General features: G+C 37.7%; 3 protein-coding genes and 1 long non-coding RNA gene across 5 annotated transcripts; 2 read left to right on the top strand and 2 right to left on the bottom strand.

The window, feature by feature from the left end:
- The first annotated feature begins 120 nt into the window (after positions 1–120).
- LOC306803740 lies at positions 121–845 on the top strand. The gene is made up of 2 exons (XR_013774681.1): positions 121–196; positions 387–845. It is a non-coding gene; the product is annotated as an uncharacterized lncRNA (long non-coding RNA).
- A 102116-nt stretch (positions 846–102961) lies between these two features.
- BRMS1L (BRMS1 like transcriptional repressor) lies at positions 102962–123162 on the bottom strand. Its single transcript, XM_079310249.1, has 10 exons — positions 122941–123162; positions 118824–118914; positions 115357–115484; positions 112557–112636; positions 110320–110416; positions 109871–109954; positions 108458–108522; positions 106954–106993; positions 106137–106263; positions 102962–104502 (listed from the first exon to the last, which is right to left on the bottom strand). Exons 1-10 carry the CDS (start codon positions 123074–123076, stop codon positions 104379–104381), a joined length of 972 nt encoding a protein of 323 aa, XP_079166375.1. The 5' UTR covers positions 123077–123162; the 3' UTR covers positions 102962–104378.
- Positions 123163–130889: 7727 nt separating this feature from the next.
- Positions 130890–257696, top strand: RALGAPA1 (Ral GTPase activating protein catalytic subunit alpha 1). Of its 2 annotated transcripts, XM_079310200.1 has the most exons (42): positions 130894–131283; positions 142181–142291; positions 142811–142860; positions 144273–144330; positions 144975–145018; positions 145909–146086; positions 147356–147471; positions 149408–149546; positions 154907–155115; positions 155471–155710; positions 157858–158046; positions 158514–158651; positions 160814–160962; positions 162180–162309; positions 162998–163235; positions 164958–165119; positions 169323–169463; positions 175680–175847; positions 179155–179279; positions 180724–180940; positions 182101–182277; positions 185529–185681; positions 187414–187607; positions 187732–187830; positions 187942–188097; positions 189516–189644; positions 190622–190747; positions 191937–191995; positions 193979–194087; positions 197142–197252; positions 198128–198196; positions 199444–199578; positions 200314–200497; positions 207966–208830; positions 210208–210279; positions 211218–211341; positions 212977–213132; positions 223085–223243; positions 224879–225006; positions 244996–245120; positions 245745–245775; positions 256705–257696. In XM_079310200.1, exons 1-41 carry the CDS (start codon positions 130902–130904, stop codon positions 245750–245752), a joined length of 6522 nt encoding a protein of 2173 aa, XP_079166326.1. In that variant the 5' UTR covers positions 130894–130901; the 3' UTR covers positions 245753–245775; positions 256705–257696. The 2 variants fall into 2 exon arrangements, with proteins under 2 accessions (XP_079166325.1, XP_079166326.1); XM_079310199.1 differs by lacking the exon at positions 245745–245775 and having other exon boundaries at positions 130890–131283; positions 175680–177251.
- A 2326-nt stretch (positions 257697–260022) lies between these two features.
- INSM2 (INSM transcriptional repressor 2) lies at positions 260023–261521 on the bottom strand (the record flags this gene model as incomplete). Its single annotated transcript, XM_079310233.1, has 1 exon — positions 260023–261521. The coding sequence occupies one exon, from the start codon at positions 261519–261521 to the stop codon at positions 260145–260147; it is 1377 nt and encodes a 458-aa protein (XP_079166359.1). The 3' UTR covers positions 260023–260144.
- Between the last annotated feature and the right edge of the window lie 26837 nt (positions 261522–288358).

Genomic DNA, 288358 nt, shown 5'->3' with positions numbered 1-288358 from the left:
ACAGAGGAAGACGAGGGAAAAGCAGCGAGTCAGGGAAGTGCTGTCGGCGTCCGGGCGGGGCGGGCGCGCACGCAGGTCTCCGAGAGGCGCCGCTCCACGGGCACAGGTCTCCGAGAGGGGCGGCTCCACCCGCGCCGCTCCACGGGCCCCGGTCTCTGAGGGGCGCGGCTCCACCCGCGCAGCTCCACGGGCCCCGGTCTCTGAGGGGCGCGGCTCCACGCGTGAAGGTCTTGGAGAGGGGCGGCTCCACAGGCCCGGCTCCACCCGCGCAGCTCCACCCGCGCCGCTCCACGGGCCCCGGTCTCTGAGGGGCGCGGCTCCACACGCACGGCTCCACGGGCGAGGCTCCCGCTGCCGCAGCGCCGGACGCGGTGCTCGGAGGGGAGGTCGCGGAGCCTGGACAGAGCCGGCTGGGTCGGGCCGGCAGGGTGGGGTGCGGACAGCCCGGGCAAGGACGCGGGGGCGAAGTGGCAAGGCGGCGGTCAGGGACACAGGGAGGAAGGACGAGCCTGTAGTATTTTCACATTACTGGGAGAAATTTCCCAAAATGCCACAGCAATAGTAAGAGCAAAACTATTTTGTGGCAGACAAATGGATGAGATGTTGAGGTCAGGTGTTGAAACCCCACTGCTGTAAGCACTTTCCAGTTAATGTGACAGGAACTGCCCAGGTGACACAAAGGGGAGTGGAAATGAAAGTCATGAAGTCATATTCTCTGCCACCCTGTCATAGCCAACCAGTTGGCTGGAAATCACCAGCTAACTGCACCCTCCAAAGAGTTACCTTGAAAAGATGTTTTTTCATGTCAGTACTGTTGCCATCTGCAAATTAAATACGTGAAGTGTGCACGTGCTTCCAGCATATCCAACCATCCTTATGATTATATTTCACCCAAAGGGAAGTACAATCTCTCATTGTTCAACCTGAAACTGCAGATATGAAGACTCAGAAAGGAAAGAAATAGATAGCTTAGACTACATCTTCTGTTGCAGCATGTACTAAGTATTAATATTCCAGCACCAAATAGGGAATATGAAAATAAGATCAAAGAAGCACACTTTAAAATGTAAGAATACAGTTAACCATGAAGATTTGCAAAAGGTGAATTTCCATACTGTTATGTAATTCTACAGGTTGTCAATAGTCCTAGCAATCAGATTATTTATGTAACTGCCTTGGAAGTAAATGTCTCTATTTTAATTTTCTTGCAAAATTAAAAGGAAGAAGATCATTAGAAAATTAAAAGTAAACACTGATACTGATACCAATTTTAAAGTTTCTAACCACAGTGAAATAGGCTGTGTTTTACTGTGTAAGGCATAGAAGCAACATACAATGATTTGACATTTTAAAATAAATATTTTCCAAGAAAAATGCTAAAAATAGCTCTTTCTGTATTTAAAGGTCCAATTCAACTGTAGATAACCACTAAAACATAAATTCCAATCGCAATCCAGTTACAATGCACACCAAGCACAAAAGCCCTCTAATGATCTTTGATTAGTTCTTTATTAAATTCATCAAGGGAGCAAAGAAAATTTAATAGTCTTCACCATTTGTCATCTTTCTGATTACAGTTTTGATTAGAACTTTCAGCTCTTTTTTCTTCTTTCCTAGTCATGGCTATTACTATGATAGTGCTTCTTTCCTCTAGTTTAAGAAGTAGGAGATAGGACAAATGAAACACATTTGTAATTAATTTTTTTAAAAAAATATATTTAACTAGGTGTCTTAATGCCCAAAAAAAGCTAGCTAAGAATATAACATCTTAAAAATGCAAAATAACTCTTAATGGAATGTCTTTACACTCATACCATAAAAATTTTCACAGTCTCAGGTAAGTAATATCTTGCTTAACTAATCAAATACCTTAAAATACCCTGCACGCAGATTTCTGTAGAAGGAAATTCCCACATTTGAAGAATAATTTTAATTATTTAGAAACATTTTAAATGTGTTCTACTGTTTTGATATTCGGTGTTATGATTCACTTATTTAATACAAACAAGGAGTTGTTTTACTTTGCATTAGTGATACCTTTATCATAAAAAACTGGAAAGAAAAAAACTGAAATGCTCTAAACAGATGAAATAATTTTCGCAAACTTAAGCACTATGTTAGTCAAAAATGTGTGCATTTCAGTCTCTGTTACAAATACTGAAACTTTCCTATTCCCAGTACAAATCCTCCTGTTGTCACCTGCTGTATGAAGCAGACCCTGATGCACTGTGAGGAGTGAAGGGAGTTGCAGCTTTCATATTTACAAGTATTACTGCCAAAAACACCCTTCAGCATCAAGTACTGTTCTCATCAACATGCAAAGGACACATTAAACAGTCCCTGGGTAAAATCCTGGAGCACTCCTGAACCAAGGGATAAAATCAAGAAGCCCAACTTTAGCCAGAGAACATTGCAAGAACTGGGCTGAAGAGCCATTATTTCTCTCCATTCTTACATCTCCAGACCAAGTTTAGATCTTCCTACAGATCTGAAGGTCTCAGAAGAAACAGAAGGTTTGAGCTGCCCCCACCCCTTGTGTAGCTTGATAACTGCGTTTTCAGGATGGCTTTTAACATTATGTCATTATAGGAGCTGCTCTACAAAATTAAAATGCTTATGATTTATATAATTTGCCTTATTGCAATTCTGCTGAATATTAGGCTCTGTATTTTCAAATCTTTGCATTTCCCAGTGCATAAGTGAGAAGTTCCAATAGCTAATTGGAGCTCTTTCTTCCTCAGTCTCTTATATAATCCAAACAATTAGGTGATACTGCAAATGCAAGATGTTATTTTGGAGCTCTCCCTTGTGTATTGTGGTGTGTTTGTCATATGGTCCCAAAGGCAGCAGTCATTTGTTTGTGTCACTTTTGGCTTAACAGTCATAGCAAGGGGGGAAATGAGAAGAAAAGATTTAAATAATGGAGGCATTTTACATTGGTGTTTACAGTAAAATTGGTACATCTTTAGTGCAGAAGATTCATGATGTGACTTTGTCACTAGGATATTAAAGGCTTCATTGTAAAAATAAAGCTTTTCAGACTTGAAAAAGCATTATCTTCAGCACACGGCGCTTGCAGAGAACCAGAAATGGTAAAATCTGCAGAGGGTCTAATAGCATCATTGAGAAGTCAAAGTTTTACACCTCCTAACTGCTCTTTATTAGAAAATGATTTATTCAGCATAAAATAGGGTTTCAAAATGATGATGGGATTAATCAATATGTTAGAAGAGAAAGTATTGAAATAACTTCACGTTTGGCATAGCCAGTTGTCAGATGAGCTCTCCCTTTCATAGGCACTTGTTATAACAGGCAGGGGGCTAACCCTCTCAGACATGGAGCTAATCAGTCCTTGAAAGTCACTTCATCCAGTGGAGTGGAATAATGTACTTTAGCATCGTTTGTCCACCTCTACCATTTGGAGCAATGTTATTTAGACTGTCCATTTTTGCCTCATCAGCTTCCATTTCAAAGAATTTTTTTTTCCAATGGCATCTTTTATCAGAACATCAGGTTAAATGTATTGTCTCCTACTATCCTCTTTGTAGTGGGCATTGTAAAGAATGGTCTGTGAATTTATGGCAAGATAAAGGAAAAGCAGCTGCATAGTTGGAATGGCTATTCTTTAAGCTTGATTAAGTTCCCACAGAAAAGAAAAAAACTCTGGACAAGAAGTAAGATCACGATTAATGACCAAGAACAATATTTCCAGCAAAAAGTTAATCAACTTGCTGAGCTGCAGGGTCCATTTAAATTACCATGCAGATGTGGGTAGCTTTCATCCTGCAGGCAGTGCACATGCCTGCCCACCCTGTGCAAACAGATGTTCTTTGTCTCATTTTGCAATATTTGTTTCTGCCCTCCTCACCACAGCTGGCTGCCTGCCCTGCCTGCAAGAATTGGTTCTTTTCCTGAGTCTGGGCTGGGCTTAATTGAACATGAATAGATTCCCTGGCCCCAAACAGGATCACTGAACTTGAAGAAGACAAAAGCTGATGGACAAGGACTACAGAATCAGCTTTTCTTCACTCCCAGCTATTCCTCACTATCACTCAGTGATATCAGAAAATTAAACATTCACAAGGAAAGTTTTCTATAGAATTATTATGTCTTTGTCCTAGTATTTGGATATTCCTCCTCGGGAAATTTCCAGGAAATTAATTAAATTAGGACTAGATGAAACAGTGTTGACAATTTGATTATATTAAACACAGAATTCACCTGCTCGCTAAAATCCTCTTAGTGTGTTAATTCCACTATTTGATTACATTTATTTTGTTTATATATCAAATGTGTTTTGCTCTTGTTATAATACTGTCATTTTAGAAGACCTTTTCTCCTGTCCGGAGGAGGCTGGTATCAGCAAGAGTATAGACATCTTTTGACATTTTTTCATGCAAATTGATTCCTAAAATGAACACTTAGATGTTTCCTCTTTGTAATGCAGTAGCAGCATGCAAGTGGCTACTTTGAAACATTTCTTACTCAATGGCCACCACAGGGCTTCTGGTGACTTGAGCTGTGTCCCTGTGCCTTCCAGTGATTCCCATTACCTGTATAAGATCATTCAAAACAAATTTTATTTTGCATGAATGATTACCACTTAAATATCAATAGCAAAAAATACGATGCATGAGTTTAAGAGTGAGCACTACCTTCCCTGAGCTGAGAAGTCTTGCTGTCATGCAGAGGGGAATATTGATGCCAGCAGGATATTTTTAAGGGCTATGTATGTTTGGGCTGTAGTGTAAAAACCATCTTGCTCAGTTAGCTTTTTCTTTATTTGATGTCACTCTTTGTGTTTGTAATCACAGTGCATAATATACTTATTCCTGACCAAACAGTTCAAACAGAAAGGAAGCAAATCTGAAAATTATGGTGATTCATTATACACATTTTTCTCTTTTGATTAAAGGATTTGTTCTTTAAAATTAAAAAAATTTGGTCTTGCATTGAAAACCAGTGAGCTTTACTTTTAGAAGACAAAACTGAAAAACAATCCTCCCTCACCTTTTCCTGTAAAAGCAGAAACTTTCCACAGACTCTTTATAACTGAACCTAATTTTTTTACTTTTATGATATTTAATTCACTTATTACATCACAGTGTATGTAACACATCTGATAGAGATTCCTACAGAGCTTGGTTTTCTGATGTCCTCAGTTAAGTCCTCAGCCAGTTAAGCATAAACAAAAGTCATTATACTAAAATGAAAAGAAAATGGGGAGGAGGAAGAGGAAGGAAGATAACTATCTCAAGTCATATTTGCTGCTTCCATCCAGGAATGGCTCCTAATGCCATTCATTTCACTAGAAAAATTAATTGTGTTTTTTCCTGACCTTTTCCATCAAGTTACAAATGGTGTTACTTGAAAGGCTAACTCAAGTCTTTTGCACAGTGAGAGTAATAATGTATAATGGTACTAACCTATGTGAAACAGGAAATAACCTGTGTGGAACAGGAAAATTAAGTTAAGGAAAAGTAACTTTGCAGTTCAGCAAAAATTACTGGGCAGTAATCGTCCTCATTCAACATATCTTTATAAATCAGAACTGTGAAAATAGAGTAAATTGATTTAATTAGAGTCTTCACATCACAAATCATGATGATAAGATAGGTGCAGATAATGAGATGTGTTGCTTTCAAATATGCCACATGATCACAGGCTTACTTATATACAGTTAATGTTCTTTGTTTATCCCTTTGTTATGATTCTGTCAGATTTTCATTTCCTATCTTAGCTACTATGGTTCTTCATCATTATATGTATTTCTCTCACAAGAGAAATCTTGCTGAAATAATTAGTGCTTCTGCATTGAGTCTGTAAGCAGCTGTTCATCTACTGAACTGAATCATCTACTTTACACCTAGATGGAAGAACAAATTGATGCTTAATTGTTTTATGGGAATAATTGATGCTTCAAAGGAGAGCGGGAGACCTTTCTGCAACTCTCCTGTAAAAACTGTTTAAAAGCATTTGAAATTCACTGTCTTAATGATTTCTGCCTTAATACATCAGGTGAATTCTTAATTGATAAGTCAGGGGAAGTTGTAAGCTGAAATAAATCCCAATAATAGCTGAAAGCTAAATTGAATGGATTGCATATTACCTATACTATTAGTTGAAATGAATTAAATAACTTAAATTAATAAAGCACAGTTAGAAAAGAAAAGCATAGTTATCTTTCCAAAATGGAAATAGCATCCTGAGACTTTGCTCTTGAAGAAGGGACACAGACCAGTGCCACCTGTGCTTCAGTGCTCTTCTGCAGTGCCTTCAGTGTCCTGAATGAACAGACACTACTCCCTTGCTCTTTGCTTACAGCTGTCAAATCTCTCCATGTCCTCTCCTATGACTCCCCACCCTAAATGCACTGTATTTAAATCCTAGTACAGTTATGAGTAGCTATGTGCCACATTACCTGCTAAGATAGGTGCTTCATGCTGAAGTTGGGGGATATCTGGCTGTCACTATTTTTTCTGCAGCCTAACATTACAGTGCAATTGGAGCAATGTTTCTGAAAGACCAGTTCAGTACATTAGCTCTCAAATATGAAAAAATACACTTTCATCATTGAAATTATTCACTTATAGCAGCACTTCAGCAAAACATTGTCCACACTGACCTTGCAATTATATCACATCTAGTGTGTACTGATTTACATACTGTATGCTTTTCCACCTGTAATTGAGGCTATTAAGCAGAATGCAGAGGCTGAGCTCCACCCTCTGTATCTACCAGATTGCACAGAAGGTGCAAACTCAACAAAACATGCTGGGGATGCTGCTGCTGAAGCTTCACAGGACCCATGGCCCAGCAAAGTAACACTCCTGCCTGGCAGGTGCCTCTCAGCATCTTTTGTTCAGGTTATGTCATTCCCAGTGTAAATCACACATACTGCTTAGTAAAAATCATTCTAAGATAAACTAATCTGGAAAAAAGGGAGACACTGTGATAACAGTCTTATTTTTAGAATTAGACTACAGTTAAAATTTTAGATTAGATTATACTTTTTTCAATCATTTTAATGCTGCTATTTGAATTGCTCCTTGGAAAAGTATTTCTTTGCATTTTTGATATTTTGTCGACTGAGTGAGGAACTTCTAAAAATGCTGAATTTTTAAATACCAAACCCCTTTTAGATTTAAATAATCATTTGCCCACAAACTTTTCAGGGATTGGGAATTAAATGTGCCAGGTTCATCTGGCTTCTGAAAATACAAGCAAATTAAATCACTATTTTCATTCATACAAAAATATCTTCAAGTATTTTATTTTACAACACTTTTTGTTTTGCACACTGTTTGGTTATTAATGTACTATGAGCTGAGGGTACTGATGGCCTAATTTGCTTCTGAAAATGTGAAAAGTGTCTAAATCAGAAGTGTCCTGAGGGGAAGGCCCAGGAGAAATAATAATATAAAAGTAAAGCCATCTTGAGATCTTAATCTGGAATAGTATTTTACATTGTTCTTGCCATATAAAGTAATTATGGAATCAACTATTAGAAGATGTTGAATTAGAGCCTTGGATGGCACCAAAAATCACTGTTGTGAAGGACGGGACAGGACATTTGCATGTGAAAGGATTGTGAATAGTATCTGTAAAGAACTGTGAAATTACTTCCATATTTATTATTATAATTTTGTATCATCACAGTCTCATTTCAGCATGACCTGCAAGAATAGATTAAATTAATGTCATTTTCTCTTCTTGTTAACATCTTTATCACAAGAGCAAGCTGTCACAATTTTAGTGTCTAGAATAGTCTGTGAATTACAGAGGGCAGGAGCAGGACCATTTCCCCATTCTGAGCCTTGGTTTGCTCACCTCTCCCAGTTTGTTCTTCCTTCCCCACCACGCAGAGTGGCAATCAACATAAAAGCTCTTTGTATTCTACCCTCCAGTAATAAACAGAAGACAGCCTTCACTATTTTAAACCTCAAGGTGAGTTAAAAATATAGAAGAGCAGAACTGAATGAAAAAAGGGTGGAGAAAGAGGAGGTTTGAATGGAGGCAAGGTTTAGAAAGGACTGTACAAGAAAATGAAAGCAAGTGCATACATACATCTTTAATGTACGTACAGTACACATGGCTAGAACACAGACTGTCAAAATAATTGTTTTTACACTGATGATAAGAGAAAAATCTGTCTCTAAGACTTCACTGGCAGTTTTCATTAAGAAATATTTTGAACTTTAAAAGACCAAACCTCTTAGAATAAAAAAAAAAACAAAACAAAAAAACTAGGCTTTGGAAATGTTATCTTTTTGTATAAGAATTCTATGAGAAATAAGAGGTTATGGTTGGTAAGTTTTTTCTTATTTTTGCCTTCTGTTTTCCTAATTTCCTTTTTCTTCTTTCACTTCAAGTAAATGGACAGGAAAGGAAAGACCAGACCATCATCAAAGAGTTTTAGAAGTGAAATTTTGAGACATTTTCAGAATGTTTTCCAAAAAGTGAAAACCTCTTTCATTTGGATACCTGTTGAACAAAGGGTTCAGGACTTTGAAACTATTCAGTCCCTCCTTTCTCATTTTTTTTTCCTTGATTTTAAGGAACTATTCAGTAAGTGAATATTCTGTGAGATATTGCTGTTCTTGATTCAGCATTGTTAGTTATTGTCTGAGCTTCAATAATCCACTTGTAGCTATAGAAATGAGGTGTATATCTCAGGTACCACTTACATGAAATGTCTTATCCTTTAGAAAAGTAGGAAGTTGTTGAAGGAAGTAAAATGTTGAGGTTTGGATATCAGATAAAAAATGCTGCAGTCTTGCCTAAGTTATGAATAAATATTACATTCTTTTAAAGTTGTCGCAGATCATATTGTTCATGGGGTATTTTTGAATACTCAATTTAACAACAATTCACTTTTTTTTTTTTTTTTCTTTTAGGAGGGAAAGAGAAAAGAGGTTTTTTAGTTTAGAAAGTCTTTCAATAGTTTAGACTTGCCATGGTGTTCACATCAGGCAGGAGCCTTTCCTTCAGAGTGAAAGATCCACTTGTGATGCCTTCTGGGTCCTGGCAAGAAGGTCCCAGAGGTACCACAAATTAAACAGGACCTCCAGTCATGGAGGGAAGACCTGTTTTTTCTGGCCAAATTAACTAGCCAACATAAGTGGCTGAATAGATTCATATTTCACTAAATACCCCAGCTTCAAATTTGCTCTACAAATCCCTGGGTTTGTCCATAGTGGCTCTATGCCATTGTAAATGTATGTGTTGTATGTCTTGTAAATGTACTATTGTACTACTGAAAAGGTGGCAGTATTACTGTTGTTGTATTACCATTTTCTTCCTAGAGAATGTGACATAAACATCCAGAGCTAAAAGAGGCCAGTTTGAATAGCTGCAGTTTCCCAATTACAACTGGCTATCCTGGACATTAAGGTACAACAAAAATAACATCCCCTTTCTTCTGTCCAGCCAGCTGAGCTCTGTCCTCCAGTGCTCCAGGACTCACTCCTTTGAACTCAACAAAAGGGCTCAGCTGAGTCCCAAACAAGCAAAGGGATGTAGAAGACTTACCACAGAAAACTGTAATTCCAATAACAACTATAATTCCAGGACTGTCTGGAAAATGCATGTATTTCATGGTAAATATTGTCAAAGAACAAAACCAATGGTAGCCCAAGGGTACTTTATTTGACACTACAAAATACTTGTGCATGAGCATAACTTTGCTGAAAGCCTTGGCCAAACTGATGTCAGGCTGTCCCTGTCAATGAACAACTGTGTGGAAATGAGCATGGACTCAGGAGGAGCAGTATGAGCTACATCTGGCTATTTACATCTGCTCAACTTTCAAGGCTTTTGGAAGACCCCGAAATGTCTGCTCCCTTTAGTTATATTCTGCTTGATAAGGAGCAGTAAGGTGAAATCGATGACTTAAACAAGTAGACAAATTGTTTTAACTGTTAGTGAATGGACTGGAGGTGGAAATCTGCCTTCTTCACCTGGACATGGTTTTTAGTGCTGACAATGCAGATGATCTTCCTTTCTGGCCATTCATCTAACCATTCCTTAACCTCTATCTGCCAAGCTGTCTGGATTAAAAAGAATACCACTTAATACCAAGAGAGCAGCTGAACAACAAAACTGACAGAACTGGGAGTAGAGTGATGAAGTTTTGGGCAACCTGCTGTTCCTGGAGTATTATTTACATGCATAATTCATAAAGGTGGTTCTTGGAGGCAAGTAAAGCCAAACTCTCGTTGAGTTCCAAAATAATCTCTTTGATATGCTGAATATGTTGACAACTGATTTGGTTTTGGTCTATGAATATCCAAGGGTTACAACTGCAGACCAGTTTCCAGAAGGATTAGAAGAATAAGGCATAATTTGATGTAGGTCATGTTGTCAAATGATGGCTTTTTAACATGGCATATTTATATACTAATTCCATTGTATGTAAAGGGTGATTACTTATTTAATGAAGAGTCTTCACTGGAACAGTTTTGTCACAAGATAATGGTCTCATGCTGTTAACTAAATGGGAAATCATTTACTATAAAATGTATACACTCTAATTTATGAGATTACCTTGTACAAGTGAAGATCCAGCAATGAGATGTGGGAAAACATAAGAAAAGATATGAGAGAAAAAATATCTGCTTGCCCATACCAAAAATGGTAAGACATACCCCCCATCCCTACTTTGTTGTACCTTTATCCCCAAATACATATGTGTTACATGTCAAAAGCTAGGTAAATCAATGCAAGTTACATGCATTTGTGGAAAAGAAAATCACTTGATAGTGACTGCTACAGAACTGCAGAATCCAATCCTTCTGCCACTTGACACTGGTAAATAACAAAAGGGTATTTTCCATGAGTTTCTCTGCCTCTTGGTACCTTCCACCCCTAAGTACAGATGTTCTGCAGTCAGAACGTTTTCAAGGAGTGCTCCCAACTCCTCTTTAAGTTCCTCTGTTTCTATTAGCAATATAAATTAATTTGCATATACGAGTTTCCTAGTATTTCTGAATGTGGTGTTAATATACAGCTATAAACTCAAAGTGTTAATCAGGACTAGTGAGACAAATAATCTCCCTAAGGGGAAAGTGTCAGTTACATAATCAGAATACATTAAAATCTGATAAACTGCATGTTTTTAATAAAAAAGAGCAAAATGAATGGCTGAATTTATAGCCAGCAGACAAAGGTGCCTTAAAAATAGACCTATTAATGCTCCCTGCAAGGTCAGATCAAGGATGATGAAATTAGAATTGACCAAACACAAGAGCAATTCCCAGCTAAATAAAAAGCCAGATATTATTTTCTTCACTGACAACAGAAAATGAACATAGAGACAGGAAAGGTTGATCACTGATGCCAAAAATGTACTTTCTATTCTCTGAGCTTTCTAGTGTCTCTTCTTTTATCCATTTTCTATTTTTCATCATATTGCCATTCTCCCTTTTTTGTCAATGACCTTTCTTCTGTCCAACCCAGCTTCTGTCTAATGACCTGAAGAGGCCTTCTTCACAGCCTGGAAAGCTTTATATTTAAGATCCCCCTCCTTCATTAGAGTGAAAAGTGAACAGCCTCTATGTGCTGGGTGTTAATGAATGTGAAGAAAGATTTTTTTTTGTATGTGTTTTACACATTATGTTCTTGACTCCTTGAGGTGCTACAATAAATTGCTGCGCTTCATTTACAAGGAGTGATAACAGAAGCAAAATGAGGATCTGGCAGCAAATTACTTCTCAGTTCACCCTGGGTCAGGCTGCTGGGGCTAATGAGAAGAGGTGCTCTAATTTTAAACTCCTCCTCAACCAAGCTATTCTTGCATTAATGTTCACTGCTATAAATTGTAAAGTCAAATGAAGGAGCACTGTTGAAAATTAACCAGTATTTTTATCTTTTGAGTACCCAATAGAACATATTTTGGCTTCTAAGCCTGGTGGTTATCAAAGGCAGCGCAGCTACACCAGCCGCTCCCACCTCACCACGGCAAGACGCTCCTCGCACACACACAGCACTGTTTCTGCCTTTTCTTTACATGAGAGGCAGAAATGGTATGGCTTTACAACCTGATGATGATTTAACTCAAAAAAGAAGGTGTTTAAAGCCAGCCTTTTTGTGTCGCTTTAACAGGACACTGCACACAGACATTAAAATCGTGCGGAATTACTCCATCCATTTAATGCTGCCACATGTTTAATGAATTGTAATTGTGTATATGGAAAGACCCTGTAAATCACTGACCCATTTATGTCTATGAACTCCTTGTTGCTATAACCCAGAGAAGGATTTGAGTAGTTAATGAGAAACTAATGCAGCACCTGCTTCTCATGAAATATCTTCCTAAGCCTGTACTTTGTCAATTCGATAAAATCAAATACAATACAAATAGGAAAAAATCAATGAACAGAATAAACCCCCAAACAAATAAACCCTAAATCAAAACCATAGTCTGGGGTTCATAGTCAGGGAGTTACACATCTTTGAAGAACATAATTCCAAATTTTCATCACCGGATTTTTATTGATAACTTGGCACTGACTTCAATGACATTAATATATTTGAAATATGTATCAATGGTATGGCATTCATTTTTTGTGAGATGTGTCTGTCCTGGTACATTCTTCCATGAAATTACTACATAACATACAAATTAACCACACTACCCTACTCTAATCATTGTAATCAGTTATGTTTTCATGTGTACATTACTAATATATAAGGTTGTTGTAGTTCTTGTGTGTGGTTTAATTGCTTGTTTTTGCATATCTTGTGTGATTGATGATGTTCTAGAAATCTTTTCCCCGAAAGGAGACTTTCTAAATTACTTTGTTTAGATGCTAATGATTGTATTTCATTAGTGGCCCTCTCATCCAGAATCATCTTTAAATGAATGAATATGCCATAATTAAAAATCTGAATTATGAATTACTTTGAAAGGAGACAACATTGTCCCGATTTCCCACTGCGACTCAGTGTTATTTCAATTATGTAAATATGTTTAATCATTCCCCTTTTGTTTTTCTAATTATTTAATATTAATGTTGCTTTACCCCTTTATTGCTACAAGAAGGGATATGGCATCTTAAATGAGAGTACTTAGACAAGTGATACACAGATGACTAGATTCAAGCAGACATTTACCAGAATGCATAACCCATTTCAAAAACAAACATGCTATTAACATTCATACTAATATAGCAACACTAGCAGTAATTGCCCTTCATGCATGTTTTGTCTTTATAAACCTAATGTATTCACAATGTACAATCTCCAATCAATTTTCCTATCAAACTTAAAATCCATTTGTACAACTTCAAATTCTCTTGAAGTGCAGATTTTAAGTAATGAGATTTCTCTGCCTACAGGCTGCACTTTTTCAGGAGTTTAAAAAACAAATATAAATTATAAAGCATCTGGACATAAGACCTTTTTTTCTCACTGAAAAAGGCCATTTTATTTTATAGTATAAGCAAGCAGATGATTTTCTGTGAATCTGAGCAACCTGAAAAAGTTAATGCTCCTGAAAATTATGCATAATACTGCACTTCTCCTGGAATTCACAAAAGTAAAGGACTACAAGGTTAATATCTGTAAAACTGTCAAAATCATAAATCCACATTAGGCATTACACATGCTACATACTACAAAATGGAAATTAATTATAAATATTTATACATCATGGAAATGTTATATGAGTTTCTAACTAGATTATAGTCTAAAATATAATAATTTGTCATTTGCTTTGAAACATCCTGAACATTCCTAGAAATCCCAATTCCTAGTATCTCACTCCTCAGCAGGACTAGCAATGCAAGTTCAGAGCATTGTTTAAAATATCTATTTGTAAATAATGTGACGTACCACCGTAGGAGACAGAGAGAAATGTGAGTTTTATTTCTATATTCATTAAAACAAGACCATAGTGCTGTGAAAAAGTGAGAATTTAGTAGTGGAAGTTAATGCATATGTTTCAGTTTTTGCCAGTAATGAACTTGTTAATAAAAAATAATCCTTCTTTTTTATCATAGGTTTTATGTTTTTCCAGTGACCAGGAGTCAAAAAGGGTTATGAAATGTGCATGAGTATTATCAGTGAAATAATTCTGCCACTTCCAGTTTTTTATTATTATCTCCTTTGCTGTTTTTGCAGAGAGAATACTTCCAATTAGCACTGCTGCTCTTTGAGCCTCTGAATTACCCTTGGATTATTCAATACAAAGAAAAAAATTGCTAGCAACACGTTCTTGATTGGATTTTTTTAAAAATTAAATTTCCCATAGGCAAGGATAGGGTAGTCATTTTCCATGGACTTCTCTGTACTGATTCAGCTGCTGTGGTGAATTTTATTCATCACATCACTCTTGCCATTGGATAAAGGTCTGCCTGCAAGCAGATTTGTGCATTTTGTCAAAAACAAACACACATACAAGCAGTTCAGTAAGTACTGTTACAACATGTATTTTCATGTAGATGTATTGTTTTGCAGTAATTCTTCCAGAGTCATTTTTAGTGGTGCTGACATTTTCAACCAAAAAAATGGCAGAAGGTAGCAGCTGCAATTTCTGTTCTGTCACAATTGTGTGTGTCTGTATGTGTGTGTGTGTGTGTGTGTGTGTGTGTATGAGAGAAAGGCTTCATTTGTCTAACTAATTTTAAAAATTGATAGAAGCAACCCCTTAGGATTTCTGCATAAGAATTCCAGTGAACTACCTTTCTTTACAGACCACATCTCTTGAGAGACAATACTTTGTAAAAACAGTCAAAAGAGAAGAGAAGAGAGGAACAGATATAAAACTTTAATGGCCTAGTATGTTAGAAATGAAGAAAGAAAACAGCAGGAAGCTTAGCCTGACAGTCTCCATTTTATATGTTACATTTTTCACAAGCCAGTTTCATTACAAAAATTAGGAATGGTAATTGCTACATATAAATGTAAAGTGTCTCTCTTGGCCCAGCACAGGGGATAAAAACCCCCAACCAAATCCCAAACTATAATGCCACTCTCTGTTCTCAGGATTCTTAAGTATGCAAATAGTTTTTCCACTTAAGATCTCCCAGACACAGATCTGGTCAAAGCAAATTACCCAAACAGTTTGCATTCATCAGGGAGGAAAAGAGATTATAAGGCAGATAAAACCAATGATTGTAGACATTTTGAACAAAAGCCTGCCATTTTATAGAGGAGATTATCTTGTACTCTAATTCTCTAGTTATATTAGTAGCAGAATCTTATTTTCATATTATAAGATAATGTGAGGTGAAATGGTAGATAAAACCTGCCTTGACTGAAGTGAATGACAAGATTTTAATTGACACAAACAGAGTACTTTTGTTCCAGGGGCTTTATGCTGTGTGTGATGTTTTTGGTGGTTTTTTGTACAAATACTAACCTTTCTAACTGAGTTCTGCAACATTCAGTATTATTTGTGCAGCCTATGTTTCCCTTGCTCCCATGGAATTATTAATCTCAAAAAAAAAAACCAAAAAACAAACTAGCATATCAGTTGCAATTCTTTCTCATATTAATTTTGTGAATAAAATATTATTCTTCTTTTACATTTTAGTTAAGATGGCCATAATGCACAGAATTATAATGCCAAATGTTGCTCTGTGAAATGTTATGTATGATTTATCTTCTAACAAAATACAAAGGTACATAAAATCTTACTTTTTTGTATAAATGCTTATAATCCTTGCTCTTTTGGTGTCCCCAAAAATCTAATACTTTATTACAATTATTTTTTTGTCAAATCTCTCATTGCTCAACTTTTAGGACCCGTTCTTCTGTACCTCTTGAACACCCATGCTCTGCACAACAGGATGTTGAGCATGCGTCTCTTCTCAGCTGAATACAAGGAGTAAGAAGGACAGTGCCATGAAGCTCTGGTTCATGTGTTGCAAGCCATCATCCACCATACAGTTTTAGTAGCTCCATGAGTGCCATCCCAAAATGAGAACAATGGAACAGTTGTCAGTTATCTGGGTGAGTCTAAGAAAATTTTCCAACATATCTTGGGTGAGAACAAATACTCATATTATGAATATCAGTACCAATACTTGATGAAATTGTCAAAAAACCTGTTTTTTACAGAAGTAAGGAAGACTAAACAGTAAGACTATAAAATTACATGATTAACACAGAGAAACAAAAAAAGAAGGAAAATCTATTGCAAATAGTGTTCAGGTTATGCCTCAGACTTCTGAGTTTATGCAGATATCATGGATCCATTTGTAGAAAGCCCATTAAATTCCTTGTCCTCCTTGCAGGGGGCATAAAGAATAACTTATCACTGTTCTCTTCCTAACCATTTGTGACATACTGAAAGAATTGGATTTCGTTTGTATGTCCCTCGATTTAGCATAAATTGATACAGACACAGGATGTTTTCCACACAGTTTAGCAAATATTTAGCAAATTCTTTTTCAATCCTGTGGCTTGTCTCTCTCCAGAGACCTGCTTTGTTCTGCAAGTTCCATATCCAAAGCTGGACACAGTACTCAACAGGAATACACCCCTCTCACATCCATAACCTCAAGATCCCATTAACACCTCTCAGAATGAACTCTGACTCTTTATCTGCAAGAATTCCTCCAAATCTTTACCAGTTCTACTGCTTTTTACAATCTTCCCTAATGATCACTTCTGATGCAGTGGATAAAGCTAGTCTGACTCTTACTTGTAAATGGATTTTTCTCAGTTCAAAGTCTTAGATTAACCTTTAGGGAAAAATGAGATATTTGTAATCTCTAGTTCATTTTAGAATAAACTAATCATTCCAGACCATAACGAGTGACTGGCAGTTTCATTAGTAAAGATTGTCACCACTAGAAAAGCCCACTTTACACCAAAAACCATAAAAACTGGACATTATCACAAAGTTCTTTTTACGTGGTTCTGAAATAAAAACATTGACAGGCATATGAGAGGCTTTGGTAGAATAAATTTTTAATTGTTTACAGCTTTTTCAACAGCAGATGAGAATATTAAATTCACCAAAACAACAAAATCTATAATTTGAATAACACAAATGATCTAATTTAACTTTACCTGTCTCCCCACAGCAAGTGCTTACATCACTGAGATAGTTCCAGATATGTCCCTGTAATAGCACAAAACACTTAAAGAAGCAGAATCAGAAACACCTTCAGTTTTATTTTGAATAAAGGAGTTGGAATAAACACTTCCTTAACAGAATCTCTAAGTCAGAGAAAATCAAAGGATCCCAGGCCATAGCAGAAGGCAGATGCCAGATCAAGGAAAGGGACCCCTGGTCCAGGTTTGAGGTGGTCTGGGCATGGCAATGACCAGCTGGGACCAGAGAAAATGAGTCACAGAATTGTTAGGGTTGGAAGGTACCTATGGAGATTATCTTGTGCATTTGTGGACATGGCTTCTCATCCTGTCACTGGGCACCACTGAAAAGAGTCTGGCACCATCCTATTGACATCCATCTTTGAAATATTCATATGCATTAATGGAATGCATATAAATCCCCTCTCAGTCTTCTCCTTCTCCTCTCTACACTGAGGAGACGTATGCTGGCTAAGCTCCTGCAAGGCTGGTGAAAAAGGCAGAGACTGGTGCCAAGTCAGGACAGCCTTGCTATTGATTTTAGAGGGTTGAATGTCAGAAGGAACGGCTACTATATATCTAAAATTGCTAGACTCACTGTTTCAGATGATAAGAAATGACTACTAAGGTTGCACATTGTTCACACAACCAAAAAGAATTGTGGTTTTCTAGTTCAGTGGCTGAACAGAAACATGGGGGGAAGTTTTTGCATTTTGTTTTTGAAAGCCTGCTTCTTCAAGCTTATTTTTAAAACCCACTTGTTCAGCATCTTGACTCTGAAGGCAGTTTTAAAATGAGGCACTGAATTATGTACTTTTTAAATATTGAAAGAATTTCTTTTCGGTCTTTTTTTTTTAACTCATCACCAATTTTGTAGAAAGTTATGATTCCTTTCAAGCAGTGGACTATTCCAATGGAAAAGCCACCCACATATATGTGTTTATTCTATTTTATTCTATCCTTATAGCAGCAGTAGGACAATGTTTGAGATTTGCTGAACTGTTACAATTATGTGGTGAAGCCTGTGATCTGAGCCAGGTATTCCTTTGCTACAACTGTTTCTTTTACATACGTATAATTCTTTTTCCCAGAACCCAGGAGGAACAGACAAGAAACAGTTCATCTGGGCATGCTTCCAAGCCTGTCTTTTCAGACACTAATCTGCTCAAAAGAAGTAGTTTTGGTTTCTTCTAAGGAGAAATGCTACTCTAAGTTCTCCTGCCTCTCCTGCTGCAGCTCTTGCTTTTCTACTTCCACAGCTTTGTTCAACCCACTGTCTGAGCTCTGCATTACTCAACAATGGTAATTCCCACCATCCCCCAAAATTGCCACCTTAGTCTTTCATATTTCTAGCTATTTTCTGCTTTGGACACAGACTTCTCTTTTTTCCTTGTTTGCTTTCATAAAGGAGCTTGACAGCCTTCTTTTATTCAGTTGAAATTAAGAGAATCAATGTGCCAAATAGCTTGTCTATGATTGCCAAAAATAAGATTGCTGGAAGCCATTACTTTCAATGGCATAGACCTGTCTATTGTCCAGGTGGAATATGGAACAGAGATCTCATGTGGAACATCTCTGATTCATCCCACTTAACTAACAGTGCATAGTTGTTTCTTATTCCAAATATCCTCTTAGCCATGACACTGTGCCTTGAATCATAATTAATTTTCTAATGATGCCAAATAAGTGTGAAAGCCCCAATATTTTTCAAGATACACAATCCAGGAAATTTTATCATTGCCTGTAGAAACTTTTAACAAGAAAAAAAAGCTGAGCAAGGGAAGGCATGCAAATTAAACTTTTTCTTCAACAAGATTCAGGAAGAGAAAAGGTCAATCCACCACAGTAATTGGTGATGTTGCTGTGAGGGGTTTTGAAAGTCAGATCTTGAAGCATGGGGAAGGCAAAGAGATGCCCAGGCAGAAAGAAAATAGCCCCAGGAATGCTTAGCACCCTTCTGGGGTAGCATGGATGAGCTAATAGACAGCTTTCAAGGTAGCTGAGATGCTGAAGCAACAAAACGATAACAAAAAGGATCTTGTTTAAAAAACAAGCTAAAATTGTGTTCTCTTGTCTTCTCTATTTGTCATCATATTATTTATTCCTTATCTGAACATTTGAAGTAAAATTACTGCTTTTAACTGAAATGTTATGATAAAGCACAGGTGCACACCTTTCCAAGAACATGTGCAGTGCTCCTGCAAGAACTGAGTCCTGATTTTGTAGAGAAAAAAAATTTCTGTATAAGTTTCCCAAGGAGCTCCTGGCAAGCATTGGAAAAATTAGTAAGAGGACAGTATTTTAGTGACTAAAATGTTTCCAGATTTCTTGAGAACTCTGTCTAGGATAAAACACTATGAAGTTTTCTCTCAATAGTTTTTTATCTGAAAAATTAAAAAAAAAGGAAAATAAACAGAAAGGAGGTCTTCTTTCTCCTCCTTCATCATGAATGTCACTCCTATGCACTGGTTGGAACCACAACTAATGTGCTAAGACTAAGACTAGGGTCTTTTATTCTGGGAATCAATCTAGTCTACAGAGATGGAGAAAATGGGCAGCAGGTGCAGAGAAAAAGGAAAGCACTGCCCCCCTATTCTTCTGAGTAACAGAATCATAATTTAAAAAATAACCATTTTCAGCAACACCTCAAACCACTGTATGAAGTAGGAAATGCAATCACATACCAGCTATCATAGATCAAGCAAATGCAATCTCATTAAACCCTGATTTGACATTTGCAAGTTTGTCTTTTGTACATTTCCATCTAGACTTTGCTTACACAAGTCTGTGTTAGCTCCAAGTGAGAATTACAACCAGGTGGCATTGAGAAGGACAATGTTTTCTGGTAGTAGTGCTAAGAATGACCCCTGCCATCAGAAGATGGCAGCTCAAAGGTCACAGACATCTCTGGCAACCAGTGTTTTTAATATGAGCCCCTGTTCTGGCCCTTCACATAGGATGGATGGCCTTGACCCCCAAGCCTGAGGTGTTGGGAGATACCTATATGCCACACAGATTTACAGAGAGAGGGCAGAGATCCCTGTAGGTCCCTGTGTGCTCTCACACCCTGCTGCTCCAACAGTTGGGCAGCTAAGCAGATTTCAGGTTCAAACTCAAAGCACAATCAGCAAACCTGCTGCTTTTCCAAGCTCTGAACCTTGTTCAGAAACAATGTTTCTTCTGTGTTGTATGGGCAATAAGAGAATCTGTTTTGCTGTCAGGTGGTATTGTAGAACCCAGGACATAGCACAGAATGGTAACACTGCCAGCAGTTATATCAATAGTCAAAACTGCTTTTGCCCTGAAATATGCCATGTATAACTTTGTATTTCACAAGACTTTGCCATTTATAGTGGAGGCATTATTTCTTCTCATCTTTTAAGCTTGTTTTTGGTTTTGTTTTTTCTTTCAGAGAGATGTTATATATAGGAATAATTTTCAGGTTTGACCACCAGCCTGAGATCTGGCAATCTGACCACTTTTCATCAGCATTAATAACAGTATGGAAAAACTAAACTTTGGGATATATAATACTCACCTTGTTATAACTAAGTTCATGCTATACAGAATCCGCTGGTTAAAATATATGAAGAACAACTAAATAAAACAGTGCATTTCAGCATCTGCAAGACATTCTTTGTGGAAATCTACATGGTAGGCTACTTAAAGAGCTTTCATAATGACAGTGACTGTCATGGAGGGCAGACTAGTTATTGTCTAATGTGTAATAGCCTTCAAACAAGGAGACCCTTTTTAATGGTTGGAAAATTTTTATTAACTGCAAAGGACATTATTACATTAGAGTTGAGAGAGACAATGATCCTAAACCACAAGAAAAAATTAATATAGTTTCTCTCTTATGAAGATGTATAACTATTGTGAAAAGGATACATTGGTAAACTCCCACAAAATATTTAGATAAAACATTTGCATGAAATGCTGGCAATGTTATGTAAATACTGTGATGATTAAATGTCTAATTAATTATTATTATTATTATCCATATTTGAACATCCTAATTAAAGCACAGTTCTGCTGAGTTCAATGCTATACAAATTTGTCAGGGGAGAAGCTCCATTTCCCTGGTGAATCTGCAATCTACATAGCAAATGCAAAGTAGAAAGGGAAAGAAATTTAGGAAGTCGCTTACCCAAGAGCATATAGTAAGTCACTGTCAGAATAATGGGAAAAAGAAATTCAAACCAACAAAAACATTTCACCAGTCTTATGATATCAGACCACACTGTCTCTATTTAAATCATGAAACATGTAAGCATGTATGGCTCTGTTCATTCAAAAGCACATCTTCATTATCCTTCTCCTGTTATATGTCTCTGTTCCTGTTTACAACTGAACCCTCTGAACATAACCAGACATCTAAAAGGCACAGATATTCCTTTCCTACATCACAACATAAACTGGAAATCTAGCCTTTCCACACTATGTGTATTTTATGTGGGATAATACAGTTTGTAAACTTAACACACATAAACCAAAATCAAACAAACCCCAATGGATCAAGTCAAGTATTCACTGAAAAACAGCAAAGGATCAGATAGCCAAAGAAACCTCAAGCAGAAAAGACAAATTCTGCTCTGATGTTTGGAGGATGAAAAAAGTGTTCTCACTAGACAACACTCCCAGATCCAAGGAGGAGTTGATCCTTCCACAAAGCTGGGCTAGTGTTTAGAGCAAAAAGCAGAAACAGCCAGCCTCAAAAACAGTGTAAGCAGAAAGACTTTGCCTTTGAAAAACACAATTGTATAAGTTGGATTCTCCAAAGTTTCTCTGCAGTTCTATGTCTTGTTTTATGGTGCTACAAGAGAGCAGCTCTCAGGTTGTGGAACCTTGCATTGGGTCAGTGGTACATGCTGGTCTCTGCTACACCACCCTGCTGGTCCCACAGCTCCCAGGCAATTGGCACATAGCAGCAGCAGCCTGCAGCCAGAGCAGAGTACATCACAACCACATTTTTAGTGTTTCTACACATTTGTCTACTTTTTAATGGAAGAATACAGACATTTTAGCAGCAAGGAATACAGAAATCTTGACAGAGACTAGGAAGCAGGAAGATCTACTAGAACATTGGGATGAGGAAGAGGAACTTGTGTAGCTTGTGTATTTTCCCTAGAGCATTTTTTTTTTAATCTCAATGGAAGAGTAAAAAAGAAACTTTGGCTAAATACAGAAAATTCTGTTTTGGAAATGTTGCCTCTGTGACTTGTGTTGCTACTCGCCAGAGTGGACAAACCTTCCCAAGCTCAGTACAAGGTGGTTTCCTTTCCAGCTTAGTCACACCTGCCAGCCTTGATACTGTGTGCCCTACAAAAGTCCCCCAGGTACTGGAGTTCAGTTCGGAGAGAAAAGTAGACAAACAAACCACAAGTTCCAGGTGGGAGTTACTGGGTATATACTTTTGTTAATAAGCTATGTTTTTGTTCAGCCAAAGCTACAACCTCCTACTTAGTTTTGAGTTTTGTTCAACTCCAGCTTCAACAACTTCAGTCACTAAAAAGGCACTTCTTTCAAATCTATAATGTGGGTTAGAAATCTCAACATTGTTAAGGAAACCCATATTATGAAAACAGAGAAAAAAAGACATAAATTAATCATTGTCCGCCTCATCTAATGTTGAAGAAATTTTTCAGGGAGAAGTTTTCTTATAGAGAATGTTTTCTTATAGAGAATGTTTATTTCTACTCACTTTGTAATTCACAATCCATATTTATATTTGCACTCAATTGAAGAATTCAGTTGTAGAACTCTGCAACTGCATTTAGAGATATTTTAAATATAGAAGAGAATCCCCCAGGAAATAGCACCTTCTTCTTCCATTTCTTTTCCTCCTGCTGGAACACATATCTTTTAAAAGAAAGATTGTGTAATAACTTGCAATCAATCCCAACACCAGTTTTACTGCAGTTACAGCCAAGCTATACTCAGGACAAGGGATAAGAAAAAAGGTAATTTTCTGTCACCTTTGTTATCCATTCTCATTTCTCGCACAGTAAAAAGCAATGAGCTAGTTCAGTTATCAGGACAATTTAGAGGAATCTTTCTGAATTAGTTATCTGCCAGGAGCCTGGGACAGCTGTCCCACCAATGGCAGAGCTCCACATGAAGAAGCAGTATGAAATCACCTCTTCCCACCACAGGACACCAAAGAAGACATGAACAAGACCTGTGCAAGGTCACAACATCCAGGACTGGAAATGGCATAAAATGCTGCACAAAGGGTCAAAGATGTGCCTAAAACTTCTGAGAAGATCAGACTCCTGTTTCTCTCTGTAATAGGCTGTCTGTTATGACTTTTGATCCTCAGACCACTACAATGTTATCTTAAGGATAAACAGTAGGACTTCACTATTTCTGCAGGGAAATTGATATCTGCTGGGATCTCTGAGATTTCTCCATGCTGTCCCTGGTAATGGCACTCCTATTCAATTGTGACCTCAGCTAGCCATCGAAGCTTCCTACAACCTCCCAGAAAGCCTGAGGGGATGACACCAGAAAGGTGAAGCAGTGACTAGCACTTGCAAAAGAACTCTGAAGAGCCCAGAAGTGTTGCAGATCACAGCACAGCACAGAGCTATCCAAGCTCAGCAAAACCTGATGTAGAGCTGATTGCCTCCACAGCCAGAAGGAGGGCTCAAAGCTGAAGGAAGTCATAATTCAAATATCTTGGAAACACTTTGATAGTCCCATGGACTTAATGATGTTAATGGCATCAGAAGCAGAGAAGCTGAACCTATGGTAGCTATTTGAGATACATACATTAGCTGTGGTCAGTGTGACAGTCTGGGTAGGGGGAGCTGAGCAGCCAGCAGCCAAGATCCCTTCCTGACTGGCTTCATCACATGTATATAACTCTGAAGGGATAAATATCATTGCAGCTTTTCTGGTAAAAGGCGATTACCAATTCAGCAGCACCAACTGGCTAATGAGGAACTGAATCAGCAGAGTTGACAAGAGCTCAGCTCCCCCCCACAGCCTGGATTATATTGACTAGGAAAAGAGAGCAGCATATATCCAATTCATCAAGGTGTGCATTAGACCCACTTAATCTTGCTGCCCAATTTCCATCCCATCAAACACCACCAGCCCCATGAGATTTTGCACCTATAAGAGATGGAATTGGTTCTACTATGATTTAAATAATTTAAACTTGAATAAAATATATAATATAGTTCATAATCTAAATTTTAATGCTGTATGCCAGCCAAAGCTAAATAAATCAAAAGTACTCCACAAAAAGCCAGACAGAAGAAATGGACAGTTTTAGGTATGGTTTTAGGCAATTGGTATCCTTTATCACAACCTGGGATTTTACAATCATTATTTTGTCTTCTTTGTGCCTGAAACTTTCATTTTCCATGATGGTTTGATCGTTTTTGCCAAGCCCCTGTAGAAAGCTTTGGTTTGCTTTCCAGTTCAGGTTCCTGTCTGCCACTTCTAATCCACATTTTCATTGTTGCCAGTTAGTCATCTGATTTCTTTGATCCTTTGTAGCAAACCTTGAACTCTGCTTTTCTTCAGATTAGAATCCAGCGTTGAGAAGTAATGTTTTATTTTCCGTGTAGTTTTGCAGCCTCTAGCTTGTTAAATCTAAAGATTTTTCAGTTGAAACCAGTGGAAGCAATGAGTGAGTGGAGTAGGTGAGTTATGGTCTTATGAGGTGACTCAACTGCTACAAACATGAGTGTTAACTGATAATTCCTTGTAGAATAAATTGCTGGACAAGGTGTTTTATCCTCTGTTTGGATACATCACTGTTCCTTAATTGGTTTATCAGTATGGCTAGTGCTGTTGGGATTAGAACAAATGTTCCCTTTGCATAAATCACCTAGCAGTGTATTCTGCATCTCCATGCATGGGGCAAAAGAGGACAATTGAGTCTTTAGCTTCAGAGCAATACAATGTTTTTAGGCCTCCTTTTGAAGAATCCCATGAGGATTTTTGGAACCATGTTTATTTTCCACCAGAGTCTCCTCCTGCGGACTTCAATGTCATAAATTTAGGAATTGTTCAGACATTATTAGTACAGCAGTTCTTGAAGAATTGTTCTTGAAATTGTTCTTGAGAAGTACATGAGACGGTTGTGTTAAGGATGTTAAGCCAAGGGTACCCAAATTTTTGCATTCTTAGCCAGACATAAACTTCTCTGGGGCCTGACTTTCTTTAAGTAGGACAGACCATGCCTTTACATGAACACGAAAGGTTCAGAATTTGGCATAGAAGACATCGTGGATGCAAAACAGTATTGAAGAGGCCTAGCAGATACAGACTTTGAAAAAATACTAATTTAAAATAAGAAAAGGAAAAAAGGTTTTCATACATTTGCAAAAAGGTTTACAGATTTTAAAGTTTGCAAAAAGGATGAGCTGAGCAATCATTGGGTTGCATCTGAAGAGTGCTAGGGAAGAGCCATTAATTCTGTGTTCTCTATACTCATACATGGAGGTATGAAACTCAGAGTTTATATGCATGTTCTTGAAAGATCCTGCTATTCAGATTTCTGAGTCCTCAAACACATGTGTCTCCAGGCCCATCCTGATGAGCACTCAGTGCATTGTCAAAAAAGAAAATAGAGTCCAACACACGGACAACGTGAAGCAATGCCAAGAACCCATGAATACGCTGATTTAAAACACTGTTAACACATTTTGAGGACTGCCAAGCTGCACAGTTCCCTTAACCACAGCTAATCAAGAAATTAAAGATCAAGGGATCATTGTAGAAGTCCTTCTAAATGGACCTTTTCTATGGGAGGATTAGTCACCTGTTCTTCCAGTAAGGCGCATTGTTTGTCCAATAAACACCAGTATAGTTTTTTGGGGTTTTTTTTTGGTCCCGTAAGTCTGGGAAAAACTGGAGCATTGGTACTGATACCTTGACCTCTTTGCTCAGATATTCTGACCAGCAATGTAACTAAGCACTGATTCTTTACGATTTTCATGATACACCTGAGACACTGCAGATACAGTGTCCTGAGTTTCCTGAGTGGGAAAGAGAGGTTGTGAGAAGTTTTCTTAGTAATCACCCTAAGCAGAGATGATCTCATGTCTCTTGGTCTTATCTGTCAGGCATTAATTGCTTCCCTGGTTCCCTACAGCTGCAGAGTTTTCTTTTCCTAAGCCACTTTTTCTTCCAAATACATTTCTTATGTTTCTTACCTGTATAAAGCTCCTGAGCCCTTTGTTACCATGGTTTCTTTTAATGTTCCCATGTCTGTCCTCTCCTGTTTTCCACAACATACAATTAAAAAACTTTTGTCAGCAAGGATATTACTGACATAAATCACCTAAATTAATGAGAGACCTGTTAAAGAGACTTTTAGCACTGTGATATTTGCAATTTATGTTTTTGATTTAGCCATTTGTTAAGACTTAAGAGAAAACAATTTTCTGTCTCCTAAAGCTTTACTTCATTCTAAGTCATAGACAGTGTGAAATAAGAAAGAAGCATTCAAAAGGTAAAACCTATAAATATAAAAGCCAGCCTCACTCAATTCTTAGAATATAGTTTTTCAAACAGCTTGTCTAACTATGGTCTTCTGGGTGCCAATGCTATCTTCATCTCCCCTGGGATCTTCATTCTGCTTAAAAAAGAAGGTAAATTTTTTCCAGATGGTAATTTGTGCCCAAAAAATGCATGACTAATAAGGATAGTCACAGACAAGGCTAAATGAAAAACAAGGGGAAAAGTTCAAGTTGCTTCTCTTCCATCTACTCACACTACATTCTGGTTTTGAGGCTGGTGGCAGCTGTACAAGCAGGAATAGCCACATTTGCTTGAGTTTCTCTATCATCGGATTGCACACATATTTTTGTGTACATACAAGCCAAATAATTGTTAATTTGTACAAGAAACAAAACCAAAAACAAATCACCCAAAACATTCATAAAACACCAAACAACTCATGATTTATTTGATTCATAACCCGAAGTTCCTTCTGACATCTAGTAAAGAGAAAGCATATGGAGCACTAGCAATTCAGTAGTAATATTCTGGACAGGAAATTTCACCAACAGATAATGATATCTTTAACAGTGACTACAAGAAAATTGTATTTCTTTATTTTCATGGAACTTGTTAAACAAGAAGTACCGCACGAGCACAGGAGGTGTGTGCAGAGGTGTCGTTCGGTGAGTACACCTCACCTCCGGCTCCAGCATTTCCCACTGATGTACCACCAGCGACATGGTCAAGTATTCCGTGTTTTGGGAAGGAAAAGCGAGTACCAGGCGGCGGGGGCCGGACGAGCGCTCTGAGGGCGCCGCGCAGGGCCCGGCCGAAGGCGGAGGTGCAGAGTTTAGGAGCTGCTAAGGTCGCGCAAGAGGAATAGCAGGAGGAGCACCGCCACCCCACCTGGCAGCGGCGGGAACTGGCGCTCCCTCCGGGGGGACACAGATTCCCTCCGCCGGCCCCGCTCCGGCCCCGCTCCCGCTCCGGCCCCGCTCCTGTTCCCGGCGCCACTGTCCCTTGTGCAAGGGCGCCATCTGGCGGAGCGGCGGGCGGCGCCGCCGGGCTCCTCTCCCTCGGCCGCGGAGCCCCCGGCAGCCGAGCGGCGCAGGGAATTTGGGGAGCAGCAGGGAGCCCCGGGCAGCCCATGGAAGCTGGGGAGCCCCGGAGAGCCCTGGGCTACCCATGGAATCCGGGGAGTTCCGAGGAGCCCCAGGGAGCCCCGCGGCCCCGGCCCCGGCAGCCGCGCCGCCTCTGAGGGGTCCGGCACCTTGAGGGCCAAAAGCGTAGGAAAGGCGCTAAAGGTGACTCGGCAGAGCATCGCTGGAAAATGCCAGGGCTGAGGCAGGAGAAAGGTCTACTTTTTAAATTATTACTGGATTTTTTCAGGGGAAAATGTAATTTGGAAGGGATTTAGTCACAAGATACCAGTTTGTCATTACAGACCAGTTGCTCCACGGTCAGGGTCGCGCACGGGATGTTCCCAGCGCCGGCTGCTCTTCCCGAAATTAAACAGGGATCAAGAGCAGAGAGCCGAGCAGGGCCGGTCTCTGCGAGCACGGGGTTCACGGCTTCCAAGTCTCAGCTACTGAAATAACAACTTTAAATGCACGTATAAACAGCCGACCTCATTAAAAACATTCAGGGAAAGATTCTTATCAGAGGCTGGCGCTGAAGTGAAGTATTTGGGTGCTGGCCTCCCCCTCATTTTCATTATAGAGGTGCTGAATTCCTATTCCTCTGAGGAATTTGTTTAAAAAGCTCCTCAAGGGTTTTATGCCTGAATGTTCATGTTTCTCTGCAGCAGAAAGGTGGTATTCCCTCTATCTAACAAACCACAATTATGATGCAATTTTATATATGCATACTTTTCACCTCTTTTTTTCTTTTTTGTCTAGTTACTAGTTTTCCTCTTAAAAAAAAAAAAAAAAAAAGAAAAAAAAAAGAAAAAGAAAAAGGCAATCTGAACACGCACACAAAAAAAATCCAAATCCAAAAAACCCACAAAAACTGACCATATTCTTGGCGAGTCAGAATCTGTAGTAATTTGCAGCTCTCTCCTCCAGAACTGCTGCCTCTGAATTTTAAAATTACTCATCTCAAGAGAAATTGGTATGCTGGCAGAAGAATAAATCTCAATAGCTGTATAAGAATCTGTATTCATTCAATCTCTTGTTGAGGACTTTGCTTTGTAAGACAGTATTTTATAATATGTCAGGCTTTTCTTTTCTGGTTCTTTGTTGTTTAAACTGACAAGCAGTAAGCTACCTTTTCTTTTTTATCCTCCATCACTAAAAAGTTAGCGATTTTCCACAACAATAAATGGAGCATAGTAAAAAATGTAAAAACTTATGGTGAAAAATGCTTGGAAAAAATCTTGAAAAATCTTACCTACTCTTGTTTGTAATGTGTGAAATTATTACAAGTATGTTCACTATGAGGACTATTGATAGATTACTCACAATTTAGCTAAATTCAATGAACCACATACTGTGCCCATCTCAGTAGGTGACTCATGCATTTTGTATTTCAAGTATCAAATGTTTGCCAAAAACAGTATTTAAAAAAGTAGGAAAATTGTTCAAAAGGGCTTGTGAATACGTTGGGACTACCCACAGGCAGCTCTTACTTATGTTCTGACCACTTACGTAGGATTTTGTGGCGCTGCTGTAGTATTCTGCTAGAAGTAGTGCTTAGCCACAGCAGCCCCACCTTAGGCACTTCATGTCTTTTTCTCACATATATTGTACATTCTTTAAATACACACACATTAGAATTTAATGCAATACTTTAAAGCAGTTGTGTTTTAAAGAGAAAAGCCTGCAGAGTAAACATTTTCCCTACAGAGTTGCTGCTCTGTAATTTTATACACATTTCCTAATTTTCCTAGCACCATGCTTTGCCCTTCTAAATTTAAATGTAAAAAAAAAGGAAAACAAATCAGCAATTTCAAAAGAATAATTTAGCTGATCCCTGAATAATGTATAATACTATTTTAAATCAAATGTTTCAATGTAAAGCTCCAGAATCAGGTCTACAAGAAGGAATAGGCTTTAGTCCTCCTAGTGTTGACACCTTTTCACAGTTTCAACACCTGCGGGGTGACAAATGAGGCCACTACATGTAGAAGACTCGGTAGGTTGGCTTAGATTTAGGCAGTTTTCCAAACCCATTCACACAGACATCAGAATGCATCTGGATTTAATTTTTAGCTTCAAGAAAGAGTTACCTGATCTCAGAAAGTCGTGCGTTGAATATATGCAATATCCATGTATTATAAACTCTTTTGTGAAAGCAGAGAATCATGTGCCTTCATGGCATATGATGAGAGAGGATAATTTTTTCTTCACCAGGATCTGTGAATTGTACATATTTATAGAGGGTGTGACTTTCAGTGTCTGTTTCCTGGATGGCTTAGAACAGGTGAGATATTTGGTGAAGTATTTTTGCATGTTTGGTGACTCCTTTAATTGGTATCAAACAGTGAAATTTCATGACTGATGATCTCAGCATCTTCTTCCCCAACATTCCTTTGTCACTTTCCCTCATGAACTGGCTCTTATGCACTCTCTTCTGATTCCTGGAAGAAGCCAGTACAGTGTCATCTAAAAAGTGATGAACCTAGAGTTCACAGAATCATAGAATGACTTCAGTTGGAAGGGCCCTAAAAGATCACCAAGTTCCAATACTCCTGCCATGAGCAGGGACACCTTCCACTAGACCAGGTTTCCCAGGGTCCCATCCAACCTGGCCTTAAGGGGATGGGGCATCCACAGCTTGCCTGGGTAACCTGTTCCAGAGTCTAATGTCCAGTTCCTAATATCTAATCTCAATCTACCCTCTTTTGGTTTAAAGCCATTACCCCCTTTCACACCAATTACTGTGTACCTTGGAAAAAGTCTCTCTCCAGCATTCTGGGAGGAGCCCAGGGAAGCTGCTGAAAGGTCTCTGTGGAGCCTTCTCTACTCTGGCTGAACAACCCCAACTGTCTCAGCCTCCCTTCAGCATCTCTTGAGAGTTCTCAAGCTTTCTGGCCACCTTTGTAGCCCCCTTCTCCTCCTCTGCAGGTTTGTGTTGACTCAGTTGATTCAGTCACTAGTTTCATATATATGCAGAAGTGGTAAAAAGAAGCATAATATTGACCTCTGCACTTTATTTTAGTAAATTTAAAACCTGGCATGAAGCATGTTTTATTCATTGTTTTGTCAACCACTTCACATTTGTACCCTGTTTTTCTTGCAAAAACTGTCAAAAGAACACATGTGGTAAAGTATTTTGGGAAAATATTTAATTTATTGTAGATTCGTTTAATGAAATGTAGCAACAGCAAGTAGGAAAAACAACATCAGAAGGCCCAGACAATTCTCTGAAGGCCTTTGCCCACTGTTTTGTAAGAGGATCATTAGTGTCCTGCCCATGAAATTACCAAAATTTATTTCTTCATATTGACATGGGTGAAAGTAATGATATTTTAAGGAAATATTAAATTTTAATCAGCAAAAGTATTCATATTTTGCTAGTAAAATAAACTTAACCAAGTGTTCAACATTGGGAGTGAGTGCAAACACAATATGGGAAATTTCAAACAACATACAGATTGTATTTTTTTTTATACTCTAAGATTAAGGCATTGCTTCACTTGGGAAATCATGTTAATTGTTAAATGATGACAGCTGTAATATTAGCATTTTTAACAAGGGGCCAGATTATTGCTTTACTATCCATGCACCATGCTAGAAATGCTTTTTAACATCAGAGACTCAATATTTATCAAGAGAATTTGATTTAGTAATAACCAGTATAACAGTACTCCACAGTTTCCATTAGTTTGATTGAATGTTATATCTGTCTAAGCAAACCAAGCATTAGGCGCTTCAGTGAAAGTCACTTGTCATAGAGAAAAATATAATGCATGAATATTTCATTAGTAGATGAATACCCATCAAAACTTTACTTGAAATGCTTGAAAGCACCTACTGAATGCTTGCCAGTTATTTCATAAAACAGAGATGGTAGTAATGCTGCTGTTGAAACAGGAAAAAATCTATTAGATCATTTAACATACTAAAACAATTATGGTATAATTATGAGGAACATAATTATATGTTCTTGACGTCTTTAACAGTGCAAGCCTCACTAATTAACATTAGAAATTCAATCAAAACAAATTATGCTTTAAAATTTAAGGATGAACTTAAAGAGAAAGATCACATTTACCAAGTCAAACAAATATAACTTTAAATTCTACATGATAGTAGGCAAACTTGTCATATGTATGTTTGCAGTCTCTCTCTCTTTCCATCTTCTAAATGTTACCTGGTGTATTTGGTGATATAGCAATTGAGATAGATGGATAGATAGATAGATAGATAGATAGATAGATAGATAGATAGATAGATAGATAGATAGATAGATATGTATACATACACTTAAATTACTTACCATTATAGCAAGCTATAATGTCAGTTTTGCCTCAGACAAAATCCAGTTGGGATTCTTGTGGCCTTTAGTTTAAACTTTAAAGGAAGGGATTCATACTGTTCCTACTGTATTTGGGTATCCTCTGCATATCCCTGAATTGTGTATAAAATACCATAAAATTTTTATCTCCAACTCTACCCTTGCTTCTTTTTTATTGTTCTCTGTTACTTTTCACCTCTCAGGACTATGGGACTTTTTATAGAACAAAAAAGCCACCAGCTTTTGGGGAAAACATTCAATTATTTTTAAAAGTTTAGATATGTCATGTCATTAGGACAACAAAGAAGATCTGCCCAGACCTTTCCCTATATAAACTATTCTCTTTGAAAACATCTGTTTTGCAGAACTGGAATTAGCCTAATTGCTTCAATCCTGTTGTCATTCTCAGTTTTCCACTGGAAGGGATTTCACTGAGGCTCAAGCTGGTTCCAGTCAAAATATACAGATTCTTTGTTTTGTTTTTTCATAAACAAGCATTCTGTTTCACATCAAATATGCATCTATGCCTGTCTCAGTTACCACTGTGCTTCACAGGAGGGATGGGTACTTACTTGTAGCCCCTGCATCTCTTTAGAGAGGAGTCCTCCAACCAACTGGATTGCATTTCTCTGGAGATGTCTGGCAAAGCCCAGCTCTGTGAGCAGCACAACCAGTCAAAGTGTACAAATGCAGGAGCACTTTAAAACTTTGGAAATTTATAGAGTATGTTTAATCCAAAAGAAACAATCAGGTTGTTTGGTTTTTTGTGTGTGTTTAGTATTAGACTGTTAGATACAAAAACAAATTTCAAAACATCTGAATTTCATATGGAGTGGAAGTTCCCCCTTTTTAGCTAGCTCATTTTCTAGACTGCTACTGGCACTCTGGTAAGCTTTTCTATTTGTTTAATAATCTCATAAATTCAACAGAATATCTACAGGGTATTTTCCTCTCACACTGTGGAGATTAAAAAGAGAAAGAGGTTCAGTTATTGACATTGTATTAAACAGCTGACTGTAAGAAACCTCATGAACAAAAGAAAAACAAAATTCCCCATGAAACATAGAACAATGAAATACTATTCAACATATTTATATTATATCTATACTGGGACCGGACCTTTGCAAAAATACTTCAAATACATTCCTCTCTCTTGCATTGAAAACCTCCAGAATGTCATCATTCATAAAAAGAGAAAAATGGAAACTTCCAAGATTTGGTTTCTCTCTTAAAAAAAAAAAAAAAAAGAAAAAAGACAATAAAAAAATGCAGCATAGTAACATATAGAGTAAGCACTGCATGCTTCCCACTCATGTTCTCAAATTAACTAAAGCAGAACTATTATCTAATTAATATTTTACCCATTTTCTGCTGCTCCTTTAAGTGGATACACACATTCAAAGGTCTGATCATGAATAATGCTGAACACTGTGGGCACCAGCCAGTTCCCTTAATGAAGGAGACCAGTGTTAATTGAGATACCTTCAGACAGCCCAGTCAGTGATCCCAGTGCAGGGAGATGGGAGTGCAGGAGATGCTTGCACCTTTTGGCACACTCAGACCTCTCAGCACCTCCTCTAGGTCAGCTGATCCTCACCACATCTCTCCAGCTCTGCCAAGCTCTAGTCGAAGGTAACATCACTTAGATTGGCTTAACTCCATGCTCCTGTCTGGCTGGGCACTTTGGGGTGCAAACTCCAACACAATGTAAGACATCAATGCAAGAAGAGTTAACATGATTATAGCTTATTTCAGGTTAATCCTCAAAAAAATCTTGGTATGAGGACTACGAGATTTCAAATCCTTATTGATAATTAGGAAAGCTGGTACTTTAGACCCAAGTATATTCCTAGAAACACTGGACTTCATCAGAGCACATCAGCAACAGCAGTGATCAGTGCCAGTGAAAATGTGTACATTTTTCACAGAATAATTGCATTGGAGTATTTGAATTCTAAGAAGAAAATTCAGACAACTCCTTGCATAATTTGATTAATCAACATCTCCTCAGTGAATAAAGAGTCTCTCATGCTATTAGAGGTTGAATGGATTCAAGAGCTATGCTGGAGAATGACAGCAAAAATTGATTGAATAACACAAAAACAAACTTGTCAAGTCCCCCACACATAAGACTGCTTTCTATTTCAGGTTCTATTCCATTTGTTCACAGAACCAAAGATAATGGGATGCCTTATAAGCCTTATAAGATATAAGATCCTTATAAGGGTTCTCCATATAAGCCCTTTAAATATAGCATTGTAATGTTTTTGTTGTTATATGACAAAATATCCCAGTTGTGATAGGGTTGCCTGGTTTAATGCCTTCACAACAGATTTTTATGTGCAGCTGGAGTATGGAAAAACCCTGTACAGTTTTTCCCTGACAATTTCCATACTACACTACACTTCCTCTGTCAACTGGAGTTTTCAAAACAATTCTATTCACATTTGATTTTCATATGGTCAGCTGTGAAATACAGTAGGCTTCTGTTATTTGGTTTATTTTGCAAACTTTTTTAGTAAGGCTTATAATAATACATTTTCCAATGCCTACTATCATCTTTCCTCTTTTGATGAACCACCAAAATACATCTGTGATCCTGGCATGCATTTTGCTGGTATTTGGAATGGCAGCACACAGTGACAAACAAATAAATAAATAGATGGTAATGAAGAAAAAGTGTTACATCTATATCACTTTCAAACAAATGATTACAAAGCAGCTGAATACAATTGGAGAGAAGATGTAGAAAGGCAAAATACTAGTAGTATCAATTGGAGTGAATCAGCTGGGGTACACAGGCACAATCTCAAAAAAAAGAATTGACAGAAAGACTTTTAGTGGTGCGAAAACTGCATTGCATTTCTTCAGCACTCAGAAGATCAATCTATCTGTTTTTTCCAAAAGTAAAGAAGCAATCAGGTATTTTCCCAGTCTATTGCCTGTTAAGAGGGATGGGAACCCTAGAATGAACAGGAATGAAAAAAATACAGAAAATCTTTATTGTACATCAGTACATTTTCAAGAAATATACTTATTTCTCATAAGTTTTATATTAAAAATTAATTTTTCAAAACCCTTTTGGAAGAAAATACAGCCCTCGTTGATTTGCTTATTTGGCAAATAAAGGGAGAAGCAGTAGAAACAATTGTGGATGCTGCAGGGGACTCAGACTGAGTTTCTCGTGGAGTGTTTTTTTCATTAATTTTATCTAGCTATTTCAGTCATTCAAAAGGTGTTTCTAAAGAGAAATTCCAATACATGTACTAATAATTTTAATTTTTTCTCTTCTGCTCACAACGTGTTGCGCCATTAATTACGGTTGCTTCAGTAGCTTCCCTTAACATCTTCAGCCTGTGAATCACCAAGTTAAATATGTCTAGTCTTGACCAGGTCCAGGAAGGAATTCTGTGGAAATGTGAGGGAGATTTCCAAATCTGCTAGTCTGAAAGAAGCAAATTTCAGACTTGAAAATGCTAAACTGGTTTTTCCCAGAATTATCTGAGGCGCACATGTACTGCACATTTCTTCAATATTTTACATCTGTAATTAGATGGCTTTAGCAAACAGAAAATGAGTCTAGAAGGTGAATGTCCTGGCCTTAAGACCTAAGTCCATGTTAATTTTTATTTCACTGCTGCAAATATACCTTTGTCTTAGATGCAAGGATTTCAACATCTTGTCGAAGTATTCCACCACAGCAGAATTAAGATTCTTTAACATTTTTTATCCAGTGATCCGGAAAAACAAAAAGTAAACTCCCTCCAGAATTAGCTTACTGCGTTCATAAATTGTGTCTTACTTACTAAATAGATTTTAAACAATTTTATCCATTCACAAAAATTAGCCATGTGATGCATAACAAGAACATAATTTGCTCTACTGGGACAGTGACAAAGCAGAGTACTTACTTACTCTGTAATGGCCATTCAGATCAGAAGAGAAAAGGGGAGGCACACCAAAGTAACTAAGACACCAAGGCATTCTGACTTAATGACCAGGATATTGGAAAAGTGGTTGTTAAATATTTACAGCTGTCAATTCTTGCAGTTTCACTATAACATAATACCAAGGAAATGATGGCAAAGTCAATACTGGTGTGCTTAGATTAATTGCATGAAGACCATGTAGCTATAATATTTTCATATGTATCCACTTATGAACTGTAACTTGTGGTGTATGGTAAGACTCTGCAAAGAGGTGCAATCATAATAAAAGGAGAAAGCAGCATCTGTCTTCAGAACCTGCTTTCCCAAGAGACAAGCATGAGAGCAGAGGGAATAGCAGAGGCAGCTCAAGAGGCATTTTGCCATCTGAAAGAGAGTAAAAAGACTGAGCTACAGGTAATATGGGAAGAGATGCCATGTCTGTCATCCTTCAAGGATGCTCAATCAGGATGGGCTCAGTAGGGAAGTGCCAGCCTCCGTAAGGGTCAGTTTCCACCCTCAGCAGTTAAAGTGGGGAACTGCACTTAGTGTTGTGCATTTCCATTCAAGCAGAAATCTGACATCAACCATTTGTCACATTGTGATGTAACAGGCTGTGATTCACATCTCTTTAGAGACACTTTCCTCCCATGGAGTATGGAACTGTGGCCCTCAAGGAAGAATAACAGCATGAAATCTGTGGGTGATGTGCTCCTAATGAATCAGTATTTTCTTCAAACCTTCCTCTGAAGCCCAAAATTTCTGGTGGACTTGAATTTTCAGCATTTATTTTCATAGTTACTTAAGCAACAAAAGATTGCAAGATAAGAATTGCAGCTAAGTTATTTCTGACTTGCCCGTCTGGAGGACATCCCAGTTCTCCTCAGTAATGCAAGTCTTACCAATTTTATTAACAAAACCAAAAGGTACTACAATGGTAGTGTTCCATTTGCCTTGCTCTCTAGATTTCAGATGGGATAGAGTTAATTTTCTTCCTAGTAACTTCCTGGTACAGTGGTGTGGGGTTTTTTTATTTCGTATGAAAATAATGTTGATAACACGCTGTTTTGGCTGTTGCTAAGCAGTGTTTATGCTAAGTCAAGGACTTCTCACCTTCTCACATTTCCCCAACAGTGAGTCAGCTGGGGAGACACAAGAAGCTGAGAGGAGACACAGCTAGGACAGCTGACCCAAAATTACCAGAGATATTCCATATCATATGACATCATAAACCAAGGGGAAAGGTGTCCTGAGGCCACTGCTCAGGAGCTGTGTAGGCATCAGTCCTAGGAATCCTAGGAAATGCTGGCTTTATGAATTCACTGCTTCCTGAAGGCTGCCAGGAGATGGTTTAAGCTGATCTGTTTTACTGTGCAGTTACCAGTCCCCAATTAATGAAGCATATTTGATATGAATAGGTTAATGAACATAATTGAATAGGTTAACAGAATTTTCTGAATTTGTCCTGCAAATGTCAATGTACTGGTTCAATCAGGTGATGGCAGCATCCTGATAAAAATTATGTTTATTCATTAGTTCTACATCTAGTTAAAGTAAAGCAATTAAAATTCCCTTGCACAGTCCACAAAACAAGTAGATTTAAAAACGTTCACTGTGTTGATTAGAAACTTAACAAAGAATAAGTATTGTTTCTAGACCTCTTTTTATTTCCCTTCAGAGAACAAGCCTTAACTGGAGGTCATATTTTAGATCTAAAATATGGAGATAATAAGACTCATTTCTTTTTTACAGTGCTTTAAAATCTCCTGATGAAAAGTGCTATATAAGACTTTTATATTATTATGATTAATGCTCATAATCACCATCTTGCCAGTACTTTTTCCCCTTCTGACCTTGTAGTTTCCCTGTAGTAAAAGGCACTTACCTCACTGCTTGATCAAGCTCTTAAGACAGCTCAGGCAGCAGGTTTATGCCTCCTTTCCAGGAGGTGGATTCAAGAATCTGCCTAGGTGGCTTGATAAAAGGAATGGGATGCTCTGGGGGAAAAAAAAATAAAAATGTCTTATTTTTCCGAGGAAGTTTTTCTTCTCATCTCTCAGATTTTCTTCTCATTGGATCACTGTCCCTTTTGGTAGGGCATCCATGGAAATAATTCTGAGTGATTTTATTTGAGAGAGGATGTATTAAGGATTGCATTTTATCAATGAGGAGATCTCTTGTTCAGCAGCACTCATTCCACTGCAACAGCTTCAAGCCTGTGGGCAAAAATTTGGGTTATCTCTCTGTTGGATTTTGGCTATCTGGCATAAGCTGCTGAGTTGCAACCTCATCAGATACAGAATTTGGAACACCACTATGAAGAGAAGTTAGAGTTTAAGGAATTGTGTAAATTACACTTTGATGCTTTTCTGCTTGTACTGGCACTAGTGTTTCTCACAGGCTGCAAAGCAGCAGCCTGGCAGGCAGCAAGTGACTTTTACAGGAGCTGCATCCTTATGTGAGGTCTCAACTCTACTGTCCCAACCTAAATCAAAATGCAAACTCACTGAATAAAATCCTGATCTCAGCAGCATTAATGACAAAACCTCCTCTAGCACTGGACAGATGTCATCTATCCTCTGGCTGTGCTAAGTATTTTGGAAAGCTTTGTTCACAGGTAGAAGATTGTCTAGGTTTTTTTAAATAGCACATATTTAAAAATAATGCTCTGAACAAAATAATGAATCCAGAGCAAACCAAATTTTTTTAATAAATGTCTTTGAAAGTTTAACCACTCTGCACTCTTTTCCCAAGAGAAGTCCCATTACCAGCCAGGGCTTATTGAGTGTAAATCCATTTATAATGAGCTTCACTCATACTTTTCTCTAGAACTAAAAAAGGATGAGTTTTTTATACTGAAGATGTTTGAATATGAGATAAAATTTCTCCTTATTTAATCACATATCTATAACTGAGCAGTTCCTAAGTAAGAACACCAAAGTATTCCTTTGAGTGAAGGGTGACAAATTTCTTTCCTACTTAATACTATTCCACTGTGATAGAATATTAAACCTAAATGAATTATAGCTACTTTAAAATATTTTTAAATTAAACTTATCAATATATGAATCGATATCAATTATCAATATCTATATTAAATTCATCCATATAAATGTGGTGAAGCTGGACAAACTACTTCGATTTAAAGCATATATGAAGGGATATCATAATCCACTGTCATATAACAATATTAATATATCTCCACAGAAGTGTAGGATCCAAACTTACAGGAAACTGTAGGAAATGGATATCCTGAAACAAAGAAAGCAAGTAGGCACTTCTCTGTTATTGCAGATTAACTAAATATTATTTTATGAACTTGCTTCTTTTATGTTGCGATGTTTGTTTCTGTGTTTCTAGGTAGCATTTCTCCTTATGAAACAGATCAGAATGCATTAAGAAAACACTTAATGATATTGCAAATAAAATAGCTGAGAAAGATTATCAAGTAAAGTTCATTTATTTTACCTTCCTCTTAGTTCATGTCTTGCTACTGTAAGTAAAACACATTTGCATTCTAGGTAATGTGACTGACCTGGGAATGCCAGTTCCCTGAGTCCTGGCAAGAAGAAATTTGTTAGATATTTTAATCGAGCAGAGGTCAGCATTTTCAGGCTATAATCCCATTCAAAACTGATGTACTGCTTGTGGTGGTATATCCATAACTCTGACTCAAAGCATTAGTTGATATATTTCCCTCTGGAAAATTAGAATTAATTTCATAAGTTAATAAAACTGCACTACGGTTTTGTAATTAACAAACATAAGACCAACATTTTCCACAAAACAGTAGCCAACTACAAGCATTTTGTAAAATACAAATATCCCTGGAAAAACTTATTGAAATAAACTAATTCAAATTCTCTTTTAAGAAGGAAAATTTTGCAAGATTTAACTGAAACTTAAACCAGGAAACATATATTGGGAATATATTTGGAACTGTATAAGTATTTATGTTCCTTGTCACTAAAGTTCAAGACAAATTTCCAGAATCACATACATTCAGATGTTTCATGAGGTCTAAAATAATAGTGGTCACACATATTTATAGCTGTTTTGACCAGCAGATAAGATCACTGCAAGCACATAAACAGAATATCCAGGGTGTAGATTTTCCCTTCATGAAAATTTTCCAATTCCAAGGTTCCTACAACAGACAGAACATCTAAATATTATAAAGAATTAGTGGGAAATCCACTTCAATATTTTTTCTCTAAAATTGCCTGTATACAGGCTGATTCCAAATAGGTTTGATATTCAGCTGCAGGACAAGACCTGCAGAACAGTTGGTTTTGTCTTTCTTTGCAAATAAGGGCAGCAAGTGGTTAGGGTCTCATGTCTGCATATTATCTCTGTCACCATCCTTAATGCTGATTTAGCTTGGGTGTTACTGTAAGAGAGGTGGGGAAAGGGGAGAAGTGATTTTGATGGTACAAATTTTTTTTCTTGAGGTGAATTATCCAAAGTTGAGGGGGAAAGGCCTCTAATTAGCAGTACTTACTTAACTATTACTCAGGAAAGAAGCAAAGAGTTCATGAGAATAATATATGAATAGATAATATTCTCATTCTTCAAAATGACTCCTTCACAGTGCATATGTATAGGCATTGTAGAGGAACTGTCAATTGTGCCATCAGAGCTTGGTCTTTGGAAAATTCCATCATCCAACAAATTTAATTAGTCCCAAATTCACATTAAAATCTTTCACTTTTCTTGATAGTCACAGGCAGGTGATCAAGCCTTTTCCATGCCAGATTGGTCACTCCCCACTCAAACTCAGATATCTCTCCCAAATAACCTTGACTTACATTATTTTTACATTTCTTTGTACATTTTCCTCATTGCTTTGCTGAATTAGTTGTGTTTATTTTTACCTCATTCTGCCAGCTGCACAGATACCACTAGCTGTGAGACAAAAACCTTCACAGCTGGAAACAGCCTAAAATAAGCACTGGGATGATGCCACGGATACACAGCATCAATTAGCAGCGGGAGCAGCTGTTGCAGCAAGCAAAGACCTTCCTGTGTTTGGTTTGCTGCCTTGTCATTTAGCGTCAGATGACACCACTCCTCATCAGGATGCAGTCATTGCACGCGTGCTGCACAGCACTCATTCCAGCACAGAGGGCCAGAATAAGACTTTGGAGCAGCATAAGCTCTATTTTGAGACTGTAAGTAGTGTACAGGGAGTTTTTGCTGGCCCTAACACATCTAAGCATCCCTTATGGGGAGCAAAGCATATGAGAGCTTAGTCACTGAGGAGCTGCCCTTTTTTTGTGTGGCCCAGATTTGTGAGAGTTCTCTGTTACCTCAGTGACACTGTCCCAAGGACAGTACATGGCACAGGGGCCTCAAAAGTCACTGATGATGCTACACAAAGCTGAGGGAGTGTTAGTTGCATGTAGTCATCTTTCAAACTGTAGCAAAGATGGTAGCTCAGGCTTCTGTTACTTGTCCATGATTTCACAGAGACACAGATAGAAAGAGGGCAGGGATGAGGGGGTGAGAAGGAGAAAAAGAGGGTGCAAGGAGGAGAGACGACAGAGAAAAGGACACATTAAACTCAGGTTGTAAATTATAGGCCAGATAATGGGCCTGTTTCAACAAAACAGTGTTGTTAAACCAAATACAATTATCCTCCCAGTACTGTGTGTGTATGCAGGTTCATATCCTAAAAGACATTGTTCCAGGAATCCAAGACACCATCACATATCAATCTGTAATAACCCTGCTATGGATCATGAACAGAATTACTTGAAATGACTTGCCAGCAAGACCTTCTGTATTAGACAACATATGTGGGTACTGTGTACAAAGCATTTGGAGGGAACCATAACATGAAATGCAATGAAATAAGCTTGTCTAAGACAAACTGCAGCTTGGAAATACACAGAAATTTCAGGATCATCTAGGAAGGATGCTTTGTAGGTTGGATTTTGGTGGGCAGCTGAATGACACCATTTCTCCCTAACTCTTCTTCTCCCAGTTCTCAATATGTGCAAAATTAAGCATAAGAATTATTGCAAGATTCCAATAGGTCTTTCAGAAGTACAAGTAGAGCATAGAAGAAAATAAGGAAATATTTGACCATATTTTTATGTATACATTAAAATAGTACTATCACAAAATACAACTCTGTTGTAAAATAAGTTCTTTATCTTTGTTGCATTTAATTCTAAACTTAGTCAGTTTTACTGAATCCAATCTCAAATTAATTGAGGTTTATAGTTTAAAATAATTCTTTAAGGGAAATTAGTAATGAAGAGTGGAGTCTCTCAGAATTGAATTGCCAGGAAAATGTGAAGTGAGGCATTTAATCTCAGTTCACAATGGACAGTACCTCAAGAGAGCCAGTAATCTTTATATTGCTCACACAAATAATAAGAAGTTTAGGGTTTTTTTTTTCCTTAGAAAGTATTCCTCTGAGCTCCAGTAAATGCCAGTGCCAGACCAGGAGAAGTGCATTTTCCATACCTAAGTGTTTCGTTCCTCCTGTATTTTAAAGCCTTGGTGAAAAAGTTTATTACCTCACCATGACTGTTTCATGGACCATAATTCATATAACTTCAAAAATTCTCGAGAAGACAAAATAAATTTAAAAATGCCACAATTTCTTCTCTGAAATTGCTAAAAGCAGTCCACAAAACTCAGCCAGAATTTGCATCATATGCATTGAAAAACACTTAAACCTTCAAGATATCTGTATTTCCTCAGAGCTGTGTTAATTTTTATGCTTAGAGGTACCATGTCTTTGATGAACCACCTTCACACCAATTTTCTTGGCTAAGACTGCCCAAAATGCTTGAACCTCTTTTCCTGCTGAGCCTAGGGTGTTGGATTGGCTTGGTCCCCACACCCTCCCTCACCTTCTGGTGGTGGTAATGTCTTTTTCCCTCATCCTTTGACATCACTCCCAACATTGGGCTGCTCAGTGTACATCAGCCAACCTCCTCTCATTTTAGAGGAAATGGGTGATGTGACCTCCTCAGGTCAGGCTGGGGCTCATGCAAGAGGTGTGCATGCCAAACACAAAGCCTCAGTGTATATGCAGTCCAAGGGCTCCTTGTCTCTAACACCTTTGCTGTCTGGAGTCACAGCCTTTGAATACCCTGCATGCAGTTTCTGAGGTGCACACCAATTTCAGTGCAAATTTACCCTTACACTTTGTGTTAGAGCTACTGTTGGTGATGCTAACAGAAGCATTTCTATTCTAGTTCTGTTATGTAAGAACAATTTCTCCACTGCTTTAATCATCACATTTCAGCAGAGCTATAGAGCTGGATCAAATCAAAGATGTTTCACTCACTGGAGATTACTGGTGCAAATCCAACTGGTTTAAAATAAAAGAAGACTACCTGGTAGAAGCTAACTGTATACCTAGTGAAGAGGAAAGTTATGTGCAAGCATCCACACCACAAAACCTCTCTCCAGCTAGAATCTGGCCACAGTCTTGCTGCAGTCTCAGATGAAAATCAAATAACATAATAGTATCAGACACCCCATCAATCTTTTATCCACCACAGGTGATCATATTTGGCTGTGAAGAACGTGCGTGAGTACAGAAGGGCAGGAGTGCTGCTACCACCCCTGTCTGCACTGGGCATGGTCTGTGAACAAACTTAGGGCCTCTGTTCCCTGGGCTGTCAGTGCAGGGCCTTTCACAAACACTAAATTCACGTGAAAGTGCTGTAAAGTTTTATTAGGGAAAAAACACCCTTTAAACATTTGGCTCAGTTCTCTGCTGAAGGAAACCTTTCTCCTTAAACAGTCAAAAGTGCTTCGACCAAGACAAAAGTACATTGGAAAAGTTTAGCAGAAACTAGCAACAAGCTAAACAGTAATTTCCACATGCCGAGTGTCACTATCTCCTTACTTTGGTGATAAATCAGGTGTGCCCATGTATTTTCTACACTGAAAACAATGGTCACTGAGTTACACCTGAGTTCATGCTTCAATCTAATTTTTGAGACATTTATTTCATTTTCAGTTAACTCACCTAATCTGGTTTATCACTTTCAATAAATAGAACCACATGTCCACATACCTTTAGAAACTAAGTCCTCAGCTAATTTTTTAGCTGTGGATTAGGGTTCTAAATTATTAAGAATCCATGGGAAATGTTATTAAATATTACTTCCCTCAGTATTTGCAAAAGACTAAAATAGTTAGAGATAAAAAATGTTAGACCTCATTAAATATTGTAAGATCTCACTCTTGCCTCTACACGAAAAACTGTAAAATAGATTATGTAATGTAAGAACAAGCTATAATTGGATGAAGTGAGACTAAAAAATTGCAGGTTTATGATCCCCCTAATATTAATTCTCTGCCAAAGCACTTCATTAAATCTCAGTTACAGGTCAGAGTAGCACCATGAAATAGTAGGATATGTTAAATAATTATGTACTAAGTGTGTGTCTATATTGCCTCACTTCACTTTGTGGAAAAGGTAAATGTGATTTTGTGAGGCAAAAATTCCATATCCACCAGACATTTATAGATCAGGAGAAGGAAATAGATTTGGCTGCAGGATCCCCTGGTGTTCTTCCTCCATAAAGTATTTTCTCAGGTTACCTATGAAATCAGCGAAGCAATGGCACAGCTGTTCCTATATGCAGCTAGAAAAAAATTAAAATGAAGGGAAATATATGCCTTTGTTTCTTGTTAGATGAACAAATATTTGATAATTCTTTTGTGTTTTCAGTGATTTGACTGAAAAAGTGCAGCTGAGCAGTGTAAGGTGATAAGGAAGCAGGGAATATCTGGGTCTGTAAGGGCAAATATGATGCTTGACTCTTCTCTAATGCATGGAAGAGTTAGTACTGAAGAAGGGCAGCTATACCATACCATGCAATAGTCTCCTTTAGTTTGCAGATCTAAGGTATTCGACCTGGGTCTGTGCTCTTGACAGAACAAAGGATCCCAGATCAATGACATTTTTGGTTTCCACTCTTTCCAGTTGGTGTTGGCTTTGTGTTCCTCTTACCCTTGCTAGTACAGGGCATGTTCTATCCCAGCACCTAGAGCAAGAACTCATTATTTTTTAAGTGAATAGCCTGGTTAGTTTTGAGGTTTTTTTCAATAAAGAGTTAAAAAGGTCAAACTACACTATGATCTAGAGTTTACAATTTTTTTGTCTGATCTACTTTATTAATATAAAATTGGTTGCATTATGTGGAGACGGTTTTATTCAGCTTTTCTGCTGCTGAACACTCAGACTGGATAATTGGCTACCTTATACATGCATAGTCGTAAATGAAGCTTAAAATGTGGTCCTTTACACTCAGCATAATTTGGAGGGAAAAGCATCCTAGACAGATGTCTATTCCATGGTTTATAAGAGTATGTGATACCATCCGCACTTTTCACAGCTAAACCCTTGAAAACTGGGAGATTGACAAAGGGACCCAAACGTGGAGAGCATTCATTAAAAGATGTAAATAGCCAAGATCCGTGCTGTTTTGTTTCAATCTTTTTTATCCTGTTGAAAACAGGAAAGCCTCCTGTCATGCAGGCTCAGGGATTTTCAGGGCCTGATAAAGGTTAGTGACATTTTCAATTCATGTTTGTTTTCATTCTTCTAATCATGAACCCGGTGTCAGCCTGAGAAACCAGCTGAGCTTAATCCATAACCTTTTACAAGCGAAACATTAACTCACAGCATGTTCTGTTGTCTTTTTAAAGCAATAGAAAAGCAAAGGGAGTGAAAAAAAAGGAGCCACAACATACATGATAAAACATAGCAGCAACCAAATGTGAAGGTTACTTGAAATCAGTTACAGTTGAGGACAGTAGCATATTTTTAGGTCATTAAATTCATCATGTTCACGTGTCATAACCGCTGGAGCTTTTTCACAAGAGTATTCAGGACAGAAGGATAGAGGTAAAAATGTAGGAAGAGCCAAGTAAAGATTATCTGGAATTTTATCTTTTATTTTTATATATATTCTGACACATTTCTATACCATCGTTTTTGATTGGTATTAACTATGGAGAAAATATGCAACTAGTTTCTCTTCTTTCCTTCTTCATATTAACTCATCCCACTAGTTTTCTCTGCAAATTTCACCAGGTGAGTGGACAGTACTTTAGGGTTTTATGGTAATACAGTGCAACAGGGTGAATTTTGTGCAAGGGCAGACTACTAGCCACATATGGCAATCTTCTTGCCTCACCAAGTGTGTGGAATGGCACACACTGAGCAAACCTGGAGAGAAAAACAGCTCTGACTATAAGGCACACAGGGTCAAGGAAAGATAATTATTTCTCCAGCTTGTAAAAGCCATCATGGAGAAAACCTGAGCTCCCATGTCTCTGTATTGAGGAGGCTCTCAAATTACAAACTTTTATTGCTCAGAAAAAGAAACCGTGTTAATTCATAGAAAAAAATAAATGGCAGTCAGAAGCTATCTGAAACAGAACAGAAATACATAAATAAAAAGATATCTGATTTAAAAAACCAAACAACCTAAGATGAAAAGGGGGCCCTCAGAAAAAGTGACTATAAAGTTTGAATTAGTGTGTGTATCACAGATAGTTCCTGCGAAAAAAAACCTTACACTGGCTTCGTAAAGTATTGCTGTTATATCTGAGATTATAAAGATATGCAAACTAAGGGAGATTTCACGGGATTTTTTTCCTTACCTGAATACTTGTGTTTGAAATATCTTTGGATTCTCTATTTCTATGTGATTGGATTTGAAGTATAGGCTGAAAAATTATAGAGAGGGAAGAAGAGTAAGGGAGAAAGGAAATAACTGAAATGTAGGCAGAGAGATATCTAGACACAGGTATATGCAGTAAAACCTAAAAGGGCCATTCCTTTAGCAAACCAGTCTTAAATATTCAGACATAATTAGAAAAAGCTGACATGTGAAGACAAAAAGTAGAAGGATGTTACTCCATTGATGGTGCACCAGGACATGGTGCTGTTTTCACACCCATGATGCCTGAGCATGACATTTTGCCAGTACCTCTGTGCCTGCTGGCCACCACAGCATTGAGACTTTCTCATTAGCTCAAGGCTAAGAAAATTAAAATCGTTGAAACTGAGGCTCACAGAAACAGCAAAGTATTACATTACCTACTGCATGTTCCTCTCTTGTGCAGCAAAAGGATTGGTGTGGAGAGCAGGACCCATCACCTGCATGCAAATCAGCAGGGAAATCAGTCACTGTATCTGCCAAATGCTTTTCCCTCTGGTTTGTTGGACAAAATTACTGGTTGGACTGGAGGCACACAGCCACAATCCAACCCTGTCTTCAGGAACAGAGCGCAGAGGAGACCAGAGTTCCAAGTCCTGCTTAATTACCTGACCTTCTCCTGGGGCAACATAACTAATTATTGAGAACATGGTGCAGCATTACCATCAAATCCAGAATAAGTAAAAAGAGGCTTGGGAGGATTAAAAAGGCTTTTATGGCTGGGGAAGTACATATGAAAGAAAGTCTATTATGAGGGGGATGAAATTAATTGCAACTCAAAAAATAGGTAAGATAATAGTCTTGCTACATGAAAAATAGAAGGAAAAAAATGAACTGAAAGGTCCACCAAAAGAAAACCATTGGTAATCACATGTAAGACTCTACAATTTAAATATTCACTTATACATTTTAAATTTGCAATTTAAATTTACCATTTAAATTTACAATTTAATTATTTGTACAATTTAAATATTTCATTCATCCCTATGTATTATGAGAATTAGCTAACAAATTTATTCACTCACTGATTATTATAACTTCAGAAAGTACATCTGCATTTTCAAGCATGACCTGTGATGATGTTGTAGCAGTTTCCAGAGTCTTCTCTAGTTTGACTCATATCTTTGTGATCTCACCAATGCATTCACCATCTATTTGATCTTCATGTTGACTAGCTTTCCCTGTGTTATTACTCATTTAGTGCTTCTCAGTTTTCTTTTCTGAATGTTTTTCAATTCAACAAAGTTTAGGATTCTCAGCTACTTTTTCAGAGTCCCTTTTTTTTGACTGTATTTCTACTACTAAAGAGCATTCATCTTTAGGACCTATGCCAGCATATGTGCTTGTCTTTCTCAACATGTTCAGGACAATTAATGTCCCTGGTTAGTTGCCCATTCTCACCTCCAGAATTTGCTGTCTTGCAGCTGTCACTGCAGTATAGATCATCATGCCATTAATGCATCAAAGAACAGTTAAGACAGCCACACCACTGGAGACTTCTGGTCCTTCCATCTTTCACAGAAATTTCAAAATGAACTTAATATTCCTGTTGAAAGTATATTTTTAATGCCCAGTCCAATGGAATCATTCCTTCTCATTTGTTCTTCACACTGTGGCTTGATACTGATGATAGAGGACTGTGGTAAGTTCAGTGGCATGCTGTTGAATCTGCCTGCATCTCCCTAAACTTTTGAGATAAGAGGTGTCAAGTGCTTTCTAAATGATAGATAAAATGTGCATTTAGTGGGTGATTATATTTTTTCAGTTATATGGTCTCAGCACTGTGGTTGGTTTAGATGCTTTCCTCTCCTCTGACACAAGCTTCCTGTACCATGGCAATATTCTCACATTTGTTTCCTATGATCACATAATAGAAGGAGATGGATTTTTCTTGGAAGGGATATCAATAAGATGGCTCAGCTGTAACACTCTTACATCCACATTCTTTGTCATGGATAGAAAAAAAATTCCTTTCATCCAGTCAGAAATGACCCATTTAAACGTTCATACATAGTCGCAGTTTTTCACAAGATCATCATGAAAGCCATCAGCCAAATTTTGCAGTTTTGCTGGGGCATTGCCCCTCTATAATGGTTCCCTGAGCTGCATTTTTAGATAAGGATAGGTCACAAGTAGTAGTAGTAGTAGTAGTAGTACCTTGGCAGTACCTGTGAGCTGTGTGGCCCTGGCTTTTTTCTGTGTTTCTGTTGTCCTTGAGTATGAGTTGCTCTACAGGTTGGCAAAATAAAAACTGCAGAAGTGCTAACTGTTACCTGTGGTAAGTCTGGACACACAGACCATTTTATCATTACTTCTCCTCTCTGTTTCTGAAGTTGCATGCATTTGCTCTCTCTTGTTTTGCCAACCTTGGAGTTTATCTGCCCACTTGCTTCTATGGCACCTTTATCTGCTCTCTATGTGTGAGTTTATTTTACTGTGTCGCACCAGCTCAAACCCTTGCATGATAGCATGGTCCAAAGGCCTTAGAGCAGAAAGTAGGCTTTACAGACAATATTTCACTGCACCACAAAGTTTTCACTTTTAAATCATTCACAATGCTCACACCGAGTCTGGGCATCAAGTTCCTTCACTTTTTAAACATCAAAAAGTCACTGTTTATTGAACACTCAATTTATGGCCCTGACTGAGTTTTTATTTTATCAGATTATGCTTCTAGGGCCTTAACTGAGGAGGGATTGGCACTGATCAGGTTACCAGGGCCATTATAATAAATTAAATGCCTTACGCCTTATTGCATAAACCCAGATCAATGTTCTTGATTAATTTTGATAATTCCTGTTAATAATGCCAAGTCCTGTTACAGAAGTGACTAATGGATTTACTTGTCCTTTAATGGGCTTCTCTTGGTCCCAAGAATTAGATCACAGAATCAGAAAGACAGAGTGAGGAGGTGAAACAGCAGTGCAGAGCAAAGCAGAAATTTCAGAGACTGGAAGCCCAGAAGTGGCTAGTGTTAGGCTTCTAGTTCAATTTGAACTAAATATTAGGGTTGAAGGACTGACCATCCCAGTATTTCCCTCAGCCTCAATGGGAGCTACTGTATTCTCAGCATCTCTCTGAAAACCTAACCCTTATCATTCAATCCCTATGTAATGTTGTTTGTGAACAACTTTGGAATCGATTTGGAAGCCTTGTCTAAGAGCAGGTGGAAGGAACAAGACTAAGCAATGGGAGAGGAAGTAGTGTTTGAGCACTATGAGATTGTTTCTGATCGCACAGTACAATACAGGTGTAGAGTTGCAGTAATTTCCAAAGGAAAAAACAAAAGGCCCAACACCTGGTGTGCCCAAGCCAGTGCTTCTCACCCACTGCATCACCTGCACTCACCCACAGCTGTGCTGAAGTTAGCAATGGTTTTTAATGACTTATCACTACTATTTGCTCACTGCCTCAACCTCCCAGAGGGCTCTCCCCATTTGCCAGATGCAAATTGTGATAATTAAAACAAAGTCCCCACTACCGGTGCCCTGAGTACAGAACCACGTGTTTCAGGCTGTGCATTAGGCAGAACTTGAAGCAAACTGAGCCCAAAGTCATGAGGCTCTCTCCCTAGTTAGCAGGAGGTGGAGGTTGAAGCCGATGGATATCCTTGATCTTTAGCATACCCTTTATTTCATTACATCTAATTTGGTTGGTATTATCAACATTATTACACTGATAGTTGTTTCAACTCAGACTAATTTAATTGATAGAATTCTGTGTCCTTGCTATTATATGAGACAATTAGCTCTCATTAGTTCACATTTCACTCATTTTCCCCTGACTGATTGCACTACATACTGATACTTGCTATCAATATGTAATGCAATCAGTCAGAGGAAATGTTGATATATTATCTCTAAAAACTATCTTACTTAACATTCTGATTGTCTTCAAAGTACCAATATTTTCCTATAACTTAATGGTTTCATAATGCAATGTTTTGTGTTAATAACAATCTTTTAAGGTCACACAGTTAATCACATACTGATTAAACAGTAGTTAACTAATGAGGGTGACAACTTATTAATAAATTGCAGATAATACACTTCCGTTATTCAGTGTAACCTTTAAAGAGTCGAGCTAAGACTGAGGTTTGAGTTAAGACTTTTTGCCTCTCTTTTCATATACCTTCTTGTGGCTAATTTTCTTGAGTTCTAGGCATTTTTGTATGCTATTGTCAAAGTCCTGCTTTAACCATATGGACACCTTTAGCGAAGCAAGAACATGCAGCTGATTCTTAGGTACAAAGGTGAAGAGGTTATTTGGGTGGTACTACTGATGATTTGTCCTTTAAGCACCTACAGCAGGGAGTCTGTAATGGTAAGGAGTGAAGAACAGAAGTCTATCAGATTAATACATCAGAAATGATAAAGATTCAAATGAAAGAAAACAGTAAAAGGTACAACCAACTGAACATAATCCACTCAGCTTTCACTGAAGTCCATCTGAAAATGCACAAATAATTTATTCCAAAAATTGTATAACTAAATTTCTCTTCTTAAGAATCTGTATACCACTGTGCACTGGTGTGAATTTGTAGCTGTGTTTATAAATAATAAACTTCCAGTCCTTGCATTTCTATGAACTATAAAATCCCTCAATATACCATAAAACATAGATCATTCTGTGAAAAATAATAGTCCAAGATTCTTCAATATGTAATTTGTAAATCTCATCTATTCAATAGCAAACACATTTAATCAGCTCTACAGTGAATCTGAAACAGACTCTTAATCTTGAAAAGTTAACAACATAAAAAAGCATAAAAGAAATGGCTTGCAGTTGGGGACTTTAAAAATTCCCTACAAACATATTTTAAAGAGTAAATCCAAATTAGTCTTGCAGTGCTAAATTTGATGATAAATAATGACAGAGGACATTTAAATACCACACTTACTATAATAATCTGTATTTGAATCATGGCTTCCATGAACTAAGCTAAGCCTTTAGACAGAAACTAATTGCTACAAACATTAATTTTCAAGTCCCTTTTGTTTCCTATTGCAGGCACCTCTGGATGCAAAAGGTACCCAATTAGCAGAATTCATGGTTCTGATTGTGCATTGTGGGACTAGTATAAACACTGCTGATTACTATTCCACTGTAATGGTTGATTTTTATTTATTTTTTTTCTGATTGCTTAATAAGGCCATCTATTCTGCATCAGACACTGGCAGGGTTGCTGGTGAAATCAGTTAGGTCACTCTTTCTGGTCATAGTAGCAGGAGGAGCCTTGTGATGGTAAGAGATGACTAAAGGCATAATTACAGACTATTTAACCACATCTGTTTCCCCACTTAACATTGTCTGCTTAAGTTAGTTGCAGTTAAATAAATAAAAAGGAAAATAATGGTGAAGACACTAAAAATTACTATTTCATGGCTAAAACTCTAGGGTTTGTTATAATTACAGAAAACAGAGTTTACCATGATTTTTAAAAGGCACTAATTTATATTAGAGAGTTTCTATACACATACACTCTGGCTGGGTGCTGCTGCTTTTACAGCCTATGTTATTTAAATACCTATTTGTACAGAAGAATTAGTTGAAAGTAGAAAAAAAACTTAAGATGACTCTACTTTCTTGAATTTTGCTGTATATCTTCATTCAGACTAATTAAATGACAAGACTCATTAAGATTTGTTTAAGAACAAATACCCAAAACACCACCAGTTCCTGTCAATGACAATGGGAAGAGCAGGGAGCTCTGGGTACCTCCATATGTTTCTCCAATCATACAGGGATACTGTTTTCATCCTTTTATTTATGAAGGTAGATCTCTTGCTGTCATTTTCAGATATATTGCTCCTTCATTATGAAAAATAACACATTAATAAATAACTGCTGTCTAGGTCCAGCTTAGACATGGACATACAGCCAAACCATCTACAGCAGCAACATGTCTAGCTAACATCAGGACACCTGTTCTGTAAGTTATCTGGACTCTTTTGTTCTGTGCAGATAAATGACAATGTAATCAAAATATTAACTGTAACACTGTAACATTGACAGAACAAGGGAGATAGCTTGGTTGGTTGTTGTAAAACTAAGATATTGAAATATAAGAGCAAATATTGACTTTCTTCACATTAGTTGCTACTAACAGGCAGATTATTAGCTACCACCAATGCAAAACCCACTGAAAATAGTGAAGTTTTGTCAAAATAAGGCAGGTGTCCTTACATGCTCAGACTAGGAGTCCTAGCACAAGATCATCACATGCTTTAAAATACACTTAAGGCATTAGAATTAGACAGTCTATTTCAGGTAGGATTAGGGGCCTGTTTCTTTTATTTGGGTGGGTTTTGGTGGTATTTGGTTGGTTGGTTTGTTGGTTGGTTGGTTGGTTGGTTGGTTGGTTGGTTGGTTGGTTGGTTGGTTTGGTTTTCGGGTTTCGTTGGGTTTGGATGTTCATGGGTTTTTGACAGGCCATTGGAAATAACATGAGGTATAGAAGGAAAAGTAGGTTGTTTTCTTCAGGTTTCCAAATGCTTAATTGCTCTGGGACCTGGTTTTGCTGGACAGAGTGGAGAGGAATGAAGAAGCTCTGCATCCTTGGTTATACATAAGCACTACATTTGTAACCATGAGACCAAAAAGAATTAGGAATCAAATACTTTAAAATAAGAATGTAGTTATAGGAAAGAGGGAGTAGATAAGTAGCACAATCCTACTTTCTCAAGTGGATCAGAAAAGAATGTCCTTTCAGAGTTGAATATCCCAGGATCAGATACAAGAGATGGTATAAGAAACAGTGGCACTGGGGTGCCAAGGATCTGTCAGCTCCCCTCACATGCAGTGCAGGCAGAACCTGCTGATTCTACTAAATCTGTAGAGGCTGCTGTTAACACAGGGTATTCCTATTGTGCAGAATGATCTTTGCTTGTAGATATTTGCTTGGCAAGAAGTAGTTATGACAGTGCACATCCCCACTGTGCATGCACATTTGTACATATGCACTCACCTATGCATATTCATGGCATAAAAGTGTTTCTGACTATTATCAGGTGAGTTTTGTAACAGATAAGGCAATATTGGTTGGTTGGGCTCAGGGAAGGAGAAAAGATGCTGTCAGTTTTTTTAACTACTCTAATAAGTAACAAATTCATCTTGCCTTTACAACCTTCAGTTGTTTCAAAGCTTACTCAGATAGTGAATGTGTTCATAGCTGAGTCAAAAATATCTCATTTATTTGGAGATGTGCTTTTAGTATGATTACTGGGTTTTGGAAATTAATTTGTGACTTCTTGAAGCATTTGACATTGAATCACCTGTCTACTGCTGAGACAAAAACAACTGCATCCTGTTCACACGGCCTTTCTTTAGCATCTGTATCTGTAATATAAAATAAGGGAATGTATTCTGACTTATTCCCTATTCAACAACATCCATGAATACTAAAATTATCAGTTTCCACTTCCATTTAAAATAAACTCCAGATTTTATTTCCTGTAATACTATCCCACAGCATCTGTCCCTGATATTACTGTGGACATTTATCCCTGACCCTTTTCTCTCCTTTTCACTATTCTTTACATCATCGTCTGTTTTATGGCACACTGTATCTGCAGGCAGTGCTGGCAAGATTAGCAGATAATTTTAATTTTCAGAATCCAAAGTGTTTTTCTGAGTATAATATGCCCAGATGACATTTTGATTCCTTAACTTCATCTTGGAAATTTTATATTAATTGTTGAAGCACAGTTATGGTACGTAATAATTTTTTGTATGTGATTTTGGCTTATGTTTCAGTTTTTTGACAAGTTATTCAGGTAAAATCATAAAATAATAAATATTTTTTATATTTTATGATACTTATGTGATCATTCCATAATGGAAATTTTACCTGGCATTGTAAATGAAATTTACATTCCTCCTAGTGATTTTTACCACTCTGCTGTAGAACTGCATTGAGTTAGTTGTGATTGTCCTTCTTCCAGAGAGCTGATGACCTCATTGTAGCCTTACATGTTTATAAATACCTACCTTATCTGTTGGTCTTTCTTTTCTGTTTCTGTACTGAAAGTGAGGTTGTTTTTGAAATTTTGCATGGCACTAATATATGCAAAATAGCTTAAGCCCCTACTATATCCCCCATTATAGTGCTTATTTTTTACCCCTTGACTTAAATGACAAAGGTTTACCTTTTCATAAAAGTACATTTTTAATAGCATCTAAAGACATTCTGGTTTTGGGTGGGGGAGGCAGGGAAGGTACTCCAAAGCTATAGCACATTTTTCCATGCATCAGTAACTTATATCAACCTATAACCTTAAAAAGGATGGTTCTTACAGAAAAATATTAAAATGGCCATACAATTTCAGTACACGCTGTGTAGTCTTCTCTCCTACAACCCTGTTGGACATTACCATTTTCTTGTGAAGATTTAAGGATTTTGCAGTTGCTAAACAAGGTTTCTTTCACACCCATGTGATGAGAAGCAGGAATACAGGGTGCTACCTTTGCTATTGTTTAATGTTGTCTTGTTTAGTTTGTTTTGTGCTGATTCACGTGTCTCTAGGATGGGAGTCACTTTTACTGTTATACTCACTCCTCATGCTGAAGTCTCCATTTGTCGTCCAGACAGGAGGACATAAGCCTTTCCTGAAAGTACCACTGCCATAAATACAAAATAATACAGCACCTTTATTCACAGATGCTCACATACCCAGTAACTCAAATTCAACCATAATGTACAAGAACTAAAGATGATTATATAGAATTAATAAAGGCAACAGAAATATCTCATGTGATTCCCACTGATCATAAATCCTTTTATTAAGCATTTTAATATTGAGTGCTCAGAAAAAGTTTAGATACATAACAACAAAATATTTTAAAAGCTACATTTTGTGGCTTCATACATGGGCTAAATAAATTTTTAAGAAACATATATAAAATTATTAAAAAACATATAAAGATTGAATAACATTTAAAAATTAAAGGATTAATTTAGGTCTCAATTTCAAACTATATATTCTACAAGAGAAGAGTTTGGATACAGTTTTTTTTATTTCCTGTGTAAGTTTTTATTTCCAGTGTTATTTAAATCTATTTAAATCTACCCACTATGCCAAGCAGTGTTACCAAGCAATCAAAATCTGGAAGCATACAAGTGTCACTGAGGACAAAACATATAGATCCTGTATTTTGAAAAGCATTACCAAAAGTTACCCTTTTGTGTCAAAAATATTATCCAGCAACTTTGTTCCAACTGGATGTCTACCAAAAAAATAAGACAAGTTGAAAATCAGTGGAGTTAAACCCCTTGGAGAGATGTAAAACTGTGAGTATAATTGAAATGTTAATAATTATGCTCATGCTGATAATTACCAAGAATAGTTTGGTATAGTAGTTACAGAGCTTACCTTTAACCTCTAGGTCTTGGATTTGATTTCTACCTGGGACTGCATGAAAAGAGTTCAATTATCTCCATCTGCCTTTTAGTGGAAGGATTTTCCACCCCATTCATACTTCAAAAGTAAACAAAAATAAAAATAGATGGTCAGAAAGAATATTTTATGCCCCCAATCAGTTAATTAGTATGATGTTTTGGGCATTATTTTTAATTAAATTTGACAGGAATTATAACATGGTTTAGACCATTTGGAAAATACACAAAATAACTGAAAAAATGCAACTTGAAAACAAATCTCTACTTTTTCCTCTACTATTCCTTTTAGTATTTTGAGTGTATCATACAAAAATTAATGTAGTATCATAATGTAAAGATAAAATACTCACTCAACCTTATCAACATGACACAAACACTTTAACACAACACTTATCCTATTCATAGTTTAATGCATAATGAGAAAAGGAAATAAATTACAGTTTATACACAGGATTAACAACAGAAGTTCAAAAAAATACATTAAACAGATTCAGTATTTTGATGCTGGGTTTTAACTAGCCCAACTGCCTCCATCTATCTGCCACATATAGCAGGAAAAGAGTAATGACTGCTAGATTATGTAGGGATCTAAGCACATGGGTCTCTTAACTCAAAGGTTTCAGAGATTTTATGAAGTTCTGCTCACTTTTCAAGGCATCTCTTTTACACCATGATAATAAGAGCTGGGCAATATCTGAAGCCCAGATGCAAAGTTATGAGGCAGTATGCCACTGGGAATTTAAGAAACAGTGGAGCTTTTTTTGTAATGAAAAGTGAAATCTCAGAGTCCTGCAGTGATAGGCAAAAATTAAGAAATAAGGATCAAAATTTAACAGCAATCATTGTTTATGAGACACTGCAATTAGTGTCCATCAGTTACATACCATTTACTACGGTAAACATTGATTTAATCTGTGAGTTGTGCAAGTCTGAACAAAAACCACAAACACTAAAATCTGCCATGTTTCCATTCCTATCTGAAAGCAATAACATCATTGTCTGTGTTCTTCTTTCTTAATTGTTCTAGATGCTGAGTTAAAATAGGAAATGAAACAAGATCTAGGCATCACAAAGAGTGTATTTTTGAAAATTTAGATTCTAGTACTTTAATACTACTAGACAGGAAAACAAATATAGTTAAAACCTGGAAATGAATAGGAATTCTCCCTTGGATTTAATCAGCATTGAAGAGAAATCTGAAAAAAAAATGGGGCTATTAGCAAGAACGTGAGAGCATTCAGCTCAGTTTGGAATTGAAATATGCAGAACATGCTCCAGTTACTGATAGCAAGACACCTCCATTACTCCGTTCCTCTTCCCCTTCCCTGATTTTCAGCTACAAATGCTTTTATTTTAAGTCAAAGGATAAATACTGTGTTTATATATCTGCTTTGTCCCTTTTTCTTCAACAGTGTAGGGAGATGTAAGTGGAACAGAAGGTACTGGGGGTAATGCAGTCAAGGATAAGGCCAAAATAACTGTGTTATTAAGATCCAGATGGAGGCAGAGAGATAGGGATAAAACCCTTGCCTTCTGCAAAATATGTCCATGCAGTTTCCTGGTTTTTAAAAATTTTTGCCTAGGTTATGCATAGTTTTGTTTTTCTCAGAACTCCCCTGGTACAAATCAAATATGTATCTTACAATTATGACATGTGCTCTGTTTCTTCTGAGCATCTTACTTAATTGATTCCTCCTATGTGGTAGAGCCAATTAAAGTCACTTTCTCTAATAAAAGTCCTTTGTGATTCTCTATGTCTGTCAGTGGTGAGACAAGGTAACCCTAAGTGGACAAGTTAGCTACAAGAGGTTATTTAGATTCATTTAGGTTATAAAAGACCTCTGAGATCACTCAGTCCAGCTGTTAACTCAGCACTGCTAAGTCCACCACCAAACTTTTTTCCTAGGTGGCATATCACACCTTTTAAAAACCTTCAGGAGTGGTAACTCACCCACTTCTCTGGGCAGCCCAAAAAAATTATTCCTAGTATTTTTTTTTTCGCTCCCACAGCACAATTTGCGGCCGTATCCTGTTGTACTGTTGCTTGGGAGAAGAGACCCACACCCACCTAGCTGCAGCCTCCTTTCAGGCACTTGTAGAGACTGATAAGAGCAACCCTGAGCCTCCTTTTCTCCAGACTGAACATCTCCAGCTCCCTCAGCCACTCCTCATCAGCCATGTGCTCTATCACCAGCACTGTTGCCCTTCTCTGGACACACTCCAGCACCTCAGTGTCTTTCCTGTCATGAGGGGCCCACAACTGGACACAGGACTTGAGCTGTGGCTTCCACTGTCCGGTGCAGAGGAGCTGGTCCTGCTGGCCATGTTATTTCTGATACAAGTCAGGATGCCATTGGCCTTCTTGGCCACCTGGGCACACACTGGATCATGTTCAGCTGCTGTCAGCCATCACCCCCAGGTCCTTTTCCACTTTGCATCCTCTCTGCCCCCAGTCTGTAGCACCAGCTGTTGGATTTCAAGGGTAGGTCCCAACACTTTGCTTTATTTAACCTCATACAATTGGCCTTGGCCCATGGATCCAGCCTGTCCAAATCTGTCTGCAGAGCTTTCCTACCCTCCAGCAGATCAACACCTCCATCCAGCTTGGTGTCATCTGCAAACTGACTAGGGGTGCACTCGACACTCCCATCCAGATAAAGATACTAAGAGAGATTGAGCACAGGACTGAGCCCTGTGGAATACCAGTAGCAGTCATGAGCCAAATGGGTTTGACTTCATTTGACACCACTCTTTGGCATCATCCATTCAGACTGTTCTATACCCTGCAAACACTGCACCTGTCCAAGCCATGAACAGACACTTTCTCCAGGAGAATACTGTGGGTAATAGTGTCAAATCCTTTGCTGAAGTCCAGGTAAAAAAATCATCTTTTCCTCAAATGCTACGATTGTTGCTTTGACTTAGAATATTAATTTATTAGCAGAACAGTCATTTATTTAACAACACTAAAATTTGGTTTCACATTGCTAGCAGAAAACTTTATGTGTGAGCCATACTTCCATTTGGCAAAAATATGAATTGCTCACTATTTACCATGTCTACAGTTTTCAATGCTACCATTACAATGCATGGAAACACTAAGTGCCTTACTGAAAATGGAGAATTGTGAATTATCCTAGCTTTTCTTTGTAAAGCATCAGGATTGTTCATTCATCCAGTGGCATTTGAAGGCCTTCCTGAGAAGAAAAATACCAAATGAGCCTTGCATTTACTGCTTTGAAATTAACATTGTAGCCCCTGCGTAAAAAATACAATAATATTGGCAGCAAAAATTGCTAATTACGTGGATGTAATAATCTGTCTAGTAATAAAAGCACCCAAGAAAACAGAGAAGAAAGACAAGATAATGCTGTGGCTGTGGGAACTGTAAAATGGGAAGAATGAAGGTGAATGGAGAGCATCCTGTGCCAAGTCTCACCATAAAAGAACCAGAGTCAGAGGAGAGGGATTGAAATGCACATTTAACTTATTTAAGAGATGTTCACGGGCACAGCACTGTGGGATTGTGCAGTGTGTGTCAATCTACCCATGCTCTGGTTCCTTCTCTGGCTGCATTTCACCTGTGGCACTGCCAGTCACATTTCTAAAAAATTACAAACCTGCATCAACAAGAGTCTTACGGAAAAAGTTACCTAGCAATTAAAATGTATTTTGAAAACCTTGAAGTGATAAAATGCATAAATCTGCAGGGAATGCCTGAGACACAAGAAGGAATAGGGCAGGGAAGAAGAACCCCCTCAGTTAAACATAATCAAATGCTTTGATATTGAATGTACAGCTGCTGCATTGCACCCACAGAGTTTCAAAACAGTTAATACAAGGTTTTCACTCCTTAGGCTTTAAAACAGGAAGAAAGTGCTAAACCCCAAGTGAAACTGTGAAAATAGAGAATCCATTAAAGATATTCTCACAATAGGGCACAACAGGCCCTATTTAGTGGCTTACAGATGACAGGTTTGCAAAGCACATATTTATCAAGTAAATGACAGATGAAGGAACTTAAAATACTGACTTCCAATCTATATTTCTTCCACTTTGCTTTTAAGAAAAGTTTATATAAAAATGTTTAGATACCAATTCTGGATTCTGGCCTTGAAATTCCTTTCACACCTGTTTTACATGATCATCTCATACATCCATGATCCCTTTCAAAAATATAAATATTCCACCTCTTCAGGTATAGCCTGACTTATTTGTGTCCCTGAATCCTCTACTTTCTGAAGAAGAGAGATATGGTGTTTACACATTTACACATATATTCTGTATTATGTTTTATCTCCACTACTACATGTCCTTCTTGATGACTCCATAAACATTTCAGTACACGTGAGGATATAAGCAAACACAGCATTTCAAGTGCAGATGTGACAGCACCATGTGTCTTGTAAAAACTGCTGCTTCTCGTTTGTGCACTTACAATGTTTCACCAATGCCAGCCTGTGTTTAATTTGCAACTTTACATTTATTTTTCTTTTCTTTAAAACTCCATGCATTTCTAAACTTGTCTTTTAAAGAGCTAGTCCCCAGGTTTTATGCATCCTATTGATTTTCTTTTCTGTGCCACATATATATGGCCTTACACTTGCTGGTATTTAATCTTATGTTGGATGCAATGTTTCAGTCACGCATCTTCTAAACATTATTTTTTTTCTGATTTTGTATGATTAATGTCCTAATCCTTGCCCATATCTTTATTTTATTGGGAATTATCTCATTGTTCTAGACCAGCACATGTCCTCACATATGCAGCCAGGCACACTGTGAAAGCTGTTGCCTGTTGTGTACTTAGACAAGTTTGTCAAAGGTCCCAGAACAGTCACTTGCTCTGAGACCAGGCATTACACAAAATAGTGGTCTAGGTCACCATTATGCTCAGCTCCTTTCCTTCCACTTTGTCCAGCTCGTTTTGACATTTCCAGGCTCTAACAGCTGCTTCTTCTATTGGAAAATGTAAGACTCTGTGAAGAGGCAGTGGGTGGGAAAATACTTCAATGGAAGAAAAACAGCTCTGTACTCCTTCATATGTTGCTCTCCTTTGATGATATCACAGGTCTAAAGAAGAGCTTTCACACCTGCTATCAGTAGGACTGCTGTAAGTTACTCCTCTGTGTTCTCTCTTCTTTCTCCTTTAAGGTGCAAATGTTATACAGCATTTTCTATAGGCATGAGTTGGTAATTAAATAGCAATTAAGGCATTGCTTATCACAGCAGCTGTCAGTGATCCCCTCTGCCAGCAGCCCAGCGCCACAGCCCAGGCAGCTGCAGGGCAGGGCACGGAGCAGGCGGCCAGAGCATCCCTGCCCGGCGTGGCGCGGCTCCCGGCCCCGCACAGCGCTCCCCGGGGCTCGCCTGCTTCCCTGCACCGCCCAGCCGCGGCCTCACAGGTTCCACTTAGCACTCAGCTAGCTACACGAGCGACTAAGGGACTGACAGTCTTACCTGAAGTAGAAATATCCTTCATTTTTATATTAACTTTTCTTTTTTCCTTCTTATCACTGCTGAGATTTTTGCTCTCTGTGGAATGACACAAATTTCCCACAATTTTTTTCTTCAAACAAATGCAGATTTCTTCCACTTGATCAGGATTTTCCTTGTGTATAGATTATGGTTCACGTTAAAATTGAATTGAAATATTTTATGACATTGAAAGTACTGGATGATAAAAGGAAAAGAAATCTACCTTGGTACGTCCTTTATCACTCTTGACGGACACTGTTCCTGTTCATCTGACATTTTGGCATCTCTAACTGATTTCTTCTGGCAAATAATTGCCTGAGTTTTTTAGACACCTGGGTTCTTTCACTGTTTGTTTTTTTGGGTTTTGTTTTTGGGGTTTTTTTTTGTAAATAAGTATGCATGGTCTACACTACAACATGTTCACTTGGTTAAAGAGCTTTTTCTCCATTTTTTCACAAATACTGTTCTGTTGCAAATGAAGTCGTAGGGCATTGGTTTTCTGCATGTCTTTGTAAATTGACTCTGCTTTTTGTTGTTGATGTTGTTGTGTCCCCTCCCTCTTCCCTCTGTCTTCTTCATATTTCTATGGTTGGAAGACAAAACTGAGCTGGTTATTGAGACAGTATCATTTATTTGTGTTCTTTAAGCAGGCTGTAGCAGAGCCAGAAGATAATGGGCACCTCATTTATTCAGGCTTTGAATGATCATATTTAATTCCCAGTGACAGCTGTCTTCACCATATTAGCATTGCAAATCAGCACTGTTTTGTAATGGCCTTCTATTGAACATGATTCAATTATGTGTGGTCCGTAGCGAGGCAGGATACGGTCTTAGTATCTATAGCAATATTTCTGCAAGCTGCTGCTCTTTACACTGCTCACATTTAAGCTGTCTGTTTATCACAATGCTTTCCTTGAACTACACTGAACTCTCTTTATTTTGCAGCGAAATAAGGAAGAATGAATATAATTTGTAAAAGCAGTTATCTGGTCAGCTATATTACATACCCTATCTTCTTTACACATGCCTGAAATCAGGAAACACTTGTCAAAATAATTGTTATTATCCTTAAAACATTTATATTACAAAAGTCATTAAAACAGATTTAAATTATTATACAGTATTAGATGGTTTTACATATTAAAGCTCAGTGCTGGCTTGAAGAAAAATTATAATAACATATCAAACAGGTGAATTTTGTGTTACTACCATAATTTTCCAACAAAAGAGCAGTGAGGTTTAACTTTTATAAAAGATGTTAAAAGTCATAAAATTTAAAGTCCTATTTCATTTACTATGGAATGGCTAAATCCTGTGCCAAATGTATTCTTCTCTTCCAGTATCATGAGCTGACATATTCATATGACATTTCAAACTATTCTGTTGAAGGCCTGGATTTTAAGCCCATAGCTTAAAAAGTGTGTGTGCTTGTAATAATATAAAAACCTTTATAAATTTTGATTCCGGTTGTAAGATAAGTTCTTCTATTTTGTTAGGCAGCCTCAAAAAGAAAAGCTTCCTCTGTACAAATTCAGCAAATACATGCTTCAGTCAATGCAAGGCAAAGCACAAACCTCACTTAGTTTTTACTTATTTTCTTCAGGTTGTCCATTTGTATGTTCTCTATAACATTTAATTTTTTTCTTGTGGAAATCTCATTATACACAATACAATTGTCTCCAACCCCAGGGTTCCCTTCATCTTAAAGGTGAATTTTTCACCTTCTTGGTGAAAAAGTGCACCTATAGCAGAAATACATTGTTATCCCACAAACTAGAGTGCTGGGCCATCATTCTAAAGTATTTGGTAGATCAACAAGATGGAAGGATTTTTAATCATATACTGACCTTGAAGTATTTAAAGATACTTTCTAAATTATTGCAACCAAGGAGTTGACATTCCCAGTTTGAGTTTAGTCCAGCCAAAGATGCCCCAGGTGGGGTGGAAGGTCACAGAAAGCCATGCTAACTGCTTCCTCCGGTGGTATTGGGTACCACTGTGCATATATCATATTCATCCACTTTTTAAAGGATTACTTAAGGGTTTTTCTCTTTTTAAAAGTCTTTATTCAAAACTTTCCACTGTCTTCTCCAACAGATTGTATTGCCTTTTTTGCAAAGATTTGATACATGTTAATTTCTTGATTGCATTTCTAACTTCATTTATGAGATTTTACTACATTTTTGAAACCAAAGAACTTATGTGAAAATAATGGCTGCTTTATCACTCTCCTGGGGGTTCACTGCATTTTTTTTTAAAGCAAGATTCCATTTATTATTATTGATTGGGTTTTTAAATGTAAATTGTACACACCTACCAAAACAAACTGGAGTTCATGGAAGCAGTTTCATTTATTTTTATCATGCCTACTGGATGAAAAATCCCAGCTATGTCTGTACAAGAAAATAGTTGTACCATGTGCTCTTTTTGCACATGGTCCTTCATGAAGCTGCTCCAAGAGCCTAACAAGAGTCAGTTACACTAACAGGGTCTCAGACCCCAGTGTAAGAGGCATTTAGAGATATAGTGCCCATTAATTACATGCAATATCAAAGTCTGCTCTGCTCAGACATCCAGAAAAGGAAGTTGTCTCCTTTTATATTACACTACTTGAGCCTTTCAACTGGATTAAAGCTGTTTACAAAGGGAATTAAATAATATGGATAATGGATAATGGAATTAACCAGTCTCTACCAAAAATCTTTAGTCACATTCTCTAAACTCCTCACAAACAATCAGAGATTTTTTAAAATTAGGAGAAAGTTGTTCAGATTTTTAATATATTTTTGTCCTTTCTGTTTGTTTTTTGTTTTTTTGTTTTTTTGGTTTGTTTTTTTTTTTGTAATATTGCTTTGAAAGATTTAAATTAAAATTCTTTTTCTTAACACACACTAACTGCAGGGATAAAATTTCATTTAAAGATGAATAATGGAACAAAGTGAAAAAGCAAAGAAAAGCAAAAGCACATTAGAAGCTCTACAGGGAAGAACACAGTGGAAGGCTTTATAAAACAAAGTGAAGGAGGAACAAGATCTTATCTGTGCTGTTTAGTTCTTTCTGAAAAGAGAAATAGTAAATGATAAAATGGGTATTTCCCCATTTTGGAAAAGTGGGAATTTCCAAATTTTGGTCAAATTGGTATTTCCATTGTGCTTAGTAAACAATTCAACTATGTCCGGCATGAAGAAAACTTGTACATGTCTGTCTTTGATTTGACTGAGATACAGTTAATTTTCTTTTTAGTAGCTGGTACACTGCACTGTTTTGGATTTGTATGAGAATAATGTTGAAAACACACTGATATTTTAGGTAAGTTGTGCTTACTCCAAGTCAAGGTCATTCAGTGTTTCATGCTCTGCCAGTGAGAAGGTACAAAAAGCTGGGAGAGATCCTGGCCAGGACAGCAGACCAAACTGATCAAAGGGGTGATTGACAATACAGAATGTCATTCTCAGTATATAAACTGGGGGAAGTTGGCCAGGGGGGACTGGGCACTGCTTGAGGGCAGGCTGTGCAGCTGTCAGGGGAAAGTGAGCAATTTTATTGTGTATCACTTGTTGTTCTTGGGGTTTATTAACCCTCTCTCTTTTTTTTTTTTTTATGTCCCTTTTCCTCCCCCATCTCCTTCTCCTTCTTCTTCTTCTTATTATTATTATTTACTTTGTTTGTAAGTTTCTAAACTGCTTTTATCTCACCCCATTGGTTTTACTTTCTTACAAGTCTCCCATCAATCCCACTGAAGAAGGGCATCAAGTGAGTGAGTAGCTGCAGGGCACGTAGCTGCTGGCTGGGGTTAAAGTGCAATAATATCAAATTATGTCCCTTTCTTATCACAGTCTTTCACCTCAGAAAAATTGCACTGCTGTGATTAAAAAGAAAAGGCAAGGGGAAAGCTTACACTCTGGGAGGTCCTGGTGGGGCTCCTAGTGGGGCATAATGCCATGCTGCCCCAGTCTGTCACATGGGTCATACTGTAGGACCCTTCTCTATCATTCTCAGGTACACATTTTTGGATATTGACATTTGCAAAAATATTTTTCACTGTTTCTTTGTCTAGGGGAATGTGGTTTCTCTTACCACGGTATCTTCCTCTTATCTAATTTCATGCACACAATCACTATTAACACAAATTTGGAACTTCAAATGATTGCACTCCTACAGATTTCCTGAAGACCAGCAGCTAGCAATAAAGTCTAAAAGGCAGGGGTGGATGTCTGCCCCAGAGGAGCACGAATAGCCTTTGCAGCTGCCAATGCAGCTGGCACAAACACTGGCAGGAGGTCCATGTGTGGCACCCATATCACTGCTTGTTTTAGGATACTGGAGAGGACTTAGAGAGAGGTGGAAAAGGGGCTGCAATAGTGGACAGAGTAGACCCTAATCCATAGGCACCCAGGCTCCACTGATTTTATCACTCAGGAGAAACTTTTTTACTCTGAAATAAGTAAGCTCTTTTCACATGAGACCAACACAAACAAAACATCACCTCCTGAATGTGTATTGCTGTTATGTAAGAGTGGTCATGCTTACAGTCAATTACTACAGAAAACCAGGGAGTTTCTTTCTATATTGCTGCATGTAATGGATACTAATGACAACTTCCTCCACCTGTCATGTAATTTGGTGTAATTAATGTAATTTGTTCGCATAATTGTAAGAAGGTCAGGATCAGAGTTCATGAAATAGGAATCACTTCCACATATTCAATATTTATCATCTTGTGCTACCCACACATGCCATTATTAAACAAATAACTTAATTGAGAAACAATAAAGCTTTCTATAAAATAAAAAAAAAAATAAACCTTTCATATAAGTAAGGAAATTAAAAGTAAGTCCCTTAACACCTTATTGTTCAGCCAGAGGTACATGTTCTGCAGTATTCATATAGCATAGGCCACCACTCCAAAATCTCCTAAAAGTGCCAGCTTTCCAAGATCATTACTTATCAACTGCATTGCACTAACACTTTGTTTATGCTACTTGCCCCTGCCTCAGACAACTTATTTTGTGAAGTACAGAGGAAATTAATGCAAGCATCAGTGGTGGAGATAAAGCAACCAGCATTGCTGAGCTTGATCTCAGGAGACTGTGCTCATGCTCTCATGTATTAGTCTTAGTTAAGAAGAATATTAAGCAGGGATTTGGAGGATAATGGAGTAGATTGGGTCTGCTTATAGGGATATTCCCGTTTCCCAGCTTATGAGTAGGTAAAGGAATACTACCGGCAAAAAAAACAAATGTGTCTGCGTGGAACGTCAACAATTAGGTGGAGAAGGCTGAACCTTAATTAGGTTTTCTAAATCTGATCACAGATTTTCTGGCCTTCCTTCTGCATCTGCATTTTTGATAGTCTTCAGATTTATTTCTTGATTTGAAAATGTGCTTTCTGATCTATTTCCTGTCTGGTTGAATGTAGTAGTGCTATGTTTTCCTGAAGCTGTTGTTGTTTCTGATGAATAGGAACTACTGGAATAATCTATAGTGATGCTAATTCACATTCACTATTAGTGCTGCTGCCTAGATACACAGTAATTGTTCCAGAGCCAACTGGAGCTTGCTGTTCACCCTCCATCCTGAAGATAAGGTGCTAAGTATGCTGCAAACTGTTGTGAAATGCCTCGAGAATTAATCAACAGCTGAAGTTTAGTGAAGCAAGGGGGCATGGATTTTGCAAAACAAGGGAATTAAAGGTAATAGAAACACAGGAAAGAAGACCTTTGCAGCAGTATGAAAAACTGTCAGAGGAACAAAATTACAATGAAGGGCAAAAAGTATGGAATCACAAGATAATGCCAACTTCTGCTACGTGAAAAGACAGAAAAGTTTTGAAATATTTCAGCAAGAATCATCAAGACAGCTTGATTGGGAAAAATAACCCACATAGCAAAACCATGCATTGTGCTTCTCTGACAAGTCTAGCAGCATTCATACTCAGAAAATGAAATTGTAGGCTGGAATTAGAATCAAAGGTTAGTAGCTATCTCTGAATTGAACATGAGTTGACAGGTCTCTTGAAGGCAATAAAAGAAAGTTGATTTAGGATTTCAATTTGGACAAAGTAAGTCAAGACTGACATAGAGAGGCAGGTTTGTGATGCCTTTTCCAAGAGCTTGTCAAATGCATATTTTCACAGGCAGATACGTAGTGGTACAATTCATCCAGACCATGAGCAAAGGTGTTAAACAGGACTGGCCCAACACTGAGCCCCAGGAACCCCACTGGTGACCAGCTGCCAGCTGGATGTAGCTCCTTTCACCACCCCTCTCTGGGCCCAAACATCCAGCCAGTTTGTTACCCAGGGGACAGCACACCTGTTCAAGCTTCTCCAGGAGAATGCTGTGGGACACAGTATCAAAGGCTTTGCTGGAGTCCAGGTAAACAATATCCACAGCATTTCCCTCATGCCCAAGGCAGTCAGCTGATCATAAAGGAGGTGATGCTGACTGGGCCTGCTCCCCTGCTTGTCCTGTACTTGCCTTGTGATGCACTCAAGGTAATCTGCTCCATAACCTCCCCTGGCACCTAGGTCAGGCTGACAGGCCTGTATCTCCTTCCACTCTTCCTGTAGATAAGCATCACAATGGCTAAACTGCAGCTGTCTGATACCTCCCTGGTTAGCCAGAACCAATGGTAAAAGATGGAAAGCGTCTTGGTGAACAATTTCACCAGGTTTCTTGGTGAACAGTTCCTGTTCTGAAATCCCATCTGGCCCTGCAGACAGCACAGAATCTAGTAAAACACAAGAATGATTTGGGAAACTGCAACATATCCATTTGGAAAAGATTCTGCAGTTAGTCCATCTACAATCTTTTGTAAGCCAATTCCTTCACCAAATATCCTACCCAATTAAATTGATGCCTTTGTGATCACTAGTTATGGAATTTTCAGGAAACCAAAAGCAATAGTTTCTCAACATTTTCTTAATATATTTTAATGAAGGCTATTGCAATGAACCACCAGCATTTTAAAAAGCATAACTTATCAATGGTAGTTACTGACAAAAATTGAGTTGATATGGGTAAGGAGGAAACAAATGCCTTGATTTTAAATTGGAAAACGTGTTTGGTTCTTTAGAAATACAGTTTATACAGACTTTCTTTGACAAGAGATAGTACTACTTAGGAGAGCATTATATTTTTTAAAATTAGTTTCTCAAAGAATGTCAGTAGACAATAGGAGTTCATATGAGTTAGAGAAACAAGCAGTCAGTCCACAGTTGCTGCTAATGCTTATTGTTCCCTCAGTTACACTGTCAATAAATGATTTAAATACTAATATGGAGAAGTGGTGACCAGTAAACTTGAGGCAAACTCCAGTATTCCCTGAGTGTTATATTAAATGATAACTGGTATTAATAAAACCTCTAAAATAGATATACTTTCTAAATAAATATACATTTAGTTTGAATTTAATTGCTCTTTATCCAAACTTTAATTATCCATTTCCTGGATAAGAACTGGAAGCAAAAGCATGTAAAAGATTATAAAATTCCCTCTTAAGAGATTAAAAAAGAAATCCAGTTTTTCCTAGGTTCTCATTATTCTCTATGGTATATTTTTTTTCTGGAATGCAGTTTTATTTTCTCTTACATTCCTTTTCTCTCATATGGATTCTCTGTACTCTATACATGGTAATTAGCATTTGCCATTTTTTAAAAGGCCTTTAAGAATACTATAGATAGAACAAAGAGAAGCTATTCTGAGAGCCAATTCCCTGACTTCTCTGTGGACAAAGAAGTCAGATTAGCAAACTGCCACTACAAAAGGTCTCCAGCATTTTCTCAATTTGGTTTAAATTAACAGTTGCCAACTAAACCAAGAAGACTGAAGATGAGGAGTTAAATGAGATAAAACTTCAAATGCTCGTGAAATTCAAAAGCCAATCAAATAACCTATTTATCTTATTCCAATACAGTTAAATAAATGTGGTGTTACTAATACAAAGCTTTCTATGACCTGCCTGTCTCCTGAGCACCCCAAGGACTCAGGGCTTAGCAGCAGCACCAGAGGTAAAACTGAAGTGAGTACTCTGAAAGCAAAGCTAAAGAAAACTCTATACTAACTCAGAGCCCAACAGAACATATGACACAGGGTCAATTGTTTTATGCACTCCAAGACTTTTAGAAAGATAACCTATTTTGATTTTTATATGCCAGAAAATATAGATTGCACCACCTAACCTTTGCTTTAAAAATGGTCACTTCAAAGTTACTGCCAATGATTCAGTGTCTTTTCTACAAGCTCTCTTTCCACCATTCTTTCCCATCAGATATCCCAACTCCAACTGAACACTCTACAATGTTTTTCAATCTGATCTTAAAAACTATTGCAAAAACCCTTGTCCACAAACACCTGAATTTGTAATTGATAACTTCATAGTTATATATACCCATACAGGAAAGCAAGCAAAAGTCCCCAAGTGATTGTTTTATTTAACTTTTTTTTTTCTTAAAAAGCAAACCACACTGGAATAAATGAATTATCTTCAGCTTATTAAAGGCTGCAAATAGAGAAACTAACTAATTTCAAACTTAATGACAGCCTACAAGTCTCCAGCTTGGTGAAGTTCTAACAGTGTTCTCTACTACCAGAAACCAACAGCTGGTTGAGGAACACTCTTGATTTTATCTTCAGAGAAAATCCCTCTCATACAACAGTGCCTTAAGAGTGGCAATGGACAGGGAAGGTTGCAATGGGTGATATGCTGTCATTGTGGTCTCCAAGACATTCATTCTTTGTGTATGAAATACACAAATACATTGTGGCACACAAAATACATTGTGGCACACAAAATTCAAACAACATATATCACATATTTTAGACTGATTAGTCACATATTTTAGGGTTATTAAAGTCATACATATACATCCTTAAAAGCTACATACCTGTCCTTTTTCTTCTCTTCATTAGAAAATTACAGTGTAGTTCTGAGCTTAAAGAGCAAATGAGTTCAAAATCAGCAATACCATCATAAATATTTGTGCTTATCAGAATGGAGGCTCCTGTAACAATTACTATGTATCTAGGCAGCAGCACTACAAGTGAATGTGAATTAGCATCACTAGATTATTCCAATAGTTCTTATTAATCACAAATAACAGCTTCAGGAAAACATAATAGTAGTACCACATGCAACCAGACAGGGGATATATCAGAAAGCACGTTTTGAAATCAAGAAGCAAATCTGAAAATATCAAAAGTGCAGATGCAGAAGGAAGGTGTGCCAGAAAACACGTACTCAAATTTAGAAACTCTAATAGAACCTTTTAATAATATCTGACAACCCCCCCACAAAAATCTCTTACTTGTACAACATGAAAGGCTACAATCAGAAAATCCATTCAGACAATTACCTTGTCAGAGAGTATTGGCAGGTAAAAAAACCCACAAACACTATTCCCTGTCACATTTTCCAACATTGTTATAGCTCTACTACCCTATAGAAATGTCACGCAATTAACAGAGTATGATGCATGTTAAAATGTGTGGATGAGAAAAATGTGAAAAGTTCAAGACAGTAATTTTGAAGTGTAATCCTCACTGATGCCTGCATCCAATTTGCATCTCAATTTTTGACACAAATTCCTCAGAGCACCTAAATGTGGACACTGAAGCACATGCAATGACACCTGAGCCCTGCTCAGGGAGAAACTGTTCTCAGAGTCTGTCCAAGTCTCAAAGGTCGGGATGTTTATGCAGTGCTCAAGACAGCACAGGCTTGCAGCCTGACAGGACCATTCAGCTCATTGCCATTGTGCAATTTATCCAACACTGCCAGTGTCCACCTCCACATGGTATTCCCAGCCAGTCCAACTCCACACAGCACACATGCTACTCTTACAGCTGGAACCTGTCCAGATGCACACACATCATCACACAGAGCCAGTGCCCTGTCTAATGCTGCCAGAGCTCTTATCCTGGAAACAAATGGCAGTACAAGTCCCAGCTCCATTAGGAAGCTGCCTGAGTGGCTGGACACCTGTTCAAATGAGCTCTGTCCTTCTTCAGCTTTCAGAAGTGAATATTCCAGAAAATATAATAAACTATCTGCTTAGAAATTTGAAATTGCTAGGAGAACACTTGGTCCTTGAAAGTCCACCTCAGTATTTCAGCTGTTGATTTTAACAGCAAACCTTTCCATTTTCTCTCATTTCTCCCATGGCATGAGTAGTAAGGGCTTCATTCTTCCTCAGATATTTAGGTTGCTTTCTTTCCCCACCCCCCCTCCCCCCCCCCCCCCCCCCCAGTATTTTCAACCAGCAGAGCAAATCCAAATTAAATTTCCCATTTCTTAGCTTTGTGGGCAGGGGAATCTCATTTTCTCTCCTCAGAAAAAACCTTCGGGATTTTTCCCTCACTCTCAGTGACAACTCTGCTAACAGACAACTCTGCTTTGTAGACCTTCCATGTGCCAATTCCAAAGCTGCAGTTTTGTTCATGTTGGGCCTTGACAGAGGAAAGATCATTGTCACATTAGTTTTGAAGATCTGTGAAGACACCAACATCCTCCAAACACCCTGTTTTCTATTCCCACAGAAAACACATATTTAGTGGGAGCAGCCCTTGAAATTAATGGAAGTCTCTACATTCATACAGTAAGAACAAAACCCACCTGGCTTACTGTTCTTCTGGTACTATTTTGTAAACATAAAAATATTGAAAATACTTAACCATTCATTCCTTCCTAATTTTGATTCACTAAAGCAAAACTAGAGGAACTGTAGAGAAACTGAATTAGCATCCCATGCTAGATTGTGGATGTATATTTCACCCATTTTTCCTTAAGCCATGGGATATTTGAGTCTCAATTTGTATTAGCTGTATTTATTCCTTTTTCTTAGTAACACTGAAAATATTTGTATACCATTACATACATGATAAATGTCAGGAAAGGATCACTTACTAGAAAGTTTTGGTTGGATTTTTATTGATATATTATTGATTTGGAAGTGCTCAGTTATGTGGCATTTAATCATGCTGCCCAAAAGAAACCAGGTTAGCTTTTATATTGACAATAGGCTGGGATAAAGGATAGCAGAATCAGAACTTGCATACTTAGTATTGAATAAACCATATTTTCTAGGCTGCTTTACATAAAAACAGATATGCTAGATCAAACTAAAAACCAAAAGATTTTTCTCAGCTAGTGGCCCGCAGCTGAGGTTAAGGAAAAAAAAGAACATATGAAAGAGGCAAAGTAGAAGAACAGTAGTTGCCAGCTACTTCGGTTTCAAATCATCCATCTCATGTTTAATAGCTCTCCATGGTCTTTCCTTTACAAAATTGTTTAATCATTTTTAAACTTATTTATAATTTTGGCATCCAATGAAAATGAATCTCAATATGTAATATTGTTATGCAGGAAAGAGCCTTCTTTTGTTTGTTTTAAACCTGCTGCCTAATAGTTTCCCTGGGTACCCCACAGTGAGTAATCATTCCTATTCAGTTTCTTCATGTCATTCATAATTTGCTATTCCTCCCTCACTCCCACATTTTGTTGTCTTTTTTCCAAGCTGAGGAGTGCTGCCACACAGTTACATGTCTCACAGAAGTTGTTCCATACCTCTAGTCCTCCCCCTCTGCTCTTCTCTCTGCCCTTTCTAGGTTTATTTGCCTCTAAACTTACACAAACCATTTACTACGTTTCCATCTCTTCCATATACACATAATGAAGCTTTCTGATGCTTTTTCAAAATTGCTATTTTTTCCCAGTGCTTCTTAGTATCCTGTTTTTCTTTTGATGGTGGCAGCTGAGATTTGGGTTGATGTCTTAAAGGAATTAATCAGAAGAGTTTTGAGATCTTTGCTAATTTAGAGTCCACCACTGTGAGCTTCATCATTAAAGCTGTTTTTCCCTCAGGAGGTTTACTTAGCATTAATTTAGTCTTTTCTCACCCAAGCTCTCAGCACTAATTCCTTACACAACTCTTTACAATAAGATTTGGCTATCTTGAATAATTTCATATCTGCCAAAAATTGTCTCATTATTTGCACCCTTTGCAAGATCAATTAAGAATATATTAAGTGCCATACAGCTCCATCCATTCATCTGCAAAATCTTTTGGAAAATAATAACCTAGTCTACTCCTTTTTTTCCCCCCTGTTTTTTAACCCATTGCTAATTCAGGAAGAAATTTATTCCATATCCCATTTGTGGAAAGATGACTGTAGGTAAAATCAGAGGAAACTGAGAAGTTATATTCACATCCTAGAAGGAGTTACAACTGTATGGAAATTATAGGATTAAATATAGCTGCTACTCCCTGGATGGAAAGCAGCTGGCATGTCCCAGAATGATTCCTGATACAACTGTAAGCACCTGCCAGGGGGGATGGAATGGAGGGTAGAGCACAGTGGAGACACCACGGGCCAGACTCTGTTCCAATCCTTGCAGGGAGGGGAACTCGATGGCACTTTGCAGCTGAAAAACAGCTTGTCCTGTACGTGCCTTGTGATGCACTCCAGGTGATGTGCTCCATAACCTTCCCTGGCACCAAGGTCAGGCTGACAGGCCCACAGCTCCCCAGATCTTCTTTCCTACCCTTCTTGTAGATAAGCATCACATTGCCTAACTTCCAGTCATCTGGGACCTCCCCAGTCAACCAGGTTCACCCAAATCATAATGAAATTGATTCAGTGATACAAATAGTGCTGGATAATTTTTTCTCAATGGCTTTTGTTACTCAGACTGGTTTTGGGGTTTTTTTCCAGTTCAGTGAGCTCCCTTGAAATAAGATCAGAATGAAGATTTGCTTGTTTAACCCAGAGATAAAGTCACTAAGGCCACCCCAGCACAGCGAGGAATAGACAATGTGTGAGAAAAGTGGGTCATATAAATAAATATGTATTGAATGGTCTAAAACTGCTCTGCCATGAAGAAAATATTGAACACAATTCAAGGGTGAATAAAGGTGACTAAACACTATATTTGGGCTTCTTACTTTCTTAAGTGAGTATGAAACTAGCAACAATTTCCAGGACTGCCTGAAATTAAAATGATAGGAGCTGAAGAATGGCAGCACCACTTCCAAGAGAAATTTTCCATCTTGTAATTACATGGATTGCAACCAAAGCCCTCTTCTATGCACTTCACACTAGGAAAGCAATATTTTTCTTTCAAATACACTTAAAATATAATAAAATATTGCACACAACCACATTATGCAAGAATGTAGAGAAATCAGATTTAGTGAATCTAAGATACAGACAAGCATCCATAAATCTATGGACAAAAATCATTGAAAATAACTTCAACTACATGTAAATCTGGTTTTGCAACAAAATTTTATTAATAGAAAACAAAAAAGGGCTTTTTTTTTTCTTTACCCTCTTCAAAATTAATACTTTTTTTTCTTCATTTTTCTGCATCTTGCTTGGCTGATTTTTCCCTGACATTTTTAGATTATTTTTTCTCTTCTTCCACATTCCTGTACATTCATTAATTTGTCTACCAGACTTTCTTCCTCCTTTTAGCCTCTCTTGATTTATTTTGTTGTGTTTCAATAGCAGTGGTACCTGGAATACAGCCTCTCTCTAAGCCAACCTCAGCTAATTTAAACACGTCTTTCATAAGTGGGTAGTTAGGGAATAAAGATGCTTTTTCCTGATATCCAGGTACAGTCTTGTCATAGAACCATCTTAAAACAGTGAGAATAGGAAACTTAATGCCTTAGGGATCTTTACACATATTTGCATTCATAGAAACAATAGATTTCTTACTGTGCTATCTTCTTTCTACTCTGTTTTTGCATTTGTTTTGTTATGTTGTTATAAAAATAAAATAAAGATGGTTGTCTCTTTTCTCCACATGATGCTTCTTATCTCCTCCTCCCATCTGCCTTGCTGGACACTCATCTGTAACAGAGGTATTTTCCACAGCAACCAGGAGAACATGGAGCCATGAAAGAAGAATGGAAACCACGTTTCTCTTGCAAACCCCACTTTACAATTTCATCAAAGAACTTTGTTTGTGGTTCTATGGAATTCAATTATGAAAAGATAGACTATGATCGATATTAAGCCACATTAACATTTGGTGAAATGCCTGAAAACACAGTCCTCAGAGAATTTCACACAAATACAGACCCAGGTTCCAGCTGAGACAAAAGACAAATAAGTTGTCCAGGAATCAAACAATCATTTGCACATCTTTTCTTGCCAACATCATGAGGTTTTCAAGGACAACACTCCACCCTAGTACTCTTGCTCTAATTAACTCACAGTGTAATCAATGGGATGCATAGCTGTGAAGCTCTGAAGATTTTTGTCTGTCTATAAAACATTAGAATAAAAGTTTTTGTTGGTGAATATATATCTATTTACAGAAGCTAACAGGTGTTTGCTCCACTTTCTGCAATTTAAATGTTTAACCTTCAATTCTTTTAAAATCTATTGATGAGGAGGATGTCCTTTTAACAGTGCTAGCAAAGCATTCATGAAGTCTTCTCAGGCATACTCTGCCAATTATTCCTCCATGAGGTTCTGGCAGAAAAAAAATCTGCCTTAGCTTATGACAAATTCTCTATCTCAGAAGTACTTGAGTTTGAGAAACTCTGCATTTTTCTACATTTAGGCAAAAGTGCTTCCCTTAGCCAAAACCCCACAAATTCATTAATCAAGAAACACATCACAATGTGCTCTCTGTAGAGGCTGAAATCAGAAGAATAGTACAGTTGTTACTTTATCTAATTTTTAGCACTTTTTTAAAAGATCAAATTAAATTCCTGTAAGTGAGAGATTTCTTCCTCAGAAATGTTTTAATTAATAACAAAAATAAATATGAATTCTACTGGGAATCACTTAATTGTTGACACTAATAAATCAAGTCATTCAATGCATCCATAAAAACAGAATGATTGGCCCAATCCTATGTTAATAGATTTGTAACCTTCAAAACATCAGTCATAACTTAAACTGTAAATGCCATAACAAGATTGGTTGTTAGCCACTTGGGCAATAAAGTGGAGGGTAAACTCCTTGAACAGAAATCTTCCTTATTTTGACCATATCTTGGTTGTAGTGTTGAATTGCCACTGATTCCCTTTTTGATTTTTCTTTTTTTTTTTTTTTTTGTGGCCAGACAGGCTTTGTTTAAATTCTTCTCTGCACATTTATCCAGCTTTTTTAGACTGATTTTTTCTTGCCATTAATAGTTAGGGCACTGCTATGCACTGCATGGCCTTTATTCCTTGTTATTTATGCACCCATACATAAAGTTCTTAGTAATTGATTAAATAATCACAGTATGTTTGTTTTTCGAGTTCTTGTTATGTTGTCAAATCAGTTTAGTTTTTCTCTGTGTTGATAAAATGGGATTTTTTTTAGTTATTTTGGAAACTGTTGGTAAATAAATGCCTTGATGCAGCAGAAAATCCACACACATTTACCTTTGCAATAGGCACCTGCACATATTTGCCACATTTCAAGTTGTGCCTCATTGTTCCACCTAGTTAATTTCAAATGTGATCTATTTTCAGTTTCGAGTTGCAGGGGTTTGAATTCTCTGCTACTTGCTATGGCATGTTTTCTGTCTAGAGACTCTTAAGTGAAGTCACATGCCATGACAAAGAAGCAATGACCTGTTGAGACACAGTCTAGCACCAAAAAGAAAAGCACATCATGTTTCCCACTTTAATCCTGCATTTATTTTGTGTTTCATGTTTAAAACAAAAATTATGAGGCCTTGAAAGCAGAAGCTACCTATGGAATGTGGCAACATGATTACCAACACACTAACAAAATATTTCTGAAAAATCATTAGTTAGTTTCTTGTGCTATTTATTACCGGTATGCAAGTTGATTTAAATGGCTGTGTGCTTATTGTATCCCACCAGGCAAGAAAGCAGTGATGTACCAAGAAGCCCAACAGGAGGCAGGAGGACAGTTGCCCTGGTCAAGAGTGCCAGGACATGCAGGATCTTGGACCCAGAGAATGAAGCAGCTGGTCCACACCATGTGAAGAGAGGTTCAGTGCTAAATGAGTGACCCTGACAGACAAGATGTAAGTAAACCATTCCACATCTTATAAAGGCTTTCTACAGTGAGCTACTAAAAACTATGAGAGGAATCCATGAGCTAAGAAGCACTGCTGGAACATGTATTAGAAACGGCTCTATCAGAAATGGTGAGAAATGGCTTGATGAATGTTAATCATTTTTCCCACAAAGAGAATTGCAAAAGCAATTTGTGCAGCAGCTGCTAACCTGAAAAAGGATCTGCTAGTCTACTTCAATGCTTACAGGTAGTTTGTCTTGTCTTTTTGTAGTGTTCAAGTACACAGACAGTGGGATCAGAACAGTGACCATTCTCAGTGCTAAAGAGACCTTGTGTTGACAGACAGGACAAAACAAAGGAGACAGCAGTTGAAAAATATCTCTTTTATAACAAGTTACAAAACAGGCATGGTCAACTTAAGCTGTAGTTAAAATAGAAAATAGAAGATCAACACAAAAACATTCTCATCTCCAGAGAAAAAAAATAAACTAACATAATTTTTAAGGTGCATTAGATAGACAACTGCTCAAAACAAAACTAAATCTCAACACCATAGTCTAAGCAGGCTAATTTTGACATTTTTAGCAAGGAAGTCTCTTTGGGCTGTCCTAAAATCAGAGTTCTAACATGGCATGGTGGGATTAGACAGGTTAGCTCAAAGTGGCAAAGAGAATATGGAATAGTTGCTTTTTGTCTGAGTATGCCTGGTCACCAGAAGCGCTGGAGAAAAAAATCATTATGAAATTGCACTAGACAAAGTATAAATACCCTTAACAATTGGCATGGAATCATATTGGTAACTTTGTGACAGTGGCACTGCACAGTTTTGCAGATCAGAATAATAGCATGCTAACACCTGCAGATTTTGGTCCCTCCTCCACCTTCTCCCAGCCCTGTCAGTGATATTTTGTTTTTCCCTCATCTCCCAAGATAACACTGTTACATTAAAAAATTGCTGAACAGAGTTTAATTTTGAAAAACTTCAATAATGTTGGTGAAGCCTATCTGTGATAAATGGTGAGATATTTCTTCTGCAAGTTTTTGATTAAAGGAAATATCCTGGGATGTGTAAATGAAAACAAATTTATTGGCTGAATATTTCCAGAATTATTAACTTCAGATATGTCCTTTTCCCATTCTGGTTTGTGTTATAGCAGAAATCAGAATTCTGCATGAAATCAGAATTGTGCAGGAGCACAGAGAACTGAGTTTTGCTTCTGTGTCTAGGGCTGTGAAAGAGCTCAAGTCTTGCCAAGGCAAGGCTTTCAATGCAACATGTGACACACCATAGAACCACCAAGCAGAACAAAGAGGATTTGAAGAATGGAAACAACCAGCAGCTCTGCAGCAGCAGGGATGCAAAGGGGAACTTATCTCACCATCTCCCCTCAAAAGCTTTTTTCTTTTTTTTTTTGCAAGCCCAAGCACCATTAATGCCATATTTAAATGTTATTATGTTTAAAGCATTTCTCAGGATCCTCTGGGATGATATTTCATCTGCTTGTTCTATATCAAAGCATAGGAAAGTAACTGGATTGGAATGGGGGGAAAAATACCAAAACAAAATCCAATCAGTTGGGTTTTCTAGTGGTGAGGAGCAATGTTATTCTATATCTTTCTTCATACTTGTATTTTTCAATGGAAAGATGTCATTATAAGCAAAGTGTATCCTTAAAGCAAACCTAACTTATACACTGCAGGAAGTGAGTTTCTCAGCTTTGAAGCCAAGATGTGGGACTGAAAGTTAAAGGGGGTTTTAATACTACTGGATCACATTGCTCCCTCCATCACATTTACAGTCACTCAGTGAAAATTAGGCAGCATAACCAACAGTCATCTCTCACTATGGTATAATTTCAAATAGAAATAGTCCTGGTGCAGATATGCACTGCAGATTATTCCAAAGAGTAAATAAAACAAGATTATCATTCTTTTTCTAAAGAAAGGATATTTCTAAATAAGAATATTTTAGCAAACAAGATCATAGCCAGGAAACAGTCTTGTTGTCCTTCTTGGATTTAATCTGAATTGAAATGCAGTAACAAATAATATGCATTTTTTTAAAAGACCCTTTCAAACCATGCAGCTGTCCTTATGCCTCACACTTAATTCTTTAATAATTTCTGTGATAAATACTAAGGGCCAGAAAGTGAAGTAAGGCACAGAAGAAAATGAGATTGAGCTTCACTTTCATTATAATCTCTATTCAGCTAAAGGAAAATACGAATTTGTTATAAATCTCAAGTATGCACGAGAAAATGGTGCTGTTTTTCCAACATTATATTTTCGTTATGCTAATTCAGATAGAAAGCAAACACTGTTTTTCAAGTCAGATAGATATTTAAGATGTTTATTTTTTATGTAAATTTTAAGAAATTGCATGCTGTCGGCTTAATGCTTTCTACTCATTTTTCTAAGCTGATAAATGTGAAAAGTGTATATCTACTTGGTGACATTCCCAATATATAAATGCATACTTTCAACAATGGCATGTCCTTTCCTAACAGTTTTTTTGGTTTGCATTTAACAAAATAACTGCAAATGTCAGGTATTAGAAGGGTTGAAACAACCTTTTCTATTTTGTTGTCTTTAGAACCCCATCTTTTATTCATGACTTTTCTCTTAGTGCTGGAAGGGAGGCTGTGTTGCTATAGCAATGCCCTGCATATCCTTGTGGATAGCTTACAGTTTCACTTTTTTTAAGCAACAAAGAGCCATTGATACTACATGTTGCCAAAGGTTACAAAAGTTGAATTCTAAAATGGAAATATTTCTTCCATAAGGCTGCATAGGATATATGCCATGCAAATTCAAATCTTCAAGTAAACATACAGCCCTTTTGTGAATACACATGAACCCAGGATAATACTGTTTGGCTTCAATATAACATTTGGAAGAAACGTGTTTAAAATATACTTGTTATCTACCCTTTTCAAGACATAAATGTACCAAAATGTATGATTTACTATTACACCTTTCTGACCTGCAGTAGAAATAAAACCTTTCTACATTTTAACAGATCTGGAAAATAAAACACAATCTCATATTCCAATTATGATTTAATAGTAAATACACTTCCAATGTCAGGGAACAGTCACCTTATAGAAGCTTCCCTGCCCACAATGGATATTAAATATAGTTGAGTGTCCTTCAAGACTTCTTCAAGTATGGGGCTTTTTCCTACCCTAATTGATTTCTCTTCTGTCAGATACGACTCCCACAGATAGATGTTTACATAGTACAAATTCAATAACAGTTCAACAAGTTAAATCAAATAAAGAGTTAGATGGGGAAAAAATTAGGGTTACAGTCATAAAAAAGAAATTTATACTCATGATTCAGCAGGCAGCAGCAATTTACTCAGAACAGATCAAAGAGGGTAACGTGGGCAGAACATCACCATCACTACTATAGAGCAGTAAATTAGAGAGGAAATCCAAACTTTTCCACCCTCAAATACCTTCTGTGCTGGTTTTACAGCAGGTATTTACTGCCTCACTCCCACCACACTGATGGGAAGAACGAAACCATTTCAGGAGCTGTTTTGATGGAGTGATTCAGTTTTCTGTGTAATCGTTCTCACACTGCTGCCTGGCAGCCACGAGGGCCAGGTTCAATTCCCAAACCACTGAAACACTTAACAGTCAGACTCTCTCCATTCCACAGAAGCCCGGCACAGGAAGGCCACCTCTTGACTGACAGTGACAATGCCCCGTGCAGCCCCTCCTGCACCCTGCAGGCTCAGCCCTGCCCACTCCTTCCTCACAGGAGCACTGGGTCAGGCTGGAGCTCAGGAAAACAGCTATCCTGTCACTCAAAACATCTATTCCAGTTTCCAAATCTCACCAGATTTAGAAATGCATGAACAGCTGCTAAAACTACTGCAGGGAAGACCACAACACATGAAGCAAGAGAATATTTATCAAATATTATCCTGAGCATCTTGAACTATTTGGGTTCCACTAGCAAGCAGAGTGGGACATGCAGAGTTAAATAGACTTTGTTTAATTAAAGGGAAAAAAATAAAGAAGAAAGGAAAAAAGGAAAAGTAAAAACATCTAAGATTCACAAGAGCCAGCACTATTGCCCCAACAGAACCTCTAGCAATTTTTCTGACCCTGTCCTCCTCCAGGTGCTCCCTATCCCATATTCCTTCTGAAAGCCTGCTCTGCTGGACCTGGTTCTCCTGCTGAGGATCTGGTCTGCTGTGCTACTTTGCCAATCCACCTTTCACATCAGTCCTGTGCAGCACAGTGGGACAGTGACATTGCAAATCCACTCAAGGATTTTGTCCCAAAGGTGCTTTGCATCTTTTTTCTTTCCTCTGCAAATCCTGAACTGCAGAATTGGATTATGGTGGCTCCTTTGTCACAGGAAAAACTAGACTGCTTGAGATTGTCCCAACCTTTCCAAACCATTTTATCTTGCTACAAGGGGAAATGATATGTTCACTGGTGATGGGCAGGGAATGCTGTATTCAGACTTGCTGCACAGACATTGCGCTTGAGATAGGCCAAGGACAGGCAAAACAAAATTCACCTTATGCCTCCTCTTGTAAGCTCATCTCAAGTATGTGGTGAAGGCCAGATTTTGTATGTTGGTTGTGACTTATTGATCACAATATTGATTTTGAATTCAAGCATGGGCTCATCTCTGATGCGAAGACACTCTAACCGCTCCACTAAAATGGGAAGCACCACTTCCTTTTAGACCCCACAAATTGGTTTAGCACAGCTTTTCTGGAGCCCCAAGTTGTGGGCACTCTGGGCTTACTTTTACCAAGTTTCCTCTGTCAGATGCCCTCACAGAAGTACTGTTGGGTACCAGAGTTTCCAGTGGGATTCACTGCTTTGGCTTCTCACCCAGAGGCATATCATCATGGCAGAGATGGCAAAGAAATCCCTGCTTAAAAATAAAGTTCTCAGTCTGATACAAGATGTCCAAGCTCCCCCAAAATATCCCATGCAGCTTTTATTATTTGCACCTCCAAAACCTGGGCCAAGCTGTGACCACAAGCCACAGCTAAGCAGGAACACAAACTAGACAGGCTAACCAAGCCTCCATTTGGAAAAAAAACCTACAACTCCCACACTAACACATCTGAATCTTTTATGCTCATTCTCTGGGGCTCTCCCTACTGGCAGGCTGCCTGTTAAAACCAGCCTTTGTGGGTTACACAAAGGAGCAGTTTAAGGTGATTGGAAAATTTTTTCTTGTGGGTTTGTTTGCAAAAATAATTGCCTTTACCAACTGTTTAGTATTCATAAAGATTTTTGTTTCACAAATTGTGGGACTTAGTGTTTGAAAAGTTACTAGTTCAGGAACAAATTCATTTGTTGTTAACCAAAATTACAACTTCTAGATTAGCTTGCTTGCTCCTATTTCCACTGTGACAGAACCTGGCATCATAATCTTTTCCCAGTGTAGATACCTGTTGATACCCCTCCCAAATTACATGCAATACTGAGTGCTGCCTGTCCCTTCTCAAACCCTCTCTAGTCTTATTTTCATGCTTTGCTCACATTGCTACTTTAACTTTTGACCCTTATACATCCTTCTTCTCTGACACATTCCACAAACATCTTTACCATATGTCTGCTCTCACAATGCTAAATCTCACCCCAACATGCTCCTAAAGATGAAGTCTTGGCTTATGACCATAGAATATATTTGTAAAAAGTACTCCTGGACAACACCAGTTCCATACTCAAGATTGGTGCTAAGCTACAAAGAGTTGTCACAGTCCAGATTTATAAAAACTTTATATGTAATTTGGTTTATCTTTATACCTTTGCTGTGTTTGAACATAGGATTTCATGTTGCAATGTATACACAAACCTACATATGTTGAACCTCCCTCTGAAGCAGAGATCAGTGTTTATTGACAGGTAAAAACTCCAGGAAGATGGAGCTGAAGTTAAGATGCTTGATGCAATGACTTGGGGTAAAATCATTGCAGGGCTGAATTGTAAAAATCAGATCTATAAACCTTGTAAAATCAGGGTAAATCACACTTGAAATAAATCCAAATGTGCCAAAATATATAGGGTACTGTTACAAACCTTTTTTTTTTTCCATATGGAAAGGGTTTACGCACTGGCCTGAAGTAACACAAGCTAACAATCATGAGATTCTGATTTGGCAAATATGGTTGTCAAGGCCAAGTTAAGTGACCTTCAGGTATTCCATGGAGTAATCTGCTATGGCAGACCATAAGAAAATGAAAAATTTCCACAGCTGAAAAGGGGCTTGTTGATGATGAGGAATTTAGTGCTTCTACACCCAGATAAAATTAAATTTTTAAAGAACAATTAGTTTTCTATGTTTCCTTGATGTCACAACAGAAGAGGTATTCTTACAGTCATTCACAGAAAAATAAAATATGCAGACATTTCTTACATTACTAATTTTTAAATTATTTTCAAATTAATTTGTATATTGAAATGCAGTATTTTTTGAAAAAAAAGTGCAATCCTGAGTCTATCACATTTTCTGAAGTAAATCTCTGTCCCATTCATATATGCAAGAGGAATTTTTTTTCAACTTTTAAAGAGGTCTCCAGTGGAGAAGATCTGGGTTGCTACTTCTTTCCTAAATCACACAACATGGCAATAGGAATGTAGGTTTCTACATTCTTGGTGGGAGTCTTGGTAACTGATTATAAATAGTTTTAGGAGTTTTCTCCTTAGTCTTCCTGTGAATGCTCCCTAAAACCTTAAAATTTCTATTCAACCAAAGTAAATGGATTACATTTCACTGGAATCTGCAGTTTTTCCTTTCACTTGAAACTTTCTACTAAAAAAATATCCTATTGGTCATATAAATTATTAATCAAATTGGAGACAGCACTGTTGTGTTCATTTTCAGCTTTGAGAACCATGGTTAATAACTGAAGAAACATCTTCTAGGTACAGAGAGAGTTCTACTGTTTCATAGCAGAATGCTTTACTGTAGAAAGTACTAAAGGATGAAGAGGAATTCTCCTCCTTAATCTCCTGTCCTTTTCAGTTATAGCTGATAATAACAAAAAAATCTGACTTAAATGAGCCCCTGGATCTTTCCTTATTAATTGCACAGTTCTAGATGACTGATAACACCATAAGAACAAATATGTGCTGGGAGTCCCATATGCCCATTTGATTCTAACTAGGTTTATGGAGTGTCAAGCAGATAAACTGCCCCTCTGGGATTCCAGTAATGTGTGCAGAAGAGATCTCATAACACCCAATACAGAAACCACTTGGCAAGAACTGAAAAAAACCCCATCCTTTCTAAAGGACTGGTTTTCCGTGTGTCAGGACCCTGATGGAAAAAATCTGTCAGGAGACAAGAAAAAAATGACCAGAAATATTTTTGACATACAGTTTTACACCAGAGGGGATACAGGAGGCAAGAGTGTAACAGAACTAAACTGATACTGCTGCATGCATAAAACTAGTAATATTTGCAATGTCACTAGATCTTAAGTAATAAAGTCCTATAATCAATGTATAAAAATTAATTCGAGGTACTTATTGTAGGAAGTCTGGTGAAATCAAAGCCAAGTTTTCAGAAGGCAGCAGTAGAAGCAATCATTGCTCTGAGGTGATGTGAGCAGTTGAAGTGTGTAAGATCTGGGCACGGGAGGTGGTAGTGTGCTGCCCCCCAGAGACTGCACTGCTGCTCTCAACGTCGCTGTTCAGTACTGACAGTAAAATCTTGCATCCTTGCTTTGCCCTTGGCCCAAACAGCTCTGATCTAGTCAGTTCTGAGCTTTGTATGCTTCAGTTGCCATTTGAGGGAAAGGAATAATTTTATTTACTGCTGCAACTGAAATTTGATTCTAAAGGCAATAGATAGATGCAGTGCCCTCTGTTTTTTGTTGTTCTATGTCTGAAGGTGCCAATTTACCTGCAGTCATAACAAAAAAATTATATTTACTGTTTTCTCATACAGAATCACATGCTGCCCATACTACTTGTTCTGTTTGTGTTTAAAATAATAGCATGAGAGATTTGATGGCACCTTATCTTATGTGGTTAGAAATCATCAAAACATACCAAGGTGAGGAACGCTTCCCACTCATTTTTCCAAAGCTCCTCTTGCTGAGTTCTAATTTGGTCTTGAAAAAGTAGGAAATGCTTTTTGCACAATTGCAATGGCACAAAAATATATACAAGGTCATGGATGTTCATGTAATATAGGAAATAGTTTTATCACTAGAAAAACACAGCTAGGGTGTAAAACCTCTAGGTTCAAACACTCACAGCTGACATGCTGACTCAGCCATTCCTGCCATTCTTGCCATATTTGTTTTTTCATTAGATCCCTCTAATCTCCTCTGAGAAAATAAGTCTCAAGTATCTCCTCCTCTGTTTTATCTGTCTCATTCTCTTTATTTTGGTCCCTTTTCACTTTGTCTTTTTCAGAGTTCTGGAAGGACTTCTTTCCAATTTTTATCTTTTCTTCCTAGAACTCACTTCTCATATTGCTGATTTCAACTGTGTTTCACAGTCCACAAGCCAACTTCTATTCAAAGGTAATGAAGTGTGGAGTTAAGATGCCCACAGTATTCTTAAACTAGGTTTTACCACTTCAGCATCCTTCTTCACCTCTATATCCTTATTCCTCCCTTTTTCTCTCTGAGGTCTTTTTGGTAAAAACTATTTTGGTAAAAATTCAAAAGTAGAAGAAAATCCTGGTAGAGAGTATTAGGTGCAAGGCATTATAGCATCAAGGAACAAAAATTACCAATTTCTTTCCTGTCCTTCACCTTCAACCAAAACAAAAATTTGATACTTTCAAGAGTCTGAGAGCTTGTCCTATTATCAGCAGCTGCAGAAAACTCACATGTACCTTGAAGGCCAGAGAAGTGATCTAGAAAATGCAAGGTTGGTTCCATGGGAGATGAATTACCAAGCAAATACACATCATCTGGGTAACAGCTCAGTCCTGAGGGTTTTTCCTGAAGCAAGTTGGAAATGCGATGCAGAATATGTAACCTAAAGTTGCATGTACGTGGTACACCCTGGTTGCAAGACATTTATGACCCATACAAGTTTTTGAGGGGATATTTTCACAACATTGAAAGCAAAGATACACACAGATAAATAGCAGAGGTGTATCCCCAACCAGTTCATCAAATGAACAAATTTGACAACTGAACTGGCAACCCCTGCTTGGAGTTCAGGATGTTTCTCACAGCTCTGTTAGCTGCTCTAATACAGTTCTGTTAATCTTGAAGGAAAACCATTATCATTTGTCCAAAGGCCTACAGGAAGATGCAAGGACAGGTGTAGGCTTGCATACTATCCCTATTCCAAGCCAAGGAGCAGTTCTCAAGCCACTGATCCAAATCAGACCATCTCAGATGCAGGCCAATACAGAGCTCAGAGCCACTAACACCCACCTCCAACTTTTATCCTTAATTGCTGGATGAAAAGCTCTGACTGCCTCTTGTCCCACTAACTTAACAGAGTAGTTTTAACAGTTGCAAATAACAGCTGTTAATTTCAGCAGACATAAGCTAGAAATAAAACAACAACCACAAAATTTTTTCAAGTGTAATTTGTAATCACCAGCAAAATGCAATAAAACCCCTCTTTCAACAGAAGGAATTTTTATATTGAACATACTTTTTTTATCTAAGTGAGTGAGAGATACAGCACAGCATCTGACACTTTCCACCTTGAATTCACCAGTCTTGGGTCAACATTTGATAGAGATTGCTACCTTTATCAAAATCATATGTACAAATAGCCGGATGAGAGAAGTTTCGAACTGCACTTAACTCACTCAGCTGCCTCTGACAGTTCATGTAAGAACATGGCTGTGCCCACTGCATAGGTGAATAAGAGGGTTATATGCATGCTCAGAAGCAAACTGCAGTGATAATGACATGGATTGCAAGCTTAAGGAGAATGCAAAGGCTGCTGTGAGCAGAGCAAGAGCTCAGTTCGGTGCTCAGAGCTGCTGTGCCAGCGTGGCCAAGGCCCAGGTGATGGGCAGAGAGGAGTGGGAACAGTGGTCCATGGGGGTAGGCATCCCTTTTAGTGGGGCAGTCAAACAGGTTTGATTGTCACTATCTGCTTTTGTCCAGCCCTGACCTCCACACGGCGCTGAGGGACATCTTTGTCTCACTTCTCTTTGGACACGGAGTTCATGGAGCTCAATGGGCTGCGGCCAGCAGTCCATTAACGGGGGTGCTGGGCTCAGCCCCAGCCCACCCAGGAGCCCCGCTGCATGTTCTCACTGAATGGCTTCACTGGTGGCCCATTCAAATGCGATAATGTCAGAAAAAAGGGTTGAATGGAGGAGCCAATGTACACCATTGCTCAGGCGAAGTGACTGCAGCCTCCAACAAAGCCTCCCCTGTGGCGATGTTAAGCAGAGTTATCAATAGTGCTAAGGCAGAGCAAGAACTAATGCTCCAATCATGTCATCCACAGGTGGCACAGATGGAGCCACTTCAATACAGAAACCACAGGGCAACATTTCCTGGTAATTCTATCCTCTTTCCAGTGCTAACGTACAGAAAAATGTGCAGATGTCATGTGGATCTCTTGTAGTGTGTCAGACCCCCTTCAACTGAGCTCCAAAGGACTTTTTTGTTTCCTGTTCCTTTTACTATTCACACCAACTGTAGGCAATGTTAAATCCTCATTTTGTGGGAAGCAGAAATCTTGGGGTTTAATGTACACATAAATAAATTCCCTTACTTTTTCTGAGCTGAAAGATTGGACCTTGTGAGCAAGAATGGAAACTGCTTCAGTATTCACAACAGTACAGGACACATTATCACACCATTTTATTCATTCTTAGAGGGCACACAAAGTTATTTTGATCATGTAAAAAAATTAAATTAAAACGTAGTTCAACTCACATCCACTATGAGCACGAATATCTTTTCTTCTAAGCTGAGTACAATGTTCATCTCTAATGTTTCAGAGACAAAACAGAACACAATAAAAACAGGGCTCCTAACAATTCTGAATGCAACATCTATACAAAATGAAGTTGCAAAGCACATCTGAGACAAAGTACTGCCACAGTTTCTGCTCTAATTAACAACTCATAACTTTGCCTATGAATTTCCATAGTAGGTGGTAAATGTGCAGCAGAAGGAAGTAAACGTCTCCACAAAACACATTACTTCTGAACAAGACAGACACCTTCCTTGCTTAAGCCTAAAGACTTGCATTCATTTTCAAATCCTTCATATGAGACAGAAGGGGAGAAAACAAAAACACTAAAGAAAATTCCTCTGCCTGGGGAAATTCCATCACTCAAAGAGTCTGAGATAGGATTCATTCCAAAAGGGGTTCCCACAATTACAGGCAATCAGTCAGGACAGGCCACAGGTCAGGGATGCAGACCACTCACCAGAAATCTTTGCTCAACTCTAAACTAACCAAAAACTAAAACCCAGGACCCTGAGTCACACAAAGAAACAGAACACACCAGTGTTCTAGGTCTTTATTCCACAGTGAATTGGTTAAGTACAATTCCAAGATGATTTTAGGAAGAGAATTAAGCACAGCACTACAAAGGTGAGAGGCAAACTTCCCTAGCAGTGAAGCAAACTGGGTGGAAAAAAAATCTTTTATTTAGATTTTTGCTTTGTTTGAAACCCCTGATTACCTGGAGGGGACACCTTCCACTCTAAAGAGAAATTGTGGGCCAGAAACATGAAGTACGGAGCAGACAGTTCCACACAAGAAACAGATTCAACATTTCTGCACTCCAATGCAAAGCAAATCCACTATAATGAGAGACTTGAAGAAAAGTGCTGACATTAACAAGATACAAGTGGGATATTCCCACTGGCATCATGTGGTCTGGTGCACAGATTTACCATCCAAAGGTGGGTTATTTCCTGAGCTGCTGTATCTATTTTCAAAATCCATTATTATGAATACAGAATTCTTTATATCAATACAAACACTGAACTATTATCTTATTTTATTTCTATATTTGACAGTCTGGGTATGATTTGCATTACTTACTGATCTGTTCTTTATTTATGGATTACTAAATTATTACAATCTCAGGCTGATAACATTAAAAATTGTGATACAGAGTGATAACGATTTCAAATAATCATTAGATCAACCCATCTGAGGGCTATATAATTACCTATTGAAAGGAGTAGGAAGGTCTACTGAAGAAAAAGAAGCCTTGCTTTAAATTCCATAAATATATAGAAAAATTACCATGAGATACAAATGAGCCTTGTATAAACATCTATCCATTTATATCAGGTTTTCTGTGGCCCTTTGCCCAAAACTTTAGACATGTTTTCTTGCCTTCTCTAAGCATTCAAAAGACATGAGGAAATGGAGAAGATGTCCTGATAAAATAAATGTTTTCCCTAGTACCTTACTGTTTGCTAACTGATAATAATTTTCCATTTCACATCAGGCATACAAATATTCCAGAAAAATCTAACAGAATTTTTGTCTAAGAAAATGTCTAACCTGAAGACTTCAAGAACACTTTAAGTAGTGTTCATCATCATTACACATTTTGTAATAACTTCCATTACAGTTGGAACTTCCCAGAGGTTTTCAATCCAGATTTTTTTTCATGTTTGGACTTTAAATGCTGGTATACAATTTCAACGGAATGCCATAAAAGATTCTACCAGAATAACACAACAAGAAATTTTTTCAAACTAATTTTCCCCAAGGAAAACTACATTCACTTAGTGCAGAATGACCTGCTTTTCATTATTTCTGCCTTCTTTTTCTCTCTATGCCTATGACCATAAAGGCCCAGCAGACCTCTGTGGAACTTTAAACCAGGAAAGAAACTCCTGCTGTTTTGTATGACTTAGTCTTCGATGCCTTTGCAAAAGTGTACAAAACCACAAACTGCAATAATTTCACAGCTTGCCTTCTCCTTCTACAGTTCTAAAAATTTCCCTTTTGTGTTGCTGTCCCTCATGGCCAGCAAACTGAGGAACCTGATTCCTCTCCCAGAGGAATGAGCAGGAGGCTTCAGTACTAGCTGGTACAACAGCTCTTTTTACACAATTTTTGGTCTTAATGTATATGCCAAAAAGCAAATACTATTAGTGTTCAAAATATTACAGCTGGCTTACAAATCACTTAATTTCTATTGGGAAGCAGCATCTTCAGTTCTCCATAGTGTGACATTTATCACTGTATAATAAAAAGTTCTGTGCCTTACAAATTCTATAATAGGTAGGTCAACCACTTAATATCATATAATTCATATAAACATACATAGCACTTGAGCTTTACATAGATCTCAGATGTTGTCACTTCAAAGGGGTTCAAAATAGAATTTGTAAAGAAAATTAAGTAGTAAGAGAAAATGTGCTCTTTGTTTAATGCAAATAAGCTCCTTTTAAAATATGTGTTTTTAAAACCCTTCATATCACATTACAAAATCTGCATTTTGGCTACTTAAATTAAATGTCTTTACAACTGTCTGATGATTTAAAAATTAAACTCAAAGAGAATGCTCATTAGTTGAAAATGACAACTAGTGTCCTTGCTGAAAAAACTCCATCAGAAATAGTTGTGATGACAGAGTACAGTTCCATTTCTCTGCATTTGCAGGTTGTCTGTGTGTCATAAGGATTCAGTCAGCTCACCTGTTACAGAGCAAGAAAATAACTCCTGCCCCAGATTTGACAATGCAATGTACAGTCCACAATGCTGTACAATAATACCTGCATTCAATGGGAAAGAAAACAAAACAAACTAAAACAATCAAACAACCCCCCACTCCAACCATAAAACAATTGTATCCAACTTGACAGTGTCTGGAGCACAGAAGCTTTCTGGCCTTCCAGGATACAAACATGCTACAGACTGGGGGGAAGGTGCAGTTCTTCTATCAGCACAGATCAGCCAAATCAGGGCTGAACATATTCTTGAACATTCTGTAATACCAATGCATAAACAATAATAAAAAAATTAAAATAAAAAAAAAAAACAACAAAACAGCTGCAAGGAATGTCTATGGATAACTTGTAGGAAGGAAAAACCTGTGTGGATTTCTATCATTCACAAATACTCAAGAAAATGAGCAGACTTTTAAATGGTCACAGATCTCATGACCAGAGGGCTTTTTCATGTATTTAGCTAACTACAAACTTTTAGTTTTTTCAGATTCTAATTCCAGTGCAAACTTGAAACAGAGAGAAGTACTTGATCCAGCTAGTCTGTCCCACAAGAATTAAATCTGGGAGTGGATGAGAGCTCTTCCACCAATACTAGAAGCAAGCAAGTTCTGCCTTAGTTAGTAAGCTATTGACCAGGTTTCCAGCCAGGCAAGGGAGAGAGCCTTTCACTGCCTCCATAACCTACCAACAGTTCACATAAAACCAGAGTGGGAGAATCCAGATCAGCATCTAGTAGCAGAGGTCTAAGCCCATGGAGAAGCCATTCCCATCTCTTTTCTCCCACTTGCACACAAGAGACAATCAAAATGTTCTTCCCTAGACAGCCAAGAGACAACCACTAAAGGGAAGGAAACACTATGGCTGTGGAACTCTTTTTGCAGTGTGATGCTCTTTTGTTTTAATTCCACTTCATCCTAAGGCATCCTGAAACTTCTGTGCTACCTTCTGCTCCAGCCTTTCCTCCCACAGTGCTCAGTGGGGCATTGGAGTTACTGGTGATGATACCTTTTCCTTCTTGCTGGGCAAGGATCTCGTTTTCTGCCACCTCATTCTCCATTCACACCATACAGGAATGCAGATGTGCTCCCATTGTCTTCCTTCCTGCAGAGTGCAGCAGTAGCCTCTGCTTTTAAGAAAAAGGAACTTAAACCAAACCTCTTTTTTTTTGTCCTACCCACTTGACAATACAGGGCAGAGAAAGGAGAGCGAGCAGGACTTCAAGTAACAACCAAAATACTGAGATATTGAAATAATGAAATCAAAAAATGAAATCAAATCACTGAAGTAATGAAATAATGGAAATTCTGAGCTGAAATAGTTTTCAAGAGATCATCTAGCTCAGCAGGTGTATTAAGGAAGAAATCTCTCTGCTGACAATACTAATGGTGGGCTGTTAATATTACCATTCCAGCCCTGCAACCCATCAAAATATTTGGTTCTTCATATCCACTTTTTTCTTTTCCCCCTTTAAATCACACATAGTTCATGCTATCACTCAGCAAAGACCCAAACTAATTCATATCTCAGAATATGTTACTGGCTTCAGACACCCTTTCCCCCCGTGGTGCATTTTGATTGGTTTGGAGACACTTTTGCTCCAGGAATTTCTTGTTCTGCAAGCCACTCACCGAGGAGAAAGGTTAAGTGAAAGAGTAGATGTTTCACTAAGCCCATTGAAATTGCATTTGTTACATTCAACTGGATTTTTTTGAAGCAGTGCACTGGATTGAGAAGAAAACAGCTGCTCTGCCATAAACGAGTGAAAATTCATAGGACACCAAGGCAAAAGAAAGACTGTGGGTTTTGCTCACCACCATCAAATTGTTGGGATTTAGAAGAGCACCCTTTGATCTCTTCCAGATTAATTACTGCCCTGGGTTTGACTGCTTATTACATTAGTTGTCCTTCATAGAAAAATACAACCATTGTAATACAAATCTGTACTGGAAATAAAAGTGAAAATACAGCCTTCAATAAAAAAAAAATAGCAGAAGTCATCAGTCAGAATACCTGTGTCACACAACATTTTTCAAGTGTTCTTTAGCTGAGCAGCAGCACGTGCACTGGCTGTTAAAATAAAACAGTTCTGAAAAGGAAAAGCATGTGTCTAAGAGCAAAACAGATCAACACATACAGAGCTTTATCATGCATATTGTATTTCTGCATTTTTTTTCAAAATGAAGTTGCCACATACTGTTGTTCTAAACTATAAATTACCAATATCAGTCCTATGGATGTGGATTTTTTCTATGATAAATTTGTCACTGCACTGAGGAGTGGGATGTTCATAGAACACAGGACCTTTGCTGCCAACAGATAAGTAAATTTCAGATACAGTTATACATAGGCTGTACCTGTACAAGTTATACATAGCTTGTACAGGTAAGGCAGAGGGGGTATGTTAAAACTTTCTTAAGATATGAAGGAATAAAAACGTGAGATCAACACCCCTTACCACATTGTACAGCAATTTATTATTCAACATGTGTTGAAAACAGCCTGAGCCTTTGCCTGTAAGTCTAGAGCCAGGCAAGGATGGCTACAACTGTGTCTAGCTCAGGGTTACCCCTTTACCAGATCTAGATTTATGATCTGTACAAAAGCAGCCTGGTACACGGGTGGCACCTCAAGAGTGGATTCATTAAGAGCAGCATGTCACCAGCAGGCTCCTGGGCCCCTGCTATAGCCAGGGCAGAGATCTGCTGCTCCCATGGAGCTGGGCACCATTCCACATCTGTCACAGCATCCCCTAGCACATCTGTGACTAATTCAGCAGGAATAAACTCACCATTCCCATTGCTCATATCTCAAGGTGGGGGTCGTGACTCAGCTAAGGCTGTCTGACAGACCAAGCACCATGTAGGAAGAGAACTTGGATTTTTCTATGGAGTCACCAAGAAGAACCCAAGCTTTTGATTCTACAGGCAAACACATCCTGCACCAAGTAACTCTGCCTATGAAATAGGCTTGATAATAATATACTAAACCATCATGCACAGAAAGAATACTTCATTTCTTGGAATAAGATTATTTTTGAGCTGTGATAAATCTGAACAAATATTTTAAGGGGTGAGTTACATGCATTGGATGTAGCACAGTAGTTTTGTAGTCTCCCTTTGAGGAGACTGGTCTATATTTGCACATAAATGCACATTTACTTGCATGTGTAAGTCTGTGTGGATATACTGTAAGCTCAATATAAATAAGCCCAAAAGATGGAGAAGCTTGGTTACCACTCCAAAAAGACATTTTTTTATAATTAGTACTCATAAACATGTGTTGGTAATAGATATGTATATTTCTCTGCTATTAGAAAAAGAAAAGCCTGCTATACCATAAAATAATTTGCATAGACAAGAACCACTACATGTCAAAAGCCATCTCTTCAACTTCTATGAGAACTCAATGGTGATGTCTCTTTGGTGCTTTGGGGTTTTCTTCAGCTTTGGTTCTGGAAATATAATATGCTTTTTATACTTGAGAAAAAACACAGACACTTAATTCACAGCTTCTGTGTATAAAATTCCAGTAATACCTGGTGTCACTGTAGTGGTGCAAATCTTACACACTTCTGCTTTTATTAGCTTTCCCTCCCATTAAAAGTGCACAACACTCAAAGCTGCCTTTTAAACAAGGCTGTTACACTGTACTGAGCATCTGAGGATTTACTAACAAATGCTAGTAGACATTTATCACTTATATAATGCAACTGCACAGCAAAGAAATTACCAGTTTTTGGTATTTTCTGCAGCTCAAGGAAATTGCGCAGTGATAGCATCAGTTTTCTTATATTAACCAAATAATCAAGTGTTCCTTTATGCTCAAAATATGCAATGTCCAGTATTCTTTCTTACTTTAAGGGAGTCCACAGCCACATTCATTCAAAAAATAGCAAAATTTGGAGCAAAATACAGGTCATAAATATTATTTAGTGGTAGATAAATGCTGCTTAAAAGCGACTATTCACTGAACACAAGTTAGGATCGAAAAAGAAATACCTTTAAAAGGACAATACACAAATTTTAATGTACCAATTGCATGTGTATTTTCACTTTCAATTCAATAATTCAAATGAAAAGAAGTTGCTGTAACACTTCCATCATTTCACAAAATAAATAACTTAAGAGGAGTTTGAACCCAACTTAGTATGCAGCTTTCAAAAATGCACCCTCACAGCTTCCTCCAAAATCCTTAGCTAAGGACCACCAAGCTCAGATGGCTCAGGCTGTCCTCTGAGGCACATTGAAGCAGGCATTAGCCACTGAGGAGCTGGCTGCCCATTTCCTTCACTGTACTAATCCAGCATTGACAAGACAGAGACAAACTGGAAAGGGCACTTGATTTAAGAGAGAAAAAAATCAGAGAAAGAAATGTGGTCCTGGCCACCACACTGCAGGACTGTGCACTTTTCTAGGTTCTAATACCCAGCCCTGAATTCACAGAAGAGGTGATCTTGAGAATCCTTTACAGCCAGTCACATTGCTCCACATTTTCTGTTTGCATCTGTAAAACTGGTACATACTTTTGTTTTAATTTGCACACCACTAAGAAAAAATTCCCCATAGCTTTCCTACACAGGCCTTATACAAAACATTAAGAGGTAAATTATACCCTATGCAAAGTCAACAGAAATTTTGATTTATGCCACAGCTCACACCAGTACCTACCAGCATCGAGGGGATATTATCCACAACATAAAGAATAGCTTTGGTATTACAGCAGTGCACAAGTTCCAAATATGAAATAAGAGAGATAACAGATTGTTCTCTGCCTTTCCTAAACACCAAAAGCCTAATTCTTCAGAACCTGTATATATACAAAGGCTAATTTTATAAATCTGCAGTTCTACTTCCATGTAAGCAATGCCTTGCAAGAATGCAAAGTTCATCCACAGTAATCTCAGGTATGAGAGAATAGGCCTCCTATTTTGAGAATACCTAACGTGAACAGAGCTAAAATAACATCAATAGATTTATATACAGCATAAAAAAATAAAAGTTAAATGGTTGGAATTCAATACCAGGCATTCAAAACAACTGGAGTAGTACTTTTCTCTTTACATTTACCCTCTGCAAGTCATACCAGCAACACAGGCTGGCATGCTATGGGTTGGCATTATCTTTCTCAAAATTAGTGTGCCATTGCTCTGCACCAAGAGGTCCTGGTTTCTTGTGAACCCAGTAAGACAGGCACTCAGACACGCTGAATTATAACTTAATATACCACTTAGTGGAGCTAATACCATAAAAATGCTGAGGATTTTACATCTCTTCAGATACTGAGAGTCCTGAGCTGCACAGCATCAGATGGGGATCCAATCAGTGCTCAGCATGCTGCACTGATCCCCACCCCATTTGGGGCGTTTAAGCTTTTATAGGATTTCCCTCAAACATTTCTATTCATTTCTACTGAACAAAAAGAACATTCACAGAACTTGTTGTCACATTTTCAGGAAAGGACACAGACACCTGGGTGGTGTGATCACTGGTTCTGACTGGGAGCTGCCTGTCAGGATTGCTCTGTCATCACAGCCCACGGGCAACATTTATCCTGTGGCCAAGGTGTGCATGCAGCTCTGCAAGCAAAGCCATAAATGCAGTGTATAAGCTGCTAAAGAAGTGCAGCACAGGCCTGGAGCTCCTCGGGCAACCTCCCACCACTTGGTCAAACATCACTAAACTTTATTAAAGGATTCTTCACAGCACTCAAAAACCTCCAAAGAGAATAATTATCTAATATACACTTTTAAACTTGTTGCACCAACCATAAAAATCAAATTTCTAAATTTGCTGGTATGCACAGAAAATCCTAACATAATATAATATATACTCTTTTTGCAATGATATTAGATTATTTCCTATTAGTTTAAGAAAGAATTGACATATTCTGTAGAAACAGACCACAAAATAGCTATAAAATAGCAGGCAGTACTATGAATATTTAGGATTAAATTTAGAACTAATGTATAAAGCATTATAAAAGTTATGAAAAAAAATGCAAAAGTAACAAAACCCCATTCCTGGCTTTGGTTTCCTTTCTCACTATTTTAGATATTAAATACACATAGCTAGCATAGTTTTCCAAGCAAATGAGACTGATTTAACTACACATCCTGTTTGTCCATCAGTCCTTTCACTCTATGTTCTTTATTGGCTTTAATTACATCAGAGAAGGCAGCAAGAAGATTCAGAGGAAGCACTTTGCTACAGTGAGTGAGAATTTGTGGGTGGGAGGTATTGCATTGTTGTTCCTTTGGAGGGAGTTAGAGGAGACCCAAGGGCTGAGGCTAATGTCATTCTTGCTCCTCTTTCACAAAATACACCTTCCACTTCTTGCCTTTGAAGCATCAGGAATGCTTCTGCTGCCCAGTCCTGGCTGGAGGGTTGTGACCTTAAAGCCAGGGAAGTGGCTTCCCATTCATATTGGAATTGCTCCTTCCAAGGAAAGGATGCCAAATCCCAAAAGCTGATGACGTTGAAAATTTTTCCATATTATTATCACCAAACATGATTGCTAACATTCTGGTTCTGTATGTTTCCAAAGTTAAAATTGGAGATAATGAGATACTAGGTATTGGGAGACAGCCCTTGCTGTGACAGCCTTCTTCATAAAATAAAATGTGAGTGGGATATGGTTAGTCCTCTGTAACAAAAATATTTATTGTATTATAAAGTAAAATATAGAGTAACCCACACCCTGTATCCTACATAGCAAGGAAAAGAGATTATTCTATACAATATCAAACAATAATGGGTTATTTATATACCAAGGGAAAAAACCAAACACTGCCACCAACAGATCAACCAACCAACCAGAAACCCTCAAAGAATGAGCATTGCTTAAAATGAGAAACAATTAGCTTTCTCCAAATTTGTGTGTGAAATTTTTATGATAGAACCCCATTCACATGAAGCCTGATTAAAAATGTTCATTTGTAGGCAAGTTGGAGTTGGCTGACTACTGTCTAATTATTAGGAATATTTATATGCATCCCAAACTATTTAAAATGCAAACACTGGAAGAATTTTTAAAAACAAACAAACAACCAAAACAGAAATTCATTTCATCCCAAAAAGCTTTCCCTTGGTTTCTATTTAGAGATATAATGAATACCACTCACACAAGGAGCAAGACCACACAATCAGAGAATGAAAGACCCTGGACAAAGATGAGAATTTAGTAAATATTGTGCAACTAATAATACATTTTGTCACAATTCTAAGAATTCAGTCTTTTCCTCCCTATTCTCCATTTCCCTTTTGGTTTTGAGTGAGGAGGGATGTTGAACACACTTTGCTTCTGCAGCAGAGCTGGCTCTCTGTGTCCGTTCAGCATTTGCTCCTGTTTGTTTCCACCCCAAGGGTGCAGAGCCTGGGAATATGTGTGTTAAATCAAGGCTGCTAGGTCCTCAGGAGGACTGTAAGAAATTATTCATTCCACAAAGAAGCCTGGCAAGCAAATGCAGATGTGCCACATAAAGTACTTTCAAGGTCAACATTGTCTGTGTAAGATAGATTCTGATATTTTAACTATGCTTTGGCATAATTACCTGAACTTGAAGTCATACATTGAACTGAGTGCAGGATTTCTTTGACTTTTCCTTCACTCTGAAGGATATAAAGGTAAGAATCACATACCCCCTTCCCTTTTTTTTTTTTTTTTTTTTTTTTTTTTTTGAAGGGTGGTGTTGGTTGTGTGAAATACAAAGCCAACCAATTTCCATCCACCACCCAGGGCCACACACCGAGATGTGCTAAATAACAGATCTTACCATGGAAATAAGTCTCCACAATTTAAAAATAGCAGAATGTAGTCACCTTCAGAGTTAAGCTAACAAAGAGAAGTAACAATCACTGCTACATTTCTGAACTTTAGGTCGTAAAATTTCACAGCAGAAGAATGAGAAAGAAAAGCCTGAGAACGCAAGTTAAACTTTTAAAAGCAAATAATCTTTCAGAGAAACCTCAAAGTGCCCTCTGCTGGCACCTTGCACTAACTGCGGGCTCTGAAACATCCTGAACCCGCAGCAATTACTATCTGGTTAAAAGGACATTTTGACACACATCTTTTGTTAAATTGTCTTTATTAGCTAGAGAGCAAAGGTAAGAAACTGTTTGCATAATCTTATAGAATAAGAAACATTGATCGGTTAAAAATTAAAGTGTAATTAAACTGTTCATACTGTATATTTTTCAAAAAAAGGCATGTGCTCAAGATTAATATGATTGTATCATTAGCATCACATAATATTAATGTTATTAACCTACAACAGTATTGATGTAAATTTGCACTGCATTACTTACTGCTGATCATCACTGACGTTCCTTTTTATACATTCACCCTAAGAAGCAAAACATTTTTGGTTTTAGTTAACCAAGCACAAAAAGTGCAGTAAGTGAAAATTTCATTAGAAAAATAAACCTGAACCCTCTGTTTATTTCTGAATTTGGTGCTGCAGGTTAAAACACTCATGCCATTCTCCCACCTTTTCTAAACACTTTCATCAGTGTAAGAGATATATTTCATTTTGTTTAATTACATATTTTGTTTCTATGGCAACTAAACAGAATCTAATCCATTTCTATTCCTTCCTAAGCCTTTACATAGTGATTTTCTTTCACAGTATAGTAGCAAAAGATAATCCTCCTTTAGAACTCTGAGTACTGTTCTTTCCAAATATCCCTTAATTAGTATGCATTAGGATTAAAACCAGTTGTAGTTGTGCTATAACTAAGAGAAACTGTGAAAAAATATCTAACAGGATCTAGGCAGAAATTTGAAACTACCACGAAGTAGCTTCAGCATCAATTTACTGCCACCTGCAGGCAGGCTTTCACCATCATGGATCTCCAGAGCATGGGGATGGATGAAGGGAAAGTAAACTTGATGTGCCAGCACTGGCCAACTGATTCAGATTTATTGTATTTACAGGAAAAGGAGAACCCACTAATGTTGCCCTGTTTAATGAAACAATGCCAATTATTTTAACTTCTGTTGTCCTATTCCAGCTTGCTTCTGTTTGTGAAGACAGTGGTGATGGCTGAAGATTTTCTTTCTGAACTGACACTGTAAAAAGGACACAAATTCTACTGCTGCTAACCATCTCTTGAACAGTGTGCTTCCTATATTCTATTTTCCAAAGAAATTACTATATTCTAAAATTTAAGCCAGATTTTTTTTTTAAAATCTAGCAAGTCAAATCTCACCAAAAATATGTCTGTGGTTAAAATCCCTAAGAAAATTTGGAGACTATTGCCCTACTATACACATTTATATTCTATCACACACAGACACCAAACTAAAAGAGCAACATTGACGCTTGTAAATCGTATAAATATTAAACAAAGTTTACCTACCAGGCCTTTTTTTGAACCCAATACCATCTGAAACAATCCTAACTCACAAAACCATACAGTATTTTCTCCTATCAGAAACTGATGCTGTCTCAGTCAGTGCCTAGGATAACTAGGGCTAAATTACTCTATTACCAATTTTTTAAAATGCTCGTGCATAACACACACTTCATCCCTTCATTTATTCCATTTACCCATCTGTAGGAATTTCTTCTTTTCATCACTGCATTGCACCTAACCTCAGCTACTCTGCCTGCTAGTGAATCTAGCAGATTATTTTCAGCCTTCAAACCTTTCATAAAACATCTGGGAAAGTTAAATTTCTAGAAGTGAGGTCTACAGGGCTGCCAGCACACTGAAATAGCAGTCAGCTCAAAATATCCATTTTCAGCTTTCCAGGCTGGTAGTTCCACAAAAAAACAATAATGAGTCTTAAATGGTGGAAGTCACATCTGATCCATCAGGACCCATTTTCCATGCAGAGAAATAAAAGCATACATAATGCCATACAAGTACATTTGGGCTGGGGTTTCCAGGAAATGTCAAGTTTACTGAATACATGCTGTGCTTTTACTTCAATTATAGACTGCAAATTCCATTCTGGAGGTAATACACTGGCTACCTGGACTTAATTCCAGCAGCAACTGTGCCTTTGCCTGGGAGTAGAATAGTAAAGAACTTCCTTAGGAATGATCATGTGCCTTCAGAATAGAGCTTACTTTGACATGTGAAAAAGGATGTGTAGACAGGGCTGTCACCTGTCAATCTCTTATCATAGATTGATAGAAAGGTTTGAGTTGAAAGGGACCTTTAAAGATCACCCAAGTTCCATCCCCTCTACCATGGGCAGAACACCTTCCACTAGACCAGGCTGCTCAAAGTATCAGATGAATCAAAACTCTGAAGATTTTAGCTATTTAAATGCAAAGTCTATTAGACACATGGTTTCTTTCTCCCTACCTTTCTCCTTTGTCCTCCAAAAAGAAATGGGGAAAATATAATAATAACAGTAACAATTGAAGAATTTATCCACAAGATAGGAAGCTGTATTAGCATGCCTCTTTTGATAAAAGTCTAGTTATAAAAAAATAAGAACAAAACAAAAAAAAAACCTCACACAGAACAAATTGAACCTATTGTTGGAAGACAGCATAGGTTTTCAAAATGAGTGAGAATTTAAGTACTTAATCATCTTTTACCACTTGATGGGAGTGGTAAGCTACTTTACACAGGCCTTGGCTTACAGAGTAAGATGTTCATGAACTATAAATAGCCCATTTTTATAGTTTAAAAACAAACACTACAATAAAGTGCCAAAATTCAAATGCATTTCGAACAGGTTTAAGACCTGCTTATTATGAAATACGTAAGCTAAACTCCACATGATACTTACACAGTAAGTATTGCCAGGTTAAATCAATTGCATTCCAACTAAATATATCAGATACTTTATTGCAGGAAAGATGAGCAGGTCAATTTGCTCTGTGTGTTTGGCAAAATATAGCTATTGATAGAGAATCCTTTTCTACACATGTACGGAAAGTTATTTTTGTCACTCAGTGCCTCGTGCTCTTCACTTACTTACCTTTCCACAGATTACAGAATTCTATTCAGCCCCTTACAGATCTAAATCCTATTTGTAGGTTAAAACAATGCTACAAAGCTTGAAAAGTTTTAATGCAGTGGTGCAAAAGATAAAAGAGATGGACAAGACACTAACAATGTCTCAACTTCAAAGGACTAAAATCTGTGGAAGACCCCTCTTATATTTTTATGTTGAATCAAGCAAAACATTAACTGTTCAAATATTAAAAAGATACAAAGCATGTACCAAATATGTTTCACAAGCATGAAACAATTAACCAGTTATAAACAAAGACCAACCTTACAGCTCTCCATTCACATATGCAGAAATGGTGACAGATCAAAAAGGAAAGCCACAGCTCAGTTTCCTGTACTTCTAGTAATGGAACAAGTAGGTCCCAGTTGTCTGATCACTAATCCATACTGCTATAATTATTACCTCTCATGCTGATATGAATTATGTTTATTCTGAAATATGAAACCACACTCACAAAGTGTCAGCCCAAACTGCAAGGCTTGCAGTTTTGCAAAGTTTTGCTTTGGAAATCAGATCAGAAAAAGCTGTAGCAATAATCAAGTCCAGCTAGAGAGATGCAAAATACAGAAGAGGTAAAAGGAAAGTGGTGAATCACAGTTTAGAGTACCCAGCGTGGCCTAAATAAAAATTATTTCAAGGATGTCAACACCTATGAGATTCTTAACAGTACTTATGTTTGATTTACAAATGTCAAAGAACAAAGCTTCCATAAAATATTTTGCAAAAGTTTGTGAAAAAAAAAATCCATACACTCAAAATCTCAAAAAATCCAAGTTTTTTTCTAAATGCTTTAGGCCCTCTGATTGTTCAAAGATATTTCCCTCTGCTAATTTGGTAGATCAACAATTCCAACAAGATTAGAAAAATCAAAGAGCAAAACAACATCAAAGATGCCCACTACCACAGATCATTTATTTATATACTAAGTTAAAAAATGCAAATATTTAATTACAAAAAGTTTATCAAACAACTGTATACATACAGTTCATATTGTTAAAAGCCAACATGTCAATTAATACTTTATGTACATTTGATTTATAATGTCATACAATTGTAGAAAAGCATCACTCAGCAGAAACTGATTTGGCATTTGGAAAGTACTTACCACCCTGCACTAGAAGAGAGGATTAATTCATATGTTACAATAAAAATATTTATTTGCTGTGATCATTTAAAGCAAATGGATGCTTTATTTTCTCCAAGAAGAATCATTATAAGTGGAGATTAAAGTGCACATAACCAATGTGTTAACAATTCTTCAACAATCCCATCTATCATTCTAGATGCTCGAAGCACATCACAGTAACATCAAGGATTTAGGACTTTTCTCTGTGGCTGAAGAGCAAGACTTATAAGACATTCAGCTTCCTAAGCTGCACACAATACCCCCAGTGTACAGTAAGATGAAATGGGGTACAGAAATTCTGAAAATAAGTATTTGATGAAAAAAACAGAGTAAATTCCTCCAGATATATGACTTCTGGGGAAATATTTTTCTTCCCTAACAAAAATTCATCATATTTCATACAACTGTGACCAAACATGCAGGCCATGCAACAGCATTTATGTAACCATCTCCCCAGTCATTCTTTGTGGGCTACAAATAACACAGGTTGGAGCAACACTGTCTACCTTATGCATAAATTTTGCTGGCAATCAAGTAAAAACATCACCAATGATTTGTCTGCTATAGAATAGGGTCCTACACTAGAAAAGTGCTCTTCAAAAACATAGTTCAAAATATTGGCTTTGTCTCATTACAAGCAGTATAGTAAACCTTACAAAATGTAACACAGTCGGTACTAGCAGAGCTGTTGAGGACAATAATTTAAATAAATCAGTACACTTTGGATAAAAGAATGCTTATGCATGTTACAATCTATTTCAAAGCAAGGGCTGAGCAGACTAAATTTACATCCACAAGAGAACCATGACACAGTCACTGAAAATAAAGTGAGTTTCTGGTAATTACGGTTAAAATTTTTTTTCACACCAACTGGTCACCAATGGAGAAAGAATTTTTTTTCATTTTACAAGTATGATAAAGTTTTGAAGCATTATACTTGAAGAGCATACTTCATATCTTAGGCACTGGACCCAATTCAGAGGCAAAATGTCTGTTAACAGGATTTACCCTCCTCAGGTTTCTGAAGGCCGTCCATATGAAGCTTACATACAGCACGACCAATACACATGAGATACTGCTGTAAATATATAAGGAATACAAAACACTATTAAATACAATGTTCACCCCATGGCACATCACACATGGCAATACCTCTCTTGTTTCATATCCGGTGAGCAATGGTCAGTTGTGGTTATGCTTTATTGAATATTTTCCTTTCTGCAGCTGAGAAATATACAGCTTAGACTTGCTTCCATCCGGTCTTTTAAACCAAACTTCATCATGGTTAATTGTTGTAATTATGGCACTACAGAAAATGAGGGAGGAAGGGTCAAGGGAAGAAAAACAAGAAGAATTTAGAAAACCTATAAGCTAAAAATAACCTCAAAACTGCAGCTGTATTTCCACACAGTAAATGAAAATATGCATTAGTTGTAAATGCTAGGCCAAAAGATACTGTCACCACTCTAAGGATAGTTTTAACAGAATTCCTTGGCAACTGCATGTGTCCTTAGTGAAGGTAGAGAATGTTTCAGCCATCTATTTTATTCTCTCACAGGAAAACCCTAACAGGTACAAATACTTTAATTGTTTAAAAGAATTCACACAGAGAAAACACAACAACAAACTACACATAGTAAAAACAAGAAAAGTCTTGAAATCACATTGAATATGAAGTAGTACCTGAAAAAAATTTGAACAACCTGAGGGCACTATTTAAAGCACAAAATGTATTCAACTCTTACTCATTACATGAAGACCACAAGAAATAAACTGAAAACTGATTTACTGTTTTACTGTTAAATGAGCCCTGCTTTTATGTTCTAGTGGTAACCTTTAACACAAATAGTGAACAAAACTCCCTCCCCATACCTCACAGAAAAAAATATCATTTCAAGTAGATTGATGGGAAAAACAGAAAGCACAAAACCAAAAATTAAAACAATTAATAGAACAAAGATCAATTGCATACTGAGTGTGACAACTCCCTCTAGCCTCAGAAGTTGTGAGAGTTTTGAAAGGCCAGGAAAGCTCCACTGCATGATTGCCCTGTTAAGCATCAGCTTTTTGGCTTTTGTCAGACACTGGATGCTAAGATCTTTACTTGGCCCAACAAAACTGCTGTGTTCTGCTAAATTAATCCAGAGGTTTTTAAATCTCAAACACAATCTGTAGTTTACTAAAATATCTTCCTGTTTCAGCCCTGAACAAACACCAAAATCACTGACATTTTTTCCTCTTCACCATACACAAGGAAGAAGAGAAACAGTCAGTTCTACATTAAACTACTGATATATGAAATTAATGTTGATTTTCCTGAGTACATGTGTACATTTAATCAACATTCGATTTAGACTTATTTGCCCCATTAGGTAAAAGGTAAGATACACATTTAATTTTAAATACACTCAGACTTTTAGAATTTACAAATATTACCCATACAGAAAATACATTTATAGATCTTAAACATTTAACCAAATTTGCACTCTAAGATTGTTCCAAGGTGGAACCTTTCTTAAGAGAAGAAAATACCATTAAAAAGTTCCTCTCTTCTTTTGGAGCACTAATCAACAGAAAATAAAGCTTATCTTCAACCACATAAAGTGTTTTTCCATAATTAAGTATTTTTGGGTGAGCCAACAGATCAAATTCTCAAACCAACAAACTCTCAAGATACTAGAAAAAAAAGTTACTCAAAGGCTATCAGAAACTGGAAACAGCTTAAATTGTTAGCGAGATCCTAACTTGACAACCCTTCAGTCAATTCTAACCTTTACTAGCCTCTCACAAGGTTGCACTCATCTTTGGTGTCATCCAAGGTGAACTAGTAAACGTCACTGAGCTGGCAGTATTTCCACATAGGCCTTACTCTTTAATGCCATCATCCCAGCTATTGCTTAATGTGAATGTACAGAGCTGCAAAAATTAAATAATCTTTACCTTGTAGGACATTCATCTTTCTTATCAATGCATATCGTCTGTCCTCGTCCATACCACTCACCATCATAATAGAGTCTTCCTTCTTCAGATCTAGCACTATGTAGATGTTTTTCTAATTTGACAGGTGCTAAATTAAATAATAAAAGTGATTTAATACTGACTTTACAGAAATCAGGTACTTAAATACACTTCTATCAAGTTATTTACACAGAATACACATTTTTTTCCAACAGTAGTCTGTCTCTTAATAATTGCATGAAAATTGGAAGCAACATACATTTTTATTTCCATTCAGATAATTGTTATATTTTCATTTTCAAATAGAAGCTATCACCTACATGCCTACTGTCCCTTTTCCTCACTTCCAAATATGTGACTTTACTGAGCAAGAACATGCTTCTCACTTCAGTGCCAAATATGACCACCACTCCTTCCCAACAGCTCTGCTTTTTCAGGGTTGTAGCTTGCAGTGAGCATCCTTTGAAATGCACCTGCAAGCTCCAGATGCTCTCAGTTTTCTGCTTTATCTTGTGCAAATGCTGACACAGCTTGCTGATATGAATTGCTGCAAACCACTGTTAGAAGCCTGAATTTTTGTTGATAATTTTCTAGAATTTGTGTCAACACAAACAACAGCAATCACGCTACAGGTATTATCACCTGAGAGAGGGGAAAGACAAAAGCCACATCTTCCAGCTACTTCATCCTATCCTCCATTTCTATACAAGTACTATAATGACTACAATCTGCCTGGATGCAGTTTGCATCACTGGACACAGCAAGTTCAGTCTTGTGGAACTAGACCATGTTCACTTACGTTCTGGCTTTACCCTGTGTGGTCCCAGCGTAGCCATTGCCTTGAAACACAAAAGAAAATTAAAGTTAGTTAGCAGGCAGATTCATTTTGTCTTGACTTCCATCTTTAGTTGTGGAGTAATATGCAGTGGTATTTGCTTTTATATGCAAGTATATACTTGCATTTACATACAAAAAATACAATGAGAATTCTAAAATAAAAATGTGTTCAATGGTGACTCGGTATCTAAATAAAAAAGCATTTTGAGAGTGAAAGAAACCACTTTCTTTATTAAATTTTGATTTAAACAACTCAAGCTTTTCTAAATTAAATCCTCAAAATTACTCTTAAGTAATTCTGTCATGGAAACACAAAATTACATTAACTTGGTCTGAAAAACAAAATGCTATATAAACAATCTAGTCTTTTAATTTATTTGTGAGTTTTATATAAGCTCGCAAATGTTATTTCATGCAAACTCCAGATCACACATAACCTTGGCGGGGGGGGGGGAAAGCACTCAAGAGTTTTTGGGGGTTCAATTGTTTTGTTTTAGGGAATTTTAAAAATTATTTCCAGAAAAGGCAAAGCCCTAGCTCCTGAGTTTGCTGCTATTGTTTAAAGTTACGTAAAAATACAGAAAAGAACACAAGGGAAAAATATTTTGTGTCTCTTCCTCTGATGCAATAGAAAGAGAAAACATAAAGGTCACATTTTTACTTCTTGTTTAGGAAATGGGTACAGGAAAAAAACAGGAGAGAAACTGACTCAGAGCCAACTCCCCACCAAGTTTTTGAATTCACCTAAGTGGTTTGCTATTCCACAAGCTGGGATGCACTAGGGTACTAGGGGAAGCTTTCTGACTGCAGGTGGAAGCCAAGGATAGCATTTCATTACAGCAAGATCCTTCAGCAGGCTTATGAAGATCTAACAAAGGCATTATGCAATTAAAAGCTGGATTTATTTTTTTCAAATACATCAAGTGACTAAACAAATTTCTCTTCCTGTAAACTATTATTCTCTTGTAATGTGAGAAAAACACAGCTCCTCATTTTTGTGGGGGAAAAAAAAAGTATAAGGAGAAGTCAAACCACAGAAATCTTCTTAAAACAAAAACCTTACTACATGAAAACATGTCATATGAGATTTTTAAAAAAAAAATCACATAAAGCACAATCCTATTGGACTATCCTATCATAGTTTCTACCCAATTAGCCTAAACTATGACAAAGCAGATCCACTTAACACAGGTTTTAGGCTTACTTTTTCATGGAAAATGATGGATTCCCTGTTTTAGAGATATTCTCTTGCACCCCTTTAACAGATTGCTCTGTATGATTTGGGTAGAATCAGAAGAAATAGCAATAACAGCTCAAAGTGAAAGGATTAACTGACTACTGAAGAAATACAAATCTATTTAGTATTTTGACCATGTAAGAAATACAGTTACATATTTTTAAGTAACAAATGGACTAGACATGAACCAAATTAAATCCAGACATTGCCATTCATCCTTTCATCTTACCTTCCTTATTGTTGTCCAGTCTTCAAGTATATCAAGGTCTTGTAACATATAAACTATATAAGGGCGTGGAAATGTTAAGGAAAACTCTTTTAAACAGAAATAATGAAAACAGTCTAATGTTTGTAGAAAGATATTAATAGCTCTGTTCTGCAGATCTTTCACAAAAACTGTACCAACACAAAGCAAAAGCTCAATGCAAACACATCCACCTTTGAATTATGCAAACTAGAAGTACACTTTAAGAATTATTAAAAGAGGTTATAATAGTATGTAGATATTCAGGCTACTGGAGCTCAACGTAAGGATAAGATAAACAGCTGAGATACAACCATTCCATTCCTAACAGTTCAAAAATCACTTTATTTGCAATAATTCAAATTACAATTAAAATGAATTGCAATTTCAATTTACCACTGCAAAACACCTACATTAACACCAGCTTAAATAAAATAATTATTTTTACAGCATTCTACATCATATCTTCATTAGAAAAGTATGGTCAGCACCACACATCTAAATATAATATAGGCAAAAAATAGGAGGTGAAAAGACAAAGCCCCCTTCCTTACACTATCAACTGCAAAGTAAAAAACATCTATCAGAACAATAAATGAGCTTTGAAACAAAACTCCATATATTACAGCTATTCTACTACAGTAGCCTTCACTTTATTTTTGTCCCCATTTCATCTATGAAAAATACGTTTAACAAGAGGTGCTATGGATGTATCATAACAAAAGTGTCCTATATGGAGAGCAAGCTTAAACTTAAAATTCCATTTGAAATTTAAAAAATCTTAAACCACTTTAAAATTTGTTTTTCTCTAAAGAGCAAAAAGTTACAAATCAAAAGCTGTAAAATTTCTAGGCATTTGCTTTGCACAGATCTGACAAGTATACAACTATTTCTAAACTACAATCTAAAATAAAAATTAATTTACTTCACAAAAGATTCACTACTGAAAGGATTTCTAGCATTATAAACTGCCTGAAATTGCTGAGATTTTATACCTAATACTATATTAGCATTTTTGGTTTAGAATATACTCTAAAATAGCAAGGTCACTCATAATTCACAAAATCCAATGCTATTTCTATGGTTAATTGATAAAGTTCAAGTGGCCTAACTTCATTCTGCTTTTCTCTTGTAACTCCACTTTTCTTTAAGAGTTATAAAAATCAACTTTAAGAAACATTTTCTACATAAAAACTAGTAGCTAGGTAAGAGAATCTTAATTTCAATTTTCATGATGGGATGGATGAGTCAATATGGTTTCTCTAATCTGAATTAAAATGTCTGCCATGCAAAAATCAGTCTTGATAATGAATTATCACTTCAACTTGATATTAATAACAATTAGCTATAAAACTGCAAACATTACTAGAAAGAACAACGATTTCAGTAAAAGGATATCTGATACAACAACAGGTTTCTTCTTATCTGGGCTAAATGGATCCTTTCTTTTCTTCCTGGACTGGAGCTCATCATTCCATAATTCTGAAAAGATATTAAAAAAACATGCTATGAATCAGAAACATTTTCCTGTTTAGCTCCTTTTATAGCAGAAAACATTGTCCAAAAATGAAAAACAATATTTTCTCGTGAGATTCTGTTTCTAATCAGAATAAAGGTGTTACAAGATTATGTAAGCATAGATTAATACTCCCAAAAGATACAAGGGATGACAACTATTAAACCAAAGCTGAAGTTTAAATTCAACCCCCTGCTAAAAGTCTACAGCTGAATAGCATTCTAAAAGATAACTTAAAACTCATCAGAAATACTATGTGTACATTTTACTAATCAATAGCCATCAGAATACTAATACAAATAAAAACACCCCAAACTGAATTTCCATCTACCTGAGGTAATGTCAATGCTGTGTCTGTCTTCCTCAAGTCTTCTAATCTTCTCTTCTAGTTCACTTTGTACAGTATCATACAAGAGAAGCTTCTCACTCTAGAAAAGCAAGATTACAGATTTTTACATTACTGAGTTAAATAATCTAAATATTGACAATTAAAGGCATCAGTGGAAGAAACATAAGAATAGCTTTTTCAGAAGCCACAAAGCATATGACATCTCCCTCTATTCCCTTTCTTAGCATGAATGAGATCCTAGCTCCTTAAAGGCAGCACATTAACTTAGCACAAGTGAAAATATAATTACATATTTATCAACTAATGGTACCAAGAGTAACTAAGAGCATGCAGCTAGCTCTTCAGAATATTTCTTTGCATTTCAACACAAACATAGTAACAATTCTATAATCAGCTTTTCTGACTTTATAGAGACTTGTATTGGATGGTGAATTCTGAACATCTCACAGCAGAACAAGGGACAAAGACCACCTTAAGGTTTAATACACAGCCAAAGCAAATAATTCAATCATGGATAAGAGACCTTGCAAGTCTTACAGGCTTCTGTCCAGCCTCAGGAATATTCACAGGAGCAAAGACAGCCAGTAATGAGCCATCCTTTATAATACCTAATTCTTTCCCAAGGCATCAAGAAAATGGAAAGCTCTTCAGAAGTACACATGCATATTCTTGCTTTTTTGGTATAGTAGGAACCAGGAATTCAGGAACATGGTAAACCAGAAGAAAACAACTTTAAGCAACTGTAAGGGGGCTGAGGAGTACTATGATGAGATCCTCAGGATCTAAGCTATGTACAGCATTGGAAATACATGTACATGAGTATTTGTACTACACTATCCAGTATTTAGACACACAAACAGCAATCTTTATGTTCAAGGAAAGAAATATATTTTTCTTGTAACTGCTTTTGAAATGATAGCTCTATCAGTAGCTGCCTAATGCATTTCAAAAATACTTCTTTGGCTTTGTTATTAAAATGCAAGGCGTTTTTAGCTAACATGTCAGATACTTTAGTTACCTTCTTGGTAATCTTTCTAAAAAAAAAGGTAAAAAATAATGTGGGAATCCATTAATAAGAACTTGATAACAAAAATAAGAAGCCTTAGATATAAATATATATATGCTAAGCCAAACTAATAAAAAGCTCTTCAACATCTTCATTAACAACTCAGACACAGACTCGAAGGAATACTAAGTCTGCCAACAAGACTAAATTTGGCAGGGCTGCTGACTCCCTCAAGGGCAGAGGGGGCCTGCAGAGAGACTTTGACAAATTAGAAGCTGGGCAATTGCTAACCAAATGAAGAAGTGCTGGATTCTGCATCTAGGACAGGGTAATCCTGGATGTAAAGACAGACTGGGCAATCAGAGGTTGGAGGGCAGCACCACAGAAAGGGACCTGGGGCTTCTGGTTGACAGAAAGCTGAGTAAGAGCCAGCAGTGCCCTGGCAGCCAGGAGGGCCAGCCCTGTCCTGGGGTGCATCAGGCACAGCATGGCCAGACAGGCAAGGGAAGGGATTGTCCTGCTCTGCTCTGAGCTGGGGCAGCCTCACCTCAAGTGCTGGGGGCAGTTTGGGATGCCATAATATAAGAAAGCTTCTAATATACCAAAGAGCATCCAGAGGAGGGCCAGGAGTATGGTGCAGGCCCTGGAGGAGAAGCCATATGAGGAGCAGCTGAGGTTACTTGGTCTGTTCAGCCCAGCAGAGACTGAGGGAAGACCTCATCTTGGTCTTCAATATCCTCACCCAGGGAAGCAAAAGGGCAGGTACCAATATCTTTACTCTCATGATCAGGATAGGATTTGAGGAAAAGGCATGAAGCTGAGTCAGGGGAAGTTTAGGTTGGATACCAGGAAAAGGTTCTTTACCCAGAGTGGTAGAGCACTAGAACAGGCTCCCCAGTAAAATGGTCCCAGCCTGCCTGAGCTCAAGAAGTGCTGGGACAGTATTCCCAGGCATATAGTTTGATTCTTGGGTGTCCTGCACAGGGCCAGGAATACAACTAGATGATCTTGATGAGCCCTTCTAAGTCAGCATATTCTATGATTTTAATTTTTAGATGCTTTGAATAACCTTTTGCATGGGCTTAAATATTATACAGCAATTGCATTCAAAAAGCAAATAACTGCAATAATAAAAACATGCACTGAACTGAAAAGCATGACAGAAAGTAAAGTTAGATGAGATTAGCTATCAATGTGAAACAGCTGGCACAACCTCACAGTGCTGCCGAGAGGCTTGAATTTCACATTCATATTTGTTCTTCACAGATTCCAGACAAAGCTCTCTATAGATACCTGTAATCAGACAAATTACAGCAATATTACTGTCTTTATCAAATATCTGACTCTGGAAATCTATTTTAAGACTGCCTGCAAGTCCCAACACATGCACACAGTGCAAAATACAGATATATTACATTAGGCACTTAGAGTGGCTGACTGCTTTAAAGAAAAATAAGAACAAGTAAATCCTTAATTCTGAAGATCTGAGTAAAACTAAATGCTATTTTAACTCCTTCTCCTGTCAGTCAATACATTATGTCAGTGGTCACATTAACTTTAGAAAATAAGTTTATTTCATATTTTGGTCAAACTATCCTGAATATTATCGGTTTTCAAACTTAAGTACTGAATGACCTCTTCTAGATTCTAATTGAAGTTTAAAATACAGCTTTGGGGTTTTTAAAAAGCTAGAAAACTGATTGAAAGAAAAAGGTCTTACAAATTAATACTTTGAATAAGACTTACTTTATAATGCATGACCTTAATAAATGACATTATTAACAAGACTGTTCCATTCTTAAAAACAATCACCTTGTGGTAAAGGGTACGGCTTCTAAGTATTTGGAGCATTTTTAGACATTTCTGGAAATGTGTCCACTAGGCAGCTGAAAAAAACCTGAGAGATACCTGAAATGTAATTTCTGATTTGAACTCTATGTTAGACACATTACTTGATCCCACTGAGAGACAAATGGTCAATAAAGCTATCACAACATCAGTGGATGCCAACATTGCTAATGGGCTGCTTCAAGGCATCGTTTCAAGCATCAATGGAATTTGATTTAATATATTCAATGCATTCAACAGAAAACATTTCTATTGCTTCAGATTAGAAACCTGAGGAGTTAAGTTTGCACACACAATGGTGATGGCTTGCAACTGAAGAACTTTCAAAACCAACTTCCTTATAATTCAACTTACTATAAATGAACACAGTACTAGAGAAACAAAACTACTAGCAGCAATCCCTCTGAAAAACAAACCACAAAGTATTGCATCAATCATCTTTCCACAGTGAAGCTATTTTAGAATTCAAAATGTTCTTTTCTTACATTTCTATGTTATGCTGGCTTTTATTTTCTTAATATTTATGGTTGACTGGCATATTTAGGTCACTGTTTATTTGCCTGAAAGTGAAAAATATAGGCATGAACTGGTCTAGAAGAAACAGTTGTTTTTCTGACTAGCTGTAATAGTTAAGATCCACATTTTATGTGAATAGTGCCTTAGAGAGCTGAGGAACACAAGTTTCTTTTCTAACACAGATGTAATTATATCCAAAGTTTAGCTAAAAATAGTTTAACTTGGGGGTTTTTTCCTCCTCTTTCTTAGGTAACAGTAGATCCTTATAGGTTACCTGCTGGAACTCAAGTCCTGGTAGTACCCACTTCTGTCAAGGCTCTCAAACACTAAGAGCAAATAAGCCAGTTCTACAGTCTCTTACTTTCTCCAGAATAATGTTATCAAGGTCATTCAGCTGGGGACAAATGGGAAAAACCTCCTATTTTCTATATTCCACTTCAAGGAAACTGCTGTTTTTAAGCTGGGCTTTTTTTGCATTGAAACATGTCTCTTCAAGGGTGCTGAAGACCAATCAGGAGAATGTGTAATATGCTGCATATCCCATACCCACCCATATGAAAGCACTGATGGATAGCCACAGTTAGAACTGAAAATTAAAAGCCTGGATTAAGGCTGCTTTTATATCAAGCCTTTTGCAAGTTCAGCTGAGATCCTCCTGCAAAGCCCAAGTGGACTACTTAGGACCAGTCACATGAAGTTGGGCTTAGAACTTAAAACCCAGAAATGCTGGGTCAGCAGCTGAGAAAAAACATTACAGATAAGATCTGGAGGGAGAGAAATGCAATGGATCAAAAGATTTCAAATTCTCAAAGTCAGAAGTACCAATGAAGACCTACTGGGCAGTACTGAAACAGCACTTGTACTATGACAAGTATAAGGTGGATTGCTGTTTTTCAGTCAGCCTTCAACATGTTTCTGCTAAATTTCATAGAAAATACACTGGTATAGCTTCTCTGACTACAGAGATCACAGATGTCTGTCTTTTGGCTCTCTGGCAGCTTGTGTTAGGTAACACTTAGCTGAATCCTCCTAATGGAATCAAGCTGTAAAATGAACAAATTTACAATAGGGAAGTATAGAACTTTGTCTTCCTATAATATTACCATTTCACATGATTATATGGTTGCATACAAGTAGATAAATGTTCTTGCCTTCTTCTATGAGCACAAAAACCTGTATAAACATTAGTTTTAATAACTAAAATTCAGCTTAGAGAAAAATACCAAGGTCAAAGGATTTTTCCTTTTTCCAGAGCAGAAGGATAGGATCAGATAACACATAACATAGCACCCACATATCTCCTCAAAAGTGACTATTGTGTAGACTTGATCCCAAACCTTCTGACTAAAAAGATGATTAGCTTTTACTCAGTAAAAGCTTATTGTTCTTACTACACAAAGACAGGCAACTATCAAGTGAAACATTAAAAAGAGTACTATTTTTAGCATGATGTTATTAGGTAACTTATGCAAAGAGATAAGCAACATATTCATTTTGACTTAAAAACTACTTCATATTTAAAATTATGCTACAGTGTTTCTACCTTTAAAACACATTCCTTCAACAATTCTAAAGAAAACAAAAGATTGACCTTAAAATGCATAGCAAGTTTATACTTTGAAACAGCAATACCCATTTTACATGCCTACCTGCCACCTTGGTTCGGATTTGCATATTTTCTTGTAAAGCTGCCAATGGTTCTAAATATTCAGGTGCTTTTCCAGCTATGACTTCTTGTAGCTTTGCATCCACTTGGCTTAATCTTTCTTTGTAAAGTCTTAAAATAATAGAAATAAAATCACATATTTTATTTAAAATAAAAAACAAGTTAGAAGAAATATTTTTAAAATACTATTTGTTATCCCTTTGTTAATGCTATGGAACAAAAAGAGGATTTGATAGCATTTGAATTTTCCAATATGTATTTTCTTTTTGAACAACACTGTCCATTAAGCCTTTCTGAAAAGCAAATGCAAACAATCAGAAGTGCAGAAAGGACAAAATTAAATGCATCTCCATGTCTAAGGAAGTAGAAAAATATTGTACATCTGTTAATAACAGGACATGAATCAATATGGAAGTGGAGATGGAAAGGTACTACAGTACATAAAGACAAACTGGGTTATGTCATTAGAGAGAAAGATACACAGTTTGTGGACAGAAATAATCAGTCACATTTGTGTTCACATATCTGCTCTCACACTACCATAAACCAAGGAAAAAGAGATGCAGGTGCTTAATGAAGCAACCCTCAGTTCACCTCCTGTGAAATCTACATGTTGCATACTGTTATAAATATAATGAGATAATTTCTGATGTGTTACATTCCTGCCAAAAGGAAGTGTAATTAAAATATTTTTATTTTACCTGGAATTCAGTCATTCCATAAAAGCTGATATTTTCTGGCAGACAATAACTAAATGTGCTTGCACTTTGAAGAATTTAATGTAGTATCAATTACAAACATTTCAATCTCAAGGAAGCTCCACTTCCTTGTAACTGTTAGTGTTCCACGTTAGAATCATCAATGTAACTAACCTTTCCTGTTCTCATTTTTCACCTTGCACTCCACAGTTAAAAGGTGTAAAATTAAAGCAAACATGTACAAACTCTCTAAGTGTTATGACCACACCAGTTGTTATTTGTTTACACACACATAACAGATGTCCTTGGGACAAGAATGCTACCTTTTATTTATTTAAAATGCACAGGTTAAGTAATTAATTAGACAAAATAAAGTTCATGTATACTGATATATCAACACCTCTTTGAGAAATAACTGCCTGTTCACCTTGCTACCAGCATCTGCCCTGCAGTCAGCTAACACAGCCTGCAGCTGAACAAACCCCAGTTTGCTGGGCTTAACCTTTGATGAGCATGCTCTGCACATGGTGATTAACACAGAGCTACAGGAGAATTATTTAGCCAGACCATGAGCCTGGGTGCACAGTGCACCTGACTGGGTCAGCCACTAACATCTGATCACACAGTATTAAGTACCAGCTACATAAAAGCAAGCAGTTATGGACTGGGTGGTGTCAGCACTTGGTAACATGCAGCAGTTGAAGGACTACAACTATTTATCCAGTACTTTCAAATAATGATTTATCTAAAATGAATAAATGCTACCAAATCACTGTAAATGCTACTTATCTCATAACACCCAAATTCAGTTTCCCTGAAATGGATGAGGAGGCAGACCCAACCACTATACCATCTCTGCTGTTAGTTGTGACAAAAATCCCCTTGTTTATGCATCTTTTTCTACTTTCCCGATGTCATCATCTCCCTGTTCACAGCTGCTTCTTCCTATAATCCCTCTTTCATCATGCTCCATTTCTGGTATTCCCACCATCACTGTTCTTCCAGCACACACAAATCCCTCTATCTCTCAACCAATGTGTTTCTACAATGCCTTCCTCCATATAGCACAGCCTTACCACTTTCTCAAACCATTTATAAACCCTAATCCCCCAAAAGGGGATTCCTTTCTCTCAAGACCACTCTCTTTCATGTTCACTCCTTAAAGATCTGTTTCCACAAATTGTTTTCAGCCATCCAGGCTGTTAAACAGATGGAAGAGCAATGCTGAACTGAAAAGCTGACAGTTTTCCAAAAGCCAAACCAATCAGTACTAACAGGCTCTAGTATTCATCAGCTGGCTGCATTTCCCATATTTTTACATGAGCACCCCAAAGAACAGCATGACATACTTCTCTTCTCTAGACACTGCAGCAAGGAATTTCTTGTTGGGCAATTCTTTCCAGACCCTACTACTTCCACACCTCACAGTGTCCTCTTATGCAAAGCAAGTTATATGTCTCAGTTCTGTAGCAGAAAGAATTATCTCACAATATAAATATGCATCTGAACCATAATAACAACTAAGTTTTCAATTAAAGCATATGCCCAAGAACAGACTAGGTCTTCTCAAAGTTTCATTTACCAAGTACCTTATTAAGCTAATTGCCAAAATGCCAGCAATTTAAACTTGAGTAGATACATCTAACTTGTCTGTGCATATATGAAAACAAATTTAACTTCACATACAGTGCTGGAGCTTGTCCAAAGGACAGTGAAGCTGGTGAAGGGTCAGGAGCTCAAGTCCTGTAAGCAGCAGCTGAGGGAGCTGGGATTGGTTAGCCTAGGGAAAAGGAGGCTCAAGGGAGATCTTACTGCTCTCTACAACTATTTGAAAGAAGTTTGTAGCAAGGTGAGGTCTGTTCTACCTGGTAACAAGAGGCAGGACTAGAGGAAATTGTTGCACCAGGAGAGGCTTAGATTGGATATTAGAAGAAATTTCTTCACTTGAAAGAGTGTTCAAGCATTGGAACATGCTGAGCAAGGAAATGGTGGAATCCCTGAAAGTATTAAAAAATATGGGTAGATGGGGTGCTTAGAGACATGGTTTTGTAGTGGACCTGTCAGATCCACTGTTAGGTAAATGGTTGGACTTCATGATTTTAGAGGTCTTTTCCAACCTTAATGATTCTATGATACAAATGACAGGCTGTAATACAAATGACAATGACTCTTGAATAACTGTGGCTATTAAGTTTATCTCTTCTTTTAAGCAGGATTTTACTAGCTACTTATGTAGGTATTATGGCAGACTAAGAGATAACAGTATTTTCATTTTATCTTGTACTGGTACCTGGTTTGCAGTAATCACAAGAAATTTTAATTGATACCAACTATAAAAACTGCTGCTGTAAGAAATACCCCAACGAATTTCTGACTTAGCAAAGACAATGCACTTAAGTCTGTCCCACATATATAGAAGTATGAGAATGATATTGAATAAGCAATTAAACAAAATATCAAATTTCCCTAAAATCCCAGTTCCTTGGTTCTGCCAGGGAGTTTGATGCAACAGACCCAGAGTAGCCCCTCACAGGAACAACATTTCAAAACCATCCTTACAACAAAACAAAAAATACATAAATACACAGAAGCATTCTAGAACAACTGCCTGCAAGTAATTTCAGAATTGCCAGTCCTTACTCTTCTCCAAAAGTTGCATCCACACTTATAAAAGACAACAAACAACAGCTGCACACAATATTTTCATAGAATGGATTCTCAAATGAAGGACTTGAAACATCAAAATACTTACTGATCTTTAAGGTCTGTAAATTGCTTTTCAAGATTGGACATTTCATCTAAACATTCCATTCTTCTTCTCTCACAGTCCTCATCATCCATTTCTAAGAATAAAAAAAAAAATTAACAATTTAATACATAACCAAATAAATGGGATATTTTGTTTCTAGTGAATGCCCAAAGGTGCCTGAATTATAGCCATGAACAGTTTCTCTCTTATATTATTATTGTCATAAAGCAGAATATGAGAAATCACTTGGCATATAAGTTGCAAAGTAAGAAACCTAGATCTAATTCTATAAAAATCTCCATAAACAGCAATTCTTCCTCTTAAGAGGAAACAACAGCACTGTCAGACCTCAAGAGGGTAATTTCAGGGCTGAAATAGATATAGAAGAAGAAGATATGTAAGTATGAATGAAACAGAGAAACTAAACAATGTGTATCACACCAAATGAAAAAAGGATTTAAGGCATGTTCAAAAGTCAGATAAGTGAAACTGCTTTATAACAGCAGTATCTGTAGGAATTAGCCCTCTACAGTTAGACTGCAGCTGACCATTATCAACCAGGAGCAGGCATGCAGAGGGGATGGCCATGCACTCAGGAACCATGACTGAACAAATGCAAACAGGCCAGGTGCTTGAGAGAAGGCACTGCCCAAAGGAGCCCTGACTTGTGGAAGCAGCTACTCTGGCAAGAAAAACCCTACCTCCTCACAGAGAGGCAAAGTAGGATCCTGGACCCAGCAGGGATCACTCTTAGGTTATAAACAACTCTGAGCTTTTTCCCTCTTCCTCACTAACATTTTTCCAACAAACGTGTTTAACTGCTTTATGCTGTCTCCTACACCAACTATACAGAATGCAGCATGCAAGTCTTCATTCTTACTGCTCTGCAAAACAGTGTGGCAATTTGTAAAGCTGATGAGGTGAAAGGAGTAGCTTCAGGACCACTAGCTAACTTGGAAGAATCTGATTAAATCAGATTTTCTACTCAGACCTCTCTGCACTTAAGTTCGTCCTGAAATCATCACAAGCTTTTAAGACTAAAAACTATACTAACCTTCTCTGCCTGGACATGAAAACCAGCAGTCAGCACAGCAATACCCATCAGTATTACAATGGCAACTATGAGTTCAAATTAAAGACCTAATGCAGTCTGTCAGACTACTGTTGGTACAATCAAAAAGAACAGTGCACAAAGTTTTAAAACACAATATAACCTGGAGTATTTGAAAGCATAGCAAGAAAATTTGAAGAACTTAAAAAAAAAAAACAAATGGGGAGGGTGGGAGAAGAGCATACCAACCTGTTGAGAGATATTATTTATATTAAAATACTGTTCTCAAAAATAAGGCAAAACCATAACCCCCAGAATTAGGCTGAAAATCATATTAAAGAACAAAGTTTTATTTGATTGTTTGACACAATATCCAAGCCAATAAAATCGATCTAGCAACTTATAATTTGGCCAGATTTAAGGAATGTGACAATCACATTATTCAGAGTTGTCTAAAGCATTTCAGTACTACAAAAATAAAGCTTCTTTAAAATATGAGGGCACCTCCCAGTGTAACCAAACAGGAACGAGCACTGGAATACCCACAGTTTTTTCCCCTTTATTCTCAAACAATTTTCAAATGCATTCTGCTATGCTTTTAATTCTAAGTATGTTTTAGTAAGGAGTTCACTCATAAGATTTCCTTAAAGTAACATTTTATTGTTTGTCTATGTTTAGGGAGTACAAAGCAAAGAAAACCAGAACTGTAATCCTGGCTGAGGATCAGAGCACACCCAATGTTGGAAGGGAAAGGGACTGCATCTTACATTTTAAACTTGTGTTGCAAGGAAATTTTGCTATTTACTGGTATCTGAGGGTATAGCTGACTTCTTTGTAGATTAAGAAATAACACATAGCTCTCTCCAATTGCTCTCAGTTACAGATACTTTCAAAAGTCTTTGACTTTCTGCCTAGAAGTCTTCATTCTGCCTATTATCCATACTAAATGTCAATTCACATGCCAAGTTGCTCTTCAATTGGTCCATCTTTATTCTTCCAATAAGATTCATAAAATTAGTAAGATTTTCATATTTCAGAGTCCTGAAATATCTTTAATTCCCCACTCATGAAATTTCTTCCTCATTCTTTCCTTAAACAACATACAGACTATGGAATATGCATTGCTGAAAAAGTAAAAAGTTGTAAGATCAAATCTCATGTCTTTCCAATTGAAAATTTACATTCCAGGAGGTGAAAGATTGCTCATTTCATATTAAAACAGTTGCTGATAGGCCCATCCTTTCTCAAAATTTCAGATTTATCATACAGTTTCATACTGCAAAAAAGTATTCACAGTACTTGTAAACACTTTCAAAATCACAGTTGTTTTTCCCTACTATACTCAAGCAGTCCAACATAGTAATTAGGGCAACCCGGTTTAAAGATAAAAAAATCCACACAGCACTTAAAATGTAACAGCACCTAAATTAGCTTTTTTTAATAAGCTGTGACCTATATAAAATGCTTCAAAAATGGCCAAATTCTCCTCTGGGATAATGAGTATAACTTGTGGCTTTTCCAATTAAGCCCTAAGAAACTATTCTATATCCCAGTCAATAAAACACCTGTACTAAGTAGCTAACATTTAAATGAACAGTATAGAAAGAGTGCCAGCTCTCAAGGATGAGTCATGCTTCCTCTAACAACACCTTTGTATTCTCAGGCATTTACTGGAGACAGGAAAAAAAAAAGAAGGCTGAATGTTAGTAAAGCAAATTACAAATATAACAAAAAAAACCCATTACATTTCAATTGAGACTTATTTTTTGAGGTGCTAATCACTTTAAGTCTGTAGAAACAATATGCTTCCAAGGAGTATGTTCATATTGGTGAAAACACTGAGATGAGCATGTAATTTTCTGCAATCATCACACTTTAAGTACTCCCTTAAAAGCATTTCCCTGTGGAATGCAACAAAATTATCTGCAGAGCTTCTTGCATTGTTTTAAAGAAACACAAACAGACTACATTCTCTTAAAACACACTTACTCCTTCCTAATCCCAGACTCTCAGGATGGTGTGATTTTTGGGGTGTCCTGTACAGAGCCAGGAGTTGGTCTCAGCGATCCTTCTGGGTCCCTCCCAACTCAGCATATTCGACAGTTTTATTTTGGTGATATAGGGATTTCAGCAGTAAACCACTTCAGCTGCCAGAACCACATGTCAGGTCTAGGACTGATCCTGGTCTACACCGACATCAGGACTTTTCTCAGATTATTAACCCTGTCCAAATTCCTTTCCATCCACTGTCTTGCATCTCATCACAGTCAAATAAGGCACTACACACTCCTATCGGTTATCACCTGGAAATGTTCTAAGATCAAAGACATAAAGTAGTAATCACAAGGAAACTTTGAACAGACAATAATGATCTTCTTAATAACATAATGTAAATTAAACATAGAAAAAAATTATCCTTTTAAAGTTAGATTTCAGCTACTAATGTAATTCAAAATCTATAGTCCAGAGGGAAACTATGGAAAAAAGAAGGGACCTTCAACCGAGCGGAGGCCGAAGTGATTTGCAAAAGAGGCCAGTGATAGGTATTGACAGGGCTTCCAATATCCCCTCAAAGACAGGTATTAAAACATCGAGTAGAAATTAATGATCTTGCATGGAAGTATGTACTTATATGTACGTACACACGTGTTCATCCATGCACACGTATGTATATATATGCCATGGAGCCTGAGCGAGGCGTCCCTCGGCCAGGTGGCACCGCAGCCCAGCGGGGCACAGCCCACGGCAGTTCCCGGCGCGGAGCGGCGCGGCCCAGGCCGCCATGGCCGGTGCCAGCCCGCTCCGGAGCCAGCGGCGCGGGCTCAGCGGGGCTCCCTGCCGTGCGCCCCGCCCCGCTCCGCTCCCGCGCCGGGCCGGCAGCCCCAGGAGCAGCCGCTGAGCCGAAGCGGAGGCTGGGCCGGGGCGGAGTCACGGTGGGGAGGGGAAGGGGGGACAAACGCGGACACCAGAGCGGGGCGGAACCGGGGTGTCCCCGGGGCAGCACCGAGCGCTGACGGAGCCGCCGCGGCGCCCTCTACAGCAGCGCTGCCTTCCGGGCAGCTGCGGTACCTGAGCTGTCCCCCTCCTCGGAGACGGACGAGCTCTCGGTCTCCTCCTCCTCAGAGCTGCTGCCCTCGTTCTCTCCGTAGTCCACCTCCATCTCATCGTGATTATTCTCTTTCTTCTCCCGGGAATGGACCGGCATCGTCCCCGCCGCTGCTGTGGAGCCCCGAGCCCGCCCTTCCCGCCGCTGCTCCGCCGCTGCCACCGGCCGCTCCGCCCCGCCCGCTGCCTGCGCGCCCGCCCATTGGCCGAGTCCCGCCGCCGTCTGGCGTCACCACGCGCGCGGCGCTCTGGGAATTGTGGTCCGCCCTGAGAGGAGGGGGCCGGCGGAGCGCTGTGAGGGGCTGAGTGCGTAGCGGCGGCTTTTCGTGCCCCTGTCCCGTCCCGGGACACTCACAGGTCTGCTCGGTGCCGAGAGAGGCTTCATCGCGGCCGGGTAGAGCTCGGAGTGCTTTGTACCCGCCCGGTTCTCCCGCAGGAGGCCGAGCGAGGCTGTGGCCCTAACCGGCGGGGGGTCCATGGCGGCCGTTCCCCGCCCGAGCAGCGGGGGGACCAGGCGGGGCCTCACGTGTGCCCCCACCACCCGCCGAGCTCCTGCCGAGGAGTTTTGCATCCTGCCAAGGCGTCCCTTATGGCTCGGATCTCAGAGGAGAGGGGTCCTTGCGGTGCTTTAAAGAGAAGTTCTTTAGTGTGAGGGTGGTGAGGAACTGGAACTGGTTGCCCAGAGAAGCTGTGGATGCCTCATCCCTGGAAGTGTTCCACGCCAGGTTGGATGGGGCTCTGAGCATCCTGGACTACTGGAAGGTGTCTGCCCATGGCAGGCGATTTGGAACAAGATGATCTTAAGGTCCCTTCCAACTCAAACCATTTTATGATTCTGTGAATAGTGGCCTCCCCAGCAGAACTTGCTTCTTCTCCAGTGTCACTTGCTGTCCTGTACCCAGTGTGATATGCTTTAAACGAAACCAGACTTAACTAAAATTGTCATCTGTCCACTGAGAGCAGATGTGAGAAGTGAGTAAAGAGATAATACTGCAATCTGCACAGGGCTGGGATAATTTTTTTGGATTTGAGTATCAGTACTTTCTGTTCATTAACATGCAAAAGATGTACTGAATAGAAGTGGCACTTTCTGGAAAAACCTGTCCACACTATCCACCTGTCCACTTACCTTCTTCCTTTCAGGAAAGGGAAAGAAATCTTGTGATTTTAATAAGGATTATTTGGGCAAGCTTCAGTGCATTTCCCTGCAATTCTTATAATCACATTCACTTTTAGTGTTTTCACTTGGTTCTGGAATTTTCCCTTTTTTTTTTTTTTTTTGGGGGGGGGGGGGTTTGTTGTTTGTTTGTTTGTTTGTTTGTTTTTAGCATTTCATTTCCTTAGCATCTCCTCTACACTCTTTTTATTTTATTTTATTTTTTAAATTTTATTCCTTTATTTCAATATTTTATTTGGAGTAATTTTAGCAAGTTTTCATCCTTTTCACTGCCCCTCACTTCATCCTGGTCGTTTGGTTCTAGTCACTCTATTTCCAAATTTTCTGGGGTTTTTTCAATCGCATTTTAATTTTTCCTTTCAGGAAAAAATTAAAATCCTGACATCAGGGAAGAAAGGTAAACAAAGAATGAGGAGAAGATAGTCAGGAAATGAAAGGCTAAAAAAAAAAAAAACACTAAAAGCAAAAGAATGACAGGTGCAGGGAAATGGACCTAAGCTTGCCCAAATAATCCTCAATGAAATCACAAGATTTCATTCCCTTTCCTGAAAGATTTCACTGCCTTTCCCTTGGACTAGCGAGATAAAAAGACTAGAAATCAAAGGTTCTGGACTAGAAAAAACAAAACAAAACAAAGCAAAAAAACTACTGGAAATTGTTGCAGTAAAATGAATAGCAGGAAAACAGGAAACCTTTGGCTTGATTGTATTTTCCTATTCAGACAGTTGGAACTAGGTCTAAAGGAGCTAAAAATAAACCCCAGAAGGAAATCAAAGTTCCCATGCCCTGATGGAAATCAGCAACCATGATCAGGAAGGACTTTAGCCAGAAACTTTTTTAAATAACATACAATTCTACATGCTTCTATTCTGTTTATAGCCAGGAGAGGGGGAGATTACCCAGCTAAAGCAATATAAACATCTTCTACGTGGAGAAAAAAAATGTACTGGTTGAAGTTAACTTGACTGTCTGAATGTAGTTTTGGAAAATGTAAGAGCAAAGGGCACTTTTGGGCACTACATATGGGCACAGGGCTAATAGCAGCCTATAGTTTATTTCCAGACTATAAAGCCAATTTTTCAGATCACCTATGAACCCTTAACATAGAAATTGGCAACACCTATCTTAATCAGCTCTCCAGAAGCAAATGCTAGAAGGAGTGGGGAAAGATTAAATTCTATCTGGCCTGTAAAAGGAATTGCAAAAATTTTTGTTTAATGTGTGTATACATATACCTATGAATCCAGCCAACCATGAGAGAACCAGTCTCTGAATAACCATTTCATCAATATAAGTCAATGCAAGTGTTAGGTCCTAAAAAGGTGTGATTGCTTTTTTTTCTGGATCATGACTTATGCCTATTAAGAAGGTGATTGTCATCATCCTCATCTGCTCAGTTCTGCATTTAATGGGGAGTTGGGGATTAACAGCTGATAGGTTTTTTGTGCTATTTTCCAACAATTAGAAAGAGACCATTAACAGGGACAGTTGGCAACCATGTAAAAATTCAAAACTGGAAATTCTGTTGAAAACTGGTATTGAAAAGATTTGGATGCAATAACAATCATTATAAATAAAATGCTGGCTAGAACAGATGATGATATTGCCTTTCCCAATTTGGGATGCCTTAAGAAAAAGCTAGGAAGAAAAGCTGTAATTTTATACCTAATTTTTAAATGGAGGCAGTGAGTGGAAACATGCATCATTGTAGATTCTGGAAAGCAGTTACTAAGTTTCTGATTATAAGCCTGATTGCCGGCTTTTGTTGTAGTGAGTAGTTGCATAGTAACTATTTCTGACAGGAGAAAGATTGCACAAGGAGAAACCAGACAGACATGTATGTGTAATGTGAATCATTAGGACACATGTATAGATGAAACCTTGAAGGAGAAGCAGGGATGAAAGAGCTTTTACCATGTGTGCAATATAGTGCACTATATCTTAATGAAGTTGGAAATACCTTCTGTTTAGGAGTCTCTCCCATTTCAAAGATGTAGCATGTCTTACTGAACATCACAGGTGTGGTCATTAGGGGTGAGGTCCTCCAAATGGGATAGAACAGCAAGAGAAAGAAGTGGTAGCCCTGGGGTGTTTGGACTCTAGCAAACCAAAATATTTCACTTTATATCACTAAAAATGATGTGTAACGTTGGCTAGTGCCAGGTCTGAGACAAAGACATGGCACTCTATGATCCATGTGACAAAAGCCTTTTTATTCTTGTGAATGCTCCTTAAATAGAGTTTGGAGTTCCTGGGCAAACACATATGATTGGTTGGGAGTTTGGATTGCTCAGCTCTCTAACCAATGGCATCTGCATCTTAGGATGGAAGTCATTGGGTGAAATCCCTGTTTGGGTTTGAATCTATCCTACTATTGTTCACCTAGGGGCCTATTTATCAAACCAGGCTACTTGAATCCAATCTAATTTATGGCTGAGTTAATTGCCCAGCTACAAGCCAGCTTGTGCTGTGACAATGATACACTGAACACTTCATTAAATCTAACTTCACCCTTGATTTGAAAGTGCAATATTAGGAGGTAGGTCACAAGAATGCTGAAAAGACTATTTTGCATGCAGGTCAAGATCAGCAGCAATTTAAAGTAGCAGTCATGGAGTGCCAGTTATGAGCTGTGTTTGAAGACTATTGTATGATGTTCATTCCTCAGCAAAGGACTCTGATATATGCTGCAAAAGATGTACAGTTGTACTAATGAAAATAAACACAAAGAGCTATGACCTATTTCTAAAATATCCATTTTACTCCTGTGGGTGATGTAACAGGAGAGATTGAGGCAAAATATTTCCTTTGATAGAAAGGAAATAATCTCTTTACAAAATTATTTCTCCCCTAAAGGCTGGCAGACATGCAGAGTTTCTTTTTTGCATTTGTCAATATTGCAAAACTGTTTAATAAGTTGGGAAATAAAAATAAAACATCTCAGTGGTTAAGTGTTTGAGTACTTTTGGTTAAAAGAAAAGTTGTCGCAACTTCCACTGTATCAGAGTATTCACATTTCTAAAGCTCTTTCCTATCAGATATGGGTGCTAGTGCTTACATTAGAACACAAACATTGTGAGTTGGAGGTGACTTTGCATAGCAAAAGTCTAAGTTCTCTGGCACTGCTGGCCAGGAATTAGTAATGATTACACCAATTTGAAGTAACTTCCACATGTATGAAAGTTTTTTGTCATGACAGGCCCTTTACCCTTTCTGTTCTTTGAGCATGGTTGACAGAGTCCTAGCATGCTAAGGAAACAAAGCTTAGGTAATGATTGTTTGTTTGGTTGATTTGGGGTTTGTTGGTTGCTTTGTTTTTTTTTTTTTAATTGCACTCTCCCTGCTACTTTTGAAGCCATTGTCTGATGTTGATCTTATCTTACATGAGAGCATGAGTATTAAAGATACCAAATTTCTGCATGTTTTGTGAAACAGCATTTGGAATAAATAAAACCTACTAATGTCCTAGAGAGACATAAATGTTCACTTAGCTTTTGTCCAAGAGACAGCAGTTTGCCAACTTGTACACATTTAGTTAAGACTGAACTGCAGTCCAGCCTCTTGCCCATCCTGAACAGGTAGGGAGGACTAAACAAAGGAAGGCTTATGGTTGTGAAGGGAAGCAGCTCATGGCTTTCAGTGGCTAGAAGACAAATTTGGAGGAATCTAGTTTCATGAGTTCTATAGTCCTTGGAAAAATTTATTCAAACTTGTGATCTTTGGTGAGCAGAAAGACTGCAGTGTTTTGGCTTTGTATCACACAGAGGCATTAATGCTGATACACTGCTAATGAAACAAAAGCAGACTATAAGCTCATTAAAAACTCCTTCCCTTAAACACAAGTATATAAATTCCAGATTTCATCTGTGACACAGAGTTGTGCAAAGCAATGGGGAAATCATGGGAATCATCATCTTCATAGGAAGAGGATTTTGTTGAAGGGACTGCTAGCTATTCATTATTATTATACTAGAAATATATTAGAGGATCCTGATATTTGACTGCTTAGGTGAAAGTAGCAAACATCTCTAGTACCAATATGTTACAATAGAGTATTAAATTGTACAGAACTGTAGTTTTGATTACTCAAATTTAAATATCTAGTTTTGGGGCCTTTTTAATAAAGTAAATAGTTGCCTATTAAGTAAAAAAATTGTTACTCAGGTTGAACAGGAATAGTGCTGCACAGGCAATGCCATATATTCAGAGGTTCACAGCACACCACTCCAACAGCCACAGCACAATTTAGAGAACCTTCTTTCTCAACAACCCTCCTAGGAAAGATACTGTGAAGCTAAATATGAAAAGATCAGAAGCAGTGACATTTAAAGAATTTTAAAAAATTCTTTTAAATTTCTTCTTTTCTCTTGAAGGACTGTATGGGCAAATAGCTCTTCAGTGCATGCACCTCAAAGGGGTGAGGTTTAAGATCTATACTAGCTACCTGAAAGATGGGAAATACTTAGTGAAAATCTGAGTAATTTAAATTCACTTTAAATCACATACCCTTACGTGGTGTAAATATTAGTAAGGCATGAATTCCAGAAACGTAGGTATCTGTAGGTGTATTCAAGAATTATAAACACTATCTATCCCTTTGGAATGTTGAACTGTTGAATTAGGCCACAACAGAAGGGTTTGTGCTCTTTAGGGTATATTAAAAAAATACCTATATGTTTTCTGAAGTATTTGACAACAACTGAAATCTTAGGAAATCATAAATCCTAGATAAACTAGAGAAGTTTTTTGATAGTATGAATGGGATCCAGTCGCCCCATACTACTTTAAGTGTCCTATAGGGCACTGTAGAGATCCCAGAATCTCCTGAGTTGGAAGGGACCCACCAGGATGGTGAGGTTCAACCCCTGGTCCTGCTCAGCAGCATCCCCAAGAGGCACACTACATGCCCGAGGGTATTATCCAAATGCTTTCTGAACTCTGTCAGGCTTGATGACAGTCAATAGAAGAAGGGAATAAAGTTCTGCAGCATTTGTCTGCAGTACTCCTCTAAAAGTTCAGTTAAACCTGGTTACGACAGCTTCCTTGCATCTGGATAGAAATATTTTAAAAGTTCTTTCTTTAAAGTGGAAATGTGAAGAATTTGGCACAGTAATAGCAGCCTGGAATGCAGCAGAACCTAACCTCTGCCTAACTAATTAATCCTGCTCTTTTCTAACCTTCATGCATATTCAAAGGAACCAAAGTCACATGCTTCAAAGTCAAGCCTTTGCAAGACCATGGGTTTTCCTGTCCACAGAACATGCCTTTCCTGCCTGGTGTGCCTGCACAAGGAGGTTATCTATAGAAGCCATTATTATCTTGGTTAACACCACTCCCTCCTGTCATTTAATATTTCAGTGATGTCTTACTCTATTATTTTTAATCTCTAGTTAAAGATCTAAAAATTAACGCAAAGCAAGTAAATTCTCCAAAGAAAAAGTATTTTGAAGTTTTTCAGTATGCAGAATTGTGCTTAGAATTAATGAACTTTAGAAAACAAAGCACATAAATCACTGTCAGATCTTAGAGAGCTAAAATGTACTGTTATAGTAAATTAAATAATTGTAATACTAGCTATTACCTAACATTGCTAATCTTCAGATCTCACTTTCAGAGATGGTAGAATATTAACTGCATTGGGGCAGACCACACAGGCAGGCAGACAACACCAAGTCCCTCACTGATGCCCTGCTGACTATGTTCCCACTGCCCTTGTGCTTCCAACATTAACTGTTATCCATCATTATTTTAAACACTTGGGTTATGTGACAGGTCTGTAAATGTTGACAATTCTTGGAATTCTAAACCAAGACTCAAATAATTTAATATTTCCAATATTAAAAACTTCAGCTTTTAGAATCAGCTCACAGAAGTGGATATATATCCTCAATTCAAAACAAAGCACTAGTGACTGTTTAAAAATGTCCAAGCAAAGAGATACTGGAAAGAGTCTTAATGATATTACAGCAGATGTCTTTTGGAAAGTCCAAGAAATGTCTATCTCATGAGTGCAAACAAGCTTTTAGGAGAAACTTGGGACTTTTTCGGTGCTAGTAATTCAATCCTCAGCAAAAGTTGATACAGCACCTTATCCATTTCTCTGGCTGTTGTGGGCCTGGCTGTGAGGTTGTGCATGGGACTGAGACAAACGTGTTCTTTTGAGCTCATTTGGCTTCGCTGCAGGAGAAGAAGGGACATGACCATCCTAAAAGAGCACAGAAGATACGAGGATGCCTCAGACCTTCGTGTTGGACCCAGATGTGCCCGATGGCTCAGTCTCGATGCCAGCACTGCAGCTGAAGGCGTAGGCAGTGAAATCAGGGAGAAGCAGCTTTGGGCAGGGGCTCGGCCCGAGGACTTGCAGCACTTTGAGGATCGGTGTGGAAAGAGGAACTATGAGACACATCGTTGCTGGTTGCACAACTGAGGCTTGAGTAAAAGGTTTGGAGTCGCTGCCGTGGTGAATACGGTCCCCACCTGGATTTTACTTCCTAATTGCTCACAGGATTGCCGCCTTCCACTGCAGTGTCTCTGTACAGCCGGAGCAGCTGTGCAATGGGATAACTTTACATTTTCCTTACAAACAGCAGAAGTACAGTTTCCTGCACCAGTTACTGTTGCCGAGCTCCTGCAGCGAGCCCCTGAACTCGGGGCCAGCCCTCCATCCCCGGCCCAGGCTCCGCGGCTCCGCCCGCCGCGCCCGGCACTGCGCGGGGCAGCGCCGCCGTGACGTCGCGACGCGGTTGCCATGGGGACGCCTGGGGTCGTACCTGACGGCTGTCGTGAAGCAGCGGGAGGAAGGCGAGGGAGGAAGAAGGGGGAGTCCAGGCCCAGCCCGGCCCCCCGGCCCGTGGCGAGTTGGCGCGGCGCCGCGCCCCGCCGCCCTCGCCGCATCGCAGTCGGAGTCGGGAGGAGGGGGCGGAGGCGGTGCTGCCGCCTCTGGCTATGTAGGGGCCCCAGAGCGGGCAGATCCGGAGGCCGCTGTCCGCCTCCGGAGCTCGGCGCCGGGGCCGGGGCCGGCGGGATGTTTTCCAAGAAGCCGCACGGGGACGTGCGGAAATCCACGCAGAAGGTGCTGGACACCCGCAAGGACCCGCTCACCCGACTCAAGCACCTCCGCGTCCTTATCGGTGAGGCGGCCGGGAGGGGGGAAAGGGAGTGGGTCAACGGGGGCCGCGGGTCGCGGCGTGAGAGACACCGGGAATTTGGCTGGGCGCTGGGGCGGGAGGCGAGCTCGGGGCTCAGCCGCGGCGAGAGAAACCCCCCGGCGAGCGGGGCAGACCCTGCCCGGCATGGCGGGGAGAGACTGCAGCTCTGTGCCGCGGGACCACCGGGATGCTTCGCTCGGCGCTTTGTGCTGAGACACGGACGTTTCCGTCTGAAGGTGGAACTGCTTTGGCAGCTGTGGAAGGACACGGAAAAATGGGGTTCTTCCCACGTGAATTATTCTCTAGAATATGCAAACTGCTAACTTGCTGCGCATGAATAAAAGTGGCTGGCGAGCCGCAAATGGTGCCTGTAACTCCTGAATCAGTTTCCTTTACGTTCTTACAGTAACAATTTTTATTTGTGTATGTTTTCAAGGTAAGAGCTACAGTGGTAAGTGCTCACTAGCGTAGATGTGAATGAGTTTCTGTACAGCCAGATTAAAAACACTTCTGGTTTGCCAGTTGGTGAAGGAGGACACACAAGCCCTGAAGGGGTGCCGCAGTTCCATGTGAACTGCCATTTAACCTGACCAATGAATTAGAAATTGTGATTATACGGCATAATTGCCTAATGAAAAAACAACAGGGGGAAACAAAAACAAACCTAGAGTTAACCATTCCGAGATATCTGTTAGTTACATGTGCTTGTAAAAATCTAAGTCATTGTCATCAAGCTGTCCTTGAAAAAGAAGCTTGCTCTGGAGTGTCTTTTGGGCGCTTCAGTCCTGTGAATGTGTGTGTTGCTTCTGACAGTTTATCAACACGTGAACAGGGCTGGGTCAAGGGCAGCTGCATTCCGTGTTTAGCACAGAATGCTGAATGGATTATTTTGGGTTCTGCCCACAGTCTGCTGGTATTTATGTATCTTGTCCTCCAAAGCTGGATCCTTTCTTTTCAAAGGAAAACGGCTATTGCTCCCTTGTTTTGTATTGGTGTTTAAAGGAGCAGGTGTTCCCATGTTGCACCATCTGCTGCTTCATGAGTTATTTTCTGCAACATAGTAATTATCTAGACTTGAAATGAAGAATAGTTATGTAGCTATCTAAGAGACTTCAGTAGTCAGATGCATCCCTTTGCATCACTCAGCATGTACCATTCTTCCTAACTAAATGTACTGTGCCAGCTGTGGCTTGCTCTGTCTTGGCTTTTAGCTACTTCCTCAGTTGAAACTTAAAGAGGAAAAAACATTTTAAAGAAACTAAGTACCTCTCTGAATTCAGATTTCCTGGATAAAGTATGTTGAATATGTCTGGTTTTGCTTTAGTCTGCAAAAAACTCTGAATTATTTTGATCTGATCAATTGTAGATTTTGTATTTGTGTTGCTTGCAATTTATTTACAACTTTTTTCCTTCAGCTTTCTTAATAATTGAATTACTTCTGTAAGTTGCAAGCCATAAGTTATGTCAAGCAGCCATTCTTATCTAATCTAAGGTTTCTGTTTACTGGCTGTAGGACAGACTAAATTTGCTGGGGATGTTTTCATATGATGCCCCCTCTCCCCATGTGTACATCTCAGCTGTTGAAGCACAGCTCCCACACATCCTTTCTCTAAGTGTGTCAGAACACAGTGTGTGAGTGACTGTATAATTAGGGAAAGGTGTAACAGTACTCTTCTACTTGTCTGTTTTGGATACATCTACAAGATTTTGTCATTATGCAGATATTCTTAGATGCACCAGATAAGAAAACAAGGTCTTTTTTAGGGCAGAAGAGTAAAGTATTTCCATATATATTCCCACTGTAGAGCACAAGAAGTGTAAAGCAGATTATTTGAAGTTTTTCTTCTGGTGTGATCACCTCCTTGCCTTAATCCTTTCTCTGCTGCCTCAAGTGACTTCCAAAAGCTCTATGCCCTTTCTTCTGCAGTCTTTTCTTTGACTAATCTTCAGAACCAGATTAAAAAAAATTAAGGTGCCCACGTAAAACAGACTGCTTCCTGAGGTGGCTTCTCACACAGGCACCACCCCACAGCTTAAGCAGTGAAGTACTGCACATCATTTTGTCCTCAGTGACAATTCCCAGAATAATAATTGCTGTATTTCCCATGTGTTCAGGGGAGCCATGTTAGCTATTGCCAACAAACTGTCTGGGGGGAGAAGGCAGGAAATCTCAGGTCATCTCTGTTCAGCATCTTCCTGAAGGAAAAACTATTTATTTAATTAATTGATTAAAATTTTATTTAATTAATTAAAATTATTTATTTTGTTTATTACTCTTAGTCACTGGAGACTAAAAGTTCTGGAAGAGAATTTTCTGCTGTTTCCCATCCAGGGGAAGGAAGGAATTTTCTCTTGTTCTTTAATTTAAAATACTTTCAGTAGGCCTGCAAGGAATATTGGCTCAGAGTATTTTGGGTTTTTTTTCTGTACATTTTTGTTTTTAGTCAGCAGCAATAAACAGGTATGGCCTTGGTTTCATTGTTAAGACTTGAGAGAGGAGAAGGAGTATTAGTTCATTTTTTCTGCTATTTTACCAAGGCATCCAAAGCAGCAATTCTCCAGTAAGCCAAAATAATGGAATAGTCATAAATAGAGGTGACTGCTTGTCAGTTACAGACTGCTGGCAGAGAAATCAAAAAAATTTAATTATGGTAAAAGACTGACTTGCATCCTCCAAGGCACTCATGTAAGTCAGGTACCATATAGTCTAAAAATATTTAAATTAGTATAATGCCACTTTTAGTAAGGATCAGAAAAGATTGAACAATATCAAAGCACCTAATATGAAGCTAAGTGGATGGATAGCAGAAAGGCCTGTGACTTTTATTTTTAACAAATTTAGAGTAGTGTACATTAGATGGAATTTTTTAAATGTCTTTTACAAGATAGAATGCATTGATTTGTATTCTCTAAGGAAAGTATCCTGTCATTGGTGACAACTCAGGTTAAATTTAGTAAAAAATGCAAATTAGTCTGCCTAAGAATATATAGAAAATTTTGTGTCTTTTGTAAAGCAGTGACATACCATTATATCAAATACCATTGCAGCTTTAGGAGTCTCATTACTATAGTCAGTGTATAAAAGATTTTAGGTATGGGAATGACTCAGATGAGAATAAAATTTAGTGTAAAATGGCACTGAAAGCTTTAAAATTTCTTTGTGTAGGGACAGAAGATGAAAAATATATAAATATATATGAAAAGGACTAGGAAATAACATCTATTAAGGCTTACCAAATATGAAGTTATGATAAATAATTTTTGTCTTGGGAAGCTCTTGGATGCTAGACTAGTGATCAGTTATAGGTATGCTGGGGGAAAATGCATTTCTTGTGGTTTGGATTTTGTTTTTGTTTTTTCTGGGTTTTTTTTTTCTGAAACTCTTTAGTAGATAACTGCTCTTTACCACTTCAGTCCAGTGTCTGTTACTGCTTCTCTGATCTGTTTCAGATTGGCTCCATTCAGCCTTTTTTGTAATTAAGAAACTAGAGAAAATTCTGTGAAATTCAGGTGACCAATTCAGAATTGATTAAATTATTTGTTAAAGTAAATACAATGTATGAGGCATTTATGCATGTCACAGGTATAAGGTGTTTTAGTATAAGTTAAAGCCCTTAGGAGACCTCTAAGTACTAAGAAATGTTATTCTTGCTAAGAAATGCTGAGAAAAATTGGAAAGATTGAAGTTTAACATCTTATATGTGAGCAAAGGTAATCTGCTTTTCATCGTTATGTTGCTGCAGTATATTTCTTGAAACAACTGTAATTATCTAGTTTCATAGCTTTTATTCTTTTGAGATGTATTCCTTTCTTCCTGTAGGGAAGTGTTTACCCCACCCTGCTCCATTTGTTTTTTCCTTCTCAGTTCTGGGGAGTGCCTGAGAGTCTCATACAGTTCCCTGGTGCTGATTTGGTCAATGTGTGATTTTTTTTTTTTTTTTTTAGCAAACTGCTCTGCTGTCTTGCCTTCCTGTATTGTGGAAATGCTGTGACAGGTGTGTTTACTGTGTGTGACTGCAGCAGTTGGAGCAGCCAAAGCTTGAGTGGGAATGTTGTACGAGATTCCCTTGGGATCTGTGTGGCAGCAGTGGGGCCTTGCTGGAAGGAAGGCTGTGAGCTGCAGTGGTGCAGGTGTGATCACTCCAGCTTCTCTGGCTGATGGAAGGGAGGCACATTGTGTACATTACAGAGTTAGGTGTTGCCTGTACAATGATTTTCCAGGAAAAAAAAAAAAAAATATATATATATGTATTTTAGCAGTCCACGGTCAATTAGTAACTAACTACAATTTTTAGGATCATTAAACTGGAAATAATATGGCATTATTCTTATAATGTTGCACTGTTTAATCAGTCTTCAACATCAAACTGAAATTCTATGATTTTAAAATAGTAATTTATAAAAGTTTGTTCTAATAATCTTTCAAGCATTAGGTCTTGATTTATGTGTCCTTTTGTTGAAATATTCTATAAATAATTAAGACAACTAGGTATGTTACCCTTCATAAGGTCATAGTTTGAAAATATTGACTTTTCATTTTGATATTAAATATGTTGGTGCTACGTGTTGAATTTGAAGTTTGTCAGAATTTGGAAATGTATGTATTTTTTTAAAAAACTAAAATCTCTAAATATTTAATGATTTATGTGAAATCTTACTGTGTGCAAGTAAATCAAATTAATCTACTTGTTTTTAAATTTTCTTATTGGGCTCAATTCTTAAGATACTTGTTTGCTTGATGGACTGGGTTTTTTCCTCTTCCTTTTCCACTTTTTTGTAGAGTAGAAGTTACAGGCCTATAATCTGTTAATCCAGAGTAAAAAAAAAAGGAAATATATAGTTTCTCATAAATTATTTTATTTGCATCTGATATCTGAAACTGTAATGTTTTTTATGTCTGGAACCATAGAGAGAATACTTGTAAAATGCAAGAAAACAGTATCTAAAGTGCAGGATGTTCATGTTATGATTTTGGTTTTTTTATTCTTGGTGGTTGGTTGGTGCTGGAGATCTCACGTAAGTAGTATTTGAAAGGGAAAAGTCAAATTACATGGGACTGAATGAAATGGACTGCATTGGACATCCATTCTGATATATTGCTAATATTGAACAATATACTTAAACAGAGATTGCATTTGTTTAAAGGGATTTTAATTTGAGAAATATATTTCACTGGCAGTCAGCCCTAATGCTTCAGCTGGATGGCATTCATTGGTGTTGCACGTCATCAACATCAGTCGTAAATGAAAAACGTTTTATCATTGTTAAAGTGACAGCAAATGAGAAGCTACAACAAAAGTAGCTGCCTGGAGTTTCGGTGGATGTGCAAAGACTTATTTTTTTTGGCAAGAGTTGTAGATTTTCTTTTTCTTTCTTGGTTAGTCTTAACTGCAGAGGACGTGTCAGTGCTCATATTAGTCAGGGATCTGGATGTGGATTGCATGTTGTGTAAGAAACTGGGCTTCATGTCACTCTTGACTTAACCCTGAACGAGTCATGTTTTGGTCAGGAGCAGAAGGAGAAGATTTACTCTGCTTTAGTATTTTGGCTAATGTTGCACTCGACTTGCAGAGTTCTGCAGTGGCTGGGGTGGCTGAATTGCAAGGCTGAGGGTGACAAAAGGGAGGCTCTGACCACTTGGTTGCAAAGGAAAAGTCTGTGTGGGTTTAGCTTTTCCAGTTCGGAATAAAAGTAAGTACATTACTATGGAAGTGTTTGAAGTTGTTTAAATAAAAACTTAAGTTCTGGAACACATGTGAATTGTTGTGGAAGTATTTCTTAAGAGTCTACTAATGTAACTCTCAGATTCTGTAAGCACCATTAGATAATTAGCTTGGAAATATGGCAGCTGCTTCTGCTCATTCCTTTAGTCTGTATGCAGGTGATGTTCTTTGGTTCTGTTTACCTACTTATTAATTTGTGATTTTTTTTTCATTTGTATCTAAAAGATTGTGGTCAGGAGTTTAGATTTGTCCAATGCAAAGTAGAAGTCCATTAAAAGATTTAAGTTGTATTCCTTTTTAAGTACCAAAACTTTCAAGAATATTATCTTTGATAAAATTACCCTTTAAAAAAAGATGGTTTTGCTAAATAGCTGCTGGTTAGGTCTGAAGCAGTAAGGGCTAATGTGAAGCCTTTGTTTAATAGATTTGCATTTGTGGTCTGTTATCGAGCTCTTTCACTTTGACAGTGTGTTAACTATGCCAGAGCCACCACTTAGTTCCCGAGGTTTTCCACTTAACCTTTTTCAGTTACATGCTTTTCTATTTGAGACACTCCCTATGTAACCAAATCTCTCTACTGTTTTGCTGTAAAGAAACCCTTAAATTTTTCAGCATGGAGAATTAAGAATTAATAAGTTTGATTATCCATTGAGGACATGGAAACCTTTGCTTTCTAGTGGCACCAGTTTGTTACAGGGATTGATACTGACCGTGTCAGTCCATAGCAGCCTCTGCTTTACAGAAATAGATCCAGAATTCTGGCCATCTTCCAGGTCATTGTTTGCTGCAGTTGTCAGTTTGGGCTTTGGTAAGGGCGAGGGAAAGTGACTAAAAGCCAGTAAGTCTTAGAATAAGACAGGATACTGTTTTTATTATACTAAGTGCTTTGTCAATTTTATGTATAAACATGTTATTACATTCTAAAGCACTTTAAATAGAGCATAAAATTAATCACGACTTTAATCTGTAATGATACAGATTGTTTTCTTACATTTCTGCTATGCAATGTGAACTGATGAAAGTTCTCTTCAGAAAAGTTAAAATATATGTCTGAAATCTGTTTTGGCAGGGTTTGTTTTGTTTTAAGGAGAAAGTTACCATTAAGCACAAAGACACACCATACTGTGTGAAATTAAATCAAGTAAGCTAGTACATTTCTGCACTGGACAGAACTTTAAAGGTAAACAATTAAAATACCAAACTTAAAACAAACCCTGCCAAAATGTACTTTGGTGCTGGTTTTTTTTTGTTTATTAATAAAAAAATAGCTTTTGAGCATAGCATGGAGGTCAGATTTGTACCAGTTTTTAAATTACAGAAAATTATTAAGGAAGAAACAGCAAAGATCCATGTTTCTTGTGTTGTAAAGCCTGAAGAAAAATGCATTTTCTTGGCAAACATCTTTCATAAAATGCTGAAAGTCTGGATTTTAGTTTTTATGTCCTTGTAATGCAATAGTATCCCATTTTTCCCTTTCACATTCTGAGGAACTTTTCCAATTACTTCATGTGGTGCTAGATCAGAGTCCTTCCTTTCTCTCAGTCTGGTCATAGAAGCAAAATCACAAGGAGTACATTAGTTTGTGTTAGTTACATGATCTGTGGTAGAAGAATATAAAGTTCTTTAGTTTAAAATTTAAAAATAGGAATGAACTGGAAATTTTAGAGAAAAGCCTGTTTATGTTTAATCCCATTTCACATTAAAAAAAGGGTATGTCTCTGTTCTTAAAAATACAGAAAATACTTAAGTAGCCAAAGCAGAGGAGCAACTTCCTGCAAATTCCCAGTTCAAGGCTAGCTGAAAAGGATAAGCTGCTTGTAGAGGAAATGACTTTCACTTCTATGCAACATGCATGATACTTTGAGAGAGCATAGAGAAGATACAGTGAGCTGATGTTGGAGGAAATGGTTATGACATGAGAACTGAGGAGCTGTTTCTTTAGCTGATGGCAAGGATATAGAGGTAAGCTGAATATTTTAGAGACGTTAGGAAAAAGACAAATCCTTAATTAAGGAAGAAAGCTATGACAACAGCATGTAACTGTAAGTTGTAATGGTACAGTAATCAAGAAGAGCAATATCCTCTCCATGCATTAGTTGTGTGGATTGTTTTCAGTATAGAAGTAGCTGTGAAATGGAATGATGTGTACAGGTGGCCAGATAAAGCTGTCTAAAGGCCTGCATTATCTCCATGCCATATCTGCTATTTTTTACCCTTCTCCTTTTTTGCCATAATTCATGCCAGGATATCCATAATGAATTTCAAACTTCTCAACCCATGCAAGGTTCCAGATTTGTACACCAGCAGCTTACTGAATCACTACAGGTGTCCTTTGATGATGAACAGATGTTCTCTTTTGCTGTAGGTGGCAAACCTGTCAGATGAACAACCGTTTTCCCTCCCTTAGGAGGAAAGCTGGTTTTCAGCATTAACAAAAAATTAGCAGGTTTTAAAAAAATTATTATTTTCACATAATGAAAGAACATTAAATTAAATTCCCATTAAATAAAATGTTGTATTTCTTCCATCTGGAGCAATAATATTTATTGTAGAATACAGCTGTTGTTAACCGGTTTCAATTTGAAAAGCTTGCTTTTGATTTTGCTATCAAGTGTGATCTTAAAAAGGAATCAGAGTGAAATACATTTGCTATAGAAACTGCAAAGCCAAGGAATTTTTTATTCTCCTCCTACTCTTGCAAACTGTAACTGTATCTTGAAGGTATGCTTTTAATGTTATTTGGGTGTTAGTGGTAATAATACAGGTCTACCACTACTCCTTCAAGTATTGTTTGAGGTGATTGACACATTATTCTTAAGGAAATACATAACAAATGAACAAAAAAGTTTAAAATAGGAGAAACTTCTGAAATTCCTCCTCACCCTTCAGCCAAAGGCAGATTGTCTTACCACAGTACCAGTTGTACATATGCAATTGTGTGGTAAAATGACAGTCACTGTTCAGCTGATTACATAGACAAACCTTCAGTTTGTTGCCTGAAGAATTTAGGAATACCATCTCCAAAAATTGCTGGCTGTTAAGATTGAGTGTTTAAAAGAATACATTTGGTTTAGGCATTTGGGTTTTTTTTCTGTCTGTTGGCTTCAGAGTCGACCCATGTCTGAGGAAAGAATGAGGGCCTATTTCAGGAAACGAAACATTTAACATGCCTGCAAAAATGCAGCATTCCTGTGTTTTGGTTGGAAGAGACCATGTTTAACTGCTTCCTATCCCTTTAGTATTTGGAACTAGTATTTTCTGCACCTTTGCTTTGAGTGAACCATTCCTCTGCTTTCTGCATGCAATTCCTATACAGTCCTGTAAACATACGGACTACAAGATACCTTCTGTCATCCTTCTTTCTCCAGAAAGTCTCAATCCTTGCTTATTTTTTTTTCCTTTTAATCCTTCCATCTCAAACTCTTGATTTTTCTTTCAGTATTTTCTTGACCCTAGCCTGGGACTCACTTAGGGCTCTGCCCAGGGGTGGAAGTGGCTGTAATGTTTGTGCTTATGCTCTACTCTTAGCTCCATTTTGTGTGTATTTCCCTTATGAACTGAAAATCATCATTCAACTTGTTTGGAGTGAAATTGGTTTACATTGTCCTGTAACATTTGCATGTCTAAACTGTAGCAGTTCAGCTGCTGATCTGTAGGTGGTATGGCAGTTTCTGCAAACCCAGGGATTTGGTAAGCCTGTGGATGGTCAGGCACATGCTTTCTTCTCTGGACCTCTGTTTATTCCAGCTGGGCTGCCTTGCTTAAGAGTTGATCATGGCTGCTGATATAGCACTATCTGCTCCAAGAGCACCTTGGCTCTACTGCATTCATTATGCAAGATGTTGCCAGAATGCTGTGATACAGCAAAAATTAAATCTGTGTTAAAATTGAGTTAATAGTCCTCTAGATCTATATAAGAAAACATAACTGAAAATACACCATGCTTTTGGCCATCCTTTCAGTTAATTACGCCTGACTTTATGCTCTATAGTTTGTATATCCAGTCATGTGAGATGAACAAGATAGATGTCATTCTAAAAAGGGTTAAAAACTGTGGTCCAATACAGAATTAGAAGGAGTTTTTTAGAAGATATATCTACAGGGAAAGAGGGTGTTTCAGTGAATACAGCTGTAGAAAGGGTATAAAGATTTTACTTGCCTCACCTTTCTTCATGTTTTGCTTTTGTTTGTTTCACATCAGTATTCTGAAAGAGTATTTTTTCCATTTGAAATGCTGTCTTCCTGTTCCTCTGTGCTTCCATGGTATTGTTTTGTCCACCTAGTTTCAAAGTCTTATGTATTTGAAAAACAGGACAGGGAGTGTCTAGACAGTGTGTACTAAGGCTTGATTATTTAAAATGATCACATTAAAATTAATCTAAATAAATCACTGTGTATTTCTTTATCAGGAATTTGCAGAAAACTGTCTAGAGAGCTGTGGGAAGAGAGCCTGGAAACCTTCCTGGGGTACACAAGAAAGCACATTCCCCCATACCTAGAGTGATGTTTCAGCCTCAGAATATCCCTGAGATCCCATCTTCTGATTTCCCTAGACCACACAATCAAAGGAGTGTGAGGGACTGAGCCAGACTAGAAAGTAGCATCTTGGAACTTGGAGGGAGTAAGGAGGCAACAGTGGGAACCCAGTCCTGCTTTTTGTATCCTCTTGCTTGTTTATCTACAGAGCAGTGTTCCTCACTTAACATTCTTCTTCTACTTTTTTTAGTAAGCTTAGTTGTACTTAGTAATTACAGTTGAGGTTTTGAGGGTCTTTCTGTTGTAATGTAGCTAGTTTTTTTTTGTATTAAATTAACAATTGAAACCAGATTCATCTGTACAGGGCTAGTCCTGATGGAATTAGGGTTCATGACTGCCATTTGTTGGCATTAGTGTCATGCAAACAATGGGTGTGCTAGAAGATGCTGCTTCCTGTTATAAAATTCACTAGGCACTTTTGGCATGCCATACAGAATTTCATTAGCCTCAGTGTGAAGAATGAAAACTTCTGTAACTTCTTTAGTTATTTTCTTATCTATTTAAAAAAACAATAATTTTTCTTCTAAATATCTGCAGTTCTTACTGCTGGATAATGGTATGTAGTGGTTGACTCTGAATATTTGAAAGTATTATGAACAATGTTCTGTTCTGTTTTTCAGAGAATGGAGAATCAATTGATCTCAAACAGTTTTTTGATCAACATTTTTCACATATATATTATGTGTTCTTTGAAAACTTTGTGACTATTGAAGTGGGCCTTAAACAAAAAGGTAAGTATTTCAGATAGAACTCTTTTTATCTCGTGTCTTTGTTATGAAATAATGCAGAGTGCTGTAAATAAAGCTCTATGTGGTCACAAATGACAACATTAGCTATGCAGAAATATGTCTAAGAAATGACTTTACAAATACAGGCAGAGCAATGAGATGTGCATACAGTGGAGGTAAGCAAAAAGTGTTTATTCTCTGATGACTGTGTTTGCCCTTCTGCAAAGTGAGGATTCTTAAGGTGTTATACTTTGTATTATGCAGAATTATTCTATAACACAGTAATGTGTAACTTAATCTCTCCCAGTTGTAGATGCCATAATGGGAAGTTATGCAACCTGTAGCTGTTATAAACTGTGTTTGTGGAGTGTAATTTTTATTTGCAGAATAGTGCAAAGTTATGGTTGTATAAGTGCAGGTTTTCATTTTACATGTTTAAGGATCTTTGTTTTGATAATGGAAGTGCATCTTCTATTTATATTTAATCATTTAACTATTTTAACTATTTATTTTTGCAACTAGGTCACAAGTCTCAGAGAGAAGAATTAGATTCTATTCTTTTTATTTTTGAGGTGAGATATTTTGAATGTTTTTTTGTTTTAAGTCCTATTATTCTACAGTCATCTGTAAATACACTTTGCATTTGACTGAATTCCTTCTTACTTAAGCATAGAGCTGAATTTATGTGCTTTGTGTGAAAAATAAAAATTTGACTTGCAGTTTTGCAAGAAGATGTGTAAACTGGAAAAAGATGGTTTTGTGTTTCTAGATAGTTGATTATTCTTTGGTGATGGTATTTCCCCATAATGTGTTATGCACACTGAAATTCATAGAAGGGTGACCTCTGTTTAGTCATGATACTTTTGAGCATTTGGTTGCATGTTATCTCTGATTTTTCTCATAATAGATTGTTACTGCATAAAATTTTCACAGATCCTTTTAAAAAAATATTCCTTCTTTTAAAAAATATTAATTATTTTAAAATTACATTTCACATTATTATTTCCAAAAGTATATCTTGACTTAATTAAGATGAATTAGACACTGATGAAATAAATTTAAAAAATCAGAACATTTCTAAGCAGACACTATAGTTTAGAAATAGTTTAGAATGTCAAGTTTTCATCTTTCCTTTTTGATGGAGGCTTCTAATTTTAGAACAAGGATTGTGTTTTTTAAAAATGTAGAAGACTAAAAGCTGATTAATGCTTATCATGTGGTTGAATACAAATTCAGTTTTTATTTATTTATTTATTAGTGAGGTACGTTGGTGGATGTGAAAGAGATCTAGTTCATTTGTTCACTAATTCCTGCATAAAGGAATATTAGATGATCTGTGCTTTGGAAGCAGTTGAATGTGTGCTGGAGGGCCACAGCCAGGAAAAATCAGGTTATCTACAAGTTGCAAATGCCTCTAGTATAAATGTTGTGAGTCTTGCATGATAGATTTGGAATTATTAACTGTGCTCTGTTTCTTGTTTCTGAAGTTGGTCATGCTATTTGTAGAGGTGTTGTCTGCACTGTTTTGCTGTAGCTCATTACTCCTCAGTTGAGAAGGCTGAAGCAAATGTTTGCTGGTGCCACAGAGGCAGGTTGACAGCTGAACATCCTAGCTGAAGCCATTAGAAGGGTGGAATAACCTAATGCAATTCGTTTTGAGCCAGAGCAACTGAGACAGATGCTCATCCCATTCCATTCTCTATGCTGGAAGCAGCAGTGTCTGTCAGAGAGGTAGTGGAGCCACATGACCTGCAGTAACATCTGAAGTCTCCAGTGCAGGACTTACAGTCTGTCAGAGCCTTTGGGCTTCTTATCTTTAGGAATGGGGTTATCTCAAAAGAACAGTAATGCTTCCAGGGAAAGCATTGTGGGAGTTCTTAAAGTTGATGCTTCAGCCTCTGATGTATGGCCTTTGTGAAAGGGCTGTTCGGTCTTTCAGGAGTGTTATCTGCAACATACATTCTTGGGGTTTGTTTTTTTATAGAAAATTTTACAACTCCTTCCTGAAAGGATTCATCAGAGGTGGCAATTTCATAGTATTGGTAAGTTGATTGCCTCTTCCTCTCCCTCTCTGTCATTTTACTTTTTACTGGTAGCTACCAATTAGTGGCTACTATGCCATTCATTTCTTTACACTTTAAGTGGCTTAACAGGGGTTATGGTCTGGAGAATTTTGCAAGCTAGGTGAATAAAAATTAAAAAAAAGAATAAACAGACAAAAACCCCCACCAGTATAATAAATACTCTTCTATCTAAATATAAATCTGGGAATATAGAAATAGAGTGGCTGAAAGAACAAGGACAGGTGAAAAGTTTGAAGTTTTAATTATTTTTTTCCTATTTTCTTTGTCTTAGTAATGCATTTCAAAACTGACAAGAGGTCTTTGTAAATAGGGAATGCTGATTTTATGCATTGTGATGACTTGAGAATGATTTACTTTTAATGTACACATCTCAAAGTCCTTGAGGAAAGAAAGTCTCTCTAAGGAGTCTGTGAAAGGTGATATTTGATTATTTTTCCTTCTGGCATTGAGTCAGTTGCTTGAAGGTATCAAGGTCACCGAGATTAAACTGGAGATTGCCAAGGACTTGTTTAAAAGTGGCTATCAAGTCTGACCGAGAACTCTGACATTTTCCTTAATCTAGAAAGAACAAAAGCAAACATTTTTTTTTCTCCTTTTTTTAGGGTTGATTTTAAAGAAACTTCTTCACACTGGAAACTCATTAAAGGTATTGCAAAAAGTTGCATGCACTTTTTCTCTACAATACTTAAAAGTACAAATAAGAACAGAAGTTTAAATTTTTACAGTAAAAACCCAGGAATGAGAACCAGATCATGACTTGTGTGTCACGAAAGAATGACTCTAAATCATCAGCTTTATCTCAGTAAAACTACTGACAGTAGTAATGTGTTTATGTAGCATAGCCAGTGGATTTTAAAGGATTTTGCATTAACAAAGTAGTAAGCATTAACTGTTCTTTGTTAGGCCAAGGAAACTGATTTGGGGGCTCAGGCTACTTTGGAAGTGGAAGATTATCTATGCCAGGGAGACCTGCTGGTGGGTAGAGTATTTAAATGATTTGGACAAAACAGCTGCACTATTCCTCTGTAAACCTGCAGGATTCTCTGGTATTGAAATTTTCCAGTATGAGAGCCAGGAAGGGTCTGCTTTAGGACTCTATTACCTTTTTTGAAGGAGAAATGTTTGAACATAGAATTGGCCCTTCTGATACAGAAACCTCACTCACTTTGTTGTTACTATTAATGAACATATTTAGAAATTTTATGTTGGTATTTGTATTTTCTGAAAAATCCATGTGGCATCTTGCAGTGTTGTAGTCAAGCAAGTGATTAGATGTGTTGGTTTACTTCCTCTTCTTCCAGAGAAACCCTGTGAGGAATTCTTTGAGACAAACAGCAGTGAAGGTGCAGGTTTCCCTTGCATTTCATCAGGAGCAGATGTGTTAGTTTGGCTCTGCTCATTGCTAGGGGTCAAACTATCTATCCTATTTTTTTTTTTTTTTTTTTTTTATCATTCTTCTTCTCCCTCCAGAATAAGTGGAAATGCTTTGGTTTGTTCTGGCACAAGATAACTTATTCCATGTTTTTTTCCTTAAAGATACGTCGAGAGGGTGTGCGTCTCTTTCTTTTGTGGCTGCAAGCACTTCAAAGTAACTGTAGTAAAGAACAATTATGGATGTTTTCTTGCTTGATTCCTGGATTTTCATCACCACAGTCTGAATATGGCCCCCGAACACTAGATAATCTCATTAACCCTCCCCTTAATGTCCAAGAAAGTAAGTAATTTGGTAATTTAGTCAATTCTCGACATAATCCAAATCTTGTCACAAACGAGGCAAGTTGAAGTAACTGACATACATGCATACCCAGGGAGATAATGGAGCTGGGATGAGTTTCTTAGCAGTTTGTCAGGTCTTCTTTCTGTAGCAATTTCTGTCTTTTCTGTTGTTTTGCAGAATGAGTTGTTTTTTATGGTTGTTGACATTTTTCCCCCAAGTAGGTTATAGTAGCTTAATGCACAGTAGTGAAAATAAGCTGACCAATTTTGTGTAATTCTTAAGAATTGCAAGAGGATTCTGCATCTACTGCAAAGCAGGCTGTGCAAAGCTGTGTCCTTCAAGTGTGGTGTTAGGCCAATGTGTAAGGATAAATGTGTCTGTTAAAAACAGACACAGGCAATTAAAACTATGATATTTTTGCAGCTTGGAATCTTTGAAAAGAATCAGTCCTTGTAAATGGCAAAACTTGAGGTCTTAAAGGTTTGTGTGAATGTAAGGGCAAACTGTGCATTCACATAAATGGCAATAAAAAGTTGAATACTTTTTCCCCTGAATGTTGTTCTTTGCCTTCTTTCCATCTTCTCTTAGCATTTGAGTATTTTTATTACTCGAGTAATAAAAGTACTTTGTGTACTTTATTACTAGAGGACGACTGTGTCTCCATGATTAGTAATTGAATTTGCTGAAACACAGACAAATTTCATGGTAGGATAGCTCTGCAAGTAAAATTCTGCTACCTATTTAAGCCCTTTTTTGGACTTATGAAATTCACAGTGCAAAGACTGATATGTGAACATTTAACTACAGGAACAGGAGAAAAATCTACTCTGAGCTAGCTTCACTGTTGAGGCAGAGAAGGATACAGATAGTAAAACTTAAAGGGAATGTAACTGATCAACTGCTAAATGGGAAAATGGTGAAAGCTATAAAAAGAGATTTGGCACTTCACCATAAGTGCTACACTATTGTTTGCACAAATTCCAAAATAAATTTTTTAAAAAAATTTGGTTTGGCAGGTAGTTTTCAAAAGTGCATATAGAAAACCTACTTATTGCCTGCTGTGCCTTTTACATATGTATGAAATTAGTTCCATGTTGGTTTATAAGTGAAAATTTCCTGATTTTCATTAATCTAGGGGGGGACTGTTTTACCTGTAAACTGTCTCTGCTTGCTGCAGTGCATTTCTACTTTTATAACTTCATAGATGTTTATGCATGAGAAGAAATGGTCTAAATGTTAGATGTCCTTCTATTTTTCTTTAAATAGCTCAAGTCACTATAGAAGAAATCACTCCACTTGTTCCTCCACAATCGGGAGATAAAGGACAAGAAGATTTAACAAGCTATTTTTTAGAAGCACTTTTGAAATACATGGTAATTCAGGTATGTTCTATAATTTTCAAGCAAACAAGTATGAAACAGTTAACACCTCTTTGTCCTTTGCAGTAAGTTTTTTTGTGACACTGCAAATGCATATAAAAATGTTTTAAAGAATCCCTCCTTGCCACTCCCTTTTTTGTAAAAAGCAAATTCTTCTATAAAAATGTTCCCTTGTCTTCTATGTAAAGATTCCTAGGTCTGTTATCACAAGATCTTCCATTAGATTGTGGCACGGAGACAAAACAAGACTTGTCAGTCACTTCTAGCAATGCTGATTTCAGCTCCCTTATCATTTTCATCTCTCCTTCCCTGTCCTGTTGACTTGAACCAGTGGATCAGCTGTGTACAGGAGATGAAGATTGAATGAGTATTTATTCCATGGTGTGCAACTCAAACACACAATGTTCTTCCCTTTGAAGTTTGACAGTTCTGTGATCTCAGCCAGTGTGGGGCATATCAACAGCTTCTGTCAAAAGCTGTGGCTCAGTGGTTATATGTTGTGTAATTGATTTGCTGGCCAATTAGCACATGCTGCTTCTGAGCCTACTGTGCTGTCATGTGCTGCATGGCATGGTAGGTGTTGCTGGGTGCTGCCTTCAGGGTTAGGCTTGTCCTGTAGAACCTGGTTATATGGTTGCATACCTATAACTTTTCTTCACACTTATGCAGGTTTTGCTAGATAAGATGGACAGTGTTATGTTATGTTATGTTAAGCATTTCATGGCTTCCTTTTATCCCTTTATCCATCACAGTTCTGTGAAATTGCCATGCTGGAATAATTTCCAGCATCTCCCACTTTGAATAGAGGTCTTCATACTTGTGATCTGTAGGGTAAGCTTAATCCTGGCTATTTACTTTGAAAGAAAATAACCCTTATATTTGTGAAGACAGCTGGCTTTTCTGTAACATATTGGTAGCATTATATTTAAATTCAGATAGGTCATTGAGACAGGTGTCATAGAGCTTGCTGCTATGCAAGTGCTGAAGTCTTTTGCTGATGTTCTTTTAGAGGCCACTGATAATTGCAAGGTTCTTTGATATTAAGTTCTATTAAAGGACTTTGCATCACTAAATTATATGTATTAGCTAATCCATTGAGTTATATTGGGGAGTGAAATATATAAATATGTATTCCACTCTACACACCCACTGCCCTGAAAATGTATCACAGTAGAACTGTGACCTTTGAGTAAGAAATGGAGAATTAGAGGGGAAAAGAGAAAAAAAAAGAGAGAGGAGTCTTCCTTTATATAATTTATGATAGGCTTGGCAGATTACCTAGCTCTGTAGGCAGCTGGATTCTCAGGAACAAAGATGGAAATTACATGTCGAGGAGAGCTTACCATGCTTGGTACTACTTACCATGTAGGAAAAGATTTCATAAAGGGGAGTGCTTAGCACTCATGATCCATGACAGTACATGGTGTAACTTCAAGGTTGTATCTTCTGCTACTTGTGGTTGAAAAATTTATTTCATGTTGCCAATTACACAAATGAATCCAAGCACCTATTGCAATGACTATATGGACTTGTTAGTGAAAAGAAGTTTCTTCTAAAAGAAGTTGTTGAACAAATATTTGGAATAGCATGGGTAATTGCTCTTTTTTTTATTGAATATTTTGAAATATAAAAACTATTTCATTCAAAACAGTCAATATGGGCATTCTCCCTGATTTGGCAAGGTGACTGCAAAAGCAAATGTATTTCTGTTGGTTTCAGTATTTTATGTGTTCAAGTTCATTTTGAAACAATATTTTGGAAGAGAACAGTCTTTGTTTCATTGACATTTCTCAGCTAGTTTCTGTTTCATCTTTCTAAAATCGTTTGTTAAAATATATATGATTTTGTTTTAAAGAAATAACTTATAAAGAGAACATTTCATCAGTTACCTGTTTCTTCTACTTGTAGATATTTACTTTGTCCTAATTCTTGTTTTAAGGTTAAGAGTTTAGAATGGAAGAACAAGGAAAACCAGGAAAAGGGATTTTCATTTTTATTCTCAAATTTTAAGAAATACTACTTACCTTCTATTTTCCCAAACATCTGTAAGGAGACCAGCTTGTATAACCCCATACTTGGTAAGTGTTAACACGGCTGATAAAATCATTGCATTCTATCTAATAGTGATGTCATGATCTGATCTACCCCTAGATCCTAACAACATGGATAACAGTACTGCCTTTATACAGTCCAGGTTCTGGGTGTCCACAGAGGTGTATTTGGGGGAGCTTTGGTGGCCACTGGTGGCCACAGCTGCTGCCTGTGCCATAACTTGGGCTGATGCTTTTTGACCGGTGATTCGCGTATAAGCTGGTGCTTCTTGTCACACAGTATGTCACAGTTGGAGTGTGTTAGCCAGGATGGGCTAACCAGATCTTGCCTCTGTCAGGCCTGGAATTAGCACCTTCTTGTCACAAATTCCTCCTTTCTGTGGTCTTAACAATATTTGAGACAGGTAATTGTGCTCTGTAACTCTAACAAGACAGTATAACAAAGAAGTTTTTAGTTTGAGTCATGTTGCCCGTGAAGGGCATTATCCAAAAGTATTTGTCATGAAACAATATGTTAAGATTCCTGTTTATGGTTTTCAGTTCTTTGTTTTGTGGAAGCCTCTGACCCTTTCATTAGAGTCAATCTTGCTCTGTTAACCTGAATGAGGTAAATTAAATGTTCTTGTAAAATCTTTCTTTAATGTGACCTGTATTGTTGATCTCAGTTGTGCTCTGAAGAGAAACTGCTGCTGCCAAAATAAAAGGTGCTAGTGTGCTGTTCTTTGGGTGTGTTGGTTTCATCTGTACAGAATCACAGTGTTTGGATTAAACAGTGCTTGTTCACCTTTCTGACAGGGCAAAATTAGGGTTTTGAGCCAACTGCATTGTATCAAGAGCCAGCAGTAGGCAAAGGAAGCTAGAGTTTAGCAGTCTTCAAAGCTGATGGTGCTAGACTGTATCTTTCCATATAGAGAGTGGAATGTTAAGAGTTCTCTAAACAAATCTGAGTTTTACTCAGAGTTTTTAGCCTATTTTAAACCAGAATGTTGTTTGCAAATCTTGATTGTGTTCTCTCAGGTTTGCTTGCGCCCATGCATGTGTTGCTTGTAGGCCAATAGAGTTCAAGACTCCTTTTTGCAAAGCCATACCTTATACAGTTACCATCTCATCACTTGAGTCATATAGTCACATCACCATTCCTCTTATCTGTTGATGCAGCATCTCAGAACTCTCCAGAGTAGTCATTTCCAGACACAATTCCATATTCTAGAATCAGGCTGTCAGAGAAGTTTGTTGAAAAGGTCTTGGCTTTTTCAGATCCATGTACATTTATTTAGATTTGAGAGATAGTTGTGTCAAAGCTGTGTTCTCTTGGGAAGGACAAACAGTGGGCTTTCTTATCTACAGGAGAACAACCAGTATAAATACAGCCATAAGTAGCAGTAGAATAAGAGTTACTGTGGAGATGCTGAAGAAGTTCAGTGATAAAGTAGCTACAAGAGGGATAGTAAGCAGTGCTGAAAAAGCAAACCTACTGTTGCTCGGTGCTTCAGAACAAGAAATATGGAAATGCTATTTTTCTCTTTCTATGAAGATCTTGGTTGAGTCTTATAGAAGTGTTACTGTAGTCCTCTGTTTTTCTGTGAACTGTAAACAAGAAACTTCCAAGGCCTTAGTAAAGAAGAGGACAATGGTAAACAAGAAGAAATGTGCACAGATCCCCAGAATTACTGAGGGTGCCTTAAACTCTGCACAGTGAGCAGCTATAAGGCGGATTTTTGGAACAATACAGTGTTGAAAACAACAGAATCATTGGTAAGTTGCATAATTTTTTCTCCTCTAAGATATTTTTCTCTGGCATGCATCTTCCCAGCCTACTTGAAAATAATCCTGTGCTTGTTCTTAATTTACAGCCTTGAGGCTGAAAGCAAGGCAAACTTGGGCACTGAGCTTGCTACTAAGAACAGTTCTCATGCTACTGGTGTAATGTTTAATTTTAATTAGGAGAAGTCATGAGGTACAAATCAAAACATTAGTTTTAGTAAGCAAGTGTTGATACAGGGCTTTACTGGAGACAGTATACTGGACTGAGATTTCTTTCCTGATAAATAGGTTGCCTACAGCAGCAAGCACCAAGCATTCCAGTTAGAAGGCCAAATATTGTGGCTCCTTCAAATTCTGGCTTTAGTATTATAGATTTAGAGGAGGAATAGAGAATTAGAAAAGCCCATGAGTTTGTTTTTGAGGGGGCTGGATTTTGTATAGTTTGATTTGGTTTAGAGTTTTTTTGCTTTTTTATGTTTTGATTTGGTTTGGTTTTTTGCCTTATTGTTTATTTTGATTATAAAGTCTTTGTTAAATATCTGTTGAGACTGAGTTAAAAGTTTTTTACTAAGAGCTGCAGATATGGCAGTAATATTCCAGGGCCATTGCCTCTTCTGGCACAGTAATGTGCCTTTCTCTGCTGTTTCCAAGCCATTTAGGCTCCTTCATTTACAGGGAAACACTAAAGTGGGTTGTCCTACAGCTGTGTCTAGCTCTTCATTCCTTATGAACCCTATTGTCTTGAAAATTAAGCATGGTCAAAGCTTACAGGTGTCTACTATGTTTTTACTAGCCTGTTCATTTTCTACCCTGTGTATGTCTTTCAGTCCCTTCAGCTTACTATCTTTTTGTCATCAGCTCACATCAGGTTCCCAGAGGGGGAAGGGCAGGGGGTGGGGGAAGCCCAAAACACAATAGAAAGAAAAAATGGAAAGTTGGGGGAGGGGAATATTTACTCTCATGCTGTTGGAGTCCATCTAACAAGATCTGTTTTGCTTTGGTTTTATGTCTGTTTTCTCATCTGAAGCCTTAATACCTTCTTCCAAGATGGACAGAATTTGAAAATACAAGAAGCAGCTGGAAGGAGGATGCATTTGAGAAGCAGCTGGAAGGAGGATGCATTTGAGAAGCAGCTGCAGCACATAATGCAAATGAAACAAATTATAGAAAGAGAATGTTCTGAGAGGTTGTCATGAAACAAGGAGGAGACAGTGTGCTGCAAAAACGTGTTTACTGCATGTTTAGTCCTGAAAATACTGCCAGTATTGCAGCCTTTGTGCTCTGCTGAATGCCACTAGATACCAGAGAGACCTGATTTTTGCAACTTTAAATGCTGTGATACCAGGCATTTGCTTCCTTTTTTCAGAGGCTGTACTGTTACACATACTTGTTTAAGATGCTTTTAATTTTCTTACTAGCCTGCTGCTTTCCACAGAATGAAAACAACATACTGGGGTTTTATTATTTACAATAAATAAACCATTTGTAAACTTGTCAAAGAGTATTCTGTGCATTTGTTACTTAGGTAGATGGTATGTAAGAATCATGGGTTTTTTCCTCTAAAAATAATGCTTCCATTGAAAAATGTGGATGTAGTTTTGGAGTTTGTACAGGAAATATTCCTCGGTTTGGCAACATCATGATGGGTTTATCACTACTTATGTATGTGACTTTTGAAATGGCACTGAGATTGATGAGCATGGATATCCTCAGTGTGGGTGCTGGATCTTGTGTATTTGTAATAACAAGGAAATCTTTACAGCAGTCTGCAGATATGCTGGTTTCACTTTAGATGCCTTAAAAAGGCTGTCATAATTGCTTAGACAATAGTTGATTATTTCTTCACTGCTGTCCAGATTTGTCCTTGGATTCTAACACCGTAAACTGGCAAAGTTATGCAGTATCCTTTAAAACTCTTAACTTTGCTTTAAGAAGATACAGTCAGGGAATAAATTTATTTTGTTCATTGTGACTTTTTAAAATTTTCTTTGATTCTCACCATTAGTATCCTTGAACTGCTTTCTGGTTGGTCTGTAAAACCATGGAACTTGTACTGCAGGCTGCAGAAGAGTTGAGGCAGTGCTGACATAACCATCTCTATTCAATCTGTCACTTTCCCTATATGGATAGGACCATCATTTTTCCATGCTTCTGACTGTTTGTTAGTTGGTTTTTTTTTTGGTTTAGATTTTTGTTTATTTTGGGTTTGTTTTGGTTTGAGTTTCTTGGGGGTTTTTTGCTGTCACTAGTTGGAAGTCATGATACTGAAACATCAGTATCATGTCCTGACAGAACATATCATAATCAGTCCTCACACAAGTATTTGTCTTCTTTTTGTTTTGGAGTATATCTCATAATTGCCCTTATAGGACTAGGACTATGGTTGGTTGGCATGCCACTTTCAGAGAAATGCTTGCACATGAAAGTACTGTTGCTGGTTCAGGTTGATGATTGGCAATGCAGAGCTATTCTGCACCATGTCTTGGGTTTTAAAACCCAAAAATGACATTTTGCAGTGTAAAGTCACAGAAAAATGCACAATTAAAAATGGTATCCATGTGTCCCCTCATCTTTGTAGTGCTTTTACCACACATGTTCATTCCATCCACATTGAGTTAAGTACTGTCATGGTTTTTTTCTGAAGCAGATTCAGGAGTACTGATGACTCTAGTACAGTAGAGAACCAGAAAAGCTAAACAGTTCTGAACCATCATGTAGAACATGGGATGGCAAAAATGGACTTGTCAGTTCTAGTCCTCAGACAGCCACAGTTCCTGCCAGCTGATGTGCCCCTGAGCATCCTTCATTATATTCCCTACAAGCCAGTATAGAAGCTATTGCCACAGAGTCATCTTGCAGCTAAGTCATAGGAAAATGTACGTGCCTGTGGTCTGGCAGCAAAGTCCAGCAAATTTAGCCAGTGCAAGTGGGGCCCTAGATGAAGCTGCAAAGCTCATGTGGCTTTGGAGCAGGATTTCTGTTCTATTCATCTTTCTCCTTTTTCAGGGGCAGGAAAGGCTGTATTTATTGGATTTGTGTTTTGGAATTATATCTTTCCCATTGTAGCTATGATTAGATTTGACAATTTATTAATTTTTTATGAAAATAGTTTTCTTGTATAGTTCATAGTCTAGTTGACAGTTACTTTGCTACTTGGAACATTGTGGTTTTCAATGAGAATTTGAAGTAGTGAGTTTGCTGAAGTTTATATTTAACTATTGATTATAATGTAGCTTAAAAGAACCTGAAAATAAAATATATTTACTTACATAGAAAAAAAAAAAAAGCAAGCAAAAACATAAGGCTATTGAAATCACTTTCAGATAAAAAATGAAAGGTTCCACATAGCAGAAGTAAGCTTCTGTCTTTTGGACCAACAGTGTTGTCTCATTTCAGGAGAAAATTGGAAGTTTTTTGATGTCTTACAGTTCTTGACATTTTCTCTGTTGCATCCATTCCAGCACATCTTGGAATGAGTGGTACAACAGTGAATGCAACAAAACTACATCTCTGAAAGTTCATGTGTATTGGTTATGGTTTTAGAATTTCTTTCTTATGCAGATCTTTCTCTCTGCATACATATATATATTTATACAGATTTTTATACATATATTTTCATACAGATATACCACAAATGAGACCAAAGCCACACTACGTAATAGTTAAGAAAGATGCTGAAACCAATGAGGCAATATATTGCACAAAGGAACCTTTCATTAAGGCTCGAGTTATTGTCATTCGCTGGTTGGTGTCTTTCTGGCTTGAGCCAAAACCTCATACAGGACCTCATATTCCTGGGATGGAAGGTGAAAATGTGCCAAAGAATATTCAGGTAAAACCAAACACAAAAATGTATTTGTTTTCATGTTTTTGGTTTAATTGTTATGTCAGCAGTATGTTTTCCTCCAATGATTACAACTAATGGAAAATTTTTTAGAAAAAAGAATTTCTAACCAAATTATATGTTTATTTATTCACTTCAAAAGGACCTGCAATGCTTCATTCTGTTTTCAAATTATGTGATTTGTTTTCAATCAGCTGGACATTAGAAGCCTTGAAACACAATAAATCCTTTTGTTTGTTTGTTATTTAATTCTTTTTGCTGTTTAAATTATACTTAAATTGTATTGACTTGTTGCTGTGCTAAAAATGAACTATGGAAATTTTAATTTTTTTTTTTTTTTCAGAGAGCAGCTGCTAGCATGGCTTCAAGGGAGGACAGCAAAAACGACAGCACTGATAAGCAGGATAGAAATGCAGAACCAGAACAATCTCATTCTAATACAAGTACTCTAACAGAGAGAGAACCAAGTTCTTCCAGCCTCTGCAGTATTGATGAAGAGCATTTAACTGATATTGAAATTGTCCGGAGAGTCTTTTCTTCTAAAAGAAGCAATGTTAATTTTCTAACTGAAATTTTTCGACAGGTAAAAAACTCTCTTTAGAATGAAAGAATCTTGATTATTATATTGTATATTTTCATTATGTCATAGTTTTCTTTGAAGAGCACTTGTTAAGCAGAGTATTATGCCAAGTTACAGGTTTTTTTTCTGTCATCCTGCCTTCAAAAATCAGAAAGATAAAATTCTGAAATACTTTTTGTGCAGAATACCCCTAGTTCCTAATTTTATAACATTAATAACCAGCTCAGCAACATTTAACTTGTTCTTTACAGTTCCCCATAGATGGGGATTGTTTAATCTTTTCATACATCAATACTGTAGGTATTAGAACTCACAGCCAACCATATTACCATAAGCCTCCTGTGGGAGTCTGCAGCTGTTACCGAGCTGTTTTAGGAGCATCCAAATGTCCTTTCCTTGATAGTGTTCATCAGGAGAGTAGGACAGATGGCTATGAAAGGTAGCAACTTCTCTTTCTGACTTCACTGCAACCAGAAATGTTAGCCGAGCATACTCAGAATAGTATTTCTCTACTGGAAACTAGTAAAACTAATTTAAAGTGAGAACATATGCCAGAATATGGAGTATTTATTAATGGTAACTTGGAGTTCAATGTGGGAGAATGGGACAAGATAAACTTTCTTTATGCCTCAGGCTATAGATCAAAAGACAAAGAGAGTTTTCGGAATAATAGTAAAGAAAGATATGCAAAGTTTCAAGTTAAATGCACAACACTAATTGCTTTAAACAGCAGAAAGCTTAACATTTTAAAGCTTATTTATCTGAATGATGTAAATAGTTTTGAATATGACAAATAAATGTCAGAAGCTTATCTACATCCCTGTATTGAACAGCTTGGACACATTACTGAAGGACATAGCAGAGTTACCCAAATTCAAGGGTTTACAGAGTCTGAGACATAGTATGTAGAGTGTAAAATATTAAGAGTCTACTTTTCACTGTCCCCACAGTGAAAAGAAGCAAAGACAGTTTTCTTCATTCTTTACACAAGTCACTCTTGTGAGTTTATGTAGATTATTTGGATTTCATGTGCAATTATGAAATCTTGTTTGCATCATTATTTAGCCAGGAGTTTTTAATGTAAATTAATTTCTAATACACAAGATGTTTATAATGTTTTTAAAACATTAGGACTAAGTCATTCCTGTCAAGAGGAGGTTTCAGAGGTACTGAGTGGTAGAAAGATTCTGCAGAGAACAAGTTTTATGCATTTTAGACTTCAGGGTACAAAAAATATATATATGGGCTTGCAGAAGATTGTTACACTTGATGAGCAAGTGTATGACTGAAATTCTCAGTTTAATCCTGTAATACATAGCTGAATTCTTTTTAGTGTGATAATGGTATGAAATCCCTGTTTCCTGAGTGAACATACTACCTGTGTTAAGTGGCCCTCCTTAAAGACATGGTCAACTAGTTTTCAAAAGTCAAACACAGACCCTGTAAAACTGTGTGTTAATGTAGGTTATCTGTTCTTCTAAATATATAATTAGGGCATCATGGTCTTTGCTAAGGTATAGTTAGTTAGAATCTAGCTAATGTTGGAATGTTTCTGGTCCATGACTAGTTGTTACCAGCACAGCCAATACAGAAAGCCTTCTGAAGAGGGCACTGGTCGACCATCACACCAACTAAAAGTCATGATTTTTAGAAACAATAATACTGAAATATTTTCAGTGAGTATTTGCTTTAAGGGTACTGTTTTGTAAAAATCTTAATTAGCTAAAAATAAGGTAGACAGCTACAGTATTGTGTGTCACTTGAATTTTTCTTAGTCATTTAGAGCTGGTTTATCTCAACTTTTCCAAATCCTCTGAATGGAAGATGTAATAGAAACTTCATCTGATTCATTTTACATATTTAGATGGGTGTTTGGATCTTAATTTCAACAGGCTAGGTGCTAAGTAGATATGCCCACATGAATTCTTATTTCTTGATAAGTTTTCTTGTTTAAATGCGGTGTTTTTTCATGTTTTCAGTTTACATATGAAGAAAGTGAGCAAAGATTTAGGTTTGGCAATAGTTTGTATGCTAGGATCCTACAGTGGCTGTATTTTTCCACCTTTCTCTCTTAGAACTTGTGCATTATAGAGCCCAACTTATTTCAAATATTGTAACAGTGTTTTGTTTCTTTCTTTCTCTGCTGGCAGGCATTCCTGTTGCCGATATGTGAAGCAGCTGCCATGAGGAAGGTGGTGAAGGTGTATCAAGAATGGATTCAACAAGAAGACAAACCTTTATTTATGAAAGAACCTGAAGAAATAATGCAGTGCACAACTGTAGATTGTGATGAAAATGTTGACCATAATTCATCAGAGAAAGGAAAAGAAAGAGAAGAGGTAAAATATTATTGGTTAATATTTATGCATTAATCTGCCACTAGACAGAGAAGTGGATTCCTTGATAGTTTATATGTGGTTTGCTCTGGTGCCAGAACATTTATTGGGGAAAATCAATGGTAAAACACTGGATGAACTACCAATTTTATCCATTATCTGTAGCTTTTTAATGTGCTTAGCTCAATTTGAAATTTCATGTAATTTTATGAACTGTTTTCAAGATGTGGATTATACAGTATGCCAACTTTCAACTGTGTAAAAATTATATTCAAATAAAAGGAATAGTACTTACTCCATTCAGGTACTTTAAGATAATTGCTGCAAGCCTCATGAAATACTGTTGTGTCTCAGGTGCATTTGCCTGCTATTGTTTATAATTTAGTGCCTATTATATCCTTTTTCCTTTAATTTAAAGCCAAAATACTTGTTTAAAAATCTGTGAAATTTTAAGAAAAATTATTTTTCAGGAAAAAGGGATGAACTCCAGTCATGTTAGAAATTCAAACTGGACAAGAAATGGCTGTTACGAAGATGCTTTGCATAAAACATCTGAAATTGATACTGAAGAGCAAAATGTACGAGCTGGAGTGCAGTCAGTATTGCAGGTATGAAACAGATTTGGTATTTAATTTTATCTAAATTATCTATTTAAAATTACCTAAAGTTCTTGTTAACAGCACATAAAGAGTGGAATGTAGTGCAATACTTCCAAGAGGGATTCCCAAGCATCTCTAAAGCGTCTCTGAATTTTAAAATTATTTTATATGCAGCAAGTATGATGATGTATGTTAGACAAATGACACTGGTTCACTATATTTTTATTGACCTGAAGTAAGACAATGTATAGGCCAGTGTTGGGTAACACAGTAAAAAAAAACTTTTGATTTTGCATCAGAACATGCATTCTCCTCTGCATTATATTTCAGAAAAAATAATCTTCATGGTACTGCAACATCTTCCAATAATTCTAATTAAGTGTTTTATGAGAATGTTTAGAGGCTTTTTTCTTTATGCTCTTAGTCACAAAAGCCAAAACATCCAAAAACATCCAAAACTAGTTTTTCTAGTCTGATTAATAAGGTGCATAAGGGATACTTTTTCCTCTTTTTCTGAATTTACAGTGTGTTTGAAAATTTGATGAGGAGCCATAACTCTCCGGTGATACTGTTAAGGAATGCAAGAGTTGCAGTTGTACTCTAACAGATGTTTTTTAATAGCTTCTATGCAGTAATTGCATTAATTTCAAATGTTTATCAAACTGCTTCACTGAAGATGAGGCTATGGAAAATTGGGAAGGTGTCATTTGAGGGTCTTTGAAATGCTCTTATGGTTATAAAGTGTGTGTGGTTTGTTTATGTGTGTGCACATACATTCATATTAGTGGGTATATGACTCCAGCCTCATAATATTCTTATATCAGCAGAAAATTGTTTCTGAACAAAATAAAATAACATTTGCCACTTTATTGTGTGTGACCATGCTAAGTAAAATTCATTTTTACTACAGCTTGAATAATTTTATTAATAGGGGTTATTTTTATGCTGTACATTGTTATATATAAACTTTGTAATTGAAATCACTTTTAAACTCAAATATGTTACAGTAATACAAGCTTCATAATCTTTGTTTTCAACAACTTTTTAGAATATGAAGTGTTACTGAGAAAAGAAATGTGAAGTGTCTGTTTCTGTTTGCAGTATACTACTAAGGCTTACACATCTGACAATGTCTGGAAGATTATTTGTGTTGAAATTTTTAGACAAAGGTTTCATTTGACTACCAAATATCTTTTTTTTTTTAGCCTGAAACAGAGTCAAGACATTATTCTAACCCAGTACCATGTCTCAGTTTGAGAGATTTCCTGACCTGGAACCACATTTGATTTTCTCTGTGACTCAATAATCCAATACTTCTGTCTTGAGGTTTTTTTCACATTTAATGCTTGCATAGACTTATCTCTAGGCATTAAGCATAGGTTAGGTTCATTAGTTCAGGCTAGTGAATGTAAAACTGCATACTCATAGTTTTTAGTTATTAAAAGTCCAAAGCTTTCAGTAGAGGGAAGTTATGACTTTAGTACCAATGACTTCCTGTACATGTAAAAAAACAATTGACAGTCTAGGCCTCAGATTCAAGTGCTTTCTAAACTTATATAAAAATATGGTAACACTTCAGTAGCTGCTTCCTACAATGTCCTTGTCTACTTTTTTTTTCATAATTTTCATTCTGAAGGCCCTAATTCCCTGCCCACTGAAATCAGTCACTTTGGGGAACATGTCCAGTTTCCTGCTTTTGGTAAGCCTTACTGATCCCAGTGGGAGAGGAATGCTTTTGTTTCCCAGAACCTAGTACAGGCTGTGTTGTGCTGAGGCACACACTGTGTACCAGGGCTACTACAAGCAGTTTAACATATATTGTACTATACAGTTCCTGGCTTACAGGTGGAACTTGTGTGCAGTGGACTTCTCACTGGGACATTTTTGTCTATGATAATAAACTGACCATATTGAGTAGCTTGTTGAACCATCTGTCTGTGAGAACAAAAATATACAAATAGGTTTTGTAGAAAAAATGGGGAAAAGATCTCATTGTTGCTTAATCATTACTTCAAACTGACATATTTAAACATACACTTCCATGTGCATATTCAGCCTTTTCTGATAAAGATTTTCTGTTATAGATTTTTTTCTTGCTGGTTCTACCAACTGAATTGCTGAAAACATCAAAGTGCTTCAGGATCATGACATCCAATCTTTTCTCCTTACAGGTTTTTATAATAAATTCTTCAAATATATTTTTTCTTGAACCTGCAAATGAGTTTAAAGCTCTTCTGGATGAACACACTGATATGTGCAAACGCATTCTCAACATCTACCGCCACATGGTAGTCCAAGTGACTATGGACAAGAAGACATGGTAAAATGCTAATGCTTTAATCTTAGATGATAAGTTCACAAGACAAATGTGAAAATTGGCTTGATAATAAACACAGAAGAAAACACAGAATGGTGGTATTGATTATATGAACTAGTTGCTCTAAGTCAGTAAATGCAGGAGCACCATAGACAATTTAGCACAGGGAAGATTATCTACCTTCTTAAATCCTCTAGTAATCTCCTAGTTGGTTTGTGGCATCTTAGACCTCAATGCAAAAAGGACTAAGATGGGAGATACAAACTGTTATTAAGGAGCTACTGATGATTTTTTCCAGGGCATTTTGCTCATGTATCAAAGTATTAAAAATATTGAAACATATGAAGCTTCACAGCCTTATTTAAACATAAACAAAAAAGCCCCAGACAAGCATAGATAACTATTAAATCAGAAGTATGTTGTTCTTGACCTGTAACTGCATACAGGAGTCTGTGTACTGTGTAACTGTGTCATGCCTTTCTGGCTTGAAGTGTCTATCAGCTACAAGGGACCCTGCTTTAAAGGAATTTCTGTTATTTCCCACTCCTTTAAATAGTAATCTGTAATCAGGTACTATATTGCCACCATTCTCTGTTACAACGAAGAAGTAGCAAGGGGATTTCAAATACCTGATTTGTTCAATTTTAATTTGACTTGCATTCAATGTATCAGTAGTATTTCCTGAACTCTGGGTAAGTAAAGCTGTCACTGTGTCTTGTGAAGATTGTCTCCTCTTCTGAAGAGCCAGTTTAGCTGGCCTCTGGGAAATTTGGGACTGATAAGAGTAAACAGATTCTACTAGATTGGTATTTTCTTTCCCAGTTTCACATCAGTGTGAAGAAGTGACTCTAGACCACAACGGCAAGGATTGTGCTACACAAAATAATTTATGAAGTATGTTAATGTAAAATTACCAAAACACGTAATTCATAGAAAAAAAAAAATCTCAGATTGAAAATACAGGTAAAATTTCACCTCTAATTTCAAGCCATTAAAGGTGATAGCAGTTGAAAGATTTAGAAGAAGATATTACAGGGAAACAGGAATTCCTCACTCTTACATGTGAAAAAGATTGGAATAATTTCTTTTGCAAAAGTTAGGCTCTTTGTAATAATTACAACCTTTTTGGAATGTGTTTGAGCAAATAAGGCTTGATTATTGCCTTTAAAAATACCTTGGTATATACAGAGGTATAACAAAATGGTAACTCTTTTTTGCAGGGAGCAGATGCTACTTGTGCTGCTCAGGGTAACTGAATCTGTGCTGAAAATACCACCCCAAACTTTCTTGCAATATCAAGGAAGGAAAAACTCCACTTTAGCTGGAAGACTTGCAGGGCCTCTTTTCCAGGCAAGTAAACATAAATTCACTTTAATTCAGCCTAATTTTCATGAATAGATTTGATACAGCAACCACTGTTGGCTAGTTTGTCATCTTGTATCACTATATGTTACCCAGATAATGTGAATGGTGTAGGTCAAAGAGATGGTTACATTTGTTACTTTCTGAACTGTATTTTAATGACACTGTGACAACATTTGAGGTACTGTAAAATTCAAGAATCACTGTCAATCTGTTGTATTGGAATAACTGGCAAAGATAACTGGCAGTGTATGCAGTTTTAGCCCTGATGCCATAGCAAAACTAGCTCAAGTTGGCATGAAATCTTCTGTGTTATCCATGCCTGATGGGTTTTTTTATTTCTTAGAGAATTCTGTAATTCCTTACAGAAAGGTGTAGCAAATCCTTTCAAAGTTTATAGTTGCAAAGTGCTGTTGTGGTGAGTTCTGAGTGAATAGGGTCTGCCGAGTTTCTAGTTACTTTAGCAGAACAAAAATGAATACACAAGATAATGGGTCAAACCAGTTGTTCCTATGTTGATACTTGATAATTCATTAATAATCTGTGTGTACTGGTGAGGAAAAGAACGTCAGGACTAAACAGACATTTCTGTGGCAGTTTGAAATTTCCTTTAAAATAGTAACATTTGAATATTGTCAACTTATGTTCGCAATCCAGCTTTTCTTTGTTCTTTTAGACTCTTATAGTGGCTTGGATCAAAGCAAATCTAAATGTGTACATTTCTCGAGAACTTTGGGATGACTTGCTGTCTGTAATGTCATCACTGACATACTGGGAAGAGCTGGCCACTGAGTGGTCACTGACAATGGAGACACTTACTAAAGTGTTAGCTAGAAACCTGTATAGCCTGGATCTCAGTGACCTGCCACTGGATAAATTAAGTGAACAGAAGCAGAAAAAACACAAAGGCAAAGGTAAGACAACACTGTGGAGACATAATTTGAATTTGTGCTGGTGTTTGGCACAGGATAATTTTGGTCTTACGTTTTTTTGTATACCTAATTAGGCATTGCTATCACCTGAAATAATCCTGTTTCTTTAGGGTAAATCTGCTATTTGGAACTACCACAACATGATCATGTTATTTCTGTAAATATGGAATGTAGTTCTTAGAAGTGTGTTGAATTCAAACTAAAATATTACACTGAAATGTTACACTAAAATGAACACTCTAAGTGGGTTATTCTTTTCTCCTTTTATCAAAGCAAAGAGATAGTTGTGTCCTAATCATAACTTCTTGAAAATAATGAAGACTACTCAGCTGGTGAAACCTAAGGCATTGAAAGCACAACTGGAATACTGATCTTGAAATGTTAAAAGATTAAATGTAAGGTGAACATTACTAATTGGTACTAATTGATCACTAGCCTATGAAGGCCAGTTTTGTTCCAATGACCTTGTGGACTACTTTTTATCTCTTCAGTCAAACCTGAGGGAAGGTGTTTCCTAGTACTATCTTAAGGTTTGTCAGTGAGAAGCAACCTATGTGGATTCACTCTTCTAATGAGAATGTTGCTGTAGGCTTTTTTTTTTCTAAAAATATTTCACATGCTTCTATGCCTCATCTTAAGCAGAGTCATTATTCACAGTTTTGTTTTGGTATTTGCTGTGTGATAACTGGACAGAAATATATCTCTCTCTAGTTGCCATTGAGAGGTCGTTCCAGACCATGCCTTTTTTGTTTTCCTATACTACAGCTTTCTTCTTTTTCTTACTAAAAAAAACCACAGGTTAAACAAAACAAACAAAGAGAAACACCAACACCCCCCCCCAAAAAAAAAAAACAAACCAAAACAAAACAAAAACCTACAAAAAAACCTCAAACCAAACATCAAAAACAAGAGCAGTCAGGTATAGGTTAAGAATATGTGCAGTTGTTTGAATATATGCTTTAAAAAGCAATTTGAATCATCTGAGCAACATGAGGAAAGTTTATGTTAACCTTCAGTGAAAGTCTCCATTACTAAATGTGAGTTGCAGAATCAAATTCAGCTTTAGGATTAATAGATATCATACAAATTATGCCAAATTTCTTTGCCCCTGTTTGATAGGGAAGAACTCACTCACAGGCCTACTCCCATGTTGGACTAGAGATCACTTTTTCCAAAGAGGTGCCCCTTTAATGTTAGTAATTGTGTCATTTTGGATTATTAATGAGCTCAATCTGGATAAAGAAATACATTGCAAATATTCTTTACTTATTATTTTTTGTTTGTCTTTACATCTAGCTCTTTTTTATATCTCCTCATATGAACTTTATTTACTGCAATATAAATGTCAAATCTGTATTTGTTCCATCTTAGTCTTGCTATAGGATTTTCTGTCAATTTCCAAAGAACCTTGTTCTCTGAGTCCATCATCCAATTTTTTTGGTTTTGCATATTGTATAAAATTATGTTAGCCTTATTTCATGTTCCTCAATTTTGCAAAATTATTTGGAAACTTGCCCCCCCAACATTTCTGAAAAAGTTTGAGTTCCCTCAGAGTTAGTGCTGCCTAAGCTTTTGAATTCATGCTTGCTTCAGTAACTTAATTTATTCCATCCAGCTTTAAAATTATTTGAAAAAAACACATCTACAGTCATCTGGTGATAGCAGAATAGAAGTGAATAGATTTGCAATTTTTATTTTTTGCAGGAGTTGGGCATGAATTCCCAAAGTCTTCTGTTGATAAGTCCTTTTCTAGAGGCTGGAGCCGTGATCAGCCTGGACAAGCCCCAATGAGACAGCGCAGTGCTACAACCACCGGCTCTCCAGGAACAGAGAAGGCAAGGAGCATAGTGCGGCAGAAAACAGTTGGTAAGTACCTGCAAGAGCTGGTAGAAGTGACATTTGAGAAAGGGCAAGGAATTAATAACTGACAGCTGTAGCAATCTGTAAAATTTCCACAAAGCTATACTATCTGTAATGATTTACACATTGGTTAAAGTGTGAATTATGCAGCCTTATGTTCTTTGAAAGTAGCTGAATAGCTTGTGTTTGCTGGAATTACAGTTACTGCAAATGAAAGTAATGCAGTTGGTATATTAATTCTTAATTAATTTGATCACATGCTTAAACTGGATTGGAAAATAATACTGTTGTATGTATATGAAGGAGAAAAAAGCTGGAGTGGTTTGAGCTATGGTGCTGATAGGTGGGTAAGAGAAGTTTTCTTAAGTATGTGTTTTCAGACACTGCACAAGATGTGTTGAGTGTTTTCTAACTGTGCAAAGGAAGTGGGGAAAAATGTGTAAGTCTGCACAGTTTTATACAATGTGCTTTTACTATACCCTGAATATTGCAATAATGGAAGATTGACATAGATGTGTGCTCCATTTCTGAAGTTACCTATTTCTGAATTTTATTACTTGCAGATACTCTTTGCTGTATTATAAATGAGTTATGCTGAACAAAGCTTTAGGTGCACTCTAAAAAGAAGATTTGTTTGTGTTCATGTTATTTTCTTAGACTGTGTTAACAGGAATTGGACTACGAATTTATTTACTCTTTTGTCTCATTTTGATGATCTCAGTGCTATTGCTTACATGAAGGAGAGTTAAGCTGGTTCTAATTTTGTATTTAAAAGAAGACTGTTTTAAGGAATATCTCTTACTTTTCTTTACTATCTTTATAGCAGTAGTGGCTTTGGTCATTGTATGTTGTTGCTTCACTGATACTTCTTGGAAGTAGGTACATTCTGACACAGCTTTAAAAATTTGTAATGCATATTGACAGTTGAATATATAATTGTGCTAGCTTTTCAGAAATTAATGTTTTCTTTGTTTTTCCAAAAATATTTGAAGTTAATTTCTTGAGTCATAGAGGTTATTTAGACAAACCTTCTATTTGACTATTTCTCAAAATCCTCCATTTAATTTTTTTTCTCTCCTAAGGCTCTTGTTGATATGTCAGAATTAATTGTCCTGTAAGGCATACATACATATAGAGAAAATTTACTCCCTACTCCAAAATTTTCTGTCTTTTTTGCACATTCAAATGCCACACAGTTTTTTCTGTATCTCAGGCTGACAGCACCTAGTTTTCCTCATAGATCACAGATACTTTAAATGTAATTTCTGCTTCTGTGTACTCTGTGATTAACTGTAATGGTGGTTTTGTTGTAAATCTTAATTATCTTAATAAGATAAAGCTCATGTTAAAATTTCTTCTTTACAAATTGTTAATATTTCAGATATTCTGTCAGAAGGTTATGTTGTTTGGTCAATTTATTAATGCTTTTGTTTTGCCACAATTTGAAAGATGGCTATTTATATGATGTTGGCCTTGAAATGACTGGAATTTATCCTAATCAAGCAATATATTGACCTGGTTAGCAGCAAAGTAATCTGATTTTAGTTTCACTGCACTTTAGCTTCCATGGTTTTGTTCCTTTTCTCCAATTATCTTACATATTTGATATTAATAAGCCAATTTTAGATTACTGCAACCAGTTAAAATTTCAACTCTATTCATGTTGCAGAATACCAACTGTGGACAAGCATCCCAGCATTGCTAGGATGGTTTGAAAAGACAATAAGTTCAAAAAGAGTTGCTGGAACCAGAATCCCAAAGTCGTCAGTTTTCTTAAATGTTAATGAGGAACATATTACAAAATGTTACATATTTCTTAACTGCCTGAAAATAATTGTTTGTTACGGCATCTCTGGTCTGCAAATAGAGCTGTTCAGCTGCTTCCTAATCTGTGCCATTAATTCAGGGTCAAATAATAATAAAAAAAATCACAATAAGTAAAATCTAGAACATTTTGCTGGTCAGATCTTCTCCTTCAGTTTATAATTAGGTCTGCAAGCTAAGTCTGGAATTGAGTCAGACCTTAAATATGTTGCATTATATGTGATTTGTATTACATTCCCTTTGATTGTGAGTAATATATACTCTTAATACCATAAGTAGAGGGGATGTGCATGTTGAATATTTTGTGGTAAGAAAAAGTTGGAGTTTCTTTTTCATCTGTTTTATGTTGTACACATTTTTTGTGTACATCTTTGCACCTCTATTTTTTGAGCCATCATCATGCCAGCACATATTTATTGCTGCACCAAATATGTGTGTGTGCGTGTTACTCAAATAAAAATCACAGCTTTTTTGATATGCAGTGTACATTTTTAGCCTGAACTTATGTAAAATAATTTTTGAAAAGGGCCTTTAAGTATAGTATGCATATGGGTTGAAAAATCTGTAAGGTTTGGCTTAGGCAGCAGGTTCTAGTCCTATAAAAATATTGTATCAAAAAGAATTTACTTACCTATTGTTCTGCTTTTGTATAGATAATAGTGGAAGGTTATAAACTATCAAATATCTATATACTCTGATATTGTCTGCCTCCAACTAATGGTTTAATTGTATATTATTAACATTCATTAATGAATATGAATAATTGAATATGAAAAAAATCCAGTCAAAAGGAACAGTTTATGTTAGGATTTTTAATCAACACAGTATCCAATATAAAAAGCTTGATTTATTTGGAATAACTTAGCCTGGAAAAGAGCCTTGACATTTATTGTGTAGTTTTTATTTTTTTCTCTTGCCTACATTCATTGTAAGGGTCACAATGATGAATGTAATGCATCTAACTTTAACTGTATCCTGAATTTTATTACAGTATCTCTTAAACAATAGATATTAAAGCCTTACACATAATTACCCTTTTTAAAAAAATAGTTTCTGTCATATGAAGTTTACTAGAGCATTGCTTCAGTCTTAAATGGTCTGTCCTTCTGAATTGTTTTTTCAAACTGAATTTAAGACTTCACTTAATTTGTGCTGCAATTGTCAAATGTATTTTCTGGTCAATGGGCCCTACCCAGGTTAGCTGCATGTTGTTATTAGCAACAATTCTTTAATCTGGTTTCGAAGTGTGGTGTGCTCAACTTTCACTGCACTCCATTCCTGTACAATTGATTCCCATGCAGATCAGGAGCACTAAGATTCCAAGTCTATATTCCATGTTGTTTTGAAAATATGGATATGGAGAGAAAAGTTCTGATTGCGTATTGCACTGACACTATTTATGCTAGATACTCTGAATTTTCTGTAAATAATTTTATCAGAAATAATTTTAAAAGAAGTTAGCAAATTTACAACAGTATGAAAGGAAGTTACTTGAAGCAATGGATATTATTTTTTAAGAGCTTCCAGTGTACTTTTAGGTTCAATGCAGTATCAGTTCTTCCTATGTTGTCTTACTCTGACAAGGAAAAACAAATGTCAAAGATTCATTTAAATATAGTAGAAAAGCTGCAGATATAACCTTGATTATAATGCCACAATTTTATGTACCTTTTCTATTCTGTAGGACTGTTGGCAGGAAGTGAGATATGAAAAGGTGAATAAACATCAGTTTGGCAAGATTTAGCCAGTATCAATTAAGAGCCAGACCCCATGGATTAAAGAATTTAATGGTTTTCGTTGTCAAGCCATTTCACTTCAGTAACTTCATTTTTAATGTGGAACTATAGCAAGCTTTATTGGAAATTTCTCCACACAGAACTGATTGTTTTCTCCCTATGATTTTGTATCTCTTTTGGAGAACATGAATTCAAACATATATATGTATGATACAGAGACACATTTTCAAGATAAAGTCAAAGGAAACTAGAAAAACACAAATGTGGTACAAGTTACTTTTTCTGTTAAAAAAATTAAATTCAGAGTGCTTGTGGAGTAACTTTAACTATGATTTTTCAACCCCTGATGCAGTGGGAAAATGTATTAATTAGCTTCTTGATTTCAAATGCAAAATCTCTGTAATTATCATAATAAAGGCATTGTTGCTGCTTTACATAAAAGTTGAAAACTCAGAATGTCGTACATGTCCACTGATTTTTTTCTTTCTTACAGCTCTGCCAATATCTGCCGTGCTGAAATGTTTTAATTTTTGAATTTTCTTCCTTTTTATCTTTGTTTTCTCTGTTGCTGCTTTTTCTGTGACACAAGCCTTTCATTATAGTCACTCTTCTTTTTTCCTTCCCCACTTCTTTCTTTTCCTTTTTAAAGCCATGAGAAGCCGATCCATTGGTGAATGTGCTCTGCCATCGGCCTATATACGCAGTGCTAAAAGTGCTCCTGTTCTGATCCATACTTCCAAACCCTTCTTGCCTGATATTGTTCTCACTCCCCTTTCTGATGAGCTTTCAGGTAGTGCCACCTCTGCTAATTTCTGCACCCCCTTTATCACTTTTTTAAACCTTCTGCTTTCAAATTCTGCTAAACCATTAAATTTTTCAAAGTAAAAATACTTTGGGGATGGTGGGAGAGGGGAAGAGATTAAGAATTAATATTTTGAGTTTTGTAAGATACCATGCTATTTTACAATTAATTCTGGAACTGTTAGAAGTTAGTGCTGTGCCAATGTTTACTATCATAAAAGAGAAAATTTGAGAAATCTCTTTGCTTTTCCAATTTGTGGTAAGCAGCAATATAATATCTGTCTACCAGAGAATAAAATTAATGTAAATTTTTTATTTTTGATGAGTGAGGGAGGGAAAGGAAGAACTTGATTTTACTTTGTCATTTACGTCTTTCTGTGTGAATTTTTAAATTCAGTGTCATAGACATCGTGTGAACAACCATGATGATACACTTGAGCTCCCATGAGAAAAGAATATGGTGTCATATAATATGCTTTAGAGTATGCCTGTTTTTACATTATTACATAAAAACATGAAAAAAAATCTGTAGAGTGGAATTCTCAAGTGTGATGTTTTGGTGTTATTTTCTAAATGATCCATTTTTTAAGATTATTGTTTTTCTCAGCATTTTGTTTGGCCCAGCAGGGTGGTTGGCTACAGTAGCTTACTTTGAATACTTTCCTTTGACCAAATAGATTCAACAACTAGAATGAGCACAGACTTTAAAAAATGCATGTTTTCAGATAATGTAATTTTTTCAAATATTACATAGGTATAAAATTGTAAACATGTTGAGGCTGACTATCATGTTATGCCTTTGTATCAATGAGTGAAAAAAAGAAAGAAATTACAGTGAGAGGACTATATATAGTCAAAATGGCATACGAATATAAGGACTTCATGACAATAATATTTTTATGAGAGATTTTTTTTTTCTGTTTCTCCTCCCTGTCTTTGTTACCTGAGAAATACTAAGAACTGTATCTTCATAATTGTATTTTGTCATGTGTCACGTCACAAAATTCTTGTTGTGAAACAGAAACTTGATGCCTTAATATTCAGTCTGAAAACATTATTGAAAAATCAGGGAAGTTCAAAGAACCCACTCTAGAGAGACCAGACTTTCACGATGAACAATTGTAAATTTGAATGCAATTCTTGATGCCACAAACAAAATTTAATAAATTGCAAATTATATGTAATAATAAATGAAAGTATGAGTGCAAAAAGTATCTCTTCTGAGATACAAGTGATTATAACTTAGGAGATAGATACTTTTATAGGATTGATGCATAAACAATCTATTAGGAGAAAATGGATCCTACCTGGCCATAGCATTGTTGGAAATTCTCAATGCTTAATGAAGAACTTAAGAACACCTGCACAAGGGTTATGAGCTTTCACAGTGAAATATTATTTCATCACATAATCACTGATACTTAATTACCCTTTCTTAAACAAGGCAAAAGTGCTTTTGTAGTCAGTTTTATCATCCATGTTTCTGAAAAGTCCTGGCTTGCATATTACTTCTAATGTGTCCCAGACCTGATGGCTCTCTTGCTATTATTCTTTGTGTTGATATTCATCCAATTAAAAAATTGCATTACAAATGTAATTATAAAAGTAAAGTGACGTTACAGACCTTTGCACTTCTAACACAGAAAAACTCCTAAGCCCTTCCTGGTTTTGATGTCTTCTCAAACAGATGGGTGTTGCAGCAACTTCATGATGTGCCCAAGAATCTTGAACATTGCCAGAAAGCTAGAAAGCTCTAGTGAGAAAGAGCAAGCTGTTAGAGTGTTTATGGGGAAGTAGCAGAGAAAGGGAAACACTGTCCACTGGATCAGACTGCACTTTGCTCTTTTAATTTTCTGCATTTTTAATTGTGCTCTCTTTCTTCTTCCCTTTTTATTTAAACATGAAGCTTTATCATTTTCCTTGCCTTTTCTTCTTACATTAAATATATTATTTTCTGAAAGCCTTCTGTTTCCAGATATACAGCATGTAGTTTGAGAAATACTCAAATTGTTTCTATCATAAGTGTATTCTAGATAATAAATGGTGTTTAGCTAGTTGTGACAGTTGTTCATCGTAATACAGGATTATATGAATATCCCTTTTATCCAAAATGACTTTGCAATCCAACACAACTTGTAGGAGAGAACATTTCAAATTATTCCAGGATAATAGGATGTCTAATATTAAGTTTTTGGAAGTAGTTTTCAGCTTCTTTTTAGCTGTGAAACTCATCATTGAAAGGTGAACCCACTGAACACTGGTAAATCTGAGCGGGTAGTCTAACAGAAAGCATTTATGACTTTTACCTTATGTACTAATATTTGTTTTTGATAGTAAGGCAGAAAACCTGACTATAATTTGTGAGACATAATTTGAAGATCAATCAGTTGGTTGATAATATATATTGCAGAAGTTCAATATTGACATCCAATCATCCAGCGTCATAGAAGATGCTTTTCTTAAGATTGTAATTCCTTTGTGTGGTTTCTGTTATGCTGAATTTCTATGTGCAGCGTATTTGCAACTTTTCAAGTAGTATCTGAAAAGTAGAAGTAATTTATGCTTTAAGGTGTTTAGTTAATAAAGTGATCTGGTATAGTATATCTGTTGCAAATCCACAATATCTCTAAAAAGAACTTTCCTTTAGCCTGTCAGAATCATAAGGAATCTAGTCTTACACATTTAGAAGATAACTAGTGAAATGACCATTCATTCTAGAATTCTTGGGCATTTTCAGGTGCAAGACCTAAAATAAAATGTCAATGAGATGTAGGCAAGTTTCCTAGAAGCAGTGGGCAAACGAATTAATTGCAGGTGGGAGATTTTTCCTTATCTACTAGGACTAAAGGAGTCAAATATTAACATGAAAGGGAGATGTATATTGTGCCTTTACAACCTTGCTCCCAAATTATTAAGTAATTATTAAGATGAAATATAAGGAAATTAAAATTGTAATGTCAGTATGGCTATGGTAATTTTTAATTCCAGAAACTCACAGAATGCCTGTGTTCTCTTAAAAAAAAAAAACAAAACCAAAAAGAAAACAAAAAAAAACCCAACAAACTTCTGAAAGCTCAGAAGCAAAATATTTTTTCTCCACTTCCCTAATGAACTCTGCATTATGGGACATAAACCTGCCTCAGTGTATACAAGGATCTCCTATTAACGCTCATGCTGTCATGTCAGAATACGTCTCTCCATGAGTTTGTATTTTAACATATCTATCCCACACTTGATGCTGAAAAGCTGCCTTCTCTTTCTGCCTTCTAGCAGCAAAAGGAGAGGCAAGGATGATTTAGGAAAGTTGTGATTGTGTGAGATTGTAATTGGTACATTTGGCCAATCTTTTCCTTACTCTACCATATGAGGAACCAGGGCAGTGTTTGTCTTAAGGGTGCTCAGGGTCAGATACACAGGGTCAGCCTGCCAGTGCACAGACTCCTTGGGAGTTTTAGGTGTTCCAGTCTGACTGTACAGCTCTGTGCAAGGGTGAGCCCTGGTTGTGAAGGAGCAGTTCATTTGGGTTTTTAAATATTGTCTGTGTTTTCAGTCCTGGTATTGCAGTAACATTTTTCATTTCCATAGTTTCTTCCTGTTCTACAAAAAAAGGAATCTTTATTAGTGCAACCACATGTTTGTTTGAGAGTGTGTACTTGTATTTGCTTGTCATGAATATGTGAGCACCTAAAATTAATTCTGGATCAACACTGAAATGAATCTAGCTGAATTTATTTCAATGTGTGGAGCTGCTTTGTGTGCATTGTGAGCTCTCTGTCCAATTATTTTTAACATCCTAGAAGGTCATGGTCACTGCATGCATGCACAGCATGGGATTTCTAGGCTGCTGCTTTAAATAAGGTTGAGTTTATAAAAGATTTGGAAAATGCATACTCAGGGCTCAAGATGAGGTCACTGTATCATAGTTGCATGTATTAATCTCATATATATCATCGTGCATACTTTCGACTGAATCCTGTGGTTCTTTCTTTGCAGCTGTAAGAAATATCTTGAGACTACATTAGCATAACCTCTGTTAAGCTCTGCCTAAGTCAATAGGGAATTTGAAATAACAGTTCCAACTAGAGAGATTGGTTTCAGAGGGTGTCAATTCATGTAGTTAGTAAAAAGTTGAACAAGAACAGTGATGGGAAATTTGTTGCTTATCAAAGCTGAAGAGAAAAGGAATAATAGATTGTGTTGTATTCGATGATTTTTCAGATCATGTTCATTTTCTGAGATAGCTTGGATGTCTATTCTCTTTTTCCAATATAGATCTCTCAAGTTCCTGTCTAATAGCTTATTTACAGTTCAGTAAACTTTGTATGAGGTCAAACTTTTACTCTCAAATTTTAACTTATTTGAAAAATTGAGCATGGAAATAGTGTTTTTCATCTTCTTGGAATACATGTTTAGTTAAGTACATACATATCTCATTCCCCTGTTTTCTATGCTTTGTTCTGAGGAGAATATGAGAAAATGCATCTCTATCTCTAACATTCTGTGAAAAGTGCAAGCAGCTCAAAACAAGTTTTAAGGAGACTTCATATTATCAACATTCAATATTACTGAAATATATATAGAGAGATCAATGAAATAATAATTTGAAATATTGAGTAATATTTCTCCTTAATATTTAGTAATAATAGAAATATTTTAAAATATAATTACACACATAGTTACTTTATTTTAGCTGTAACACATCAAAGTTAGGGGAGGAAAAGGGGCTTCAATTTTGTTTTGATATTACGTAAATTCACCATTGCAGTCCTGAAGTTAAAGTGTCTAGATAGAACAAGGTAAGTCTATTTTCTGTGATAAATTACTCTTGCTGGTGTTCATTTAAGCTATTTACTGTTACTCCTGGGTTTGAAAGCATCTCTACAACTTTTTAAGTAGTAGGTAATAAAAAATTAATCTAGGGAATAAAGGATTCTATCAGAAAGAAACCAACAGAAAATTGAGTAACCTGGTTTTGCCTTGCTGTTTAAGTGCTTATCTCATAAAAGGACTGGAAGGAATAGTAGTTAGTTTACTTGTCTGTCAGGGATATTTAGTCTTGCCTACAGTGGTAATTTGATAGTATATAGTATTTCTATAACAGTAGGAAATCTGAAGATATGCGTGAAAGTTCTTTACTTTTGTGGATGATGTGAAATGAGCTGGAGATACTTCTATACAATTCCTAGGTGATCTCTGTTGGAACTCCAGGTTTCATTCCAGTTAACTATGATTTTTACTGACACTGACATATTAAGAGTCTCAAAAGAAACAAGGAATCACTAATTTAAATGGTAATAAAAAAATTCTGATCTTTTCATAAACAAAGTGGGTTTACTCTATTGTTAACTGTTATGAAGCTGCAGGATGTTTTTTGGTGTCAGAGTACTTAATTCTGTAATTCTCATAAATGTTACATTTTCCTGAGTAAAACTGAAAGAAGAGGGGGAAGTAAGCCTTCATTAGGTATTTAGTTTCATATTTTGAAGATGAGAGACAAAACATTATTCTGGGGGAAAAGAGTATATCTTAAAATGATACATTATGTATAGGCATCTTTTCTGTATAGGTCCAGCTCTTCCTTGTATTTTAAAAGTTTTAGTCCTTAGGTGTACACTAGATTACATATCCCAAAATACATATAACAGTGTGATAGTGTTCTTCCTGAAATCTCAGTAACTTATATATATACACTTACCCTTACATATATTTAACTAATGGTTTGCCAATTCAATAGACAGCTCTAATTTTTTTTTTCCAAAAAACATCCTTGTTCTCTTTGGAGTTGCCTATTTTTATGAAGATGTAAATTCCACAAAGGGAGTACTACTGTTGAGCTAATTTGTATTCCAATAACCGTTTCCTGAACAAGCTAGCTGGAATAATATTGGTTGAATTATTGAACTTATTGGCACAGCTCTAGCTTTAACTGTATTTCCAAACGTTCCATGACCTCACTGTTCTCATGCATGTTAACATTTACAACTGTGTTCTGATGGTCTAACTCATTTGTATTACATTCCGTACTGGATATTATGTGCGTGTGTTTTTAACACTCTAGTATTGGAGAAAGTATTTTTGTTGTACCTAAGAAAACAAGGTTCTGAATTTTTCTGGTTTTTAAAATCATATAATTAGGATGTAGTGGTAACTATATATTGTCTATATGTAAATTTTTGTGCGTGTTACATATACTTTTTTCCTACAGACATCGACGATGCTCAAATTCTTCCACGTCCACCTCGAGTCAGACATTTTTCTCAGAGTGAGGATGCTCCAAGTGAAGTTTTTGGTGCATTAAATGAAGAACAGCCACTGCCACGAAGCAGCAGCACCTCTGACATCCTGGAACCATTCGCAGTGGAACGAGCCAAAGGTGCAGTTCCTGTCATTGCCAGTTCATCCCATCATGCTCCAAGCTTACAGAGTTCCACTGAGACCTCTTCAATGCATAGATCCACTGAAAGCCATATCACTGATACAAATAGCAGAGAGTCCTCCTTGGAAGTTGGGGATAGTATTTATGACCATCTTTGTCATTTAATAGGGCCGGTAGAATTTGCAAACACTGCCTTTGAACAAAGCCAGTATGTTGACCTTGAAGGTGAAGATGATCTCCTTTCCTCTCTGAGAGAATATCTTATTAAAGAAAAAGAAGAACTTTGCGGTAACTTTGAGATAGAGAAATGTGAGGCTTCTGCTCATGAAGTTGATACATCAGTAAGTAGGAACGATAGATTACCACTGGATGGATTAGAAAATAGAGATCAGACCGGTCAGTGCACGACTAGCAACACTGTTGCAGAAAGAGCCCATAACACAGACCTGCAACTAGAACAAAACCCAAGTGGCTTTATAAGTAATATTGCACCTACTCAAGTAGACTTTTTTACAAGAAATCAAGCACTCAATAAAGCCAGACAGTTAGATATTGATAAACAATATGAAAGCGTGTTTGATCATGGGTCAAGTAGTCCTAGCAGCAAAGAAGGGAAAAGATATCTGTACAGGCAAGCAGCCACTGAAACTGATGTAGATTTAGTTGTGGAAGCACCGGTAGCTGAAAAGCATAAAAGTGCCCAGTTTAATGAAAAAGTGACCAACTCACGTATTGTCCATGCAAAGAAAATTCTTCCTAAAGCACAAGTTGATCCTCAAATGCCTCCCATCACAGGCACAAGCAAACTGGCACCAACTAAAAGAAGTATATCTGAAACCGTAACTCATAGGGCCAAAATAATGAAAATAACAACTAAAAAAAGAAACAGCGTTCATGTTACTTTTAGGCCATCTACAGAGTCGGTTCAGTTTTACAATCCTCTTGAGAACAAAGAGGCTGCTTGGAAAGCAAGACTTCGTAAACTTGGTGGCTTCAGTAGTAGCAGTAGTGGTAGCAGCACCAGCAGTACCAGTGCAAGCAGTAGCTCATCATCTGCCACAGAGCTGGTTAGACCTGGAATATATAGGCATCTAGATGCAGTCAATGCTGCTTTGGCTGGCAGCAAGCAAGTTAAGGAATCTACAGAAACTCAAGCAGCTGTGTTGCAGAAAGAAGGTCCTGCAGTTAGTCAGCTCCAAAGTCGTAGTGCCTTTAGACCATCAGGTCAGGAGTCGGCACAACAGCAGGGCTCCCTGGGTGGTGTTTATAAAACTGTTGTACATGCTCTTTCGAAGCCGAAGGCAAATGTTTCCCCACAGAGGCAGAACAGAATGCCAGCAGAGGCTCCACTGAGGGATCTGTACAGTCATGTAATGGGCTATTTTGGAAGGAAAGCTGCAGGTGAGCACTAACAGTGTGCAGAGCGCAAAAGGAGAAAGGCAGCACCAGTTTGGCTTAATGCAACTGAAGCTCTGATAAGCAATCAAAAGGCTTTGGGATGATCACTGCTTTCCCTGTTTGGTTATGCATGCGCCTATAGCCAGCTGATTTTTCTCCCAGCATAAGTTACATTTACATACCTTAAATTACTAATTTTTCTTTTCAAGATATTTAGTTGAACCTCTTTGCTGCTGAAGATCATCAGATTAGGGAAGAGGAAGAGACAGTAAATGACCTAATAAAGGATTAAGCCTTGAGACTTTTGAATTTTCATCTACCATGCAGAGCCTTCAAATTAAGCCTACTGAATGATTGGCAATTTTATCAGAATGTGTTATTCCACTCTGAGTGTAGTTGTTTTGTCAGGACCTGGCTCCCTACCAACTAGGTTGAACTACTTGTATTTCTGGTTCATTTAGTGTGTTTTCTTCTTCCTCCTCATCATCTTCCTCCTTTTCCTCCTCCAAAACAAAACCAATACAGAGCCTCTCAAATTTACATTTGGAGGTCATTTTAGATAGTTTTAAAAAATAATCCAAAATAGCAATCTGCTATTACTGGAATGATTGCGTTACAACAGTTCTCTGATTCTAATCATAAGGTTTTGTTTGAGTCTGTTTCAAAACATGTCATAGGCCTTCCTATATTCGTTCATCCAAATGGCTGCAGTTAAATCTTAGCAACATCTTCCATTGCTTTCTTTTTTTCTTGGCATCTTGGATGTTCATGAAGGTCTTGTGCTAGTCTTTCACCTGCTAACTATGAGACCTCTGTGGACTGATCAAAAAAGAAGGTTGCGACTCTTAATATACATTGTCTTAGTTCACATAAGCATAAATGAGCAATGAATTAACTTTCAGCAGTAATGCAGGTTTTCTTTTTTTCCCCATTGTTATGCTGGCATGATTAACAGAGGATTCTGCAATGCATCCTGCATCGAGATGTTAATGCCACCTGAGGGCAGTCTCTGTAAGCACAGCACCTAAGAGCGGTACTGTCACGGGTCTCACAAAAATGATTCGCTGCTCTTCAGAAATTGGATTTCTGAAAAAGAAATCTAGGAAGCACCGATTTTAGAAGTACCTGTTATTTAAAATCCAGCATTTAACAGAACCTCATTGTTAGAATAAACTGCACTGTGATCTCATGAGAGATGACACGGAGGGAAAAATTTGTATAAAGAGAACATAAACTGGAATGACTTGAAGACTTTAAAGGCTGATATCATATAGTCAGGTGTAACAGCCACAGCTAAATATGAGCAGTATAGTTGTATCAAAAATATAACACTAATAAAGCAGTGAACTTCATCAATTTTTCATAACCATTGATCATCTAGAGTTAGAACTTTCATTCCATATACTAGCATGTAATTTTATTATGTAACATTTTCTTTGCACTATTCATTCTAACTGTATACAAATGCCACATTGCCATTTGTCATTAGTATCTATTACAATCTGGTTTATTTTTTCTGTTACACTGCTTTTCATTAGGAATGCAATGAAGAAGGATTCTGAAGGAATCACATAATTTTTTTAGAATTTGTTACTTATTTGTGATATGGAGGAAGAACATGTGCTTTATCCTTAAAGCAAGCATTAACAACTTTGAGTAGTGCTTACCTATAAGCTTCCTGCTCCTAAAGGTGGAATTGGAAATCAACTAACCCCTGCTTAGTGGGAAGAAGAAGCCGTACTAATTCTGAAAGTAGAATCTGCTTTAAAAGAGAGACATTCTTAAAATGCATGTTTGGCAATTTTGATTTTTAAATTTCTGTTAATTAGCGGGTTTTTTCATTTGTTACATTTTGTTTTGAAAGTGATGCATTCTTTACTATAAATGGTTGTTCATTTGCTTTTAGCTAATAGAGAGGACATGAGTCAAAAGCTGCACCCTATTGATAGTGATATTGGCAGTAGCAATACAAATGTTCCTGACCTTATGGATGAATTTATAGCTGAGAGACTCCGCAGTGGTAATGCACTGGTAAGTCTTTAAACTTGCTATGCTTCAATGCTGAAGTCTCCATATACGTGTGAACTTGTCAATGACATGAAAAATCAGTTTAATAAAAAGTATTTTTCTGACTTTCATGAATCAGAATTAAGAACATTACTTAATTACTCCTTGTCTTTGGCATAGATTCTTGCCATTTTATATCATTTGTGTTTTTGAATCTATTAAATCTTCATCATGGAAGCAATGCAGAAGTTACTGTCAGATAAATAATGTTATTGAATTAAACAGCCTTAATTTCATCTGCAAAGATACCTGTACGTAGACACTTTCAGAATATTAGTTTGAATGTGAATTTGCAGTCCTTGGCATGGTATGTAATTGAGTGACATGCTATAGTACAGTACTGTTCTCTACAGGTATAGTCAATGCAACAGACTACAAAACTACTCAAATATATATTTTTTCCTTTATTTTTTTATTTCACTTCTAAGTGTTGAATGAATACACTATTCCTGTAAATAGTGCTCTGCTAATTGAATCAACTTTCCATTTGCTTTTTTCCTACACTTTTCCAAAAGTGTCATGTTGTTTGGAATGGCATTCATAACAAAAAATTTTAATCAATCTTAAATTAAGAATTTCTGGTTACTGTTGAATGCTTACAGAAGGAGACAACTGATTCGAAGAGATAAGTGCTTATTAAGAAGTAACAAAAGGGAAAATACTAAAAAAAAAATTACAAATTAAGAACAGAATGGATAACAATTTAAAGAAAGTGTTTCAAAATTATTTAGTTCCTTTTTCTTAAAAGTTGTCAAGGTCCATGTCAAGGACATGCTTCTGTAAGACGTACTCCTATAGAAAATTGCCAGTAAGGAGTTGGTGATAATAAGAAACAAAAGAAGATTCTTCACAGTTATTTTAAAAATAGTTTATTTATCATCACATTTTATAAATGGCAAGAGAGGATTTATAGAGTTTGTCTATAGGTATACTTTTTTTTCTCTTTTGTATTGAACTCATGTTTATGAAAATTGATTGTTGGCACAAAATATTCTTGTTAGTCGTCTTAAGTTACACAACAAAATGCTATCTTGTAGTCTATGGAAATGGTTAATTTAGTCTGAAAATTAATGAAACAGAAATCATCACAGCTGGTTGCAGAAGAGAGAAAGGGAGGGATGACTGTTTTGAGAATTGATACTTTCCTCAGGTAGCAGAAAAGAGCTTAAAGAAAGACTTCAAATAGACCACCACCTTACTTGAGCACCACCGTACATGAATGAATCTGCATGCCTTCTGTTATTGTATTCTTTTGTTTTCCAAACCAGTACCAAAATGATAGTTCTGGCTTAGGTGCTTAAGAACTGTTTGTTGCATTCTGACTTCAGCAAATGTGAGATCACTTTTCCATTTTATATAAATAAGCCATCCAAGACTGTAAGATAATTTATGTATCTTCAATATTTAGAATGTGACAAGAAGAGGAAGCAGCCCTGGCAGCCTGGAAGTTCCTAAGGACCTTCCTGATATATTGAACAAGCAGAACCAGATGCGCCCTGTAGATGACCCAGGCGTGCCTTCCGAGTGGACGTCACCTGCCAGCGCGGGCAGCAGTGACCTCATCAGCTCCGACAGCCACTCCGACTCCTTCAGCGCCTTCCAGTATGAGAGCCGCAAATTTGAAAGCAAGTATATTTTTCCAAAAGCAGTAGCATTTTTGATTAATGGATTGCAAATGTCCCTTGTTTCATTTGCTGTTGTATTTTTTCCCCCCTGGATAAAAGGAAAATGCCAGCAGTTTTCTATAGAGAGAGATTATTTTGATTTTTCATTGAAATCATTAGCAAGTTAATGGAACCAGAAAAGTTCCTAAGAGAAGCTATTTTTTTTTAAGTATACCAGAACTAAAGAGTGCTGGAATACTACTATGCAAAGAGGAGAACATTACTGAACAAAAGTTAGAAGACAGTATTGTTTCCTCTGTGGAGTGTATCCATCTGTTTTGTGCAAAATATAAAAATTAAAGCTTATTTATTTTGGAAATTATTTTAATTCTTTTGAAAGTAATTAGATAACACTTAAAGAAAGGCTTCTGATATTTTTACAGTGGTCATTGTGCAGCTATAGATTAATCAAGATACTAAGTGTAGTATCATGGTAAAATTAGTGTGCTTTGTTAAATAACATAATGCTTTTCACTCATTTTATTTGTCAATTCCCACCCTTGTTTAACAGAAGGGGCTATTATGGTTGCTAGGAATTATGATATCATGTGTTATATAAGATAAAAATAATATTTATATAGTAGAATTTTTTTAAGAAATTACAATTTTTATATATGTCTCCATTATGCAAATAAGTCATGACATTTAAACCTACATTTCAACCTGACTTTTTTTTTTTTTTGTTAGTGTTGAGGATAACGTTTGTTAGACTATCATTTGCTGTAATATTTTTAGTTCGAAGTTAGTGCTTTTTACAGCAAGCTGGAATATTCCTTCCAGCTTGTAAATTTTACAAATAAATTCCTTAATGTATGATTCCTTTATTTTTGCATTATTCAGTTGCAGATGCACTTACAGCAACTAAGCAGAATACAGACATGCAACAAGAATGTTCTTCCGCAGGCATCAAGTCAAGGGTTTACATCAGGAAAGAGAATATTCATAATATATAATAGTATTTTCTGCTGTTGTATTTTATTTGAATTTTACAACAGTGTACTAGTAGCATAGGAGATGCACATTTGAGGTTTCTGTTTAGTTTGGAAGTCCTGGGCCTCTGGGGTTTATTATATTAGTGGTATTTTTATGTTGTGAGTTAATACAATGCTTTCCTCAAACAGATTTCAGCTTTGGCACTGAGGCAGGGACACCAGCTTCTGCTGATGTTGATGCAATTTCAGGACAGCAACAAAGTGCTGAGGAACAAGAAGTGGCCAGTCTAACTACACTCCACATAGATTCAGAAACAAGTAGTCTCAATCAGCAACCATTGTCTGCTGAAGCTGCAACTATTACTGGTAAAGTATATTTAAAGAAAAAAAGTATTTATTTCAGAAATTTTCCACCCATCCTGAAGAATGCAACTTCCAGCTTCTGCCAAGAATCTATGTTCTATTTAAGATGATTCCTTTATTTCAATTATTTTTTGATTACTATTGAAAAGTAATATGTGAAATAACCTAAGTGGAAAACCTTTGTCTGACTTAGTTATTCATGGTCCTAAATGTATTTTAAACCGTTCATGAGAAAATCTGTAGAATTACCAAGGAGAAACTCTTACCACATAATGTATGCTAGATCTCTTACAAATCTCCTTTTATTACTAGTAGTTAAATAATTAATTTTCATGAAATGTTCTTGCTTTGGAAGATTTTCACAGTGCTCATTCAAACCAGTGTATCACACTGAAGCATCTTGTGGTTCTTTTATATGCATTGATCTTAATATATCTTTGTATTGACTGTTGTGTAACTGAGAGGTTTTATTATGCAAAATGTTAGTTATTTGGCCATGTAAGATCCCTTTCCATTTGTATAACTGAAAAGGGATGCAGTTAACAAAAACTGAATGGACTCCTGTCTGAAAGAGAGAATGCTTCTCTATGAGGATGAACTGAAAGAATGGTCTCTTGCTATGTTTTGTACAGAAGAAGTAAAGATGTCATAGTCATTTTCATTTTCCTTGTTCCATAGCTGTTACACGCTGCCATTCCTGTTACAACCTTAGTTGTAACAAGTAACAAGTTGCAACAAGTATCTATATTCCTGTGAAAGCTTATACCTACATACTGTGTCTTGTTCTCCATTGGAAATCAAACTCTGCCTTTTCAGAGATGTGGAAAGACATCTTTACTTCCTCTGCCATAATTATCACTTTTAAAAAGTGCCCTTCTGCTGAAAGAACTATGGTATTAGCTTTCATGGACACTGTTGTTCAGCTTGTTTCACAATATTCAACTTGACTTGTATTCTCTTCATTTTTCTCTTCACTGTGTGTTTGTTGAAAGTTCTTGCTGTATATCTGTTCTTCTTCTGTTTGTTTGTATGTTTTTATATGTTAATAACTTCATTGCTGTTTGGTATTTTTGTGTGCACTATGATTGAATTGATAAGATTGCAATTAGTGACTGAGTTGTCCACTGAGAGATCCTGTGGTTAACTCTTCTTGCTTGAACCACTGCTTTAGAGAGGCAGTTCTTGTGTGTCACATGCATTTAGCTGGGTTTCCTGAGGAAACAATACTTGTGCAATTGTTTTGTCTATCTGTGACTGTTCCATGTGCCCAACAATGTTGGAGCCTATTGTCTCGTTTTTTGCTAAATTGACATATAAGAAAACAGAAGGATGTTATTTTCTTTGATGTTATATGAAAGATAGGCAGCTATCTAGTGAAAATTGCATGTATGCAATGTATCATGATGGAAGCTGCAATGTGAATTTCACTATATTAGATGCCAGCAAATCAGTGCAGAAACTCAACCTCAAACCACATTCATAATAAACAAGTTTTCAGTGCTTCTGCTGATGAGAAAACTGCTCTTTCTAAATCTGAAGAGTTTTGGAAGGATAATTTCTTTTTGGTATATGGGCATTGCATCATACTCGAAGTAAATCATAAAGCTGTCCATTGACTGTTTACTACTCCTAGAACACGTTGTACCTGTAAGAGTGTCAGTCAAAGTCGGATCCATGTATGCTGGAGTATCTTTTAATGACAGACTCCTGTAGTTCTGCAAATTTTCCATAATTGTTTCTGTCCATTATCTTCCATAGTATGAAGATCTCTTCCCCTTCTTCCTCAGCTCCATGCCTTCCGTGCCTGCTCTTTCTTTACATCTCACTTTCTTTCCCTCTCTATCCCACTCTCTCTCAATTTCTCTCCTTCCCATGACTCTTTCTTGCTGCTCTTTTGGAACTACTTTCATCTGTTCCCAACTAATGAGCAGAATGGAAATGATGTAAGAAAATACTTCTTTGAACATCTTTGAAGGATGTGTTTTACTTTATCTGTAAGCATGTGGAAAACTAGTGGTCAGTAGCAAGAAAGGATTGTTACCAGTCACATAAAACAACAGTCTGTGTGTGCAGCAATAGTGTTCCTCTATCCTGCATAGAGGTGTTGATTTAAATTGATAGTAAAAGCTTCATTGTCTTAGCCATTTAAAGAAGGTAAAGACCTTTGCAGTTTAACAACGTAATAAAGATAGTTTACTGCAATTTCTATTCTGATGTCATAACATTTTCTGTCAAGTTATTTAAACAATTTGTTCTCTTTATAAGAAAGAACACTTCTCTCAATTGAGAAATGTTCTTCAACTATTCTCATAATGATTTGGGAAAATTGCTATTTAAAAGACTCACTTTTCATTTGCTGTCCCTAAAGTTCATTTTATCACTAATACTGAACTTTACACATAATAGTTTTGTGTTACATTTATTTAAGAATTAAAATTAATAGGAATTCTTCCATTTTAACATGATGTGTGGAAAAGTCCGTGGGGAATATTTATTCTCTTTTTGTCTGCCATGTGATTGTTCTGGTTAAACTCAGCCGTTTATGAGGCTCTTTAGTCAAATTCAGGATGTGAAACATAAGATAGTACAGAACAAGTAAATACAACTACTTACTCCCTTTCCACAGATCACACGGTAGAGACCACATAGTTGCCTAGAGAGGTTGCTCAGAGACTATCACAGAAAAATGCCTTTTTAGCGCTGTCATTCAAACAGTTCTGATTTCCTGTTTTAAAGGAAATAACACCCCTCTAACTATACTGAACTTTCCTATCATATGGATTTTCTCAGCTCAATCAGTAGATAAACGCCAAAGATTATAAATTACTAGTTTGAGTTTTTATTTATAAATTAACTTGCATGCATCTATAATCCTGGAAAAGCATTTGTTCCAGGAAGAATTTTTCTTAAACATTTTGCTAGAGAGAAATTTAGGTGAGGGAATGTGATGAGAAATTTGGCTGGCTTAAAACACTAAAAGTGCTGCAAAACAAACACATTCAGAATTATTTGGACCTAAAATAGAGGTCTACTAGTCCACTTACCTGTCTTATTTTGATGTTTGTCTTTCAGCTTTTCTGCATGCACTTTGTTTTCTTTCAGAACACTCACTTACTGTTTTGTATCTTTTCTTAGCCCAATTTCATACATAAAAGCAGCTCAGTTTTCTGTTAATGCTCTATTTAGACAACATTTCAATAGCTCAAGAAAATAGAAAAGGCTTTTAAGGTAACTGTTAAAAATTACATTTGCAGGCTCTGAAAGTGCTTCTCCAATCCAATCTGCTCTTGGATCCCGATCACAGACACCCTCTCCTGCCACTCTTCATGCAGATCATATTGAGCAGAAGGATCTGCAGCTGGATGAGAAGCTCCACCACTCTGTTTTACAGACGCCAGATGACCTAGGCAATATCTGGAACAGAAAATACAAACCTGTTATCTCTTTCTATCTCTTTCTTTCTCTCTCTTTCTCTCTTTCTTTCTCTCTTTCTTTCTCTCTCTCTCTCTTTCTCTCTCTCTCTTTCTCTCTTTCTTTCTCTCTCTCTTTCTTTCTCTTTCTTTCTCTCTCTTTCTCTCTCTTGCTCCTTCTCTCTCCTTCTCTCTCCTTCTTTCTGCTTCTCTCTCCTTATCTCTCCTTGTCTCTCCTTCTCTCTCCTCTCTCCCTCTCTCTCCTTCTCTGTTATGCAATGTAGTGAAGTAGCTAGTATCACATGAATTGTAAAAAATCCTGTACAAGGTTATTTCATCTGCACTTCAAAAAATATTTAATTGCAGTGATTATTTTTAAAAGCAAACAAAAACCTTTTGCATTTTAACCTGCATTTCATTGGAAATTTTAACAGTGGATTAAATAGTCCACATATTTACAATGGTTCTTCTAGTTGCTTAGAATTGTGGCAGCTTAATCTAGCATGTGGTCCTGCCATGGATTGTTTTTATCACTGATGTACAAGTAATAATTTTGTAATCTTATAATTATTCCTTGCAAGTTTGGTTTGTTTCCTTTCCATATTTAAACAAATTTGTAATTACTATTGACTAAGGTAGTCAACTATCTTAGCTGTTGAATTCTAAGTTACATTTTCTTTGTAAATATGATGTGAACACTTCTCCTGCATTTGGTCTCATGGAAAAAAGGAGTGTCTGTTATGTATTTCAGACTCTAATTCTTTAAGTAGCCTACTGATGGACGAAATGAAAGATCATTTTGCTTCGTACTTTAAAATCTACAGCCTAGAAACCAATAGTGTCTCTACCACAGTGGCCCAGAAATTCAAAAGAAGAGCCTGTGTGATTAGACTAAATTCAGATTTAATTTTGATTTTATATGCCTGTGGGAGCTGCAAGATTTTCAGAAGATCCCAGCCAATTATCCACCTGAGGGGGTGGACAGAAGATTCTGAATGCCTACTGCTCTCAAACTGGCTCATTATCTAGTTTTTTGTGGCTGTTTAGCTAGTTAAGTGTGACCTGAGTAGACTTGAGCCATCATAATCTATTGAAGGTTTCTTTATATGGACAGTCTAGATTAATCATCTTCCACCTAAAAAAGAATGTTTATTCATATAGTGCTGGTGTGTGGAAAGAGCTAGGTGGGTGTTAGGACTGTGGTGCTAAGTTACTGAATGTTGCCTCTCCACTCATACAAATTTACTATTTAAAGGACAATAGCTAGAGAGAAGTTTACTCACACTTTTCTCTTCGACTTGCAGTAAAATGCTTTCCTATTAGATTCTAAGAAAAATAGTCTTTATATTGTATTAGGAGAAATATAAAGTTGAAAGATAATTTTACTTGAAAGCAGCCAAGTAGAGTTCTGGAGATTCATTGGCTTCAAAGAATGTAGAAAAATACTTAGGAAAAGAGTGGCCTTACTAGGTTCATCCGATCTGTATTAGAGCTCCAGCAGAGACCTTAAAGGTTATTAAAGAATATAAGAAATAGGACAATTCTTCTACAGAGTTTATATAGACAAAGCTTAATATATACAGTGTTGAGGTGACTGAATGGGTTAAAAATAGCTTATTCTGAAAGCCCAATCATTCAGTTTTAACAAGAGTGTGTATTTAATAGTTGTATCAGTACTTTTCCTTTTCTGGAAAGGTGATCTCACTATACTTTTTTCCTTCCATTACAGAAACTAGTGAATTCCCCTCAGAATGTTGCAGTGTCATGGCTGGGGGAACACTTACAGGATGGCATGCAGATGTTGCTACAGTGATGTGGAGGAGGATGCTAGGAATTCTGGGAGATGTCAACAGCATCATGGATCCAGAGATTCATGCTCAGGTTTTTGATTATCTGTGTGAACTGTGGCAGAATCTGGCCAAGGTAAAAGAACCGAACTTTTTCTCCAATTTGACCTGTTTGCACAGGAATTTCAAAAAGAAAAAAACACCACTCCATATATTTCATGTAAATAATTCTCTTTCTGTTTTGTTCTTAATAATCGCAGATAAGAGACAATCTTGGTATTTCAACAGACAACCTAACTTCACCATCTCCCCCAGTTTTAATTCCACCACTAAGAATTCTAACACCATGGCTCTTCAAGGTAAATTTGAGCACTAAACTGTGGAACAGAAATAAAAGTTAACCTAAGGGTAGAAGTGTTTAATGTTTTTTTTTAAATTTATGATTAATAAATATTGTTCTAAAACTGTAGGCAACCATGCTGACTGATAAATACAAACAAGGAAAGCTACATGCTTATAAGCTTATTTGTAAGACAATGAAAAGAAGACAAGATGTTTCTCCAAACAGGGATTTTTTAACTCATTTCTACAATATAATGCACTGTGGACTTCTTCATGTTGATCAAGTAAGTTAATGATGAAATTCAAGATAATATAAATGTTATGACTGAAAATAAAATTGTCTTCTCAAAAATGCTTAATGTATTTTCATCTGAGTAATTTAACTTTATTTTTTAAATTAGTGCTGTGACTGATTCTTCTTCTAAAAAGAAAACTTTGATAAATGATCCTCATGTTCTTGGTTGTATTCAGAAATACTTTTTTTGTAGTCCATTTCAAGCAAATATAAGGTCAGAAAAGGTACTCTCTCATTTTTTATTGGTTGTATGTTACAGATTGAAGTATGCAAGAAAGAGAAGGAAGCAGATCTCTCTAAAGTCTACTGTTCTTCTTACTTGCTCCCTGATGCAACAGTTTAGCTAGTAAATTGTGCTCACTACAGTGGAGGACTTTGTTTCTACAGCAAGTATAGGAACCAGCAAATTGAGATGTGCTGAGCGTATCTAATCAATGGGAGTAGAGCTTTTTCATAGGTTTTGATAATAAGAATTCTGAAAATATTGTATGGCTTAAATACTTTTTAAAGGTTTGCAGAAGTGTAAAAAAGTTGGGTTTGCGAACTTTTTTGAGGAATGATTATAGGCATGGGGAGATCAAAGTTTCATACAACCCAGTTTTCTTTAACTGGGAAAAATAGAATTATTCCAAAATTATTCCACAGATGACTATGGGTAGGACAGATCTCCAGTTTCTGTCCTCTAACACCTGTTAATGCTGCTTTTCTTGCTGAATTGAAGATCCTCCTATGACATTGCCATGTAGTTGGATATTACTACTAGTGGAGAAAAGAAAGGGGGGTGCCTATCTGTAGACTTGGGATGTTTTTTTACAATTAAAGCACTTTATACTTTTTCAAGTACTTTTGAAAAAAATTTCGTCACGTACAATAATTTTTGAAAGTGCCTCACTAAGTCTACAAGAACTTAACATGCTGTGCTGATTACATACCAGAAATGTTAGTAAACACTGTATTATCTCTCTTTCAATTTTGGTTCAGTTTGGGTATATGTAAGAGGCTAATATTTTTAAAGTTACAGTCAGGCAATACTTGCTAAAGAGGGTTAAGCACTTGTTAAGTAATAATAGCTGGTTATCTTACTGTATCTTTACTGTACCTATTCAAATGAATGGTTAATCAGTTACAGAACTCTTAAAAGCTGACTGTAAATTAATATATGAACTATTGTCCAAGCTTAAATTGATCTATAAATTATACCAAGTTTACTTACATTAATATAAGTATACTTAAGGAATTTATCTTTTTGTTCTATTCTTCTGTCACTAATGATTATCTTACTGGCCACAATGAGTTTTCTTTCTCACATTTTTACTTTCTACCTTTGATAAATACCTGCCTTTTTCATTAATTTTTCATCTTGATTCGTGTTGATACTCTTCCTTTTTTCCCTTTTCCTTCTGCGAGGATATTGTCAATACAATCATCAAGCACTGCTCTCCTCAGTTCTTTTCACTTGGTTTGCCTGGTGCTACCATGCTTATTATGGATTTCATTGTAGCAGCAGGAAGAGTGGCTGCTTCTTCTTTCCTCAATGTAAGTATTCATCAGTTAATTCTGATTTATGGATGAGGAAGAATTTGAGAGAATACTGAGCAGTATATTTTTCCTTGCATAGGGTGTTAAATTGATCTCAATGAGAATTCAATGTAGTGGTTATCAAATACAGATAATGTTAGTGATTTATTCTAGAGCACTACACATGCCTCTCCTGCAAATACTGTTGAAAAAAGTTACTGTTGGAACAGAATCTTATTTTAGAGTTACAAAAATTGTCACTGCCATTTTTCTGTGCTTGAAGATGTTTTAAAGTAAACGTCCATTTTGACTATTATTTCATTTTAAAAAGGCATTTATTCCTCTATATATCTGCTATAGAATGACTTTTATGATCAGGCTTGAGAACTCGAATATGTTAGTGTTTGCACTATTTGGATTTTTTTTTCACCTTTCTGATTTTGTACTCAGGAAAATTCAGCCTTATGTAGTACTGTGGATGTGATTACCTAGGTGCTGTTGGCCCTGCATATTGTACTCTCTCAAATCCCCCACAGTCTCTTCCAATTGTCTGTGAATTGTGACTCTTTCAATGCCATCAATCCCTGTCCAGCCTTCTTCAAGGTACTATCTGAAGCCTTTGCCAGCTTCTTACACTGTAGCCTTCCTGTTCAGCAGTGCCTTAAGTCACATTTAGTAGTTTTCCACATTCTGGTCAGTTAGCTGAACCTAAGACCTGAGCCCAGTTAGTAGCCCAGTTATTTATCTGTAGTCCTAACAATTCTTATGTTTTCTTTTTACTGTCTTAGAAAATGAGAGCAGGGGTGTGCAAGAGTAACAATCCAGGGAGCTGTGGTCTCTGTTTACTCAGCTCTGCAGGGGCTCACAATTTCCAGGAGAAAGGAAAAAGCTGTGTACAGTGTCAGCCATCACTCTCTTTTAAGGCACCTAGAAATGTCAGCTTCCCCATTGCAGTAAGAATATATATTTCTCCCCAACTTTTTTTTTTTTTTCAGGCACCAAGAGTTGAAGCACAGGTTCTTTTAGGATCTCTAGTCTGTTTTCCCAATTTATATCGTGAGCTACCAGCTCTTCACCCAAATATTCCTGACATCGCTGTATCTCAGTTTACAGATGTTAAGGTAGGAATTTTAAGAATATTTGGCTAGTATTCTGTTACCAAATATATGTTTAATATTGTGCTTTTGCAGAAAATACTAAGATTTTAAGATCCTAAAATTTTTCAAGAGTGATTTCATAAAGTCTTGTCAAACTTCATACTTTGAAATATACATTTTAATTGCTATTAATTAATGATAAAGTGTTTCTTATGTTTGTGTAAGCAAATTATACATTATCTCACCCTTTCAAGCTTCTTCTCACTAAGGTTATTTGCAGGTATCACAGATTTAATTAGCTGAAACAGGAAGATTGAGAGGTTTAAGATTCATTATATAATGAATTAAGACAATTTTATTAATTTCACAACTGGTGAAATCTGCCTGTGTTCATTCCTAGGGGCTTTAGAAAATTTCCATAGAGCAGTGTGTTATGTACAGCAATATGTTCTTTCTTCAAAGGACAAATATTAATGGAGTTTTTACCTTGCCTATCATAACACAGAGTTAGTGTGACAGTATACTGAAACTGCACAGAACTCAGTTAGTGTGTCTAAGAAAGGCTCTCCTTAAGTTTTCCAAACTGTTTCAATTTAGGGAGAAATGATGGCCTGAGAGCTGCTTTATACCTTGCTTCCCTTTGGAGGCTGATTTTGAATTCCTTCTTTCTCATTTCTATTATACAATGGTTGTTTACTTGAATTACATTAAAACAGGCTACAGCTTTAGGGGCATTTCACTGTAGTTGAGTCAAAATTCTTATTGATAGTATTCTTAAAGCACTATAGGCACTTACTCTGCAACTAGTTGAAAATACTTTTCAGATCAATTAAAATTTTTAAAAATGCTTGTTTAAACCTCAGAGTAGAAAATTCTTTCTGTCATACCCTTTAGCACTACTCAAGATGGCTTCAGGGAGTCCTTTACAATTTTTTTTTACACTTGATATTTTATGGAAATGTTTTGACATTAATTGGATAAATGGTTCATCAGCAGAAATTAGGATAGTAACATGTAGGATATTCTTGGGGTGGCACAAGTAACGAGTATCTGGGACAGGCTAGATATTTGGAGTAGTGGCATGCAAACAGTTCACCTGACCAAAACATAGAGAGTCAGCTAAGCAATATGTCTGTGTGCTCTATAATAATATTTTGATACTTTCTGTGATGGAGTTACGTGTAAATCAATGACTATTTGCTCTTCATTTTAGGAACTCATAATTAAAACTGTGTTAAGTTCAGCAAGAGAGGAGCCATCTGGTCCTGCACGGTAGGTCATACTATAAGAGCTTCTACATTAATAGATTATTTTCTTTATTGGACTGTTTTGAGATTAATATATAAGAGAGCTTAAAGTAAAAGTTTGTTGGATTTTATTAATGGTTCTCTTCACCCCTGTCAGAACTGTGGTCCATTATGTGAATTTGAAATTGTTTGTAATAGAGATATTAAATTAACAAACTGGGCTGGTCTAGTCCAGTATTCTTTCTATGATAGTGGCTGATAGGAAAGGGTGTAAATAAGGGTAAGAGAATAAGCTTTCCCAGCCTACCCTGGTGTTCAGCTCAGGGATTTTCTGAATTAGAAAGGCATGTTTTACTTTGGTTAGGACAAGATTATTATGAGGGAGGGATAGTTATTTTTTATTAGATCACATGATTTAATTTGAATAATAGAAACTATCCAATGTGCATGAGTCCTTCTTTGTGGTATGGACAAGAAACAGAGAAAACTGAGCTAAGCATTAAACTTGGAATGGTTGCTCTGATGCTTAAATCTAAGCATCTTCATCAAATCAACAACTTCAGAGAGGATAGTTATCAGTTTTCTGTTTCTTAATTTGCTTAGTATTTTGTTCCTCTGTACCCATCTTCAGAAGTATTCTGTTACAGTCCTGTGTATGGGTAGGGAACACGAATCTGTAATGTCTACCAAGGAAGAGTGCATTTGTGTGCCTTATATATTTGGAAAGAGTGAATATATATGTCCAACTAATATAGTGTCACTTAAAACTACTAGAATTACATATATGAAAAACTAAAACCTGGAAAGATCAGCTTATTCAACCTTTAAACATTTTGTTGGAAAACCAAGAGCAGTTTCCATCAGCCCACTTAGCTCTTTCTTCGCTTGAGCTGATAATATTTTTTCTCAACATAGGGAAAGGAGGGAATATCCTGGGATCACATTAATTTATTTTTTTGTGTTACAAAGCTGCTTTCTAAAATGCGTAACACTTTCCATTTTGCAGTTTTTCTTTCAGTGTCAGTGTTCAAAATAGGGTGGTTTTACACTAGAATGTATAGTTAAGTTTTGTACATATTTTTGCTGTCTGTAAGCATTTTCATGATTCTATGTAGCCTTAAAATCTTTTTTCTACATCACAGGCTTCATACCCACTTCTGTTTCTATTCTAGCCTACAATTTTTCCTTCCCTGATGTAATGCATTGCAGGTCACATGATAAGCTTCCTTCTTGATGATTTTGGACTGCTCCCCAACTTTATCCAGTATTTTGAATTCTGAAGTCTCGTTTCCAAAATATTTGTAGACTGTGTTCCTGAAGAAAATAACTAATGGCTCAGAGATCGCTTAAGCTAGCTCCTTAATATTTCTGAAGAAATTTCTTCCATCTGCTGATTTGAACACATACATCTAAATACTCTTTACCTTTACATTTTTCTGTTTCCTGATTTTAAATGAAAAAACAACAGAAGTTGATGTACTAATCACAATATGTATACTGTCTCTAGGATTCATTTACCCTTCCTCTATTCATCCTTGTCTATTGTCCATCTAAAACAATGTGAATGTCTATGAGGGAGTAACATTCCTCTCTGATCTCTGTGTCTCAGAAGGTCTAAGTATGAGCAACCTCTTCTGTTGGGAAGGAAGGAACTCCCACCCCAATTTTTGCTTTGTCTTAAGAAAATATAAGAATTTCCCATACATTGAATTCAGATAGTATTTTTAATCAAAACACACATAGAAATGCAGGAGTTGTTGAAGACTTTTGGATTTTTCAGTTGCTTAGATGGGTGCTTCCTCTGCCCTTTTCTCTGCCTTCACCAGCATATTTTGGATTTCTTTCTCGTTTTTAAACAAGTTACAGCACTAAAAGGTTTTTGTGCAGTTGTTCTGGAAATATTAAAACATATTTGTTGGTATATGTCTTTAGCAAAACACGAATCATAGAAATTACATGTTCCTGTAGAAAGTTTCTCAACAACTTGTCCTTCAACATTGTTTTACAGATGTGTTGCTCTTTGCAGTCTTGGTATTTGGATCTGTGAGGAGCTAGTCCATGAATCACATCATCCTCAGATCAAGGAAGCATTGAATGTGATCTGTGTTTCTTTAAAGGTGAGAGAATTAAATTTTTACAATGTATATTTCCTTTATGTGTAAAGATATTTTGTATTTTCAAAGTCATAATGATATTTTAGCATCCTTATTTCGCAGTCTCATTTACCATCCTTAGAAAAGAAAGAACTCTAATGAGTGGATCTCTGAAATGTCAAAAGTTCTTTACTCTTCTTTAAGTTTAAAGAGAATGTTGTGCTGGGGGATAAGATAGAGGATCTTTATTTTAATATATATCAATAGCCACTCTAATCTACCACAGTATTCTCATAACATTCTGTGCATGTTCACTTCTGAGTTCAAGTCATTGAATTATGCAATATTGCTTTTCAGACATGGCTAGATATTTACTGAGAAATGCAGAGTACTTAATACTGTATGCATGGAAGGACTGGGGAATGTTTAATTTGTTGTCACATGGTCCTTTTCTATGCTTATTCCAGAAGCTGCATATTTTTGGCTTTTTTTCCTTGATGAGTGTTTTTGTTTTCCTATTTTAAATTGTTTGCATTTGTTCGTACTTTGTAGAATAATTGGTATATTAGTAAAAACATGTTTTTAAGCAGTTTTCAAATTTGCATGTTTGTGAGCAATAACTTCAACTTTTTAAATCTTTTCCAGTTTATCTTCAGAACCTTTCTATGTACTTTTTGTTGGCATCAAAATTCTATGAATAGTCTAGTCTTCCTGTCTATATAGATTAATAAAAATTGGAGTGTACACCTGTTACATGAGACATCTGTCGGATGTTGGGGATTATTATTTTCTTTTAAGCAATGGGAATCTGAAAAATATCTTAGCAGATCACCTGTTCACATCCTCTGAAGCAGGGTTTGAGTCTCTGTATAAGGTAGCTGCAGGGCTTTTAGTATTAGACTCTAAATTGCAATTTCCTGTTTTGCAAAATCACATTCATTCTTTGCAGCTCCACTAATACCATCTTCCAGGGTTTTTCCCTTGGTTTTTAATAACGCTTAACCTTTGCATTTTATCAAGTTCCTGTGCAAGTTTAGTATAAGGCAAATGATGTTTTTACCTTGCTGCTTCAATTTATCAATATTTGAACTATTTTTAATCCTGAAATTCATAGTGATTTATGTTTTTTCTCTGACGTATTTATTAAACCAACTACTTGTATCTCATTTATATTAAACATAAATTACTTTTTCAGTGAGAAAGCAAAGATCTTTGTATTTTTATTTTGCTTTGCTTTGTGTTGGCAAAACCATCCAGTGCACATTGTCTTTTTTCAGTCCAGTTCTGAGCAATGGTATACATTCACAATTGAGTTTAATAATGAAATGAAAAGTTCATTAATGTGTCATGGGAGAAATAAATTAGCTCTAATTTGTTACCTAAGCAATCTCCTGGCTACCAAGTAGTCAGAGGTTTTAACTCCCAGAACGGATTATTTTCTTATTTCAGGAGAAATGAATGGGTAGGGAGCTGTAGGCCTAGTCCAACTTACTGATAAGTTCAGTTGAACAAATAACATTGAATAGAAATGTTAGCAGCAATTACATGTTTATTTTTGATATATCAGAAGCATATTCAGAGCTGCAGTTCAGCAGCTTACTTTTGATATGGCTAGTGCTTCCCTCAGCTGTGTGGCAACACCACTCTGCCTACATTAATTGCTGCTGGAGCTTGAGCACAAAAGATCCTAACCAGCCATCCAGACCTATAATTTTATTCTGCTTCTCTCAAAAATGCTGCAGATACATCACAAAATTGTGTTGTAGAGTCTTAGTTGAGTGAGTGCTAAACAAAAGGTTATTTTCAAGTGTGGACAAGGTTAAATTCCTGGTTTAGCCTCCAGAAAGAATGGACCCTTACAAAAATTAACCTTATGGTAAGACTATCTTTCCAAGAAAAACACTGGGAGCTGGTAAACAGGCAAAGTGCCAGTTCACTGGCATCTTATTTTTTCTTCCCATTAAGTAACTTCTAAAAAATTATGTCCACGATTTACACTACTATATAAAGGTGGTGAATTCTTATGCTTTATAACATAGGACATTTTCCAGAGACAAAGAATGGCAGGTGGAATGTTGTAAAAGAAGTCAGAGTCAGATGACTGACTTGAAAGGGGTGAATTGTTCCATTATCTGACACATAGTCAGTGGGGCTACTTGAGTTCAGGAAAATGTCCTTCCAGAACCCACAGGTCTCCTAACTGTTCTAAGGTGCCTGAGCATTTGTTGTAGTTTCAGCCCAGCTGGAAATTAAGCACCATGCAGCTCCTTGCTCAGTCTCCTTTCTTCCTACCCACTGCAGTGGAATGACAAGCAGAATCAAGGCTAAATTTGTATGGTGAGATGAGAACAGTTTAATAATTAAAAGCAAACTATAACAGCGTAGTAATGGTAAATGATAATAATGATAATAAAAAGAGAAAGTGGAAAAAACCCCAAGGATGCGCAGTATATTTGCTCACCACCCACTGACCAATATCCTTTTCCCAACCCAGACCCACCCCCTTTCCACATAACTGCCCCAGTTTATTTACTGGGCATGATGTCCTATGGTGTGGAATGTCCCTTTGGTCAGTTTGGGTCATCCATCCCAGCCATGCTCCCACCCACTTTCTTTTGCTCACCTTCTCACTGGCACAGCATGAGACAAGGAAAAATCTTCACCTGCCTTGATTCTCAGCAAAGACCTCTGATTTCAGAATGGATCCTTGAGGGGCTTTGGAGTGATTCATTAATATTAATAATCATTAGGGTATCAAGAAATCAGTTCTTTCTTCCTGGCTTCATGATATTCTACTAACCAGTCTGAAGTTAGTTAGGAGACACCTCTCCCCTTTCTGGTGTGCATCTCACTGGATGTCTGTCCCAAAACTTTGGTGTTAGCTGCTAACATTTGTTTATGAATAGAAAATAGTTCCTTTTGAGTTTTGTGAAATTTAATTCTGTTCCTCTGGTAAATACATTCCTAATGAGCTATATGTATAAGTCTACCAGTGAAATTTGTGACCACCTTGCCACATAATGTACTCTTACATGAAATCATTTTGTCATTGTTACTGTGCTGTGCTCTCTTTTCTAGTTCCCAAATAAAACAGTTGCCCAAGTTGCCTGCAGTATGCTGAACATGCTGATACATTATGTACATAGACTTCAACTGTATCAAGCTGATTCACCTTTAAGAATTATTCAAGTAAGTAATTTTTTTTAATTGAAATTTTCTGTTATTTTAATTAAGCACTACCATGCATTACCCTAAAATTAAATACCTGAGTATTGAGAATTATACATTGAATTAGTATAAACATAATCTTTGTTGACCTATAATGTGTCATACATGCCTGTTTTTCCTCAAAGTGTCATGAGAATGTTGTCAGTAAATACAGTTTTTGTTTTTTAATATTAGATCTCTTCAAGCATGTATATTTAAGTTCAGGGAGAAAATGATTGCTTAAAATATGGATCTGCAATTATATTTTGCATATCTATGGAAGAGTTTCAATATAGAGCAAAAATATTATTTTGAATGCACTTCCCACAACAAGGAGGTCTCTGAGAGTCTGAACCACAGAAAAAAGACAGAGGGCTCCCATGTTCTTTCATGTGAAAGCTTCTTAAGAGATACAGCAAACATTTCTGTGCTCCTCTGGGGACATTTTTGATCAAATAGAGGCAGGGTGCATAGAAATTCTAGTAGTTCTAAGAAATAATGTAGCTCAGATAGCACCATACATAAACCAGCACCAAGTTTCTTCTCACATCCTGCAAGTCTGTTGAGTCATGTTCTTTTCACACCTGAATATTTGAGGTAGCTGTGTAATTTCATTGTCCTTAATGCACCTAGGTCAGTCAAACAGAACATACTTTTTCAACATATTCTGCAAAACTGAATTGAAAGTGTTTTTATTTAAAATAATTGTCAAGGAATACTATAACTTATCTCAAAATAATTGCAATAGAATTTAACAGTGAATCTAATATCATGTTAGATTTACCTGCTCAAAAAAAATTATTTTAAATTTGAATGTTTAGGTTCTATTTTAAAATAAATACGGTGTATTTCCCCAGATTCTGATAGCAACTATTACACATCTGCTACCCAGTACAGAAGCTTCCTCTTACGAGCAGGACAAGAGGGTAAGTTTTTTTCATTTCATTGTACTTTATGCCTTCTGAAACCTGTGTCTCTTCTGACTTAGCTTTGCTGTGGGCCTCACTGGGTCATTTAAATTTGGGCACTTTGGTGCTGTTTGTTGCTGAGAGCTCCATCATTCTGGGCTACCATTCCCACAAGCATCTGGAGTTCATCTCTTGCTCATTTTGGTTTTCAGAGGCTCTGTTTCATCTTCTCTGTCTGCAAGAAGTCAGGGGCTATTGTAGACTACACTCATATGCCAAGCTACCCACTTTTCCACTTGAGGGTGCTTTCCATAATTGACTAAGTTTTCCCATGAACTGTTGATCACTGTACATCAAATATCATATAAAAATTGTTTTACCTATTTTCACAAATGTAGTTCTAATGGATTTCTTAAAAATTGGTTAAAAATAAAAATACTCAGTGCCCTTCATCATTAGGTTTATTATACTTTTGAGGAACAAATTGGAATGCATTTTGTGAAAAGAACAAATTAGGTAAATGGATTTTTTTAAAGACTTCTGCTTACCTTGAGAAATATTTTAGAGAATCTTGCAGATATTTATCTGAATTCTCTTCCACAGCTGAGTTTTAAAAATCAAAAACAATTATTTGGTCAGTAAGTTATTGATGATTTGGTTTGGGTTTGTGTCTGTTATTAATCTGATTCTGTTCTAAAGTCTTCCAAAACATCCCAAGAGGGATTTGATTCTTTTGCTGAGTGACAAGACAGAAAGTAGTTGGATTTCTTTGAGATGATTCCTGGAGCTGCATAACATTATTCATATGTTGTAAAGAACATTAGGTGTTATTTATAAAGCACTAAATACAGGTGAATTAGTTCCATTTTGTGTAATCCTTGATTCACTTTATAGTGAAATTTATGTGCAAAATGATGCATCAGCCTTAATTTGGACATGTGTTATCTGTAATTTAAAAAATAATACCCTACAAATCAATTTTGAAAACTGTGGGTATCCTCTTAAGAATGGTATCTGCTCACAGTCATACCCTGATGAAGAACTATTGAATGGATGGCCTTTGTTGAATACCTCAGTTGCCAAAGTTTTTACTGATGCCATAGGTTGTGAAGATAACAGTGGTTAACAAGTGGGACCTGCCATTACTGCAGGTTGATTTTACTGAATTGAAAAAAGAAGACAAAACAGAGAAATAAATCAAAATGATAAATATGAAGTAGCAGGTGCTGGCTTAATTGATTTGTAATGGAAAGTTTTTTTTCCAGTTGGTGGTTTCTTTACTTCTGTGCTTATTGGATTGGATAATGGCCTTGCCATTGAAGACTTTGCTGCAGCCTCTTCACACTACAGGAGCAGAAAATGATAAAACTGAAAGATCCGTTCTCAATTGTATATATAAGGTACATGCTTTTTTGCTCTCCTATTAAGAATTTCTATGTATGGATGCAGTGTCAGTTTTTATGGAAGTAAAGGCAAAAGTTTTCTGCAAGCTGACCTCCATTCTATTCCTGGAATGTGGATTGTTGGGTCAGTTCTTGCATGTTTTACTTTAACAGCCTGACCTTTGGTATATCTGGAATAGTAGATTTTGTTGTACATTTGGATGGTTAACCAAGCCTTTTTTTTTTTTTTTTTTGGTATGTCATATGAGTTGCAGATGCTTGTATTGTACAAGATTAGCTATACATTTAATACAAAGGGATGTAACTTTTATATATCAAGCAATTTCATTTAGCAATAAGCAAAACAAAAAGCACTAAGTAACAATTACTGTCTTTGGGAACACAGGATTTTTTATCCTTTTTGCAAGAGAAAGGGATTAAAACCTCTAGCAGCTTAGACCTGGCATATGTAATTAAAGAAGATAGGAGGTCTAAAAATAAAGGTAGCTTAATGATTTTTTGGTAAGTTTTGTTTCTTTATTGTTAATTTCCACTTTGGTGGTAATAATTTTCTTTGCAAAGCAGAGTTTGTTTCTGTAAACATTAAGCATCTAAAATTTTTTGATGTTTTGTCATGCCTGCCTTCTAAAATATTGATTTTTAAAATACAAATGGAAAAAAACTGTATTTCTTATAAAACTATAAAGTATAAATTTCAGTAAATAATGTAATGAAATTCTGATTTTGTTCTAGGTTCTGCATGGATGTGTCTATGGGTCTCAGTGTTTTAGCAACCCGAAATATTTTCCTCTAAGCCTTTCTGATCTGGCATGTATGGATTATGATCCTTTTATGCATTTAGAAAGCTTAAAGGAACCAGAACCACTGCATTCTCCGGACTCGGAGAGGTCTTCTAAACTTCAGCCAGTCACTGAAGGTTTGTTTTGCATAAATACATTTTCTTTCAAAAAAAATTTGTCTAGGTTTTCAGTATTGAATTGTTGGACTAAAGCACAGGTTTTCAGCTATATGTAGACACTAGGTAAGAACCATTAGTATGGAATGAGCAAATGTAATTTTCAGCAATTACCATTTGATTAACTGAAATAAGTACATTCTGAACAACACCAAGATCAATATGATATGGATTCTTCTGCTCTGTGTATCAGCAGAAATGTTAAGTACTGCAACATGGATAAATGTTGCTTTTCATCTTACTTTCAGTAAATTAATTTGATTTTTTCTTGCTTTTGCTCCTTTTTCTAGAAGTATTTTGGATTTTTGTTCCTGTTTGACATTACAATATTGAATTAATTCCATGAATATTTTTAGCCTATCATAATTTGTTGTTGATCTCTTTTTACACTGCTTAAAACCACAGGTTTGTCTAAAAAGAGAAATTTTTTCTCATCTGATTAGAATCTTAGGAGACATGGGAATTAACATTTTCTTCACAACTCAAAAATAAAAATAAAGAATCAAGAATCTAAGCTACAGATGACTATCATATATTATCTAGTGTGTCTAGTAAATATCAAATGGCTACATAGGGAAGAAAATTGAAAAAGATGAGATTAAGATACAAGCAAGGCTCTGTAGTGCTATTCTGCCTCTGTATTAAGTTGTTCCATTTAGGCTTTTTTTAGGGTATTAAGAACCAGATAAATGCAGCAGTTCTTTGTAGCAGCTGTGTGCTAACAGCAGGTGATTTTGTGGTCTGTAGCGACTACGTGCTGTTTTTTATGTAGAGAAAATGGCTAATCATTGTGCCCTTGTCTAAGGCATGCTTCATCATCCTCAAGTACTTTTTTGGCCAAAGAATTCTAAACATAGAGCTGTCCCCTAATAAGCTCAGTATTGGATTGAACAAGTCTGATCTGAGAACTACTGGCAGGAGGAGCTGTAATTATTAAATTTACTGAAGAATGAAGCAAGGTACTATAGTTGGCTTTTCGTCAAATGGCTGTGGCCTTATTAGTAAAAAGTAATCATCTGCAGGGTCAGAATGAAAGAGGCTTCGAAGGATTCATTCTGTCCTAATTACAGTCTCACCTATACATGTTATGTAAAGCTAATATTTAAAGCATTTGCCAAAATTTACTTCCACTGCATGTTCTATTACAGTGTAGTGAATTGTAGTAGCTTTTTATGCCCAGCATCTTTTGTATTCCATAATAATCTATAATTATGGGTTAGAAGCAAATGCTGTGTGGCTTTTTTAATCTGACAATCTGAAAAGACAACCTTGAATAGATTTCTCTTTAAATGAATACAGTTGCACAAAGCCTTAGCATCAATATCTTCATTTTGCATTTCCAACCATGATCCTTTCTTTTATGATTTCTTGTTAAATTTCTTAATAAAAGTAATTTCAGATGTTCCTTTTATCTCTCCAGATGAATTAAGTTTCAGGGCATTGGAATTGTAAGTTAGACTGTGAAATTTAATTGGCAGACCGCAGCAGTATAATGCAACCTCGGTTCTGCAACCATGGCACTTCTACTCGCCATTGCCAGGCAGAGAATAAAATTGGCAGTGCTTAACTGATTGCACAGCATCTGTTCTCCCTGGCATTGTTGGAGGACTGAGAGGAGTAAAACTAATGGATAACAACCAGTCTGGGTCTCTGTCAAGACAGAGGGTCAATTAGTACATGCTAGCAGCAGAACAGTATGCCAATGGGTCAGCAGAGTAAAAGGGCTATCATAGTATCTTTTTTAAAGGAATGGAAATGAGCAGGGCAGAAGTTATAGGAAATTCAGGGAAGCTCTACAAAATAGGGTAAGGTTTGCAAGACAATTTCCTTAGGTCACAAGCAAAGCTGAAAGTGCTGAAATGACATAATTCTTAAGACGGGGTGCTTTAACTGATGTGATTGATTTTCCCTGTTATGCCTTCATTGTTCAAGGTAAGATCCCTTACAAGTTTTGTGGATACTTAACCACAGCATAATGTGCTATGAGACTAAGAAGATATGGGACTTAAGAGTGACACAGCTGTGTAGTGGAGACAGGATCTACTGAGAGGTGTGGAGCAAGTCATGCAATAAACAGCAGGACAAAGATTTCTTAAATCCTCTGGGAACAGACATATGTCGAGAAAAAAGATGATTGGCCTCTTTTTTCAGTAACTTTATAAGTTCTGACTCTTACAAGGAAGCTCTTAACCTCAATTATCTGTAAAATTGTCTTTGTTTTCCTGTGTGAGCTGGTAAAGTGGTGGATTTTAGTATGAGATATACAAAGAATAACTATAATACTTTTAGGTATTAAGTATATTAAACTGTACATTTAAACCAGAATGAAGTTTTAGCAGCTCTCTGTAAGGACATCAGTAGGAAGCTTTTGTTGCATTGTCAGAACTTGCAGGCAGCAAGTCTGTGATGCTTTCGTACATCTAAAGAATCACTTGGCTTGTCTGTGTCAAGGCTGATGAACTGTTCCTCTAGTTAGTGTTGGCAACAGCCTCCTGTAGCTACAGTACAGGCATACAAATGGTGTTGGTGGTGATTTGACCCTGGCTGGGTGCCAGCTGCCCACCAGTGCTGCTCTGTCATTCTCCTCATCTATGCAGGGGAGAGGAAATATGAGGAAAGGCTTATGGGTTGAGATAAAGACAGGAAGAGATCCCTCACCAACCACTGTCATGGGCAAAACAGATTTGACTTAAGGGAATTAATTGAATTTATTACCAAGCAAATCAAGATAGAATAATGAGAAATAAAATCAAGTCTTCAAAACATCATACCCCTACCCCTCCCTCCTTCCTGTGTTTAACTTCATTGTAAATCTCTACCTCCTCCTTGCCCTCAGTGGTGCAGGGGTATGGGGATTGGGGGATTGCATTCAGTTCACCACACATTGTCTCTGCTGCTCCTTCCTCCACAGAGGAAGAACTCCTCATTCTCTTCCCCTGGAGCCCTCACACAGGAGACTTCTACAACACAACTCCTTCCCACAGACTGCAGTTTTCCATGAATGAGCCACTGTGATCCCCATCCTGTGGCTCAGTCCTGTAGGTGCATGCTGCTCCACTTGCTCCAGCTTGGGGTCCCCAGGGGGCAGCAGGTGATTCTCTGTTCCCCTGTGAACCCCCATGGGCTGCAGGGGCACATCCTGTCTCACCATGGTCTGCACTGGAGCAATCTCTGCTCTGGTGCCTGGAGCACCTCCTGCCCCTCCTTCTTCACTGACCTTGGTGTCTGCAGAGTTGTTGCTTTCACATATTTTCACTGTGCTGCAATTTCCTTTTCCAATAATTTTTTTTCCTTCTTAACTCTGTTATTCCAGAGGCATTACCTCCATCACTGATCAACTTGGCCTTGGTGAGCAGCAGATCCAGCTTTGAGCTGGCTGACATTGTCTTTATCAGACATAGGAGAGGTTTCTAGCAACTGTAACTCCTCCCCTCTATAACTCCCTCACTATCAAAACTGTGCCACACTAACCCACTGTTCTAATTAACTACATTTACCTAGCCAGCTTAGATGTTCATAAGCCAACCTGGACTGCATAGTGATGCAGTCTGCTAATTTACTTCTGAACTTTGCCGTTTCATTTCAGGACCATAAACATGTATGATGGAGAATTTTTTTGCAATTATAGACAAAAAACATTTTGAAAGCTGTTCTTCATGGATCACAAATCTGCTAGAGGTAGTTGTGAGTAGAAGGTTCTAGTAACCTTACATGGATAGAGTGGTCTATCAGTTATTGATTTGATTGACTTTTTCCCCTCATTACTCATATTTCTCCAAACTTATTTTAATCTCTTTTGCATAGATTGATCTAAACATCTGCCTGATGTTTAGTCATAGCTTTTGTTTAAGAAGTAGAAATATAAAGTACTTTTCATATAAGGCTTTGCTGTTTGCCATTTTACTGAAAGGACACAAAATGCACAGTTACTAAACACAGTGCATCTAGATTAACACAGTTTGTGTTTTGTGGGGAATATTCTGGAGCTGGGTTCTCTGTTACTGCATGTCTATCCAGCTGAAGTTTAAAATTAGGCATGAGACTTGCTTAAACTAAAGTAAAACACAGGAAACTAAGCTAAGAGGAACACTTAGGCTCCCTCTAAACATAATGAAGGAAAAAGAAGTGTTTTAGAGAGTGACTCATCCCATTGCTCCAATTTGAGATTAATCAGTCTGATCAGGTCATCATTCTTTAGACAGCTTAAAGGACGAGGAGAGTTCAATTTCACTCTCAGTCATTGCTTTTTACTTCGACTGCATAACCATAGTTGTTTAAAACTGTTCAGCCAAAGTTGAATTAAAAAGTTAACAGCACATCTTAAGGAAAATCAGGAATCCTTCATTCGTGCCACAGATACAAATTAGTAGTGATGGACCTTCAGCCTTTACACAAAAGAGGTAATTTCAGGACTGAGAAAAATAAATAGTATAACATACTTGTAGTAAGTTGCCAAATGATTGTGTATACATTTAAATTACATTGCCCGAGCCAGAGGCAGTACCATTGTAAAGAAAGCAGTGATGTGTTCTCTCAGGAAGACAGGTCAACAAAACAGTGAGCTGGACTGCCTTAATGTGTAAAGATATTACTTAGTTTGTAGAATTTGTGGTAAAGCTGTGATGGCTTGCATTATTCCATATTTTCATTTGCCATCCAGAAACAAAGAGCATGGTTTAGATACTCATTTTAAGGTTTTAATATTTGGAATGTCCAGTTATTCCTGATTGAGGAGATGTGCTTCTAGGAATAAATTAAGTTGCAAAGTTAATTTAAAATGTTCATAATTTCAAAATGCATTACTACATTTGGGATTTTTCCTTTTATATTCCTGGGAAAACCATAATCAAAATCTGATTTTCAAAAATGTTTCAAGATTACTTTATTTTATTTCAGCATAGCAGGTTGCATCTTACAGTCTACTTTTCAGTATACTTCTCTTGATGCTTCTAATTTAAGTTTTCTGTGTCATTTTCAGCTCAACAGCACTGTATTCTGAGAGAAGGCTCTGATGTAGTGTTCATATTTTATAAAAGAAACAATGACATATTTATGATTTTAATTCAAGTGCTAAGTTTTCAGGGCAGGGCTGTGTTAGGACTGAGAATGGATCTTAAAAATTTAAATTAAGTGTTCCCCTCTTTGTACCACTATGTCAGTTTTCTATATGTCTCTTACACTCCTAAGGGAACACATTCACACAAACAGTCACTAAACAACTATGGTGAGGTTTGAGATCTTTAGGGTTTGCCACACAAAAGTAATAGTTATAATATATGCTAGAAGGTCCTTATTTCTTCAGGTTTCTCAGTAGAACCTAGTAGGGGGCATTTACCTTGAAGGGTAGGACTTTGGGTATCTGGAAAAGTTTGTGTGTCTATTCCTGGGAACCTGAGAAAATTATTGCCTTATTTATCTATGCAGTGGCAAGTGCTAAATACTTGGTATAAATATCCTGAGAAGGATGTGCCACACTCTGCATTGTCCAGGTGCTAGTCAAAAATGTGCTGATAAATGATTCTTCAATCACCCAACTTATTTTCTCTTTGTTTTGTATAAAATTTGCTTCCAGTTCCTTCTTATAGTTCCTTCTTATATTTCAGCAGATGGCACTATAACTTAATTTCCTTGTATGCTGCCAATATCTGGACACTTAATTCAGTGTCACTGAATGTATTTGTATTTGTAAATTTTAAACCATAAGAAGGCTATAGACTATAAAAATATAATCTCTAATCTGCTTATATTAATTTCCAAGGCATTAATTTATTAAAATACGTGAGTAGATATGAATTTTGGAATAGTGTACATGTTATGTTGATTTTGCCAGCTGTTAACTGGACGAAATATTTCCCTATTTTTAGTTCAGATGTAGTACTTCCTAAAGGAAGTCAATTGCCAGAATCCCAAACATCTCTTACATGCTGTACCAAACCTTTTGGGGGAAGAAAAAGGCAAATGCATGTTACCTGTTTATTTTTGCAGTTGCTGAATGCATCCATCTTCAGAAACTGAGTATCTGTAGTGGCTGTCAGTACGCATCACAAATTTATCTTTGTTTTTCCAGTTAAACCAATTAAGATATCTGAAACTGCAAAAAGAAATTTGTTTATTAAACATTAGTTTTGCAGCCTATGAATATCCAGCATAAAGTGAGATGAATTCATGGTACCTTACTTCTATGCCCAAGAGGTTACATATTCTTGGTAAATGCTGAATGGAAAAGTGACATAATTCAGAACATTTTGGTTTGATGGATTTTGATGGATTTTGGTGAGGAAGAAGATGGGAAGCGTTTGCAGAAGTTTTCAATGTTTAATGTCATTTCAGGTGCATGATGTAATCCTGAGGAGTACAGTTTTTTAATCTTCCCTTTATAAATCCCAAATTCAGGGCATCCATGCCCATTTACAAGAGAGAGGATACAGAAAACAAATACTTTATCATTCTAATCTTGTTCCTTCTTCCACCAGTCCTATTCTGCAGTGTAATGTTTTTATGTATGGGTTCTTCAGTGGGTCCCCTGAACCAACTGACAGTTCTCTGCCTGAGTCACTTTGTCTGGCTCATGTACTTCATGTAGAGTGGACCTGAAAAGAATAATTGAATAATAGTACTGTGTTAGCAGGGTGTGATATAAACATTAAAAATACCTTTTTTGAACTTAGATGACATAGCATGCAAGTGGAAGGTATGAAGCAAAGAAGAAGATAGCAAAAACCATACTGAAATACCAGTGCATTTCATAGGATTAATTTCACATCAGATGGGCACAATTAACTTTTCTTTCTTTCTTCCAAGGTTTTCTAACCTGAAGCTTCTTAAAATGCAGTTGTGGCATGAGATTTCGTTTTTGAAAATTTTTGTAATGTTAGATCATGTTCAATATAGAAAGCCTGGTTTTTGATTTTGTACTTTAAAATTATTCAGTGCTATTCTCAAGCTAACCTACAGCTATATGCTCTCCAGGGAAATTAAGATGGATTAGACCTTTTGTGCATCTATCTTTCTTTGTATTTCTTAGTGTAATGATGTGCATAAATATAAAAATGCACTGCAGTTGGAATGGACATTTTGCAACACAGTTATGACCTCTAATTCAACAGCAATTCAAGATTTATTTTTACTAGATAAGAAATTGTGTATTTTAGAAGAACAGTGCTGATAACAAAGCTATGGCAAAGGAAGTATAATCTACAGACATAGACGTGGCTGTAAAATATTGAAGAGGCTTCTTTAACAGTTTTAGGATTTTTCATGCTATATATATACAAGACCAATGGTCATCAAAATACATATTTTTCTGTTGCTGAGTTGCATGTATCCTCAGCTTGTTCTCATTCTCTCAGGAAGAGACCAAAAGAAACACAGAAATCTCAGTGTTGTTTTCTGAACTCTTCTTTTAAAACCTGTGCTTTTTCTCTTGCAGTGAAAACTCACATGCAACAAGGGTTAATATCTGTTGCTGCTCGTACTGTGATTACACATCTAGTCAACCACTTAGGCCACTATCCTATGAGTGGAGGTCCTGCTATGCTGACCAGCCAAGTGTGTGAAAACAATGACAATCCATACAGTGAAAGTCCTGAGCTTTCTCCTGAACTTTTTGAGAACCCAAATCTTCAGTTCTTTGTATTAAACAATACTTCCTTGGTGTCTTGCATACAAATCCAAGCAGAAGATGACATGCCTGGAGGAGGACTGTCTGCTGGACTTGCATCAGCTAATTCAAATGTTAGAATTATAGTGCGTGATCTGTCTGGCAAATACTCCTGGGATTCGGCCATTTTGTATGGACCATCATCTTTATGTGGATCTTCACAACAAACATCCTTTGCACTTTCATTATCTCAGCAAGATAAACCAGAAGATGCTCTTTCATCTTTTGAGCATGTGGAGGATGTATCTGCAAGAGATGGAATTACACTCCAAGTTAAAAGGAAATTTAGAGACACTGTACCAACATGGGATACAATTAGGGATGAAGAAGATGCTCTTGATGAGCTGCTGCAGTATTTAGGTGTTACAAGCCCTGAGTGCTTACAGAGAACTGGTGTGTCACTCAACATCCCTGCTCCTCAACCAGTCTGCATCTCAGAAAAGCAGGAGAACGATGTCATCAATGCAATTCTGAAACAGCACACAGAAGAGAGAGAATTTGTAGAAAAGCATTTCAATGATGTAAATATGAGGGCTATGGAGCAGGATGAGCCAACCTCACAAAAGCCACAGTCAGCATTTTACTACTGTAGATTACTTCTCAGTATACTGGGAATGAATTCATGGGATAAAAGGTAAAATGACTCATATTTTAAGAACTTTTTTTAAGAAACTGTGCTGTTCTTACCTTGATCATAGAGTTTGTTAAGCCAAAAGTATTACAGGTTAACTGACAAAAGAGAGGGGATGTGCAGCTAAGGCCTAAATGGCAGCTTTCCTCTGCTTTTCAGCCTATCATTCAGAGATACAGAAAGGAGGAATCTGTTGCATTTATTGTGATTCATATTCTTTGAAGGCAAATTGAAGGAGTGATGTATTTTATTTGCTTCCCATGTATGTTGCTGCAAAAATCATTACCTTTCAATGCCAGAATAATACTCAGAAAGTGTCATATTCTCAGCTATTGTGTTGCTGGACAGTGTCCTGCTGCTTTGTCTGCTAAAAGCATGCAGCCTCAAAGCCTTGCATGTGTATTAGTTAATGAGAACGATGTGTCCCCTACTATTTATTTCAACATTGACTGTGCTTGAATACTGTTTGAATGTTGTTTAGAACAATAGGAGAGAACAATGGTCAATTACAGAATTAATGTCTCTTCACATTATTATTTTTGTGTAGGTGTAGTTAAGTGCATGTCTGCATATACATGAGGAGTATGTACAAATATTAGCATTCTAGAATTAATGGGTCTTTCTGAAATCATCTTCTGCTATTGCTTTCAAATTCCATATTAGAATCACTGATGTATTTCTCTACTATGAAGGAAAATGGATATTCAGTAAAACAAAAATAATCTGTGTCACTGAGGTATCACTGGAATCAGACAAAATGTTGGTGTTACAACCCTTCTTATTTGGGTCTTTAATTCCTCAAGGCAGTCTGGTTTTGAACAGGACTGCTCTTAATGCCACAGTGTTTTGTGGGAAACATCTTAAGCACAGTTGAAAAGACATGAAAACTGCCTTTCTTTCTCTAGCATACTGGTTTTGGTTTTTGTTTAAATTGCTACAGCTGGCTGGGTGATTACTGAGCTAAGTTCTGCTCTGCATTTCAGGGTAGCAAAAGTTCTGTGTTGCATGCACCAATTCCCTACAGCAGTAGACTAATGGGAGTGTTGTCTTTTATCACTAAACATATATATTTTATGGTTCTTCTGTAGAGAAGAAATGGATCCCAGTCAAATCCAATGGGCTGACAGACGAAGGTGCAAAGAATTTAAGGTTATACTCAGGGCTGTAATGAATACAGAAGATTTTCTGTAGTAAAAAAAATTTCTTGAATATTTTTTTTAAAGATGTCCTAATTTTTATATATTAAGAAAGGTCTGTTGAAAAGGCAGAAGCATGTGTTGACTTTTCCTGAGTGGACCTGGGTATTGTTGTATCATTCTTGTACTGTTCTGTATTCATCAGTGAAGAGGTAATAAAAGAGTTACAAATTTCTCTATTTAGAAGGAGCTTTCATCTCCTGAAGAAAAATGAGAAGTTACTTCGAGAACTCAGAAATTTGGACTCAAGACAATGGTAAATTCTTTTAATGACTGCCTACTAACTTGTTTTAAGTGTGCTTTTACTCAAATGGCTCTAATTGCATAGATGTGAGAGTTGAGCTGACTTTTTTAATAGGTTTTTTAATTATTAATGTATTTTGCATCTTATTGTAGTTTTTTCTGTTATATTGAGGTTGCATTGCTTTTATTTGTAGGGTCAAATTCTGCACGTAGAATACCATGAGATAAACAAATTTCAAAATAACTTATGAGCATTTGTATATGCATAACATTTAATTATTTTAAAACTATGATATATCAGAGTCTCCACATTTTGGTTGATTGTTTAGCTGTTTCAAATGGTCCCAGTATTTGAAGACATGGGCCTCTAGTTGGAATTGTAGCACAGAATTAAAATTAGACTTGTTTTTGTAGAAGTTGAAACAAGACCCAGCAGAAGTTGTAGAAGTGTGAGAAACTGTCTCCACTTATTCCAGTGTCTAACAACAACCTGTCAACAGAAGACATTAAATGATGTTGATCTTTTAAAGATATGTAAAGATTCTTCATTCAGTTGCACAAGCTGCATTTTCACAGTGTTCAGAAGGCACTGTTGTTAATGGGCAGTGCAGTGTGGATAATATACCCATATTACAGGTTACCCATGTCAAAAGCCCACCTATTCCATTAGCAATTGGTACAGCCAGCACCATCCTGTATCTTAGAAGTAATGAAAGAGGTAAATGCTGCTCATGTATAGCAAAACTTTAGGCTCTAGAGAAGATGACACTAAAAAGGACAGAATGAGAATATGAAAATATCAGGGATATCCAAAAAGAAGCCATATAATTGTACTATAATTCCACTATGCACTTTATATGCTTTGAAACCCATCCTTTGTGTGTATTGTTTGTATATTTCCGTTTCATATTAGTTAAGGCACTGTCATGCAATGATCATTCTGTTTTACAGCCGAGAGACACACAAGATTGCAGTGTTTTATGTTGCTGAGGGGCAGGAAGATAAACACTCCATTCTCACGAATACTGGGGGAAGTCAAGCCTATGAGGATTTTGTAGCTGGTCTTGGCTGGGAGGTATTTATTAAATGTTTTTATCCTAGGTTTTTTACAAAGATAATTACCCATACCTTAATATATTGCAAGTCTTTGGTTCTCCAGCATTACTCACAAGTACTGAAATACACCAGTTTAAAAATGGGATTTAGAGAAAAATTCCCGGTTTAGTTTCATCAGCAATACTAGCCATTTAAATTTCAGCTCTTGACAACTGAAAAAAGTTTGTGCAGGCAAAGATAATTCTTTCATGTGCAGTCCTGTACTTGGCTTTCATGGACTGATTGGGAGGCATCTTGATTTCCCTCTAAGCTTGTAAAGTGTTAAGTCCCTTGAAGTTTGAACTTCAAAAAGTGTAGACAAGCAGCTTCTCACATACTGTCTTCTTTCTGCATTCCACTGCAGACATGTATCAGTTCACACACTCCACTCTACTTCTCTTCCAACAGTCAGAAATATTGTGATCTACCCCATCAGCTATGTGGGCCTGCAGCTCTTTAGTCACTTGCTCAATACTATCACAAGGATTTCCTTTTTTCCATCTTTCAAATGCACAGGATTAATTGCCACTGTAAAGTTCAATTTGGCACTGTTGCACAGAATTCAGGAATGGCTTTTGGTCTTGGTTGGCTGTATAAGAAGCTGCAGGTTTTTTGCTCCTCTTGCAGCTTGTGCTCATCAGGAGTGTTCATATCAGTGTCTATCTTATTTGTTCTTTGTGTTTCTTTGCTCTTTAGGTATAAAAGGACACTACCAGATTAACTGTGTGGATAATGACTTTGACTTTCCCACAGGAACAGAGGAAAAAAGCTACAAGGCTGCTGACTTTCATGAACATAGATGTTTATTTCCCACATTCAGGAGGAAAAAAACCCACTAGTACCATAAAATATCCTTCTTTAGTGGTTTAATTCTCTTAGGCAGTATTAGCTAGTTTAAAGAGTTGCCAACTTGGATTAATATTCCATAATGAGGCAACTAATATTTTAATATTTTAACATTAAATTCTGCATTCTTTAGTATCAAGAAAACAAGTATATCCCATGTGGGCAGAGATTAAATGTATTCACATCTGAAAAACAACCTTTTGTAATCACTGTTTTAAAGGTGAAATAGCACATTAAGCATGCTTGCTTATTTCAGTGTCAGACTGTTTCCCATTGATCTAAGACTTGAAACTTATTTACAAATTATCAGTTAGTTTCCTGTATTTTGTTTGTTTTTTTTTAATGCAGAATGAAAATTTCTCAAAAAAATATATGGAAGGTACTAAATTCCCTGCCTGTTACACGGAGTTTTTCCAGAACTCAGGCCAAGGTTGATGTAGTATCAGAGAATTTTAAAAATTCAGAAAGTACATATAAGTGACTACACTCAAATGATCAGAGAATAATGCAGTAAATATTATTTACACAATCTTTCCTTTCTGCTAACTCATCTTTCCAGTAGATTCTGTGGTGACCATGGGAATATGGAATGCTAGTGCACTGCAGTGGATTTCCAGTCTTGTCAGCAAGTCTGAGCTCTTTTAGAAACAAAGTGTTGGAAAAAGTATTTAACTTTTAAAGTTCAGTTGAAAGTGCATTTTAAAGTATAAAGTGTGCATTTATTACCTGATAATTTTTTCTTGTAAAGCTTCCTGGTCTTTATTTCTAGGTAAATCTCACAAACCATTGTGGCTTTATGGGAGGACTGCAAAAAAACAAAAGCACTGGATTGACCACTCCATATTTTGCTACCTCAACAGTGGAAGTAATGTTCCATGTGTCAACAAGAATGCCTTCTGATTCAGATGACTCTTTAACAAAAAAGGTAGGTGTCTCTATAAAGTGTTCTCTTGGTAATAAACCTGGAGAAATTAGAGCCAAAGAAAGTACAGTAACTTAAAAAAAAAAATCCAGCACAACAACAGAACACCATAAAATATCATAACATCTTTACCTGCTATGTTGGTATATTCTCTGCCAATTTCTGATTTTTACCACCATTGCAATTGTTGGCAAGAACATATATATATAGTGGGGAAAAGTGCAGGGAAGTAATGGTTGGTGTAGAAGATAAAGTATTACATCTGAATAATATCTTAGTACTTTTGAAACCTTAGATGCCAATTAGGAAATATGTGGTGAGTACTTTCTGAGATGACTTTTTATTTACCTAAGAGTCATGTGGGGGTTATTAACAAGATTTTCCCTTAAAAAAATAAATAAATAAAAGCTAAAAATTTGAAGAAAGTGTTTATTGTATATAAGGTGTTTTGTCCTGGAGGAGACACAGATTCTCAACAGTGATATGATCTCTCATAGCTGCATTAAGAAAAAAAAATGGTTTTCTGTACTGGTATTTTTTTCTTTAGAATTTAATAAATTCCACATTAGTGATAATAAGTTACAGTCTCAAACATGTGTTCTATTATAAATGAACAATTAGCTATCCTCAGACTGTCCCCCCATCCTGCATACATACATCTTCAGATGTGCTAATCCATTCACTAGACACGTTAATGAGCACTGGTTGAAGTGTAATATTGGAGGAACTGAAGCTGGTTGACCTCAGCATGGACTTTAATACTTGTAATTAAATTAGATGGTAGACAGTTAGTAAAGAGAGAAATAGCCATGCCTCTGGCAAGCTTCAATTATTAATGACTTCTTTTTCTTTGTGTTCAACTTGAAGAAAAAAATATTATTGTTCTTATTATAGACTGACTATGAATTCTAACTTCTCACTGTTCCATCTGAGGTTGGTTTGGTTGGTGTGGAGATTTTTAATTAAAAATGCTTTTGCTTGTGTGCCTACAATGCTGCATCCTTTCTGTTCTATATTTCCTGAAGTAGAGTCAGCGTAATACAAAGGTTGTTAAATGATTTGTAGAGAAATAACTTGTTTTAAAATTAGATTTTGCTACTGTTTAGTACAGAACAGGGGGGTCTTTTGAAGTTGACTGGCTTCTTTATTTTTTAAACAAAACCTAGTTTTATAAAACACAGCTTGTAATTAACCTTACAAAGTTTGTTTATAATCAGTTTGAATTAGATCATTACAAAGTGTTGGAAAGGGGGAAGATGGGTCACACTGAAAAATAATTAATAGTGAATAATTTAAAAATGCTGTGGACTTCAACAGAACACAGAGGCAAGATCTCCTGTCTGTTTCCAGGAGCATGTCATGAAGGGCATGCTTTTAGGTAGCTCAAAGAATGATCACCAAAGGCATTGGCAAAAACAGGTTTAATATTCAAATAAAATGTGACACAGTTCATTGGCAAGATTCAATCTACTACCTACTGGATGGTTAAAGCACGCAGAGAAAAGTCAGGCTAAAACATAAAATTAATCAATCAATCTAAAACTAAGATAAAAAAATATGATCTATGTGGAGGTTGGGGATGAAAAAAGGGTAAGGATGGGAAAGGGTAAAGATTAAAAGCCATGAGGAAGACCCTCCCAATGAGTCACAAGGTTCAGAGTGGACCCTCTTGCCAAACTTAGCCCCAGCCATGAACAACAGTTTAGGCTTAAAGCTTTTACCAGCATGTAAATTTAACAGCACTTAACATTGATATCTTAATTTAAACAATTTAACAAAAGGTTCTATAGAATTTACCATAACACAGTGGTAACTCACTTATAGGCCTAATTTACTTAAAATCTAAAGTACTTAATCTGAGAGCAATGTTCATAGTACATTTGCTATATACTATAGCACATTTATATTTACATGCACACAGATCTAAAGGAGTGTGTATGAGGTATATACCTGTAAAAAATTCTCCTTGAGTTCACTGAACTACTTATGTTGGATTCCTTTGCATCTTCTCAACAAGTGAAGGTGTTTATCCTTGAGCATCAGGGGTATTAGCCCAGGCTCCATTAGTGTCATTTGACAGCAGTCCTCTGAGTACAGTAAACTTGAGAGTTTGCTGCCTCTGAGAGGTGTCCCAGTCAGAGGAAGATTGCTGGCTGCAGCCAGCTGGTGGTCCAGGAGAGCTCAAAGGGTCTCACTTCCGACCGCTGTTTATAGGGCTGCAAGAGAGTTGAATTTAGTCACAGTAATTTTCCATTCTCTCCACAACTTGGGTTGGTAACTTTCTTTGAAAGTTTGATTACAACTTCGATGACCATTTCCATTTGGGCTGTTATTCATACAAGAAAAACAAGTTTCCAAGGTTCTTCATTAAAAAACAGGAGCACAAATTCTGGGACAGTGGCAGTGTTCCTAGTATACTCAAGAGGAGCTTAGCCCAGGTGCTGTTTGTCAAGGCCAAGGCCTAACCAGCATTTATTTCTAGGATGATGGTTCAGTACAAGAAGGTATGGAGGGATACACCACCACAGAACACCCTGCATTTACATATAGCTGTTCTTGCCAGGCAAGGTTCAGTGCTGGTCCAGGCTTCCTGTGACTCAGCTTGTGAAAATTGTGTCAGCTGGGTTTCTTGACAATTCCAGCTTGCCCCTGCTTCTCTCCTGCTTTACCAACAATCTCACCCATCAGTAATTTGAAATATTTGAGGTCTGTATGGATATGTAGAGTGTATCAATAAATTGAAATTGTATTTGTGCCTCTGCTACTGGTTGACTGTTTAATCAAGCTATTTTCTTTCTCTGTGGCTTTCTTTTCTGTTCTTCCTCAGTGTGTTTTGTTCTTTTTGAGCACCTTTTCCCAAGAGCAGAGGCTTGTGAGCTTCTTTCTCTGTCTCTGCTCCCTTCCCTAACAGTTTATGACCCATTCCAATCAAATCTAATAAAGACATGTTTAAAAGCTGTTCATTTTGTGTATGTTTAATTATGATAGGCTAAATTAGGGAGATGGAGTAGGTGAAAGTTTTAGTGCTCCTACTCAGCAAGTAAAGACTTTATGGGAAGAAGCAGAGAGAGATGTTAAGAAATTCATCATAAGCTTGAGTTAAACATCAGTTGAAGTTTACATCTTGGGATGAACTGACAAGTGCTATCAGGAGACATGAATAGGAAAACAGTCTTAATTTATTTATTACTCGTAACAACTACTCATGCTGCTTGGACTGAACATACCATCAAAAGGATTGTGTTTTTTGAAATCAGATCACACACACTACCAAAATTGAGAGCCATGTGAGTGGTAACAGTTCTAATTGTTCTGAGTACGTGTACTGTTTATGACCTTCAGAGAAACTTGAGATTTGAGCTTCTCTACAGGTCTTTCATGTGATTTTTTGGTCTGTTTTATTCAATGGGAGAAAAACAAGCAAACTCGCAGTAGTTGGCTTTAAATGGCTGCTTCTTTATATATTGTAAATGTGCCTAGAGGTACATGATAGGTTCATCTTCTAAATGGAAATTAAATTAAATTAAAACAAAACTTCTTCCTGCCAGTTGAGCCACTGTAAAATCAAGATTCTGCTGTTTCAAGGACTAAGCCATTTTAAAACTGTTTTTCCATCAGTCTTAGTAGTAAATTAAACTTTTAAGTGTCTTGATACATCTGAAGCATTTGTTTCCGAAGCTATGAACAAGAGCAAAAAAAGCCATGAATTCAAGAACCAGTGAAAAACTTCTGATTGTGTAAAGGAACTTAAGATTGAAATACATGCATAAAATAACTATTTAATTTGCAAATAGAAAATTAAAGGTTTAATGCTGATAGTGCAATTCATTCAGGTTTTCTTACAATTAAAGGTTAGAGTAAAAAGTATTTACACTTACCTTACAAGAACAAGCTTGCAGAGAATATGAGGAGTAAATAATGTGAAGACTCAGTTCATAGAATGAGAAAGGTTGTAGAGGCACATAAATGAGCTATCACCTATCTAGTTTCTCCTTCCTTAGGAGAAACTTCCTAAAGGAGTGAAGGGGTTGTAAGTGAGAATTTTATACACATGGTATGTTAATTAAAATCAGTAATGTTAGTGATTAGAATACTAATTAATCTTGAACTATTGGTGTATTACATGATTCTAAGTTGTGCATGACATGATTCTAACCACATAAAATCATTACAACTCCCAGTACTTATGTTTTTTTTTATTGTGTTGCTAGCATGTATTGGAAACTGGAAGGTTTATAGAATTATTAGTTCAGTATTTTTTGAGTTACAGTTAGATACACATATTGCTAAAAACCCAAACCAAATAAACAAAATTCCCAAACGCACCACAGTTATTGAGACAAAGTTTTGTGGAAGAGTCATCTAGAAGGTATATGCACTGTAGACAGTAGTGCTGTTAACATTAAATGGACAAAAGTAGCTGCATAAAACCATTACTTCATATATCTCTGCTCTTTTTGTTGTTTTTGTAATAAACACTTCCATTTTTGAAGAAGAAAAAAAGTTGAGGCTAGCTGTTCTATCAGAAGAAAATATAATAGCTTTTTTTCTCCCTCCTTTAGGTAAGTGGGTATTAGAAATTACAGTAATTTTGGCAAGAGTTCAAGGGTTAATGTAACAGATAAATAAAAGGAATTTTCTGTAAATTGAGCCCTGCATTATTTCACTTGTCTTGCCTTTCCAAACCTAACTCATTTAATTTTAAAAAGTAAATACTTAAATTCTTCCTGACAGTGTGCTTTGCTTTTACTATCGTTTATTACTTCAATTATACTTGGTATCACTTAGAACAATCTGCCATTTGGAAATTTCAGTATAGCCTGCAGCTTAGTTTAAAGTCTGGCTGCTATTGTAACATGTACAGCATATGACACTAATGTATCAAAATTAGATTTGATCATCCCTCCTGGTTATATTTATTTCACGTTTCTTTTGTATTCAGTTAACATAAATGTATTAGGAGAGCTGACACATGATGATGGTTATAGAGTAAGAATATTTTAAAGTATTTTGAGTTAAATTTGAAATTTCAGGTAACCTAACAGTTGGTCATTTTTATATATTTGTTCTAATGGAGTAGAGTTTCAGAGCAAGCCTAAAAAAAATCTGTTTGTCTCCTTTATCTCCTCAGGGCTGTCTTCCCGACAGCTCAGGTTTAAAATGGCTAAAACAGAGCTCTTAATCTCTTTCTCATTGCCACCTTTCCGGATCACCACAGATAACATGACCGTTGTGCCTGTCACTTGTGCCCATAGCCTGAAATCATCTTTAATTTGGTCCACTTTCTGGATTCTTACATTTATTCTGTGCTTACGGCTCTTCTTTTTCCCACCTAACATTTCTTCCAACATAGCCTTTCCACACACACAGATAAAATTTATGGTACATAAACTGTTGTTTTGATTGTTGAACCTTCCTTTCTCTGGTCTTGACACTTTCATTCTTGAAGAATGCTTATAGAAACAACATTTTTCTAATCTTTAATACCATTTTACATTGTTAAAACACTTCCTTTGCATTTGTCCATCTCTATTTTGTATCATGCTTTATGCTTAGATAATTAACTCTCTGGAGCAGTTTGATCTGCATTTAGAGTGTTAGAATACTGGTGTGTAACCTATAGTTCCAGATGTTTCCAGTCTATCACCAGTTGCTCAAAGTATAACATTATTTTAGTACTTTTTATTATTTATATTATTGCAATAACTTATGTCTCTGGTACTGATTTGCACTTTGTTAGGCATACTGTGGTGTATGCACATAAGAAGTTGTACATTCAGGAAAACAAGGTCAGGAAATAAGTGTGAAGGTAACTGGTGGAGAGTTTTGAATAACCATTAAGACACAATGCTGTCTTGACAGCTGTCCATTCTGTGTGCATCACTGGGACCACACCTTCTCGGGAAATTGTTGTTTTGTCTGTCCTTAAGGTTTCAATGTGCAGAGGTAGTTGTAGTTCAGTATCTTTCTCCTGCTTGTATCCAGGGCACTGAATTCTGTGACACTTCCAATCCAATACTAAGGAATAAAGAATCCATATTAAAGTTTAAAGAAGTCAGGCTCTGGTTCTTCTGTGGTGTAATAATTACAGTGAATGATGGATTCTCAAAATGTTTGCTGTGCTTGCAAGAGATCTTAGTTGTTTAGCACTGCTGAATTTCAATATTCTCAAATGAAAAATTTGAGCAGAAATCTGAGAGTACTTCTCTTTTTGTTATATACAACCATTCATACTTTATACCATTATCCACATACTTGCATTCTCTGATTTTGACCCATTACATGCTACAGAGATGCCATCCTATATTTTACTCAATCTGGGTCATTGTCAGATCATTCTTGATAGTAGTCATGAGGTGAAATATATTTGACAGGACTTGGAACTCTGAAATAACCTGATTAGTTTTCCTTTTCCTCTGAAGAAGTTTCTGCTTTTGGCCTGGAATGTATTCTCAAATGTCTACATATATGAGTATTGAGCAAACTTCAAAATTGGACACAAAAGTTGCTGATGGCTTCAGTACACTTGGCATCCAAAAAATACATATCTGTTGTCAATAATCCTGCTGAAATAACCACACAGTACACTTCTATCACAGCAGAATCTGTTTCAAGTGTGCATCAGTAGTGATGCTCCACCTGGGTAGCTTTCACAGAAATGTATGTGTATCCTGTCTGATTAACTGCAGGTATCACTAACAGGTACACAGGGGCAACCTTTGGTAAATGAAATTCTGAGGCAATCTTGCACTCGGGAAGCTGCAATAGCTAAACTCCATATGGTTTGGATTTTAAAGCTATTTATTTGGCATATAACTGTTACCATCACTTGTTTGTAACAGTCTATGAGTTTATTGTCTCTGAGTCCAAAGATGGCAAGTAAAGGAGGAAAAATTATTTTATTAAATAGTTCAATATTGCTGAATTATGAATAGTGCAGTGCATCAGCCACAGTTCTGTTTTTTGGCAGTGGGTTCCATGAGTTCAGTCAGTGTTCCAGATGGCCATCCCTCAGTCTAGGATCATGTGGGTATTTTACATTCCACAACACGTCATGTCCAAACTGATTTGCCTTGTGCTTTCTCTTTGGCTGGGCAGCTCATTCTTCCTGAGATTTTCACTTCCTTCTAAGTGTGAGCCTGTCAATCCCTGATACCTTATCATTGTCATATTTCAACAGCTAGTTTGACTGTCACGTTGCTAAGGAAGCAAAATGGGATATTTTTTTTAATTTTTTTTTTTTTTTTAATCTGAGGTGCAATTCCTCACTGACTTCTCAGGTGATACTGGCAGTTTAAGATGTGACAGCTCTGCTTTCCACTCCTGTCATGCTTCAGAAAAAGGTGCCAACAAGTTTTCTTGGGCTATATTTGAGACGAGTACAATGAAATGAGATTAATTTAAAACAAAAACCTCGCATATATTTTTGCCCTCGGATCGTGTTTTTGATCCATTTAAAAATTTACCTCATGCCTGAAGAGAGAAGTTGGTTAACTGTGGCCGAAGGAGAGGAGGCCAAGGATAATGATTTATTAGACAGTGATGCTAGAGGAGACTGAAATGGAGCTGAGCCTTGTGTAAACTTAAAAGATAGAGCTCAACCCTGATAAAAATCAGTGGATGGGACTGTTCTGGTGCCACACTGCAAGGTTTCCTTAATTAATGTTTTGCTGCAAACTAAAAGGTAAGAAGGAGAAGTCGCTTTTCTTATTATTTTGGGGGGTTGGAGGGTTCTTTGTTGTGTATTTTGGAGTTTATCTTATCAAGTCTTTCAAGCTATAGCCAGGAAATAAAGAACAACTAAGTTTGCTTCTTGTCACTCTCTTACTGACTTTATTGCTTTCTACAACTACATGAAAGGAGGTTGTAGTGATGCTGAGGTCAATCTCCTCTCCCGGGTAACAAGACACAGGACAAGGAAATGGCCTCAAGTTACACTAGGGACAGTTTAGACTGGATATTAGGAAAAACTTCTGAACAGAAAGAGTTGTCAAACACTGGAACAGATTACCCAGGGAAGTGGTGGTGTTGTCATCCCTAAAGATACTTAAAAGATCTAGAGTTGTGGTGCTTAGACAGACTTGGCGGTGTTAGGTTAACAGATGATCTTGATGATCTTGGAAGTCTTTTCTAGCCTAAATGATTCTATGATTCTAAGGTAGGAGAGGGTGAAGTTTGCAATTAATTGACTTTTATGACATTTGCCTTAACATTTTTGACATTGTTAAGGACCCTTATCCAAGGGTCCTTCAGCTGCTGTTTGTTGCATATCAGCCATTCAGGTTGCTGTCTGGCTTTATTCTAATCTAGTAAAAGAAAGCTCAGTGTAGTGAATGTTGGTATAACCAATTCTTTTGCTGGGTTGGGTTTAAGTGTTGGTGGAGGAGTGTCCCTAAGTAAGTGTTGTTCAGAATAATTCAGTCATTACACAAGAGGCGAGAACAGCTGGCTTCAAAGGCACCACAGCCATTTTAGAGTAGGTGTTTGTACAGCCTGGTCCAGACAAAACAAATTATTTGTTGAGCATCAAAGAAGAGATAGGGTATTGAAACCACGTGTACTTTGCCCAGTCCAACAGTGAAGAAAATCCTTTTTTTCATAGAAATGCAACCCTGTTTTTCAGTCTGATACAATTTAAAGATAACAGAGAAGAGCAAAGACAGCTTCTTTTTCTCTTTTTTCTTTTATTTTTCTCTTTTATTTTTGAGTCTGCTGACAACTGGTGTAGGCCTTCAGATAAGACAAAGGTAGCATTCCAGGAGGTTTTGTAAAATAAACATATTAATTAGTTGCAATTAAATTTTTTTGAAGACTGTGCATATATTTTGCTTTTATTTAAAGTGCAATTGTGTTCTGAAAGTGCTATAGCAAATTGTTGCTTTTTTATATAAAATAGCCTGTTGTACGTACTCAGAGTGGCATTTGTATGTTACATATTAAATGGCAGTTCACAGTGAAGTCCTGTGAATAACATTAAGGTGTGTGATTGTTTGACAAATTCCACTTACCTAAAGCTGTGGAAACAAGCTGAAAATGGGAGTGAAGACAATTGTCAATAACTGGTGATGCACTAGGAGATAGATAGTCCAGTTTGTATTTTCAAAAGTAATTCTTACTGGAAAGAATTTCACATTTAATAATCTGAATGTATTTGGTCAGTATACATAAAGCCTCTCTACATGATATGAAAATTTGTTATCAGATGATAATGTTTATCAGAAGGAGTGTTTTGGTTCTTCAATACAGATAATTCCAGAGTGTTCAAGGAATTCCTTTATCTGGTTATATGATTACATCTGAGGATACAGCATAGATTTTGAGGAAACCATTTGGCCATTCTGAGTCAGATCAAGAACCATTTCATGATTTCTAGGGGAGCAGTGTGTTATTTTTACAAAGGTGTCCAGGCTTCATGGGAAATGAGCATTTATCTTAGTTATTCTGGGAGCTGTAGGGAATGCATTAGCTATTCTCCTTTAAAATCTTTTTAGTAGGCAGTTTGGAATTTGGCTAGAATGATGAGGTTCTAACATATGTAGCTTTTAAACAGATCTCCATTCATATACTTTAGAAGTTTATACAGAATTTAGTAATTTTCTGCCAATCAGTGATGGCAATCTTGAACCCATTTTAGTAATTTAGATTGAACCATTGCATTCTTGAGATGATATCAACAAAATTTTAGATTCCAGTAGGAAACAGATATGCATATATCTGTTAATTTAAATAGAAATTAACACCAATGTATAAAAATCTATAGCATAAACCAGTGCTGTCAGCTAATACACTGAAATTGTAAAAGAACTGTTGTGAAATTTGGTAATTTTACTCATTCTTCTTCACATGCTTTTATTGGGTTTGTCTTTTTAAATATGTACATTTAATATAGCTGTATGGCTATAGAATATAATTTAAGAATATTCAAACTGATGGTGTTTTATCCCTGATTTTCCAGCTAAGACATTTAGGAAATGATGAAGTACACATTGTCTGGTCAGAACATACTCGAGATTATAGAAGAGGAATAATTCCAACAGAATTTGGTGATGTTCTTATAGTTATCTATCCCATGAAAAACCATATGTTCAGTATCCAGATCATGAAAAAGCCTGAGGTAAGGATTTGTTTTCTTTAGTGCTTCCTTCATGTGTTTAACATGAACTGAGTTCTATTTAGAATCTGAGGTTTTGGTAGAATAGATTGATCCAACAAGGTGGTATCTTAAGCATGGACAGTTGCAGTGATGGTAGGAGAGAAAAGGAGGAGCTCAGTGAGTACAGTGCACAGTAAAATAAGTAAATTGAAATTGCAAATGTCTGATGCTATGAAGCGTATCTGCTAAAAACATAATCTGGAAACAAAGCTAGAATATTCTGCATAATAATTTAAATACTACAGTAAACTTGTCAAACTTTTGAATCAAATTTGATACAGAACCAAGGTAGTTGAATAATGGCCTGTTCCAACTTCCTCCATCCATGTCATATTTTTTCTCTCCAACTGATTTTTTACTTTCTTCTTAACTCCACACAAGAATTTGGGGACGAATTCAGTAAAGCAAGACCATTCAGCCCTTAGGCATAAGAACACACATTCTTTCTAATAACTGTTCCTCAAATGTCAGTGCTGACTCTGTTCTTAAAACAGTGGTTTAGGGTTGTGAACACTAAACTGACTGAGGAAAAGTAGTCATGAGTTTTTGTACTCTCTAACTTCTGTGTGTGATGTTACTTGCCATGCATTTCTATACTTCATTAAAATTATTACTACAAGCACTTGTATTAACAAATGAGGTATGGCAGAAATAAGATTCCCTCATTATGATGATTGCCTCTATCTGTTGATAGGCATGAAATAATAGTCAGTCTTGTTATTGTTGGATTACTTATATTTTTAACTAATAAGTATATTCTTTCTTTTACTACTTTAACTGCAAATAGTTGTATTATTGGGAGCATGCAGGTTAAAAAGGAAAGCAAAAACTGCTGAAAACAGGAATTGCTTTCCTTGTATGTGGAAAAAGTGCTTTCCATCAGATTTTAGAGAGAAATGTAATGCCAAAATATAAGATCAATCTGTTCTGTTCACCTTTTGGGGGCTGGCTATGCTAAATATTGAGATTTTTCTACTGATCTCACAGATAAAGTTTGCAATTAAGCTTCAAAAAGGTGAAACTTTTGCCACAGATTTCTTCTGTAAAAAGCTTACAGTCTTCTTGTTAGATAGTGTAGACAGGAAGAAGAAGAGATGTAAAGGAAATAGAAGGTGAGGGTCAATACACCAGTAACTGTATGACATTTTCACACTGGGTTAGGCCTTATAGACATGTCAATAACTAGAGCCATGATAAAAAATATTTTAGAATTTGAGTAATTACTTCTTTTTCTTTTTACCATCTATAATATTGTCATCTGGCCTATCAACCTCATAGACATTATATGCATGACTGTTCCTAGCATTTTTGCAGCAAATGTTGAAAATTATCTTTGATGAGACATAGTATTGAAATAGTTGCTTAATTTTTTTCAAATGCTGTGTTATCTGTTGCCAAGGATATCAAGCAGTTACATGGCTGTATATTTCCTCAAGAGAAAAGGTCTGACTTGCAACACAATAACTGGTTTGATTATCTAGCCATGAGGAGGGGAAAAGACATATATTTGAGTGCTCTATTGTTAATGTTGATTGCTAATTGTTATAGCTATGATCTTGTCTTGCTTTATGTTGAACTTCTTAATTTTTTATTCAGGTTCCATTTTTTGGTCCACTCTTTGATGGTGCTATTGTGAATGGAAAAATTCTGCCTATTATGGTTCGTGCAACAGCTATAAATGCAAGCCGTGCATTGAAATCATTAATCCCATTATACCAAAACTTGTATCCTTTCACTCAAATGGTTTCCAAGACATATACATTCCCTTGCAGTTCTACAGATATGATATTCATGTTGTTTTGGGTTTTCAGATTAATGTAGGGATTTTTTATTTTTAATGGTGATGGTGCCTTTAGGGAGCTTATACCCATAGAAGAGCATTCAGATGAAGACTACATTTTTTAATTGAATAAAGAATAGATTAAGTGCTAAAAAATTGCCTGTTTCTAATGTTTTGTAGTATGGACTTATCATTTTTGTTAACAGAATTATTTTAATGACCATTTTGTGAATAGTCTTTCTAAAATAGCAATATCATGATGTTAATAATCTTTCTTTCCTTAAGATATTAAGTAGTTATCCAGTATTAGTGTAACTTAGTTTTATTTTCTAGTTCCAAGAATGCTGCTTTCCTTCAAGGTGAGAAGTTTATTAAACTTCCATCATAGAGATTTTCTTATTCAGCTCAGAATACCAAGCTGATGTCAAAATCATCTTAGTGTCTTTGTAAACGTGTCAGAAAAGACTGTCTCTTTTCTATTATTGCTGTTGGAACTGAAATTGTATGTTTTGGAGGAGCTGCTCTTGAAAAAATAGATTTATCAACCATAAGTTAAAAACATAAGGTAAGTCAGTCACTTATACCCCTTTCCTTGCTTAAGATTGAGTTCTGTTAGTTAAATCAACAAGCTAAAATCAACCTGTTGGTTAAATTGACAAGAAATTTTAGAATTTCATAAACTGAAAGGTAAGTTTAAATTCTGATCCAAAAGAATTCTGTGTGTAATTTCTAACCAAGCTGTAAATACTAATACTTGTCATGTAATAGATTGTATCTAAAATAATATTTTTTCTGTGGCTGACTGTTAATACTTGCAGAGTTTTGGATTAGCTATGGTGAAATGGATTTACAGATGAATGATGGATGTGTTTTATGTGATCACATTAAGTGATGTTTGTGCCATTTCTGTAGATGACACACGTTGATTCATTGTATTTTCATGTTTGGAAAGGTCCGATCTTTCTGTCATTACTCAAGTAGCTTAGTCAAAAAATTTAAAATGTGTTATCATTATCATCATCGACCATCAAAAGTGATGGTTTACACATTATATTGATTGATTATATTATATTGTATAGTGATGAGCAATTGGAAAACAATTTACTTTGAAATAGTAAACTTTCAGTACCAAAAAAGCCCCACAGAGTTGTATGTTTAAACTGCAGAGAATATGAAAGGTTTATTAAATTCCTTGGACGTAGCTTGCCAGCTCAATGTCTAGGAATTGGCCAGTTCCATGGAGCTGTGCACTGCATTTTTGATTCAGTTGTCCAAATTGTACTTTTTAATACACATCAAAGCACAGCATGTCATTTATGACATAATGTGGCCTCCATTAAAATGCTGATATGTCTCCTAGTATGGTTAGCATGATAAGTGGAAAGCATTATGTGTATTTGATTTTAGATAGCATTGGTTGGTGAGTGTCATGTCATCACTTTGGAGGCTTATGAAGTACCAGTTGACTGGACACTGATATTAAAGGGTGGCTTTATTAAGTTGTCAGTGGAATTACTTTTCCATCTGGCTTGGAGTATCTTATATTAACTGTTCGGTATAATAATTTAAAAATTAAAATGGGGATGTGGCAAGTTCTTTAAAAGCTGTTTACTTGGTGTGAAATTAGAAAAAAACTCTACAAACTTGAACCCTGGCTTGAATTAGGCTCTGAATGGAGTCAGTTGTATCAGTGGTGACCAGCAAATAATACTAAACTTCAAAGTCTGGCCTAAGTCTCAGTGGTATAAAAACTTCTTGATAAAAAATGTCATGGACATGCTCTTGGTGTTCAACTCATGGCCAGACTTGAGGTCAAGAAGGACTTTCCCTCATGCAAGAATGGCTAAGAGTGGTGGATGTTTCCTGTAACATGGATGTGTTCTGTTATGGAGGAGCATTTGAAAGTTGAATCTAATTATGTTCCTGAGATAGAGACTTGAAGACGTCAAGGACTGTCTTTATTGTCTCCTGCTTTTTTATCCTCTGGGATATTTTAGCTATGGCTGCAGCAGTTAATTTCTGGCTTTTAAGTTTGTAGTGGACTAAAGGGTGTGGGGAACAGGCTTATTTTATGGTCTGTGGTTAAATAGCTTTTCTGGAGATATTAGTGGAATTAATGTCTCTTGCAGAAGACAGACTGGATTCACTAATCAAGGTGGCCTTTCCTTGTGTTGGAATGTTGCTGGAGCAGAGAAAAAGAGGGCTGAGAGTGATGAAAACAATACATTTGAAGAGGGAGGAAAAAGGGAACAAAAAAGCTGTTTTTCAGAAAGTACACAAAATGGAAAAGTGAAGCTGATGACCAAGGATTTCCACAAGTCCAGGACCGTAACAGTGTCAGTGAAAGAGAATCTTGAATGTTCTTGAAACTGATCTTCATTTTCTTACTTATGAATCTCTAACATACTGAGCAGGGTTAAGTTTATTAGGAATTTGGATGATGGCTAATAGATATCCAGTTGAATGTGGATGTCAAGGGCACAAGAGTACTTGAGACTTGTCAAACAAAACAGATATCAGCCACTACATTTCTGAATTAGTCCTTCTTTTTACATTAGTAGACCAGCAGAAATAGTTAATTTAGCCAGCATGAGTGTTTGGATTTCTCTCTGCCTGCAGGTGTGTGGTTTGTTTTCTGGTACTGTGTAATATTTCATGGGCACTTTTTGACTTAGTATGGAGTTAAAGGTATATATGTAGGTCTGTGCTTATCCATTTTTTTGAAGAATGTTTATAATATCACCTTGTAAATCTTGTGCTGATAGATCACTCTAAGCTCTTAATTAAACTAAGACTGTTTTGATTTGCTTGTGTATGGACTGAGAAAAAAATTGGCACTGAGTTTGGCCCTCCTGCTTCCAAGAAGAGCTTATCTATCCTCTGAGACAGTGCATTTTCTAAGTGCAGAACTCACTGAAAAAATCAGCTGTCATTTGTAATCAGCAGGGATATTCAGTCCTCTTCACATAACCTGATTGCAACTTTTTCCTTAATGCGCTGGTCTGTTAATCACACTGTGGCAATGGTAGTATGTGTGAATGGTATAATAATGGTTGCATGGATACCAGAAATTCTGGTCATCTCCTCCTTATAGTCTTCTCCAGCTCTGAGTATGTGCCTGAAGTAGCTTTCTGAGATTGACATATTCTGTCAATCATCTTCCTCTTTCTGGAGTTATTTTGACATTTCTGATACTTAGATAGCAAAACACTGTAAAGATTTTATTTGGTTAATGATTTTTAAAGGTTTTATCTGCTCTGTGGTTTTATTCTTTGCTCAGAATACTATAATATGTTTCCATATTGTCATGTTTTTGGGCTTAAAAATTCACTAAATTTATCGAGAAACATTAGTCATGCATGGCAGGTGTCCTGCTTTATTTAATTCTTAACACACTCATTGCTGCAGCTATGTGAAGAGAATATTGCTATTTTGGGTGGAGTTTTTGTATTGAAGTGTGGAATTTGCTTTAATTTCTCCTTCAAGGATTCTCTGGACCCCCAATAATTTTTGGTGGCCTGACTCTCTTAAATCAGTACCCTCTCAGGAAGAGGTGGCATACATGCACATGGTAGCAGGTGACAAACACAAAATTCTTGTGGCATCTTGCTAATGAAGCAGCAGTAACCCCCTCTGTCTCATAGCTGATGTGTTTCTTCTCATTGATTTGCCATTGTCTTACAAAGTGCATGCTTATCTCCTGAGTATGCTCAAGTTGCACGTATGTTAAGAAAACTTCTAACACTTGAAATACAGGTGTAATATTGGGACTAAATGTTGAGAACAATAGTTTTCACTATGATGTAGAATAGGAAGGACAATATTTAGGGATTGTGAAATACTCTTTATTTAGTGAATTGCATTGAAATTCTTGATATGGAGAGTTTTATTCATGGCTCATGTCTCAGACTAAGCACTTTGTCACATTCTGAATCAACCATGTGTGGGAAATGGATCAGTATTAAGTATTTGGAACAATAGAAATCGTGACTTCATATACAATTTTATTTGAACTTCCTGAATAAACAGATATCAGCCAGATGTCAAGAGGTACACCTTGACATAGTAGGCACCTTCAGTGATCCAACTTTTTACAATTATTGCAACAAAGCAGTACAAATACTGGAAGCTTTGTGGGAGTGAAATTGCAATTGTGAAAAAATTAGTGTCACTTTCTTCATTGTACACAAATTCTGGAGGACTGACAATTATTCCAAGCTATCTACACTTCTGGTAGTGCAATTCAGACATTTTCTGTCTTACACAGTATTCCCCAATTACAGGTGCTACCTAAGACACACAGTAAAAGCTAAACACACAGTAAGAAAACATCTTTATTATCTTTTAAATCTGAAATTTATAGAAATTTTAGAATACATGGAATATGCATGACTGTTTTATCCTTAATCATCATAGCATAATTTTCACTTCTTTCTAATAATCTGCAAAATCTTTGACCTAGTGCCAAGAACTGGCATTTCTTTTTGGAAATTTTTTTTTGGTCACACCAAATTCAATTCAAACCAATTCATTTAAATAGTGAAAATGCTGCTTTAATTATTCCATTTAATTTTTTTTTAGAATAAGTTGTAATCTGAATGATTGGATAAATTAATCTTTGTTATCAAAACTGAAAGTTTGGCATCCTCCTAAATTTCTTTATATTGTATGCATAATCACTTGGTACTTGATGTATTGTAGCTAATTTTTTGACATTTGTCTTCTAGAGAAAGAGAAGGTATTAACCCCATATGGTGTCTGACAAGGCAGTAACTTATTTATGAATAAAGTAATGTCTGTGAGTGGTTTGTTAAAAGTCTGATCTGTATTAGAAACTGATCACTCAGAAAAAGCTTTTCTTCTTGAGGGAATACTCAACTGCCCCAAGAAAGGGTTTTATTAGAACTGGTAGTGTTGCTGTTTGTTGTTCCTACTTGACTATTTCCTGCCTCAGGATAGAATTGCAGGCCCTGGAAAAGTGAAGAAAGTGTTCTTTATTAATGACATACAGGGAGCAAAGAGTATTCTTCAGATTTCTGGCTAGATTTGTTTCACTTAATTAAGAATATTGGTTGTATTTGAATTTTCAAACTGTAACTTGTGAAGGTTTTGAAGATTTCTCACTGGTACAGAATCTTAAAACTGCATAGCACTGATTTTGGCACTGCCAGTTACCTTTTCTCCAGGAAAGTTTCTATCTTAAAGCTACATGAGCATCTCCAAGGAAAAAAATGTATAGAGTGATCCTGCATCAATGACAACTGGGTATCAAATGGGAGAGGTATAAGGGTTGTTTGCTCTCATAGTTTTGGTGTACTGAAAGGAATAATGCATGAAATTATGATTGCTCTTCTAATATTTTCTGGTTTCAAATTTTTTTCATCTGCCATATGCCAACACTCTGGAAAGTTTGCTGTATTTCTGGCAATACATTTTTGATACAGGACATTTAATAAGCTTTTAACATACCTGTTAATTATTTTTTTCTGCCATCACAGGTGAGAAGATATCAACATTAAAAAAATGCTTGATACACTTTTTTTAAAACTACTTTATATATTTTATACAAATAATTATAAATGTCGGAATTTCAGTGAATATTTATTCCATCCCTGATGCTTACTGTTATAGCCTTATCTGATACGATTTCAAGTAAGAGACATGGATGAGTTCATCATATGACCCCTGCTGGTTTTTCCCAAAGAAAACACAGTTGTTTCTGGAATCTGTTTTACTGCTTAGCAGTGAAAATTGTTTTCCTAGTTCAAGCAAGACTCATAAAGTACAGAATATGATGTTCAGTCATTCCTGTACTTTGAATTTCTCTGGGTGTTCTCCCAGATCCTAATTCTGCTGACAACTTTGATATTTTAATAATTATAAATGTGATTAGTTAATTAAATGCCTACATATAATGATATAACATGAAAAACCAAAGATTTCCAACTTTCTACTTGTAGAAGTATATAATTATTTTAATGGATTTTTCAGGTATTCAGTTTTAAGGAATCATGTAACAGTTGCACATTATAAGAAACCTAAATATAAGAGGAAAATCTTGTATCTCTATATATCTCTATAGAGTTGTGTGTGTGTGCCTCCTTGTAGGTATGCAACAATAATAGCTATCTCTCTTTTTCTTCCAAAATAATACACAGATTTATGTATTTTTTTGTGATTTCACAAGTATTTTTGAACAAAAAGAGGCTGTTGTATGGAAAATTGGAGGGAAAATACCAAAAGGATGTAATGCCAGGTTACTTGTATGGCCATGAATAGCTAAAGTGCTCAGAATGACAAACCACTAATGCCAAAAAAAGAAAAATGCACAGTACTTAAATAACTGCTGCATTTAAGATTGTTCATGTTCAAAATTAATGTTTTAATAAGTTATACAGAAAATTAGTACAGTTTGAAATATCTTATGTAAAGGAATTGGCATAATGGCAATACAGTGTAATAGAAGAATCTAAAACAACTTTGGTGTGAATAACATCATGTTGAAGTTTGCCCAATTTAAAAAAAAGGGGAAAATAAAAAAAAGCTAAATGAAAAAGGAGCTAAGATTCCAAAGCATAAATTGTGCTATTTATGTTCGTTAAGTATGGTTTCAAATCCTGTCTTAGGGACATCTTGCCTAACTATATATCTCATGCTGCTCAGTAAATGAGAAGAGTATTGATTGGCATATGCTGCTTAAATCGATCACCTTGACAGCCAGAATTACAGTAATCTGTCAGTATTAATGACCATCTTTCAAGCCTTGATACCTCTTCTTTGCTTGTCTCGTCTTGCCTTAGTTCTGTTTGAAGTGCATTTTCTTGAAACCTCTGGTTTTGTCAGGGTAGGTACTTTTGTAGGGTTTTTTGTCCCCTGAGTCCAATTTATTGGCTTGATCATGCAATTAGAGTTAAAATACAACACCAGGGAGCAAAAGTAGGCAGTGTCCTGAGTAACAATTGGACCTCAGAGGTAGTGCAAGCCTGTTCTCAGCCATCATTTATTAGTTACCTGTTGAAAGAATAGGATTGTTTTGCAATGAATAATTCCAAAGCATCACTTTAAATGCCTTTGATTTTAGCCGCTAGAGACAACTGATTGAGTCAACATTTGTGGTAGGCTTTTAAACTCTTGCCTTAGTGTTTGTCATGTAGACACTTCAAATAACTGTTGGAGAAATACTTGCACATGTGTGTACCAAGCTGCTATGTTTGCTACATTTTCACATAGTGAACATAATTTCACAAAATTTCACTTGCTTTTCATGTATTTCTAATGTGAGGAGTAAGTTGAAGCATGACATTGTACTGTTAGTCACGATTCTTTGAGTGTGATCATCCAGACAATTCCTGATCCATCAAGTAGTCCATCCATCAAATCCATGCCTCTCAAATTTGGAGACAGGGATATCATGTTGGACAGTGTTGGATGCTTTGCACAGATCCAGGTAGATGACATTTTTGTCATCTCTTTTGCCCCTGCCTCATGTACCAGTGTGGTAACACTGTTGTAGAAGGCCAACACATTTGTGCATGATTTCTCCTTAGGACAGGCACGATTGAGCCATGTTATTTCCTAATGTGTTTTAGTATAGTTTCCAGAAAGATCTGCTCCATGAGCTTTGCAGGCATTGAGGTGAAACTGCCTGGCCTGAAGCACCTGTTAAAGGGGTACAGTTTAAGCACATGGGTTTAATAATGCTGTTGTTATCACAAGATATCTACAACATATTTCATATCAGCAGTACAGCTTTATTTATTAGCTACTCTTCCCTAATGAAATACATGAGACTGTCTTGAAAGTTAGCAAAACTGATTGACTGTAGTAATGTAGTTTTCTATTATTAATTGCATTTATTAAGACCTGAGTGCTCTGTTGATGTTGTAAACACTTATGGGGGACACTCAAATCTTTTTGTATTGTTTGGAAAAATATATTCTATATTCTTTTACTTCTACGTTCTTTCATAAATGTAATTTACCCATCTGAAGGAGAAATATTGGTTCTACTGATTCCTCAACAAAATATGGGTAGGCTTATAACAGTGGCATTCTGTTTTAGAATTGGAGGGCAGTGAGTTATCCTGAAAAGCAGTGACCTGCTTTTTCAGCCGCCTAGAACTTCTCAGTCTGGATATGTCATTACAGATCCCTTGAGGGAAGGAAATGTTTCTTGTTACAGCATATTTTTAAGGGAGGAAATTTTTGTATGTTGTAAGCTGAAAGTTAGTAGTGGAATCATTCTTTCATTCTAAAAATGTGTTTTTAAAGTCTATAAATCTGTTCTGAAAAAACAATCGCAGGGAAAAGGCTAAGAGTCCTTAAACTGGAATGAAAAAGATAAACTAATCCAATGTTACACAGAGTTGATTGCCTTGTGTGTAACACAAAGTGACAGGTTTTTTGTTAATACCTACTTAACCTTATTAATTAATTAAACATTTTGGGTAACAAAAGCCCTTTGTTAAAATGTTAAGACTCTTGCCCCCTTAAGGTGTTAAAATTCATAGAGATTTATTTGATAGCTCTCAGAAGTCTATGAATAAAATCCTGAAGATAAAACAATTTTTCTTGACATTTCTAAGATGTAAAGAAAGAAATGTTTTTAAACTATTTAAGCCCTGGTTTTATTCTGCAAAAAACAGCATTGTGTATTGATTTAATCCTTTTTATAAATTCACCCTCATAACAGATAAGGGATGTGCAAACAACCTGAAAGGTTTGTATGTTAAAACACAAAAAACCATGTATATATAAAAATAAGTATGTGGCATTCCATATGGTTGATTCTGATATTTAAATTGGTGGGAAATGTGGGAGATTATTTATAACAACCAAAACTGGCAAAATTGTAGTGGTTGTGAGATAGTGCTGTTTTTGGGTGAGTTGAATGAGATATTGGCAAACTGTTTCTGCATCATTCTGCATATGGTAATCAAAACAGTTGGGGCATGCTTTCCAGTGCCAACAGAAGGATTAGAAGATGATAGATACAAAAAAAAAAAAAAAAAAAAAAAAAAAGATTAATAGAAACTAGCACATTGGTTGGCTTCATCCTCCTGCAGGTCTGTATTTCAGTTATTGAAAAAGGGCTTATATATAATACCTGGCAGTATGTGGAAATATCTAACTGGAGATGGAATGTACTTCATGTAAAAATAATCACCAGTGTCAAAATTATAACAAAAAATATAATAGTTTATTCTGTATGTACCACATAGAAGAAAGATTGAATAAGCCAACATAAAGCAAGGATTAAAAGTTAGTGTTACAGTAATTGGAGTTACCATATGGCAGTCCGAAGGACGTGAGTCCTAATCATTGCCTGGCCAATCAAATTAATCTCAATATACTTTCTAGACATTGAGAAAATAGTTTAATTGCTGATTAACTGCATCTGAATGAATCCATGGGTCACAAATACATACATCTATCTCCTTCTGAATGCTTCTCCTCCCAAACACAGAAGAATGCATGCTATTAGAAAATTGTTTAATTTCAGCTTGCTAAACCATAGTTACCATCCATCTGTTCATGCCAATTGTGGAAAAAGGTCAGTTTTCAGCAAAGCCATGCATTTCACAGAAGGTATGTGAAGTGAAATTTCACAGGGGACATGATGGATCCTGATTCTTAGTGATAAACCTTAGGGGCCAGCAGGGTTGGCATATGGTTCAGCATGATATGAAGGCTTGGGTTCCCTGGCTTCACTTCTTTGGCGTGGAGCTGATAAAACCTGGCTCTTAAGTATTGTTTCACTGGACACCAATCATGGGCAGCAGGAACTGCCCACTTAACTCTCTGTGGGAAGGAAGCCCAGGCTGTGTTCACAATAGTACCATTGTAGTGCTGCAGACTGCTCTCAACAGCTTGACAGCATTAGGGAGGAGGGTAAATGGGCTGCTTTGCTAATTGCTGTTCAAAATATAAAAAGAGGGAAAAAACTGAAAATTCATATTTGTTTTCTCCATTTAAATAGATACCTGACTTTGAGTTTTTAAAATCATTCTTAAAATTTACTTTACTGCCATCCAAAGAGGCTTATAAGTAGATTATCTGCTACTGGTACTGCAGCAACCTGAGGTAAAAAAACATTCTCATCAACTATAAAATTTTTAAAGGGTAGTTGTAAATTTCATTGAAGTACAGATTGGAATTAATGACAGAATTTCTCACTAAAGAAATTTGCTTTGTTATTAGTAGTGTGGAATGGCAAACAAACACATACCTGTATGTGCAGTCTTTTTACTAGACAGCATTTAATATTAATACAATTTTTATTTGTGTAATTTTGCTGTTTGGAGTGATTTCTTAATGAAAAACCATTTGGTGTTTTCCTTATCAATTGATATGTCTATATATGCAGATAAAAGTAGAAATTTAAATACTTGAATGTATGAAAACAATAAGCTTAAGCATTCATACTAGTATCATAGAGTAGAGAATTAGTTTTGCTTCTGTATTCTTTACACCTATCAACCTTGGTTACTTGAGTTAAAATTGATGTAATGCCGGATGTCAGAATGAGGATGAATCCCTCTCCCAACATCAGGAGTTAGTTTGTGGGGCTGCAGTTCCCCTCTGGCCTGTAGTATTCCACATTTGTTTCAGTCATCACTTCAGCCCCCACCTGAACATCTTTCATTGGTTTGTTTGGTACAGCAGCTTCAACAAGCTGCACTGCCATGGCCAGTGGCCCTGCTGCCTCCTGCAGACCCGCAGCTGCCAGGTGAGCGCTTGTGTCTGACTGCAGGAGCAGCGCTCCGTCACTCGGAGTGCTTGAAGCACTGGCAGCTGTAATGGGCTTCAAAACAATTAGCACAACCTACCTTATAGATTCATTGATTCCCATCTTGGATGCATTATTAAGACAAATCCTCCCTGTAAGTTGGAGTGGGAATTCTGCCTGCATATGGGCTTCAGCACTGTTTTCTTCACTGTTTTGTTTTCATGTCCATAGCCTGTTACTAAAATGTGGATGAGTGCAATATTTTTAAATACTGTAATTATTCTTCTAACTACCCAGCCAAAGTTACAGTGCTCAGGTATTTGTCATTCCCATTCTGCTAGCCATTTGACCTGACTTTTTAACTTCATGCTAAAATGAAGTTCAGGGTTTGTAGAACCGACAACATACTAATATATGGTACCAAAACTGATACTCTCTGCTATATATTTGTATTACTATGTTCCTGCCATATTTCAAACAGATAATTCATTGAATGCCCATTCTTCCTCTTACTGCAGAGTAGATTATATTTAAGTCAAGATTAATGGATAGATTCTGATGTTAAAACCCAGTCTCTGAGCCTGTTGTTCCCTAGAGGCATATAGTGCATTAGTTTAAGCCAATGTGCTGCTTATCATAGATACTCTGACACTGTCTTAAATGACAGTTTATTGTACTTTGTAGCTGCTTACTCTGGTAATAAAATCACTATATTGTGTTTTTGATAATTACAATATTAAATAGAAATTTAATATGATTACTGCACATTTAGATTCAGATAGTTCTTAAGTAATTGTCCACTGTAAAATTTCTGATTCTAATTTTTTCTCTCATGTAGTGTGTTCTGTCAGAGTCTAAGCTAAATATGAAGTTCAGTCACCTTAGATGAAAAAGTGCTGGAAAGACATCTGCAGTGCAAAGGAATATCTTTTATCATACGGGTTTTTACTTGAACCTTTGTTGGTTTATAAATCCTTGCATAAGATGTTCCTGTTTGCCAAAGTCCTTAAAATAAATAACTTCTAGGTTCTAGAGAGTTGAAGAATTTGATAAGTGGTCTTAATTCAGATCTTTTTTCCCTTAATTTTAAAATTCCTAGAAGTCTGAGGATAATATTTGTCATTTTTGCTGTCTAAGCAGATGAACAGAATTAGAATTCATTCAATAAATATTTTTCTATTATTATCTTAAAAAGAACACAAGCATTTTTATATGACTAGTATTTATATAGTTTGTATTCTAAAGAATATACTGAAATTAAAATTTATTTTAAGTTCACTTCACTTGCACTTTAATTCTACATATCTTTATAAGCCTTCTGTAAAGGACCTTGGAGCAGAGTGGTTACATTTTTCATTTCATAATTGAGTGTTTTAAGTGGTTAAACGTAGTCCGAATTTTATCCAATTCCAGCTTGTGTTAATGGTGCTCCACTCACACTGCCTTAGCACCTGTTATGGATTTTGAGTCATCTGGCAGCCCGTGGGACTTAGATAAAGAAGTACCAGGTGTCCTGCCTGTCTCTTAATTGAGACGCAATGTAAACAATATAGACTTGGCAATATGGTTATAGAAATGGATTAAAGCCCAGTTGTCTGCACTGATGCATCACAGCTTTTTTTTTTTTTCCCTAGAAGATGTTATAAACCACTGATGAATTTAGCGAGCTGTAAGATTTTGTGGAACAACATAAAAGTAAACAATGCATCAAGGATTTTCCTTGAAGGACAGTTTTGCAGGATGTTAAATATGTTGAGTTTTTGAATGAAAATGTAAGCATCAGTTAGAATTTCTTGCAGTAATTTAGCAATTTTGAAACTGCCCACACTGTAAAAATTAAGATTCTTACAGAAATTTAGATAAAGTCAATGCTTTTCGATATGTAGTGTACTAGTGAACTAGGCAGAAAACAATACAATTTACTTGGAAACACTCAGTGGCTGCAATTTTATCTAGCCTACACTTACCTTACAGGACTTTTAACCATATAACCAGGATAGATATACTGTAATTATCTCCTCTAACTGTAAGATAAGTAATCTTAAATTTAAAAACTCCTCTGAATTAAAAAATTGCCTGACAATGATTTATCACAGATTTATTGAACTGTTTAGTGGTATAAAAACTTAAAAGTAATTTTCAATATATTTATTCAAATAATGATGCAGTTATGTTTTGGAAACAAATCACAATATCTGGAATGATGGAATTAGTTTGTATAAATGTATCTATTATTTATTATCTTATTTTCTTCATGAAGAAATATACCTCAGAAATTGCCTCAAAAAGCCCTTTGCAGTTGCAGCTTGAGTTGAAAAAGAATGCCATTAAATATGTCAGATAATACATTTTAGGCTTGCCTAAATTCTACAGTCTTAGTCTGTTACTTGTTTTTCATATACATTCTCATTTTCTTAGTGAGAACATTATACATTATTATGCATTAATTACTGGATTGTAACATATACATTACCTGTTAAAATTACTGATTTTGAATAATTAATAGAGCCTCTTCTGTGGTTTTATAATGTTTTCATGAAATGAAACATAAAAGTTAACTTTTGAAATACATTTTTCATTTCTCTGAGGTTTATGTTCTATTTTTATGACTAATAAAATATATTGTTACATTTTATTGCAGAAGAGCTATCTTGAAAAAGTGGTTCAGTAGGAAAAAATCACCTAAAAAGACTATAAAATTTTTCATTCGTTCACCTGCTTAGTAATGTCAGGCGTAGTAATTTTTTCCTTCTCTTTCACTTAAATAAGTTGCATGAGATATGAGGAGAATGAACTGAATTCTGCCTTATGAATCATTGGTGTTGTGGCTAAGTCCAGTTTTATGTGCAGAAGCTTCTTTCATTTACAGCATAGCTGTCTAAACAGATGCACCTAGCTAAATATTTGTTTACCATTTTCAATATTGACAATATTTAAGAAACACAAAAAGACCCAGACTGACTTTGAGATGTCAAGGTGACTTGAGTAAACAGAAGATGCAGCTGGAAGGAAAAAACCCTCTTTATTTGTATACTGTGCAAACTAGATGTGGAAATTACTGAAATGCAATAAAGTGGGAACACCATGATACCACTTCTACAGAGTCACTTTTCAGAATATTAGAGAACTTTAACTATTCCTCTCAGTTGATACTGATCACTCACCTACATACAAAATGCTGCTACTTGCAGGGCTTCCAGCACTGGATCAATAGCAGCCCGACTTACATCCTTAACTCCTAGAGCCAACAAAGACTACAAATTGCTGTGACTCAGTATGAGTTCAGCTGCTTTGACAGCCACTGCACAGTCTCTTCTTTTAGAGTGAGATTTCCCAGAAAAAAATTCCATTTCTGTGATGTCTGTGGGTTTTGTCTCATCTTGCTGTAGAAGTCAAATTTTGCTGGGGCTAAGTTTTCCTTTCAGCTTAAAACCTTGATCCTAACCTGTACTTGTTATCTTTATGGGGAGGCCATTCTCCTTTCGCACTTTGATGTAAGGAATTGAAATTTGCTAGGAAAAATATGCCAAATAAAATAATTCTTTTCGTCATTTTAAATACCTCAAAATGTGGTGATTTATTCGGTGGGGTTTGCAGACCTTTTCAGGCCAGAGAGCAAAAATCTTAAAATCTCCTACCAGCATATGCTCACCACTGTGCTTCACTGTTTCTTTTTTTAGTTTGGCCCCTAATATCCTAGGGGCATTTTTGTATGTTGACAATACCACAGATTTGGGGGGTTTTCCTATAAAAAATGATGTGTGCTTCTAAATTTGCTGAGAAGGACAATATAGTAAACAAGAGAGTTTCTTCTTATATGGGTCTTCTTAAAATATAGTTAATCTCTTTTATGTAAATTTTATGTATATGCAATTATGCAAGTGTTCATTGATCCTACAAGAAAGCCTCTCTGGGTATAGAATTTTCATTTTCCAGATAAGGATGGAGCAGCAATTCAGTTTCTGCTTGTCTTAAATTATTTTCCAAATACCTGGCTAACAAAGTCATACTCTCTAGAATCATATCAATATATATTGACTTCTTGGATGATTTTGCTAACAGTTGGAACTGCCAGGGATGCAGCTGTACATGTATTTCCGAGAAAAGTTTGTAATTTAACCTGAAAAAAAATCCATTTTGTTATTTAGAAATGTTCTAGCTTTTTTCCGAAGAGGTATTTCAAGACAATCATTGAAACTCTGTCATTTTTCCTAGGTCTGGAACCAAAGCATCTACAGACATTGGTATGATAATATACAGTTATATCATGGTATACTACACATGTATCTGCACATACATATAAATACACTATTATGAGGAGGGAAAATTTTATTCGTGAAGATTTCATGAAAGTGTCTTGCTTCAACACTACTAAAATTTTATTTCATAAAATATGATTTCTTCTTAATCACAGGAAATGTGAATGCTCATCCATATAGTCTAATCATTAGGGTACTTTCCTGGGAGAGCAGAGTCCCTGGATTCCAGTCCATGATCAGGAAGCATTTATTATCAAATTGGTTTTGGAGCAGGCAGTAGAATTTCTTCTCCAGCCCATTTGAGAATCTAACACTTAGTTGTTCTGGTAATAGATGGATTACAGAGTTGTGAAGAGCTATATGCTTAAATAAAGTCTGTGAAGTCCTATTCCATGTTTAAACTTCTTTTTTCTTCATTTTTTCCAGCCTCAGGTTAATGTCATTTTAGGATTGGTATTTGGTCAAAGACTGTAGCAGTAATCATTCATCCAGTCCTTAACTAAAAAATACTAGATTGATTTATTGTAATGCATTTTAGTCAGCTGTAAGACTGAGAAGTGTGAAGAAGAATGAAAAGAAAATGTGTAGTCAGAATGACACAGTAAATTGTGAAAAATCAATAGTCATAGCAAAGGGAGAGTTTGTGAGGGGGATTGTTTGTGGACACTTGTGGAGACCTGATGCTACACATAAGCCATATAGAAGAAAGTGCAAAAGTGCCTTTCCAAAAATGTCAAGATTAGTGAGAGTGGCTTCATTTACTGACAGGAGGTGAGTGGTTGTGATAAAATGGATGGAATAGGTATGGACTATAAAGTTCAAATTAGTAGCCTGCATTTCCACTAGGGAGTGGCAGACTGATGGCAGTATCTGAGAGAATGTACCAAGTAATATATCCAGAAAGTGGATTCTGTAGTGCTCTGAGTAAATTATAAAAGGATTTAAAATGCATTTATTTAGGCCAGAGAAAAGGATATGGCAGTAACTGAAATGTGAGGTAAGAGCCTAGGTAATTTGTTCAGATAGATAGCTAGAAAAAGTTTTAGCTTAGATTATGCATAAAGAGTCTGCAAGATGTAGATGTACTTTGCCATGGGAATCTAAAGCTTGGAAGTGGTACAATCAACAGAGATGGAGAGTTATTAGGTGAAGACATGAGATGATGTTTTCCAGAAAGATTGGGCATAAGTAGGTGGTCTGATAGCCAGGCTTTTAGTGCTTGTTCCCAAGTTCAAATCAACAGGTCTAATAATGGGAAGTACAGTATTTTTAAATAATAGATCTTTTCTGATAATTATTAATAGAAATAATTACAGATTTAGAGAACAAGTAAAAGGGAGCATAATGTAAATTAAATACTAGCTGAAGTGACTACAACCTGACCTATGAAGATATGATTCCTGATTTTTTCTGGTACTGGTTCTATTTTTCAGAACAGGTTCTTCTGAAAAAGTTTAATGAAGTAATTTTTTTTTTTTATGCTTTTTGCAGTTATGCATCTGCAAGATTTTAGCTGACACATTTGGACGAGTGCCTGCATAACTAATGTATATTGTACATTTTTATTCATTCTGTTTTGTTCCAGTTAGCATCAGAAGCTAAAAGCTCACAATGCTGTTGTTTAAGTGTTTTGTCACTCTCTGTGCCAGTCTTTCTCCATTGGTTTGTCTGTGCATCCTTCCCAGTCCATCTTAATTGCTGATGCCAGTGGCAACATCTACTCGCAGTAAGAGTACAGCTTCCATTGGCCTATTATTAGTAGTCATTGAGTTTGTATGTGCCACTCAACCTGTAAGTGCTAATAAGTCTTTCCTAGAGAGCAGTGTTTTAAAGAAATAAATGTCTAGCCTATTAGAAGTAATGTAAAAATTAGCTACCATGAGTTTATGGTCACTCTTGCAGACAGTTGCATTCGAATACAGTGTAGAACAAGATTATCTCAGCCACAAAGGCATATAGAATTGGAGTTTCAAAATTACTAGGATGTTCTCAAAATGTAAATGAATAGAAGATAAAAGTATCTCATCTATGCAATCTCTAATACAGAAACAGAGTCCTTCTGAGGATAGTGTGTAATTTCTTAGTGTGAGTAAAGCAAGCTTTGGACTTGGCATTTGCCTCAGATTTTTTTTTTTTTTTTTTTTTGGGTGTAAGGTGGGTTATGCTTTTAACAAGCTGCAAATGGTTTGGGGGATTTTTAGGATGAGCAGCAACCCAGCAAAGTGAATTACATTTCTTTGGGTGTACTAAGTGTGCATTTGAATTAGACTTCTAGAACTGATATAAGCATATCCTCTTCACTGTGTAACAAAAACATCATTATTGTTCTCAGTCAGCATCTATGTTGAGGTTTCTGTATTTGGTTAGGAGATTGCACCAAGACTAGAGAAAAATAATGTCCTTGTCATGTTCAAAGCAGTAACTTTCCTTCATTTTGCCTTATTTATGTATAAGCTTTGGATATAATAGGATAAACTAAAAGGTTTCCTTTAGAGACCTCTGAAAGTAGAGCATTTTAAAAGCAAGTAGGTGTCTCTACCGTACTTTTTCATGAAACATTTTACCCATTCAAGCAGACTTTTAAAAACAGCTTGTTTTGATAGCAGCCTGTTCTCCTGTGGGCCTTCAGCCTTTGCTTCCTGGCAGCACCTTTGGTGCGAAAAGAGAGTGATCAATTGGGAGACTATCAGTGCCAGCATGCATAGAGTGATAAGTTAACACACCACTGGGAATTTCTAGGGCCCACCAAGATACTTCACTTCTAATGTGCTAACAAGCTCATTTTTCTACCTCTTGCCTCTTCAGTTATTTTTTTTTCTCAGAAGAGCTTAGAAGTTGAGTGCATCAGGCATAATGAAAAGCTCTGTAGGAGGGAGAAGCAATAACCCCATTTTTCCCTTTTCAGCCAAATAGAAAATTAGTTTCTGGTAATACACAAAGGCCAGTATTTTTTGTGCAAGGGGCACTGCTGTGAATCAAAGGACTCTATTAACTGCAGAAAATTCAGCAGCTGTGAATCTCCCCCAATGAAAAAAAATGCTTTTCAACAAGTTGTGAGATACATAGTATTATTTAGACTTCAACCATCAGTTTCATCCTCTACCACTTATACATAGCCTCTTAAAAACTGTGCTATATTACTGTCCTCTGTTCAGGCTCAATACTGTGTTTATCCCCCAACCTAAGAATTGTTACAATGGGAGATTTTTATATTTTCTCTTGTCCCAGTGCTTCTATTATAGCTTCTCCAAACCGAGGCTTCTGCTGTGGTTCAACTGTCTCCAGATTCAGAAAGAATTCAGAGCACAGATTTTGGAGGGAAAACTATTTTCCAAGTTCACTATGTAACCAAGTTATGGTCTAAGGAAATATGATGGAAATAATTTTATTCATTGAAACTTGTTTCTAGATAATATATTCTCTATATTTTTCCAAATTAGGTAGACTGTAAAATCTACAGTAAATATTGTACAGGAAAAAAATTGCAAAAAATGAGTAGGAAAAGTTCTGTAATTGTAGAAGTGTAGTTTTGTAAGATAATATGAAGATTATTGTTTCCAACTTTCATTGGATGTTGGGAATTTTATTATCGTAACCGAGAATAGTATCGTTGTTTATTTTAAATGTTATCACTAGTAACTAAAAATGCTTATCACGTTTAATACAGTTTTTGTGTTTGGATTGCTAAAAAATATGTGCAATGTGAGTGTTATCTCCATTTCACTAGCTTCCTCACTGTCCCTGATTCCCCCAAAAAGGGCAGCAGATCTGAAATCAGACCCCAGAATTTTAAAGAAACTTGTTTTGAGTGCATTCCTCCACAGCATGCTGATTTGTTTGGGGTATTTTTTTTGGAAAACAGAGCTATGTAAGGAGAAAATTAACTCACTATCTGCAAATAAAATACAAAAAAAAGAAGAAAAAAATCGGGCACAAGTGTAAATGTTAGGGAAAATTTCTGATCTTTCTGTTTGTGTAAGATAACTGGAGAAGGTTTCCCTCATTCAGCACACTGAGTCCAGCTGGAGGACTCTGAAAGTTGTGTGAGAAAAGGTTAAGTGATTTCTCAGTTCAGCAACTATACAACATGAAGTCAGCATGGTAGTTTTTCTTGATAATTGTATGTTGCTGCCTGCTGCTCTACATTTTGACAGCCATTTCCATAGTTGCTTTTATGAACAGCAGAAATATTCTCTCTTTTTCTCGCTCTCTCTGTGCTAACAGCACAATCGGGTCTGCTGGAACAAGAAGCCTGGAGAGGGTTCTTCAAAAACAACACTTCTAGATACCAGTCTCTTGTCAGTAATATCAGAGGGGGAGAACACAGGAAAAAAGAAGAAGTGCAGTATTTTACTGTCAGTGCCCTGCCAACACCCTGTTAACCAGTATTTAAAGGTCCTGTGGATTCATTACAGATACTCTTGCTTGTTTTAATGGCATCATTGAAAAGGTGTATTTCCCAATACTGAAATTTCACTACATTTGTCTTAAATGTGTGTGTGCTGAGGGATTATGAAAGTAGTTTATTACGAATAAGTGCAAAGTAATTTGTTTTGTTGGTACTAAGGTATGTTTCATACCGTGCCTCCTAAAAATTGAAATGTTTTTATATTTAATTGTGACTGGAATACGGGCAAATTACTTACTTAAAATAGTACTTAAGTTGTTGTTTTTGTTTGTAAACAATTTCAGGAAGTTCTGCATCAGACATAAAAAGAATACAGTTGAACCATAAAGTATACCTTAATCATGTTTATCTTACACTTAATATTATGTCAGTGCATCAGACAACATCACAGTCATATAAAGAATTAAAAATAAGTACATATAGTTACTGAAATACGTGATATGTATTTAACAAAAATAAGAATTCTGAATTACTAGGCATTGATATTTAACAGTAGAGTGCATGATATAAATTCATCCTTAATTCTTGGCTAACTCAGTTATGAGGAGAGAGCACGATACCTGCAAACCATTGTTCAACATCATCTAGAGCCTACAACATTTGAAGATTTTGCTGCTCAGGTTTTCTGCCCAGCACCTTATCACCATTTGCCCTCAGAGACAGGTAAGAAGTAACAAACAGTTCTTATAAAATCTTACTTGAAATGCAGTATCCTTACTTATAAAGACTAGAAATTCAGACCTTTGCACATCATGAAGAGTTGCCATTAATTGGAAATAACATACATGCTTGAGAACATGGGCAAAGTTGACTTTCAATCTTTATTCTGTTTTCTGGCATCATGAGCCAATGCCTGGCATTAAGATTTGGCAAGATGCTTTAATATAGCAACCAGACCCTGTATGTTTACAGCAAATTTTATCACAAGCCCCCATATAAAGTCTGCTTGGAAGCGTTGGTACTGTCATCTAGGCTAGTTCAGGTAGAAATATTTTTAATTGCACCTTCCTCATAAGTTTCAAGGTTCATTACATGTTTGCAATGTAAAGTTTTAAACTGAAATCTGAGCTTCACAATCTTAATTTTGTTCCCAGGCTATTAGTCACAAAGTTGGTTTTAAGGTAATGGTTGCTTTCCAGTAAAATACCTGTTTTATAAGAGGATACTGCATTTTTTGTTACTAATAAGAAAATCGGTAAAAGAAAATGAGTAACTCAAGGCCTTCCTGTTCTGACATTTCTTGAACTCCTTATGATTATTTCATTATTTTATTTCCCCTCTTTTTAGATCATTAAATATCAGTTCTGTTTATCTGAAGGTAAGACAAAGTGTCCAAAAAACCCCTTTGTTCCTCTTACTTTTACTAGAACACTAAGCTTGTAACCAAATTGTATGCAAACTTTCCTTGTTGCCCTTGTTCACACTAAAAAGAATTTCACACTGATTGAGAAATGACCACTACATCCTCTAAAAGTTTAGTCTTTTACTAACCTCAGGTCTGCATGAAGCACTAACACTGGTTCTGGGATTAAGGTAACTAATGATAGAGGCAGCTGTTGAATGAGTAACACTTTATTGTGTTGACCTTTGTTTCTCAGCATGAACAAGTAGTACTGGATGGCAGTGGTGTGTTTTGTACCCTGTACTGTCTTTCATTGATGTTGTAAGACATTCTGCAGTGATAACTTAGGAGAGATGGAGAAGAAGAATGTGTAACACTTGAAATCCCCTGTTCAGAAATACCTTATTTAATGACAATCAAAGTACTTCCATGGAAAAACTGTTAATCTAAATGTAATAAATTTAATTAATAAATAAGAATAGTGTGGCAAGTTGTTATCTGAAAATTTGTTTCTCAATTCCAAAATATTTACCAAAATCAATTCTGAATTATCAATTATCAATTATTAATTAAAAATTATGTTAGGACTACAGAAAGAATGACTGAGATGTTGAGGCTCCTTTACTTTAAAATACAATAACTAGAAATGAGATGCAGTTTCAAAGTATAATAAGTGATATAATTATGCTAGTGGAAATAGTTGAGACCAAAGGTAAACAAAATTTAAAGTAAGTAATTTAATTAAAGCAGTATAAAAATTAGCAATGTAATTGAAAGCATGAAAACATTTGAATAGGAAAAATCTGTAACTAGAAACATTAAAAACAAACAAACATTAAAAACAATAACCAGGGATACCAGCCCTTGCCACATTTCCTGTCAGTATTCCTAGTGAATATTCAGCACCAGACACTAGTATATATTCTTGTGCACTTGTTGAAGTTCTGCCTACTCCTTTACAGAAGTCTTGTTCCAAGCCAAGTCATCCTGCCCTCTTCCTGGAATTCTTTCTTCCAGGGTGAAGCAAGGCTGCTTTTCTGTTCTAGTTTGGTGCATCAGAGTATACTTCTCTACAGTGGCAATCCTGTATTCTTTTAAAATGGCTATTCTCTAGCATGATCTGAAATGAGGTTATGATTTTTTAAAAACTTGATTTTAACTTAACCTTTCTATCAAAGTTAATAATTTTCTGTAGGAATCTCATTAATAGGAGCTTGTGATGTGTTTTACATCTGCACACATGCATGTGTGTGTGTGCATACCACGAAATACAATGACCTGTCCTGGCAGCCACATTCTTCTGGATCTTGCATTGTGCAGTGGAAGTGACCAAGACATCAGTGTCAGGAGCAGCCAGCAGCTTCCTAGGACAGACGTGCAGCACAGTGTGAGCCAGCATCAGAGTCAACCTGGCCCCACATCTGTCTGTCTCTGAGCTTGCATTGCAGCCAAGGGAAGCTGGGGATGCTCTGGTAGTCCTGCCTGCAGCCTGATCCCTGTTCCACCTAGAGCTCCTGAACTCTGATAATACTCAGCTCCAGGACAGAGTGCCTGGAGTAGCACTGAACCATCTGGCTCCAAACTGACTCTAGAGGGCACAAATTCTAAAGGGTTACCCCAGGGTTTGGGATTAGCCTGGAAAGCACTGGTTTCCAGTTCTAGCAGACCATGAGCCACGTTGCTGCAGATGACCAAAGTTTCTGGTGGGCTGTCATCCCAAGGAAGAGTTCACCAGCATGCTATTGAAAAAATAAATACCCCTAAATTTCCATGGCCTCTACAACAGGTGAATTTCTTAAAAGAAGTACAGAGCATTGAATTGTGCCAGGATTACACACAGGAGTGGTGCTGGAGTCCTGCCTGGGAATCCACATGCATTTATCACCCTCAAGATGACTCAGACAAAACCTTGCAAGCTCCCAGCCAGATGTGTCCATGTCATTTGAAAATTTCTAACCAGCTTCTAAGAATACACATTTTTGAAATACAAAATATTTAATTTATTTATGGGGCTTCTTTTAATAAAACATTATTGCCCTGAAGAGACTAAGAAAAAAAATGTACATTTTAGATATTATAGACTTAATTCTTTTAGTGGATCATGATCTCCATGATCCATCTTCTGATTATGTTTAATTTTATAAAATACTCTATACATTTTTTCATCTAAGAAAGATCTTAGGAACTATGAGGCTTCTACAGCCCATCACCAGGTGTTACCATTTTGTTGTTGCTGCGATCCTGTTGGCCAGGTTTTTTTCATTTGAGCTATGAAAATCAGAGCAAATAGAGAACATGCCATTCAGTAACAAACTGTGTTTTCTCAGATGAACTTATTTTATCAAAGGCTCAGACATCAGTAAAAGCTGTTTCCTTTTTTATTGTGACTGCTCTTCAGTACAGTGTGATTGTAGCAGCTGCTGTTTTATCTAGAAGCTTAGTTTGCTCTGTCAAAATATCTGACAAGTCTACTTTCAATGTGCAGGAACCTGACTAGTGTAGTGAATGTGTACATTTAAAGAAATTGAGATTTACCTGTACTTAATCACAGAATGCAATTCAGTTGCCTCTGTGTTTTTTACCTTGTGCTGTTTCTGTTACATTGAGTAACTGCAAATACTCTGCTAAATAGAGTAACTCATCCTATGCAGATATTGAGTGAACCAGGTCTCTGTGACAACAGAATAGGTTGAGGGAACTGTCAATGATAAGCTCAATTATATTGAAGGGCATATTGACCTCACGATGCCAAGATTCTGATCTTTAAAATGTACTCATGTCTTGGGCTCTTTTTGTCTGTCTTCTTTTGTTCCTTTTCTTACTAAGACTAGTACCTTATTACAGTAAATTTTTAAAGAAGAGGCCCCTCTACATTCATCATAGTATATTCCTTGTGACAAATGCATCAGGCTTTTTGGTCCCAACAATCATTCCTGTATTTTCAAGCCTGCATTCAGAACAGTTCTGCTGCCCCACTCCCAAAGTAAGCTAATCGAGCAACAGCTTGTATTTTCTTCTGCTGCTTTCTTGGTGTGAAACATTGAAACTAATAGTCTTTTTGGCCCTGTACCAGCCCTTCACAGATAAGAATGATGGTGCTTTTGTCACTTTTTTGTAGAAGGATCTGAGTCACACTTGGTGGTGGTTGTTTGTGATTGGAAGTGAAGCTGAAATACAGAAGTGAGGGCTCTGTGTCTGGCAGGGCTGGAAGAATTTCTCATTATCCTTTCTCCAATCCAAACTTAGGACTCTTTTCCTATTTCAAATCAGAGCAAAACCTCAAAACTTAGTGACATTTTCCAAAGCATTCATATTGGAATAGCTGAAGCTGAAACCTCTTTGTCCTAAAGTCAACCACTTGGGTGAAGGTACACTCAGCACTTTGAGATGGTAGATTCAATGTGGACTGCTAGAAACCCAAACAGATCAACTTTCTACCTTTAATGAGATGGGTCTACTGAAAAAAAAATAGCATGATTGTTAAATTAAAAAGCATCCCATGCATACACACAATGGGATAAAATTAAAATTCAATTCTGACATTTCCTAGTTTTGTTTTTTCTTTTTACTTTATTTTCTTGTGATATTTGCCTTGTGTAATTATTTCCATCTTTGTTTTAAAGTATAGGGCAAAACAGAATTTCTATAACACTGATTACAGCCCCAGGGTACATAAGCAAACTGCAGTTTGAACCTCTAGAACCACCACCTCCTGCAGACTGAGATAGGACAGTAGTTTGTAGGAATGGTAAGCTCTCTTAGCTCTGCCTCAGTCTCCACTAGTGGAAAGACTGGGAATTTTGCCAGTGGGTTTCACTGTTATTTGGCAGAGAGAAATAGGCTTACCTCACACACATGGTTCCAGCTAGGTTCTGAAGAGCATTCTTCACTGGACATAGACTTGGCTGCTGTTTTGCCATAAACTTAATCTTTTTTTTTTCCTGTGTTCTTTCTCATGCCTCTTAGTTCTTTCTCTTCTACCCAGTTCTGGTCTCTCAGGTCTTTAGACCATCTCTTCCTCACCTTTTTGCCTTGCTTTGCAGATGCTTTTGCACTCTTTCTACATCTGCTTCTTGCTTAGTGTCCTCATTTCACAAAATTAATGAGAGACTTAATCGACTTGATTCTAGCAAGGTTACTGAGCATGATGGACAAGTTGGCCAGCTTTGGACTGGAATTTTTAAGAGTGGTGAAGGGCACAAGCTGTACAAAAATGATTGACCTCTTCCTTGAAGGTCAGGTGGGACATGCTGAATAATCTCAGAAGACCATCAAAATTTATTGACATGCACAAATTATATTTTCCCCTGTGGTCATCCACAGACACAGCACTCAGGGCAGTGTTGATCCAGAACAATGAGGTGTGATGAAACCGCAAAAACTGAGAGTAGTCTTACCATGCACCACCCTTTCAGGCTTTTCCTTGGTGAACTTTTCACCTTTGAAAGTCAGAACTGATGCACAAGATTAGTCAGATTCCTCCATCTCACCTCATTTCTAATTCAGCCTGTGTGTAGTTAGGATTCAATTTTAGATTTAAATAGTTCATTTCTGACTCAAATAACCAACATACATTAGGAGATTCTAAGTTTTTTCAAATGGAGTATGAAAATGTCACATTTCTACTTTGTTGACCCACCTCCTTGTTCAGAAGCAATCAAAATGGCTTTGCATTATGGCCCAAAATACCATAGCTGATCAGGCTATGGTATTTGTCACTTGTCAAATCTAAGAGCAGAAAAATATGGGTCATTTCCTGATGTTTTCTGCCTCTTCAAAATCCAAAGACATCTATTTTGTTTATTTTATAGAACTTTCTGGCTTCAAATAATTTGTCCATAAATCCTTCATATATAACCCTATTTTTATATTATGGATAACTAGATTTTTTTTTGTTGTGGTTTAAGATGGTATTTTCCAATTCAGTATTCCTACTGAAACCACTCCAAACCATGTGCTGCTTGATCACTCCCCCACCCCTCTGCAGGCTGGAGAGGAGAACTGGAGAACATTAAAGGCATGGGTTGAGATAACAACTATTTACTGGAAACAGCAATAAGATAAGAAAATTAACAACAGCAACAACAACATCTATACTAACGACAGAAAGTCCAAGAAAGAGGCAAACAATTCACATGGACACAAATGCACCCCATCCCTAACAATATCCAGCTGTTCCTTCTGCCATGCTAGGCTGGTCTGGAAGGGAGCCATTCCCCCATCCCTGGAAAATGACACAAAGTTGCATAGAATAACCTGTGTGTCCTGGGCATGGTGCCATCTGGCTACTGCAAAAATCAACCCTGTCCTGGCCAGAGCCAGGACATTTTCCACCTTTTATTCTATACCATCTCCATCATTACCAGATCCTACACCTTCCAACTATATACATATATCTTCATATATACATAAGCATGAGTGTCATTTCCATAGTCAGTGACCATCCCTCCAAGGTGTCTGTCGACTTCCTTTAGTCAATGACTGTGGGTTCAGTCCATCCTAGATTTCTTCCAGGGCAGGAGGGCTGGTGCGCTGTCAGGTGGTTGCAAGCTGCACCAGGAGCTCACAAATGGAGCCATTCATGCTCATTGTCCACAGCAGTTCTGGCATACAGCGGCAGTGTCATTCAGCAACCATTTTTACACAATTCAACATTACAGACTGTTCTAACCCAAAAATCAAATTCCCTGGAGATACACACTGTGTTTCCCTGTCCCAAGTGCACCCAGGTCCTTGAGCAAAAACAATCCCATGGATGGGCTTGCCTTTTCTTGAGGCAGGATTAATCCAAACTGTCTTGCCTAACACATTTATCATATGCTCCACAGGGACTTTGTATTCTTCTGCAGTACAGAGAGGTTTTGATTGGGCAGGGCAAGCAAGGTAGATCCTCTAGTGTTAACTAACCAGGGGGCCTGCACAAAGTGCAGATCCCAGTATTGAAGGTCTCACCAGCTATTGTTTTCAATGTGATTTTTTAACAGTCCACTGTACCATTCTATTTTCCCTGAGACTGGTGCAGGATATGGAGTATGATACACACACCCAGTATCATGCTGGCCCAGGTGTCTATGAGAATATTTTTTATATGAGTCCCATTGTCCATCTCTGTTCTTTTGGGAGTGCTATGTCACCACAGGAACTGCTTTTCAAGGCTGGTGTTCTGGACAGTGATGTGAGGCACAGGGTGTGTCTCCAGGCATCCAGTGGTCATCTCCATCATTGTCAGCACATAACACTTGCCTAGGCAGATCTGTGGGAGTGTGATGTGATCAATCTGCCAGGCCTCCTCACATTTATATTTCAACCCTTGTCCCCCACACCAAAGAGGGAACCTGACCATTGAACCTGACTGATTGCAGTGCTTGTTTCACAGTTATGGATAACCTGGGATATCCTGTCCACTGCTCAGTCACAAGCCCATCTGGATGGTGCATCTCTTCCCCGATGACCTGTTTTATAAGCCCACTGAGTCAGATATAATTCACCCTTACATTCCAGTCCAGACCCACCTGAGACACTTTAATCTTGGCAGCCAGATCCCTCTGTCTTGTTGTTGCAATTTTCTTCAGTACCCAGCTCCAATACTCTGGTATCATCAGCTACCAGAAAATGAAAAAGAAAGGATATGTTCACTGATGGCTCCTAGCATTTTGTAGGCATACATCAAAAATGGAAGGATGATGTATGGAGTCCTACATGCAAGTCACAGAAGCTGTTGAGGGACAGGTGGATCAAATCAGGGTGCAGAGCCTGAAAACCACCCAGCTGGCCTCAGGTGTCACGAAATGAGAGGAATGGCCAGCACTCTACACTGACTCATGCATGGTGGCAAATGCTCTGTGTGGGTGGCTGCAACGGTGTGAAAAGAGTGATTGGCAGTGCAGAAGGAAACCATCTGGGCCACTGAACTGTGGTAAGACATCACTGCCCGTGTAGAGAAGTTGGTTGTAAAAGTACGTCATGTAGATGCACACACATCTTCTGTATTGCTTCTCTCTGGAGCTGCCACAGCATTCTCCTTGCAAATATTCTGTCACTTTATCAGGGTTGCATAGGTGAACTGCTAAACCATTTGAGCAGAGAATTTCCCCAAAACCTCACCCATTCTTTCCCACACTCTATACTGCTCATGGCCATCCACCCTCAGGGCAGATTTCTGAAAGATCTCTCTAGAAATCTCAGTCCTGACTCTTAAGTATGGTGTAGGCTGCATTGAAGAGACATGGCAGACTTAGCAACAAGTATATGCTTTCCTTAACATCCAGCAGGAATTTAAAATTCTCAAAAGCTGTTTTAACAGGTCTGAAGGAGAAAAAGGGGTTGAAAAGCTGGGGGAAATTATCTTCCCCATTTCCTTCCACAGACTGGGTGTGATTATTAATGGACCCTCAGAGCTAGTGCCTGAGTAAGGATAGGAGAAAAACACTGAATACACATCCCAAATTGCCTTCATTGCCTTTTATCTTACCATGTCAGAAACTGATACCCCATAGTACAGAAACAGGGCAATCCTGATCCCTTTCCTTGCTCTAAAAAAGAACACCTTTATGACCACATGGAGGATATACTAAAACATATACAGGGTTAGGTACCACAGCCACATGAGCAGACTAAGCAACACTGTGACCAGTAGGTCTGGACCTAATACACCACATCAAATCAGATTAGATCAAATTTATTTTCAACTCACTCAGGGCAGATCTGTTGTTATCTCAACCCTTCGTGCCTCACATTGGGCACCAAAGAGGTCTGTTGTGTTTTAGGAGTGTTATTCTCCAATTCTGTGTTCCCACTGAAGCCATGTGCTGCTCCAAACCATGTGCTGCTCCATCACTCCCCTTCTCCTCGGCAGGCTGGAGAGGAGAATTAGAAGCATAAAAGGTAAAGCTCAAGAGATAAGAACAATTTTTACTGGAAACAGCAATGAGATTAAAAAAAAAAAAAACATACAGTAACAACAACAGTGCTAATGACAGAGGGTACAAGAAAGAGGCAAACACTTTGATGTAGGTGAATTCCCCAGAATAATACCCAACCAGTCCCTCCACCACACTACAATGACCCAAAAATGAGCCCTTCTCCAGAAATGACACAAGATGATATAGAGTAGCCTCCAGGTCCTAGCCATACCCCCTCCTGGCTACTGCAAAAATTACCCCATCCTGACCAGAAGCAGGACAATTGTGGAGAAAGATAAAGAGAATAGCATTTTATACTGAAAATTTTAAAACTCTGAAGGGGAAGCAAAACCTGCAAAATTTTTATATACCATGTTATGTGTGTATGAGTGTATGTATGTATATATATGCTTATCTAAAATCAAAAGAAATTTAGTTACTAATTAATCTGTTAATTTTTGTCAGACTTTAAATATATTTTAAGTGCTGTTATTCTTCACTCTTCTGGTGTAGTATGTTCAGATGTGAAAATCACTTTACATGACTTCTGTTCTTCAATAGGTCAAAGTTTCTTTAAAAAAATGTGGTTAAATGTAAATTTGTGCTTTTGTCCACAGGAATTAGAAACAAAATTTTAAGCTATGACTGGAATAATACTTTAATTGAAATAATGGGGCAGACTGAGATTTTCTTTATCCAACAACCCATGATAAAATTCCACACTAGGGTTTAACCCTTCAATGCAGACTAACTAGCTTAAAACTAGCTGCTTTTGCTTCTTTATATGATTTCAGGAGTCTCATGTTAAGACTGGCTATAATTTTAATGAATTCAGTACTGTGAAACAGCTGGAGAGCAGAAGCCATACATCAAATTGCCATTTGTTTTTCCTTCTCAGTTGTGTGTATGTGTGTGAGTATTTAGCTGTTTTCACCGATGTTAAGCAAGCATTTCAGACAGTGTTTAGGATGTATCTCATTGATATTAATAAGGATGTTGGATCTGGATAATGTCATAGAATTCTTTTCTTTCTCTCTCCCTTCCTTTTTGTTCTTGTAATGCTTAGTTGGTAAGTATGATGCCGTATTTCAGAGCTGTTGCTTCATTGCACATAACTAACTCATCACTCTCTTTAACCTGTAGCATGAGCAGCAATTGCATAATGAAATTCGAAATTCCGTTTTCTGTGCTCATCTGTTAATACCCTTCAATCTCTGCGGTTCGTGTCTCATGTCTCACACCTGTTATCTTTTATCTTTTCTCCTCCCCCTTCCTCACTTCTTTCCACTCCTCCTTCCTCATCACTTCTTCATTCTCAACAAAGAAAGAAATGCTGTGATATTTCTTCTCCTTCCAAAACCTCCACTAGAAAGCATTGGCCACATCAAGGTAAAGGGCAAAGGCTTGAAACGGAAGGTCTTTCACGCTAGCTGTGAATGGTATGCTGTGCAAAACAACAACGGTTATTTTCTATTCTCTAATTTCCACCATTTGAAATGCTTTAATTTCTTGTAAAATCAGAACAAGATAGAATTTCAGAAAATGCGAATGCATGTTTCCCTGCCTGCCTTTTTCTATAAGGCACAGTGAGTCAGGCATTATCATGCTTTTCCAGATTGTTTGGCAGTGAAGTACCTAGTTCATGAACAAAATTACTGTCACCAGCTGGGGAACAAATAACAGCCCTTTCTCTCCCCTGTCACTCTGATGGGTCATGTCAGTTTGAAGATAGAAACTACTGTGCTGTTGCTCTGGAGCAGGCAGGTGAGGGACCAGGCAAGAACAGCCAGTTGCTAAATACCATAGGTTATGACAATCTTTTAAATTTGCTCCTAGACTTCTTACGTTATGACCTCATTTGATTTTAGAGGAATCTTTCAAAATAAATCATGACCAGTTTTGAATGATTTTTCCACCCTTTATATGTGAAAGCAGAAGCAGAGAGATCTTTAGTTCTGATTATTGCATTATTATTTTAAAGAATTACCAGTAATAGCATGATGTGGAGGAAATAGCAAGTGATTTCTGGCTTACTGCAGTCCGCAGGGGTTTCCCCATTGACACCTGCAGGACCAGGCTTGTGTCTCTAAAATTATATGGGTTAGAAGCCTTCAGAGGCAACTGAGGTAGTTGAGTTCAATCACTCTGTCAGTCTCTGTAAATGGCTAATGAAAATGCAGTTTAGTTTTATGGGAGTTCATAGTATTAATTTTCTGTAGCATGGGAAGGAGAATGTAATTTTGATTTCATATTTTCTCCTTTTCCTTTTGTACTTCTGTGGAAAATTTGGAGACAGGCTGTTTGTAGGAAAGAGCCTTGTCCCTTGCAGTGAGGACTCTGGGGCCACTGCAGCATAGCTCTGGGCACTGGGCTAACGAATTACATATCATTGTCTCAAATTCATCTTGTTCCTTTTACAAAGAAACGTTAACATATAGTGCATCCAGTTAGTACAATCTGTTCAAGCTTCTGCCTTGTGGGCCCTGTAGGAATTTGCCTTTTGAAGCACCAACTAAAGTTGGTATGGGAGAAGATGTTTTGCTCTCTCAGTTGGCCCCCAATTCACACTCCACCTCTTCAGCAGCATTCCTAGAGCTCCCTTCATGTGCAATGAGCTGTTAACCTTCATGTTCTCATTAAGACTGGATTCTTCTGGGTTGTGGTTTGACTAATGATTCCCCATCCCTGCAAGGGAACTGGAGCTGTTTGCTTTCCTGGTTAGCAGGAGGACACTGCCCACTTCAGTGCTGCCTCAATTGCTCAGAGCGAGGGGGTTCTGCAGTCCCATAGCTCAGTGGTTTCTGGAATCATCTTTCTGTAGGGGTGGATTTGTGGCAGTTGCTAATTCCATGAGCAATACCATCAGCCACAGCCAGTAAAGGGCTAGGCAATGCTGTGGCAGTGACAGCAGCACTGAAATTCCCGTCTGCCCCTTGCTAAGAGATCCCGCGCCGCCAGCGCGGAAGGCGGCCCTGACCCGTCTGGTTCTTGCTGTCCTCTGCAGGCTTCTGCCCAGAGACTCAGCCGGGAGAAACTCCAGCAGCAGCAACAGCACAGGTGGATGGAACAGACTTAGCCTCTCCAATGTCTCCTCGGACTAGCAAGAGCCGCATGTCCATGAAACTGCGCCGCTCCTCTGGCTCAGCCAACAAGTCCTGAGTGGCGAGATGCCTGCAGCTTTCTAGAGAAGAGAACTGGCCACCCTTCCCGCAGCCACTCACGCCTTCTGGGTTTTTTGACTGCTCACACCTCTCATTCAAGGATAATGTCTCTCATGTGTGTGTGCTCATGCCCCACATACTCCTTTTCTGTATGTTTATTTTAAACAGTGACACTGGAATTTTACTTTAATATCTTAGCTTTGTTTTTTTTATACCAACCTTCAGTCTGCCTTTTTTTTTCTTTGCAATGCGGTTTTGTACCCTGCACCTTTTACCTACTTGGATGATTATGGATGATTAACTTTGGGTTTTAACTCTGGTTGATCTTGAATCAACATGGAATTGGAGACTGCAGTTGGATTACACTGTATTTATTGTGCCCCATTGCAATTTTCTCTGTAACAAAGAAAGAAATATGTACAATTTGAAAATGAATGTACAATTTTAAATTGAAGTTGCATTTGTAAAGTCTTTGTCAGATGTCACACTGTTAATGCACAAGACGTGTACAGATTATTTATGTTGAGAATAAAATAGTTCAATGGCCTTTCAAGCATTACAGAATCTAAATGAAATAATTTACTCATAGCACCCTTTCATCATAAAGCAATGTATCATTTCATAATTCTGAAGATAATCTATGCCAGGAAAAAAAAAATCACTGTGCTGAAATTCTATTTATGCTTGGCTTCCAAATATTTTTATAATGTTTGCTTTTCCAAGTGGTGTCAATAGTAAATGCCATAGAGTTTCATGAGTTTTAGCCGTTATCATTAGGCTCCTCCATCTAGATGTATATTCTTTTTTCTTACATTAAAAAAAAAAAAAAATCTAAGCAAACAAACACTTTTCTGATAGAAATTCGTTGCTCTGATGATGGGTACTAGGGAAAAAAAGGGAACATGCTCCAGGAGCCTGGCCTGAAATGCTAATAATTTCAATCTTCTGAGCGCAGATTAGTACACAAGTTCCACCCACCCAGAGGTATTTTCCTACAGAAAATTAAATGCTCACATTTTGAATCTAGTAAACAACAAAATGCTGTTAACAAAATGTAGCATGGCGTCGGTACTAACTGCATGTGTAAATAAATATATCCTATAGGCAACAATAAAAAAAGAAATTATGTATTGTCATTCATGTAGTATCTACAAATTTGTAATGGTTGAAGAGAAGACATGCTATTTAATAATCCAATAAAATTATTCTTACCACCTTTTGTATATTAGTCATTCACCTCACTGATTAGATTTAGTCCAATTTATAGAAGAATTGTGTATTACATGCACATGGAACAGCTAAATGCAATACACAGCTTGGTTTTCCTTTGTATTAAAAATACACACAAGTTCTCATGAATGCCCAGCTGAAAACTTTTCCCCGTATCTGGTAAATATATTGCACGTAGCTCTGCAAGTAATACAAAGCTGAGGTTGTTCCCTCTGGCAGGTTGGTTGTTCAAGTGCTAATTGTAGGAGCAGTTAATAATCATCACGTTTATGTGGTCTGAAGCCCTTCATCTTTGACTACACAAGGAAAGAAAGAACTATGGTTAAAAAAAAAAAAAAAGAACTTTCTCCAGGGGCAAACTCATTTAATTGCATAAACAGGCATTTTTACCTTAGTCTCTGTTGCCAACAGATGACAGAAAAATGCATAACTTAAAATAACATGCTTTATTTTTGGCATATTAGCGAGTTGCAAGTTTAGCCTCCTTTGTCAGAAAGCAAATCTTGGCTGCATTAGGTTATATTGTATGAATTCATTTGTCCAGGTTCTAGAACTAAAATGACAAAGTCCATGAAGCACATTTAACGTAAAGCACTTATCATTTGCTTGCAGCCTTTGGGCATGATACATCTTCTGTTGTGTGTAACAAAATATAAAACTACAGATATAATTGCTTTAGAGGATGCTAATCAAGGGATTGAAATATTTTGCATGCTCGTGTCAGAGAGAGTATTAGAACAAAGACTACAACTGGGATCAATCTGGTTTTTCGGAAGTCACCAGCTGACCCACTTTGCCCTGCTGAATTCAAGAAAGGCATGAGCTTTCTTTTAAATCTTTTATTGAATTTTCTTGCCCTTATTTTTAGCCCCATCTGCTATCACAATTCAGAAACAAACACCCATGAAAAAAATAAATAAGTAAATAAATAAACAAACAAATACTGGCTGAAGTGTCAATAGCTGGTAAATTCAACAGCATTTCAAAGCATTTGGCCAGAGCACTGTCAAAGCCAGGGAATACACACCGCGGGTTGCTTTGCTAAAGGTTGGTGTCGTTAGGGAGAAGGAAAGTAGCCTGTCACCTGCGCTTTAGCAACGTGTCTAAAGACTGCTTCGTGTCCTAATTTCAGCTGTTCGCAAGACTCGGAGGAGCTCACATCAAAAGCGCAGCTCACAGGGAGAGGGGTCGGAGGCCGCCTGAAAAGGCGAGCCCCGCACACAGGGTGCTTTCCCTGCCTGCGGTGCAGGGGCTGGCAGGGCCACGCTGCCCAGCCTGGTGACACCGAGCTGCCATTCTGGATACTGTCCGTGCCGCACTAACAAGCCACTGACGGCTTTTGGAACAGGCAGCTGCCAGAGACGCGTGTTTTGCCTACCACACAGTTGCTAGAGTACAGAGACACAGCGTAAGCAGGAGATGCGTACTTAGCTATAGAAAATCAACACCTCGTATTTCAATTAAGCAGACAGCACGATTAATTTCCCATACGTTTTGCTAGCTATTATATGACTTGACACTGACTTAATATGAACATTTACCTTCTCAGCTATCTTAGTACAGAGTACAGCAAACAAAACACCACGAATGTTGAAGCTCGGTGGCTAAGGCTATTAAAGCGAAATCACTAAATCAGGCTCCTTTTCTCACGAAAAATAATTTCTCTTTTTAGATACCCTATATACAGCCGTACTTCTCTCCGCCGCTACGGAAGATGTACTGGCGGTGTGCCGCCGCCCGACGCCCCGGCATCGCCCGCCTCCCGGCCGATGCTCGCAGCGCTTCTCGCCTGTTGCTGCCGGCCCGTGGCGGTGCCACGGCTGGGGAGCTGCGGGCGTTGCACTGCGGGGCTCGGCGGGAGCGCTGCCGGCAGCGGGGCCCCGGGGCTGAGCGCGCCGCCGTGCACCGGGCACCCACCGGCCGGGAGCCACCGGGCGGCTCCTCCGACGTCGTAGCCCTGAGAGCCGCGACTTTCCATAGGAATTACAGCGTGGCCAGGGCTCGCTCGGCTAGCCCGGGCTCCCGGAGCAGTCCCAGCGGGGCGGCCGCGGGCCTAGCAGCCCGGCCGGACGGGCACCTGGAGCAGCAGGACCTGCCTGCTCTCGGGCGGGTGGCACTTGCTGGCGTGCCGCGCCAGCCCGGGCGCGCTGAAGAAGGTGGCGGGGCAGTGTTTGCAGGGGAAGCCCTGCCGCTCACCGCCCGCCGCGCCGCTCTCGGGAACCCCGGCGGGCGGCGGCGGCGGCGGCAGCAGCAGCTCCTCCCGCACGGCGTGCCACAGCCGGTGCTTGTCCCTGATGTCCGCCGAGGGGAAGCGGGCGCCGCAGAGGTGGCAGGCGAAGGCGAGGGGCCCGCGCTCCGGCGGGCCGAAGGCGGGGGGCCGCGCTGCCCCGTGGGTGCCCAGGTGCTTGCGGAGGTAAGCCTGCCGCCGGAACCGCTTCTGGCAGCAGGGGCAGGCGAACGCCTCCCCGCCGCCCGGACCGGGGGCGCCGCCGTGAGCGGGGCCGGGGCCGGAGCCCAGGACGGCCGGGGCGCTGTCCGCGCCGCCGCGGTGCTGACGGGCCGGCGGCGGCGGCTGGGGCCCGGCGGGGCCGCGGGGCCGCCGCTCGGGGCTGTTCTCCTTGCCCGGCGGGGCGGAGGCGGCGCCTTCCGCGCTGGGGCCGGGACGCGGCTTGTGCCAGCGGCGGTGCGAGGCCAGGTTGGCGGGACAGCTGAAGATCTTGTGGCACTCGGGGCAGCGGTATTCGACGCGCACGATGCGGGAGCAGCGGTGCTGGGCCAGCGCCAGCGGGTCCGCGTACTGCTCCTTGCACAGCTGGCAGATGAACTCGCCCAGCGGCGTGCGCCCCGTCGGCGGCCCCGGCCGGCCCTCGGGCGCCTCCTCTTTGATGCGCAGCCCCAGCACGGGCGAGGTGGTCACCTCGTCGGCGAAGCTCAGCTTCCGCGTGGCCTTGCCCTTCTTGGCCGGCGCCTTGGCCCGAGACGGCCGCTTCGGCGCGGGCACCGACGGCGGCGGCGGGGCGGGCAGCGGCGTGCGCGGCTGCAGCAGCAGCTTCTCGGCGGGCGGAAAGGAGGCGGCCAGGGGGAAGGACTCGGCGGAGGCGGGGGAGCTGAGGCACCGCTCGAAGAGAGCTGCCCGCGGCCCCGCCGCGCTGCACGGCCCCGCCGCCCCCCAGGCGGCCGGAGCCTCCGGCGGGGCGAGCCCGGGGCCGCCGCAGCCGCCGGCGGGAGGCCACGTCGCGGGGCAAGCGGCGACAGCTCCCCGCTCGCCCTCGCCCTTCTCCTGCCCCGGTCCCTGTCTAGCAGCCGGGCTGCCCCCGCCGGCGGGCGGCGGGGTGGGCGGAGGGTCCCGCTCCGGGTCCCGCTCCCGCGGCCGTGCCCGGTACGAGCCGCCGGCTCTCCGGCTGCGCTTGACGAGGAAGCCGCGCGGCATGGCGGGGTCTGGGGGCAGCGGGAGCGCGGCACCGCCGGCCCGCCCGGCCTTTATACCCCCGGCCCCGCTCCCGCCCGGCGTCATCCGCCCTCCGGCGGCCGCGGCCAATGAGGAGTTGGGGCCGGCGCTGGCGGCGGGGGGCGGCGGCCGGAGCGGCCGGGGCTCGGCTGCGGGCACGGGCGGGGTGTCTCGGGGAGCGCAACCCCGGCGCCCTGCGACACTCGGTGAGCTCCGGGGCCGGGAGTGGCTCCGGGACGGGAGAGACCCTGAGATGGGTCGCGGTCCGAGGGGCCGGACGGGGCGCGGCAGCAGCGTCTGTCGTGGGTGCTCCTGCCGGTGCCTTTCTCCGCCGCCGGTGCCGCCGGACCCGCACGCTTTCCGCTGAAGGGAGCCAGAGCTGGGAACTGGCTCCGTCCTTCTGCACGGCCACATAAAGAGATTTCCCAGTTTTTCCGGTGTTGCGGTGAGCTCCCAATGCCAGAGCAGGGCTGCCGGGCTGCCATGCCGCGTGTAATGCTAAATCACGGCTCTGCGTAGTGGCCGCGACTGGTTCCTTGGCAGCCTCGCCCGGGACAGCATCCCGAGCCCAGGGGAGGCAAGGGTGAGGTGTAGCACAGCTGTAAAAGCGCCCGAGCCTTCCCCATCCCGCCCCGCTGCAGCTCCCGGCCCGTTCCCGGCTGCAGCAGGGCAGGAGTGTTCGCTAAAGCACGAATCGCCTTTGGAGGGAATCAAGCGCAGCCGGGTCTCAGCAGCCCCTCCGGCCCCAGCATCTCCTTTTGTTACCGCCCATGCAGCCGGGGCTGGGTTTGGCGGCAGGACGGTGCTGGCCCGCCCGCAGGCCTGCTGCCCGCAGGATGCCCGAGATGCCGTGCCATTGGGAATGCCCGTGCCATTGGGAATGCCCGTGCCATTGAAATGCCCGTGCCATTGGAAATGCCCGTACCATAGGAAATGCCCGTGCCATAGGAAATGACCACGCTGCAGCCTCGCTGCCTCCCTGACCAGGCACAGACAGCCCTGGCCACGGCAGGACGGTCGGACTCACCCTGCTGGAAGCATCGCCCAGCCGGAGGAAGCAGAGAGCACCAGGAGAAAGGGAGAAACGGCACCTCTGGTTCGAGGGGCTTTCCAGAAGTGAAAGAAAGGTTTGAAGCCTTCATGCAAGACCAGAACTCCCCCCACCTGCTCAAAACACACTCTCAAACCACTTCTCTGTGTAAGTGCTGCAATTATATTTGCTTAGCAAAGTCTTAATCATGTTTTACATTACTGTCCTCTCCCATTTTCCTCCATTTTTAATGGTTGCACTGAATCTCCGATTAGATTATAGAGTCTGTGGGTTAGAGATCACCCTTTGTTAGTACAAACCACTGTAACTGGGACCAGTGAGCCATAGTTTCATACACTGACTGACTGCTTGATTATTACCCAAAATTTTTTACTTTCATAGCTGGGCTTCCCAGATACATTTCTCACTGAATAACTGGATCTCTGATTACAGATCCACTGTTCCTCCAAGCAATATGTACATAGTTCTTTCAATTTCACCTGGGAAACATTGTTCCCATTTGCTTTTTGCTTCATTGCAAAAATAGTCTGTGGTAGGAATGTCCAGGTCTGGAATGTCCAGTTCAGTTTCCAGTCCTAAGAGGTGAGGAATCCAGCAATGCCTTTTCCAGCACAGGAGTAGCTGGAGGTAGAGTACCAGTTGGAAAGGAGGTGTATGGAGTGCTTACTGAAACTCCAAACATTTTTCCAATAAAAGCTGTAGATTGGAGTTGCACCAGGGAGTTTCTCCATGTCCCCAGTGTCATCATCTGATGTGGCCCAGACATCCTGGAAAGGCCTGGGGAGTAAACTACAGTCACAGATGTGGAATCACTGCTGCATCTCCCCAGCTGATGTCCCTCCTGTGGTGCTTTTTGGCTCTTCCCTGATTTGGTGCCTGTCTGTGCCTCCCCCTTGCTCACAGTGCCCTCCAGCACAGCCCTCTGGTAGCTTTATAAACTTGCCTCCAGTTTATGGTCAGTTTCTAAGGTGAGACCCAAACCTGTAGAACCCATTATCACTTGGTCTTGCTGCAGCATGTGCCAGTGCCCACAGATGCCTGACAAAAGCACTGCCAAAATTGTGTGGGGATTCAAGTTGGTCCAGCCACCAGGTGAATTATTTCTCTCAATAAACATACTGGTTTCCCCAGACTGTTTCTGCCCCAGTACAAACTCCCAGTGCCCTGACTCCCACTTGGAAGGGTCACAATTATTCTGTGATTAAAGTTTATGTCTCCTCCCTCCTACATTTACAAGAGAATGTAACTGTAGTGGCTGGTATTACATGAAACTCTCACAGCTTCTAAGCTTTCTAAACTGTTACATGGGCTTAGCTTCTTGCCATCATCCTTTATTCCTACCAAAGGAGTAGAGTAAAAAATTTATAGTTAGAAAATTCAGGTAATTTATAATAACAGTCAACAATTTTGTGGACACACCTCCAAATCCTGCACTAATTTACTGGATTTTTTTTTCCCCATCTTACTTCATTTCATTGGGCCCATCACCTAACTGAGAGTGCAGAATTAGACCCTCCTGAACATGCTACAACAGGGAAATTTTAAGGTCGAAGCTTTTCTAAGCAAAGGGCTGAATGATGTTTTTTCTCCTGACCTTACACTGTGCTCTCTAGTTTGCTAGAATCAGGTTGGCCTTGATTAAATATGTTGTCTGCTTACACGAGTCATCCTTGTATGACCCGAGATTAACCAAAGGGTTAATCCCACAGTAAATAGGAAATCAAACTTCTAGTGGAAAAATGCAGTAGCTAGTAGGGAACTGGCAGGGTGAAAACAAGAGGAACCAGTTCCTTGTCTTACATCCTTTGCTTCCTCAGTCCATTCCCTCCTGTCTGGCTGAGGCTGAATGTTGGTGTGCTAGGGAATGGGAACAAGAATAGCACAGCACTGCTCTGCCTCCCTTTTTGCTAAAGTTTCCCATTTTGTTTGAGGGGTCTTTTACCCTTGTTCATAACTTTGCTGCTAACCTAAGCCTGAGGGACCCATTGAAGCCTTGCCAAGATTCAGCAATCAGATTCAGTGATGGCTGGATCAGCCTCTTGGGGACCTTCCAAAGTGAGGACAATCTTCAGATTCCTCTAGATACCTTTCCCTGTTGCTGCCTTCTTTTAAGGACATAGTTTAGTTGTGGGCTTATCAGTGCTGGGTTAATGGTTGAACTCTTAAAGGTCTTTTTCAACATAATCAATTCCTTGATTATGTGACTCTGGAGGATGCTCCATCTGATTGCCCAGGGTGCTCCAGAGTTTGGCACTAGAAGCTCATCATCCAGGTCCTTTGACATCCCAGCTCTCTGGAGACTGTCATCTCTGGCTGTGAGATAGGGATACCATTGCTTTCAACCCCAGCCATGTCTCCAGCAGCTCCAGGACACCTGGAAACCTGTGCAGACACTGAAGGAGAGGTCTACACCTCCAGGGTCCACGAATGAAATTGTCAAGCAAGTGGGCAGCTGCATTTATATTTTTGAACAGTCTTGGGGCATAAACAGAAAGAAGAATGTATGACAGAAATGCCAGCTGGCAGAGAGAAGCTCTTGAGTGAGGTCTGGTTCCCAGAGAAAACCCTAAAGACTCTTCTGGGGGTTGAAGGGACAGAAAGAAAAAGAGGAATTCCTTTTGCCACTTAGTAAAAGAAAAAATAACCACAACTTTAAAAAAATAAGAGTTAAAAATAAAATAGAAAATAACTATAAGCAAATGATTAAAGAACATTTCTCCTTCATGTTTCCCCTCCCCACCACAAAAAAAATGGTTGTGGTTGAGTTTTTTTATATTGCAGGATTTCAAATAAAGTTGACTTTTAAATCTTGCCCTGACATCTGGTTTGTAATTAATGGAGCAGTAAATAGGAGGGAGACAGAAGCTGCCTCAGAAGCCTGTCCTTGATACATGACTCTCCAGCAATATAGTTAGATGAGCGATACCACCCCCAGGCTCCAGCACTTAAACAAAATCCAGGCTGGTTTTGGTGGCAACACAAGACATTTCATCTTCCCCTAGAACAAGGCTGCCAATTATCTTGCTGCAGTTGGGCATTTGATGCTGGTGACAGACATTGAAGGAAATATCTGCATTATGAGGATATGGATAGCCTAATATAACTGACCTTGCTAGTATCTTAATTGTGTTTGGTTTTACCTGAGGACAATCTGCTTCAAGAAGAAAATGATGCTAACAGCTGCTATGTTTTCTTCATTGCTCAAATATTAACAAAAAGCCTTCTGTAAGGGAAGGTAGAAAACACTTTTCTGTGAAGATACTTGGCTTAGAGGGATTTGAAGGGTTTTGAAGACGCTATGAAAACATTTAAGCTTCCTGTTTTTCCACAGATGAAGTGATGCTGTGAACTGATCACATCACATCACCCATCACTGAGGTGATACTGGGAGGACAGTGGTGCCACAGCTCCTGTCCCTACTCCAAAAGTGAGCAGCTGTGTAAGGGCCAAAGGAGCAATCTCATGTTTTGGTTCTTCCCCATCTCCATCTGCATTAGCCCATTGCAGGGAAACCAGGTCCAGGGAGCACTTTGACATTCCCAAACTTATAAAAGTTATAGGAGACTTGATGGGACCATGATGACTTTTGTTACTTCATTACAGATTTCAGCTGGATTTCAGCTCATACCCCACAGGCTGAAGCCATTTGCCAAATTTGCCTGTAATGGAGTTATTTATTGATCTCACCATGTCATAAGTAGGAAGATTTGGCTTCCTTTGGCAGGAGATTCTCAGCAGTCTGTTCAAGCATCATTATAGGTTGCAGCTCACAGAAAAAAAAAAAGGCCTCCTAGCACAGAAGGCCATGGTTATCAATTTTATGGATATCAGTAGTGGCTTTCAGGGAGGCTGAGTCTCAGCTGCACTCAGTGCAGGTGTGTGTGCAGACAGGTGGATGGTTCTGTGTGCAAAGAGAGAACAACTGAAGAGACCAGCAGACAAGACAGCAGGACAGCGGGAGAAATGAAGTTTCTGAGGGATGCCTCTGCTGCATGCTGGTCTGGGAAACTCCATGCCTGCCTCCAGTAAAGTTTAGATAGGACATAGAAACATGCTGGTTGCCTAATTTCCCCAAAAGGGCTCAATCTTGGAGGCTTTCAGAGAGCAGAGATCAGGACCAAATGAATCACAGCCAGAAATACTTAATTGTGTTATGGTCACACATCATCCTGCTCTTGGGCTGGCACTGGAGCATATTCAGTTCTGCAGGAATGTGGTGCAGGGAGCTGAGCCCACAGGAAAGTATTTACATTTTTTTTCTTTCCCACCCAATCCCAATAATTCTTTCATGTCCCTGTTCTAAGGACACCTTATTCAATAAAATTCCTCTGACTCAGAGGTGCAACAGGCAATTCCCCAGGGCTGTTGCCCAAGACCTTTCTGCCACCCCTACTCCACTATACCCTCTCTGTTTCTTCCTTGATTTTCTTCAGGTCACACCAAATTCCCAGGTCCTTTTCCTACCAGAACTGGAGGCACTTCCTGACAGAAGTATGCTACTGCATCTTTGCTTGCCTATGGCAGGATTTGTTGTGGAATAAGGTGCAGGTATGGCCTGTCCACTGCAAAGCAGATGGCAGTGCAGGAGCCACCACTGCCAGCAAGAGGTGCAAAGGTGAGATGCTGACAAGGAAAACCAGTGGCAGGGGGTGGGAGAAGACAAGCAAACCAACATGGAAAGCTGGCTAGAAACAGATGGGCAGAGCAGCACCCAAAAGGAACAAGCTGGAAAATTGCATTACAAGGAAATAAACCACATCTGAGCTGGGTGTCTGCATTTCAGAAAAGCAACAAGGAGGATAACAGCTCCCAAAAGGAAATAGTGATTCATCTCTTTGCAGGGAATGTGACAGAGGAAGGAAGGGCAGCACAGAGCCAGAGAGCTGCTGCTCTTTTCTGACAGTGCACCTCTAGCTTCTGAGCACATTCACCTTGTTCATTCACAAATGGGACCTGGCAAATGCCCATTGAGCAGGAAACTTCAGAGAGGTGAGGTTGCAGTGCCAGCTCTTGGCAAATGTGTCTGAATGAAGACTCTCTCCTTTTTCTTTTTTTTTTTTTTTTTTTTTTTTGGTTGAGCACCCATGTGCAACCCTGAAGAACAATGGCAAAATGCTTTGCTGGTTGATGAGGTAGGAAAAGGGAAAATGCACCACTGCTTCAGGATGGTCTAAATCCAAAGCTTCTCTTCAGCTTCCCTCCCCTCTCCAGGTGCAAGTGCCTGCATAGAAGGCAAGGGCAAAGGCAGCTGGAGAATATCTCCAGCATAGAGCCCAGGGGAAAAGCAGCACCAAACCAAAATCATCAAGCATATATCTCATTGTTTTGAAAATATTTTTCCCATTTAGGACTTAGCCCTCTTTACTTCAAAGCCAGGAGAGGGAACTCAAAACCAGCATCATGCTCCAAATACTGCTAATACAACAATCTGTAACAGCTGCCATGCAGGATTCTCCACTTACATTTGTTTTGTTTCTTTTGTGACATTTGATTAAAGTCTTTCTATCCTAAATATTAATTAAAGTGCTTGGAGGCAAGGCCTAAATTTCACTTTGCCTCCCAAGTTCACCAGCTCCATCCTCCTCCTCCTCCTCCTCCAAATATGTTTTGCTATAAATTACTGGCACTGTTTCTGTTGATAGTCAACATAATCAAACATTTGTAAGCATGCTGTCTCTTCAATCTGTTCAGTTGATGCACTTTACCTGATCTTTCATTAAAGTAATCAAAACACTTGCTGTGCCACGTCTAATGAATGTTGCATGTATGATTAAGTACTTTCATTCATATTGCAAGTTTGATTTAATGTAATCTGCCTTTCAGACAGCCATTAGCCTAGCTCCTGCGTGAATTCGATTAATTGGCTGAATTCTTCCAGATGTCCTTTAAGTATTACAGGAATTTCTATGTAAAAACAGCAGGGACCATCTAGCAGAGAAGCAAACAATGATACGTTATATTGCTGCCATGACTTACAAAAAGCTGGATTCATTTTCATTAATAAAACATCTGTACTGTTGCACAGCTATGCATCAAGATGCATTTATTTTATATGTTTATTTCTCTTATGACTATAAACAGACAGTTAAACAGAAGCACGGTATGTTCAGTTGGAAGATACACAAACAGAACTGTATCAAAGATGAAAATTGAAATGTCAGAGTTAGGACTTCTAAAATAACCATCATGTGTTGTAACAAACATGGCAGCAACTCCTATGGCTACATGGTAGTTTTTAGGATAAAGGCATCTTTCTTAGAGAATGATGAATCTGCAAACAGTTGGTTCCTGGGTTGAAATGTCCTATGTCCAGTTTGTGGTTTATTGTACCTTTAAGTGGGAGGAAAAATGCAGTTTGGCATTTTTAAACTCTATGCAGTAAAGAGGAAAAGTGTTGTTAAAATAGTTTTTCTTAATTCTCAAAATGAGAAATTTTTTTTCCCCACAACATTACACTTCAGAAAGGAATGACTTTTTCCTAAGAAGCCAAGTCCCCAAAAGCCAGTTTGTGTTCCAGTGCCTATTGTCCCCGGCCTGTGCAGGACATGGTGCTGTTTCAGGGCATGGGGAGGATGCCTTCACAAGTCAAAGTAGTTCACTTCACTTTCTGCTGACCCTGCTAGACCTGAGAGCACCTTTTGAAGAAGGATGTGAGATCTCAGAACCTGCTTGCCCCTTGTGTCCTCTCTCCCCCTGCCTACCCTTCTCACCCTGGGGAATGAGCCCATGGGGCAGACTGGAGAGGACTGGCAGGAGTTTGATGCTGACCCTGTGGCCCTGAGCTCAGCACAGCTTAATTTTCCTGAATGTGTGGCACTCCTCATCCAAGTCAGAGATCTGCAGGGCTCTGCCTGTCACCACTTGGTTTCACTGGGCTCTGCCAAGTCAGGAACTGAGGAAGGGAGAAGAGCAGCAGCTCTGCAGCAGTGCTGCAACTCTCTCCAGCAGTGCTGCAACTCTCTCCAGCAGTTTTCCTTCTCACCTGGGGAACAGCCAGGTCACACTCCTCCCTCTCCTCCCTGGCTCCTTTCCCAGTTGCTGCACAGCCTTATAGGTGTGTTTGGTCCTTCAGGTACTTCTACTGCACTAGGCAAATTATTGCCACTTTGCACCACATCAGGACTTTACTGACTGCCCTATTAAAATGAGCAGGAGCTTGCACTAGCCAGTTAATTTTCAAGGGCAGTTTTAATAGATGATGGATTGATTTACAGGAGACATCTGAAATCATATTGTTCAGCAGAACTTAAGTGGTACAATGAAAGGGATTGAGACTTGCTAAACTGTATCCCATTTTTCTTTCCAACATAGTCATTGCACTGGCCAACAGCTTGCTTCTTTGTGTACACATTCTCCTCTGCTTTCACTCCTTTCTGCTTCTTGCTTTTGTTCCTATGTTGTCTGTTATCCTCCTATAGCAAAGGTATCCATAAAAATACTGTAATTCTATTCTATTCTATTCTATTCTATTCTATTCTATTCTATTCTATTCTATTCTATTCTATTCTATTCTATTCTATTCTCAATATTATCTGTATCCTGCTATGAAAAACACTTTAAGGCCAATTTTCTACCACAGCTGTGCTGTGAGACTTTTGCTCCACACAACCTCATTAAAGCCTGGCCCTGCTATTGTGCCTAAATCGTTCCACTAACCCATTGCAAGGGTGTCCTGCCCATGACAAGGAAAGCAGGACACAGGGAGCTGATTGACTCCCTTGATCTCTGTTCCAGAGGGATTTTCTTAGCAGGGAAAGCAGTGGGCTGGCTGGAGAAGGGGAGTGAGTGGTGAGCAGGAGGTGAGGCAGGCTTTCCTCAAGCCACAGGAGCCTCGGCAGCAGCAGCAGCAGGAGAAGCTATTTCCTCTTTGAGACATATCAGAAACCTGACTCTCAATGCAACAAAAACAAAAAACAAAAAAATGGTGTAAATATCACCTATAGGTGACCAATCTAAAAATTAAATGAAGCAAAGTAAAGCAAGCCTTTTCTAGTTTCCAGTGCTGTGTGATTTTCAAGGCAGATGTGGAAAAGTCACATCTCCTTTTGAAGCCCATGGGACTGAAAAATTAAATCAGGGGGCTTTGTTATTGATGTTTTTCTAATACAAATGTTTTGAAATCCTTGCCTTTCATGTGTCTCTTACAAATAAGCAGAAATGTGTGATGAGTCATTTTTGCTTTTAATTCCTTTAATAGATTCTTACCTCACCCGCTACTGTCTAAACAATTCTCGTTTCTGTAACAATCCCTTCCTCAGTGGTAAATATTGCTTTCAGACAACATCTTTTTTGGAGGTTCATTATGTTCATTCTGTGGCTGAGGCTCATTATACTCAGTTATTTATTTAAAAGAACAAAATGACAGCAAATGCCTGCATGTATCATGTCTCCCCTTACACATATATTAAATATATTTCAGCAACAAGGCCCAGCACTTCCACAGTTTTGAAAAAAACAGCTGGCCTTCCTTTCTAGCCATCACTTCACAAGAAAGAATACTGAGAGGTGATGGTGGAGTCTAACCTTGCCTGCTAAATGAGATTCCACTGACGCTAATGGGAAACTTGGCAAAGACAGGAAAATAATTTATGAACTATTTGAATATTTTCAATTACAAAATTAAAAAAATAAAACCTTGGAGAATTATTAAGAAGGAAGAAGCAAATGAAAATGCCACTATAAGGCACGGTGAAATGGTATATGTGGAGCCAGTCCAACAAATAATTTTGATACCAAATGACAGGTTTGAATCTTCCTGAAGTACCAAAGTATCACCCATCTCACAAAGAGCTTGACAAAAAAAGCTCACAACCTTTACACAGGAAAGAGTCCTCAGCCATTTAAACTAACATTTCACTAATCTGACATTCACAGCTTCTGTACATGTTCTTCCAAGCCAAACCCCAAGTCTAAAAGCAGCACCCACTTCTGTTCACACCCAACTGCCTCTGGCTCTCAATAGAGAGGTTCTAACTGGTGCACAGTCATAGCAAAAGTTTTTTGAGATTATAATCAGCATAATTATAAAAATGGAGTGAGGTTTGGCCTCGGCGAGCTGTAAAATCCATTTTTAAGTAGGCCATTGATACAGAAGAGGCAAGATGAAAAACAAGGGAGGAGGTCAGAGGTTTGGCTGTGTGGCCATTCGGGGAAATGACTGAAAAACAAGAACAAAGCTATTCAGAGCAGGTTGTTAAAGAAAGAAAATATCTTAAACAAGCCTCAAAGATAGGAAATAGAAATATGACACGGTCGCTTACAAAGCAGAGGTCAAAAAGACATCAGTAATTAATGATGAAAAGATAAAGAACCAAGCACTTAATTTCAAAGAAATAGTTGGGAAAGGCATAATGGCACTGTGAACAGGAAAAAAGACTTTGCAGAAGTAAATGGAAATGAAAAATATCTCAATAGGGGAAAAAAGGATAATTGAAAAAGTAGAACTGCAAATTGCTGCAGAAATTCACCTGGAACATAAACCAGTTATTTTGGACTAAGGGTGAAATATAGTTTTGAATGGGTCCATTTTTTTCAAAGGGACCTCCAGGCACATACTGCCAATTTTGCTCTGATATTTTTCCACTGCCATTTTTGTGCATGGAAAATATAGGTGAAAATGTCTACAGTATGTCTGTGTTTGAAAGTTTAAAGACTACTTTCTGAAATGCAGACCAGTGGATTTTTCTTCACTTTGATCAAGAGATTCTAGAATGAAAGGGGTGCGAAGCAGAAGCCCAGAAAGATGGAGAACAGAAGATGTTTTGAAACTGCAGTTTCAACCCTATTAGGATCTTCAGCTCAGATGAGCAAATCTTGATAATCTTGGAGTCCTAGAATGACCCAGGTTGGAAGTGACCTTATATATCATCTCGTTCCAAACCCTCTTCCTCTATACCAGGTTGCCCAGAGCTCCATCCAGGCTGGCCTTGAACACTTTCAGAGATGGGGCACCCACCATTTCTTAGGGCAATGTGTTCCAGTGCCTCACCACTCTCACAGTACAGAATTATTTCCTAATATCTAATCTAAGCTCACCGTCTGCACTCATTCTCTCTTGTCCTGTCATCACTTGCCCTTGTATAAGGTCCCTCTCTGTCTTTCATCAGGCTCCTTTCTGCTACTGGAAGGCCACAATTAGGTCACCCCAAAGCCTTCACTTTTCCAGGCTGAAAAACACAAACTCTCACAGCCTTTTCTCATAGGAGAGGTGTTCCATCCTGCAGCCATCTTGGTGTTCCTCCTCTGGGCTCCCTCCAGCAGGTCCCTGTTGTTCCTGTGCTGGCACCCCAGAGCTGATGCAGCCCTGCAGGTGGGTCTCAGAGCAGAGCAGAGGGGCAGAATCCCCTCCCTGCCCTGCTGCCCACGCTGCTCTGGATGCAGCCCAGGGCACTCTTGGCTCTCTGGGCTGGCAGTGCCCATGGCTGGGTCATGTCCAGCCTCTCAGCCAGCAGCACCCCCAAGTCCTCCTGGCAAGGGCTGCTCTGATCTGTCCATCCCCAGCCTGGGCTGATACCAGGGGTTTGCCCCAATCCAAGTGCAGCACCAGCACTTGGCCTTGTTAAAACTCTTGAGATTTCCCTGGGCCCACTTCTTGAGTTTGTCCATGTTCCTCTGGATGGCATCCTGTCTTTCAGGGGCTTCAACAGCACCAGTCAGCTTGGTGTCACCTGCAAACTTGCTGGGGGTGCACTTGAACCCTTCATCTATGTAATCAAGATATTAAATTACACTGGTCCCAATACAGATCCTTGGGAGATACCACTTGTCACTAATGTCCATTGTGACTGAGCTGTTGAATGCAGAGTGTAAAACAGCAGTGGACAGTCAAGATTGTATAGGCTCAGCTACATTCTGGAGTTGTAACAAAAGGAGTTCATCTCAATTAAAACAAAGATGAACTGAATGCATAATTTTCTTGCAGTCGCTGGTGCAGGAGGCTGTCCCACTACTTCCACTTGAAGATGAGGAATAAGAAGTAATCTCTATTACAGAATTGTTTCAATTAAGTTCCCAGTTAGGCTTGTCTTTTTTTTTTTTTTTTTTTTTTTTTTTTTTTTTTTTTTTTTTTTTTTTTCCCTCCAGTCTGTATGAGAAGACTCCTTTACAAAAGCTTACAGTTGTGTGAAGCAGGTCATGGTTTCAGAATAACCAAGCCTAACCTTCTCTACCCTTGCTGGAGTCCCCTGATGCTGGTGAGCAGATCCCCGGTGTGTGGAATGACAGAGCCCTGCACAGAGGCACACGGGGCACTGAAAAATTTATCTCCTCTTCTGAAGAAGCTGCCACACCAGAGGTTTGATGTATTATGTAGTAATGCACAAGCCCTCCCACCAGTCAGTGACTGCTCCAGCCCTATCAGAAGGATTGATAACCACATCACCACTGTACTGCAGAGCCAGCTCAGACACTAATTCCCAAGGGCTGGACCACAACACTGAACTTTTATATGAAGAAGCAATCTGAAGTGCTGTGGACTGTAAAATAGAGGGATTTTGGCTATTGTGGGAGAGGATTGGTGACACATGTACCTGGAATAGCTGTGGGTTTCAGGCAATGAAGCAGGACATATATGGTAGCTGCTCTGCATAAAGGTAACCAAGTTTAGCAGAGAAAACATTATGCCATATCTCAAATACTGCTTTTTATTAGCACATCTGTGTGTGGATCCAGGGAAAGAGAGTTCATGATGATCTACATTTCAATGGGACATGGAAAAATAAAGAGTATCTGTCCTGACATTTGCAGAAACCAGTCAAAAGAAATCGTAACAGCTGTAGGTGTTCGGTGAAGGCATAAAGCCCTTAAACACCATAAGTCAGTCCAAGTGCATCCCTCTATGGATGCTGAACCATAATCCCTAAGTGCCCAGCACTCGCAGAGGCTTAATCCTTTTCAACAATGGGATGAGCTGGAGGCTATATCCTTTCAAGATTTACATAACACCCCAGCACACGTCTTTTGGGAGGATAAGAGCTGCTTAGTATGTCCTGCATTCACATTCTTACAGCCATTTGGTTTACATCCATCTCTCCCCAGTGGGAAATCCCAAGCTGATGACATTGTCCTCAACCCATCACCATGCTGGTTATGGGCTTCCCAACTGGCTCAGCCCAGCAGAAAGCACTTTTGCACCCCATGTACTGGGTGCAGCCCTTGTCCTGTCACACAATGCATCTTTGGAGCCACCCCATTGTGACCCCCCCAAACACACACGGGTTCTGTGTCCTCCAAAGATGCAGCAACAGAAACGTAAGATGAGAACTGTGGCAGTTGTGTGGGGAAGGACAAAGGCTCACTGGCACCTCATGAAAAGCAAGCCACAGCACCCTGGTGTAAGCCAGGCTCACAGTCTTATGAACCTTGCCTCACCCTTTATTGGTCTTTCTACGTGCAATTCTTGTGCTGCATCCTTACCTTAAGAGTGATCAACACAGAGCTCCACAGTCAATGCTCCATTGCTACAGCACTACAGAAAACTGTGTTTCAATTGGATCAACTGGATGCTGCATCCACTGGAATGAGGTTTACTTTGAAATAGAACTGTTTTCTGGTAAAGTTGGTAGCTCCTTTGAAAGGGAGAAGCAATCCAGCCATCAGCCTTCCTCACTTTAATTACTCGCAGTGTTTTCTTCATGCCAGCAACCTCCCATGGATGCAACAATCAATTCTCAGGGTAAGGATAGGTGAACAACTAACACATTTGAACTGAACAGAGGAAAAAAGGTATGAAATAGAGAAAAAAACCTACAATGAAAATTAGCCCAATCTTTACTTGTCAGCTGATATCCTTGCATCTTCCTTTTCCCATCAGCTGTGTTTTCTTGACCTTCTTTTTCCAAGCCCTATAGCAGCTTCATCTGCAAAGTGGCAGATCCACAGAGTGCCCTTGGCTCTTCTTCAGCAGAACTAGGCACTTGTGTCCAGCTGCAAAGACTTTAATTTTGCCAGGGACACATTCCTACATTATTAACTGTGGTGTTTTCAATATAAGTTTTAGCCTTGTGACACTTTTACAAATCTACAGCAGCCACACTGTAGAGTCTACACACATATGGATCATCCCCTAAACCCCTACTTGAGAGAACAGGGTTTTGACAAGGAACTGAGAAAGAAACTTGGAAATGTAACAATGTACAATTCAGACTGGACATTATTAAGGTCTGTCCCAAAAACATAATTGTTTTGCCTTGTCCATTTCTTTCTACAATGTGCATATAATATTATCCCTCGCAACACAATGTATAAAAATATGTAAGAATTACAGATTAATGCTTGCTGTCATTCTCTGCCTGCTTTAGTTCCTGTTTAAGTAATTCAGCCTCAGAATGGTGCTGAAAATACAAATCTGGCACTTGCATGATAAATATCTAATTTTACAATGATGAAAGTCCCCTAGATCTGTCACCAGAGCCATTGCATAAAACTCATTCAACCAACAAAGGCTGAGTCCAGGCACACCTTAGCAGCTAGACTTGACCACTTACTGTGTTTATGCAAACCTGGTAAATGAGGTGGAGTCAAGACCAGCATTATTGTAATCTTGTAGGAAAACACAAAATGTCCTCATCTCATTTAACTGCTGCCTCAGTTAAGCCACTCTGTGCTTGGGGATGTGTTTGTGCTAGAAAAGTGATGTTGATTTTCCATCTCTTGTCCAGTTTCACCACAGCCTGCAAACACCTGGAGTACTAAAACCGTACAGAGGCCAAGAACCTGCTGCTGTACAACACTTCAGAATAGCAAGATCAGAGAAATTGGAAAAGCCCAGAATCTACAAGTCCTTCTCCTGACCATAGAGAGGGTATAGACTGTCAGTCAGAGAACAAGTCCCTTCCAACCCTGTTCCACCTCCAGCCTCATCACTGGGAGTCAATGGACCCAAGGGAGTGTCCTCCAAGTGCGTCAGCAGCTCAAATACATGATTAGTTCATTATACAAGGACTTAAAATTATGGGGAAATCCTCCAGGAGTATTCTTATAGAGCTATGTAGGGCAGAGCATTAGCTTGCTCAAGATAACCAGAGTGAGAACCAGAGCCAGACCAGAGTTTTTTCAGCACCAGGCCTGCACAGCACCCTTGGCGCCACAGGTTCCAGACTGTGCATGGTGCCTAAGGAAGCATTACTGGCCTCCATCTGAGATCCCTGGCTCTTCAGGACAATGAGCCACCCATGGAGCAGAGAGGGAGTTAAAGAGGGAGCATTTGGATGAAAATTCATACCTCAGTCTCAGGAGAGTTGGTGGTGGGGACAGTATACAGGCACACACTAGGGCATAGTCAGGGGGATGTATAGAGTCATACAGAGCTCAGTACAGAAACACAGCCAGGAAATGAGAACAAACATGAGCTTACAATGAGTTTGTTTATAATTTTAAAATGCTGCCATAGAAAAAGACACCCAAAAGAAGACAGATATTATTTGTCTCCATCATGACCTGCTGTCAAAGAAGAGGGAAGTGTTGGCTGTCAAATGGTATCCTTCAGATTTAGTTTATTTTTTTGGTGGGAGGGGAGGCAGGTAAGCAAACCAAAACACAAATAAATACAAATTTGTATTTGTTTGTCTATCTAGTTAAATGTTCCATAATACTTTTCATTAAAATAAAAATAAATAAATAAACAAAAAACAAACTGCTAGAATAAGAGCTGCTGGGATTACTAGGAAGAATTTTGTGACAGGCAAATTCCTGCTAATAGCCCCTTGCACACAATGTTGTGGAAGAGAGAGAGGTGAAAAAACACTGCTATAAGCACTAAGGCCATTTAATCCTTAACATGGGAATGTATTTCTGTCTCTTTTCCCTCCCTAGATTCATTTTATGTTCCCATCAGAAGGTTAATTGTGTTAACAGGAGTTACAGCCACAGGGGAAAGATGTGATTGAATGCTGAGTGCAGTTTTAGCTGATAACCTCCGAGTGAGTGAAAGGGCACAAAAAGGGGTTGATCTCCTCTAAAGGGGTTGTCAGTCATTCAGGAAAAAGTGCAGCTCTGGGAGAAACAGCCTTATCTCCCAGGACACAAAGAAGAGAAGCTATCAAAATAATCATGAAGCTGCACTCATCCCAGGCTCTGTATCTGTGCCTGTGGCTCTGACACTGGAGTTAACTGAGAATAACTGGCTTTTTGTGTATGTGAACAAGCAGACCCTGACCTGATGCACATTCTTGAAGACTGATTAGATTGCATGAATATGTATAATTAACAACAGACCCCCAAATAATTATACCTCTAAAAGGGTGGCATGAAACCTTGACATCTTTTAGCTTGATAGCCCAATTCCTGTTTACTGGATTGAAGATATGATTGCATGCCAAAGTTTTAGGTAAGACTACCTCTGAAATCTGTCACACACATTTACACTTAATCAAAAAGGTCCATAAGAGGGTCTCCATGAAAAGCAAAGCATTCTCTCCATCATTTCAGCCCCAGCCTGAAGTCATCCTGCAAAATTGTTAGGATTTACAGGAAGTAGCTTGGACAAGGGCTAGTGTTTTTTAAGATTAAATATTTCCATAAGCTGTAGTCAATGAGAGTGGGCATTTGTGGAAATGTTTGTGCTCATAGAGACAGGACAGAAGACTAAATTATATTTCAGTGCTGGAATACAAGCAGTGAAGTTTGTGTCTGATTTCTCAAAGGTGCATTGGAAATTCCAGAAAGAAAAAGCTTTCTCCTCCTTTGCACTCCAGAAATTAGAAATGTCTTATAATCACTCCAGAAATTGTTTTAGCTGCTGTTGCCAGCTGAATTGCAGTTGTCCTTTTCTACTTTGTTAAAAGTACAAGTGCTTGTCTACTATGTATTACAGTCATAATATAGCAATAAAGTCCTACAAGAGAGAAATGAGCAGATGGGCAAAAAATGTTTAGATTTTTGTTTAAAATGCCCAAGTATAAACCTGGCAATCTTTTCTCCCAAAGCATTTAAGTGCAAAAAAGTTCTGTAATATTAACATCCGCAGTGCAACTCGAACAAAACAACTAAAAGGCTTATTGACTTGGTAGCAGAGAAAGCCAGTTTGAAATATTTGATCCTATCACCAGCTAAGCAAGTATGTGTAAAGTGTAAAGCCTGCACTTGTTGATTTCTGAGATAAAAATCAATAAAACTGTCCATAACCTATAACTCCTTGGTTTACCTCTCCATAGAGATCAAAAGAGAGTAATTAGATTTCTGCCTGACTAGCAGGGGTAGAAAACTGTTTCATTTTGGATCAAAACCTTCCCAGTGGATTACACCTTCTATCCACTGCCTATCAACACTTAACAATTGCTTCTGTATTTGACTTTGACAGAACTACCAGAATGTTACTATCTAATTTTCAGTGTAGTTGATAGAGGGCTTGAATGCTTTATTCTAGTGTCAGATTATAAAATTAATTCTTCTCACTTCGTATTTTACATTTTTACTCTGCCTGGTGCTTTGTAAAAGCCAGCCTTGCTAATGTGATTAATAATTTAAAAACAAAACTACAATACCCATCCTACCTCTAATTTACAACACACAAAAAAACCCTTTATCTATTATTGATGATCCAGCCTTTGTATTCAGATATCACTCTAAACAAGCACTTGTCTGCCTTGGATTGTCTTTGCATTTCATATTCAAATGAGGTGGACGCTGTTGCATATATTTTCATTTGATGACATTTTAATATCACCAGATGCTATTGCCTGCCCAGGAGATAACTGTTCCAAACACTGCCTTCTTCCCCCTCTAAGCACAGTGATATTAGGTGATGAGCAAGAAGCAGGTCATGCTTTAAAATAACATTTTATAACACTTTTTACTATCATGGTGTTCTTGAATTTTAACAATCCAAGAGTATCTGTAATAATGGTTACTTAAACAGAAATGTCACTCTGCATTTTTGATCTTTCTTAACTAAGCAGCTTTTTGAACAGGTTGATAGAATGAAATCTCAAATAATGAATAGCACTCACAACAACTTCATGTCCTAGATAGATATTAATATGTTGGAAAATATGTGGCAGTTGATGTTCCATGTAAGGGGCTGCGGTGATGGACAGATGCAATAAATTTATGCCCTAATGCAGTGGGCTTTGTCAAATGAAGTCCACATCACGAACAGTCACCTGAAGCCTTCCAACACCTCCAAGTCTACTCAGAGTAAGCTTTAGGGGACATTTTGCTTGCTTATCTGCTTACAAGATTGACAGACCTCCCCATTTTCACAGCTTTGAGCCTTTATAAAGTAAAAACTAACCTCATTTTTAAAGAAGAAGAATTTTTATGTTTTTAAGCTTACAGTATTTGAACCTGGCCACAACACACACTTGTACAAAAGTATTACATAAGCTTTGACTTTACCCTCAGCATATAGATTTAGACTGAAACTCCCAGGAATATTTTTCACTATATCTTGAGCAGGAAAAAACACCCTAACCTCTAAACAGGAATGTATGACTAACTTTTTTCTTAACTGTAGTTTCTCTGTCTCTGTACAACACTGGCATACAGAGTGAGTTGTGTGCAGTCTTGGAGGGCTTTCTTGTGGCACTGCATCCTGACACTGAGAAAATCTTCAAATGGTGGCGGAAGCTGGACTTAGGTGGGTGCATTCTGCCCCTCTTCTTTCAGTGACCACTATAGGGACATCTATGAAAACTTCTATGGAAACAGACTGCTTGACCCCTCCAGGGATGGGACCCCTCTCTCCTCTGTGAAGGGAACGGAGGAGGGTGGTGGAGTCAACTAGCTAGTCCAGGATATGTCTTGGCATGCCTCAAGACCTCTCAGGTTTGAATGATGAAATCTCCTCTTGCTTGATCAAAGCAGTTAAAAAGATCGAGTGTCCCATCAGGGTTTGTCCAGAGCAGAGCACAAGGGCAGAGAGATCCCAAGCTTCAGCCCTTATATCTCCATTGCATGACAGGCTGGCATTATGTTAATGCTCAGAAGCAAAATGGACATTTTCCTCTCCCTGGAAGATCACAAGTTAGAGCATAGACTCATGCTGATATGGCTGTACTGATGCTCTTCAGCTCATTCACATGGCCTTGGATCAGGCAGATCTGGCCTGAGATTTACTGGCAGATTTATTGTACACCCCAGTGTGAGATTAATAAATCCAGGACAGTTCCAGCATCTCCACTGACTGAGTTCTTTCCACTGCAAAAGTTTTGGGTGTTTCCACAGAGAACATGCGTGCTCTCTGCCATGCTTGAAAAGGGGACAAATGTCAGTGCTCACCCCCAAAGGCAGAAAAAGGGCTGCACTCTGTGCTTGGTGATAATTGTGCTCAGCATGCCGTGTAACACCACCAAGCAGCAGGGAAATGCTCTGGGTTTGCAAATTCATATACAAGATGGTAAGAATTGCCCCATTTTCTTTGTCCCTGCCCAGACTCACATCTGATCTCCAAATCACCATGTCTGACAAAGTGCTGTTCATACGCCTGAGCAGTGGCTTCTGGTGGCTTTGAATAGAGATGTGATTGTTTGTGAAATGCAGCAGTGAATATTGTTAACTTAAACAAACAGCTTTGAGAGCCTTTTTTTTTTTTAACCTCAGTATTGTCAACTGCTTTCCCTCCACTCCTCTCCATTTTAAATTAGATTCAATTCTATCTGTGGTTTTGTTTTTCCTTTAGCAAAATATCTCTTTATCCAATCTTCATCCTTCATCAGTTTCCATTAAACCCTGATTATATGCATTAGCATTAAAAAAATGTCATGCTATATGCTATGAAATTTCTATGCTATATTCATTGAAGAGTTACTCAGGTAGAAACACTGTTATATGCAGGTCCACAGAACATTTTCCAAGCGATAAAGCTGATTTAAGGTAGTCCTACTCTTCATGATGCAATTCACTGGAATCACCCACTGGAGTGACAAAAGTATTAAAAGAAATGTAGATTAATTGCAAAAATTACATAGGTCTCAAAATATAGTATTTTTAGAAAGTTACTGCATTATCTTAAATGTTGTACTATCAGAATGGCTCAGGTGGTTAAACTGAACAAGGAACTCTTTGTCTATGTTCACCACTAAGAAATCATTACACAAAATAAAGCTGCATTTGGCTGCAATGTAGATGTACCAGAGGGATCCACTCCTCAACTGCACCCAAAACTCAAGTCTTCATTCTGACCTTTTGAAGGGCATAAAATAAATACTTGAGGATGGGGGAAAGACAAGACACCTGTCCTCATGCCTAGTTTTAAGCAGTAGCTTCCATGTTTTGTTGAATTGGGAGCAGTGACTTAATTGTGGAATTTTTTGTATTAGAAGACAGTCATTTCATTAGGTAACCTTAGTACCTGAGGAGGACAGCTAAGTTAAAGGGGCACTATATTAGCACAAAGTGTGACATCTCTGGAAAGACGTTTGGGCACTTCATGTTCTCTCCTTTGATTCCAATTTTGCTGGTGAGAGGACTATTCTGGCCTTCATCACTGCCCTGTTTTCCCCTGCCTCATTCTCCTTTTTGCTCTGGGAAGAAGGCAGCTTTCTGTCTTTATTAAAGTCACACCAGTCAAGAAGTACTCCCTTGACATAACAGCCTCCAACATAACAGACTTGGAAGAGTTAGCAATTGCACCTTGTTCTGCAGTGCACCTTGCTCTCCACTCTCCCCCTGGCCAGCAGCTCATTGTGTGATAGGGACACACTGTTCCTTTTCCATGGGTACCCAGGCTGGTGTGGCTGTCTGTCAGCCTTGCAGGCATAGGAATTGCACACAAGCGATTTCCAGGCAGGCAGTGTTCTTAGACCTTTCTCTATAGATGCCAATTAGAAGATTAGCATCTTTTCTCTCCCCCTCTTTGCTATTAAATAGTCACACAAAAGCTGAGCTGACAAATTGCTCTCTCTATGGTGTGGGACAAAGACAGACAATAGATCAACATCATTTACTATACTCAAATCCTATTAATCACAGATTAATGAGAACATGTCTGGGGGGGAGAAATTACCAGAATGCAGGCATATTGTCTTGTTACTCATGTAACATCTGCTGTGGCTTTACCTTTAGTGTCATGTCATCTTTTATCACATTGAAATAATGTTTGTTCCAGAAACATAATTATGATAATGGGTCCTTCCTTTAACAATTACTGAGGTACAGTAGCATTATATTTCTTAGCCATTTGGTTTAAAAAATATATATCTCTTAACTACTTTCTGAATGCCTCTATTAGTCATTATCTGATTAAGGAAGATATGTTTATAGGCATTAATAGAAACTTGTTATTCTCTTTTTTATTATGGATTATAATTTTATTCATTATTTCTCTGAAAAATCACATGGTGCAGAAGTAAAGCTAGAGTTTAGCTTTTACATTTAGAGAATTCTCTCTCTTTCAGCTTTCTCCTAAACTACTGCTAATTTTTCATTAATTCACATTAGAACAGTATTGGACCGCAATGTTTGTGTTGAAAAATGTGCTCTTTTCCTGCTGTCTTCTTAAAATAATCCTATAGCTGAATTGCTTATCAATTTGTTGCCATATTTTCTCATCTACTGTTGCCATTGATAAGGGATACGGTTCAGCCCAGCATGTATAATTGTCACAGAGCGTTTCACTGCTCAGCCTGGATGCAAATTCAAAGTTTTGGATTTCACTAATTAGAATTCTTCGCAACGATTCCCAATGTTATCCTCAATATGGAACAGGATGCTTCACAGATAAATACCAAAGCAATCCGGAAAATAAAGAGGAACTGCACTCTACACATGTGACCGTATATTTCAAAAATTATTTGGCCCTTGTTCATCGCGTCCCGAGTTCTTGCTGGTCCGTGCTGCGCAGCCGTGCTGAGCAGGGCGGGGGCCGGCCCGGGATGCGCCGGCACTGCGGCGCTTGCGGCTGTTTCAGCACCGCGGGGCGGGACAGCTCCGCAGGGCAGCGGCGGGCTGCGCCGCCCGGACCCGCACCCGGACCCGGCATCGGCCCGAGCATGGGCACGGGCATGGGCATGGGAATGGGAATGGGCACGGGCATGGGCATGGGCATGGGAATGGGAATGGGCATGGGCACGGGCATGGGCATGGGCATGGAAATGGGAATGAGCACGGGCACGGGCATGGGCATGGGCATGGGAATGAGCACGGGCACGGGCATGGGCATGGGAATGGGCGTGGGCACGGGCATGGGCATGGGCATGGGCATGGGCATGGGCATGGGCATGGGCATGGGCATGGGAATGGGCATGGGCACGAGCATGGGCATTGGCATGGGAATGGACATGGACCCCACTGCCCTGGTCCTTCCCTGCCCTTCCCTGAGTTCCTCTCGCCTCCCCGCCAAGGCCGGTGACGCTGGCCCCACCAGCCTGGCTGTTTCTCCTCCAGAGATGAGGAATTGTCCAGAACACCGGAGATATGTATTTATACCTCCAGATAAATACACAATCTATGTCTTGCAGTCCTGAAACACCTTTTGAATGTGCCTCTTGATTAATCCCAGCACACCCAGGAACTGCCTGGTGCCACCACTGTGCTGGCTGCTCTCTGCAGCACCCAACTCACAGGCACCAGGTTCCCCTGGCAGGTACCAAAGCTGTCACCTGAGCAGCCAGAATCACCTGCAGAGCCCAGGTCCATTGGCACTGAGTTCACAGCTGCTATCAAAGGGAGTGGGCAAACACCTCAGGGGACCAATGAATATTGTTATGGCTGCTACATGACAGCCTCCAACCTTCCTTAGGACTTGGGCATTCTGGTGCAGCATTGCACATAAGTGCCATTGCTCACTTGTGATTCAGAGACCTATACCCCCTTCCTAAGGTAGCCTTGTTAGCCATGTGTCTGGAACAACAAAAAAGGGATTATGAGCTTCTGTAATACATTAGACCATGTTTTACACCCTCATACAATAGTTCATCACATGCACCCAAGACAAAGAAATCCAGACCAAATGCTTTTATCTGTCCAAGGACCACCTAACCATCCTTATTCTAGGTGTCCTTCACCATCTGATGAGAGTTAGTTGTGTTGGGCCACTCTCCAACCCTTACATAGGGATGAAGACACTGTTCTTGAATTATTAAAGTACTTGCAGAAAAGAGGGAAGACAGTGATCAACTTTGTTGCTTGGTGTCTAAGACAACCAGAGGAAAATCTAACCACCTGCTCCAGTCCCTGCTCCAAGAGTGGCTCATACAACTTCATTCAACTGTTGTTCTGTACAGTACCCTGTAGCTTGGCTGCCTAAAGGAATGTTTTACCCAGACTACAAGGAATCTAGCATGAATAATTCTTACCCATATCTGAGGAAACAAACTCACAGAGTGGCCTGGTTCCACAAATTGGATGGCATGTGGAGACAGAAGTGATGTACTGCATCTTCAGCAGGCCTCAGTGAAATTAGTGGATCTTAGTAAATTGGAAAATCGTACTTTTTAGCTCTTGGCATGGACAGTAACTGAAAGCAGATAGATCTGAATCCTCCCAAATCCTCTTCTCGCACCTACATCCTGCATGGCTGATCTATTAATTCAATTACCAAATATAAGACCAGTGATAAGGCTGCCAGCATTTTCTGTATCTGGCTAAAGAGAAGGAAAAAAAAAAAAAAGTGACTCCAGTGGTGTTAAATGTGAAATCTGTCTTGAGGATTTCAGCAGCAGACTCTAAGTACATGGTGGCAGATTCACCATCCTGTGGAGGGGGTCCTGTTGAGGCCACCTTTCTGGCAGAGCAAAGCTCATAACAGGTAGATGCTATGACCTGATAAAGTCAGGGTCCTTCAAGGTATGGTCGAAAAAAATATGGGTTCCACAACAGAGCCACCTTCAAAGTAGGGAGACTTTGGGTAGCAGTTGCTCAAAATGGTCTTAAGGATTACACTGGGATTTTGTCACCTTATTTCTGTCCAAATTCCACTTCCTTTTGTGGCTTTGGTCTGTAAAATAAGGATATATAGCCTTTCCAAGTGACTGAGAGGATAAAAGTATTCATGGTTTTGAGGTAATGGTGCTAAAATTCTGGTAATGGGGATCCAGAGATAGCTGAGGGCTGCTTACTCACACTGTGCTTCCTTTCTCAATAACTAATAGCATGTCTAGGCTTTGATGTTGATGGGTAGGCAGAAGAGTGGTCTTGATTAAAAGCATTAATTTACCTCTCGCAGATAGCAGATTCATATACACAGGTCTAAATCAGGAGTAACTGCATCAAAATAAACAGCCCTTGGGTAAAACAGGTGTAAAAGAGAAGAAAACCAGACCCTGCATCTAGCAGATATATGACAAGGTAAATGGGCAAACACAAGAAAAGTGAATTATTGTTATTATATGTGTGCGTTACATTCAGTACCATTAAAATCTAATGCTACAAAGAAAATACCTTTCAAGCCTGTAAAGTATACAGAATAGATGCTGTCAAGAACTCATCAGAACCTGTGAATGTTTCCTTTGTATATGTTGCTTTCATTGCAGCATTGATATAAATCAAGAGTAGCTTCAATCACTGAAAACTGGCAGAAAAAAAAAAAAAGGTTCTTTAGCTTTAAAGAAATTAACTGAGATCTGTTGACTCAAGAAAACCTTTAAAATTCTTGAATTGCATCTTAAATGAACATTTAATTTTATAATTTGTCAGCTTAGATAATAATATTAAGAGATCTATGCTGATACAAACAATTGTGTTAATTACAGTAAAAGCCATCAAATTAAATTCAGTTCCTGGAATCAATAACATTTCTTCAAGTACCATTTCTAATTATGGCCATACCTTCCATTTGGACTTTTATTAATGCATATGTTATACCTGTCACCTTCTTCAGTTGTGAGCAAACTCACTGTATGTTAATTCACACCTGATAACAATCGTTTTTCTGGCACTTACCTTCTAAACCTGATGATAGGATGTGTCAACACCTATAGGATTTTTTGTTTTCTTTGAGGACTTTGTGAAAGTTATGTTCTTTTTATTTTAAATTTGCTGCTAAATTATAGCTTCAATTCTATTTATAAAAATGGACAATAAAAATGAAGAGTAAAAGACTTTACTCTCTTTGATGCAGTCTCTACTGTAACCTCTAGACATGCTGGGAAGTAACAAAATTGAGCAGATTAAACTTTAGAAGCTGTTACTGTAGAAATTTCTCTTCTCACTTCAAGGAGGTCTCTCATGCTTCCATACAGATAAAGAATGCCAGTAGTTATTTAATCACACTTCCCCCTGCCCCCAGTAATCTGTTTATATTAAGTTTAGACCAAACACTCTAGAAAAATCCCCATCACACCTGCCTTCCTGCTCATCACACATTTTTACATTGTGCATCACAAATTATCACCTCATTCAAGAGACTCTCCCATGACAAACTGCCAGGACACCCTAAAGATAGATGGGAGTACATAATACCTCGTTCTAATTTCCAGCACATTCCATCTCCAGTGCCTTGTACCCACCATGTCACCAGTGAACTCCTCCAAAGTGACATAACCCTAATTATATTTTAATCTGATCCCAGAGGAAAGTGATATCTTCATTAACTGTTGGGAGGCAATCTTCAGGCTGAGTTGCAGGTGTATTTTTTCACAGACTGATGTTCTCAGGCAAGGCACAACTATGACAACATGTTAGAAAAATACAGTCTTTTCTTTAGCTCTCAGTCATCCTTCAATTGATTATGAAAATAGTGAGGGTTTTGTTGTTTGGAGTTTTTTTGGGAAAAAAAGTACCTTTCATGTGACAATAACTTCCAAGGGCAACTCACCATAGCCTAAATGAGACATTTTGGACAGCTGTTTTTGGTGTCTCTGTGGCTCTTGAAAGACTCAGCCCAAGCATGACAAACCCACTCTCAGTCTCCAAGGCTTTTTCCTTTCCAGGCATCATCTGTGTCCCTAGGGAAACTATTAATTTTACTGCAGGCCAAGAATTCTGTACATTTGGTATTCCTAACACACCCCTAAGCCCTAACGCCACCCAAAAGTACAACAGTGCCACTAGTGAGGAAATGATACCTGAGCAGAAGAGACAGAGATGGGAAATCCTGACAAATGTGATGAAAAAAAAAAAAAAATAAAAAAGTTACATTTGAGGCAGAAAGACAACCACTAAGGTAAGTGGAAGTGTTATCCGAGTCAAAGAAAGTACTGAAAAAATTATGAGGGATGACAGGGAAAAAAACCCCAACATTGTGACTCATGAAAAGTTGGGGGTTAAGGAAGAGTAGATTCTACTTTCAAGTGCCAAAATCTGCCAGAACATCTGCCCAGCAGGCTGCTCACCATTGCAGTATGACACACCACAAATAGTGCTCATTTGTTAGAGGACAGACCATCTTTGTATCAGTTGCTGTCTGCTCATGTTTATCAGGTTGCCAGCATGAAAGCTATCTGTATATGTATATATGATCACAATGAAAAAATTATTATACTGAAACATCCAATTTTCACCCTATACATCTACTTGCATGTAAAGCATTAGACAGCTTTCTGGTTATCAGTGCTGTTGTCATCAAAACACTTACTCTCATGTTATTTTTACAGTAAAGTACCTAACTATAAATGCATGCACACACCTTGAGCAGAAAGATACATTCTTCAAAGTATGTACTTATGTATACTGTAAGCTAATCCTCCATCCAGTGAAAAAGAAATTTAGAGCTAGATGCTGACATAGAAATTTCACTGGTAATAAGTGGAGCAGTCAGACACACACTGCTTTAGCTGACCAGAGGTGAGGTGGGACGAACATTTCTACAGCAAAGCAGCAGGTGACCTCAGACAGCATCCAGCATGAGCAGCCATCTAAACCCTCTGTTGAAAAATGTGATTTCACTGAAGAC

The sequence above is a fragment of the Erithacus rubecula genome (genome assembly GCF_903797595.1).
Source record: "Erithacus rubecula genome assembly, chromosome: 6".
Taxonomy (NCBI): Eukaryota; Metazoa; Chordata; class Aves; order Passeriformes; family Muscicapidae; genus Erithacus; species Erithacus rubecula.
Note: the sequence above shows the minus strand (reverse complement) of the source record. Positions and strands in the feature narration are given on the sequence as shown.

Bases quoted from the DNA above. Each gene is read 5' to 3' on its own strand.
- BRMS1L (XM_079310249.1), bottom strand. From the start codon at position 123,076: ATGCCGGTCCATTCCCGGGAGAAGAAAGAGAATAATCACGATGAGATG. The intron at 118,915-122,940 runs GTACCGCAGCTG...TTTTATTCTTAG, and splicing joins CGAGGAGGGGGACAGCTCAG to AAATGGATGATGAGGACTGT. The intron at 115,485-118,823 runs GTAAGTATTTTG...TATTATTTTAAG, and splicing joins TTTACAGACCTTAAAGATCA to ACTTTACAAAGAAAGATTAA.
- RALGAPA1 (XM_079310199.1), top strand. From the start codon at position 130,902: ATGGGGACGCCTGGGGTCGTACCTGACGGCTGTCGTGAAGCAGCGGGA. The intron at 158,652-160,813 runs GTATGAAACAGA...TTCTCCTTACAG, and splicing joins GAGTGCAGTCAGTATTGCAG to GTTTTTATAATAAATTCTTC. The intron at 162,310-162,997 runs GCAAGTAAACAT...TTGTTCTTTTAG, and splicing joins TTGCAGGGCCTCTTTTCCAG to ACTCTTATAGTGGCTTGGAT.